General features: G+C 50.1%; 13 protein-coding genes, 1 long non-coding RNA gene and 1 other non-coding gene across 28 annotated transcripts; 8 read left to right on the forward strand and 7 right to left on the reverse strand.

Moving 5' to 3' along the window:
• Positions 1 to 3,054: 3,054 nt before the first annotated feature.
• PALD1 (phosphatase domain containing paladin 1) lies at positions 3,055 to 27,002 on the reverse strand. 2 transcript variants are annotated; one of them, XM_059850954.1, is made up of 20 exons: positions 26,895 to 27,002; positions 19,918 to 20,117; positions 19,683 to 19,785; positions 19,313 to 19,492; positions 19,071 to 19,235; positions 18,822 to 18,982; positions 18,609 to 18,684; positions 17,850 to 17,998; positions 17,668 to 17,764; positions 17,454 to 17,558; positions 14,966 to 15,061; positions 14,278 to 14,412; positions 12,502 to 12,618; positions 11,826 to 12,005; positions 11,140 to 11,337; positions 10,728 to 10,868; positions 10,072 to 10,143; positions 9,823 to 9,963; positions 6,028 to 6,183; positions 3,055 to 3,370 (listed from the first exon to the last, which is right to left on the reverse strand). In XM_059850954.1, the coding sequence occupies exons 2-20, from the start codon at positions 20,103 to 20,105 to the stop codon at positions 3,221 to 3,223; spliced, it is 2,610 nt and encodes an 869-aa protein (XP_059706937.1). In that variant the 5' UTR covers positions 20,106 to 20,117; positions 26,895 to 27,002; the 3' UTR covers positions 3,055 to 3,220. The 2 variants fall into 2 exon arrangements, with proteins under 2 accessions (XP_059706937.1, XP_059706936.1); XM_059850953.1 differs by having other exon boundaries at positions 17,668 to 17,767.
• Positions 27,003 to 29,461: 2,459 nt separating this feature from the next.
• Positions 29,462 to 32,795, reverse strand: EIF4EBP2 (eukaryotic translation initiation factor 4E binding protein 2). The gene is made up of 3 exons (XM_059850955.1): positions 32,610 to 32,795; positions 31,769 to 31,945; positions 29,462 to 31,686 (listed from the first exon to the last, which is right to left on the reverse strand). The coding sequence occupies exons 1-3, from the start codon at positions 32,746 to 32,748 to the stop codon at positions 31,655 to 31,657; spliced, it is 348 nt and encodes a 115-aa protein (XP_059706938.1). The 5' UTR covers positions 32,749 to 32,795; the 3' UTR covers positions 29,462 to 31,654.
• Positions 32,796 to 32,917: 122 nt separating this feature from the next.
• TRNAE-UUC (transfer RNA glutamic acid (anticodon UUC)) lies at positions 32,918 to 32,989 on the forward strand. Its single transcript has one exon. It is a non-coding gene; the product is annotated as a tRNA-Glu (tRNA).
• Positions 32,990 to 34,077: 1,088 nt separating this feature from the next.
• On the forward strand, positions 34,078 to 43,136 carry LRRC20 (leucine rich repeat containing 20). Its single transcript, XM_059850956.1, has 4 exons — positions 34,078 to 34,255; positions 35,085 to 35,234; positions 36,686 to 36,853; positions 42,569 to 43,136. Exons 1-4 carry the CDS (start codon positions 34,186 to 34,188, stop codon positions 42,715 to 42,717), a joined length of 537 nt encoding a protein of 178 aa, XP_059706939.1. The 5' UTR covers positions 34,078 to 34,185; the 3' UTR covers positions 42,718 to 43,136.
• A 2,811-nt stretch (positions 43,137 to 45,947) lies between these two features.
• NPFFR1 (neuropeptide FF receptor 1) lies at positions 45,948 to 48,018 on the forward strand. Its single transcript, XM_059850759.1, has 3 exons — positions 45,948 to 46,233; positions 46,827 to 46,926; positions 47,235 to 48,018. The coding sequence occupies exons 1-3, from the start codon at positions 46,044 to 46,046 to the stop codon at positions 48,016 to 48,018; spliced, it is 1,074 nt and encodes a 357-aa protein (XP_059706742.1). The 5' UTR covers positions 45,948 to 46,043.
• A 2,245-nt stretch (positions 48,019 to 50,263) lies between these two features.
• On the forward strand, positions 50,264 to 61,578 carry PPA1 (inorganic pyrophosphatase 1). Its single transcript, XM_059850957.1, has 11 exons — positions 50,264 to 50,394; positions 50,531 to 50,595; positions 54,127 to 54,180; positions 55,247 to 55,366; positions 56,955 to 57,041; positions 57,318 to 57,444; positions 57,922 to 58,049; positions 59,427 to 59,512; positions 59,732 to 59,801; positions 60,663 to 60,702; positions 61,247 to 61,578. Exons 1-11 carry the CDS (start codon positions 50,331 to 50,333, stop codon positions 61,276 to 61,278), a joined length of 873 nt encoding a protein of 290 aa, XP_059706940.1. The 5' UTR covers positions 50,264 to 50,330; the 3' UTR covers positions 61,279 to 61,578.
• Positions 58,824 to 62,550, reverse strand: LOC132329675 (uncharacterized). The gene is made up of 2 exons (XR_009487121.1): positions 62,326 to 62,550; positions 58,824 to 60,278 (listed from the first exon to the last, which is right to left on the reverse strand). It is a non-coding gene; the product is annotated as an uncharacterized LOC132329675 (long non-coding RNA).
• Positions 62,551 to 62,573: 23 nt separating this feature from the next.
• SAR1A (secretion associated Ras related GTPase 1A) lies at positions 62,574 to 66,882 on the forward strand. Its single transcript, XM_059850958.1, has 7 exons — positions 62,574 to 62,664; positions 63,014 to 63,088; positions 63,921 to 64,040; positions 64,468 to 64,533; positions 64,933 to 65,036; positions 65,483 to 65,614; positions 66,215 to 66,882. Exons 2-7 carry the CDS (start codon positions 63,031 to 63,033, stop codon positions 66,329 to 66,331), a joined length of 597 nt encoding a protein of 198 aa, XP_059706941.1. The 5' UTR covers positions 62,574 to 62,664; positions 63,014 to 63,030; the 3' UTR covers positions 66,332 to 66,882.
• Positions 66,883 to 68,178: 1,296 nt separating this feature from the next.
• Positions 68,179 to 70,193, forward strand: TYSND1 (trypsin like peroxisomal matrix peptidase 1). Its single transcript, XM_059850959.1, has 4 exons — positions 68,179 to 69,155; positions 69,244 to 69,377; positions 69,458 to 69,643; positions 69,737 to 70,193. Exons 1-4 carry the CDS (start codon positions 68,179 to 68,181, stop codon positions 69,946 to 69,948), a joined length of 1,509 nt encoding a protein of 502 aa, XP_059706942.1. The 3' UTR covers positions 69,949 to 70,193.
• Positions 70,194 to 70,656: 463 nt separating this feature from the next.
• On the reverse strand, positions 70,657 to 76,355 carry SPOCK2 (SPARC (osteonectin), cwcv and kazal like domains proteoglycan 2). The gene is made up of 11 exons (XM_059850961.1): positions 76,081 to 76,355; positions 73,596 to 73,641; positions 73,201 to 73,315; positions 73,029 to 73,131; positions 72,837 to 72,945; positions 72,641 to 72,760; positions 72,336 to 72,554; positions 71,619 to 71,681; positions 71,346 to 71,483; positions 71,027 to 71,263; positions 70,657 to 70,875 (listed from the first exon to the last, which is right to left on the reverse strand). Exons 1-10 carry the CDS (start codon positions 76,294 to 76,296, stop codon positions 71,118 to 71,120), a joined length of 1,275 nt encoding a protein of 424 aa, XP_059706944.1. The 5' UTR covers positions 76,297 to 76,355; the 3' UTR covers positions 70,657 to 70,875; positions 71,027 to 71,117.
• A 2,262-nt stretch (positions 76,356 to 78,617) lies between these two features.
• On the reverse strand, positions 78,618 to 113,384 carry ASCC1 (activating signal cointegrator 1 complex subunit 1). Of its 2 annotated transcripts, none has more exons than XM_059850962.1 (10): positions 113,227 to 113,384; positions 111,548 to 111,672; positions 110,361 to 110,460; positions 109,432 to 109,529; positions 108,065 to 108,243; positions 102,103 to 102,239; positions 99,854 to 99,973; positions 95,608 to 95,729; positions 93,452 to 93,531; positions 78,618 to 79,197 (listed from the first exon to the last, which is right to left on the reverse strand). In XM_059850962.1, exons 2-10 carry the CDS (start codon positions 111,654 to 111,656, stop codon positions 79,081 to 79,083), a joined length of 1,062 nt encoding a protein of 353 aa, XP_059706945.1. In that variant the 5' UTR covers positions 111,657 to 111,672; positions 113,227 to 113,384; the 3' UTR covers positions 78,618 to 79,080. The 2 variants fall into 2 exon arrangements, with proteins under 2 accessions (XP_059706945.1, XP_059706946.1); XM_059850963.1 differs by having other exon boundaries at positions 111,548 to 111,669; positions 113,227 to 113,317.
• ANAPC16 (anaphase promoting complex subunit 16) lies at positions 113,022 to 119,386 on the forward strand. 2 transcript variants are annotated; one of them, XM_059850964.1, is made up of 4 exons: positions 113,022 to 113,158; positions 114,818 to 114,975; positions 116,885 to 116,959; positions 118,640 to 119,386. In XM_059850964.1, the coding sequence occupies exons 2-4, from the start codon at positions 114,834 to 114,836 to the stop codon at positions 118,753 to 118,755; spliced, it is 333 nt and encodes a 110-aa protein (XP_059706947.1). In that variant the 5' UTR covers positions 113,022 to 113,158; positions 114,818 to 114,833; the 3' UTR covers positions 118,756 to 119,386. The 2 variants fall into 2 exon arrangements, with proteins under 2 accessions (XP_059706947.1, XP_059706948.1); XM_059850965.1 differs by having other exon boundaries at positions 113,030 to 113,106.
• A 4,953-nt stretch (positions 119,387 to 124,339) lies between these two features.
• On the forward strand, positions 124,340 to 125,747 carry DDIT4 (DNA damage inducible transcript 4). The gene is made up of 2 exons (XM_059850966.1): positions 124,340 to 124,498; positions 124,692 to 125,747. The coding sequence occupies exons 1-2, from the start codon at positions 124,402 to 124,404 to the stop codon at positions 125,171 to 125,173; spliced, it is 579 nt and encodes a 192-aa protein (XP_059706949.1). The 5' UTR covers positions 124,340 to 124,401; the 3' UTR covers positions 125,174 to 125,747.
• Positions 125,748 to 128,339: 2,592 nt separating this feature from the next.
• Positions 128,340 to 145,474, reverse strand: DNAJB12 (DnaJ heat shock protein family (Hsp40) member B12). 6 transcript variants are annotated; one of them, XR_009487123.1, is made up of 10 exons: positions 145,311 to 145,474; positions 141,291 to 141,465; positions 140,315 to 140,460; positions 137,373 to 137,558; positions 135,936 to 136,015; positions 135,201 to 135,310; positions 132,324 to 132,496; positions 131,325 to 131,457; positions 130,136 to 130,181; positions 128,340 to 130,020 (listed from the first exon to the last, which is right to left on the reverse strand). XR_009487123.1 is itself a non-coding variant. In XM_059850971.1 (9 exons), the coding sequence occupies exons 1-8, from the start codon at positions 145,441 to 145,443 to the stop codon at positions 131,336 to 131,338; spliced, it is 1,125 nt and encodes a 374-aa protein (XP_059706954.1). In that variant the 5' UTR covers positions 145,444 to 145,474; the 3' UTR covers positions 128,340 to 130,020; positions 131,325 to 131,335. The 6 variants fall into 6 exon arrangements, 4 of the variants coding, with proteins under 4 accessions (XP_059706954.1, XP_059706951.1, XP_059706953.1 ...); XR_009487122.1 differs by having other exon boundaries at positions 130,136 to 131,457; XM_059850971.1 differs by lacking the exon at positions 130,136 to 130,181.
• A 1,887-nt stretch (positions 145,475 to 147,361) lies between these two features.
• MICU1 (mitochondrial calcium uptake 1) lies at positions 147,362 to 238,258 on the reverse strand. Of its 6 annotated transcripts, none has more exons than XM_059850974.1 (14): positions 238,162 to 238,258; positions 236,882 to 236,960; positions 226,850 to 227,011; positions 218,359 to 218,545; positions 212,821 to 212,983; positions 204,470 to 204,513; positions 193,062 to 193,127; positions 191,794 to 191,905; positions 183,086 to 183,168; positions 177,037 to 177,234; positions 161,280 to 161,417; positions 156,167 to 156,275; positions 150,370 to 150,459; positions 147,362 to 148,095 (listed from the first exon to the last, which is right to left on the reverse strand). In XM_059850974.1, exons 3-14 carry the CDS (start codon positions 227,008 to 227,010, stop codon positions 147,932 to 147,934), a joined length of 1,515 nt encoding a protein of 504 aa, XP_059706957.1. In that variant the 5' UTR covers position 227,011; positions 236,882 to 236,960; positions 238,162 to 238,258; the 3' UTR covers positions 147,362 to 147,931. The 6 variants fall into 6 exon arrangements, with proteins under 6 accessions (XP_059706957.1, XP_059706955.1, XP_059706956.1 ...); XM_059850972.1 differs by having other exon boundaries at positions 191,794 to 191,908; XM_059850973.1 differs by having other exon boundaries at positions 191,794 to 191,908; positions 236,882 to 236,955; positions 238,162 to 238,180.
• Between the last annotated feature and the right edge of the window lie 4,291 nt (positions 238,259 to 242,549).

Consider the following 242,549-nt stretch of genomic DNA (forward strand, 5'->3'; position numbering starts at 1 on the left):
CCAAACCCTCAGGGATGGGCAAGGCAAGCAGGAGCATTAATAATCCATTAATTAATTATCCATGTCAAATAGCATCTCCTTAGGCAGCAGCACGGCTACAAACGTTACCCCCACAGTGCAGCCAGAAAAAAAAAGGGAAAGAAAGCCATTAAACCCCTCACTGCTTTCATGCCAAGGGAGCCAGGCTCCCAAACTGGCCCCAAAATCCTCTCTGATGATGATCCAGGGTGCTCTGGTGTGGAGGGAGGAGCATCCCTCCTTTGCTCTGTGCTTTCCTGAGCAGCAAGGGGGGAACTCGAAGGAAACTGGGTGGGGAGGGTAGAGGTGCCCCTGGTTTGGGTTTGAGCTCCCAGGGAGGGGCTCAGGGCAGGTCCCACCCGAGGACAATTTGTCCTCACTGCCCTGAAGGCTGCAGCATCCTGGGGAAGTGATCCTGGCTCCTCTGGCAATGCATGCAAATGTTATTTAAATAAAGTCTCCCTCCTCCTCTCTGCCACAGGTAAGAGAGGCACTGACACTGCCACTGGGCCCCCTTTCAGTGCTCTCCAGCTCCACATTTCACCTCTTCTTAGCTCCAGCAGCACCAATGCCACGAATAACTTTTTCCATGGGTGGAATAAGGGGTAGATTGGGGTTTTTTCTAAGGGATATTCAGAGTTTCCATGACCCAGCCCAGCCTGTGTGTACAACCAAGAGTGCAGTGGGGTGATTTTGGGCAGTGCTGGGGCTTCCCCCTGGCTGCAACACAGAGCCTGGCTCTTTCCCATTTCCCTGTGAGCCTGCAGGTTTGGGAAAAAGGAGAAAAAACAGAGCCCCAGAAATGGGTGATGGCACCCAGAGCTGTAGGGATACCCTGTGTCCCCATGGAAATGAGCTGCAGACCTGGGATCAGCACCAAGAGAGCAGGGAACCAGGCACAGATCCGTGTTTCCTGCCCTGAAATCAATCCCTTAGCACTGCAGGCTGGGATTTAATATTTCATTCCCTACCCCAAAATAACCTCAGATTCCCTTGGCTGTACTCCCACACTCCAAGGTGAGGGAAGTGGAGAATTAGGAGTTAACTGAGGGTCAGGAACCTGCAGAAACCCAGTTTCCATGAAAATCAATAAAATTGATCAAGGAGCTCTTGGTGTTTTAGTGCAAAAACACACTTTGAGCTTCTTTTTTTGCAGATATTTTAGTCCACACAGCCTCTTGCTGGTGCTTCCCTGGGAAGAACTACTGCTCCTCCAGGGAATATACCCCAGTGAGGCTGGAGGTCAGCTCATTAACACCATCCAATTAATAGCTGCTTTTTACCCTCCTGCCATGGGACACCTCCACTAGCCCAGGTTGCTCCAGGCTGTTATTATATAGAACTTAAAATGTTTCATGTATTCAATATTTCTAGAATTTACATTGTATAGAATAATTCTAGAATGTGTATTTTCTATCATTATATTTCATGTATACCCAGCATATGTAATAAAATGGGTGCTATGGACATAAAATATAGAGCATTTAAAATTCAAAATATGCACTCAATAATAATTTTAGATTTTAGATATATCATCTATGATACATAACCCCTTGTTTGCTTTGCCTCTGGCTGAATCCTTTCAGAATTGCCAGTCCTTTTCCCTCGGAGCAGAAAATCCAGGCCATTCAGAGCCAGGTTTTAACTCCTCATCTAGGAGAGGCATCTGGGTTTCTGCCTCCCCAGCCTGGGCAAAAGAAGGAATAAACACAGCACGGTTGATTTTTCACGTTCAAACACATTCCCATCTCCCAGAATTTTTTTTTTTTTTTCCCAGGCAACTGCTGTAGCCCTGCTTTGGAAATCACTTGTTAGGATGGTGGGAAAGCAGAAAGGAGCCTTTGAGCTCCTCAGACCAGGTGATGCAAAGCTCCAGCCTTCATTACCAAGATTAAAAGAGGCTGGGATTTCCTAAGCAATTAAAAACTCTGCCTAATTAAGACAGGGCTAATAGGAAGGACTTCCAAGGGCTGCTGCTGGGGCAGGAGAAGGATTTGCAGCAAAAGAGCCTGCAGGTAATTGCTTTAGTAAGGCAGAATAAATGGGGGTGTGAGGATAGAGAGGATGTGCTCTGTTAAAAACTAAACTAAGAGGGGGAAAAAAAGCAGGAAAACAGAATCAACAGCCTCTTGAAATTACTCCATCAACTGTCTGACTGCATCAGCAGCAAGTTATCCAAACACTGCAACACTCAGCGAGGGGGAAAACACTCAGGCAGGTATTTCTGCCTGAAGAAAGAAAAGAAAAAATTAAAAGCACACCCCCAAATGTGCAGCTAAGCCAAAAAAAAAAAAAAAAAGAAAATGAGGGACCCCTCGGGACCTAGGTCTGTCACAGCCAAGGCTGAAGAAAAAGCAGCACTTTGCTATTTTAAAATGTTGTTTTTCTTTCCAGCCTCCACCTTTGAATTTCTGCCACCTCCCGCCACTGGCAGCGGATGAAAGCGGCGGCTGGGACAGACGGACAGACAGCGTGCTCCTGCTTTTGTGCTTCCCATCCCGCTCTCTCCTCCCTCCAAGAGACTTCCCCCTGAGCCCCTCTCACCCCACTGTGAGGCCAGCAGGGCACTGGGACCCCTCTTTATATCACCTCCTTCAGATTTGCTTCATTTTTCACCCTTTCCTTAAAAAACAAAGGAACCCCCCCGGCATTAATTTTGCTTTTATGCCTTTGCTGAGCAGCTCAGCCCCCTCAGCACCACCCTGGCACTCAGCTTGCTGGAGGCACCCCAAAACTGGGTACCACAGCTGCCATTCCCACGACTAAAAAGAGTTGGGAAGAATCAACAAATATGCCTGAGCCCTAAAAATACCCAGGTTTGAAGTGACTGGGATTTCTGTGAGTCTTAATTCTGGCTGCTGGTGTTTATGGCTCCATATATACATGGAGCTATAAAAATATAACCATATATATTTATGTGTATACAGACATGTACATGCATGTGTTTATGCACATAAACACACCTCTGTGGGCACAAATATAAAAATTTGTGTAAATGCCACACTGCCTCAGGGAGAAAGCGAGGAAGGCGTCGACTTTTAATTTACAACGTTTTTATTGCGTCCAAAAGAACCCCAGAAACCCTCCCATCCTAAGGCAGCTTCGAGGCTCGCCCCTCCCTCCCCACACCCTCAGATTTGGGGAAAACAGTCTTTTTTTCTTCGCTCCTCCCCACCCCAGAGAAAGCAGCAGGGGCCCCGTCCTACACGAAGTCCCCGCGGAAGGGCCGGGACGTGGCGCCCTGTGCCTGCCAGCGGCCCCGCAGCGTGCACAGGGCTTTGCCCTCCAGGCTCTCCAGCTCCGGGAATCCCAGCTGGTTCAGCACCTCGTAGACCCCAGCCACTGCTGCCACCTGGAAACAGAGGGACAAAGGGACATTGGATCCCCCTCCCACCCCGGGGATGCTTTTGCCACCCTCCGGGGTGAAGATCCTCCCCCATCCCGGTAGCACCCCCTTCGCCTCCCCCAGCCTCTTTCCAGCCCCAGTTTATCCATTTTCTAAGCCTCTTCCTTGCTGCTGGGGTCAGCCATCACAGGGTTTGTTGGCTTTGGCACCCTCCTGCCAAAAAGCTACAATGGTGCCTTGTTTTTGCTAAAAACGCCGGGATTATGCAGCGGGAAGGGGCGCCCCGGGGGTCAAAGGCTCCTTGTATCCACAGGTTGGGTGTTTTTCCCTCCCCTCCAGCAGACAGGGGGAGTGGGGAGGGGGGGATGGAAACCCCACACGCAGGAGATGTGGCATTAAAAGGGGCAGCACCTTTTGGGGATGCACTCAAAAAAGATGCAGCTCTAAAAGATGCTCCAGCAAAAGCAGGGACAGAGGGCAGATGTAAATCCGTGGGCTGGAAATGCAGCCCCAAAAGCACTAAAGGATGCAGCCCCAAAAGGTGCTGCCCCAAAAGGTGCAGCACGAAAGAATGCAGCCCCAAAAAGTGCTGCTTTAAAAAAAAACAACATTAAAGTTGCAGCCCCAAAAAAGTTGCAGTAGTAGTAAAGGATGCAGCCCCAAAAGGTGCAGCCCCAAAAGGTGAGGCACTCAAGGTGCAGCCCCAAATGGTGAGGCACTAGAGGATGCAGCCCCAAATGGTGAGGCACTAGAGGATGCAGTCCCAAAAGGTGCAGCACTAAAGGATGCAGCCCCAAAAGGCACAGCCCTAAAGGATGCAGCCCCAAAAAGGTGCAGCCCCAAAAGGTGCAGCCCCAAAAGGTGCAGCACTAAAGGATGCAGCCCCAGAAAGGTGCAGCCCCAAAAGGTGCAGCACTAAAGGATGCAGCCCCAAAAGGCACAGCCCTAAAGGATGCAGCCCCAAAAGGTGCAGCACTAAAGGATGCAGCCCCAAAAGGTGAGGCACTCAAGGTGCAGCCCCAAATGGTGAGGCACTAGAGGATGCAGCCCCAAATGGTGAGGCACTAGGGGATGCAGTCCCAAAAGGTGCAGCACTAAAGGATGCAGCCCCAAAAGGCACAGCCCTAAAGGATGCAGCCCCAAAAAGGTGCAGCCCCAAAAGGTGCAGCCCCAAAAGGTGCAGCACTAAAGGATGCAGCCCCAGAAAGGTGCAGCCCCAAAAGGTGCAGCACTAAAGGATGCAGCCCCAAAAGGCACAGCCCTAAAGGATGCAGCCCCAAAAGGTGCAGCACTGAAGGATGCAGCCCCAAAAGGCACAGCCCTAAAGGATGCAGCCCCAAAAAGGTGCAGCCCCAAAAGGTGCAGCCCCAAAAGGTGCAGCACTAAAGGATGCAGCCCCAAAAGGTGAGGCACTCAAGGTGCAGCCCCAAAAGGTGAGGCACTCAAGGTGCAGCCCCAAAAGGTGCAGCACTAAGGGATGCAGCCCCAAAAGGAGCAGCACTAAAGGATGCAGCCCCAAAAAGCGCCGCATTAAACCCTGCTGCACTCAGCCTCAGGCCTCCTGCATCCAGCCACCAGCAAACATCCCAAACCTCCACAGGAGCTGCTCCAGCCCCAGCGGCGGCCGCCGGGCAATGCAAACACCGGCATAACCGGGATGCCAGGGCGGGGCGAGCACCGGCGGCCCCGCTCCGGCCCCAGCTCCGCCCTTCCATCCCCGCCCGGCCGGCGGATCAAAGATGCCAAAAGGAATTAGCAGCGCCGGCCGCGAAGGGGGAGAAAAACTCTGCACCGTAATAGGAGCAAGAGATGGAAATGACAGAATAAACTAAAAAAAACAAGCGGAATCATAGGGTACATCGGTAGAAGTAATACAATAAAAGAACAAAAGTTAGGATTGAAAATAGTAAGATACAGTCGTGCAATAATAAAATATAAATAAATAAAATAATTAAATATAATAATAATAATAATAATTGTCATCTCCCCATCTTCCCCTTCTCCCCCCGACTCTCCTTTCATGCAGAAGAACCCCCCAGGCACCAGCACACACATCCCTATGCCCCTCACAGCACTTGCACCACCTCCAAAGTCCCTTTTCCAGGGAAATTTACAGACCATCCCCAACATTCCCATTCAAATCAATGAATCCCAAATAAAGCTGGCACCTACATCCCCCCCAAGCAGGAAATAAGGGTAATTTAGGGTCTCTTACCCAGACTGCCCCCATTCCATAAGGATCACTTGGGGTCTCTCACTTGCCCCTCATTGCATTTTTCCAGCTGGTTCCCAATCCCCTCGGATATCCAATGCCACCATCCCACCCTCCCATCCCCTGTGCCACCTGTCCTGGCCAGCCAGGCTTGGCTGGTGGCCACCCCAGCCCCAGATGCTGCAACCACAACAAAACCCCTGGGAAACTCAAACCGGGGGGAAAAGAGCAGGTTTGGGGTGGGAGAGCTTCCCCTCCATGTGGTGGGATGCCAATGCCAGTGGGATCTCCAGTGGCTTTCCATGAGAGCCACCAAGCCAGGGAGCAAAGGGACACAGATGATGCCCCAACCAGCCCAGAAATCAGGTGAGAGCTAAGGATGGGTGCCGGCTTCCCAGTAAACTCCTGTATTCCCACATAAACACCAGGTGGCAGCCTGGGAAAGCCTCACCTCACGCATCCAGAGGCTGAAGGGCCTCTGCCAGGAGTCCTTCTTCTCCAGGTGCAGGTAGGTGTTGAAGAGGATGAGGAAGATGTAGCGCTCCAGGTACTGCAGGCTCCTCAGCTGCAGCGTCCGTGCCTCCCGCTCATCCTTGCTCGACTTTCCCTGGAAGGAACAAAGCCTGCCTGAGGCACCTGTGGCACCCCCAGGCGAGCTCCTGCATCCCACCTTCAGGCACAGCCCTGGGAGAAGCCTGGGAAGGGCACAGGAAGAGGGAGGAACACTTTGGGGACAAAAATGAGCGCATCCGTTCAGCCTGCTCCTGCCGGAGGCTTGGCATTCCAGGCTCTCATTTCCTTGTGGTTTCCAGTGGGTAACAACATTCCCAGAGCTCAAAAATAGGTGAGAGATGGCTAAACGTGGGGGGCAGGAGCAGGATTAGACAGCCAAGGGAGAACTGTACCCCAAACCATGAGTTTTTGGACTGTAAAGCACTACCCCAGGGAAAAACATCTCCCTGGATTCAGCCTCTGTTGGAAGAGGAAGAGGGAGAAGGAGAAGGAGGAGAAGGAGGAGAAGGAGGAGAAGGAGGAGAAGGAGGAGAAGGAGGAGAAGGAGGAGAAGGAGGAGAAGGAGGAGAAGGAGGAGAAGGAGGAGAAGGAGGAGAAGGAGGAGAAGGAGGAGAAGGAGGAGAAGGAGGAGAAGGAGGAGAAGGAGGAGAAGGAGGAGAAGGAGGAGAAGGAGGAGAAGGAGGAGAAGGAGGAGAAGGAGGAGAAGGAGGAGAAGGAGAGAAAAGTTGATGGCCATCACATCTCCCAGTACTACTTTATATATATAAATCAAAAATATATCTCTTATATGTTTTATATATATTCTAGTGCTCATGCATTTATTATTTCTATTTATTGCTTTACTAGATATTGCATGTAATTATACAGTAATTTTTATTGGCATTATTATTGCCATTATTTTAAGCCCTGCATGCTGCCCTTTCTAGGAATTAATAAATACTAATAAGAGCCCTGATCCCACAGGCCACCCCAAAAAGCAGCAATTCCTCACTCCAGCTCTGCCCTTGGGAAAAGGTGTCTCGTCCACTTGTGTGTGCCAGTATTTGTAGAAAGCAAATCCTATAATCCTGTTATTTATCCTGGTACTGTATTACCCTATTTATTTTTCCTTCTATTATCCTATTATTTACCATGTTGTTAAATTATCCTATTTATTTTTTATCCCATTATTTATTGTTTTATTCCATTATGTTTATTTTTCTTTTGTTACTTCTCATTTTATTTTATTGTCCTATTTAATTTTCTTCTATTATCCAATTTTCTTGTTACCCTATTATTTCTCATTTTATTCTATTATCCTATTTAATTTTCTTCTATTACTCTATTACTTATCCTATTTAATTTTCTTCTAATACTCCTCATTTTATTCTATTATCCTATTTATTTTTTCTTCTATTATCTTATTATTTACCATCTTATTATCCTATAATTTATCTTTTGTCCCATTATTTATATTTTCCTACATTTTCCTATTTTTTCCTCCCAGTTAGGGGTGGGAAGAGGTCGGAACAAACCAAACCAAGCCCCCAAGACACCTTTCCCTTCCCTTCTGTTTGCCCTAACCCTGAAAAGCATCTCCCAGCAGGCTCCCAAAACCCCAGCAATTCCCACCATTCTCTTCCCCAAGCTGCCCATCCCTGAGGGAAAAAAAACCCAACCAAAAAATAAATTAAAATTAAAGCATTTGCTCAGGTCCAAGCCAAATCAAATGGGATGGATGGAGCAGCCAGGAGGCTCTTCCTTGAGCAGAGGGAGTGGATGAAGCCCTCCTTATCTTGCCTTCCCACCAGGATGCCAGCCTGGAAATGGGATCCAGCCCTGACAGCCAAGCAGGAGAAACTCTCCACATGGCCACGTGCCCATTGTAAAGGAGGAAAGCCAAAATTAAATTAAAGTACTTCTCCTGAATAAAGAGAAATTAATAAAAAATAAATGTGACTATAAATAATTAATAATCCCTACATCTGCAAATAGTTAGGTCTCCAGAGGTTTTCTCTCCCAGCTCCTCAAAAAATGCAGAGGATCACAGGAAGCAAATCCCCAGGAAGCTGCAGATGTTCCTGGGTGATTTTGGTTTTTCTTCTCTCCATGGATCGTTGGCAGCCATTAATTGCAGACACAGATCAGTGGCAGCTGGAGCAAGAGCTGCAGTGAGGAATTCCCAGTGGGATGTGGCACAAACCACCCCAGGAATAACACCAGGCCCTGGGCTCTGCCCTTCCAGGGCCCTGTGATACAGCTGCACAGGTTTGAAACCTCCCAAATCTGGTTAAAATAATCCTTTTTGCTTCCTCATCGGCTCCAGAGTGAAACAGGGCTGTGGAGCACAGGCTCAGCTGGCCATGGATGAGTCCATTCCCAGGGGCAGCTCCCTTTTCCAAAGCTGAATCTCCTTCCCAAACTCTGAGGAGCCAGAGGAGCCTCTGGGGCTGGGAGTGGAGCGGGACAGAGCAGCCCTGCCCTCTGCAGGCTGTGCCTCGGGATGGGATAATGGGATAATGGGATAATGGGATAATGGGATAATGGGATGCAGGACAGCAAGGAACAGCACAGGATGTGAGGGTGCCCATGACCACAAGAGCCCTGGTGTCACCATGATATTTTCTGAAAAATCCCTTCGCCAGGATCTCCTCCTGGGAAGCTGAGAGGCCTCAGAAAAGAAATATAAACAATCATTATCAGATTGTTTGGGAATGTGGTCTGGAGATCATTTACCAACAGGTGCATCTTTGATTGGTTCCAAGTGGATTGTTTTTAATTAATGACTAATCACCATCATGAGGAGTCAGCCACGAGCTTTCATGATCATTCTTGTTTAGACTTCTGATGTCTCCTTTCTCTTTCTTTAGTACAGTTTTTAGTGTAACATTTATTTTAATAGAATAGAATATCATAAAATAATAAATCAGCCTTCTGAGAGCATGGAGGCCAAGTCTCATCTCTCACCTCGTCCTGGGGACCCTCACAAACACCACACCCTGGCACCTCTCTGGTGACACACCAGGGACCTGCAGCCTGAGAAATGACCCATGTTCCAGATTGCAAGATGTATTCTGTTTGCCATCTGGATGGCAGTTGCCTTTTGTCCCAAGTGGGCAGTTTTCCTTATCTCTTCCACAACCACTCCTCCCTCAGCAGGGTACATCTGCTGATAACAGGAATGTCACTGCCTGACTGATAAGAATACAGCATCCCATTGGGAGATGCTCTGCCCAGAGGCAGGAGCCAAGCATTGCTACCCAGATATAATCTGGAGATTCTGGAACACCAGCACAGCTTCTCCACAGGATTTCCCAAAGGAACAGCAGCTGCCTCTTCCACTGGATCTTCAGAGGAAGACTACACCCTTTTCTACAGGATCCCTGCTCCAGCAGAACCAACCTGGCACGCCAGGAGCACTGCAGCCACAATTCCAATGGGACTGCTGCCAGCACCCTGACCCACAGGGTGTCAGGTTGAGTTCTGACTCTGTCAGTATTGTTCTAGTGTATTGCATTGTTTATCTTTTTATTTCCTTCCCTATTAAAGAACTGTTATTTCCTGCTCCCATATTTTTTGCCTGAGAACCGCTTAATTTAAAATTCATAGCAATTCGGAGGGGTGGGGAGGGTTTGCATTCTCCATTTCAGGGGAGGCTCCTGCCTTCCTTAGCAGACTCCTGTCTTTCCAAACCTGTCCCAGAGCCTGGGTGCAGCCCCTGGAGTTGCCCAGTGCCCAGGGGAGGGGGGCTCACCTGGCGGAAGGTGCAGATGATGATCTCCCGCAGGTGGTAGTGCATGGGGGTCATGGTCTCGCTGACCGTGTCCAGGGCCATGTCCACCTCCTTCTTCATCCGGTGACCATCAGGCAGGAGCTGGACCACCTTCATCACCACCTGGAGCACAGGCATGAGCTTCACCAGGAGCCTCCCTGCCTTGTCCCACTGCCCCTCCAAACAGGCAGCTGGGCCTTGAGGGAGCAGAGGGAAAGTGCCAGGACTCACCTCGAACTCGCCCTTGGTGTACTTGGCATCAGGCACACTCACGATTTCCTCCTCACTCATCTCAGGGATGCCCTGGGGTGGCCAGAGGGGAATGGGTCATCATGGGCTGCACAAAAATGCAGAGCCTGTGCCCAGCCCAGCAGGACCCCCAGCATCCCCTGGACACAGAACAAGAAAATTTTACCCCTGCCCAGTGAGGGAGCCACATGTCTGGATAGACAGAGGACTGCTCCAGGCACTGGCACAGGATGCCCAGAGCAGCTGTGGCTGCCCCTGGATCCCTAGAAGTGTCCAAGGCCAGGCTGGACAGGATTTGGAGCCACCTGGGATAGTGGAAGGTGTCCCTGCCCATGGCAACGAGATGAGTTTTAAGGTCCCTTCCAACCCAAACCATTCCACAATTCCATGCTCCCCCCTGCCCTGAACCCTTCAATCCCAGGCAGGCAGCTCTCAGGAAGAAGGTAAAGGCTCACTAGGGATCCACCCAGACTTCTGGAGCTCACTGGGAGCTAGGCACAGCAAATGACAACATACAGATGGCCACCCTGACCCTGCCCACGCTCCTTTCAACCCTCTGGCTGTGACACAGCTGCCACGGGCTCTCCAGAGCTTCCCCAGGAAGCCCGGCAGGGGTTGTTGCAGCCCCCTGTACTCACGTTGAAGTGCCACAGGGTGAGGACAGCGATGACCATGGCCGTGGTGGTCCTGCCCCGGCCACTGGAGCAGTTGAACACGAAGGCTGCCCGCGAGTCCTCGGCCAGGGCGCTCTTCATGGCCTCCAGTAGCCGGTCAAAGTCCTGCCAGGATGAAACCAGTGGGTTTTTAGGGATGCAGGGCTTCCTCACCTTGGGATCCCCTTCATCCTACAGCCTCCAGGTTGAACTCCCTGTTTCCTTGCTGCCAGATCCATCCTTGCCCACCTGAAGGCACTCAGCCTCTGCATGCAGCACCTCCTGGGGATCCCCCCCTGCCCTGGCAAGCACCCCACCAGCACTGAGCACCCAAGGGACATTCCTGCACAGCATCAGAGCTGGGATGGAGGCAGCAGCACCATCCCTCCCTGGGTACCTGCTCCTTGGGAGCACAGAAGTCGGGGATGGGGATGCGGCGGTAGGTGAGTCCCTGGCAGGAATTCCTCTGCTGGCTGAATATCTCCTGCGTGGTCAGGCAGCTCTTGAACATCTTCATCTGCTTCTCTGACTCCAGGTACACCTCCAGCCACTTCTGGCACTTCAGCAGGTCCCCCTTCAGGGCAGCCTCCAGTTTCTGCAGAGGAATGAGAAACCCTCACTGTAACACCCACCACTCCTACTTTTTAATTAGGATTTTAATCAATCTTTTTAGAGGCAGGTGAACACCCCAAACCCCACACCAGGTCCTGGCCACCAGTTCTGCGCAGGTGCTTCTGTATTTGAAGGGAGCCCCAGGAGCATCATTTCCCACCACGCCAGGCAGCTCCTCCAGGCAGCCACGCTGCTGCTGGCAGCCAAGCTCCCGCCTGCCTGTCTCCCCTGGAAATCCAGCTGGGAACATCCGCTCCCCTTTCCCCAGATGCCTTTTACCCTTGCTCTCAAGGCATGCTATAAATTCTTCCAGGGTAGATCTCTGCTTTGTTCCCTTGTTCCCAAAGGAAAACAAAACCAGCAGCTCCAGGGGGCGAGGAACTACGAAAGCAGGAGCTATGAAAGCCTGGGGGAATCACCCCTGAGGGTTCCTGGGAACCTCCAGAGCACCCAGCACCTCCCAGAGCTCACCTCCAGCTGCTGGGGCGAGGCAGCAGGCACAGGGATCAGCTCCTCCAGGAGCCCAGGCTCCCTCAGGGTATAGATCTGCTCGTTGCCCTCCAGCACCGCTTCCTCCCGCAGGTTGATCCAGACAATGCGCGAGTGCTTCCTCTTGGCATCCGTCAGGTACCTCAGTACGCTGCCCAGGCTCTGGGGGAAGGGTGGGCAAGGGTGATGGAGGGGCTGGGAGCCACCGGGAGGTCCCTGCCTGTCACATTCACATTTTCTGGAAAAATCTCTTTGCCCAGGATTTATCTCCTGGGAAGCTGAGAAGCCTCCGAGAAAAAAGAAAACAATTCTCATCTCGTTTGCTTCTCCCGTGTTTCGCTGCTTTGGAATGTGTTTGGAGATTGTTTCATTGGTTTCTGCTGAGAATTGTTTTGTCTCATGGGCCAGTCAGGGCCAAGCTGTGTCAGGACTCTGGAAAGAGCCACGAGTTTTCATTATTATCTTTCCAGCCTTCTGTCTATATCCTTCCTATATTCTTCAGTATAGTTTAGTATAGCATTCTTTAATATAATATAGTACCATAAAATAATAAATTATCCTTCTAAGAACATGGAGTCAGATTGATCATTCCTTCCTGCCACGGGGCACCCCAGAAATACAACACCTGCCTGACGTGGGATGGGATGGTGTCCCTCACCTTGGAGCTGGGCTGTGCCGTGCCATAGACGGGCATTTTGGGCACCCTTCGGAAGTTGGCCACGCTCATCTCCTTGGCAGTGCTCAGCACATCCGGGCAGAAGCGCTCATCTGCCACCTGGAACAGAGCAATGCCCAGGCAAGGGATGTCCCTTCCCACCCTCAGCTCTGCAGCACACCACAACCCATGGGCCCTGCTCAGGACAGCCCCCAGACCTTTCCAACAGCAGCATCCCGGGCTCAAAGCTGCAATTCCAAGGTGGGACAGGCTCTTCATGCAGCACAAGGCACCAACAGCCCCGGCCTCCTCCACCCCACCATGGAGACATCCCGGGCTCAAAGCTGGATTTCCAAGGTGGGACAGGCTCTTTATGGAGCTGGCTGAGTTGAATTAATTTGCCCAGAACAAGCCAGCTTGTACTGTGATGTAATGTGACAACATCTCCTCCTTTTTTTCCTTTATTAAAATTGCAACCTGCTCTCTGTCATCCATCTGCAAGGGTGTTGCAGTAAAGTGGAGAAATTATAAGAAAAAGGCCTCAAAAATCAGGCCTACTCTGGCTGGCCTGTCATTTCTTTAAGTCAAGCTAGCCCTTTGCAAGTTCCCATGTGAAAGCAGTCCTGGTGTGAGCAGTTTGTTAGCATAACAATCTATTCCTGGGTAAAAGACAGCCAGCACCTGTATAAACTGTTTTTACACAGTTAGATAGAAAAATTAAAATTACCTCTCACAAACAGCTTTTCCTGCATGTAGATATCAGGGGTTTGAGTGACCAATCAATACGGGGTGACAACTTGTTAATAACCAATAAAATAATTGGCAAGAAAGCTCCTGACCAATTGGAGTCCCACACAACATCAGTAAAACTGTACAAAAAGGAGTTATATGACTAAAGAAGGGGCTTTTTCCCCCATGAAGAAAATGGAGTCTGCATGATTTATTCCCAGACAAGGGCTCTTTGCAAACTGGCTGACAGAAGACAGCACGGGTTCAATCTGCATGAGACCACAGATCACTGGAGCTGCCAGCACTCACCTCTAGGAGTTGGTGACAACTCAGGCTAGCACATCACAGGCTCAATGGGGTTTTAAAGGGGTTCTCCCAGCCCTCCACACCTCTGTGAGGGAGAGCACCCCAGGAAGGTGCCGCTCCCACATGTGCAGTGCCCACTTGTCAGAACCCAGGACATCCCTCTGGCTGTCCTGGATGGCTCCAGCCCCTGCCAGGGGGCTCAGAGACCTTGGCACAGAGCCCAGGGCACCTGGGACTTTGATTTTGACCCATGGAGCAAATCACCACCTTTATATGAAGAATTACAAGTCAAGAGAGTTGAAGTAGAATAATAGTTTGTCATGGGGTGAAAAACTGATTTTTGGGGTTATTAGAATGGGGGATCGGGGTGGAGGAATTTGAGCGTGCCCTGTCCTTCTTTCTTCTTCCTAACCTCCATCTTCTGGGTTATGTTGGCACTTTTGGATTGGTTTAAGGAAGAAGCTCACTAACACAGGTGATAGGTATTGGGAAGTTATGGTAAATAATGCACAGGTAGTTTTTAGTATAAAAAGATAACCCTGCCCTGAGTGTGCCTCAACCCCACCTGCCAGACAGACCTGCGGTGGGTCGGAGAAAGAATGTCACAGACAAGAAAAAAACAAACGACCTTGAGACCGAGACCAGAAGAGCCCTGACTCCTTCTTCGACCACCAAGCTGGGAAGAGAGACTTTCTAACACCCCTCGGGGTCCCTGTGAGCAGCAGCAGCCCCGGGAGCACTCACCAGCACGCGGGCGCCCTTGGTGATGAGCTCGGCGCCGACGGTGAGCTCGGAGCGGTTCAGCTCGGCCTGCAGCCGGTACAGCTCCGGGCGCCGGCACATCCACCTGCTGAAGCTGAGGGCAAAGCCCAGGGGGTACTGCCGGCGGGGGAGGCACCATCAGCCTGGGCTCTCATCCCCCTGCCCGCCGCCCCACCGGGAGAAGCTGCTGGGAGAACTCCAAGGGGGATGTAAGGGTTCGTTTGGGGGGTCCCCCTAAGCTCGGTGTTGGCTGGCAAAGAGACCCCACAGGGCTTCCGAGGGTGCTGATTAGGTGAGGGTTTATTGGGGGTCCCACCCCCAGGAGCAGTGTGGTTTCTGAGGGAGAAGGGAGGGAGGGAGGGAGGGAGAGAGGGAGAGCGTGGGGAGAAAAGCGCCAAGAGCGTGCCTGGTCTCCCTCGCACAGCTTAACAGGGAGATTCAAGGTGGGTGCAGAAGACTTGGGCCAGTGGGAATACAGATACACAATACTTCAGGGGAGGATCACAGGCTGGGAATAAACCCTACATTTTCATTTTCGAGGGGTGAGACAGAGCATGCCATTTAAATAAATCCTAACACCTCAGGGGGAAGCCTCTGCCCTCCGAAGGCACAATGGAGACAAAAAGAACAGAGGGCAAGGAAGGTTTTGGGTTGTTCTGGCGGTTTCTACCTGCTCATGAAGGTAGTAATTGAAGGCAATCAAGTAGAAATAGCGTTCGAGGCTCTGCAGAGTCCTCTGGAGGAAATACTCTTTGGTGCTGCTCCCCTGGAAGCAAAGGACAGGGAATCTGTGATGCTCAGTGCTGACCAGCCCTGCAACACCCAGCAGAGAAGGAGGCTGGGAGAAAGCCCTACAGACACTTTGGAAGAATTTGTTTGAATTTTTTTAAATAAATGTTTCCAGTTTCCCATATTAAATGATGCCCAAAGGCATAAATTCACATTTCAGCTCAAAACAAAAGCTTTCCCTTAGCACAAGGACACACCTGGAGCAGTTCCAACCAGTCCATGCTGTCACAGGGACACACTGTCCAGCTGGGACATTCAAACCCAAGGGGATGGGTCTGGAAAAGGCAAGGTCCTGCCCCCATTCCAGCCATCTCCATGGCCTTTGGATGAAATGCTCAGGCAGTGGCATCCCTGGGCAGAGAGGGCGCCGTGCCAGCCACACACCCTGCAATATCCTTCAGTACCAAGTGTCTCCCTTTCCCATGTCCAGAAGCATCCTGATACCTGTTTCCAGCAAGTTCTCCTCCTCTTTATCATCACCTCCACAACCCAGCATATTCTCCACCACAGCTATCCCCTCCCAGGGGGGAAACTCAAACCCTTGGGATTTTCCATAATTCAAAAACCTCACGGTGGGGGGTATGTTTGTACCTCTGAGCATCCCATCCAACATATCAGCCTGGCACCAGGTAAGGAACACCCAGCATGGCACCCACAAACATCCCCAGAGAGCCTGTGGAACCCACTTCCCAGGCCAGGATGGAAAACCCTGTAGGATGGGGCTGGGTCCAGGGTCAGCTTGGCGACATCCCTGACACTACGTGGCTGACTCATGAATATTTACTTGTTCTCCACAAGAGAAATCCGGCCTGCAGTCATTTATCAAGAGGAAAGGCAATGGGATTTGCTCTGGAAACTCAAAACAAAGCCTGTGGGGATGGAGCCGTGCCAGGTTTGCCGGCAGCACCGACAGCAGAGCGGTGCTGCTTCCCCAGCACTTGGATTCCTGCAAAAAAATCCCCCCCAGTGCTCCCACCCAAGGCAAACCTCCCAACACTCCCCTTGAACACCCCGTGGATGGAAAGGGGAACGATCCACTCGTGTTTCAGCCGTGGAAAGCCAGGTATTGTGTGAGTCTGGCTGCTCAGCATCCCACGCCAGGATTCACCTGCACCTCCATCACTTGAGGGCTTAAATCTCCATTTCTGCCCCCCAAACCCAGGCAGAAACCCACAGACATGGATTCCTCCGTGCTCAGAAAAGCCCTTTTATCCCCAGAACCAACCAGCTCACCCAGTACCACTCCAACACAAAGAAGTCCAGGCTGGTTTTCCGATGACTGAGCATTATCCCCTCTCCCCTCCTCACCCTCCATGTGCCCCCAGCACATTTTCCTGGCCCCTTGCCACTGTTTAAACCTGCTCTTGCTCCACAAAGACTTCAAATAAACACTCCTTGAGGCTTATTTACGGCAGTCCCCAGCCATTTGTTTTCCAGGAGTCCAGGATGACACAGAGCAGCTTTCCCCAGCAGGGAAAAGCCAGGGAAAGGCTTCAAGGCAATGGGAAAATCCCCTGTCCCATGCCCAACCTTCCCCTGCTGTACAACAGAACCTGCCAGCACACAAACAGCACCCAACCCACCCTAAAAGGGAAGAGGGGAATATAAAAGTTGGGATTTGACACTAGGCTCTGAAAAAGTGACAGTAAATGCCTTCTTTTTCTGTTGCTTCATCATTTTTATGGGGTTTTCTTGCCACAGGACACCTGGTTTAACACTGCTCTTTATAACCAGCTCCGGCACTTCCACTTCATGTTCAACATTTAAATGGGAAAATTAATCTCCAAAGAAACTGGGGTCAGGGCAGCACTTCCACCTGAGCATCCAGCCTCCTTCCATCACCTGGTGAGGAGCCCCCTGGTTGGGCAGGGAAGACCCCAGCTTTCCAGCGTGGAAAGCCACCCTGATGGCTCTTCAAAACAGCAGGAAAAAACATAAATCCACAGTCAGAAAAGCCTGACCTTGGGTGACTGTATTTGCAATGATCCCCCCCAGCTCCCAAGGACTTTTACCATCCAGGCTGATATCGATTTTCCAATTTTAGAGCTGATGAAATCAGGGCACAGGATATTATTTGCCCCCAAGGTCATCTACCAGAAGCAGTAGCAAAGCCCAAACCAGTCTGTTTTCCCCCAATCCCAGCCTGCTCCATTTTATGGCTTTTAAAACAACTGAGGGGAAAAAAAAAAAAAAAAAAAAAGAAAAGAAAGAGACACTCTACAACCTTCCAGGTTTCATATCTCTGGGAAATCTCCAGCTCACAGGAAGCTTTGGGTTTCCAGAATTTACATTCTTCTCATCCCGGCGCAAAAACAGCTCAATAAATTTCCCGGCGCCGATGGCTCACATCCGAGCATTTCTCTAATTACCTGGATCTGATAGTCCTCTCCAATCCCTTCCAGCTTCTTCTTGTACTCGTAGATGGCTTCCTTCATGTCGTGCATCTCCGAGCAGGAGGCGATGGCACCGTCCACCTCGGGAGGAGCAAGAGGGAAATTGCTCCGTAAGCCTCGGATCTGGGGGAGAAATTCCATCCCTCCCTCCCAGCCACCCACTGCTGGAGGGTTCACCAGCACCCCTTACCTCCTCTACTATCTGTTGGCCTTTGGGGACCATATCCATGAAGGTCTGGATGACCCGGAGCCTGTCCCTAGGAGATGTCTTGGGCAAGGGGGGGAAGCTGCTGTGGGAGAAGGAGGAAATCAAACCAGCCCCAGGGAGAATGGGCATGGCCCCAGTCCCACCCTGGGGGCTGCTCCACTTACTCAGGCTTCTGGGCAGCTCCTCGGTGGTGGTGGAGGACCAGGGTGCCCATGGCCATGGCCAGGTTGGTCCTGCCTACGCCAGTCTGGCAGCCGAAGAGCAGCGCGGGCGGGGGTCTGCCGGGGTCCCGCAGCAGCAGGCTGGGGCTCTCCTAGGAGGGAGGGACACAGGGATGGAGGGATGGAGGGATGGAGACCCCAGCGGCCTCCAGGAGAGCCAGGTCTGCCCCATCAGTGGCTGGGGTGGAGGCCATGCCCAGACATGGAGGGGTGGGTGGCACCTCCCTTTTGCTCAGGGGATGGGGTGGATGGAAAACAGGACAATGGGTGGCCCACCCACTGCATTCCCCTGGCCAGTGCCCTCTCCACCCACCAGCCTGTCCACCCCACTGGAGATGTTCCCACAACTCATCCCCAGCCCACTGAGATTTCATCTTCCAGAAAAAAAAGCAGCTCTGACGTGGAAAACCTTTGCACCAAAGGCAAATTGTTCCTGCCAAAGCCACTTAGGAAAGAGCTGCCTGGAGGTGGCCAGGGATGGTCATTTCTAGCCAGGGGTAGGGATGAACTGCTGGACAACATGGACTTCTCCACCAGGATCCTACAGCAAAGGGAGTGTGATCTGCAGGCACAGGCATCCTTTCACAGGCAGAGTTAAGGAAAACCAGAAGATGCTCTCAGGCAGTCGTGGTCTCCACACAGCACAGGAGCAAATCCCACCCCAAGGAGGCCCCAAGGACCAGGCGCTTTCCCTCTGCTCACCCTGAGGCAGCGGATGAAAGCATCAAACTGCTCCTCCAAAGGGGCTCCCTCGGCGGGCAGGGGCAGCCGGTGGTACCTGCCGGGATGGGGACAGCCCTCGTGAGGATGGCACCATGAAGGGGCTCCATCCCCACCACCACGGGGGATAAGGGGTGCCAAGAGCCCGCACCATGCGAGAGGAGGAGGAGGAGGAGGAGGAGGTGGAGGAAGGACCTGTAGGAGGGCTGGAGGAAGACAGGCCTGCGATAGACCTCGTCGGTGACCTGGATGTCCTCGTCACAGTGCACGCGCACGGCGTGGGGCTCGTCCCGCAGCCGCTCGAGGTCGTTGTACACGTAGTAGACGCTCTCGCTCAGCTGCGCGAAGTCGCGGATCTACGGCAGACAGGAAGAGCCCCGGTCACAAGCCCTCCTCTGGCCTCTGAACCCCCTGGGACGTGCAGCCATTCCCGTGCCAGCTCACCTCCTTGCGGATGGCCAGCTCCAGGCTCTCCGCCCGCACGCCCCGCTGCAGGCGCTGCAGGTTCTCGTGGAGATTCTCCTTGCCCCGGGGCGTGTAGGACACAAAGTCCCCCTCCAGCCGCAGGAACACCACGGGCTCCTCGCGGACATAGAAGAAGACACATTCCTGCAAATAGCGGGGGAGAGGGTGTCTAAAAGCTCTGCTGGATTTTTTTCCACCCCAGTTCCCACCCCCCCACCAACCTTGTGGCCTTCTCTCTGCAGCTTCTGCAGCACGAGCTTGAAGCCGTTGAGGCTGGGCTGCCCCATCCCGAACACGGCGTAACCTCCCTTGGCCTGCCGGAAGTTGGGAGCGCCGCAGCTGCCAGTAGTGTTCAAAACATCTAATTTTCCATACACATCCCTGACCATGAAGTATTTCCCCTGCAAAACATCAGAACAGAGAAGGTGGGACATCGGTGGATCTGAGCGAGGTGGGACTTCAACACAGCTGAGTGTAAAAGCGGCTTTTTCCATATGATCTTCAAAATGAGCCCCCCTAAAAAACTCCTGAGGTCCCCAAAGCCCAGGCTGAAATGAGCTGGGTGATGAAATCGGTGGCAGAGATGCTCACCTGCACCAGGTAGTGCTCCAGCGTGGCCTCAGAAATGCGTCCCACCGTGTAGTTGGCCTTCAGCAGGTCATCGTGGATCTGGAACTCCTCCCTGCAGTTGTACCTGCAAGAGCCACACGCACGCAGGTGGGTAAAGGAAAAAAAAATAATGGCATAGGTCAAGATCTAAACAAACCCCAATATTTAGAGAAGAAGGCAGAGAAACCCAGAATTCTGGAGGCTGCCAGGGACTTACGTGATGACCACGGGTGCCACTTTGTTGGTGATGATGGACTTGGCCTTGCTGTTGTGGAGCCCCAGGGTCTGGAAGGAGTGGATGCTGAGGGAGTGCTGGTCCTCCATGCTGCCGTCTCCCGGCGCCCGGCTCTCCAGGGGGGATGCCGAGACCGCCTGCTGTGCCGCGCTGGCCGTCGTACCCATCATCCGTGGGCAGCTCTGCCGGGACGGGCAGAGAGCAGCAGGGAGGGAAGGGGGGAAAGCAAAACGAAAAACAAGGAGGTGGGGGGAGAAATAAAAGGGAGGAGGAATTTATTTCTCAGCCGCTCCTGATCTAGGATGGGAAAATCCCAGGCAGGCACAGGGCAACCCCCTGCTGACAGCCAGCCAGGGAGGGAGCGCTAAGCCAGCCCTTTCCCTCCCGCTCCCACAAAAGGCTTCCTTCCTGCCTGCCATGCAGCTTGCTCCATCGGGAAGGTGAAAGTAGGGCTGAGGAGGGAGGGGGGGAATAAAGGGCGAAACGCTGGATCCGGTTCCCTAAAATCTGCTGAGTCAGCACATGGCACTGCACAGAGTCTCATCCCCTGATTTCCCAGTGCCCACAAACCACTCCAGAGTCTCTCCCCACATGGAAAACTCTGGAACAGAGAGCACATGTTACTGGGTGTTTTCGGGTGTGTGCCAGCCTGGAAGCTGCCTGCACAGCAGCCGGTTATCCCCATCCCGGGGGAGCACCCAGGGCAGGCAGGGACCCCAAAGGCAGCCCCCGCTCCATCCCCAGGGCGCTCATCCCTGAACAGGGATGGAATGAAAAGGGCCAGGCCTGGCGGCGGCCAGGAGCATCCCGCCACACTCCAGCGGGCTGGGACAATGAGCCGACTGTCTGCGCCAGCCAGGGCCGGATTCTGGCTTCCCAACAAAGCCAGAGATGGCAAAGGGGTAGCCTGGAAAAGACAAGAACTCTGCCCACTCCTAACGAAGACAGTCCCCAGTAAAACCTCCTTTGTGCTGCATGGGAATAACCCTGGCAGCACCCAAAAGGGGACGGTACCTGCTCCGAGGCGATGCTCAGCGCTGGGAATGCCAGGAATGGCTTTAACCCAGCCCTACAAACCCTTCTGCAGCTGCTCCTCCTGCCTCACAGGCAGCACAGGATCAATCCCTCGCTGCAATCCCTGCGAATGTGATGCCCCCAGCAGCTGCAAATGCTTCAAGTGGGGGGGAAAAGCCTGCGGAAAATGTGCTATTTCTAGACCGCTGTGCCCAGGCACACATTTTCCCCTCCTCCCCATCTTCCTTCCCTGCTCCACAGAAAACTTGTTGCTCTACTGTGAATTTTCTGCACCATTAGGCAGCCTGGTTTCTTTTACACACAAGAGCAGGGTGGGGGGGAGAAAACAAAAACAGCTGTTTCAGGCCACTGCCATTTCTCCAAAGTTGTCTTGAGTGTTTCTTTCATGGAAACACTGTGAGGGCAAAAATAAAGCAAGAAAAAAAAAAAATAGGGAGGTTTTGAGTGTTTCAGAGCAAGTGCTTGAGGCTTTGGAGAGCTCAGGCAGCAAGCAGCAATGAGGCATCCAGCCAGGATGCTTTTTTCCCCTAATCTTGCTCAGAATGCGTGCATCTTTTCAACAGAGGGCTGGATCGATCCCTCTGGGTTTGCTCCAGCCATCTCCATGCTGCAGGATGGAGATTCCACCCCCCAGTTCCAAAGCAGGCAGCCCCTGGATGTCTTTTGTCTTTCTCCCCTCCCCAGGGGCACCCACTTTCACCCTAAAACCCCCAGGGATATCTTCTTTTCCCGACAAACCACAACAAGAAATAACAGGCACAAAAGACACTGGGCAGATTTGGAAATTGCCTTTCAAGCCACAAAATGAACAGAGAGAGGAAATCACATCTCAGCTTCTTCCCCTACTCCCTGCTTAGGCTGGGCAGGCAAAACCAAGCAAGAAAAGTACCGAAATTACCCAAAGTGGGTGCTGAGGGAAGCCAAGGGAACTGCTCCAAAAAGCCACGGGAAGAGGGAAGTGCTGGTGTTATCCAAATGGGAGCAGCTATTTACTGGTATTGCTGCATCTGATGGGAGCAGGATGATTTACACTCCCCCCCAGTGCCCACTCTGCAAGCTGGGACACAAACTGGGATGGGCAGGGAAGCAAAACCCTACCCCAGGAAAACAGATAAAATGATCTTGGCTGAAAACTTTACCAAATATTGCTGGTGGCTGCAATGGGAAGAGAGTCAATGAAGCCACCATCACAGGCCAGCCAAGGGAAGCAGGAGCCCAGGGCCCATCCTGGCTGGGACCAGCCCACCAAAGGGCTCTGGATTAGCCAAATGTCATTGCTGGCAAACACCAGGAGATGTTCCTGCACTGGAACAGGAAGCCCAGAGGAGCCATCGATGCCTCTCAAAGTGCTCAAGGCTGGATGGAGCTTGGAGCAACCTGGTCTAGTGGAAGGTGTCCCTGCTGATGGCAGGGGGGTGGAACGAGATGGTCTCTAAGGTCCTTCCCACCCCAAACCGTTCTGGGATTCTGTGATTCCAGATTAGGAGGCTCCACGTGCATTTTACAATGTCATTAGCCATCAGCTGGCGTGGGTTGGTTTTGGGCAGACCTTCCCTTTCACCACACTGTATTTGGGGGTTTCCTTCCTAGGAGAGAGAGGACACAGAGACAACATCCCCCTGCACAGCATCCTGGCCTCCTGTCTGCACCTTGTCCTTCTTTTTTTGGGGACAAACCCCAGAAACATTCCCTCAGCCAGCAGCTCATCCCTTCACAGACCCCAAAGCCAAGCCTAAGATCAATCACGGCCAAGGCTCCTGAACAAAGAGCCCATTTTCTCCCCAGCTGCCAAAAGAGCCAACACCCTGCACGAGGGCATCCCACCAAACAAACCAGCAGTGTTCCTCTCCAGGTGTTTTCCCTAAATTCAAAGCGCTGCCCGTTAATTATTCTTGCTGCCTAACAACAAAGTGGAGCCTCCGGGTGGGCAGGGCAGAAGTGCTTCCCTTCCCCTCCAGACCCTGCTTCAAACCACCCAGCTCTGCCAAGCCTGGACAGGGAATACCAGAGGAGCCACCAGGAGCATCCCAAGAAATCCACTCGAGCACGCCAAGGGATCCTGCGCGTGCGGATGCTGCAGCCTCTCCCACAGCAGCCACGACGCTCTAACAGCGCTCTGCCCTCCATCTTCCCACCTCTGCCACCCTCCACCCTGCCCAGGGGTTATTCCCACACCCGAGGACCTGGAGAGGACTCAAAGCTGGAGCAAACAATGGACTAAATATAGTGGGAGCTGGTCAGGCTGCAGCTGCAGGATGCATCTGCCCCGGCCACTGCGCCGAGGAGGAAGCGTGCACTTGCCTGGCCGCCTCATTGTCAGCAGGAAATAAATCAAATAAATCTCCTTCCGTGCATCCTCGAGATATTTTATAGCTTTTAAAGCTCCTCTAAATGAAAAGCAAAGCCCTTTGGGAAGAAGCAGCAGCAATGGCAGCATCCTCCTAATGAATCCATCCTTCCTCGGCGTGGGGCAGCCCCTGTGGCTCTTCAGCATGGAGTCGGCGTGGATGCATCCTCGAGGGACCCAGGGGCACCCCTGGAGCACTGCTGAGCCAAGCAGGGAGGCAGGAAACACCTCAGGCCAGCAGGAAGCTCTGGTGTGTAGCCAGAGGGGCATCTCTGGAGCCTGGAGGAAGCAGAGCTGGAGCTGAGCCCCCCGCCCCGGCGTGCTCTTTAACCCTCTTCTTCAAAAAAACAGCAAAAATGAAATCACACACCAACAGCTTCTCTGGGACAGCCTGGAGATATCCCAGAGCAAAGGCTGCATGGGAACCAGGCTCCTGTTGTTCCAGGTGATGCCGGAAGGAAGCGGCTTGGCTTCTTAAAAGCACAGAATAAAACAAAAAATAAAGGTGAGAAATAGCACATTAAGCTGCAGATGATTTGGAATGTGTTGTCCACCCACCGAGCTGTGAGAGTAAAACAAGGCAAAGAACCAAAATGCCTCAAATCAACCTAAAAGCGCTTTTCCTGCAACCACAAGGCCATGGAAAGACAACTTTGAAGCAGACAGCTCTGCTTTTACAAGCCTTGACTGATTTATTAACATCTTTAAAGGAGCAAAAGTGACTGCCCTCCATCCTCATGAGCTCCTCGGAGAGCCGGTGGCAATGGCCAAAAATATAACGAAAAAAGCAGCAGTTCCTGGAAAGTCCAGAGGTATTTCCCAGTCAGGCCGGGATTGGTGCTGCCAATCCCCCCTGCAGCATCTGCCGAGCACCACAGGAAAGCATCAGTGGGATGCCTGCCCCCAAATCCAAGCAGGAGCATCCAGAATAATGAGGATCAGGCATTACACATCCCCCACCAACATGCTCCTGGTTTTTGGCAGAAAACCAAGTGCCACATCTCCATCCTCCACATGAGGACTTGCCTTTAGTTACTTGACTTAAAACCCCCCACCCTGAAGCCAGATAAGCTGCTGGACACAGGGAATGGAGGAGAAAAAAAGACACCCCAAAAACGGGGATGCCAGTCTGCTCCCCACCATGAGGAGGATGCTAGTATCCATTGGGAATGGTATCCAGGCTGCAGCCCCTCTTCACAAACCTGGTTTGCATTATTAATCAGCACAATTAACCTGCCTTGCTAAGCACAGCCTGGGAGGAATTACACTCCTGGAAGTGCTGGACAGGGCTTGGAGCAACCTGGTCTGGCGGAAGGTGTCCCTGCCCACGGCAGGGGGTGGAATGGGATGACCTTTGAGGCCCCTTCCAAACCATTCAGTGGCTCCAGGGTTTTGCAAAGAGCCCACCTGTAACTGCTGCCTCACACCCCACAGCTTTTAAGGCCCGCTGGCAGGTTCCATCTGTCCCTGGGGTGCTGCTGTTTGGGCAGGCAGGAGATGCTTGCTGTTGAGGCAAGGGGTTTCATCAAGGAGCAGCGATGGAAAGAGGAACAAAGCACCAGCGCTGCCAGCTGTGCCGCCAGTGGTTTCAAGGTCTGCCTGAAGGGTTTCCTTCCAGTAGCACAAAGCAAAAAAACAAAACAAAAAGCCGTAAAACGTGAAGATAAAGGCTGGGGGCATCTCCAAAGAGACCAGCGACCCGTGGGCAAAGCTTTTGTCCGGCTCCAAACAGTCCCCAGCCTGCCAGGAAGCTCCACAGCCCCACACCCAAACCAGACCTGCCAAGCTTCTCCCTGCCGGAGGTTCTGTGGCGTGACCCCGCTCTGGCTGCCAGGGGGGAGCGGGGTGTCCCCAAGGCTGGGGAGCTCAGCCTGTCCCCCCCAGCACAACCCCAGCATGGCCAGTGCCACGCGGAGCCGGCCGGGGCGTTTTGGGAAGGCCAGGGCTGTGATTTTGTGCTATTCATAGCAAACCACGGCTCCCCTCCCAACGCGGGGAAGGCAGCCGGAGCAACGGGACGGCTCCTTTTACACGGGGCCGCTTTTCCACGCCGGGAAGCGCTGCAGACCACACCTTTGCCAGGACAAGCAGCACCTTATGCGCGCCAGCAGCGTGCGGTGGGATGCAGCAGGACTCGGAGCTCACAGATCTCCTCTCCCCCCGCCCCGCTCTCTTAATAAATAAAGCAAAAATCAAGCAGATCCCAGGAGAGTTTTGCTCGCAGCAGAGACCTGCCCGTTATTTTTAGGCTCCGTGCAAAGACATAATCACTTCCTGCCTTCCAGGAAGGAAATGTCCCACCACCGCTGCCTGGCTGCCTCCTCCTCAGGCAGTGCCTGCCCGCTCCCAGCCCAGCCACCCCAAAACCCGCTGTTTTCTCCCATCCAGGGCAGAAAAACAAGCTCGGGACGTGAGGGGTGCCACGGCCGGGAGGGCTGCGGGAAGACATGGGGATGTCGTCTCCCCCAGCACTGAGAGGATGCACCGGGCAAAGGGCAGGGAAGCAGGTCCGGAAAAGTCCGGCAGCCATCGGAAACGCAGCCTGGATGAGGTTTCTGAAAGTTTTCAGCCCCGAGGAGCTGGGCAGGAGCTCAGAGGGTGTCCCAGCCTTGCTCCCGGGACATGCGCTCGGGTGACTCGGTGCCACAGGGGCCGGGAGCCCACCGGGCTCTGCGCCATCCATCCCCCCACGTGCCAGCGGGAAGGAAGCCCATCCCAGACTTCCCGCTCCCGACATGGGAGGCTGCCCTGCCAAACCCCAGCCCTCGGCTACATCTGCTCCTCTTCCTCCTCCATCTTCATCCCCCGGCCATCCCGCACTTCCCCGCTTCCAGAGCCTGCTCCCCGGGCGGCTTTGGGGGTGCGAGGGGGGCACAGCCCAGAGATGCAAATCCCAAAACTCACTCTGGATCTGCAGCAGGCACAGCCGGCACCGGCCGACAGCCGTGCTGGGCTCCCAGCCCGGCGGGGCTGGCTTCCAGGCCAAAAGAGGGAGAGAAAAGCCCCTTTTAAATAGGAAACGCAACTCAAAGGCAGGAGAGGTGGGAGGATGCCATCCGCGGGGCGCATGCTGGGCCTCAGAACTTGCGATCCATCTATTTTCCAGAGGTTTGAAGCCCAGCCCTAGCTCCGGATAAACCCTCCTCGCCATGGCTGGGGCACCTCATGGCCACGCTGTGGGGTCTCTGCTCCGGGGGCAAAACAAGCCTTCCCCCATTGTCCCGCCTGCCTTGGCCTGGGGGGCGCGCCCCGCCCAAGAAGCCCCCCGGGTGCCCACCACAAACCCCCCGGAGGGTGGGGGGCACCCGCCCCCTCCATCCCCTTCCCACCGCACCGGGCCGGGAAACGAACCCCCAGCAGCCTGGGGAGGGCATGAGAGGGGCAGCCGGTCCCGGGGGGGGGCGGATGCGCGGTCCGGGGGTGGCGGGATGCCGCCCGGGACCGGGATGGGGCGCGGAGCGGGGCAGGATGCCCGGTGCCGGGGCTGGAGCGGGGGGAACACCCCGTCCCGGGGCTCGGGGGGAGAATGCCCGGCTGGGAGAGGGGGGATGCCCGGTCTTGGGCGGGGATACGGTACCTGGGGGGCTCCGGGCTCAGCTGCCGCGCCGGGCCGGTCGCGCCGTCGGGCGCCCCATGGGGGCGGCGGGAGCGGTGGCGGGAGCGCAGCCCCGCGGCCGCGCCGACCGCCGGCGCCTCGGCGGGGGAGGGACCGGGGCGGGCACCGGGACGGGGCCGAGGGGCGTCCGGGACCGCCCCCGCCTCGGGAACACGCCCTCTTCCCCGCCCCCTGCCCCGCCGGGACACCCCCGGGCCGCGGCACCGGCGCCGCGGGGACACCCGGCAGGCAGCACCCCCAAACACAGCCACTGTCCCCTTAGGGACCCCTGGCACACAGCCCCATCACCTCGGGGACACCCGGCACGCCAAACACACCCAAACACAGCCACTGTCCCCTTAGGGACCCCTGGCACACAGCCCCCATCACCTCGGGGACACCCGGCCCGCAGCACCCCCGGCACGCTGATCCTTCTGTCATCTCCTGGTGACAAACCAAAGAGGGGTTGGGACAGAGAGGGGACCGTCAGATGCCACCACCCCAGCCAGGTTTGCAGTTTTGGGGGCATCAAGGCACTGCCAGCACTTCTCAAAGCCAAAAAGTGCTTTTCCTTCCCAGGCGTGGGAGGCATGGAAGGCCAATATCCCATCCAACCCTGTCCTCTGGCAGTACAGAACCATTGCCCCTTGTCCTGGCACTCCACACCCTTATCTAAAATTCCTCTCCAGCTCTTTTGGAGCCCCTTTGGGCACTGAAAGGGGCTCTAAAGTCTCCCTGGAGCCTTCTCTTCTCCACATGAACACGCCCTGCTCTCCCATCCTGGCTCCATAGGAAACATCAGGGCACTCCCAGGTCCCAGAGCCATCCTGCCTTGCTCAGGCCACTCAGACTCCTGGGAAATAAGGCTGCTGCCCACCCACCCAGCTGCTTCCCAGCACCCTACAGGGTGCACCGTGGTGGGCTCTTGCCACGGCTTCACCAGTACCAGCAGGTCCAGCTCCCAGCTCTGCTCAGAGTCCACCACAGCACAGAGTGAATCCATCAGCTCAGGCTGATGGATTCATCCTTCAGGCTCCCCTCGTTGCCACACAAAGATGCTATCTCAGCTAATCCGCAAAACCCCAATCCTTTCAGCTCCTACCTGCCTTCCCACATTCCATTTGGGTTAGAACAGTGGCTCTCAGAGTCCCCCAGGTAGGTCCCCAACCCCACCTCCCCCTGAGCCACCCCAGCGTTGCAGCCCTGCCCACACCCAGCACCATCCAGGGCTGCCGTGCTGCTCCAAATCAGTGCTTGTAGGACACCAGCAGGGTGAAGGAGAAGGAGAAAAACGGCTTTAACACGTTCACTGGCACTGGGAAGGAGGGCCAGGAATGTAAACGCAGCCCAGAGCTAGTCCGAAAATGGTAACAGCTGGAAAGGAGGGCTGGAAAGTTTGTTCCTCGGGATCCGAGATCCTAGCCAGGCTCCCAGCATCCAGCTCAGCCAAAATACCCTGCCCTCAGCTGCTCTGCTGCATTTACAGTCCTGGATTGAAATTTTAAAACTTTTGAAATTGATTTTATTTCTCTGTTTTAAGATCCCAAATCAGTATCTAGAAGGAGGACACCAAACCCCAGGGATTCACACACACACACCCCTCACTACAGGGGCTTTGGTAGCAGGGATTAACACATAAAAACCACCCCAAAATTCGGGAGGGAACCAGTTGTCACTGGCATTGCATGGCCTAAACCAGATTCAGGGAAGAGCAGCTCCCAAATGCCTCGTCAGCAATTTTCCTCTCGGTACGCACGCTCCAGATTTCCCTGACACTGCAGAATTAAAGTGCTGCAATATGAGCACAATCCACGGGAGGTCATGGCAGGACCACTCCATGCAGCCAAAGCAGGGTGCTCCAGGAGGCCTCCCAAACCCTTGGAAACATCCCCCCGGCTTCACCCCTGGGATCTGAATGCTTTGGGAATGTGATGTGCTGCTGTGGTATTTCACACACACAGCTGAGGTGTCCTCAAGGCATGCATCCCCAAGTGATGCTGGTGGTTTGCTGAGGCACCCACAAAAATTTGGGGGCACCGTTTGTAGTCAGAGGGAGAGGACAGACATCCCCTTGCTGCCCCTCCCTCTGCACCCTAGTGGGGGAAAAGGATTTTGCTGCTCAAATCCCTCCCCAGGTACAGTGGATGGCATTAAAGAGACTGATCTGGTTTAAAAAAAATTAAAAATATATCACAATGCAATATATTAACATTTATTAATGTGTTAATTAAGGCTTCAAGGCCAAGGCTGGTGGACACCTTCCACCAGACCAGGTTGCTCCAAGTCCTATCCAACCTGGCCTTGAAGACTTCCAGGGATGAGATGAGGACAAATGATCAGTTTGGGGCAGTTTTGCACATGGAAGACCTATGGGAAAACCAGGTTTCTCTGTGTGGGACGTTTTGCAACTTAACCCTCAGCTGCTGGTTTTGGCTTTGACCCTTCCCTGCTCTCTGGGCATGTCTGGGAGAGAGCCCATGAGGGGAGTTAGCTCCAAAGGGATGGGAAAATCCTCCCCACCCCCTGAATCAGAGTCCAAATCACCTTGATTTAATAGAAGCAAAATCTTTATTGATCTCACTGTAACAGCAACCACTGGCGAGAGCTTTTCTCCTCCCAAACACCTGCTTGAAGACGGTACAAAACAACAGAAATCCCAAAGGGATCCCCTGACTAGCAGAGGAACGCCCCGGCGAGGCCAGGCACTCCCTCCCTGCTCAGCCCCCAGCCCGCTGACAAAAGAGAACCTTTGGGCAGAAAAGTTGCTGGGATGGGGAATGGAGACACAGGGAGGTTGGGAAAGGGGGTATTTAGAGGGGGAAAAAAAAAAACCCAAACTACAACAAAGGTTTCCCTCCAGCTCCTGTCCATTAAGTCACGTTGTCCTTGGATATGGTCTGATTGTTTTTTGGCAAGCAGAGCAGGTTTTTCCCAAAAGGAGCAGCTGTGCTGAGGGCGCCAGCTCCCTGCATCCTCTGCCAAGGATGTCCTCGCCCCTGCCTCGATCCGAGGGCCTAACCGACCTCCTAGGATCCTCGCTTCAAGGAAAATATATTTCTTTATATATAATATATATATTTGTGTGTGTCTCAGCACCACCCACCCACACCTATACATACTGCTACTCGCACTCACTCACTCGTGCGCCCACGGCGGCCGGGCTGCCGCGCTCACCTCACCTCCCACGCCAGGGAAAGGATGGCAAAGACAACCCATTCCCTGGGGCTCTGCTTTTGATTCTTCCTCCCCCACCCCCAAAACGAGGGGCAGCCCCCCCCCGCCCCGAGAAAAGCAGCTGGAAGATGGGAGCTCGCCACCAGAGCCGTGCCAAACACACCTAGAGAAATAAATTACGGGATGGAAAGTGCACAAAGCCTGTGGGGTGTCCCCCTCCCCAGCATGGGTAACCAGGTGGGGGGCAAGCCCAGCGAGGGAGGGACAATGGATGGAGCAGGCACTCAGGTGGGGGCTGATAAAACGGCACTTGAGAAGGTTGCAGAGCTGGTGATGGCTCCCAACAGGCAGTAAAAAATCAGAACTGGGGGGGCTGGTGGGACTGGAGGGGCGCAGCCTTGCCCAGCGCGGCTGGTCAGGGCAAGAGTCACACGGAGAGAGGGGGAAAAAGAAACCTCATCTCCAGGGCAGGTTCAAGATAGCCACGCCATGCCAGGCTGGCAAAGGGGAGGTTGATGTGGAAATGCTTTATCCACCACAGCATGATCCGGCTGGAAGAAATGCCACCCTGAGAACCGAGCAGAGGATGGCATCGATGGCAGTGCCCTGCGAGGAGAGCACCCCATCCCTGCGGTGTCTGGCGAGCCCCCAGAGCCCCCAGGGACACCCAGTGATTCCTGAGACATCCAACGGTGCCAGAGGGATCTCCCCCCTGTAGGATTCACATTTTAAAGGGCTGGGGGGGTAAAAAAAGAAACCCGAGCACTACAAAGCTCTTTCCCAGAGGCACTCGGCCCCAGCCCAGAAAAAGTCATTGGGGGTGAAGCGCCCCTTTTTAGTACCAAAAATAAAAGCAAGGGGGTTTTATAATATATGGCTACATTGCTGTGAGTCCTGGCTGGTGGGTGGGGGACACAGCCCCTGGCTGGAGGGCCAAGATGGAAGAAATCCACGTAGGAGAGATGTGGACACGCTGGCTGATTCCATCAGGGACTGCATCAGACCCCTGTAGCACCGAAGGGAAAGGGCTCCCAATGCTGTTCTTTGCTGAATGCCAACGCATCCCAGGGAAACTCAAAAAATACCCTCCCCAGGGCATGAGCAGGTGCATGATTTCAGGAGTGATGTTTCCCCCTCCTCCCGACAGGCTGCCCAAATTTTCCAGGAGAAGGGGGCAAAGGGGGTGACACAGCTCCAGAACACCAAGCTGCTGGCAATGGGAGACTTGGGTAACAAAAGAGGGGAATTTTGTGGGGGCACGAGGCAGCAGAAGAGGCAAAGGGATGTTTTAAAAAGAAGCCTGGTGGAGATCAGGCTGCTGGCAGGTGGAAGAGGAGGAATAGGGCCGGATCCAGAAGGGATGCTCCGTCTGGCGCATGCTGGGACCGCTCACCCACAAAGGGAGACAAGACAGAGCTGCACTCCCCCCAAAAAAAGAGGGGGAGGAGGAGGGCGGGGAGGGGACGCTGGTGAGGACCACTGCCACCTCCACCTCGCTGGGACGGATCCTGCTAAGCCGAATGGGGGTGCACAGGTCTGGGGAGTCGCTGCCTCTCCGTGGTTCCCGCTCAGATATCCATCTCGAACTGAGCGTCGTCTCCTGGCAAGAGGCAAGGAGGGCAGCATTAGGGGCGTCATCCTCCAGCCCAGATCCCTCCTGTCCCGCCCTGGGGGTCCCTTACCCATGGATGGCTTGCCCTCCTGGTGGTTCAAGCTGTTGGCGTCCGCTTTGGGCTCCTCGCCGGCCTCGCCGGGGCTGGTGACGCCGGGAATATTGGGGAGGTGACAAGGCGGGGTCTTGGCCATGGGGGAGTTGCGGCGGTCCAGCAGGAACTTGCGGTCGTAGATGATCCGGGTGCCTGGGGGGAGGACGGGAGCAGAATGGGGGAATCCGGTTCGGCAGCGCTTGTTTGCCGAAGGAGTTTCCCGCCGGGACGGGCGCCCCGGCCAAGGTTCTCCGCCACAGACCGGCGGGGAGGGCTGGGGGGTGCGCGCCGCCGCTCTGCCCGCTCTTATCTGGGCACAACAGGCGATAATTCGGCGCTGGCCAAACACCCCGGCGGCAACCGGGTCCCGGCCGCCTCGGGGCGCTCAACGCTGTCCCGAGCAGAGGGCTGGCAAACTCACGGCAGGGGTGGGAACGCGTCCCGAGGATGCCGATGAAGCGGCGCCCCGAAACACCACGTGTCCCTCTGCGCCGCACGGGGACAGGGCATGTCACCGCGGTAGGGCCGAGGCACCGAGCCCCCGGTGCCCGCGTCCCACCGATGTGCTTCCTGCCAAACCCATCCCGGGATCCAGCTGCAGCCCCGCCGGGATCCTCCGCGCTCCCGGAAAAATAACAAACCCATCTCCACGCGTGAGCGTCGAGGAGAGCGGGCGGAAAGCGCTACGTATCAACGACATACAGAGGGGATAGAGGCGCGGCAGGCACGGTCCGCCCGCGACACGCGGCGGCGTTCGGGCTGGCGGGCTGGCCCGGGCGCGCTCCCCCGGAGGCCCCGGCGGGCGCGGCGCTTTTACCTCCCGGCGTGGTGGAGAAGAGCGTCCCGCCGGGGGTGGTGCAGTAGTCGGCGGGGAGTTGCGCGGCGTCGCTGATCGTGACGGTGCGGGTGGGGATGGCCCGGCTCTGGCTGGGCTGGCGGCCGCCTGCGGACGACATGGCCCCCGCTCGGCGCCGCGCTTTGTCCCCGCCGAGCGGGCGGGTGGAGCGGCCCCGCCTCGCCCCGGGCCCGCCCCGCCCCGGGCCCGCCCCGGACCCGCCCCGGGCCCGCCCCGGGCCCGCCGCCGCCAGGGGGCAGGCGCGGCGCCGCGCTCTTCTTTTCCGCGTCTCCCACGTGGTCTAGCGGTGAGGATTCCTGGTTTTCACCCAGGCGGCCCGGGTTCGACTCCCGGCGTGGGAAGGACCGACTTTTTGGTTTTTCTTTATCTTTTTTTTGGGAGTGGGGGAAGGAACGGTGGTGGTGTCCTGGTGTCCTGCCCTTCCGTCCTGCCCAGGATTCCTTCGGCCAGAATGTTTTGGCTAGACCGAGCTGAATGAAGTCACCGGGAAAAGGAATGCATCCACATATCCCAAACCAGGAAAGGGGTTCTATCCTCATATCCCAAACCAGGTTCTATCCTCATATCCCAAATCAGGAAAGGGGTTCTATCCTCATATCCCAAACCAGGAAAGGGGTTCTATCCCCATATCCCAAACCAGGAAAGGGGTTCTGTCCCCATATCCCATACCAGGAAAGGGGTTCTATCCCCATATCCCAAACCAGGAAAGGGGTTCTGTCCCCATATCCCATACCAGGAAAGGGGTTCTATCCCCATATCCCAAGGCTGGAAAGGCGTTATATCCCCATATCTCATACCAGGAAAGTGTATCCCCATATCCCATATCAGGAAAGGGCTTGTATCCCCATATCCCATATCAGGAGAGTGGTTGTATTCCCATATCCCAAACCAGGAGAGGTGTTCTGTCCCCATATCCCATATCAGGAAAGGGCTTGTATCCCCATATCCCATACCACGGAATAGCATTCATCTCCATATCCCAAACCAGGAAAAGGGCATGGATCCCTATATCCCAAATAAGGAAATGGGTTGCATCCCCTTATGCCAAACCAGGAAAGGGCATGCATCCCCATATCCCTCACAAGGAAAAAACACCCGTGCCCATGTCCCAAACCAGAGAATAGGATTCATCCCCATATCCCAAACCAAGAAAATGGCATATCCAATACCGGGAAGGGGGATGCATCCAAATATCTCAGACCAGGAAAAGGGATGCATCCTCATTTCCCAAACCAAGAAAGGAGATGAATTGCCATATCCCATACCAAGAAAAGGGATGCATCCCCATATCCCAAGCCAGGGAATAGGATGCACCTACACACCCCAAAACCACCATCCTGGAAAACTGGGAATCTCACCCTGAGGGACATGCCAGCCCCATCACAGCCTCCCTCCCTCCCTTGGGAACACTGATCCCACCGGTTATTTTTAGCATCCCTCTCCCAGCGGCCGCAGTGGCTGGTTTATCCCTCCAGCCCTGGATCCCCCAAGGCAAAACGCATTCCCGGCGGGACCGGCCGCCCTCCTGCACAGGAGGATGGGCGAGGCGGTGGCGCGGGTGGCCAGGAAGGTGAACGACACGGTGGAGAACAAAGCGGATTCCCTGGGTAAGCCCGGCGCTCCGTCCCGGGGCCCGCTCAGGGATCGGGTATCCGGGAGCTGGGCTCTATTTTTCACTGCCACAGTCTAAAAAAAGCTGTCGGCGTTCCCTCCCCGCGGCTCTGGAGAAGGGAAAGGCTCCCCCAAAGGGCCCTGGGCCCCACAAAATTAGAGCAGGTTCACATAATCCCGTGGGGTGTGTGTCCCCTCCTTGGGAGCAGCGGCAGGAGCAGATTTTTCCCCAGGTGGCCAGGTCAGATTTGTGTTTTCCTGCAGTTTCCCCATTTCCAGCTAATACCCAAGAGCAGGGTGCACTTCATCAAAGGAGAGAGATGAAAGCCACTCGTTTTTATTCCCACTGGATTCCCGGCCCTGGGATATAAACCAGAGTATGGCAGGAGCTGGAGCTTCGTCTCTGAGGCTCTTCACATCCTCCTGAGAGAAACGTGGGAGGATGGAACTTGCTCCACCAGCCCCCACAGTGGCTTTGGGGAGGGGGCAGGAAGCAGAGCCCATCCTGGGGCTGGGATGCAGGGTTTCCATCCCTGGAGACTCCTGGGAGGGGAAACAGAAACAACTCAGCACAAAACAAGAAGGCCACGAGGTGAGAAGCACAAGCAAATCTTTTTTCCCCTCCCCACTGCTTGCGGTGGGACAACCAGCCATGACCGTGAGAAATCCAGCCAGGAGGTGCCCAGAGGGAAATCCCCGCTCCATCCCCATCAGCAGTGGAATTGGCATCCCTGGGCTGCTCAGCTGCCCCCAGGGAGTTGGGGACACCGGGGGGAGCAGGGGACTGAAGTTGTAGGAGCCTTGCCTGGGTCCCTCTGTGTGCAGATCTGGCCAACTGCAAGCTGATGACTTTCCCTGTTGGAGTCTACAAAGCCATGAGGAGCGTCACCGAGGGCATCCATCGCATCTCCCTGGCCAACAATGAGCTCAAGTCCATCACCAGCCGATTTGTCACCACCTTCAGCCAGCTGAGAGGTAAGGGACTGCTACTTCCAACCCTCTGGGACACGCCAGGAGCTCCCAGCTCGCTGCAGAGGGGGCAAAGCACCCACGAGTCTCCCCTGAGCTCACACCTCTTTGCAAGCATTAGCTCAGACCCCAAAAAATCCATTTTTAGTTGTACCTTCCGACCCTTGAAGGACGAGAACACTGGTTCTGCTCTCACCCACCCTTCCAAACTGGTACCAGGGTCACTCAGCACCCCCAGCTCCCTCCAAGGATGGGGCTGAGGATGGAGGAGGACAGGAAAGGCAGCCTGGGGACAACAACGGGGCAATCCAGGCTGTGCCGACTAATTAGTCCTCATCGTGCGACATCAATGAGAGCGAATCACCGCAGGAGATGGGAGCGATCATCGGCACCGCGGGGACACCTCCCTGCGGAGCCCAGAGAAGGCAGCCCGAGGCTAATCTGATAAAAAATGGCCATGCGAGCACCCAGAGCATCCAGCACCTCCCTACTGAAGGCGGAGAGCCCCGCTGGGGATGCTCTGGCAGCTTCTAAAATCAATTTTATTCCTACGCCACACCACACAAATGGTACTGTGGTGGGCGCCTGGGGGAGGCTTCCCTTGTCCTGGAGCTTCAGCATCGTCTGTGAGAGCACCCCTGGGCTGGGGAAAGGAAACACATCCAGCAAAGGAAATCAATTTCCATTTTCTAGACAGCACAACCAGCACTGAAGGGGAAAAAAAATTACTTTGCTTCCCAACAAAGGTTTTGCTCCACCGGTGAACCGATCACTCCTGCGGTGAGCTGGGCTGGGTCGCAGCAGGAACAGATGCCCCAGGGCTGGGGACAGGCTGAACAAGGCAGGACCTATAAATACCAGGTATTAGCAGGGGCAGGGCAGCTTGTGTGGGTATTTATAGCGCAGAAAGCCCCGTGTCACTGGAGAAGGGCGCTGGGACAGCGGGATTTGGGTTCTGTGCCCAGGAGCGCTGCCCCTGGCCCCACAGGAGCTCATTTCTGGGGCGGGAAAGCATCACAGATAGGTAAACTGTGACAAATGGGTATTTTTCACATCTGGAGACCTCTCTCCCACCATTCTGTTTCAGGCACATGAATAGAGGGCTAGCCTTAAGCCATGACAAATGACCACTGGGGAGGTGATTGCGCTGACTTTATGAGGAAATATTCCTTATTTTTTGCAGTCTCCGCTTGCAAAAGGCAGCCCGATTTCATTAGGAAAGCATTGCTCCTAAATGTGCTCCTATAATTAATAAATTGCTCCTATTCCCAGCAGGCAAATCTACAATGGCAACCACGGCAAACAGCAAAAAAATTTAAAAATCCCAATTTTTGGAGCTAGAATGCCACTGATGGACCTGGCAGCCCACGGGGGCCAGAGGCTGTAAATCAAGCCGTGCTTCAGTTATTTCCCCATCTTTTCCCCTGCATCCCACCACCTCCCTTCTCTCTTCCCAGAGCTCAACCTGGCAGGCAATTACCTGCACCGCCTGCCCGAGGAAATCACCTCCCTGCTGCACCTCCGGGCCATCGACCTCTCCCGCAACCGGTTCCGGCGCTTCCCGGAGCCCCTGGCCACCGTCCCCGCCCTGGAGACCATCGACCTGGAAGAGAACGAAATCGCAGGTGAGGGGGGACCTTTTCCCACTAGAAAAAGGCGATTTAGCACTGTGAGAAACAAGTGCTCAAGTTGAAAATTTAAAGAGGTTTATTAAACCTTAACAAAAAGACAACAAAGGACTGCATAAGTGTGAAAAACACCAATCACTTGTTTTTAAAAAAAATTAAAAGTTTAATGATAATAAAATGGTTATTAAAATAGCAATATAATTAGAGTAATAATAATTTGGATAATTAGGATTAGGACAATACGAGACGATAAAAACAAAGAGTTACAGACAGTCTGGGTAACTTTTCTGGGCAAAATAAGCCCGAAAAAGGCCCCACGTTAACAGAGGATTAACCCTTAAAAGCAACAGCCTGTTGCATATTCATACACCTCATCCATGATGCACAAATTCCATTCAAACCCAGGATTCTGTCTGGGCAGGGTCAGCTTCTTCCTCTGAATCCTGACGGCCTCTTCAGGGCTGAGAGAGGCAGGAAGAAGTTCGTTTCTTCTGATAATGGAGCAACGAATTCTCTTTCTCTGAAAGATTTAGAAGTCCTGTGGCCACTATCTTGCTGCGAGTCCTCTCTTAAAAAATTATCTTACATAGCACAGTTTCTATCTTAACATTTTGTTATAACCTAAAACTGTATTTAGCACACTACTTAAGAGAATTAATACAGCATCACTTTCTAACACAACACATATAATATTCATTTGAATATTTGCCAAAAGCCAATCAGAAAATAGGCATTTTTCACGAGGACCTTTTCTCACTGGAAAAAAGTGATTGAGCACTGTGAGAAACAACTGCTCACTTTGGAAACTTAAAAAGGTTTATTAAACCTTAACAAAAATACAATTAAAGGACTACAGAAGGAAAAAGCTGCAGTGCTGGGAACTGCCCCTCATGCATACCATGAGGCCAGTTCATCTTGGAGATGGATGCTCAGTCTTTTTTACCCCTGGGGGTTGCATCGGCCAGCCCAGGCCCCTCCCAAAGTCTGTCAGCCAGCTCTTCTTTGCCATTTATCAGTGAAAACTGCTTTCTTGTACCTGGACTGGAGGTCAGGTGTTGCCATGCCCACCACCTGAGCTTTTCCATCCCCATCTGCCCCATGCAAGGGACCCATGTGCAGCCTTCTTTTACCTGTCCTAGACAGCCCAGGCTGTCTGATGGCAGCAACACAGGAGGGAAAGGGAACTTGGAGAGAACAGAGAACATCTAAACTCCAACAACATAACTGTACATCACTAAACCTTTTCTTAATATTCACCCAATAGTCATCCCTTAATTGTGAGAGCCATCTGAGCCTGCTCAGCCAATTGCCTGTCCTGGGAAAGGAAATTGCCTCCCAGGGCAAAGCTGCTGCAGGCACAGTGCGAGCCAAGCCCCCCTCAAGCTGCCCCATTCACCATGCTGGGATGTAGCTCCTAAAGGCACCTCCAGCTGGGGTGACCCCAAAATCCTCAGATTTCATTAAAAAAAACAGCTGACTGCAGAACCCGGCCCCAGTTTGCTACCAGGCTAAGCAAGGACACCTGAACATTTCCCAGAACAAACAGCAGCTGTTTAACCCTACAAAATCCCCTAAAAATTAGATTAAAGGAATGGTAAGAGCCACTCATCCCTCAGCCCTGCAGCGGCAGGAAAATTTTTCATGTGAAAAAAACTGAAGGCTTTGGAGTCTGTGCAAGCTGGGCAAAAGGGGCAGCTGCTGTACACAGATAAAAGTGAATTTATTTAGCAGGCAGCCTTCAAAGAGCCCAGGCTGGAGCATCCCACAGCCCCCACGGAGCCCCAGGGAGGCGAATCTCGGAGTCCACTCGATTTTGCTGTTTTATCTGGGATTGCTTCAGCTGCTGCTGGGAAAATGCTCCCTGCAACACGAGGTTTGTTAACAGCCTCACATCAGCTGCTCCCCAGCTGTGCCTGCAGAAACACTGGAATTAAAAACCGCTTCCACAGGAGCCAGAGAAAGAAAGACATGGCTTTTCCTCGCCCTCTTTTTCTCTCCTGCCTCCTGTCTCACTTTTAGCTCCCCCTGTCACTTTTTGAGTTCAATTGGCTGATTTCAATCAGAGCTGGTCTCCAAACTGCATTTTCCCCACTTGTTTTGTGGAAGCAGGGTGCTGCAAGAAGGGAGTGCAGCTTTGTGGTGCCTTGTTCCCTGCTAAAGTGCAGGGAGGGAAGGCTGCACGCAGGGTTGCACCCAAGCTGGATTGCTCCTGGGAGAGGGGGTGACCTGAGAACCCAGGCTTGGTCACCTCCCACCCGGCTCCCCTCGGCTGGGAGGTGTCCTCCAGATGTGGGGAAAATAAAAACAGAGTGAAATCTGACAATCCCAAGCCATGATGTTGTAGGGGTGTGTCTGAGTAGAGCACACGAGGCTGCCTGGCTGCAGAAACAGGTGCTGTGAGCTCATTCCACACATTTTCTGGAAGGCCAGGGGGTTTCAGCCCACGTTTTCCAAGGAAACAAAAACCTGGGCAATGGCACTGCTCCCAGCAGCCCTTCCCAAGCAGGTTGCCCTGCAGGTGAGCTGGTGTTTTCAGGGTTGCAGTGCCCTGGTTTGTGGTGCTGTGCCAGTGCAGGTGCTGCCTGTGCCAAGCCAGGGGTGCCTGAGAGGCTCCTGCCAGGGCTGCAAACCCCTTTTAAAAGCTCCTGCTGAAACAGCTGAGTGACTTGCTAAGACAAATCGAGCTGGAGGTGGTGGGTGATGCTTTCCAAAGGGAAACAGGAGTGAAAGGAGATTAATTAATGCCTGCCTGGAGCCCGTGGGCTCTCTGAAAGGAGACATTTAGTGCCACAAGCCACCCTTTTCATCCAAATAAGCTCTTAACCCTGGACTGTAATTATGTATATATTACTGTCAGTGCTTTTAACTCTTTCCCTGGCAATTAGAGTTATATCAAATCAGCATTTTAAGCTCCCAAATCCATGGGGATGTTTTGGTGCCTGGAGCTTCAGCTTCTCTTTCCCTTATTCCTTGATTAATGGTTTAACAGGGATGATGTGGAGGCTGCTGCCAAGGCTGGGGAGGGCACTGCTGGAGGCAGCTGTGGTTAAATTTGTCCTCCTGAGGATGTCCAGATGGGACAAAGGGGGGTGGCTTCAAACTCAGAGCGGGGCCAGATGGGACATTGGGAAGAAATTCTTCCCTGTCAGGGTGATGAGGCACTGCCACAGAGACACTGTGCATCCCTGGCAGTGCCCAGGGCCAGGCTGGATGGGGCTTACAGCAGCCTGGGGCAGTGGAAGGTGTCCCTGTGTCCATCCAGGGATGACCCACCAGATGACCCTTCCAACCCAGACCACGCCACATTCTGCTTTAATTATGTAAAAAAGCCTTTTCCCTCCCTGTTTTTAAGCCAGCATGAATAATTCAGGCTGAAATGCAAGTGCTTCACCCATTGGGAAGGCAGCAAGGGATGTTTGGGGTTGTTTTTGGAGGGATTTGTGGCTGGCAGGGCTCAACCCTACAGCTACAGGCTGCACAGTGTGCCCTGCCTGTCCCTTCATGCCAGGGGTGAGTCACTGCTCCTCACCTGGAATTAAGGTGCAGAGCTGAGCTGTTCCCAGCCTGGGAAGGTCTTGGTCCCCAAAATACTTCAGTAAACTCCCTAATTTAAGCAAAATGGGCGAAAGCATTTTTAACTGTATCATGCTGCGTGAGAGGATGATTAAACTTCTTATTCTCTGCTGCATTAGGTGATGATTAAATAGGAAGATCTATGAAAAAAATATATTATTTTTGTGCTTCGAGGGGAAAAAAAAAAACCCAAAGCAAAATGAAACGGGGGAATGGCAGTGAACAAATCCACCATGAAGAAGAGTTATTAAAAAAATTCATGTGAAGTTCTGCCTGATGAGCTACGCTCTCCTAGGGAATTTGGGTATGGAAAATATCACTATTTTCTGGAGGAGAAAGAGGGGAAAAAACAAAGGCATCCAAGTGTTTGAGTCTTTTTCCAGCATAAAATAAATTTCATGGTTTAAAAATCACATAATCATCTATCAGATATAATTACAACACTGCAATTCTGCTCCAGGCGCTGGCAGAGGAAACAGGAGCTGGGATAGAAAAGATTCTTGACATTTTGGTGGCCAAATTAAAAAGAAATTGGTTTAGGTAAATCAGCCAGGTGGGTTTTGCTAGCCCAAAATATTGTGAATTGTAGCAAAATCGATCACCTTTTAATGAGCTAATTAGAGTTAGGTTTTTCACATCTGCCCCATTCCTCTGCTCTCAGGGGATTCACATCGGGACCATCCCGCTGAGCTGTACCTTGTTTTTTAAATGCAGAGTTTGTAAATGTTTTCTAAAGGCCAACACCCAAATTCCTGGAAATTGCAGAACAGCAGGGTGCCTGTGGGTGGCTGAGAGCCATTTTGCAGCCTGTCCAACAAGGGCAAAGACCACAAGAGCCTTCCTGTGAGCTCGGAGAGGGCTCCTGGGCATTGCAACACCGGGGATAAAATCAGGGAATAAGCCTTCGAATCCCAGTTCAGTGTCCCAGCAGGGGTTTATTAGCAGTGGGAGAACTGCAGGGCAGTGCCCACACTGGGTATCTTGGGGTTTGCACCTTGCTGACACCTTCCTTAGAACCCCAGGATCATTTAGGTTGGAAAAGACCTGCAAGACCATCGAGTCCAACCGACTTTCTTTCTTTTTTCTTTCTTTTTTTTTTTTTCTGTTTTCTTTTTTCTTTTTTTCTTTTTTTCTTTTTTCCTTTTTCCCTTTTCTTTTTTCTTTTTTTTTTTTTTCCTTTTTCCTTTTTTCTTTTTTTTTTGGTTTTCTGTTGTCGTTTTTCCTTCTGTTTCGATCAAAGCCTGCAGACAGCCTTAACATCAACAGCAAACCTTTGTCCTAGAGTAATTCCACCAAACCCACCTATAATTATTACATTTCTTTTACCCATAAACACACCCAAACAAAACAACTTCCCAAAAAACTCAGTTATGTCTGTGCCATTTAATGCCTCAGATCCCAAAACCTTTTAAGTACAATGCTCCAACCACCACCAACCAAAATTAACTTTACAACCTAATCACCGTAAAAAAACAATTTACATTACAAACATACCAAATGCAAATGTCACTGTAATTTTTCACGTTTTAACCCAATAATTTGGGTTAAATATAGATATAGATACTACATATTATATATTATATATTAAATAATATAATATTATATAATATATTATAAATATAATATAATATACCATATAATATAATATCATATCATATTATATCATATAATATCATATCATATTATATCATATTATATCATATCATATTATATTATATTATATTATATTATATTATATTATATTATATTATATTATATTATATTATATAAAACATAATATATAACAAATAATATATAGTATGTAATATACAATATATAATATACCATATTATATACTATATCACATATAACATATAACATATAACATATAACATATAACATATAACATATAATATATTATATATTATATATTATATATTATACAATATATAATATATATTATATAATATTATATATTATATATTACATATTATATATTATATATTATATATAAATATAAGTATAAAATATAACTGTACTTACAAATATAAATATAACTACAAATCCTGTGTCAGGTTTGCTTCAGGCTGTCCATCAAGAGGAGCTTTCACCCCTCCCACCCCTCCAGGGTGGATTCTCACCTCCGTGCTCTCTTTCCAGAGGTGCCCACGGACAAACTGGCCTCCATGGCGCTGCTGCGGAGCCTCAACCTGCGAGCCAACCCCGTGGGCCCCGAGGTGCGGCTGCTGGTCCGGCCCCTGGTTCCCTTCGAGCTGCTGCTGTCTCCAGAGGAGCCCATCCATCCCTGAATCCTGACAGCATCCCAGGGTGCCCGCGCTGTCCCGAGGGGGGGGCTGCCCACCGCAGGGGTTTGGCCGGGCTCAGAGCCTGCTGCGCCCCCAGTTCTGCCCCCAGGCGGGTCCCAAACCCCAGCCTGTGCCTCGTTTTTCCCAAATTAGAAGCCAGCAGCACGGCTCCCCCGTGGAGGGATGGCTCTGCCAGATCCCCAGCCAGGCAATCTCCTGCTTATGCGTTTTGGGGGTGCAGAGGAGCTGTGACACACGTGGTGGGAGGTTTGGGTAGAGCTGGGGGGATCTGGATGTGCACCCTCCCACCCGAGAGCATGGGGATGGTGGAGGACATCCCTGCAGCTGTCAGGGCTCTCCCTGGAATTGCTGACATGATGGTGGTGTGCCAAGTGCCTGATTAAATGCTTTCCTGTTCCGTCGGGGGGGTTGTGTCTGATTAAATTCCAATTACCAGTATTTTCCTTAGAGAAGCCCCTTTGCACAGCTGCTCACTGCAGCCTCCAGGTTGGATTCTCCCAGACCCAAGCTGTATTTCCCAGGAAAAATCTTTGTTTTCCAAGGAATTTTTCTTCCCTCCTGTTGTTTCACTGTGGAAACCAAAGTGACCCAATGCCAGTGGGTCCACATGCACTGCTCACCCCAAGGCTGTCCCCAGAGGTGCGTGCCCACCTCTCTGGTGCTGTGGGTCCTCAAGTTGTGCTGATCCCTTCCCAGGAAGAAATGTCCTGGAGACAGTGGTTTCTTGGTGGCAGGCAGGACACTGCCAAACACACCCATGTCCCTTAGCAGCTGGCTGCCTGCAAAAAAAAACCCAAAAAATTCCTGGGAGAAACCCCAGGTGTTATCTCCAAACGCCTTGTTTAAACATCTCCCTCGTTTGTTCCTTTGGGTATTTACGGGACAAACACTTCCCAATGCTGTGTGCGGGCTGGGGACAGCCAGGAATGGTAAATCCTGTAAATATTTGACTTCTAGACCTGCCAAACTTTGGTAAAAGATTATGGTAAGAGATGTTGGGCGTGCTGGAGCAGCTGGGGTCGAGTGGAGCAGCCTGAAGCTAGGACCAGCATCCTAAACATAGTGCTGCTTCTCCCTCTGCGTGGATTGATGGCTGAGGGATCTCCCCACTCGTCTGGAGGCTCCTGGCACATTTTCCTCCCGGGATGGCCAGGAGCGCTGCTGGGGACACCGGCCATCAGCTGCCAGCATCACTGTGGGGACCTCGGCGGTAGCGAGGGGACACAGACCCGGAGGGAACCTGCTCCCTCCCTTCCTCCCTCCCTGCCCCTCGTGGGCTGCCCGCCCCCGCGCTGCCTCACCCGCGGGGCAGCGTGCGGGTCCCCCGGTATCCATGGCGATGCGAGGCTCTTTCCCCCCGCGCCCCCTCCCCTTCTCCGCTGCAGCCGGCGAGCAGCCGCAACCGGCGCAGCGGCGGCACCGGGGCTCCGGACCGGGCGGGAGGGACGGCGGCGAACTGCGCCCCCTCCCCGGGCAGCAGAGCCGGCGGTATCCTCTGCACGGCAGCGATGCAGTCCCCGGAGCCGGCTCGGGCCGGCGGAGGTGAGTGCCAAGACCTGGTGGATTTTATTCCCCCAAAAAGGTATCCACCCCTCATCCCATCCCTATTCCATCAGACCAGCCTTTCCCTGCCGTGGTTTCCCTGAGCAGGGAAGGCAGGTGGTCCATCGCCCCCCGTGCCGTCCCCCCATCCCCTTGTCGCCACGTCCGAGGTGACAGTGAGTGCTGAGCTGAGGACGCCTGCATCAATCCGTGCATCCATCCATCCATTCATCCATCTATCCACTCACTCATCCATCCAGCACCCACCCGGCTGCTCAGCAGCCCCTTATTTTCCTTTCCCCGTCTTCCCCCTTGCTTTAAAACCACCTCCAATTCCACAGGACACCAACCCCCTGCTCATGCTGCACTGCAGCCCCAAAAGATAAAGTCCAGCAAAGTTTTAGGCTTAATATCACGGGTTTTGGGCAACCTCATTACAGTCTTTGTTATTGCTCCTGCTTACAGAGCTGGTTCACGCATCTGATACCGACTGTCTGGAGAATCTTGCCCACTCCATCCCGCTACTCCCCTGCCTCTCCAAGAGGCTCCTTCTCCCGTGTCGGCTGCAAATCCCCCCAGCCCCTTTCTGAATCCCCACTGGAAATGTTTTGCCCAAATCCTGCACCCAGGATTTGGGATATTAGGGGCTGCATAGGGCCCTCCTGCCAGCCGGAGCCTTGAGGAAGCCGCTGGTCCCGGTGGCTGGGGAAAGCATCTCGGCTGGCGAGCTGAGCGCCGGCATGGGCACAGGGATGGAGGGATGTTCCAGCTGCCCAGGGCTGACCAGCAGGCGCTTAGGCTGAGCCTTAGAGCTCAAATGTGCCTTTCCTCGCCTCACCACTGCAGCCTGGATTCCCCCGGAGCCAGTCCCGTCAGCGCTGCAGGCAGCTCCTGCCCACGCCCGGCATCCTCCCGCATCCCCGGCTGCGTGCGGCTGGGGAAGCCCGAGGGTGGGAGCTGCCGAGCCCCGCTCCCCGCTCAATCCCCAGTGACAAAATGCCACCCCCGCCTCCACCAGGAGCTCCCGGATAATGATCAGAATGACAATTATCGCTTTAGATGTGAGGGGAGGGCAGGGTGTCCTCTGCCCCAGCCCCTTTCCCCGGGTTCTTGCGGCTTTGCCGGGGAGAATAAGATTTTGTGGAATACGGAATTGTAAACCTTGGAAGCACAAGGAGAAGCAGGGATGCTCCCAGGGCAGCCGTGTCTGGGACCACACTGATCCAGCTCCCATAAGGCCAGAGCACTGGAGTGTCGGGATGTGGATTTGCCTTCCTTGCATCATCCCTAAAAAAAAAAAGGCCCACGAGATCAGGATGTCTTCTGGGCCGTTCTAATTCTAAAAGAATGATGCAAATAATAATGATATCAAGAAATAACGATATCAAACAATAATAATTGTATCAAATAATAATGATATCGATGGTATCGAACAATAATGATGTAAAAGAATAATTCAGCCTAGGTGCTGCAGAACCTTGAGCTGTGTAACCCAAGGAGGAGGAGACTTGTTGGAGCACAAAGATGAGTCCAGCAGGACACGTCCCAGCCAGTCTGGGCACTGGAATAAATATGAAAACCCACCTCTGGAGGCATTAAGAAATGAAGGGAATAATTGCTTTACTCTCTCCCAGTTTCATTTTCCTGCTTTCCCTTCTCCAGGCCCTTCCAACAGCACCTGGTGGCCCAACTCCAGCGCCAGCCAGCTCCTGAGGGAGAACTACACCTTCCTGGCATACTACCAGCATTCCTCCCCCGTGGCCCTCATGTTCATCCTGGCCTACACCTTCATCTTCCTCATGTGCGTGATCGGCAATGTCCTGGTGTGCTTTGTGGTGGTGAAGAACCGCCAGATGCGCACGGTCACCAACATGTTCCTCCTCAACCTGGCCATCAGCGACCTGCTAGTAGGCATCTTCTGCATGCCCACCACCCTGGTGGACAACCTCATCACAGGTGAGCAGGGCAGAGGAAGGGGAAAGACCATTTTTTGGGTGGTTTTTTGGCGGTTCTGGCCATTTGTGGTAAAATAAGTTTGGCCCGAATGCTGCATTTGCATATTTGTTTGAAGTTCAGCCATTCTTTGACAAGCAACGTTGAAAAAAACTCCTATTTTTTGTTCATTCACCTTCTCCTGTGCTGGCTCAGCTCTGCCTGTTGACCTTTCCAAAGATAAGGGAGCTGGGAGGGTACAGCTGCAGCAGCAGCCAGGCCATAGGGCAGGGTTTGTATTTATTGATTTTTGGGGTGTGATTTATTTATTTATTAGTATTGGGGTCAAGAAACAAGATGAAAGTCCTTCTGATTTAGGGCCCCAAAGTCGGTAGGAAAAATGACAGCCACACCATTTCTTCAGTCTCTAAGCGTCATGTGCATCTTTTTTACCAATTTTGGGGTTCTTCTTCAAGGATCCATGCCTCTAAAGGCTATCCCCACACAAGCTGGGAGCAGGACTTAGCATCCCCTAGCAACAACACAGTGGATGGGGACACCTAAAGGAAGCTGGGTGAGCCAGAGGCACCCACAGCCTGCATGGTGTCCCCTCACAGGTTGGCCCTTTGACAACACCATGTGCAAAATGAGCGGGCTGGTGCAGGGCATGTCCGTCTCCGCCTCGGTTTTCACGCTGGTGGCCATCGCTGTGGAGAGGTACGTTGGCATGGGGACGTGGGGACCAAACCATCTCCAGCAGGTCCAGGTGTCCTGAGCGGTTCCCATTGTAGGAAAGCTCCTGGGAATGTCAGGAGCCTGTCACAGGCTCTCCAGAAGCACCACAAAACTGTCCACGGGGCATTCCAGCAAGATGTCCTTCCCCACGCTGGGCTGAACACACCAACCTGCCACCAAGGGAGCAACCCACCTTGCCCTCCATTCCCACCCCTGGGTCCTGGCTGCCCTCTTTCCCCAGGGATGCCCCCTCCAGGTGTCCAAAGCCACCACGAGCTGTTCTCCCCCAGGTTTCGCTGCATCGTCCACCCCTTCCGGCAGAAGCTGACACTGAGGAAAGCCCTGCTGACCATCGCCGTCATCTGGGTGCTAGCCCTGCTCATCATGTGCCCTGCTGCCGTCACCCTGACTGTCACCAGGGAGGAGCACCACTTCATGGTGGACACCTACAACAACTCCTACCCTCTCTACTCCTGCTGGGAGGCCTGGCCCGAGACGGGGATGAGGAGGATCTACACCACCGTCCTCTTCTCCCACATCTACGTGGCTCCCCTCGCCCTCATCGTCGTCATGTACGCCCGCATCGCCTTCAAGCTCTTCAAGTCGGTGGCACCTGCCCACAGCGGAGAGGAGCAGGAGGGGAGGAGGATCTCCCGGAGGAAGGCCAAGGTCATCAACATGCTCATCATCGTTGCCCTCTTCTTCACCATCTCCTGGCTGCCCCTCTGGACGCTGATGCTGCTGACGGACTACGGGCGGCTGAGCGAGGGCCAGCTGCGCCTGCTCGCCGTCTACGTCTACCCGTTCGCACACTGGCTGGCCTTCTTCAACAGCAGCGCCAACCCCATCATCTACGGCTACTTCAACGAGAACTTCCGACGCGGCTTCCAGGAGGTCTTCAGGGCCCCCCTCTGCTCCTTGCGCTGCTACGCCCCCCGGAGCCACGGCCCCGGGACGCTCTTCGGCCCCCGCAACCGCGTCCTCAGCCAGGCGCGGGCCAGCGCCTCGCCGGCCGTGTCCGAGTCGGGGCCGCTGGCGCCGCGCCGCGCCGGCATCCCTGCGTGGGATGGCTGAGGAGCCGAGGCCACCAAACCCCTCTGGACCGAGGGATTGCGGGGTGGGGAGTGGGGATTGGCCACGTTACGGCCACGAGACATGGAAATAAAGGTGTGTCCTACCGATGCCTTGTTCTTGACTGGGCTCCTCCACTTCCCACCATGGCACTGAGCCCCCCGGCCCTGCCAGAGCCCCCCTTACCCAGCCCAGTCCAGGCACGGGGCCAGGGAATGCAGGGATCCAGGAGAAGTGTGGGAGAACGGGCTGTCGTGTCTGTGCTTGGCCATGCCATGGAGAGGCGTGCAGCACCATGCTGTGCTGGACCAAGCCATGCCGTGTGGGAATGTGCCAGACCACGCTGCCATGACCGTGCCAGGCAGGACCAAGCTGGATTGTGCTGGACCCTGCTATCCCGTGCCACTCCATGCTACCCCATGGCCATGGGGAAAGGACCATTCCGTGGAGGGGCGATGCTGTGGCCGTGCTGGACCAAGCCATCCCATGCCACTGTGACCCTTCTAGACCAAACCACGCCATGCAGGACAATGCCACTCCTTGCATTTGTGGCCATTCCAGACCACATCCCACCATACCCCACTGGCCATGCCATGCCAGTCCATGCCACCCCATGCTGTTACACCCATGCTGGGCCGATTCATGCCATGCCAGATTGTGCCAGCCCTCCCTGGTGTGGCCATGCCAGGCAGGACCACGCCGTGCTGGACCATGCCACCCCTTGCTACCGTGGCCATGCTGAACTGTGCTGGGCTGGGACCACTCTGTGCAGGCCTGTGACAGCCCAGGCCATTTTGGCCATGGCGAGCAGGACCGTTCCAAGCTGGGCAGGCCCATTACATGCCAGGGAGAACCATTCCAAGCCAGGCAGGGCTATTCCAAACCAGGAATAACCATTCTAAGCCAGGCAGGACTATTCCAAACCAGGAATGACCACTCCCAGCCAGGAAGAGCCATTCCAAGCCAGGAAGAACCATTCCAAAGCAGGCAGGGCCATTCCAAGCCAGGCAGGGCCATTCCAAGCCAGGCAGGGCCATTCCAAGCTGGGAAAAACCATTCCAAGTCAGGAAGGGCTATTCCCAGCCAGGAAGAACCATTCCCAACCAGGAAGAACCATTCCAAGCTGGGCAGGACCATTCCAAGCCAGGAAGAACCATTCCCAGCCGGGAAGAACCATTCCAAGCCAGGCAGGGCCATTCCCAGCCGGGAATGACCATTCTCATCCAGGAAGAACCATTCCCAGCCAGGAATAACCATTTCCAACCAGGAATGACAATTCCCAGCCAGGAAGAACCATTCCCAACCAGGAAGAACCATTCCCAGCCGGGCAGGACAATTCCAAGCTGGGCAGAACCATTTCCAACCAGGAATGACCGTTCCCAGCCGGGAAGAACCATTCCAAGCCAGGAAGAACCATTCCCAACCGGGAATGACCATTCCAAACCAGGAATGACCATTCCCAGCCGGGAAGAACCATTCTCAGCCAGGAAGAACCATTCCCAACCAGGAAGAACCATTCCAAGCTGGGCAGGACCATTCCAAGCTGGGAAGAACCATTCCAAGCTGGGAAGAACCATTCCCAGCCGGGAAGAACCATTCCAAGCCAGGCAGGGCCATTCCCAACCAGGAATGACCATTCCCAGCCAGGAAGAACCATTCCAAGCCGGGAATGACCATTCTCATCCAGGAAGAACCATTCCCAACCGGGAATGACCATTCCAAGCCAGGAATGACCATTCCCAGCCAGGAAGAACCATTCTCAGCCAGGAAGAACCATTCTCAACCAGGAAGAACCATTCCAAGCTGGGCAGGACCATTCCAAGCTGGGAAGAACCATTCCAAGCTGGGAAGAACCATTGCCAGCCGGGAAGAACCATTCCAAGCCAGGCAGGGCCATTCCCAACCAGGAATGACCATTCCCAACCAGGAAGAACCATTCCCAACCAGGAAGAACCATTCCCAGCTGGGCAGGACCATTCCAAGCTGGGAAGAACCATTCCAAGCTGGGAAGAACCATTGCCAGCCGGGAAGAACCATTCCAAGCCAGGCAGGGCCATTCCCAACCAGGAATGACCATTCTCATCCAGGAAGAACCATTCCCAACCGGGAATGACCATTCTCATCCAGGAAGAACCATTCCCAACCGGGAATGACCATTCCAAGCCAGGAATGACCATTCCCAGCCGGGCCGGGCCATTCCCTGCGGCGCCGCGTGGCGCGGGGCGGGCCGGGCGCGCGGGCGGCGCATGCGCAGTGTGCCCCCCCCCCCCCCCACACCCCCGGCGGCGGCGGCGAGCGCGGGCGCGTGCGCGGCGATGTCGGGGTACGGCGTGGAGGAGCGCGCCGGGCCCCACAGCCCCGAGTACCGGCTCTACTTCAGTGAGTGCCGCCCCGCCGCCCCCCCTGCCCCTCCTGACCCTCCACACCCCGCCGGCGCTCGCCCGAGCCCGCTCAGGTGCGAGCCGCCGGGGTGTGCCCGCGGCGTGTGACTGGGCTCCCTCCCCTTGCCTTGCAGAGGATGCCGCCGGGCGCTACATCTCCCCCTTCCACGATATCCCCATCTACGCGGACGCCGGGAAGGTAAAAGGAGGTCCTGAAACACGCGGGGCATCGGGGAGTCCTGAAACATCCGGGAGATCCGGAGTCTTGGAGCATCCGAGGGATCGGGGGGTGTGGGGACACGCAGGGGATCAGGGGGTCTGGGAACACACAGGGGACATGGGGATCTGGGAACACGCAGGGGATCAGGGGGTCTGGGAACACAAAGGGGATCAGGGGGTCTGGGAGCACACAGGGGACATGGGGATCTGGGAACACGCAGGGGATCAGGGGGTCTGGGAACACACAGGGGACATGGGGATCTGGGACACACAGGGGACATGGGGATCTGGGAACACGCAGGGGATCAGGGGGTCTGGGAACACAAAGGGGATCAGGGGGTCTGGGAGCACACAGGGGACATGGGGATCTGGGAATACGCAGGGGATCAGGGGGTCTGGGAACACACAGGGGACATGGGGATCTGGGAACACGCAGGGGATCAGGGGGTCTGGGAACACACAGGGGACATGGGGATCTGGGAATACGCAGGGGATCAGGGGGTCTGGGAGCATGCAGGGGATCTGGGAACATCCTGGGATCCACGGGGTCTGGGAACATGCAGGGGATCAGGGGGTCTGGGAACATGCAGGGGATCCAGGAGGTCTGGGAACATGCAGGGGATCTGGGAACATCCCGGGATTCAGGGGGTCTGGGAACATGCAGGGGATATGGGGATTTGGGAACACACAGGAGATCTGGGGTCCGGGAACATCCTGAGGTCCAGGGGATCTGGGAACATCCAGGGGACACTGGGGGTTCTGAAACATCCAGGGTATCTGGGAACACGCAGGGGATCAGGGGTGCTGAAATATCCAGGGGGACCAGGGGGTCCTGGAACATCCAAAGGACATGGGGATCTGGGAACATCTTAGGGATCAGAGGATCTGGGAACGCACAGGGGATCAGGGGTGCTGAAACATCCAGGAGACTGGGGGGTCCTGGAACATCCAAGGGACATGGGGATCTGGGAACATCCCGGTGTCCAGGGGATCTGGGAACACACAGAGGATCAGGGAGTCTGCAGCCTGAGACACCTGGGGCAGGCTCACCCTACAAGGAATGGGTTTCTCTCCATCCTGGCCTCTGGTGGAGCAGCCCAGGAGAAGAGAATGGATGAGCTCATTCCCATTTTCTGCGTCAGAGATGTGAGTGGTTGGCTTCAGCTCACCCATGCAGGCATTTTGGGTTAGCTATGCAGAAAACTGCTTTTTTTGTAATGTCTACCCCCATTCCTATGGGTGCTGCATGGTATTTCAGGCTTGGGGTTTGGCTGTGGTGTGGCCTGCAGGATAATCTGGCAAAGAACAGAGGGTGAAGATAAACAGGTTAAATTCCTGCTGGAGCATCTCCTGGGACCTCTTGCCTGGCAGAACCTGCCCCTTGCAGTGCTGCAGGGCTTTCACATCCTTCTAGCAGCCAGTGGTTATTCAGATTAGGCTGTTCTGAGTAAAAAAATGCCCCAGCTTCAGGAAATCAAAATGGTTGTTTCAGTTTTCATTTAATGTATTTTCAGGGGTGTCTCGGGCTCTCTGATTGTTTCCTTTACTGTTGTAGCTTGTTCCTTTCTCTGACTATAAAGCTGTGCAGCTTGGGAAGTGTAGTGGAGCAACTTCTACATGTTAGAGAGAGCTGGAATTCAGAGGTGGGGAGTGGTTCTAGGAAAGGAAAAAGGAAAAAAGCTGAGAGATGAACCTCCAAAAAGCAGCTGATTGAGCTGCTGAGGGGAAGGTGATGGAGCTACCTGAGGTGCTCTGGGAAGTGTGTAGTGGCTTTTGCCTTCACAGAGGAGAAAATACGGATTGTGGTCATCAAGGACTCAGCAGTGGCTCAGTAGGGAAGCAGTTCCCAGTGCAGGTGCCTGGCAGGTAACCCAGACAAGGAAAATCCAGATAATGCCACGCTTTGCAGATCCCTGCAGAACAGGGAAGGAAGGAGCAGGGGAGTGAGTACAGAGGTGAGGGGGAGTTCCCTGACCTGCTAGTGCTTAACAGGGGAAACTGCTGTGCCCTCAGGCAGGCTGTGCTGCTGCCAGCACCTCTGTGCCAAGTCATTCAGAGAAAAAAGTCCCAATAGCTGAAGGTCACAGTCCCTGAAGTTACACAATAGTGCTGCTCCCATGGGGCTCTCTCTGTGGCTGGAGTGCCTCAGCCCTGAGGTTTTACCCATCACTTAGCAGGTGGGCTGCCAGCTGCAGAGCAAAAGGTTGTCCCACTCAGTCTGGGCTCCTTGATCTTTATCCTCAGACTCCTAAGACGCTGAGAGGATTGCAGGATGTTTTTTTCAGGCTCAGGCTGGGCTGTGTTGGCCTTACCCAGACCTGTGTCATTGCAAAGGGATGACCTTGAGCTGCTGTCCGTGTGTCTTTGGCCAAGTTGGACCACGGGGGAGCTTCAGTCCTTACAAAGATGCAGCCCCAAGTCATCTTTCCCTGCCTGCAAAGCCGTAAGCTCCCAGCCCAGCCTGCTCCACTAGCCTCATTCCATCCCTGGAGTTAGGAATAAACCCAGCCCTGTGCCTTTCTGCATGCAAAATGCAAATGAGCAGTGCCCCCCTGCTAATTAAGGGGTTGTAATAAAGCTCTGCTGGGGAAGGGTGTGGGCAAAATCAGTGATGTAACAGCCCTTGTTGCACAATATCAATCCAATTATGGGGCAATACAGGTTGGAGGAACTTTGCCATGCTAATGCTGCTTAAGGTGGGGATTAGAAACCTTGGCCAGGCCAGGGAGCAAGGTTTGACTTTTTGTTAAAAAGCCATAATCTCTTCAAACAGCAGATGTTAAGGTTCAGGTGTGGAAAAGCCTGTTTCCTTGGAGGGGAGGCTGACATTGAACTCTCAGCCCAGCTGGATCAGCAGGAGATGTTTTCAAGTGTCACCTGTAAACGAGATACAGTGAGATGTGGTTCTGCATTTCTCCCCCACGTTTTCATCCTCACACCATGCCACTAGCAGTGTCTGCTTTTACAGGAGTGTCAGCCTGGAGAAAGGGCATCCTTCCCTACATTATGGCTGGAATACTTGGGAGTGATGGTCTCATTCATTCAGGGCAGTGCATAGATACCCACACTAATAAATAGATGGTTTGTCCTGTTGGACTTGTCTTTTCTGAGTGGCCAGAGTGGCTCTTTCTGGAGCATTCAACACCTTGTATTTAATAAATAAGGCCCAAACCCCATTTTGTTATGTCCAGGGTAGTTTGTATGCAGCTGTCCTGTTCCTGTAGCCTAGGAATGGGATGGGGATGTTTGTAGGTGACAACTGATGGAGAACATGTGGGAACCTCAGTCTGGCCTTTGAGGTGTTTTGTGGGATTCAGCTTGGAGTGATGACATGTGACTGACTGGGCTACAGGACTTTTATCAGCTGTCTCAAAATTAGCACTGAAAAAAAAAAAAAACCAGCAGAAAAAACCCATGGTTTCAGGTGAACTGGCTGGTTTTTGTGCTCACTTGTGTGTGTTCCCTAGTTTAAAAGATTCCCTCCCACTCACTGCTCTTTTGCTTTCTTCAGAATGTCTTCAACATGGTCGTGGAGGTGCCTCGATGGACAAATGCTAAAATGGAGGTAACTACATCACAGCTCCATCCTCATCCTTGGCTTGGCCAGTCCCTCCTCAGATCCACCTCCAGCATCAGAGTGGTTTCTAACTTCTCCTCTCAGCACCTGCTTGGTGCTGGAGGTCTGGTGGTTGCAGAGGTTGGAATGCCCTGGTGTTCTCCCGTGGCTCCCGATTAAAGCAATATTTTATGGCTCTAAACCCCATGGGATGTACTTCCAAGGCTTGTAAGTCTGCTGGAAGCCATATCCCAAGGGATGGCAGTGCAACAGGAGGTGTCCAGTATCTGCTGCTGGCATCAGCATCATCTCCTGGTCTCTTGGCTTGTTAGTTCCATTAAAAAAATTACTTTTTTGTTCATAAAGGGTAAAGCAGAGGGATTTATTTATAACTATATTAATATAATATAATATAATATAATATAATATAATATAATATAATATAATATAATATGTCATTTAGTATAAATTACAGCAATAATTATAGTAATATAAATAATATAATAATAAAATATATACTATTATATATAGTATATAATAGTATATAATTATATATACTATTATATATTATAATAATTAAACATATACTATACTGTAATAGTATAGTATGTTATAATAATTAAGAATATACTATACTATAATATAATACTATACAATACAATATAATATGATATAATATAATACAGTGTGATATGATATAATACAGTATAATAGTAATATAGTAATAAATTATAGTAATAATCATAGTAATATGAAGAATATAATATATTATAATAATTAAATATATAGTATATATAGTATTATATATATTATCATAATTAAACAAATACTATACTAAAATAGCATAGTATATTATAATAATTAAAAATATACTATACTATAATATAATACTATATAATACCATATAATATAATTCAATACAATTCTATACTATACAATATAATATGATGTGATATGATATAATAATATGGTATAATAGAATTAATATAATAAAGTATAATGTAATATAAATTTTTATTATAACTATATATAATTATTATATTCTATATTTATTTGTTTGTAACTTTTCTTTCAGATTTCCACAAAGGAACCCTTAAACCCAATTAAGCAAGATGTGAAGAAGGGGAAGCTGCGCTTCGTAGCCAACGTGTTTCCCCACAAGGGCTACATCTGGAATTATGGTGCCATCCCACAGGTACTGTGGTTTGTCCCAGTGGCTCATCCCTCCTGGTGGGGAGAAGGGAGGGTGCCTGTGCCTGTATTAATGAGCAAAAAGGTCAGCAGAGAGTCTGATCTGGAGCGTGGTGTTTGCAGCTGGAGATGTTGTCCTGCTGAGGGAGAAAACCTGTCAGGAAAACAGGGGTATTTTTAAGCAGAAATGCCAAGTTTTAGGCTTCTATCTGATGTTTAAACAAGCTCCCTGAGGATGAGCTGCTGCTGCTCACCCCCAGCTGCTGGGAGCTCGGCTGGGCAGGAGCTGGCAGGTCCTTCTGTGGCTGAAGGGAGCTGTCATGGTGCATCTGGCCATGCAGTGCCTTCAGTTCCTGCCTGGCAGAGCACGGGGCTTTATCCTGAGGGTGCAGGATTTAGGCTGAATCTTTATGGGAGACTCTTCTTGCCAACGCCCAGCACTGCACAGATGTGCTTTCCCAGAAACAGCTGGCAAGGTGGCACCATGATAGTGACATCTGGACACATGCTCTTCAATGACTGGGGGCTGCCAGATAAAGAGGGACTTCAGACAAGGCTGTTTGCCTCTGATGTTCTCTGAGGCTGGGGTTTCCTGCAGGGAAATAAGCTGTCAGTGTCAGATCTCAGGCAAACACTCTGAATTTGGTATTTGTGCTCTTGACAGTAGCACGTGTCAAGTGTTTTCCCCACGTGGCTTAACAGGTTGGGTTGTTTCTTGCTTGAATGGATTCTGGTGCCTGTTTCTTTGTGCACAGTTGTGTCTTTTGAAGCCTTTGCTCTGTCATGTGTTGTTGGATCAAAGGTGTTTATGCATCAAGAGCTTAACACTTCCTCGTAGAGAAGTGTGATAGTGTTTGTGGCCCCACAGCACCACCCAGGTGTCAGAACATCTTCCTGAACACTCTGGATCCACCACAAGGTCCTGACTACACTGGGCTTGTCCTGGTACACAGAACTTTGGGAAGAACATTCCTTTTTATATCTGAAACCACCCCCCCATCATGTTCCTTATGATGGAAGTGGGCATGGAGTGCTTTTCACTCCCCATCAGGAGCATGTTTCAAACAGCTCTTGTTCTTGGAGTCAATTAATTGGCCTCTGGAGTTGTGTCCTTCAATGTGCATTCACCACTGTGGGTGAGATGCACTGGGGAGCATAGTGGGACTGCACATTCTTATCACTTCTCCAGGGTTAACAGTGTCTTTAATTGTTTAATTAAAGGGAAACAATACATCCTGCCTGTCTTCCATCTCTGCTGGACTGCTATCTGGAGTTCAGGAAACTTCTGCTAAGGAATGAATAGAGAGAGGAACAGGCAGGAAGCCAAATCAACAATTGCCCTTTATAGATGTGAACTTCACCTTCACACAGCTGTGGGACAGAGGAGGAAGTCTGGAAAGTTGTTGGAAGGGGGTTTGTGGGTTGGAGGGGCTGCTTACCCTGTGGAAGATGAAACCTTTTAACTTGAAGTCAAACTTCCCAGGCCCTAGGGAAACTGTAGCCCAAATATAGCCCAAAACAAACCTGCTTTTTACTACCTCTTTAAACCTCTGAGTTCTTATTCTTATGTCATTTTGGGGTTTGTTTTTCAGACTTGGGAAGACCCAGGTCACAAGGATGAAAATACTGGTTGCTGTGGAGATAACGATCCCATTGATGTGTGCGAGATTGGAAGCAAGGTAACGCATCCTCAACCACTCCTGAAACGTGTAATTAATGTCTCCAAAGCCAATTATCCAGGGACATTATTCATTTCCTACCTCCCCTCCCTGAACAATGTGCTGTTTCCCTCTGCTGCCTCGGGAGATGGTTGCTGAGATGAGGCAGGGCTGATGAGCTGCTGACAGCCTGAGCTAATTTCATGGTGGCTGGCTGCTGGCTGAGCCCCTGCACAGCCTCCTGTTCTGCACTCCTTGGGTGCAGCAGGATGGACAGCAGGGCCTTTGTCCTTGCAGGTCTGCTCCAGGGGAGAAGTCATCCAAGTGAAGGTGCTGGGCACGCTGGCTCTGATTGATGAGGGAGAGACAGACTGGAAGGTCATTGCTATCAATGTGGAGGACCCTGAAGCAGCCAGCTACAATGGTGAGTCCTGGGGGGAGTTCCAGTCCTTCCCTCCTTCCCCTGGGAGCCTGCAGGAGCTGGGGATGGGGTTTGCTCCTTCTGTGCACTGCTGGCAATCAGGTGTGATGCTGGAAGGATGGTCCTGGAGCAAAAGATTTCACTGCTGTTTGTCTCGTGTGGCCAATCCTCTGCACAGCCCGGCATTCCAAGCGCAGTGCAAGGAAGGGGATTGGCCCCCAAGCCTCCAATCCAGGCTGTTTAAATGTGTCCACGCTCTTGGGGACACTCGGGATACACACCTGGGGATGAAACACTAACTTCCCTGATGAGGAGATACTCACTGGCTCTCCAGGGAACCTGTCTGAAATGTTGCTAAGGCTGCCTGGGGAGGGGCTGGAAGAGGCACAGCTGGGAACAGCTCAGCAGAGCCACATGAATTCTGTAATTCACTGCATTCTGTTACTGTTTCTGACTAACAAACCCCGTGTCCCCTGCCAGACATCGAGGATGTCAGAAGGATGAAGCCTGGATACTTAGAAGCTACTGTGGACTGGTTCAGAAGATACAAAGTACCTGATGGAAAGCCAGAAAACCAGTTTGCCTTTAATGGGGAATTTAAAGGCAAGGTAGGATCACCTTCTTGTGCACAGAGGCACCAAAACCTGAGCTCAGGCTGGGTGGGGACACGAGTGAGGTGCTGAGAGAATGGATTTTTGTGGAGGTGCTGAGAGCTCATTTCAGTTCATCCTGCTGGCTTTTTCCAGCCTAGTGAGTGCAGGAATACCAGGAAGAAAATGCCTGGGGTTATCACCGTGGTGTTGTTGATTATTTTTTTCATGTAGGATCACTTGAGGGCTGGGAGCCTTCCTGTCAGAACCAGGTGGAAAACCCCAGGTTTATTTGCTCCAGCTCTGGAGCAAAGGCAGCTTGACATCACCCTTTGCCTCCCTTACCCCTTGGCTTTGTTCCACTGCAACCTGGTGCAAGTTAAACTTAACTGAGGAGTTAAAACACTTCTTCCTTCAGGCATGAAGTGTTCCCTCACACCCTGTGAGTAAGGCTCTGCCTTGGCAGCACTCTGCCTCTTCTCTGGGTTGGATCAGATAAGTTACTACTCCTGAGCAGGTGAAATCCTCTTTTGGTGTCCTCACTCCTGCCCTTCCTGGAGTGCCATGAGGGGTTTAGTGAGGTGACTCAGCTCCCAGGGCTCCAGAGGTGGTGCAGAGGAGGGGAGTTCTTCCCAAAGCCCTCTCTGGGAAAGGAAATGGAAGTGATGAAGGATTTGTCCCTGTTGGCTGTAGCACAGCACTAGGCTGGTCGGGCTGGAACTCCTTGCTGCCCCTCAGGATGGGTGAAACCTGTCAAGGAAACTGGAAAATCAGGATAAAGAACCTCAGATATGCTCTGCAGTGTTTTATTTGGCTCAGTTTGGTATCAGACTCAGGAGTTTAACTGCTAGTGTTCACACCAGCAGTGAACTGTGTGTGTTTCCTTCTCCAGCTGACAGGTTAATGCTTGAGCATATATTGCTCCTTTTTAAGGGAAGAGGTTGATCTGCCTGGAAACAAATTCATTTCTAAGTAGTTGCAAAGCCAGATCAGCTACATGTCTATTCCTGCTGGTCTGAATTGTTTGCCTGGAGTGGAGAGAGCTCCTGGACAGGCCTGGATCAGCAGCTGCTGGAGACAAACCGAGTGGGAGGAGCAGCAGGGTGGAGGTGTTTCTAGAATGGAGCACTGGCCCGAGACTGTGTTCAGTTTCTTTTGGCCCCAAGCTTGCTCTGTGACCTTGGCAGATTCTCCCATCTTGAAAGCAAAACAATTCTGCTGCACAATCCTGGTTATTGCAGCTGTTGTGTGCTGGGAGTTTCTGCTCTTCTTGAACAGCACTGGAGAGGAAGAGGTTTCTTCCAGCCTAAAATCAGCTCCTTGTGAGTGATGGTCTGGAGAAGGTGGTCTGGTGCTTCCACATGGCATGATGTTTGTTCTCATCTCCAACTTCAGGATTTTGCCCTGGATGTCATCAGAGGCACCCACGAACACTGGAAAGCTTTAATAACAAAGAAAACTGATGGAGGGGAGATCAACTGGTAGGTTAATGCTTGTGGCAATGCGCCCCTTCCTCTTCCCTAAACTAAAAGCCCTGGAACATCCCTTCCTGAGGGGTGCCATGCTTTCTGTTATCTGCTGGCTGCCTCCCCAGGCCTTCCCCCTCCACCTGGCACCTGAGACCCTTCATGTTCCATTATTTAATGCTCCTGGGGGGAGGCTGGGCTTGCACCTTCTCACAAGTGCCCCATGTCTTCCAGCACCAACCTGACAGTGTCTGACAGCCCCTTCTGCTGTAGTCAAGACTGTGCAAAAGCTACTGTGGATGCAGTAAGTACCAGTTTTGAGTGGCCAAATCCTGGTGTTACTGCTAGGGAAAACACTGCAGTTTGTGTGGTGAACTGTCCTCTCTGTGTGGATGGCACATGGCATGCTCAGAGTGTTTTGGCTGGCTGAACACCTGCTTCTGGTTAAACAGGATGGATGTGGAGCCAACCAGACATTCTCCCAGAGGCTTCTCCCTGCCCTTAGTCACCCAAGAGATGGAATCCCAAATGGAGGTTGCGTGGAGGGCTAAACTTCTGAGCTGTAGCTTGGCTGTCAGCTGTTCCGAGAGTGTTTTCATGTTTGGGCTTCCAAGAGCTTCACAGTACAGGTCTCCCTCTGAGAAAAGAGAGTCTAATTCCCCAGGGATTTTATAGCTTCAGAATGAAGAGCTTGACATTCCTGGTGTAGTTCTGTCCAGCCTCAGGAATTAATTGTGTCTCCCTAGGCTTGAAGAGTCCCGTTGTTGGCAACCTGAAAGGGCTTAGAGGGAGGGGACAGGAAAATCAAAATGTAAATCTTTCCTCTCTTCCATAACTAGAAACCTGAGTCTCTCTGTAGCCTTGGAGAGACCTTTAAAAGCATGGTGGTTTTTTCTAAAGCAGCTGCCTGCACCTGTGTAGGGTCTGGAGTGGGAACTGCTTGTACTGGGAGTCAGATGGCCCTGGAGCAGAGCCCCTCGGGCATCCCCGGAATGGGGAGGCTCCAGGAACGACAGGACGCTGCACGGGAGCTCAGTTGTTCCCCCACAGCTGAGCAGCTGCCACAGGGGCTCAGATGGTGCTCAGGAAAGATTTGTGCAGCCCTAACTGCTGTGTGGAGAGTGAAGGGCACCTCTGGTCTCTGATGACACCCTTCTTGTTTCAGGCACCGCCGTGTAAAGCTGCCAGCCCCATCCCACCTGAAGGTGAGCCTCAAACCCCCCCTGAGACCTCAGCACCCAGCAGGGGCTTCCTCAGAGGAGCTGTCCTTAGGAAAACCAGGGGCTGAACTAAACCTGGATGGTGCTGCAGCCAGGGCAGGGCCCAAGGGCAAGCTGAGGGTGGTGTTGGGAGCAGAAAGAGGAGCTGGGCTGACACTTCCAGTCCCTTCATGGGGAATAAACCTGTGGAGGTTTATTATTTTATTAAAAATGTGTGTCTCCCATGTGGGTGTGGGAGCTGGAGGCTTTGCCTTCCTGAGACAGCCGAGCCAGAGGGAAGCCTGGCTTGCTGTCCTTGCCTGCACCAAGTCATGGATGCTCCGAATGAGTAAGGCTGACTGCTCTGGGAAAACAAATCCACGTAATCAGGGTTGTGCCAGAACCTGTTTGCTGTGCTGAGGAGCTGTTGCCAGGAGCAGAGGAAGCCCCTGAGCTGGAGGTGACACGCACACGCACACTGCCACGTAACTACTTAATAACTGGGTGGCTCACAGGGGACTAACCCCCTCCTTTTTTCTGCCCCACACAGTTGACAAATGGTTCTACTACCAGAAAAACTAAGTCCTGAGGATGGTGGTGAGACAGCTGTGTCCTTCCCACCGAGGAGCTGCCACACGCAGGAATAGAGCAGAAAAATAGCTTCAGTGTCAGCCAGAAGACCTTGCCTGTAACTTTGCCGATTAGAATTCCATACCTAGCAGTGACGTGTCTGCTGAGGCCTGGTGGAGGCTGGAAGAAATAATTTATAAAATCCAAACACCCTGCTTTGTGCACGGTCACGTGGCGTGCTCTGAGTCATGACAGGAGATCACTCACCTGGGACGTGTATGGATGCTAGAAATAAAAAACTACTGAAATCCAGTGCTGTGGGGCTCCCTCTCTGTGAAAAACGCCAGTCACTTGTTTTTAAAATTTTAAAAGTTGAATAGTAATAAAATGGTTATAAAAATAGCAATAGAATTAGAGATATAATAATTGGGACAATTAGGATTAGGACACTACGAGACAGTAAAAACAAAGAGTTACAGACAGTCCAGGTACCTTTTCTGGGCAAAATAGGCCCAAAAAAGGCCCCACGTTAACAGAGGATTAACCCTTAAAAGCAACAGCCTGTTGCATATTCATACACCTCACACATGATACATGATACATAAATTCCATTCAAACACAGGATTCTGTCTGGGCAGTGTCAGCTTCTTCCTCTGAATCCTCTTCAGGGCTGAACAAGGCAGGAAGAAGTTCGTTTCTTCTGATAATGGAGCAATAAATTCTCTTTCTCTGAAAGATTTAGGAGTCCTGTGGCTGCTATCTCAGTGCGAGTACTTTCTTTTAAAAAAAGTATCTTACATAGCATAGTTTCTACTTTAAAATTATGTTATAACCTAAAACTATATTTAACACACTACTTAAGACAATTAATACAGCATCACTTTCTAACACAACACATACAATATTCGTTTGAATATTTGTGAAAAGCCAATCATAAAATACGCATTTCCCACACTCTCCTTTCCCTTCCTGGAGCTGAGGGGTCACAAAACCACAGACCCGCTGGGGCTGGAAAAGACCTCAGAGCTGATGGAGTCCAGCCTGTGACGGGTTCCCCACCTTGGTCCCGAGAGCTCCGGGGCTGGTCACTGCCCCCTCAGTGTCTCACCACCCTTTCCATGCAGAAATCGCTCCTCGTGTCCAGCCGGGAGCTCCCCGGAGCAGCTGGAGACCGCGTCCCTGCCGCCCCGGGGCTGGTCTCGAACCGGGTCCCGGCGGGGCGCGGGCGGGTCTCGAACCCGCGGCCTCCCGGTGCCGCCCGCCGCAGCCCCCGGCGCGCGGGGCCAGCGGGGCCGGAAGCGGGCGGGGCGCGCGCTGACGTGTTTCCGGCGGGGCGCTGGCGGCGGCCGCGGACGGGACTCGGTGGCGGCGGCGGCGGCGGCCCGGGGGCAGCCGGGGGTGAGCGGCGGCGGTGGCCGTGCGGGCCGGCCGGGCCCGGCGGGGCGCTCAGCGGGGCGGCGGGCCCGTGGCGGGCCCGGGAGAGGGGCGGCGGCGGCGCGGGGGGTGACACGCAGGCAGAGCGGGGGCGGGGCGGGGGCCAGGCCGCGCCGCCCGCCCTTGAGGCCGGTGCCCCTCACCCCGGTGCCCCTCATCCCCTGTCTCCTTCACCCCCGTTCCCCTTGGCCCCCGCTCCCCCAGACCCCTCCCGTCCCCCGGATCCCCGATGCTCCGTCCCGGACCCCCTGACCGCGGCTCCCTTTGGGCACCGACCCTTTGTAACTCGGGGTTTGGGTTTTGTCCCCCGCAGGCATTTTGTTTCCAGACATGTCTTTCATCTTCGAATGGCTCTACAACGGCTTCAGCAGCGTCTTGCAGTTCCTAGGTAATGCCTCGGCAGCCCCTGGCAGCCCCCTCTGGGTGGGTTTGGCTTCTCCCGTTGCCAGCATCCCATGGAAGCCGGGGGTTGAGGCGGTGTGCAGCAGCTCTGGCCAGTGCAAAGTCTGCTGAGGAAGCTCTGTATCAATAAAGGAGCTTTAACACTGGTGCAGAGAAACTTTGGGAGTATTTGGGGGCGTTGGGCTCCCACTCAGGTGTTTCTCTTGCGCTTTGGAAGCCTGTCTGGCCCCAGGCAGAGGTGCTGCCTCACCAGGGAGGGAGCCCTATCCTCCTCATCCTCCTTCCAGAGTCCTGGATTTCAGTGGAAAGCCTTGCTGGAGGACGGGGTCCCATTCTCCTGATCCCCTCTTGAAGGGAGGATGAGAGGGACAGGGTGAGAAAAGGTCCCGTTGGAAACCTCTGGGAGCTTTCCTCTGGCAGACACGACAAAAATCAGTCTATGCCAAGAAAACAACTCACTGTTCCCTGCTTTGCACTTTTTCCTGGACAACTGGTTGCTGTCTTTTATGAGTTTGTTCACTTTTCCCATCTTTTGAGGGGACAGACTGATCCATAATGCTCTGCTGCACACCGTCCTCTGCTGCTAGGGTGGAGGAAGGAATGGAACCCTGACGGGAGCAGGAGCTTAGGAAATGTCCATTGCTGTAAACACGCCTTGGAAAAAGGCTGTTTGAGCTGTGTGTGTTTTCCCTGCTGCCCCTGCAAGTGTGCACAGGTGGCAGCAGAGCTCTGGGAAAGGCCTTCCCCAAAAAAAGCAGCGTGGCGCTCCGGGTGAGTCCGCTGGAGTTTTCCTCTTGCTCTCTTCCTTCTCCTGGCAGGTTTGTACAAGAAGTCTGGAAAGCTGGTGTTCCTGGGCTTGGATAATGCAGGGAAAACCACTCTGCTGCACATGCTCAAAGATGACAGGCTGGGTCAGCACGTCCCCACGCTACATCCCAGTAAGTGTCCCTGGGAAAAGCCTCCTGGCATGGCTTTCCCTCTGGAATTGGGGGAGCACGATGTAGGAAGAAGCTCTGCCTGGGGGATTTGAGGGTCTCAAAACTCGAGCTGCACTGTGGTTCCCCCAGCTGAAGTGCATCTCTGTTTTCCTCTCTAGAAATGCCCAGCAACTGGTGTGGCTCAATTAATAAAAAGGGAAGATTTTCCTAATGAAAAGCCTAATGAAGGATAATAATTGCAGGTTAAAAACTTCAGTGGGAAGCAGGAGAAATTATTTCCAGCCACTCATGATTTTGGGAAAGTGCTCCTGAATTCCACAGGAAGTTCAGGGAATTCCTTGTTAGAGGAGCGTGTGTGATACCCAAGAAACTCTTTCTGTCACAACCTCCTTGTTTTCCTGAATCCCACCTGTGTTTTCCATTTCAGCATCAGAGGAGCTGACGATTGCCGGAATGACCTTCACGACTTTTGATCTAGGTGGACATGAACAAGGTAAGGAAAAAAATGACCAAAAATTGATCCTGACGAGTGTCAGCGATTAGCAGTGCCTAATTATTTGTTGCCTGGATTTATTTATGGAACAACACGTGAAAGCAACCTAACCTCCTGGCTGTAGGATTGCTTGGAAGGAAATGCTGCCAGTTCTTGCCCTGCTGCCTGAAGTATTTTTAGCTGTGGAGGACTCAGATATAATTTAGTTTGGGTAATTGCTGGATTTTTAGTTCTGCGCTTTCTAGAAGTTTTAAACACAGGTTTTTTTGCCCTTTTATACACAAAACTTCTGGAAGGAAGAAAGCCTGGCTAAAAAGGCAGCCATGGTTGCTGAGGTTTGGTGGATTTTTCCCTGTGTGGGGATTTCACAGGGCCGTGTTTGTCCCTTATGTTTTCCAGCTCGCCGGGTCTGGAAGAACTACCTGCCTGCCATCAATGGGATTGTCTTCCTGGTGGACTGTGCAGATCACTCACGGCTTATGGAATCCAAAGTTGAGCTTAATGTAAATACACTTCCCTTCTTTCCCTTCTCCAAGACCTCTGATCAGCTAAATTAGGAATAACAGCCATCTCTCCCAGAGCTGGAGGAGCCTGGATGTCCTTGCTCTGGGTTGGCCACTTGGGTTCAGGGGAGGCTCAGGTTGGAGAGCAGCATGAATTTCTGCATGGAAAGGGTGCTCAAGCCTTGGTAGGGGCTGCCCAGGGAGCTTTGGAGGTGTCCAAGGAAGGGCTGGAGGTGGCACTCAGTGCTCTGGGCTGGGGACAAGCTGGGACTCCATAGGCTGGCAGGGATTTTCCAGCCTCAGGAGCCCTGTGAGTCTTCCACAGGAGTCTGGAAGCCCCAGAAATGAGCCCTTGTTGGTCCCAGAGCTCCAACAAATCCATTTCCTTCAGGCAATGACTCCTTTTTCCACCTCTCTGCTCAACTCTTGTTGGCTCTTGCACGCAGGCGTTAATGACAGACGAGACAATATCCAACGTGCCAATCCTTATCCTGGGAAACAAAATCGACAGACCAGAGGCCATCAGCGAGGAGAAACTGCGGGAGATCTTCGGGCTCTACGGACAGACCACAGGGAAGGTAGGGAGCCATCCAGACCTTGCCTTGGCACGGGCGGGGGAGAGCCTGCCTGCTTCCTTGCACACTGAGCCCTGATCCAGCTGGGATCAGTGGGAATAACTCCACTAATTGGTCAAGGTGAATCAATGAGCATAATGATGGTGTGCCTGAAGGGAGCCTAGGAGAGAGAGACTGTTTAAAAGCCATGGAGTGGTGGGACAGGAGGATCTGGCTTCCCAGTGCCAGAGGGCAGGTTCAGATGGGAAATTGGGAAGAGATTCTTCCCTGTGAGGGTGGGCAGGTCCTGGCACAGGTTGCCCGCTGAAGCTGTGGCTGCCTCTGGATCCTTGGAAGTGTTCAAGGCCAGGCTGGACAAGGCTTGGAGCAACCTGGGATAGTGGGACCAGGCAGTGGGGTGGAATGAGGTGATCTTTAAGGTCCCTGCCAACCCAAAGCTCTGATGCTGCCCTTGAGCAAGTTTTGAGGCTGCTGGGATTGTCCAAAATGCAGCGCACACACAAAGGGCCTGCAAGAGGAGCTCCCCTTCATGGCTGTGGCTCGCTGGGCGCTTCCCCCAGGACACCAGGGGTGCAGATGTGACTCCTGTTTGGATTTCCCCAGGGAAACGTGCCACTGAAGGACCTGAATGCGCGCCCCATGGAGGTGTTCATGTGCAGCGTGCTCAAGAGGCAAGGCTACGGTGAGGGCTTCCGCTGGCTATCGCAGTACATCGACTGACGCCGGCACGGACACGAGAGTTTTACTCCTCTGGACTGATCCTGTTCACTTCAGCTTCCTATGGACTTTTCTATTAGAACATGGAAGGCTTTCCTGGCGTTGTCCAAGAGACTCCTGGTTTCCAGCTGCCCTTATGGCACAGTGGTGACACCGCTCTTTTCCGCGCGGCGGGGAGGCAGCGCCGCTCCTGAGTTGTCCCTGCCCAGTTGGGTGACAGCGGGGCTGCTCCAGCCTGGGAAGGCAAAACTCTGCACGCTGCAGTGTAACAGCTGAAAAAGAGAGCACGTCTCACCACTGTGGTTAATTGACTTCAAAAACAAACAAACAAAAAACGGAAAAGGAAAAAAGCAATTATATTTTTTAAAGAAAGTGTTAATGTAAATGGCGTCCCTTCTAACTTTTTAGTTTAACGTTCATCTTGTTTAGTCCAGAGTCTGGTTTAGGGTTTTTTAAAAATATATTTAACGGTATTTAGGTATTTCACAAATTACTGAACCAAGGTATCACGATATTAGAAGTCCTCAATAAACATAGCATTTGGGCTTAACTGAGCTGTAGGGTGGCTGTGCTGTGTCACGCTGACCGACGACGGCGAGGTGCCGTTGGGACTGAGGTGTGCAATCCCAGCTTCTTTAGTTTACAGGGATTTTTTTTTTTTTTCCTTGTTGGGGAGGAGCACCTGGTGCAGGTGTTGGGGGTGGTGTGCAGTGGGGAGGGGCTGCCTGGTTCCCCCTCAGGCCAGACCCTCCATTGAGGCTCCTCTGGCCACGCTATCACAGTAAGAACCACGGAGCTGTTTTGGTGGTTGTAGCATGGAAGTGTTTGACATTTGCATATCATGAGGTGATTAATGTAGACTAAACCGGTTTCTTTTATACTCTCAACGGACTTTTTTTTTTTTTGTCTGAAGTTTCATTGCTGTCTGGCACTCATTTTCAGTTCAATAAAGACACGTCTTTCTCCTCCGAAGGGGCAACGAGCCTCAGTCTGGCTTGGTGTTTGCTGGGCCTCGGGGCCACCAGAACACCAGCCACAGACTTCCAGAAGTGTTTGGACAAGGCTGTCAGGCACAGGGTGGGATTCTTGGGGCTGTCCTGTGCAGGGCCAGGAGCTGGACTCAATCCTTGTCGCTTCCAATCAGAATATTCGATCAGTGATTCCATGGTTCTGTGACATGCATGGTGCAGCCAGAGAGGGAAACTGAAACAGGATGGAAGAGCAGCTTGCCTCTGGGCTGGCAAGCAAGAGGAGCTCATGGCTTGCAGGGCTTTGCTCTTGGTGCGACGAACCCACACCGAGCCCAGACAGCCTGGAAAGGGCTGGGGGGGGAAACGGGAACGGGGGGGCTTTGGCTCTGACTCCCGGTATTCGGGGGGATTTTAGCTCTCCCAAAGGGATTCTCCCGGTCCCTGTACCTCTGTTGGAAATAAAGGTTCGGTACTCGTTCGTGCTGCGGGTGAGGTGGGAAACGAGCGTGGCCGTGGGGTGTCCGGGCCGAGGGTCCCGGGTAAGGGGGGGCCTGTGCCGGTGTCCCGAAGGGCAGGGCTGGGCCGTGGGGGCCGAGGGGCGGCTGCGGGCCGCCGGTCCCGCTTCTCCCAGAAAAGCAGGGGTCGAGGGAGGGCTCCGAGGCGGGCATCCCTGATGTCCCGGGAAGCGGCCCGGGGGCGGCCCTGGCCCGCGGGTCCCGGGAAGCGGGGCCGGGCCGGGCCCCGGAACCCCCGTGAGGGCCCCGCGGGGGCGTGTCCGCCACGTGCGCGCCCCGCCCCGGCCAATGGGGAGGGCGCGGCGCTGGGCCGCAGCCAATGGGCGCGCGGGGCGGGCCCGGGGGCGGTGCGATGGCGGCGGCGATGGCGGCGGCGCCGCCGTGCTGCGCGGTGCGGGTGCGGGGCGCGGGCGGCGGCGATGGCGGCGGCAGCGGGCTGGTGCTGAGCCGCCGCCCCGCGCTGGTGCTGTGCCACGCCGCCGTCTTCGCCCCGTTCCTGCGCGCCGGCCCCGCCGCCTGGGAGCGGCCCGCCGCGCTGCCGCCCGCCGCGCTCCGGCCGTGCCCGCGCCTCAGCGTGGTGCTGGGCGGCGAGGCCGGCGGGCTGCGGGAGCTCGGGGCGCGGCTGCTGGCGCTGGTGCCGTGCGCGCCGTTCCGGCGGGCGCTGGAGCGCGGCCTCGGGCGGGCGGAGCGCTGGCGGTTCGGGGCCGAGGAGGCGGCGGCGGGCACCGACCCGCGGGCGCTGCCCTGGTTCGCCTGGCTGCGGGTGCCCGGGCTGGACGCGGCCGAGGGCGGCTGGGCGGCGCGGGCCAGCGCCGGCTGCCTGCGCAAGGGGCAGGCGCTGCTGGCCTGCGGGTCCCCCTTCGGAGACCTGTGCCCCGAGCTCTTCCTCAACACTCTGAGCCGGGGGGTGGTCAGCAACCTGGCGGGCGAGGAGAACGCCCTGGTGCTCACCGATGCCCGCTGCCTGCCCGGCACCGAGGGCGGCGCCGCCTTCGTGCCCTCGCCCGACGGGCCGCGCGTGGTGGCCGTGATCGCCGCCTCCCTCTGCTGGAAGGGCGCCGAGTGGGTCGGGCTCACGCTGCTCTGCTCCCTCGCCGCCATCCTGCGCAGCAGCGCCGCTGTCCTGGGCGAAGCCGGCATCGCGGTGCCGCCGGTGCCGGCGTGGGTGGCCGCGGTGCCAGCGAGCAGCGGGCGGGACCCGCTGAGCTGGACGGCACTGGTGGAGTGCGGGGCCACCTGGGGCTCCGGGGTGCTGCTGGCACCGAGGATGCTCCTCACCTGCCGGCACGTCGTGGAGGCCAGAGCCCCGCTCCATGTGACGCCGGCAGCCGGCCCCGGCCAGTGAGTGCGACTGTGCCCCCCAGCCCCAGCCTTAACCCCCCGACCCTGAGTGTCCCCCGCCGTGACATCTCGTTAACCGTGTCCTTAGGGATGCCGCCGCGCTCCGGGGACGTGTGGTGTTTGCCACCGAGGCGTCGTCCCCCTTCGACGTGGCCGTGGTGGAGCTGGAGGAGAGCGTGCCCGGCTTTGTCCCGCCGTGCCTGGCCACCACCTTCCTCCCAGGTACGCACCGGGGGGACACGGGCTGCTGGGTGGGGGCTGCCTCGGCCCCTTGCCCCCACCTGCTGCCTCTGCCGTGCCAGGAGAAGAGGTGAGCGTGGTGGGCTTCGGGGCGCTGGGGCGGGCGTGCGGCCCCTCGGTGACAGCAGGGATCCTCTCGGCCGTGGTGGCGGTGGCCGGGCGCCCCGTCATGCTGCAAACCACCTGCGCCGTCCACGGCGGCTCCAGCGGCGGCCCCCTCGTCTCCTCCCGCAGCGGCTGCCTCATGGGTGAGCCAGGGGTGTCCCCGTGGGTACCTGGCGGGTCCCATGGGCATCCCCCGGCCGGACCCAGTGACGTGGGTGTCACTCCCTCCCCGCCAGGCATCGTGGCCAGCAACACGCGGGACACCGGTGCGGGGGCCACCTACCCCCACCTCAACTTCTGCATCCCCATCAGCGTCCTGCAGCCCCTGGTGGCGCGCTACCGCCGCACCGGCGACCCCGCCGCCTTCGCCGAGCTCAACCGGGCGGCTGAGGGGGTGAGGGCGACTTGGCAGCTCCAGCAGCAGCCAGGACCCTCCAGCAAGCTCTGAGCCCCCTCTTGGGGGACTTGTGGCAGGGACCGAGGTGCAGGGACCGAGGTGCCGGGGGTGGGGCTGCCACATGCCCTCTTCAGCCCCGGTGGTGCGGGGCCCCGCAGAGGCGGTGGGGCACGGGCACCCCGGGGCAGGGGACATGGCCCAGTGCCTTTGACAGCTGCTGACAGCTCCAAACTGGGGAGGTTTGGGGTCTGTATTGTTTTATTTTCTCTCTGGGGCCATAAATGCTGTGAGTTGAGGCCCTGGTGTCCCGTGTGCTGAGTGGCTGCTGGGGGGTGGTGGAGGCCCTCCCTAGGGTTGGGTTGTGTTCTGGGGGGCAGGTTGGTCCTGTAAGGGATATTCTGGATCAGGGGTAGGATCGGGTTGGGGTCTTGTTTGCGGTTGGGGTAAAGCATGGGGAGGGAGGGCAGTTCCGAGTCCTTCCGTGGCTCTGGACCCCGTGGAAAGGGAAGGTTTGGGGTCATGGAGAGGGTCAGGAGCTGAGGAGGGGCCATGTCCTCGGGGAGGGAGGCCAGTTCCAGCTTCATGGCAGCAGAGTGCAGGAACCACACTGGGGGCACTGACAGGGGGGCGCTCCCACCCCAACCTGCTCCCCAACCCCGCAGTGCCCGCTCACTGGAGGGCACAGCAGCACAGCACACCCTCCCCAGGACAGCCCTGCAGGGCCGGGGGGTGCCAGGGGGAGGAACGGGCGGGCCAGTGTTTGACACAGCACGGGGTATTTATTTCACAGCCGCTACACAACGCCGGGGGCCGGGGCAGCCACGCAAGCACAACATGAGGGGGAGGAAGGGGGGGCAGCTTATCTAGAAGGGGGTTTGTTGGGGTTTTTTTTTGTTTTTTCCTTTTTTTTTTCCCACTTTTATTAGCGCCATTTGCCCGGTTGAAGACCACGCAGCAGCACACTAGGCCTACAAGGCTCTACCCAAAAAAAAAAAAAAAAAAAAAAAAAAAAAAAAAAAAAAAAAGCTCAAATTCGCATAAGAGCGGCCCCCCCCGCCCCGCTCGCCCCCTCCCCGGGCGAGCACCCCGTTGCTCCGTCCCACACGGGACCGGAGGGGGGAGCACCCACCCCATGCCACACCGGCAGCGGGGGGGTCACGGGGACCCCCAGCTGGGGGGCTGCCTCCCGGCCGTGCCGCCCACCGGGCTCTCCTGCTCCTCTACCAGATGTAGCCGCCGTCGTCGCCCTCGCCTGCTTCGCCCTCCTCTTCCTCGCCTTCCTCGCCCGCCTCCTCCGGCTCCTTCTCCTCCTCGTCCTCCCAGCCCACGCTGCTCCCGAAGTCGCCCGAAAACCCCGTTGCTTCATCTGGAGGGGCGAAGGGCAGAGGTTCAGGGGCTGTGCCAGGCTGCAGCCCCGTCCCCAGGCGGGGCTTCCCCGCAGCTCTCACCGCAGTCGGGGCTGCCGTGCCCGCGGGTGCCCGTCAGCTCGGCCCCGTGCTGGTCCACGCACCAGCACTCCCCGCCGCCCGGCTCGCACTGTGCCCGCCGGTAGTAGCCGTCCTCATCGCAGCTGGGAATGAAGGTGCCTGCAGGGAAGCCATGGCCCCCCACCCCCCCGAACACGTGCAGTGCCAGAGCCCCCCAGGCAGGTCCCCATCCTCATCCCGGCCTGGCTGCGCGGGCACCGCTGGGGGGGAAGAGCCCTGGGCTGCCCCACTCACCCAGCTTTTTTTTGGTAGCTTCTTGGATCTGGATCTTCTCCAGCTCCCTGAGACAGGGCGGCTCTGCAGCAAGGCCACATGCTGCTCTTAGGGCAGGCATGCAGGCCCCAGGGCGGGCAACCCCTCACCCCACAGGGTGTGCACCCCCAAACCCACAGCATTTGTCCTGTGATGTGTATCCCCCAGAACTGCACATCCCCCCATGGAGTGCAATCCCTCAGACCCCACAGCGTGAATTCCCCATGGTGTGCACCCACCCTGGCCCCATGGAGTGCATCCCCCAGCTCCACAATGTGTGTCCCCCATGGAGTGCATCCCCCATGGGGTGCATCCCCCAGCTCCACAGTGTGTGTCCCCCCAGCCCATGGAGTACAATCCCCCATGATGCACATCCCCCTTCACCCAAGATGTGCTTCCCCATGACCCACAGCATGCATCCCATGGTTTCCAGCCCCCCCAAACCCTGTGCAAGGATTGCCCATTACCCCATGACATACATCCCCCCGTGATGTACATCCTATCCCCCAGTCCCACAGCATGGGATGGATCCCCCACAGCCCCACGAGGTACAACCCCCAATCCCACAGCACGGATTCCTCAGTCCATGGCATGCATCCCTCAGGACACAGATCCCCCAGCTCCACGGGGTGCACCCTCCTGACCCCGTGGTGTCCATCCCCCGGCCCCTCAGCGCCATCTCCCCCTGTCCTGACGCACTTTCCCTCCAGAAACAGAAGCACCACTCGGGGGCGGAGACGCGGCCGTCCTTGGAGGTGTCGCAGGAGTTGAAGAAGGCGCGGATGCACACCTCGTACTTGTCCAGGTTGATGGCGGCCAGCTCGGCCGCCTCCAGGAAGAGGTCCCCGCTGGTGTCCAGCCGGGCGAACATCCACCCCACCGCCTCCTTGCAGGTGGCCGCCACGCTCCTCTCAAGCGCTGCAGGGCAGGATGAAGCCCTTGGCTGCCCGGCCCCCCCGGGGACAGCAGCCCACGTCCCCTCCCCGTATGGCAGGGACAGGTACCGGAGGTGGGGCTGGCGGGGAGCCCTCCGGAGCCGTTCTGCTTGGCGTTCTCCCGCAGCAGCTGGAACCAGTCGCGCAGCCGGTCACCCAGGTCGGCCAGATCCTGCCCGGTGCACAGTTCTGGGGGATCCAGCGGGGCAGCGTCAGGCCGGGCGGAGCTCGGGGCCGGTCCCCCGGCGCCCTGCACCCCACTCACCTTGTTTGCTGTCTCCGGCAGGGCTGTGCGGGGTCGGGCAGGGGCACTGCCCCTCGCACCGCACCGTCAGCTGCTTGCTGGCCAGGCACGCCTGCTGCTCCAGCTTGCACTGCGGGGCGGCAGCGGGACGTCGGCGGGGGGACACGGGGGGGACCCGGGGCCCCGTCCCCGCGGCGGTGCCGCCGTCCTTACCGCCGAGCTGTAGGTGTGGCCGTCGGAGCCGCAGACGGCAGCCACCGGGGCGGCGTGGCAGGGCTTGCAGCCGCCGTGCGCCTTGGGGCCCAGCGGCTTGATCCTGCACGGGGCGAGAGGGTGCTGAGCGCCCGCCGAGGGCCTCCTTCCTCCCGCCCGGCCCCGCTCCTACCTGTGCTCCAGCTTCTTGCGGCTGATGCACATGGCGCGCTGGTAGCCCTGCGCCACGCACACCTTGTGCCGACTGCACTTCACCTTCTGGCAGGGGTCCTTGGTGGTGTCCAGGGCTGGGGGGCAGAGAGGCGCTGGGACAGGCAGGGACGCCCCAGGGGAGCCCGGCAGCGCTGGCCGCCAGCCGGCCCGGCACAAAGCGCCATTCAGGCTGCAGCTGGGCGGCCGCCCCGGCACCAGCTGCTGCTTCCCGGCTCGCACCGAGCCCAGCACCGCTCCGAGCCGGAAGGGAAAAGCCCGAGGGGTGCAAGCAGAGTGCCACCCCCCCCGTCCTTCCCGCCATACAGGCTGGCACCGAGCCCACTGCCCTCCATCCCAAACCCATCCCAGCGGTACCTTCATCCCCGGGCTGGTTGTCCTCCCAGCTCTTGATGTAGTCATCCTGCGAATTGGGGAGAGCCTGCATGAGTGCAGGTGGCGGGAAAGGTGACACCGGGCCAGCTGTGCCATCCCCAGGCTCGGGGCCATCGGCCCAGAGAGGGTCCCGCCGCACACACCCCTGGGTACCCCCGCCGCGGGAGGGCACGGAGCAGGGACGGCGAGCAGCCTCCCCCCACGAGCGGGGGGTCACCCCCTCGGTAGCCCCTCGAGGCTCACCTCCACCTCCTGGCGGCACGGCAGCGAGACGGCCCAGCCGGCACCGACAAAAGAAAAAGAGAGAGAGAGAGAGAGAGAGAGAGAGAATGCCCACCGTCAGCTCTGGGGCACCCAAAGCCCTGCTCCCGGCCCCAACCCACAGTGACAGGCACCCTGTGCCAGCGGGGCACGCCGACCTTCCGGTGCCCAAAGCTCTCGCCACCAGCCCTGGGTGTCACTGGCACCGACCACCAACGTGCTCTCCATCTCTGGCTCTAGACCTGTAATCCTGGAGAGCCTTTACACAGGATAAAGCCTTCCCCCATCAGCCAGCTGGGAAAGCCAGGGAATGAGGATGGAAATGGCATCGGGTGGAGGAAGCCCTTGGGAGCGCAGTGGGGACCTCGGGGGATCCCCACGGTGCTGCCACCCTAGCTCTTCAGTCGTGAGCCCAGAAGGAGTGGGCCAAGATGGAGTCGCTGCCTGGGGAGGCAGAACTGCTCCCACAGGACCCCGAAAGCCTCCCGGGGATGTGGGGGAGTAGCGGGGACTCAAATCTTCCCAGCAGGCAGCATCGCCCTCCCCACGGGATGCTCCGGGCTGAGCTTTGCGATAAGGCAGGAGCATCCCCGCCGCCCTGGGGAGGGTGGGCAGGGTTTGGGATGGCAGCAGGAGGCAGCGGCACGGGAGGCGGCTCTGGAGGGGATGTCTCGCTCCAGCACGGCGGTGTTTGCACCGCAATCGATAGCCGCGTTCCCGTGCCGTGATTGGTAACACTGCGGCGCCCGGCAGCTCCCTGCGGCGCGGGTCTCGCCGCGGCCGCCGGCCTCCTTCCCCGTGCATCCTCCCACCGGCGCTGCTCAGTGGAAAACCCCACAAATCCATGGATTTGCTTATTAATCCAAGCTAACCGCCAGGAGGGCTGCAGCCCCCCCAGCGCGGCAGCCGTGCCACGGCAGGGTGGGCCCCACGTATGCTGGGGATGGGCATCCCCCCTCGGCCCCGAACCCCCCCGGGGACGTTCAGTGCCATGGGGGCACGTCCACAGGTGCTCCCCTCGAGCAGCCGCAGCCATCCGAGGTGCCAGGTGCCCAGTGCTGGCGTTGGCCAGCGGGGGTGCTGCAGGCAGGGGTCTCCAGGGGGGAAATTTACACCTTTGCACCCTCACCCGTGCTCTGCCCACCAACTGGTTTATTTCGGGTGTGGTGCCCCCTGCTCTGTCCTGTGGTGGGCACATCTCCCTTGCTGCCATCCATCCATCCATCCATCCATCCATCCATCCATCCATCCCCTCCTCGCTGCCAAGGTGAACCCGAGTGTGCGTCTGAACAAAGACCACAGGGGCTGGCTCGGGGTGGGGGGGGCGGCTCGGGGTGTGCCCCCTCCCTGTCCGGCTGCTGCAGGTGCCCTGGGTCTCCCCAGGATGGGGCTGCAGCACCGTGTCCCCCACCCCGGAGGACACGAGCAGGAGGTGTAAAACGAGCCCAGGAAAAACCCCGACTGCCCCATAATATTAAATGCCGTCGAGGCTGTTGGCAAGGGCTGTGTAACAGCGAGGGGGGACAGGATCCCGAGCCCGGTGTGCCAGGTGTGCCAGCGCTCCTCCAGCAGTGCCTGCATCCTCATCCTCCCTGCCTCGCGTCCCCCACATCCCCAGGGGTCACCACCCAGCGGAGGCAGCGCCGGCCTCGGCTGCGGCACCGCGCGAGGCTCCGGAGACCCCCCGGGGGCTCGGGGGAACGCGGTCCCGGGGGATGTTCGTGCCCTGATACGGGCTGCGCTGTCACCGAGGGTTTTCAGGCCACGGCGCAGCCCCCGCCACGGGCAGGCGGGTCCTGCCTGCACCCCCATGTGGGGCACGGGGCGAGGGTGCAGGGGACAACACCTCCTCTCACCGGAGAAGGTCGCTTTGGCATCAAGCCCTGGCCACGGAGGCACTGGCATAAGCCACGCAGCTTTGGCGTCGGGCAGGGAGGCGGCGGCGCTGCCGGAGCCGGTGAGCATCCCCCGGGTACCGGGGCCGCGGAGGATCCCCCGGATACCGGGGCCGAGAGCCGCCCACGGCCGCGGCGGGATGCGGGCACCGCCGAGCATCCCCGGGCGCCCGCCATGGGGCCGAGGCCGGGGAGGGTCGCGCTGCGGCAGCCGCAGCGGCGGGCGGGGAGTGCGGGGAGTGCGGGGAGGGGGCTCTCGGTGCCCGGCAGCGCGTCCCGTCCCCCCCGCCCCGCTGTCGGCGTGGACTCACGTCTCGGAAGCGGTTCCAGTGCTTGATCCTGCCGCCGTACTGGGAGATGGACGAGAGCCACTGCTCGTCCTCCATGAAATTGCCGGGGCTCTCCGCCGCCGCTGCGGGCCCGGGGCCGGTGGCGGGGCCGGCGGCGGGCCCGGGGCCGGCGGCGGCGGCGGGCAGGAGCAGGGCCAGCAGGGCCAGCAGGGCGCGGCGCCCGCCGCAGCCCCGCATGCTGCCGCAGCGCCGGGGGGAGCGGGCGCGGTGCGGAGCGGTGCGGTGCGCACGGGGAGGCGCCGCCGGCGAGTGCGGCCGCGGGGCGGCACCGGGCGGCACCGGCGGGAGGGCCGGGGCGGGGCCTCCGCCGCGCCCGCCGCACCTGCGCGCCGACACCGGGGCGGGGGAGCCGCCGGCACGGCTCGGCACGGCAGCAGCACCGGCTCCCCTTCTGTTCCCATCGTGCACTCTCGTCCTTGACCTGTCCCCGTCCTGCATCCCTCATCGTGCGCCCCGCATCTCCTGCCACACCCCCATCCTGAAGTTCTCGTCCCGCACTACTGGTCCCCACCGTGTCCCCATCCTCCATCCCCCGACACATCCCCTTCCCGCATCCGCTATCCCGCATTCCTGGTCCTTATCACGTCTCCATTCCACATGGCCCAACTGCCACACCCCCATCCTGCGCCCCTCATCCCTGGTCCCTACCGGGTCCCCATCCTGCATCCCTCATCCCCATCACATCTCCATTCTGCACCCCCCATCCTGCAGCCTTGGTCCCTACCGAGTCTCCATCCCACATCCAATGTCCTGCATCCCTTGGTCCCTGCCATGTTCTCATCCTGCATCCCTGCCACATCTCTGTCCTGCATCCCCCATCCTACACCCTTCATCCAGCAGCCCTGGTCCCTGCCAGGTCCCCATCTCACATCCCCCATCCTCCATCCCCTGCCACATTCCCATCCAGCACCAGTCATCCCACATCCCTCATTCTTACCATGCATCCATCACACATCCCCCATTCCTTCCACACCCCCATCCTGCATTCCCAGTCCCTCCTGCACCCCTATCCCACAGCCCCCTGTCCCTGCCATATCCCATCCTCCAACCTCTCTCCCTGCCTACACTGTGGTCCCCATTCCTTGGCCATCCCACCACAGCATTTTAGGGCTCCAGGGAAGATTCCCCCCTATCCCAAGGTTTTGCTTTTGGATTTTCCCCTCTTCTCAGCGGGGGGAAATCAGGGTAAGCAACAAGTGACAACTCACCCCAGCTGCAGCTCCTTGACAGCTTCAGCTGGGGATGCCACAGCACACATCCAGCTTCTCTTCTCCCTGCCAGGATGCTCAGGATGGGAAGGAAAACTGCCAGCAAACCCCAGTGATGTCAGGCAAAAGATCAGAATCCTTAATTCTGCCTGGGGAAGGAGGTGTGAAATGAATTTTGCTGTGCCAGGCTAGAGCAGCGGGATAAGCTGCTTACCAGCGAAATTCAACCAACTTCCCAAAGAATTGTCACTAAAATATGTTTACACAAGTGGGAAGAGGAGGAGTATGCTCCAATTGTCAAAAACCCGTGTTTGCCTCAACTTCTCGGTGAGAGTCGTTAAAAACTCATCAGGCAGAAGCTTCCCAAGGTGCATCTCACCTTTCCTGGTGGCTGCGTGAGCAGCTCCCGGGTCTGTTCCAGAGATTTGCCAAGTACCTCTTCAGGCTGGCGGAAAGATGACAGCAACTGGTGTTAAGTGCTCTCAGCACCTCCCTGTGAGTGCGTGCTGTGCTCTGCTCCCCGAGGGAACCGTTTGGAAGGCGGCTTTTGGAGAGCACAGAGGCGTTCTGACGCCAAGGAAAGGGACACAAACAGCCCAACGGCTCCAGCTGGGTACAAGCAAGGGCACCCAGCAAAAGCACAGATTATTTGATTGCCTGACAGGCAGGCTTGAAAGCAGACAGGCAATTTGTTCTGGGAAACATAAACAGCAACACATTTGGAGGGAAAAAGAAAAGCAAACCCAATTCCTGAATGACTCCTATTGCTGTTTGGGCATGGCCAAACAGCCAGCACACTCTGGAGGGAGGAAAGGGGGTGAAGGCTCCTTAGAAATGATCACTAGGACATGTGGGTTCTGCTGGAGCACCTCTATCCCTGGCTGAGACACTCTCCACCTCTACCACAGCATGATTCCATATCCATGGAAGCAACTAGGAATGGGCAGCAGCACCTGTTTCGTTACAAAACACCCAAGCACCAGCACCTTCCATTTTCCAAAGCGTTCATCCTAGGGCAAGTTGAAATCCTGTGTCGCTATTTTTACCAAATGTAGAGATTTACAGGAAAAAAACAACGTTGTCTTGAGATCTCTGAAGGATTCACAATGGAATCAAAGAGCTTGGTGCTGCTTTTAATGGAGAAACCACCTACAAGGCATATGTTTTTTGACACGCTCCGAAACGGTCACTGGAAAGAGCTCTAACCGTCAGTGCTTTCTTATTATCATAGCTATGTGCTGTGCTGGAAGTTTAATTACAGAAACTATCAATGCAACAGGAGATAAACACTTTGCTTTTGAAGGGAATTAATTTATTTGGAGATCTACATCACACAGGCACGCTGCTGGAGATCCAAGCAATGCCTGACCTCAATATCGTTAAATCGTGCTCCGGCGAAGCTCTCCTGGATTTTAAATACTTATTTTAAGAACAAACTTCCCTCTTCTGAAAAAACCCCCACATTTCAACACCGGTGATGCCCCAAAAGCCCCAGTTCTAGTCGTTTTCTTGGAAAACCAGCAATCCACAGACATCAAAGAGGCAACTTTGTGATGTTTTGGGGAAAGGAGGAGGAAGGCAACCCCAAAGAAGAGGGCAGTGGGAAAAGCTGCAGGGAAATGCCATGGTTCCCATGCTTTGGAGGAGTCATGAGGCATCCCAGCTTGGAGTTCCCAGGTTCCCACTGAAGATTCATGTCCTATAAAACCTTTCACTGAGGGATCATGCACAGAGCAGACCCGCCATGGCTGCCTCAAGAGAAGCACAGCTGCCCAGATGTGGCGTAGTAGCCAGAGGCGTCCGAGGAGAACCTCTGGGAGAGACGCACCGAGTCCAGCTGCACCTCCCCGAAGTGGAAGTTCTCAAAGAGCTGAAAGGAAGAAGAAAATAAAACACTTAAAGGGCATCAGAGGGATGGAGCCTGCAGATGGCCCACAGCTCTCTCGCAGGAGCTGGCCCTGTCAAAAGCCTCTCCTCAGAGCCTGCCTTTAAATCAAAGTGTTCTTTAGGTTGTTTTTCCCACTAAAGACTGCACTCAAACTCTTTTTATCTACAGCAGCAGCTGTTCAAACCTCCCCTGTTTTGCTGTCTGTGTCACTGAGGGAGCGTGGGGAGGCACCACTGCTCAGGAGGCACCAGCCCCGGGTGGCTCCCGAGGTCGCAGGCTCTGCAGCAGCAAGGTTTGAGGCCAGGAGGTTTGCAGACCAATCCAGGCCACAGGATGCAGGACTTAACAGCTACAGCTCAGCCCTAATTCAAAGTAGCAGGCTGGAGGCACAGGGCTCCTCATCCCAGCACTGACCCCGCTTTGTTCAACAAATCCGTCTTTGTTCCGCAAAGACTTGAGTGCAAATTAAGGAAAGCAAGCCAGCTCCAGAGCCCGGGGGGTGTGTCCCTGCCCATTAATCCAACCCACCAAGCAGACAAAAAAAAAATGACATCAGAATTCCTTACAAGAAGTTACTGCTGGAAAAGCATCGAATCCAAGCGCAAAGTGCTCCTCCCGTTCCATTAAGCAGCAGGAAATTGCTCTACCTGGGAACATCAGCTGTGCCTCAGGAAAAGCTTCTCAGTGGAGATGCTAATTTGGAAGCTCTGTTTAACAGGAGAGCTGTGAGTCACCGAGAACCTGAGCAGTGACTTCTCCCCACCTTGGAGATCTCCAGAATGTCCATTCCATCTGTCTCCTATTCAATTTTCTATCTGTCCCTGCAGGCGTGGGCTTGAGGCAGTCCCACAGCCCTTCCTGCCCTTTACAGAAGGCAAGAAGGAAAGCCAACACATTAATCCTCCTGGAGCCAACGGTGCATCAATTCCTCCAAAGAGGGACTGACTGAAATCCCAAATAACTACTTAGCATCTGAAAGGCTGCACTTCACCTCCTCCAAAGAGGCATTTGGCTCTGCCTGGCACTGATTTGGGCACAACTGCTCTTTTGTTGTTTGTCCCAAGAGTATTCTATACCCTTTTTTCCAGAGGAGACCAGCTAGTTTTCTTTCAGGACAATTCCTGGGTTTGCTGTCACTCCACAAAGGAAAAGAGCCATAGGGAAAGTGATTCCCTGCCCATCTTGGGACAGAGCAAAAGACCCCAGGGCAGCAGCGTGGCCTCAAGGGACACTGTGAGCGGTGGCTCCACGGGGTTAGTGCCCTAAAGAGGAGCAGCCTGCAGAAAAGAAGCTAAGGAAGCATCTCAAACCAGGAGAGGAGGAAGAGAGAGGAAGAGAAACGACGACAGCCACACAAACTCCATTTCATACAATTAAAGATTTATACAAGAAAGATTAATTATGTTCCCAAAAGCCTGCGTCTTTCATGTTGGAGGACTTAGGATAAAATGTCTCATTAATAAGAGATGGCAGTAAAAAGGGGTTGGTCACCTTTCTCTTTGTTTTGGCTGACCTCAGAAGGAAGGATGGTTTCCTGCTCTCTGGGGCTGCCTGCACTGCTCTGCCACTGTGCCCACTCACCCCAAACCTTCACACCTGTCCCTGTCACAGTGGCTGCTCACACTGTCACTCCTTCCCACCACAGAGCACTCTCCACCCAGGAAAAACAGGATCACGTCTCCCTTGATTCCTAACAGAGGGAGTGGCAGGTGTGCTGGGAAGCAAGGAGTACTAGGGTTTGAAGAGGGCCCCCTCCAGTGCCTAAAGGGGCTCCAAGGGAGCTGGACAGGGACTCTGGACAAGGGCATGGAGTCATGGGACAAAGAGGAATGGCTTCCCACTGCTGGAGCATGATTCAGATACTGGGAAGAAATTCCTCCCTGTGAGGGGGGCAGGCCCTGGCACAGGGTGCCCAGAGAAGCTGTGGCTGTCCTGTCCCTGGAAGTGCAAGGCCAGGTTAGATGGGATTGGAGCACTCTGATCTCAGGTGTTCCTGCCCATGGCAAGAGGGATGGAATGAGGTGGACTTTAAGGTCCCTTCCAACACAAACCATTCCAGGACTCCATGAAGAAAACAAATTAAACACTGGGATGTGCCAGACCCATCAGCAGCACAAAATAACCAAAGGAAGAGTTTTGTTTATGCTATTGCTGCACACCACAACCTGTTTTTCTTACTAAACACAGGTACTTCAAAGCAAAAATTAGTTAATGAGACAAACCCTTCCTGAGCCCCTCTTGCTTCACACAGCCTCAGTAGGCATGTCACAGCAGAAGGATGATTGGGAAGTCCCGGAAGACACTGCCCAGGTCAAGGGCCCTCCATTTGTACACTGCTAAAAGTGCAGCAAAGCCATTGTACCAAAGCACTTTGTATTCCCTTGGCTTTTTTAAGATTCACCACCTCCCGTGTGTTCGAGCAGCTGTGTGTTTCCCAGGGAGGAACGCTGCTAGAACTATTGATTTTTGGTAATGTGGCTGTACTTTCTGAGAGTAAACATGCTGCAAGATTTAGAGGACAACCACAGACAGTTTTTTCTGCTCTTGTTTCAGGCTGGCTTCTCACTGACGCTCCTGTGATCCCTGAGGCTTCCCATGACAGAAACCACCGGACTCCAGGCACGGAGATCACTGCACATCTGAGACCTGCCTCAGGCAGCGTGGAGAGAGGCCCCTCAAACATCATCCTCAACACCTCTGGAACACCAGGAATCCTCCAACACCTCTGGAACACCAGGAAGTGGCTTCCCATCACAAAAGCATCCTGCACTCGGGTCCCTAGGGACTTGGGAAGAGATTGCAGAGAGCCAAGCCTCTGCTTTTGACTTTCACTTCTATTTATCTTGAGGAGAAGCCAAGCAGAGCCAAGAAAGATATTTATAACTCCCCCCTCTCCCCAGCCACCACGGAAACGCTCTGGTTTTGGAGGAGTCCTGGAGCACAGCTGATTAAATGCCTCCTGGGAAAGCATCTCAGCATTTTTTATTCTGCACCAGGAAAGAAGGTACCTGGAGGTTGTTGCCTTTCAGAAGCTGATAACCCCAAGATTGGCTGACTCCCCTTCCCATCCTTCCCTATGGCTGCCAAGGGCCTACCTTTCCCTGAAAAGGCTGCAGGGAACACGAGGAGATGTGGATCAGGAGCAGCCAGGAGGGAGGCAGGGGAGGAGAAATGCAATCACCCGCAGAGCCGTGTCATTTGATTGGAGTGGGACGCAAGGCTCAGCAAAAGCACAGTAATTCTATAAATCCAAACATGCCAAAGGATTTATGGCCTCGATGCCCAAGGAATAAATAAGAGGATGGAGGCTGGGATTTTTTTTTTAAAGTATTATAAATGAGAATGAACCTGATGGAGGTAAAGGTCAGCTTACAGAATCAACACCACGCATGCAGTGCAAGCTACTAACTCCCATCAAGGGAATAGCACTTAGAGGACTAAGTGCCCTCCATCTCCCTGCTGCCTTCCCAAATTGAATTAGAATGGAATAAGGAAAGAGCACTGTTAACTTTTAACCCCAGACCCAGCACCTCCAAGCAAACGCTCCAGGGATGCGTCCTGCCTTTCAAGCCACAGAGAGGTTTGGGCAATGCTCAGTGAGGATGCCTGCATCTCCCATGGGACAGAGCAGGTGCCTGGAGAGTGGCAGCAGCAGCATCCCAGGATCTGTGGGGGATGGCACAGACTACAGCCACACTGACCTCCCCAAAAGCCATGAGCTCCCAAGAGAAGGAGAGAACTGGATGATGGATAACCCATATTTCACAGGTCAGCCTGGAAACTACCGTAGGCCCAAGTGCTCCTCTCTCTCCCTCTCCTGTCCTGGGGACTGGGTCCAAGTACACACCACTCAGGTCATGAGAAAAGGCAGGCAGCCCTGTGGTAGCTCCCAGAAAGCAAGTTTTGCTCCACTTCTCCCCCCAAAGTCATTTATCCTGAGCCAGGAAAATCCAGTAGCACCACTGTCATTTCTGACACCACATTTTCTCCCTTAAGACAATTCTGTTCAGATGCTGGAAACCCTTCTTCCTCTGAGGTCTGTTCCCCTCGATTACCCACAAATTACCCAGCAGACCTCCCTCGGGATGAGACAACCATTTTCTGAAAGAAGACAAGAGGCTGAAGACTTGTTTTGGGAGAGAGAGAATCAAACCGCTCACTCCTTGCAAATCTGAGCCAAAACTGCTTGTACAAACTTCAACCTCTAAACCACAACAACTTCCTTATCAAAGGCAGAGCAACAGATCAAACCCAGGATGCCTCTTTGTCACATTTTCTTCCCCTTTTCAAGCCTGTGAAGTAAGTTTTGCTGAGGCAAGGAGGAGGATGCCTCCTCAATGAAGAAGTTAAAACAGGCGCCTAAACACTGTCGTGTTCCCAAGCGCGGGTGTTTGTCAAGCTGTCCTCCTCAGGGGGCTGGCTTCCCACAGACAACCCTCCTGGAATGAGACAGCACCTCTGTGCTCCACCAGCCTGGCAACAACAGCAATAAATCACAGCTAATCCACACAAGGACAGCAGCGATGTGTTTCGGCTCTGGTTATGAAGAGCGGAGGTGCCAACGCAAACCGGGGCTTTTAAATCACCTGTCACGGGCTCAACTAGCATGAGAAATATTAATGGATTCGGCTGGAGGAGCACGGGGAAGTGGGAGGACAAAGTAAGTCCACAGAAGGGAAGGGAAGGGAGTCAGAGGTATTTAAAACTTCCTTCACGTAATCTGTGGCTCGCATTCACGCTGCCTTGGCCTGGATTTTGCCACTACCATCAGGATTATTGATCAGTTTTTAAAGCCTTACATCGTTTACAGTAGTCAGCCAAAAAAAAGACCCATCCTGAATTAATAAGAAGTCCGAGCAGCTCTGCTGAGAGCCTTGGAAATGCCGAGGGAGCAACAACTCACTGCAATGCTTTGCAATTAAAAATTCCCACTAACAAGTAGTGATAACACGGGATAAAAGGGATGTGCACACACACACACACACACACACACACACACCTCTCCCTGGACTCCCAGGGAGGTCTGCTGTGAACTCCAGCCCCAGAAAGCAGTGCCTTAGGGCTGGGCTATTACAGATGAACAGCACAAAACTGTCCCCAGTGACTCAGCGCTGCACCGTGTAATGTCATTAGCCCGTGACAATCCGCCTCACAAACCCCACTGCCCTCGGCAGGCAGCTGAGGGAGGGTCCTGTTTTCACATATCTGGAATGAACACAGAAATTTGCAGCTTCAGAGAGGCTGGGAGGAAGAGGCTCGTAGCTCCAGGAGCCCAAGGCTGTGGATGAGCTTGCTGTCATTCCCACTGCGTGGTCCACACTGATTCTCCTGGGTGGAAAACGTTTATCCACCCCAGGATCCCACCCAGGAAGGGTGTGAACAGCCTGAGCACCACTGGGCTGTGCCTCCATGGTAGAGCACGTGCAGGAGGATCATGCTGACAGTGCTGGGACAGCTCCAACAGGAGATTAAAGAGAGGCTTGGAGGAGCTGGAGCCTTTACAGCTTCAGCTGCTCTGCACCGAGGGACAACGCTCACCAGCACAGCCCCAGCGTGTCCCCATCGGCAGCAGCGGCGAATGAGGGCACAGGCTCGGAAAGCCAGGAGCATTCTGCTGGAAATCAGCATCTTACAGTGCTGCTGTCCCCTCTGGAGAAGGGGAGGAACAAACAACATGCCAGGCACCCACTGACAAGCATGGAGAAAAATTAAGCAGCGTTTCTGAAGAGGTGCCTCAACACAGAGCGACAAAAACTGTCTGTCTGCAGACTTCCTGCACTCTCCCCTGGAAATCTTTCCACCTGGTAAGGGATGATATATTTGAATTAAAGTTTGTAGAACACGTCCACAGCTTGGGATGGAAAACACTGGAGAAGAGCAGAGAACAATCACCCTTCCAAATCATCTGGCCAAAGCACAAGGGCAAATCCCATGCCAGACACAGCAGGAAGGCACTGACTCCTCAGCAAATTCCTGGATTACTGATACCAGCACCAGGCAAAAAGGACTGATGGAGGAAATGGAAAAACAAGGAAAGATTAAAAATCTTAAAAAATTAAATCCTGAAATGTGAATGTAACACTCAGAAACACTGATGGACTCTAAGAGAGTCCAATGAACTCCAGCAAACTCTGTCCATCCGAGTTCCTCTGATTAACCTCCTTTGCTGCACAAACCACAGCCTCCAGTCCTGCTTTTGGGATCCCACCTAGTTGTTTAATGCACCTCAGTCCTGCAGCCTCCCACACAGACCTGCCAGGACCTCTCCAGAAGGCTGGTATCTCCACACCTGTCACAGTTGCCAGGCTGCAGTATGTGCTGGCAGGGCTCCTTCTTCCTCATCCCAAAAAATTCACCAAACCCTGTCCCAGCTGTGACCCAAACTCCCCCAGTCTACGACAGACAAATCCCAAACCACAGCCCCTGGTGGCTCCCAGAAGATGAGACACAACCAGGCAAATTGTCAAGACCTGGGGAGTTTGTTAAATGAATAGATTATTTTTCCTTCTATTTTTGACTTTCAAAATTTTCTGCAACAATTTGGTGCCAAAAAAGGAAATACCTGATTCCTGTGTTATTCACCCTGGACACCACTCCACCAATGATTATCTGTCAGAGGTTTAATTGTGCTTGGAAGCTTGCCAGCAATAATGCACAAGAAGCATAGGAAAAGCAGGCATTCATCCAGAGAGGCAGCTCTTCCCAGCATTCCCAACCTCCTCCCCAAATTAGCAACTGCTTCCTTTCCATGGCTTTTTAAAGGATGGCTGGCTGGCCATCCAACATTTTCCAAGACTGTTCAACAGCCTTGGAGAATGTTGTGCAGAGTCACAAGGGTGGAAGAGGGGTAGGAAGGACAGAGAGGGCAGATGTCACCCAGGCTGTTCCCACCAGCACCAGCCACAAGGCTGCAGATTGTTTTGTTCTGCAAGTGTGCAGCTGGCTCTGGAGTGTCTCTCCATCCCCAATATAGCATCCAGCCCTTCCACCAGGAACAGCCCTTCCCCTCTCCTTTTCTTCCAGCCTCTGGCAAGATTTAAAAGGCACCAGCAGAGACCTTTTCACCTCGTCTCCCTTAGGAAGAATAAAGCAGGCAGACCTCAGGAGGGAGAAAATCTTGTGTCATAGAAGTCCCAGTGGCCTCTCTCTTGGGAGATACCCAAGTCAGGGCTATCTCCTCTATGACACAGGAAAATCCCTCACAATTTTATCACTGGTGCAGTCCCTTGGAAACAACAGCACCACCTCTCTCTGGCAAAGTACCACCAACATAAGAAGCAGCAGCAAGTGCATGGAGAAGGATCCAAGGCACATGATGGGAGGTTTCCTTTTTATATTTTTATTTCCTGAGCCAAAGCAAATGCCACATAAACGCCAAGAAGCCCTTGGTACCTTCTCAGATGCCATCTCATGGGTGCTCTGCACACATTCCATGTAGGAATCATGAAGGGACAAACTGAAGAAAGGAGCAGTGAAGGTCATCAGCTCCACTATCCTTTCCTTCTCCAAGGCAGGAGGAGCCAGGTGGGGGCAGATCCTGGATTAACATCTGGCAGATCCTGGATGAACATCTCTGCTCCCTCAAAACAATCAGGACCCCCTTTTCCCAGCTCCTCTAGAGCAGTGCTTCCTTATCTTCCCTTTTACAAAGATTTTCCTGATCTCTTGCTGCAATTTAAGCCCATTATTTACCACTTTATCATATACTACTGGCAAAAGCATTTCTAAGTTTCAAGAGTTTTTCCTACATGCTGCCCTCCTTCCCTTTATTATCCTTGAAACAACTCTTTCAGCCCCAGCTTGCAGACATTTTCTACCCCTCCAATTATCTTACTGTTGTCCCCTGGGCTCTTTGCACCCATCCATGGTACCCAAAACTGGACAAATCCATCAGCTAAGCACAGTCAGAGGTTCACTTTAAGGATATTTGCCTCTTTTTTTAACTTCCACGGGGTGACTCAGTCTGGAGCAGCCCCCCATAAGCCAAACCCTGGCCTGTTGGGCTGGCACTGAGGAACTTCTCCATCCTACACCGGTGCCACAGCTCCCTCCTGGACCTGTCCTTGTTTGCAGCTGCCTGTTTGTTTCTGCCTGATTTCCCAACATTGTTTGGAGCTCTGTTCCCTCCTACTCTCGTGTGCAACATCCCTGCCTCTCCCCAGCTGGGTTTCACCTGCAGAGCTTGGAGTGCATTTCATGCTGCCCTTAACACCCTCCTGACCTCCACGGGTGGGATGAGTGGGTTTCCAGCTCTGTGAATACGGAGGCAGCTGATCCTTCTGTGACTGCTGCCATGTGAAACCTCAGCTCTTCATAAAACTGGAGCAAAGCCACCCCAGCTGCCAGAGGGTGATGCAGCAGTGGGGAGGGTGACATTCAGCAATAGTCTAAATTAATCTGTCAGGCTGGATTTTTTTCAAACAGAACTGTTCAGGGCTGGGTGCAGGCCTTTGTTCAGCTGAGATCCCCTCCCTCCAGGATCCCCCCCTCCCCACAAGCCAAATCCCTGGTGCTCCTGCCATTGCCACGCTGCAAAACCTTTGCTTTAGCTCACAGTTTTGGGTCTGTTCCCCCCATCACAAATCCATGAAAATTCATGTGCTTCAGGAAATCAAACCCCAGTTGCTATGGTGAAAGGCATTCTGCAAACTAAGAAACAAATACAAGTGGGACATTTGGAGGTTACCAGATTTTTGCACATCTTTCAGACAAGAATAAAAACCTTTCAGCAAATTAAAGGCTTCGATAAGATCCCAGAGCTACACCTCAAACGTGAGGGATTTGCAGTACAACTTAAGGAAATTAATAATCAAACACTGCATTTCTCCACAGGAGCCTCATCCCCATGGCTCCTATTACAGCAAATGCAGCAACAGTTTCTGAGAGCTGGGCTTTGCCTTTGCTGCAGAGATGGCAGGAGGCTTGGGAGGCATCCGGGAACACCGGGACACGGAGCTCCCGTCAGTGTGACCTCTCACTACACCCACCGAGCACCAAGAGGAGGAGTCTAGCTACAGAGCCAGTAAATTAATTCAGACAGACACAGAAAATTATCCAGCAGAAGGGTCATGGCACCTTGGGGATGAACTGTCTACTTTTGCTAATCAGTAGGTTGGGGTTTTTTGCATTTAATGGGCTGGGTCCTTGCCTTCTATTAAGGCACTGCCGTAATTCAACCCCTGCCAGCTCCACGGAGAAAAATTGTCCTCTAAAGATCAGATAGGTGACACTGCCCTGGCTGGCTGGTGGCACAGCAGGGATCTCAGGGAAGTGAGGAGGGGGAATGCTCACTGGGTGGGAGGCAGAGGCACCCACAGAACCTCCAAAAGGCTCAGCTGCTGGCCTGGGTGGGAGTGCAGAGGTGCAGGGGAAAGAGCATTCAGAGCTCTTTTCTCCACAAACCGTCCTCCAGCTCTCACAGCTCCTGCTAAAATTAGTCAGAGGGGGGTAGAGCACCTCTAAGAGAAAAAAAAAAGGCTTTTCCTTTTCTTGGTGAGGTCACCAAAGAGATCTCTGTCATGCAAAGACAGCACAAACCTTCTGCACTGCGTTCTCCTCAGTGCAGTAGCTCAGCCTTCCCCCAAAACCTCCAACACTGCCTCCAAGGCCTAAACACTCCAACAAAGATATCTTCCCTCCTTTGTCTGCTCTGATTTTTCAAATGCCACTTCAGATTCCTGTTTCATCAAATGCAAATAACATGAATATGGCTTTTTCTCCCCCTGAAGAATATAATTCGCAGGAAAGCATTTTCACAGCAACCCCAATTTAATCTTTTTTTTTTTTTCCCCATGATTATACAAACTGATCTCCAGTCTCATCTGCTCAACTGTCACATCCTCTCATCCCACTGTTGCTCTAATTGCACGCTGCTGAGCCCCCTCGATTGTTCCGGTACCTCTTGGTAATGGCAGGACTTCTCCCCTCTGCAAAGTGCCAGCACAGCCTTTCATTTCTGCTTTTGATTCTTCTGTAAAAACGAGGTGAGGAAAGCACTGGCTTATTTCTGAGATCCTGATGTTGCACCACAATCTCTTACTCAGTCTTCCCTCACCTCAGTGGATTCTTTGTTTGGTATTTTTAACTCTAAACTTTCCAAGCAGCCACCTCCTGTTAGGTATTTGTATCTGCTGTCAGTCCTACTTTGGAGCTACATCTTTACCACCTTGCTGAGGATAACAAGATGTTCTTACCCTTTCTGAACACCAGGCAGTCTTGATCCCCACCTAACGCCGGTCCTTTGGCTCTTTGATTCACCTCAGCTTAGAAATAGATCAGGAAGAGACTCAGCCTCCTTAAATCCACAAACAAAATTTACACAAAAGGCCTGGGTTCCAACTGCTGCAGAACACAAGACAAACTCCTCATCTGCAAGCGGAGCTGGCTCTGCACAGGGCCACACATTCATTTGTTTAGAGCTTGGTGGGCTTGGGGTATTTTGAAGGGTCAGGGGTTTATTCAGGCCAAGGTTTTTCTTTTCCACTGCAATTCTCTCTGTGGCATTACATCAAAAGTTTTAAACTGAACTGCTGCATGCCACAGCCACCACACTGCTCTTACCCAGCAGGACAGACACACTGACAGGGAACACCACAGGCTCTCCAGAGTATCAGACAGTAAATGCACTTTTCCCCTGCTCCCAGGGAAAGCAGGTACAGTGCCATAACTCAATACACTTATGCAGGCCTCAAAAGAGAAGGAGCCTCATCAAGTGATGCCTTATCTGACCTAGAAGCCCTCCCTGGGCACTCTTGCAGCCCTGCTGCAGGACCAGGGCACTGCAGCATGTGTCACCACCTTGGCTGATCCCATTCCCAGTCTTCCATCCCAGCTTAAAGTCTCCCCTAATGCCCTAAAGACATAAGATGTGCAGCTTTCTGCTGCTGTACCTCAGTAGCTGTTCCCTCAATATTTAATCTTGTAAGCTGTTAATGCACGGATCTGTGCTAAGCGGCAGAGTTCAGCTTTTTCTGCACTCAGAATTTGCTTCCTTCTTGTCTGAACGTGGCAAAGGCCATTCATTTACTTCTCAGACCTCAACTCGAGCCAAAATTCATTCCATTTTGACCCAGTGAGAGTCCAGGTGGTTTTCTTCCTTTCCCTTAAACGCGCAACAGAAATTTTCAGCCAGCCGGCCTTTTTGCATTTCTTTTCCTTTTTATTTATTCACTGCAGCCTTAGCTGGATTTTTTTTCCCCACTAAACAAAACCAAATAAAAGCCCGGAGGCAGCGCAGCCTCGTCTCCGGAGATGCCGGCAGCTGCCCTGGGTGCCTCGGTGCCAGCGCTGTGCCAGCTGCGGCGCAGGGAGCACGGCAGGGAGCTGCCAGCCTGGCATCTCCCCCAGGCCTGGCCCTGCCCGAGCTGCTGAGGCCTTTCAGCAGGAACTGCTGCCTCCTCTCTCCGCTCTCCCGACTCTTTCCTGCCTCCTCCCTCCACTCTCCTGACCAGAGAACGATTTCGGTGCATGGTTGGGATGTTCAAAGCCAGCCTAGAGGGAATATGTATGGCTCCATGTCCATGAAGCATCCCCAGCTTTTTGGCACTAGAGCAGAGAAGTGCAAAGCCAAAGCTCTGTTGGACACAAATCTCACACGGCCCCTTGGGCTCTCAGCTCCACCTAGGCCAGGAAACCTTTTCAGGGATATTCTTCAAGACAGAAGTAATTTAAACTCCCGAACGCAAGTCATCCTACAGGATCTATTTTCTGAGCAGTGTGGGAAGGTTCCGGCCTGCACAACCATTTATTAGCACAAATAGGAGTGTATGTTTAACTCTGTGGAACGGGTAGAACAAAGGATTATTAAATAAAAATTCTGATTAGTTCAGCTGAAAGCAAAATACCAGCTGGAGCCTGGTGTAGCGCAGGCATGTTATCAGCAAACATGTGCTGCCAGCGCATCTGCACACACACACACAGACACACACACCCCAGCTCTGACCATGGGGAGCCTCAGCCTGCAACAGCAGAGCCACAGCACTCCCATCGTGCTCTGTGCCCCGACAGCTCCAGTCCTGCCCCGAGCCTTTGGCCCTACAGGGCTGCACAATGGGAATGAGAGTGATGAAACCTGAGTTTTCCCACTTACCCTCCTACCAGCAGCCATGCTTTGTTAGTGTTCCAAGTGGGAACACAGCCACTCAGCAGAGCTATCACAGAGTCCCACCGCCTGGAATCACATGCAGGGCACATGGCTCTCCCTCCCACCACCCTGCCTAAGTGCAGCCATATTCATTAACAGCCCGTCCTTTAGATCCTGGTGCAAAAGTTAATGAAGGCACTTTGTGAGAGGGCAGCCTCCCCAGCACAAGATAAATAATGGATATAAAAGCAGGCTGGGAGGGAACTGGTGCATCCCTGCAAGGTCATGCTGGAATGCATCAGTGGCTCACTGAGGCTGGGCTCCTCCAGTAAGAAGCCTGGAGCTATTTATGACTCATGTAATTAATTAATGCCAACGGGCGCTCTGCTGCAGGCACGTGGGAGAGCAAAGGGAAATACGAAGTGGGCAGGTTAGGAAATGTAGTGGAGGTGGGAGAGAAGGATGACATTTCTTGTGGCAAGACATGCTTTGAAGTAATTACCAGCAGTCCAAACAGCCAGCAGCTCTTTTGGCTACGTCAGTACAAAATCAATTAGGAGCTTTAAAAATGCATTGGGCTCACATTTCCCAGAGCATCAAGGATAAGAAGCAGCCTTGGAAGGAGAGCAGTTGCATTTCCAAGCACCGTGCACCTTAAGACCCTTCCCCAGATCCTCAGACCCCACAAACGGTGTGACCAGCAGAGGGAGCATCGTTAATACCGTCTTAGTCACACACACTTTGGGATGAGAGCACAGAGGAAGAGCCACAGTTTGATTTTACGTGTCTCTAAAGCCTGAGGACCAGTTTAACAGAAGCAGGAGAAAGGAGTGAAGGTGATCGTGGAGAAAGCAGAGTCCTGCAGGCACTCAGGGCTCCTGACATAAATCTCCCCCTTCGAAAGCCAGCTCTCCCAACACTGGGAGCTATCCAAAACTGCAGATCACGTCAAGAAAGCGACCAGGGCTGTGGCTTCCCTGCTCCAGCTTGCAATACTGCAGTCTCACACTGCACACTCAACATGTGGTGACGCTGAGTCATGACACGATGCTCGCACAGACCGTTTGAGGACAATGAGAGCTTAACCTAATTTTGTCCCTTTGTTTGTCCTCTGCACACAGATCAATCAGTTCCACTCCCTGACTTCACATCCCCCTGCATCCAGTGCCTGATACATTATTAAGACTGTAAATACAAATAAAGCTCACTCTTCCCCTCCTCTGGGAGGGCTCTAAAGTCCTTCTGGGTTGTCCAGCTCCCACCCAGCCTGCATCCTCTCTCATGTATCTTCATTGCCAGAATATCTTCTTATCCTTCCCAAATGTACCCATGCATTGTCCTCGCTCCCTCTTATCAGAGCTGCCTGCAACAAATCCTCTCACACAATGAGGATTGGAAATTTGCTTACAAGCTGGTGCTGTTTTCCATTTCTGCTCCTCTGTGCATCTCTTTTCTCTCTGGACACTTGCAGGGGTCAAGCAGCATAGCATCAGTCTGCCACAGCCATCTGGATGAGCAGCAGAGGCTGCCTGCAATCCCAACCCTGGTTGGCAAAGCCTGGGAGTCTGCAGCGTGCTCCCCTTTGAGCCTTTCCCAACCTCCACACTCTGGGGGATGGTGTTTTCTAACCTCTGATCACTGCCAAAGCCCTCGGATCCTGGTGGGACTCCCTACCACTACCCAGCATTTTTCTGGAGCAAATCAACCACAGAGATTAAAAACCAAAAAGGAAAGAGTAAGTAAAAGGAGAGTGGGGTTTAGTTTCATAAATATATATGAGTAGAACAAGAGCAACGAAGTGCTTCTTTCTGGTGGGCTGAGAATCAACTCGAGCCTGAGTCTCCAGGGTAAAACAGGAGCGAAGTAAACGACAACACGAACACCCACTTAGCATTCGTGCTTCATATCCCTGCTCTGAGCCTCAGCAGCTTCAGGAATGCTCCTGTTAAATACTGCAATGCTCCCAGTTACCACTGATCTGGACTGTTTATTTTCTGAACAGATTCCCCCCTCTCTCCCCCCTCCCCCCCACCCCAAAAGCCCCAGGAGATCCCATAAGCCTAAGACAAAAGAAGTCTAGAAGAGGTGCTTCAACCTCTTCTGGCTATACAATATCCATAGCTGGCTCCATTTCCCTAATTGTTTCATACTGACCTTGAGGATATTTTGGCCATTAAATGACTCCCGCTCCTTGAGAGATGATTTACCAGGCATTGTGTTGTTTCGTTCTTCAGCTGTAGAGAGAAAAGCCACCACCAGAATGAGCTTCAGATGGGAGAACTCTGTGTGCTGTACTTCACCCCCCACTCTGTCCCTCCCCAAAGTCAGCTGCCAGCTAATAAACCATCTTTTCCCAGTTCTCAGTGCAAAAAAATCCCACTTCCACTTGGATTTTAGGAGGAAAAGGGCTGGAACTGGTGCCTCTATCGGGATCACCTCTGTTACCTGGAGGAAAGGCCCCAAACCACAGCTACGGCCATGGTGACTCTGTAGGGCTGACTGCTCAGTGCAACACACCTGCTTCTCTCTGGCTCGTTTTCATCCTTCATCCTACCATGTCAGGCTGCGAGACAGCACTTGCATGGCCTGGAACAGCCCCAGATCCCAGGCTGAGCATGCCAGCACAACGCCCGGCGGGATGCGGACGAACCCGACACAAACCTGTGCTGCCTGCACCCTACGTGTGCTGTGGATGCTTCTGTGGGGTGGGCACACAGCCACACACACACACACACACAGAGACATTCAGAACAGCACCCCAGGCCTACAGCAGCTGCCAAAAGCCTACGTCTGAGATCCATTTCCCCAGAGCACGGCTGGGTTCTTATATAATCCCCAAGTCCATGATCTGTTCCTTCCACAGGACCTCTGCCTCACTCAGTGAATATATTCAGTATTTCTTTTTCATCTCCATCATTAACTATGAAGTCCCCCTCACATCCAGCTTGCTGTTCAAATCCTGTATGGAATACAAAGAGAGTTCAATGGCTGCCTGCAGAATGCTGGCGGAATGCTCTCCCCATTGTGTCTGAATGCCTCTCATGCCTCATGGGGCTGTGCAGAATATAGACTCAGGGTGCCAGGCCCAGCTGCCCATGTGCAGAGCCACATCAGCACTCTGGGCTCACATTTTCAGGGCTCAGTTTGAGAGCCCAATCTTTACAGGGTTTCTGTGCCCTGGGTGTGCTTGTTTGACTTCAAGCAGCAGTCAGAGCCAAACCTGCCCAGAAGACAATGACACAAATCACCTGCTGTTATCACTGTCCCTGCAGAGATTCAGAGAGGCAACAACTAAAGAATTCTTGACACAACCTATTGCAGTGCACAGGGGCCACCGTGCCAGAGCATGCACGTTTGCACATGGAGAAGCAGGCTGTAAGACACTGCCCCTCCCCAAGGATGATGCTTTTAGGGCTGCTTTATAAAGTAATATGATCAGAACCATGCTACAGACAGCCAGAGCAGACAATCTTTTGGCAGAGACAGCAGACGCCATACACTCAAGAACAGCTCACATTCAGCTCTGCATCACATTCATCTGTCTGCATCTGATTTAAGGAGAAAGACAATGGAATCACTTTCCTAAAGAAATGGGCAGTCTCTAAGTTAACCAAAGAGGATTATGTTTTCATCTTGTTTGAAGGTCAGCACAACACATGGAGTTGTTACCCAGCCCAAGATCTCACCTCCATGAGGAGTGGCTGAGGTCACCTGCCATGTTCAGCCTGAAGGAGACTGAGGGGACACCTCATCAGGGTGTGCAGCTTCCACACAAAGGGCAGTGCAGGAGCAGCTCTGATCTCTGCTCTCTGTGACCAGGGGCATTGCTGGAGCTGTGCCAGGGGAGGTTGGATATTGGGAAAAGGTTCTTTGCCCAGAGGGAACACTGACCAGGCTCCCCAGGAAATGGTCAGAGCTCCAAGGCTGCCAGAGCTCCAGGAGTGTTTGGACAATGCTCTCAGGCACAGGGTGGGATTGTTGGGGTGTCCTGGGCAGGGCCAGGAGCTGGGCTGGATGATCCTTGGGGTTCCCTTCCCACTCAGGACATTCTATGATTCAACTTGAACATATTTTTCCCTAGCCCAGATACGACGAGTGCTACAGGATGCCAAGGTTTTGAACCTATGACTTTTGTTCATTGCTTTATTTTCTTCTGGGTTTTATCAGCAGACATGTTCCCCCCAGCCCTGTAGGTAAGGAAAACCACACTGAAAAAGCAAACAACAAAAGCATGTGCCGAGAAATTGTTGGAAGGGAGAAATGGGACTACTTTAAATGCATTTAGCAGCAAGGATGAAGGCTCTACGTACTTGGATCTTTCCTGAAGAGAGTGTTCATGACTGTGGCATGCAGCTTCACCCTGTCCCATTCTTTAAGCATCAGGCCAGAGGCCACAAAGCGCTCCACCAGCTGATCAGCGACCATCTGCAGCCTGGGAAGCAAAGAGAAAGAACAGGGCCACGTTAAACAAGGAGCCTCTGCAGCATCAGCTTTGGGCTTTTCAGCCAGAAGGGCAGCAAGTGTGAAATGAAGTCTCTGCATGCACACAGGAAAGGGAGCTAGTCCCTGATGGAAAGCGAGCAGAGGCATCAGCATTCAGCTCTAATGCAAAAAGTTCTGACTGTTGCACAAAGCCTCCTCTGTGATCGCTTCTGCTGCAAATATTCCACGAGGAAGGGCAGATTTAGCACAGCAGAGAGCTCGCTCACAGTGACAGATGTTACTGGGAGCTGAAGGATGCATCTTTCTACTGCCAGGAAACACAATGTGACTCTCCTTGCAAATGCTAAATCTGCACACCCGCAGGGGCTTGGGCACCTTGGCTCCCAGAGGATGTGCTCAGGGACTGCTGCAGCCTGGCTCCTCTCTGCCCCAGAAAACCAACCCAGCCACTGGGCTTGCTGTCTGGGAGAGCCCAGAACGTGGTGACAGGGCCACAAACCCTGTCAGCACATCCTGGTGAACACTCCAGCTTTGGAGCTACTGAGCAAGCAAAATCCAAGGACTTTGTCCCACCTTTGTGTCTGGCCTTGACTGTCAGGATCTGAGGGCAGACCCATCCTAGGACAGGCAGCAGGAGCAGGGATCAGAGCAATGTGCTCATGTCTAAGGGGCTGAAGGAGCTTCCAGGCTGCTGCTGTGCCCAAAAAACTTCTGCAGTGCCTGATTCTTACCAAAGGTAGAGAGGATATGCCAGAATGAGAGCTCCCCATCTCTGAAAATAAGGCCAGAGGGTATTCAGTCTGTGCAGAAGAATCTGAGCTTCTCCCAGCACGTCCCAGGGAGGAGAGAGCTTTCTGCTCTGTGAGATCCCACTACGTTGGTGTCTCAGCTGTGGCAGAGCATGGCCTGTCCCCAGAGCCTGGGGCTGCCACGCTCTGGATGCCAGCTCTGACCCCACTGCTGGCTTTGGGCTGCCCCTCACGGGCTGCCAGCCCCCATGTGACCATTTCAAGACTCTCAAACTACCAATTGTCACGGCTTTTTACTATTTTCTGGCTTTACTTCAGTGATTTTTAAAATTAGGAATGACAAAGATTAAATGAATATCATTACAGACAATACTAAAACAAATTAACAGAGAATAGCTCAAGTGAAAATGGTGCTTTATTATGTTATAAAGTTAATCAAGGAAATAAAACAAATTAGAATGAATTATAATGGAAATTATTTGCCATGTGGGAGGCATCAGAGCATGATCCCTCTTTCAGTCTGAGCCATTATATGTGCAGAAGGGCTTGCCAACCCCTAATTCTGTCTGCAGTTATGCAAGCTAAGTCAGGATAAATCAAATCTCCTGCTTTACAGCTTAAGCTGATCAAGATCATCCAAAGATCAGGAAGGAACTCCACCCCTCAGCCATGCCAGGAACTACACAGAGCTAACAGGACATCTTGCATGAGACAGGAAGGCACACACCTCTCTCTAGCACAGGCTGCAGCAGTCTGATCCAGCACAGGAAGCCACGTGGCTGCTGCTCTCCTCTGGTATTGGCCTTGCAGCTCAGAAACTGCTTCCCCATTTCCCTAAGCAAGGCACAGCAGGTTTCAGCAGGTTCAAGGAGCTGCTCAGCAATGACCTGGGTCACAGGCCAGAAAACAAAGCAGGGTTTTCTGGAGATACCACCATTTGTCCTCTCTTTATAATCACTGCTGGTCCAACACAGGGTCTGCTGGAATCTCAAAGGAAGGAAAAGCTGCTCTCCATCAACACAAAAATACCTTTTTTACCCCTTTGCAAAGCTAAATGTTTTTCTGGATGCTTGCCAACAGCTAAGGAACTATGTAAGGGGAGAAGTGCCAGATGAATGATTTCAGGAGAAGGTGCTTCACCCAGATGGCTGTGGGACACTGAACAGGGAATTGTCACTGGCCCCAAGGCTGCCAGGGCTCCAGGAGCATTTGGACAGCACTCTCAGGGACAGAGTGGTGTTGTTGGGGTGTCCTGGCCAGAGCAAGGAGCTGGACTCGATGATCCTGATGGGCCCCTTCCAACTCAGCCTATTCTGTGATTCTGTGAATTAATCTGCAGGTGAGGGCAGGACCAGCCTGGGCCAAGGATTAAAACTTCAAATTGTTTAGCCCTCTTTGAGTCTGCTGCTATGCAAAAAGCAAAACAGATGCTGTGGAAGAGAAGCCTGGCAATTTCCAGGTGCCATGCAAAGCACAAGGTCTGTTGTTGTTCAAAACCTCAGCTAACATCTCTGTGAAGGACAGTGGAGACATCAGCCCTTTCTTGGGGGGCTGGGGAGTGATGTTTTCAGTTTCAAGGCCAGGTGGATTTGGAGACCTCACTTCTCTCCCCTGCCTAAAGCAGCTGCCAGCCCTGATGCACATCAGCACTTTCTCCAGCACTATGCCTAAGTGGGTTCTCACCACACAGGGTACAGCTGGCATCTGAAACAGAGCAGGGTGCAAGTACCAACAATTCCAGCTGTCCCCAGAGGCAGGCAGACATCACTGTCAATTCAGGCCCTGCTTATGCTCTACAGGATTCCTCTCCTAGCTCCTCAGGACGCAGATTTATTTTCAGATGCAATCAGACTGGCAAGCATTGCACCTCAGAGAGAGCCAGAGCTTGGTGACTCAGGAGAAGAGGCCCAGAGCTGGTATTTTAGATGCTCTCTACAACAAAACCCACCAAAGGACATTTGGGTCATGCAGTGTCTGTCTCCATCTCATCTTTCCAAGTGCTTCTGCTCTCTTTCTCCCTGTGCTCTGGCTCCTGGCTGATCTCTGCCTTGCCTTTGTTCCCCACCTGCCACATTTGTTTTTATCTCACCTCTTCCAGGGCAGGACAGACTTCAAAGTGGAAGAGCCAAGAAAAGGAGAAGACTTCAATTCCTACTGCCTCCCAGCAGTTCTTACATTTTTCATTTTCCCCCTCATTTCCTTATCCCACTTCCGATCTCCGACTTCAACACAGCCTCCAAAGTGTGGTTTTAAGCAGGCCCCCCCCTCACCATCTCCTCAGCCCTCAGGGAAAGGATATGCCAAAACATATCCCTTCTTCCCTGAGCCAGTGCCTGCTCACTGCCTCCCTCCTCCAGCTGCACTACTATATGCTCCTCTGCTAGCTCCTGCTGTCCTCTAGCAATGGGAACAGACAACAAAAGGGCAGTGCTGTCAGGCAAAGAGAAGGGAGGCTCAGAGACAGGAGGTAAAGCTCTTTTGGCTACTCCCCTTCCCTATTTCTGGCAACCAGCAGCACTGAGTACAACAGCTCCTATGTTAATCACAGAATTTACAGCAGTTTGGGTTGAAAGAGGTGTTAAAGATCAGCTGCTTCCAAATCCTGCCATGGGCAGAGACCCCTTCCACTAGACCAGGGTGCTCCAAGCCCCACCTGTGTTTCCTCAGTCTTCCAGAAAGCACCAAGAGAAAAGATGGTGCTGCCACTGGTGACGTAGTCCTTGTCAAAAACAAGTGAAGGAATGTTGTCCAGACACTGCCACATCCTGGGCAGGGCTGTTTGTGGAGCTGAAGCCATCAGCCACAGTGGTGAACAGCACATGCACTCGAGCTGTCACCAACCAGGCTTCAAGATCTTGCAGCAGCAGCTCCAAAAGACATTTCACACCCAGCACCCATTCCAAGCTGCTGCAGACACACAAACCAACTCGGTAATCAGGTCATGCTCTTCTGAGGACCTTCTGGGTTGACTGGGTTTTAAGAATAATTAAATGCTGCAGAATAGAACACAACAGGCTGTCCAGATTAATCTGGACTGCAGGCTGGGAACTAGGCAGTAGAGGCCAAATCATCCTGCCTTCTAAGTCATCTCAGGAGTATCTCCTTGGCCACCTTATCCCTGTGTGAGCTGTGACTCCATTACTCACCCTGACAGACTGCTGCAGAAACAAACGACATCCTTCAGCTGCAGCACCAGTGACTGAGTTAAAGAGCAAACACATCACTGCCTTAACTGCTTCAGGAAGCAAGGATGACTTCATCTTGGTGACTGCTGGCCTGAGGACTGCCAGGAACACCCACCAGCTCCAGAGGGTTTCCCTGGCACTCTGGGGAGGAATGAAAGACAGGAGCACGGGGAACTCACCTGTCTGAGCCATCCTTCATGTGGACTTTGGCATAAAGGACATCTGTCATGGCAGGGTCGTCGTTCATGTACTCCACTCCTGCCACCTCCACCGTCAGGGGCTGGCCTCCAGTAATTTGGCTAAAAGCCAAGAAATCCATAATGTTAAAAAGCAAAATATCACACCAGCTCTTGAAATGCAACACATAGTGCTCCTTGTGCACATACCAAATACTTGGGTTTACCAGGGGAATGAGATTACTCTTTTTGCCACAGTGAGAAACAAAGCTGGTGTTAAGTGGGACTTAAATGTTACACAGAGCCTATGGGGCAGTGAACTCCACCGAGGAGTTTCTTCTCTGTCCCCTATTTTTCAGCTTGTTTGCACTGCAAAAACCCAAACTCAAAAAGTCTCCGTATTTCCTAAAACTCAAAAGCGTATGGCTGCTATTGCCTTGTCACCCTGAGTGGTAAAAGAATTTAAATTCATACATTTGGTGTTTCAGACACACATAAAGTCAACTTGTCAGTGCTCATAGCCCACCCCAACGTGGAGATCTCCATCCACATGTCAGAAAACCCATGAGAAGTAAATGGTCCAGGTTCTCACTCCAGAGAGGCTCCCGCCTCCCTGTGAAAAGACCAACCATAAAGTCTCTGATTTTTGCTGGGAAAGGTACTTGATAGAGAACACAGCTTTGAGTGCAACATCCAACAGAGCTGGTTTAAAATCAGCTCCAGCTCTTCATGCAGGATATAATGTGCACTCCCACACCTGCAAATGGCCTGTAGAGTGTATCTGCTTCCCAACACTCTGCAGAACATCCTGGGGAGGCTGGTGTCACAGCCAGTGCTCCCTGTGAGTAAGTGATGCCTTGCTTAACACCCAGGGCTCATGGAAAGAACGGGGAGTGTCCGGGCAGGCAGATGTAGCTAACACAAGTTAACAAGGTGAGTGTGACTTGGCTCTGACCTTGCTCACTCTTGTTCAGCTTTTGAGGTTCTCAGCAAAGATTCCCAAGTGAAATAAGCAGCGTGATTTCCCTTCCCAGTACAGTTACTGGGAGGGAAACAGCACAAATGTACTATTATGGACACCAAGCTAACAGCACTAAAGGTCACATATTCTAAAAAGGGTCAAAAAGGTCACAGCTACCTTCACAGGGCACTGGCTGCACTTCAGAAAAGGAAATGAAAGCTAATGAAGGTTTATGTAGGTGGAAGGGAGCCTAATTAATTTTCCAAGTATATTTACTTGGGTGTGGAAGAGGAAATAAACTAAAGGTTACCTTCAAGTGTTGATTCCCCCTTCACTAAAGGAAATAGGGAGCAACGATTTTCTCGGCATCAGTTCAATCCACTTATGTGGAAGCTGGCACTTTCCAAATATTGCATTCAGAGCCTCCCCCTGGAAACACACTTGCATTTCTGTTCAACAGCTGAACTGAAGCCATCCTTTTAAAGGCAGAGGTATGAATTCTGGCCATGCATTAATTCCCACAGATATTAGCTGGCACAGCGTGGCCAATTCTTCATGCACCAAGGCAGCGAATAAATGAATGCGAAGGATCCGTGCTCTGTGTGCAAAGGCTTTGCAGAAATAAATAAATAAACCACCCCCTCAGGCCATCTTCAATTACTAAGCTGACCAGAGATAAGCTAATTACGGTGTCACTGGAGCACATTTGCAGCCAAAGCCCCAACATCTGCAGCTGGGTGTTAACAGGCAGCGAGGCAGCCGCGCTCCCAGAGCAGCACGGACACTTTCAGGCTGATTACTCACAGGGCTCCTGATGGCTTCCCTGCACACAGCTCCCCTCGCCCAGGGATGTGTGTCAAGGACACCTCAGCATCTGCTCTGAGGCAGGAGGGAAGTGCCAGAGCCAGAGCCCACTGCAGGCAGTGTGCAAAGGTAAGGGAGATCAGCCCTCCCTCTGCTGCAGGGAGGGGACAGCGGCAAAAACTGCTCAGGCACAAAGAACAGGGATGCACGTGAGGAAGGGAAGTGAGCAGAGCAGGTTTTCAGGGAATGACAAGGGTCTGAGCTGAGCTACAGATGCTTTAAGGCTCTCTGTGGCTGCTCAGTGATTTCTATTGCCCCATTTGAAACATTTCTAAATGTTTCAAAACATTTCTAAATTTTTCTAAATTTCTAGAGTTGAGAGGACACTACTGGAGCTGCTCTTCTCTTCACTGTTCCTTGTCAAGACAGAGTGCTGTTTTCCCCTCTCTCAAGGCCTTGGTGATGACATCCCTTTCCCACCACTTACTCCACAAAGTCCTCTTTGCACCGCTGCAGGAGGTCACAGGCTTTCTGGATCTCTTGTTCATTCAGGAGCACCAGCGTCCCAATAGTCAGGTGAAGCTTTGCAGGGTTCTGGAACAGGCTGCTGCTGACCCCGTGATCCTACAAATCAATCCATCACATAGAGGTGTCTTACCTCACCCACACACACCCTGCTCCATCACAGGGATAAACACTACAGAAAGCAGGTACCCAGTCACTGGCATCAATCCTTTTATCTCTGGTTGGGTTGGTATGACCCAAAGTTGAAAAATTTTCAGGTTTTGTGAAGAAGCAACTTCAGCCTGGCAGATGAACTGCAGTCCCAAAACAGCTCCCTGCCTGCTCTTCCACCAGAGCTGCTAACAGCAGCCTGGAAGATCAGGACAGCAGGCTGGGACTTGGTACCCAGGACCTGCAACACTCACTTGTATGGGGTTTTCTGGGAGGAGACTTCTACAGCTGTCGACGCAGCATCTGCTACCAGCAATGAACTCAACACAAGCCAGCTCAGATTTAAAACTTCAATCCATTTCTTGTGCAATAAAGCTGAGACCAGCTGTAGTGACAAGCTCTAAATAGTCTCCAAATCCTGTCTAAAAACAGGTTGCACCTCACAACAGAAGCACAGCTAATACCAGCTCTGATAATTATACTTTTCTTCTTCCCATATGCCCTATAGTTTGCCGAGGTGAATTAAGTTTAAATTCCTTTTATAAGAAGAGCTGCCTGTTGTTGCTAGGGAGGAACTGTTCCCAGGTGGAGAGTGGTTGCATCCAGCTTTAAGAAACATGCTATTCTGTTCTAGGATACTTATAAAAATACCTCAAGGATGGTTAACACACCCATATTAAAACAATTATTTCCACTTAGTGACCGCTTCCCATCAGCGCATTAAATAACCTCCAATTTTAACTCCAGAAGAAGCCAACCTGCCAGGCCATGGAAGCCTTTCTGCATCTGAAAAGAGTGCACCAGCTGAGAACAATAGCTTTGAAGTTTCTACTGTGCTCCAGAGTTTGAAATAAAACCTTTCAGACGTTTAAATGCTGCAGTATCTCAGCCTGTCAAGAGTTTCATGCCCCACATCTCGCTCAGCATTTTTCATGCCTAATGACCACATGCAGACCTTTCTTTAGAGCACAGCTTATGGGCTGGACTAGTGACAAGGCAGGCTGCAAAACAGAGGCCAGGGGCTTGCTCCAGCAGCCACAACCTGGCAAACACTATGGATGGCCCCATCCCACTTCTTCCTACCTTCCCCTCCCTGCAGTAAAAGCTTTGTGGCTTCCTTTAATTCATGCTGCTGTTCACATGCATGACAGGACATGATTTCTCTCTGTCAGCCTTTTTTCTCCAGTGATATCTGCAGTCAGAGAATATTTGGCCCCTCACAAAACAACAGCTTGGGTAACAGATACTGGGAGAAGGTTTGATTTAACCTTGCCACGGACAACCAGCTGAGGTCACAGAGTGCACAGATGAGGTACAGTAACACAGCCCTTTGCAGGTCAGAAAGCCAAAGCCCTGCCCTCATTTTCTGCCCCAGCACAATTTGTGCTGTAAACATGACCCTGCCCCAAAAGCAGCATTTTCCCCTGAGGTTCACCACCTGCGTGTGGGCTGAGTTGACAAACTATGGCATGTCACCTCCACGAGCCACACTGCTGCTGCTGGGGAGTTCAGCAGGGAAGAGCAGTGCACAGCAAGCAGGCCAAGACCTAGATAATCCTCCTGCTTTACTCCCTAGTATTTCAGGCAGCTCCTCAAAACCCTGCTTACACTCCCTACTCTTTCACAGGCCAGCAGATCCCAGCAGATCTCCCACACATAAAATAGATGCTGCGTCAGAGCTGGCTCGCCCTGGAACAGCCAACGTTCCTGGGGGTGTCTCAGCAGCCCTTCCTGGCTGGATGCTGCTCACCAGGATGCAAAAAGGCTGAAACTCAATTACTCTAATCCCAGATCATGATGTGTGATCAGCAATCACTGAGTCACCTCAGGGGAACCTGCCCTATTGTCTCTACAAAAATTTACTGTTCAAACCTGGGCTCTTTAAGATGCATTGAGAGGCAGAAGAATAATCCCTTTATGCACTATCCATAGGTGATGACTGTCCTTTTTAGCTTCTGCCTCTCCCTAGCACTGCCCTGTCATGGCCAAAAAACCCCAACTGGTTTCCACTCGATCATTTTTTCTCCTTCCTGCTACCAAAGACTTCTACCTCTGCTATGCTCCTTAAGAAGGAACACAGAAAGGGTTTTATCTGGGGTCTCCAATGCCTTGCAAAGCCCAAGCACATTGTCCCTCCAAATGTAAGACCATGTAGTAGGGAAACCCTAAATTACAACACACTTCAGCCCTTCTACATGATAAGGGAAGGGATCAAGCTCCTTAGCTCTTCTGCCCTGGCCCTGCCCTCTCTACAATTTTAAGAGCTCCCAATGTTTGCAGACAGATTTATGTTTTTCAGTTTTTTTGTCCTCAAGAGCAGGATGCTGCATGCCAGCTATGTGCCCTGTGCCACCCTGATCCACAAACAAAGGAGTGAGCCAGGAAAACAGTATTTGCACAGGATTGACTGAAAAGCTACAGGCTCCAAAACCCCTGCCACTTTCTGCCCCTTCCACTCTGAGATAAAATACCTCATTAGCAATGTTTGATATTTACAGGTTGCCATATATGACAGCAACCATGTTTCTTTTCCCTGCTACATCTGCAGCCTGTTCAGTCTGCAAACGCTGCACGGCTCTCAAAGACCCGTGTGATTTTTCACAGCAATCTTTCTGCAAAGTCTCTTCCCTTTTCCACCTGCATGCTCAGACAGACATCTCAGTTCTCCTCACTCTGACACCTACATGACTGTGAGAGAGAGGAGACTTCCAAGGTCATCCAGTTATCCAGGCCTCCCACTGCACCACATCAGTGATGAGCCTGTCCAGGTGAGCCACCTCCCCATATTTAGATTAAATTGACCTAAAAGAACCTCCCCTCAGCCCTGCTTCATCTGCCTGCCAACCCTGATCTGTACAGCATGAACAACACTGAAGTGTTCTGTAATTCAGCACAAGGTTTATCTTCTAAAACCTTTTAAAGACACACACAAAAAAAAAAAACTTAGAAAGCATATACCTACTAACAAAATGCTATAAAATATAAATGAATGGTTGTCATGGTAACTGCTTCAGAGAGAAATAGAGTCCCTCACAAATGCTCAATGGCCAGAAGAGATTCTCACACACACAACATACACACACACACCTGCTCCTTTCCCTTCCTTGCCATTATTATCCCTCATTCAAAGGCTGAAGTTCACCTAATTCTGTGATGTTTTTCACCAGGTAGAGAAACACCCCACTTCTGCCACTGAAACCCATTCAGATTTCCTCAAGTATTCTGAGAAATCCCATTGCTTTGGACAAATCTATAAGCTCTTTTATTGCTCTATGAGGCACAGTTTTGAATTACTGTTTTTCATTACTGATGTGCTTTCCAGCAGACCCTGCTGTGAGATAAAGTGGTATTAGAGTGGCATTACTGGCTGGAGGAGTGATTGAGAGAGGCACGAGGCTGCACTGTACTCCTCCAACTAACAGGAAGCAATAAATATATCTAGAAACCCTTTTGCTAATACCAGGAGAAGGAAGGGCAGGAAAAGAAAGCACTATATATTCCTAAGCTAAGCATATGCAACCCCCTGAATACCTCTTACTTTCTGAGTTGAGGCAGGAGGAGGAAAGATGTACATGGCCAGTACTTGGTCCCAACACTTCTCTGACCAAGGCCGGATTGCTGCACTTTTCTGAGACAAGGAGCATGTGAAGTTTTGCAGGCAGCCCCTTCCAAACGTGACTGACAGCACTTGAGGAATGCACAAAGTCTGTGAACATGTTTTTCAGAGATGGCAGACAACCCCCCTCCCCCCAGAGATGCAGAAAGAGTGAGCAAGAGAGAAACAATGTGACAGACAAGATCAGGAGGGGTTTGGAGAGCAAGTTGGATCACCAGTGGAGGAGGGCTGCAGAGATGCAACCCACCAAGGAGGCAGGAAAAATGAGTGCTCTGTAGGGAGAAGGGCTGGTCCTGGGTGAGCCTGTTGTGCTGCAGGATTAAAAACACTGGAGGAACAGCACTGCCCACAAAGGTGGCTAAAACACACACCTTGGAAATGTGACACTGAAAGGACTTAGAAAGGTCCTTAGAAAGATGCTTGGAAGACTCATCCAACAGCAGGGCAGCCACAAGCCAGCAGTTGTATGGGACACACTGAGGATACTGCAGCAGGCAAGGCCATAGGGAGGGACCACAGAGATCCACAGGACCTGCTGGCAGACAGCTAGAGGAGGAGGATCAAATATATGGAGTCCAGGATGCCAAGCCTTCAGGCAGAGCAGTGCCAGATCTCCAGGAAGGCCAGGTGAAAGGACTGCAGCAGCCATAAGCCCAGGCAGAAGGGCATAAAGGGCAAGAGAAAGCCCATGCTGAAAGCAGCAGCCTCAGTCCAGAGCCAATGACACAAGCAGCCCCTACAGAGCCCTGTGCAGGTCACCAGCCCCTCAAAGAGCTGCTTCTCTCACTGTACCTTGGTGTGTCCCACACAAGGACTGGAGCCAGAAACCAACAGAGGGAGCCAGGCCATAACTGATGCCAGCCCCAGGCTAATGTTTCCATCCCCCTGCCTGCAGGGCATTCCTTTAATCAAGGTGAGCTTTAATAAATGTAGTGCTGCTGGCTAATGAGGAGAAATCATCCTCCTGGCCTGAGGGAAAGGTTCTCCGGGCATTGCACTGGCTAATCCCTGGAACTGTTGGCCAATTTCAGCTGTATTTAATGTCAGGTGACAGAAAGCTCCTAAGGTGTCAAGGAATTAAGCAGCTGGCAGGAGAACAGGGGCTTAAATCCCAACTGCCAGGAAAGACAAGACTGCAAAGACAGCTCATTTCTGCTCTTGGAGATGCAAAAACTGATGTGCAAGTGACCATGAGAACTTGAGCAAGAACTCACATCTCCCCAGATGTCAGATAATTCACACCCATGGCATGAAGACACGGGAAACTAAACTTCTTAAACTGTGCTATCTACAAGATTGTATTTTCCCCTTAGCAAGGCACCAGAAGAAGTGATGGACGTGAAAGTGAAGAGTATCAGCCCACAGAGCCCTGCAGTGTGTCTGCAATGCAACTTGCAGCAGTCACAGAGAGACCCCTCTCCTGCCCAGAGATGTCCTGCAGCAGAACAGAGGACATGGCAATTTAATAACACCATTCCCTCTCCTCAGCCCAGCCCTGGGCACTGACACACCACTTCTGTCAGCCCAGAAGCTCACTAAAATAAACCAGGGAACGCAGAGCTTTCCCTTCATTTTCTTCCTCATTTCCCTATGCCCAACTATCTCCTGCTCCTCCCAACACAAGATCTGAAGGCAAGTAGGAGTGCTGTCAGCACAAAGTCTCCTGGGGAAGAAGGGAAGTGATGAGATTTGCAGGATGGCATGTGCTACCAAGTCATTTCTCGCTCAGCTCTGGCAATGACACCCATCTTCCTTCACTGGCAGGAGCCAAAAGGAAAGTAAAACAGAAGCAGCAGCAAATTTGTAACTTCTTACCTCATTTCATGGTTATGTAAAAATCATATAAAACGTAGACAGGTCCACCACATTATTTAGTGACTTTCCTATAAAAAACAAAAACCCCAACCCTCTTTTGAAACTTAGTGAATTGTTAGTAGAGATTTTTCTAGATGGGAGGATATCTAAGTAAACCATTCCACTTTTCAGAAAATTTCACAACAGCACTCAACAAATTCACAGCAGACCCACTAGCTTAAGTAAAAGGCCTATTGAAAATGCATTCCTAGGAAACGGAATAGGAAGGAAAATTTTCAAGGAAAATGCCAAAGAACTCTCCCAATATATGAAACAGCACTCTAATCCTCATGTGGATCCCTACCTTTGAGCACTTCTGCAGCACCTCCTCCTTGAAGAGCAGGAAGTTCTCCTGGATGGCAGGCTGGTTGAGAGGCAAGGACAGGAAGTGTGTGAAGGGCTGCCTCCTGCGGAAGCTGTCCAGGAGCACCTCCAGCCGCGTCCGCGCAGAGATGACCCCGCTCCGCTGCTGCCCCGTGATCACTGCAGGCAAACACAGCATCAACAGCCTCCCCGCTTCCCTGAAGCTCTCTGATTTTAGTCCCAAGGAAGCAGCAGGAATCAAAACCCCCAGCCATGCACTGAAAAACCTGCCAGACTCCTTGCTTGACTTAAAATGCCTGACGCGGCTGTGCTTTGCTCAGCAAAGACAGGATGATGCCATCAGAAGCATGCCTCTGCTCTGAGTGCCTAAAAAACACTAAGTGAGAGCCCTTCAGATTTCTAGAGCATTATTCCATGTTTTCAGATAGGCAATCAGAGTGAAAATGCCATGAAAATCTATCAAGGATCAAGACTGTCTGTTATTTGTGCATGCACTTCAAGGCACCAAACAGAGAACACTTGAGCTCAAAAGGAAAGAACAGCAAGGAGCAAAATTTCCTTGGCTTCCTATAATTCCATGTTTTCAACATCTCTCAACCTTCCTAACAGTCCTTCACAGTTCTTGGGAAGAAGTCAAGACCCACTCCTTGAGAAGCACCACCGAGTTCCTGTGCAGCACCACAGTGGGATTCTCCCAGCACTTCCTCCTCATAGCTCTGTCACAAACATCCCTGTTTTAGTAATCTCTGGAGCATGCCCTAAGGAACCCTCCAAATACCCACTCTGGCAGAACCCACAAGGGTCAGCCCTGATGAGCAAGGTCTCCTTTCTTTTTAAATCCCTGGAAGTGATGAAAGGGAACGAACATATGGTACAAGAAGCCCTGCTCTCACTGCTGGGCTCTAGTGCCAGCACCAGAAAGTCACGAATGTCATCTCAACCCTTCTCATATTAAAGCATGTGCAGAGGTTTATTTTGCACACAGACAGACAAGGTATTTCCCTGAATGTTTATTTCAGTTTCTTATTGACGGAATACTATTTTAAAAGCAAAACTGAAAAAAAAAGGCAACACATTCAGGACCCAAGTTCTCAAGCCATTTAAGGCCTAGAAATTACTTTAAAAAAAAAAAAACAACCCAAACCCAACACTGTTTAATAAGGATTTATAGACAATAAAAATAAGCTCAGGAGAAAAGTGAAGTGACTTTCCCAGGGCCAAAAAGTGAGTCAGTGCTGTGTAAGAAGTAGGAATTAAAGGGAAAACACCTCCAATACCCCGTCCCTGCTTAAATTGTGCTTGTGCAAGAGCAGATAAAATCACATCTATTTTGTGTATCCTACTCACCAATTTCTCCTTCCACTCCAGGCTTGGGAATGCTGATGGAGGTTCGAGTCTCTGTTTCTAGCCTCTTCTTGGTTTCCCCTTTCTTCCCAATGATGTACCTGGAGGAGAAAGTGCAAGAGTTTCCCTCACATGGTGACACTGGGCCACTCTCCATCACGTGTGTCCAGAGCTGCACCCTCTGTGCTAGAGGGATGCACACACCCAGCTCCACATGCAGGCACAGAGGTGACCCCCAGGACTTCACACATGTCCAGCCTGGAACAATGCTGAGCTATGGTTTAAAACCAGTTTAAGTTAAAATAAATTGGTAGGTCCATAACAGCTCTGCCCACCACATGCTCTCCATCAACTGGGTTATCTCTTTTCCCATTATCCCAGCTGAGGAAGAAATAAAGGGTCTTTTTCTGCTTTTTGCTTTGCTCAAGGCAGTCATTTGCCAGCATCCAAATACACAATGGACCACTTTTCCTTCTCTATATTTCAGCAAAACTATCTAACTAATAAAACTGTCAAAAACAACTAGATAAAACTTTGAATACTACAGGTTCCCCAGTAAACAAAGGACCGGAGTCATTAGCCAATTTCAGTCGTGTGTGCTTTCTCTGAAAGCTCCCACAAACTTCCCCCTGCCAGGCTGCTCGCTCCAGCTCTTCCTCCCCTTCCTTCTCCCAGCCTCCTTGATGCTTTTATGTTCAAGGGATGAGATGTTCAAAGCCTCTCCTGTCAGCCAGCAAGCACCACCTGCTGTCCCTACCAGGGGCGGTGAGGAGTCAAGCGAGGCCCAACTGCACTTCAAGGCGCTGCCAATTTCCCCTTCCCCAGCACTCCAACCCGAGCACAGAGCACATCCCAGAGATCCAAACCTCCAAAAAGAAACATCCTGTGCTCAACTTCTTCCCCAGCTGGCTGCAAATCCAATAAAGGCTCACTTGTACAAGGGGCTGGGCACCTCCAGCCGGCACTGGAAGCCTCGCTCGGTCTCCTCCACCACGAAGCCATCGCAGGGTTCGTCCGCACACTCGCCGGGGCCTGCCGGGAAAATCACCTCAGACCCAGACCTCTGTCAAGCCTGGCAGTGCTTTATGGAGGACAACAGTCTCCTGCCAGCCTTCTCTCAAGGTGAAATGAAGGAAGGAACGGGCTGCTCTCTGCTGTGGATAACTGCTTTGTATTTATCACCTCCCTACCAGCTGCGGAACAGGTAATGACAGCTTCTAAATGCTGCGGCTGGGAGGCGCAGGAAGCAGGTAGTTACAGCCCAGGTTTTTTCTCAGCTGGAGTTTGTACAATTCCCACACAGTGGGAATGGTCTCTTCTGGCAGCCAATTCAGAAATTTAAGGCTGCAGAAGAAGACAGGTAAAAGGTGAGGATAGTTTTGGTCCGAGGGTTCAAGCCAGTGATTTAGAAAGACACCTTTCATCCGCAGGCTGCTGGGTTGATCTCAGATCAAACAGGACACCCTGGGAGAATCCATGCTTCCTATTACCTTTCCAAGACAAGGAGGGATGCATTTGAATGGAAAGCACCTGGTTAAAGCTTAGTGCAATCCACTGGAAGGTAATGTGGGAGGAGAAACAGGACACTAATGCCACACCCCATCTGAAAAATAACACTGGAGCTTTTCTGTGCCCACAAGAACTCACACACAACGACAGCAAACATACAGGCAGAAAGACAGAGGAAAACACACCAGGACAGCAAGAATTTTGTCCCCAAAAGGCCAGTTTTAAAGGCACAAACATTGTAAGGACAGAGGGTCTTTAGCAAGCAGCTGCCATATCTGCAAATAAAGATGGTAAGGAAAAGAAAGAAACCTGGGAAAAACAGATCTACACAGCTCATCTGGTTTTTCCTTTTCCTGGAGTTCTTCCACAGTCAGCAGGCAAACTGAACAGCCAGCACCACAGTCAGCCAACCCACTTGGGATATCTGGGACTGCTTCCACTTTGGGCAGCAAGATCATCAGGGACCAACACAAAACCTTTTTCTCCCTCCTGAACACCTGGATCCACCACATGGGCAGGTCTCTGTGCCCACAAAGGCACTAGAGGTGACTCTGAGAGCTCCCTAGGTCCCTGGTGTTGACGTCTACACCTCCTGAGCATCACTCCTTACCTGCACAGAAGTCCTCCTCCTCCTCATGTGGGAAGGGCTGCTCTCGGATGAGGTTTTTCCTGTACACTCGCCCCCCGATCCTTATCAAGGGGGGCCGCAGCACATCCATCCTGCTCCTCCTCCTACTGCAACAACACAGACAGCTCTGCTAACCCAGGCCAAGGAAAAGCTCCTTTCAGTGTTTCCTTGCACGCTGGGTTGGCAGGGACCTTAAAGCTCAGCTCGTTCCAACACCCTGCCATAGGCACCTTCCACTATCCCAGGTTGCTCTGATGGGGCTTCTGTGAGCAACCTGTGCCAGGGCCTTGCCACCCTCACAGGAAAACAATTTCTTTCTGATATTCAATCTCAACCTCCCCTCCTTGAGCTAAAAGCTCCTCTGTGTAGACTCTTCAGAAAGGCAACACCTCCTCAAATCTTATGTGTCTCAATCAAAGAGTAATTTGATGAGAAGTCACAAGTACATAAAGCACAATCAAGTAGAAACAGAAAATTTAAGCAGTTTAACTCTGAAACTCACAGGTTTCAGCTAAAGGCACTGTAACCTCAGGCAATGTGACATTTCATAGTTTCCTTGGGCTTTAGCTGGCACTGAGTTAAAAATGTTTAGAGCAGAGAACATTTAATGGTGCTAGAACACAGAGCCAGCAGTGTTCTATCAGAGACTTCACATCTCCAGCATTAAATTTCTATATTTACTGGCATGGTTAATTTAATATTGGTTATGTCAATTTTAAACCAGAATCTGCTACTCAGAAAATAAAGTTTCCACCAAAAAATTCACCTTTGTCAGAGGGTTCACCTGTCCACTGCAACGCAACAGGAAAAAATTAGGAGCTTGCCTCAGAAACAACTAGCATTTATCACAGAGAGTGACATCAGGCTGAGAAGGTTAATCTTAATACTTCTCCCCTCAGTTCGAGCCCCACCTTTGGAAATGACTCACAATCATGTGAACTTACACAGATAATAAAAACCATTACACTTCAATAAAAGTAAAAATTCGTGTGGCTCAAGGGAAGAAGCGCAGAGGCCAACTAGGCACAATGACGGGAAAAGCCATGAAAAATCAGTCGCTGGGGCTTTTGCTTCCAACCAGGCTTTTTTTTTCTTGGGGGGTGTGTATTTTTAACACACTGGTGTCACAATTTTTTGACACAAGGACTCCTGAAAAGCGAGCAGTGACAGCGGGAGGCAAAGCGCAGCTGGGGCTGCAGGATTCGGCTCCTCAGGGCAGCATCCAGAGGGGCTCCGCGCGAACCGACTCCAGGCCACCCGGGGAGGGCGGCAGGATCCGCACCGCGCAAATTCCCGGGGAGCCGAGGGTACTACAGTAACAGAACCCCTGGGCTTTACACTGACACCCCAGCAGGAAGGCGGCGGGAGCAGCGAAGCGGCCCTGTACCCACCGCCACTGCAGCCATTTTGTTCCCGTTCCACCCCCCCCCCCCCCCCCCGCCGGAAGTGGCGCGCGCCCCGCCCCATCATGCACAGCGAGCGCGGCCACGCGCGCCGCCCGCGCCCAGCGGCCGTCCGGGCTCCCGGCTGAAGGAGAGAAGGTTCGGCAACGGGACCGGGGGGCGCCGGGAGGCGGCGGCGGCGGCCCGGAAGGTGAAGGGCGACGGCTTGGGCGCGCGGGGAGGGCGGAGGCTGCGGCGGCGCCTGGGCTCCGCACTCACCGGGAAGCGGCTCGGAGGGGCCATGGGCAGGAGGGCGCGGAGGAGGCGTGGCCTGTGCGTGGGCGTGGCCATGAGCACTGGGGGCGTGGCCCCGAGGGGCGGGAGCGCGGGGCTCCCCGCCCCCAAGATGGCGGCTCCTGAGGCGCCTGAGGCGTTGGCTGGAGGTTCCTGTAACAGGCTCAGGCATCGCCCCGACCTGCCGCCTCCTCTCCTCTGTGTTTGTTTAAAATAAACCCCCTGCAGCCACACTTAGCAATCTGTCGGGTCTGCGAGCCCCGGCTGGCATCGTTTCAGTTCAAACGATCGTCACACCTCCCTTGCGAGCAGGGAGCTGAGCCTAAGGGTTTGCTGAGGGAGGTGTTGCTGGGTGTAGCGTGGCAAAAAGAAAAGTTTGCTTTATGCAGGCGTTTTTCCTCACGGCCCTTAAGCCCCCAGCCTCCTGTGAGCTGCTGTTTTCTGCGTTGCACAGAGTAACATTGAGCACTCTTGGGAAATTTACTTAGAGGGGATGGAGGAACTGGACAAAGGGAACGGCTTCCCACTGACAGAGGGCAGGGTTAGGTGGGATATTGGGAAGAAAATATTCCCTGTGAGCCCCTGGCACAAGCTGCCCAGAGGAGCTGTGGCTGTCTAATCCCTGGCAGTGCCCAAGGCCAGGCTGGATGGGGCTTGGAGCACCCTGGGATAAGTGGAATGAGATGGGCTTTAAGGTCTTAAAACCTCATTTTCTCCACAAAACCCTCAAGAGCTTTCCAAGGGCACTGTCTGTGTACCCTACAGAGCCTGCAGCAGTGTACTAAATATGATAACAAATAAATGAAATGGGCAGGATAATTTGGAAGTGCTTATAAGTATTTGGAGGAGCAGCAAGTGCTGTCACTGATAAGGGCCAAGTGACACCTTTTGTACTATCAGAGAGGGACATGAGGAGTTTGAATTCCCATGTCGTGATAATCCCAGCACCTCTTAAAAGCAAGTCTGAGAAGAGAGCGTGCCAGAGGCAGCCGGAATTGTGCTGCACAGACAGATGGACCCTCAGGCACTGCCAGTTTAAGTCAAATGCAGTGTTTTAAAGGCAAAAGCACGTCTGGAGTGATGCAGAAAGCAGCTGCTGCGGGTTAGGCACGGCGTGGCTCCCTGCAGGATGTGGCGCTGGAACTGGCAGTCCCGCAGCCTTCCAGGTTTTATGAGGCAGCAGCGCTCCTGTGTTTGTGCTCCTGGAAACGAGGAGGAAAAAAAGGAAAGAAACCCCGCCTTTTACGGCTCTGGGGCGCGGGACAAGTGCCAGGGCAGCTAAAGGCCGGTGAATTCAGGCCAGCAGCCTGCACCTTGTTATTCTTGTGCACGCTCTGGATGAATTCCCGGGGGAATTCCGAGGGGTCGGGGCGGGGGTTACCTTCAGTTTCGGGGTGTGACAGCTCTGTGCTCATCCCCACAGCAGGCACAGGCAGCTCTCCCACACACGCAGGGCAGGCTGGACGCTCTGGGGCAGCTTCATCCTGCCCCTCACTGCCTTCATCCCTCCTCGGAGGTCTGTGGCTCTCGGGGAACTCCAAGATGCCTTCCTAACTCCTGCTCTTTGTCCTCGCAGGCTGGGCCGGGGTGCAATGGCAGCCTCCTCCTCATCCTCCTCGGCCGGCGGAGTCAGCGGCAGCTCCGTGACGGGCTCGGGGTTCAGCGTTTCGGACCTGGCGCCGCCCCGCAAAGCCCTCTTCACTTATCCCAAAGGAGCTGGGGAGATGCTGGAAGGTGATTGCTGCTGCCCTTCTCCTTCCCCACTCCTCCTCCGGTTGCTGGACTTCCCACCCCGCTGGCAAAAGCTGGAGGTAGAAAGGAAGCACCGGGGTTTGGTTGGTCCCGGCTTTCCCACCAGTCCATGAAGAAGTGATTTTTCTGACAGTCACCTGCTTTTTATCTCCATGACAACACTTCAGACCCGGAAGCATCTACCTGAAAGGAGCATGACGGTGTTAATTGCTCATTGTTAGCTAATCCTTTGATGTCGGGCAGGGGTTGCTGCGGGGATGGTTGAGACAGGAATATTTTTCTTGGCAGAAGTAGTAATTTTCTTTGTTTGGGTTGGATTTGACCGGGTTAGTCCAGGAGGCAGCTTGTCTCCCTGCCAGCTTGCATCTGGGTGCCCTAGCCCTGCCACCAGCTTCATCGGGATTGTGGAAGGAGAAGGCCAGCAAGCTCTGGGTGAGGGAGGAAGGGCAGGTCCTTCAGGTGACAGGGTTAAACCGGGGTCTGTCTGCTCCCCTTGAACTTCCCTTGTCACCGTGGCATGGCTGGGGCCGAGGCTGGAGTGTCCCTACAGCAGCACAGGGCAGCTGGGAGCTGATGGCTGTGCCGTTGAAGGGTTGTTTTTATTACACATTAGAGCCCATATGCCAGGCTATTGAAGTAATTATGACTAAAGGTTTGCTCACAGAACTTAACAAGCCCTCAAAACAAATTAAAGCAATGAAGTACTTCGTGTTACCAAATAGACAGGCAGCTGTTCCTCCTGAGAGCCACTTGGCAGGACAGACAGGGAGTTAGAAGAGAGAATCCAACATATAGGTTGGAAAAGGCCTCCAAGACCATCAAGTCCAGCCTGTGACCAATCCCCAACTTGCCAACAGCACCAGAGCACTGAATGCCACATCCAGTTATTCCTTGCACACATCTAGGGACAGTGACTCTACCACCTACCAGGACAGCCCCTTCCAATGTTTTTTCCATGAAAAAATTCTTGCTGATGTCTCCACAATGTATTTGGGGCAGCACTTGTAGGAGGAAGCTCTGAGCGCTGTGAAACTCCAGCTCTTCCCTGGAGTTCAGCTTTGGATTAGATTTTTTCAGAGTTTTTTCTTTGAAACTGCTCTCCACATTGCTGTGGCACAGAGCTTTAAATGGATTGTGCCTTGGGCTGACCTCTTTACCAGGAACGCAGCAGTTTGCCTGCTCTGGGTGGCAGCAGCAACCAAACACTGTCCCTGCTGCAGGAAGCTCTAGGTTGGCTTTTGAATTTCTGACACCAGAGGTGACACACTCATTCTTTCATCAGGCAGCTGCCAGTGGAGAAGCTGCAGTTTCCTCTTCAGAAATTCCCACTGGCTGACTGATTTTTATTGCTACTTTAGCTATCTCGCTTGTTTCTAAATAAACCCCTAGGTATTTTGGGATTTTTTAGAGGAGGCAGTATAAACTATGTCAGTGCTTGGTACACAATTAGCTATGTTTTCCAGATTGTTTTATTTCTGAGTCACTTGCATGATCAGTTACTGACTTGGATGGCAAGATACACATTATTTGAAACTCTATGTAGGGTTATGGTCTGAGCCCGTGGGAAATCCTAAAGCCTTCTAAGGACACGAGCGTCTGAACCCTGAGGGAATCAGAGACTGCCATAACATTACCTGGCTTCTCCCTAGCTTAACTTCTATTTAAAATGGGCTAAAATTTCTATTTAAAATTCCTCCTGGGATGTCTTCCCAGGCAGCATCACGAACCAGCCAAAGCCCCACGCAGGGTCCCAGGGGAAAGCACAGGGGAAAGTGTCAAAACGAGGCAAGAGTGAACCCACACCTCAAACATAAAAATAGGAGGTCAGGGACTCTGAAGGCTGCTCAGCCTCAAACTCTGGGGTTCAACCATCTCCTTTTTCTGTTTACAGATGGCTCTGAGAGGTTCCTCTGCGAGTCTGTGTTCAGCTTTCAGGTTGCATCAACACTGAAGCAAGTGAAGCACGGTAAGCGCCGGCCGCGTGTGGCTTGGGGACAGAGCCTGACCTGCTCTGGGCTGTCAGCCACAAGAAAGCAGAGTGAACGCTCAGTCAGGCCAGCACCGAGCCCTTTTGCAAGCCCTATGCAAAGCGCTGGGAGCCCACAGAGGCGGGGTGGGAACGGGCTGTGCCTCCCGAAGCTTGTTTTTCCATGGCTGTGTGGCAGCACAAGGTGAGGCGGGAGGAGGAGGTTCTGGGCAGGAAACGCCCACGCTCTGATCTCGGCCCAGCGCTGACTGTCTCTCTGGCCTGGGGCAGAGGGACGCTCCATTCCACCTTTGTTTCTCTGCTGAGCCCTTGTGGCCCTGGCAGGGTCAAGTGAGGTTTCCAGAGTCACTCGGGAGGCGGCCACGCGTGGCGTGGCGTGGTGTGGCGTGACAGGGCTGAGTACACTCCCTGCCTCCCCAGGGAACAGCCTGACGTCCTGTTTGAACCTCTGCTTCCCTGCCAGGCCCTTTGCCCTCACCCAGGTGCCTGTGACCCAGCCATGGGCTGGGCTGTGTCACAGCGTCGGTTCTCACAGAGCCCAGCAGCAGATCCTGTCTGCTGCTTGAGGGTCACATCCTTTCTGGTCCCCACCTCTTGTCAGCCAGAATGGTACTTCCACCTGTTGTCTCTGAGTGGAGAGGTTTCCTGTCCTCCTCCGGTTGTGGGGGTGTGCAACAGCTTGCAAGGCCCTGATCCTGTATTTCTGCACCAGAAAGCACAGCTGAACTCCACAGCCATTGTTTCCAGAGCTCTGCTGTGGCTGCAGCTACCAGGGGCTGCTACACAGCCTGGCACCCCAATAGGCACCAACCTTTGGAACTGTGGAGCACCTCCCTGTTTTCTCTCTGTAAGAAAGGTGGAGGGCCTAAAAAAAAAAGATCGAGGTCATCACTTTTTGGCTTGTTTGTTTGACAGTTTCCAAAAGGGTGCAGGAGGTGGAGTGAGAGCAGTCCCTCTCAAAGCACCCACTGCTGCAGTCAGCATAAATCACACACAGTTTATGTTACGCCTCTTGCTAGCCCTGGGCTGTCTCTCCAAGAGGCTGCAGTGAGCTTACAGCATCATTAGACTTCCAACAGAGCTGGGAGAAGGGATGTTCCCATCTCTGCACCACTGCAGCACATTTAACTGAAAATGGACCCTGTGTGCCCAACTGGTTATAAATAAACCTAGGAGGAAGATGTTGTCTGGGGACCTTCCTCTCCTTAGCAGGCTCTGGTTGCAGAGCCTTTCTGCCACACTCATCCAGGTCTTCCTCCGAGGACCTTCATCAAAAGCACAGTTCCTCCTGCTGCACCCAGCTCTACCATGGGCTGACCAAGCCCTCTCTGAACTTCTCTGTTCTTCTGCACTATAAATATTTATGCTTTATGAAATGAGCTTCATCCTGTTTTCACCCCCATACACTAATGGGCCTGATGTTTCCCTGTTAGGACTTGAATGTACATGGCACGGGCAGGGATGGGTAAACACACACTGGGGCAGAAAAGCCTGTCCCTGCTTTCTCCTTGCTGTTTGCACAGAGTGGGTTTGAATTCAAATGGGCTCTGTGGGTTTTATTCTGCCCTGCTCCCCACTGACAGCTGGGAATTTGCATCTAATTGAGAGGTTTAATTGCACTGCCATTGCAAACCACAGTTACCTTTGAACTCCTCGCAGATCAACAAGTTGCAAGGATGGAAAAACTTGCCGGTCTGGTGGAAGAGCTGGAGGCAGATGAGTGGAGGTACAAGCCAATAGAGCAGCTCCTGGGATTCACTCCCTCCTCAGGCTGAGCGTGTCTGGATCGCTGTTGTCAGGGAGCAGAAGAAAAACGTTCCCTGGCCTGGCTTCAAAACTCCCCCCATCTATCAGATGCTGACAGCTGCATCAGCAGGATGGGGCTTCGGGTTTTTTTGAGAGTGGGGATCCCCCGTAAAGCTGCCAATAAACAGAAATGACGAGATTCTGTAGGTGGTAACAAGCTGGCGAGGCTTGGTTTCTGTAACTTGGAAGGCAGGACCAGCTGTACAGCCCCTGGATAATCTCCGTGTTGTTTACAGAGGGGGCACACGGACAGTGTGGCTGCGGGGAGGGCGACCTCGTAACTCAACCCGGGTTCCCACCGGAGTGCAGCTGGAGCACTGGGTGAGCGGGGAAACCCTCTGGAGCAAATGCCAGAAGCACTCCTCAGCCCCTGCCATCCTTCTGGGGGATGGACACAAACTGTCCCAGGGTTGGGTGAGGGGCCAAGCGTTGTCACCTCCTCCAGCAGTGCCTCGGCCATTGCCCAAGCCGTTCCCTCTTCATCGCCGTTTCTCTGGTAGCGCTGGCAGGACGCTGCTCTGTCTTTAATACCCTGAAACTTTGTCCTCTTTGTTCTGTATTAGATTTCTCTGTGACAATAAAGTAACCCTGTCTTTGAAACTCTTTATCTGGTCTGGTGAGGGAAACAATCAGCTGTTTGGGAGTTAAGGAGATTTAGTGAAGCTCAGAGGCAGATCGACTGTCATGATGGTAGACTGAAGTTCAATGTGAAAGGAACCAAACCATGCTCAAAAGTAGCTTGATTTAAGTCAGATTTGAATCCTGGTTTAACTCAGCCTAAGGAGAAGACCCTGGTTTAAACCCATCCATTTTAATCATCTTGTTTTTTGGTTGTACTTCACTTCTGTTCTTGGAGGGAACTGGAGTTTCATGTTCTGGCGTAACCATTTCAACATGTTGATTTTCCATGGATGGGAGCCTTCGTCCCATGGCTCTGCTGGCCAGCAGGGGGTAGGAGCAGCGCCGTATGCAAGCAATTGTTTGATTTACTGCTCCAGATGCCTAATTTTTCCATTTTCAACATCTCGCTTACGAGATGATTGTTTTTTTACTCACTATTTCAGCCCAGCCACATCTGCATTGAAACAGATTAACTGGGATCCATTCCCATTTCAGATCACCAGCAATTAGCTAAAACTGAGGGGGAAAAGCATACAGCCACCTTCTGTGTTTGTTGCTGTGCATAAATCAGTTCCAGTGCCAGAGTCAGCTGTGGGCAATCCAGAGCCCCACGCTGCCTGAGCCGCAGGTGAAGTCGCAATTCCAGCTCCGTGGAAATTCACCGCGCGGCTGCCGGAGCCGTTCTCACGTAGGGCTGAGCTCAGCTGGGACTGTCCCACGCTGGCCGCCCCAGCCACGGCCCCAGCCCGGAAAACCTCCTCCCCAGCCTTGGAGGGCTGCCAGGCCCTGCTCTGCGGGGGCCTCCTGCACACTCAGCGGCTCCGCGGCCAGCAGCGCTCCAAACGTGACGGCAGGCGGGATTCAAACTCCATCCCAGATGGGCTTGCTCGAGAAAGAAGGGAGCGCTTCAGCCCTCCTCTTCTTTGTTGGCTCGGTGGTATCTATTTTTAATCCTGCTCACTCCAGCCACCTACATCTACCTTGGCCAAACCTGCCGAAAATCCTCAGCCCGTATCATTGTGGGGTTTGGGAGCGGAGCAGCAGATCCCCCAAACTCCCTCGCTCACACCCAATAACCCCTGCTCGCTGACCCAGCACAATCAGGCGCAGAAAGAGCTTTTCCTTTTCACTGCTCCACTTGGGAAACTTTTCCACCCTGCCAGCCCTCCTGGGATGTCAGGGGCTCGGTGCCTGCAGCTCTGCCCAGGGGATGCAGTGCCCAAGCATTGCCCAGACTTCCCCGTCCAGATCCAGAGCACAGCGGGGCTGAGATTTATCCCCCTCGCCCTCCTCCCTTTGCTTGTTTTGCAGCAGTTTCTTGTGCTGGGACAGAGCAGGAGCAGGGAACGTCCCCAGCTCCGTGCTGTACATGGTGTGTTTGTATGTGTGCCCAGCACCAAAATAGACACATGTGTGAGAGCCATTGAGAGGAAGTGAAAAGTTCACCCTGTACAGTACTACGAATGCAAAAACATGTTGTTGGCTGTTCCCTCCTCCCTCTCAGTAAACACTTTATGTAAGGCAGGGAGAACTGGAGGGATCCGTACGGGCAAAAGCCTTCCACGCTCCCCCTCCTCCAAACCCAGGTTTTCCCTGGCAGCTGGAAATTCCCAAACCAACCTATTTCCTGCTTTGCAGATCGGTGGGGCTGCGCCAGCGGTGGAAATTTCTCCTTGGGGGTGTGGAAGCCCCACGTCCCCCTCGCCCCGGGGTCCCGGGAGCTCGGGGGGCCGCAGGGGGGAGGGAGCCCGGCAGCTGCCAGAAGAAGTTGATGCGGGGAGGGGAGGGAAAATAAAAAAAGAGCCGAACAAAGAGCCTCGTTCAGAGCGGCTGTTGGTTTTCCTGTGGGTGCTCGCAGCAGAACGTTATGTACCGGCACAAGGCCCGCTCACACCTCCCCTCCCCGGCTCCTCTCGCCGCTGGCCGGGGCCCCACCGCCGGCCACGGCGCCAAGGCACGCGTTCGCCTCGCTGCCCGGGCAGAACGCCACCGGGCCGGCCTCTCCCATCGCCGAGGATGCAGCAGTGTGGGGCAGCACCCCCAGAAACACCCTCTGCCATCTCTTCCCCCAGAAGCACCCAAGGCGAGATGAGTTTCACAGCCCACACCCTGCCAAGGACACGGTGCCGACCCGGCACTCGATCCGGCGCTCGGCATCCCGGCTGCCAAAATCTGGCCGCCGCCCTCGTGGATGCACGTTCCCTGTTCCCTGTTCCCTGTTCCTCCGCCCGGCTCCTGCAGCTGCTTGTCCCAGGGCCGAGAGACGGGCCCGCAAGGGTTGGCTGTGGCACAGACCTGCCCAGCCAGCAGCACGCCGGGACCTGCCACCGCGTCCCACGCAGCCAAAGCTCACCTGTCAGAGATGCCCACGGGCTCGGAGGATGCAGGGTCACCCCTCGTGTGCCTGTCACCCCCAGCCACCACCAGGGAGCCGCTGTGAAGGACACCCACCCCACCAGGCACAGAAAAAGCCGTGGCCTCAGCCCCTCTGTTACTTGGACACAGAGGATCCCAGCGGTGTCTGTGCCAGCCCAGTGTGACAAAACAGTGTGTAAATTTACCTAGGTGCAACTTTTTGGGAAAAAACATGAAGCCAGGGACTCCTCCATAGCAGTAGCCCACGGGGCAGGAATTTGCTCCCCACCGTACAGGGGCACAGTGTGCACCCGACGTGAGCCAGAGCACTCGCAGAGCCCCTCAGTACATCTCCTCCCTTCCTCCTCCTCTTCCTCCTCCTCCTTCTTCCCAGCCCCCTCCCCCTGCAGCCTGCAAAAGCGCTGAGCTCAGCACATCGCGGGCAGGGGCCCAGCCAAGGACCCTCCCCAGTGCCAGCCGCTCCCCCGGCTCTGCTTAACCCTTTGCAAAGCCAGGCTGGAAATCAGAACGGTGGAGTAAATCTCATCCCAGACGGGGGCAAGCACAGCTGGCTGGGAACAGATTGTCCAGAAAGCCTCAATCTCTGCTCTCCCAGAAAGGACAGCAGGTCAGGGGGAAAGACACGCTGCTCCTCCACAGAAACCACGGCGGGTTCACTGCCAGCAGCAGGGCCAGGGGAGGGGAAGTGCAGGGATTACCTACGCTAAAACTTTGCTTTCCAGTCCAAAACCGTTCCTAGAGGCCCTGCTGCAGAGGAGTGGCCTGGATCTCAGCTTCTTTTGGGAAGCAGAAGGAGCTGCCAGCCCCACATTGCCTGCCCTCCCCTCCCAGCTGGATTATTTTATTGCAGGGATCAAAAATTACATTTCCCTTTAAAACTTGCCATCGCACCAGAGCTGCTTGCTCCGCTGCCTACCAGGAGATGTTATGGCAAAGAAAGAAAAACATTTATGCTTGGCTCTAGAATTCCAGCTTATTTTTAGCAAGGCGCCTTCCCTGTGGTCCTTTACCTCTTTTTTGTTTATTTGCTGCTTCCCCCCTGTTTTGACCCCCCAAACCAGCAGATCCTCATCTATTTTCAGCCTCAGCCAGCCGACGTTCCTACCAATGAGTTGGTGGCTGTGGGAAGAAATAACCCACGAGATGCATTTTGTGAAAAACAGGATCCCAAGCACCATCCCGCTGAGTGTGCAAATATTGGGGTGTATTTTTAACAGCTGGGGGTTGGGGGGATTGTTCTTTTTTTTTTTTTTTTTTTTGTCCCAAAAACCGAAGGAGTATCTCTGCAAGCTGCAGGCGCAAGCCAGGACTTGTTCCCAACTCCCCACACCCCTCTTCTGCTCCCTGGGATGCTACCCACTCCTCCAGCCCGGACTTCCACACCCAAAACACAGATGGATTCAAGCCGTGACCCCTAAAAAGCAGCTGCAGCTGCCGGTGGGGTGCCCAGAGCCCTTTCTGCCCCCTTTGGGTGGCAGGTCACAGGCAGTGGGTGGGGGACCCGTGCCCCGTGTGCTCCGCACCGTGTTTATCGCCGGGCTCTTATCCCCGCGGGCTCGGGAAGGACAGGAGCCAAGATAGGGCCCGGGGTGGCTTCAGAGTGTGCTCAGCCCCTCCGATAAAGCCGCAGGCAGCGCAGCGGGAGGACAAACAAAGCCCTTTATCTCCCATTGGGCTCCTTGCGCTCCTCAGGGTCTGCCTTTGGAAAGGTCACGTACGTGGGGAAAGGCACGGCCGCGGGGGACACTGCCACACCGGGGGCTCGGCCGTGTCCCGGGCGGGATTTGGGAGACCCCAGGGAAGGCAGATGGGGGTACCGCAGCCTGGCAGTGAGCAGAACCCCATCCCAGATTTAGGGGACACCAGGGAGGGCAGATGGGGGTACCCCCAACCTGGCAGTGAGCAGAACCCCATCCCAGCCCTGCCCCCGCACCCCTTGATCTCCAACAAGTTTCACTCCACCATCCGTTCCTGCCTTAGGAAAGCGGGACAAGGCCAGCGAACGGTTCCCCGGGACCCCGGTGGGCTCCCGGTGGGGTTGGTCCCGGAGCGGGGCTGCAGGGCTCCCGTGCCAGGGCAGCAGCATCCGGCCGCGCCGGTGCCACCGCGCAAACAGCCCCTGGATGCCGGGGCGGATCAAACCCCAATAACCCATGGGGGAACCCTCATCGGTTTCCCGGCCCACGGAGGGTCGGGGACCGCGAGACACGGCGGGTGTCCCCCTCCCCACCGGAACGTGATGTTGTGCCCGAGCGATGGGCTGGCCCCGGGGGTGCGGGGGTGATGCCGGGCGCGGGGGGGTGTCCGGGATGCTGTGCGGGCCCGGGGGGTGCGGGGCAGCCCCGGGAGCCCGGGCCGGCCCTGACGCAACCGCGGCTCCCGTTTGCAGCGCCCGGGGCCGCGCCGGCCGCCAGGGGGTGTGGCCCAAGGAGGGGGGCGTGGCCTCCCCGCTGTCACCGGGCAGGAGAGACGCCGCGGACGTGCCCCGCTCTCCCATTGGCGGGCGAGGGGAGGAGGGCGTGGCCCGGCGTGCTGCGGCTATATAAGGGTGGGGAGCGGGCGGTACGGGCAGAGCGGCGGCGGAGCCGTGCCCGAGCTCGTTTGTTGTGTCCGGAGCCATGCCCGGGCTGTGGGAGCGGCTGGCGGGCAGTGAGCGGGGCCGCCTGGAGACCTCCGACTGCGAGTCTCTGGGCAGCGCCTCCGGCTCGGAGGGAGGTGAGTGCGGGCCCCTCAAGGGCTGGAGGATGGATGAGGGTCCCTGGGCGGAGGGGGTGGTGGTGCTGTGCCAAGCCCCCGAAGCCCTGGATCTGTGTGTCCCAGAGCCACCGGCGCACCCTGGTGCGCCCCCGAACCCCTGCGATCGGTGTCTCGCACCTCCGGCGCTGACCCGCCTCTGTCTCCTCCGCAGATGCCGAGTACGCCGAGGGTGTCTCCCTGCCGGACATGGACCTGGAGCTGCTGCACGACCCCGAGGACGAGCTGCTGTGCGCCAGCCTGATGGACGTGGTGCAGGCCACGCTGAGCCGGGCCCCGCTGGGCGCCAAGCGCTGCTGGCGGCTCCTGATGCCGGCCCAGCTGCAGGCGCAGGTGCGGGCGGAGCTGCTGCGCCTGGCGTGCAGCGAACCCTGCGGGCTGCGCGGGGCCCTCCTGGACCTGTGCGTGGAGCACGGCAAGGCCTGCCACGACGTGGGGCACATCGCCGCCGACCCCGGCGTGGTGCCCACCTTCCAGCTCACCCTGGTGCTCCGGCTGGACTCCCGCCTCTGGCCCAAGATCCAGGGACTCTTCGCCTCGGGGCCGGCCTTCGCGCCGCTGAAGCTGAGCACGGGCTTCAGGGTGATGAAGAAGAAGCTGTACAGCTCCGAGCAGCTGCTCATCGAGGAGTGCTGATGGGCCGGCCGAGGAGCCACTTCCCAAGTGCTTCGGAAGAGCCGGGCAGAGCGTGGCGGCTCTGGGCAGCCGCTGTAGTTTAGGTTAGGCTGGAGTAGGGCTGTAGGTGGAAGTAGTTGGGGCAGGCCGAGGTCCCCTGGGGCCTGCCCGAGCCGGGACATCCCTGGCGTGGAGCAGCCGGGACATCCCGGACGGAGGTCGCTTCACGCCGTCGGTGATTGTGGGCTGATCCCGGCGCTCCCGGAGGAGGCAGCGGGGCTGCTGGAGGGGTGCCGGTCTCCCGATGGCTGATCAATCATGCGGGGTTTTTTTGTAAACCATGATTGTAATCAATGGGGTCTCGGGGGAGGGTGAGTGGCGGCCGAGGGGGTCTGGATCAAAGGCCAAGCCCAGCTGGAATTGTATCTTTGATCGGGAGAGGGGCCGGAGGGCAGGACCCTGGCCCCGACACGCTGGGGGCACTTCGTTGGTTACAGTTTACACTCATACACTTGATGTTCAAGTGCGACAATTCCTATGCAATCGTGTCGGGTGGTTTTTTTACTTTTCTAATAAAATTTGTCTTGATTGATAAGCTGCCGTCTGTCTCCCTGTTGTCACCTCTGCTGGGGGAGGGATGATGCAACCACCGGTTTGAAATTCCCAGCTGGCAGCCTCGGGAAGCCTTTCCCTGGCAGGGCAGCCCTGCGGTGGGAGCTGGATGTTTTGGGAATGGTGGGGAATCCCACTGCACCCACTCCTAAGGGGAGCCACGGGGCTGTGACTCAGGGGGCTGAGTCAGGACCCCGAGCCTGCTCCTGCCCTGCCAGGAGCACCCCAACACCCTGCGAGGGGCTGCTGCTCCTCCCCGGGCAGCCACGGCGGGGAATTGGGGCACAAACCCAGGAGAACGGGCTCAAACTGGGACTGAGGGAGAGGAGGAGGAGGAGGAGGGTCACACCTGCCGGGGGGAGCGCGGCCCAGCCCCAAACACACTCTGCAAGAGCGAGGCCAATTACCCAAACCTGCAATTAGAGGCCTCGGGGAAGAGGCTTTCACTCAAGGATAATTAAGCTGCTTGGCAAACGAGGAGCTCGTGGAAGGTGTGGGGAGATAAAACCAGCCTGAAAAGCCATTTCCATTCACATGTGAGCTCGTTCTGGCTCAGCCTTGGCTTGATTTTTTTTTTTTTTAATATCCCTGTGAACAAACTGTATCACGGTGGACAGACAAACAGCGACTTTTTATGAGAATCTTCACCATAAAAACCTTGGTTTTGACATGAATGACCCATAACTGGAGCGTTGGGAGCAGAGACTGCTCACTGGTGTGAATATCACCTCGAAGCAGTCGGGGCAACGAGCAGTGCCAGGCTCGCACAGCTGGAAATGCACGTGTGTATTTCCCCTAAAATGTTGGGGTTTGGAGCATTTCTCAAAGGATCACATGCTAGAGCATCCCCCCTTCACGTGAGGGGCATCCCCTGTGGGGTCATCCAGTACAAACCCACCCCTGCAGACACGGAGAGGGAGCGCCAAAGCCGGAGTTCCCGGGGCAGCCCGGGCTGGAGGCAGCGCTGATCCCGGGGTGCAGCAGGAGATTGGTGCTGACGGCAGCAGCGCCAGCCCTGCCGGGGCATCCTGACTCTGGCAGTGTATTTACAGCTCCAGAAACACCTGGGGTTTTAAATACCCAGCTCCTAAAGGGGTGGCCCTGCTCCTGTGCTGCCAGCAGCAGCGTGACCCCTGCTCGTCACGCCCACCAGGCACTCTTGGGGAAGGCAAGGGGCTCCACACCCAATTTTTTTAAAATGATCACACCACAAAAACAAAAAGAAAACCCCAGCAAAACTCCCAAAAACCAACACAGAGCGATGGCACAGCCTCTGTGCTGGGGGTGCCCAGCAAAACCTTCTGTGTGGGACCACCCAGGCACGCCCCAGTCACAGCCCCAGCTATGAAGGTGAAACTTGGCTTTTATTTATAGCAAAATGGCCTTTCCATGAGAAATTTGGGGGAGTCTCAAGGTCCCTGGGGTTTGGCAGCTCCCTGGAAGGTGGAGAAGCTTCCAGTGAGGCTGGATCAAATGCCTCCCAAGGCAGGGGTTACACAGAGGGATATTTTGGGACCTGGGAAGAGTTGGGCTATTTGTGGCACCAGCATCAGCCCAGGGATCCCAGTTGCCAGCAGAGGAAAGGGAGATTTTTGGGGGCATCAGCAGCAATAATGCAAATGAAGGTTTAAATCCCAGGATAGTGCTAAACCCTCATGTTTTCTGCTACCAAAAACTATGATTGGGGGAAGAGGGGTCTCCTTGGCTCCCTACTTGCCAGAGGAGGATGTTCCTGGAGCACCTGCCTTCCTTTGATGCCTCCCTGCCTTTGGCAGCTCCTCCAATTAAAAGCTTGGGCTAACGAGCTAATGGGCAGCTCAAACCACCCACACCTTTGGTGAGTGGGCAGGGACCAGCACACCCTGAAATTCAAGAGTGTCTCCCATTGCTCCAGGCTGGGAATGACCCAAAATGCAGCAAAACCACCCCAAAACCTGGGCTGGGGATGTGCCCTGTGCTGGCAGGACTGACTCACCACCAGAGGGGAAATGGCAAGGATGTGACCCTTGGCCTCTGAGAGGAGGGGAAAAAAAGGGAAAGGGGAGAAATTCCCACTCTTGCCCTCTGAGAGAAGGGGGGAAAGGGGGAAATTCCCACCCAAAGCTTCCAGTACTTTGGTGCATGGGCTGGAGAAAAAAAGAGACCCATCCCAAATCCACCCCCGGGACACCTAAGGCAGTGTCTCTGCCTGGAACAAAGGCAGCTCAAGTCTTCCTGTCCACCTGATGGGGATGGTGACCAGGATAATGCTGCCAGGTGGCCTCCTAGGGTGAGAATAAGGCTCAGCCAGAGGATGTGGGGCTATTGGGAGGAAGGCCCTTCTTGGAACACCCCAGCACAACGGGTCTGAAGGAAAGGTGCCCTGCTGGGTGCTCACTGTCACCTTGCCAGGGGCACCACGTCCTCTCCATCCCCTCCCTGTCCTTCCCTCTGCCACCTCAGGGCAGCCCCCACAGGGCCAGAGTTCTCAGCCATTGGGATGGCAAAGACCCCAAATCCCATCCACCACTGAGGAGCTGCAAAACCAGAGCTGGTTGGAGCAGGGAATCCACAGGACACCAACCCAGCTGGAGCCTTTCACGTTATAAACATTTATTTATAGATGTACAATTGTATAATTAACTAAATTGAGAGATACAGCCTCTGTGAGCATCCACTGGGATCGATGCCTTCTCCCTCCTTGTGATCCGTGGGTATCTACCAGGAAAAATAACCTGAAGGTTTTGGCAGGCAGGCTCCAGGCAGGGAATGGCACTGGGCAACACATCCAGCTCCTTTCTGGGAGCAGGATTTTGGTTTAACCCCATTCCCATCATCCCTGTGCCTCTATCGAGCGCCATTTCCAATCCTGAACTTCCACCCAATTTCTTCTGAAGGTGGAGGAACCATTAAAAAAAAAGAAATAATAAAACCTCTTAAAATCAGGTCCAAGCCATGGTGGCTGTGGGATATCAGGGCCTGCAGCCAATGGGAGGCTGAGATTTCACAAAATAAGCAGCCAAGAGAGAGCGCATGGATTCCTAAGGACAACGGGATCAAACCTCCTCTGAAAGCCCAGTCAGGAGCTGCTGTGCTCCCAGTTCACTCCCCTGACCATGCCAGGGGATGGTCTGCACTGGAAATGTCTTTAGACACAAATGAGCTGCAGAGCAGCAAAAAAAAAAAAAAACAACCAAAAAACCCCAAAACCCCAAAAATTAAATAATCCAGTTTATTCCATGGGAGGTGGTTCTGCTCGCACTGGCTTCGCTTCCAAGAGATGGCTCCTCCCCTGGAGCAGCCTCACGCTGGTCCTGCCCGTGGTGGGGCAGGCAGAGGGCAGATCAGACACCCCCTGATCTCCCCCAGCAGAACTTCTTCCAACAGAATACTTTGTTCCTTATGGATCTGCGGCATTTTCCAGGTGTCCTGCAGGAAACACGAGGCGGGGTGAGAGGGCAGGGCCAGGCTGCACCCGGGAGCACAGCTGAGTGCCTGGGGGGGAGGTGAGGAACCCGAGCACAAAACCTCCCAACAAAAGGCTGTTGGAAAGCCCTCTCTGCACGGAGCACGCTGATTACCAGGCAGAATTCCAGCAGACTCGGCAGAAAAAGGAGTTACATGCACAAATCAACCAAAGACTGACGAGCAAAATCCATCCAGGACAATCCTTCCCCTGGCGAGCGGCTCAGCTGACCTGCGGCTCCCGCCGACGCTGCAAATCCACGGCTCTGCACGGGCTCCCCCCTTCTCTGGGACTCCTGCACCTTTGGGATTTGGTGTTACCAGAACCCCAAGAGCAGGTGCATGGACGCCCCCATCTACAGAATGTCCTCCCAGGAGCAAAGGAGAGCAACTGCCAAGGGATTCCTGTTTTCCAGGCAGGAAAGTGCTGTGGACAGAGACACCCTGGGAAGAGGCCTCCTGCTGCCCTGCCCCTCAAAATGGGCAGAAACCAAAATAATTTAATCATCCAACCCCTGCATAGTTTAAAAGTACAACATATATACAGCTATAAATTAATGCTAAATAGATTATATTTTCTTTTCTTTTTCTTTAGTGTCTTCTTGTATCAACAAAATCCCACTTCTCTTTCCATTGGCAGCGGCGAAGGGTCTCCTTCTGCTTCACGGCTTCTGCAGTGAATTTGGGTTATTTTACACTCTGTGTGTCTGTTCCAGGGGCTGTGGGATCCTTGTGGGATCCTGGGAGCACGCCAGCAGTGCTGGGAGGGGAGGAGGAAGACAGAGAGCTGGATTTCCTGTCCCAAGTGCTGCCTGCGATCGTCAGAGAGAGGCAGAGAGAAGAAAGAGGGGCAGTTGTGCGTTGCTAATTCTCCGATTCCATTTTTAAGATAAGGTTTAATTCTTTTTAAATAGCAAAGTCTGTCACCTCGGCCCAGTGCACTTCCCCAAAAGTCTTCGGGTGTTTCAACACTCTGGGAACAAAAGCGGCAGCAGTGTCAGTCTCCGGCCAGCCTGTGACTCCCCCTTGCTTCCCCACCCCACAGCACGGGCAGCAGCTTTTCCAGGCTCTTTCCAGACCACGGGTGCAGGGAGGGAATTAAAGAAAAGCAGGTAATTAACACCAGAAGAGGCGCAGTCATCCAAAGGAGAGAGCGGGAGGATCATGGAAAGAACGGATCCAAAACCAGGATACACCCAAAGAAAAGCCCAATGTGCCCCAGAGGATTTGCTTTAAAGGCCAAACTTTCAGATGCCAAGGAAAACAACCCCCAAAAGTGCAAATCAAGCAGCTCAACAGCCAGCATCCTCAAGGAGACCCTGTGAGCCGGAACGGTGTCCATACAACACCTGGAAGAAGCTTCACCCAGGAGTTTTTCTATTGAAATCCTGTGCTCGGATAATTTTGGGGTAGTGGGATCTGCACATTTCACAGGCAGCCCAGCAGGACCTGGTAGGCAAAACCAGCCCAAAAATTTATGCAGAAAAAGGACTCCAAACCCTGTGGCAATTTTTTTTCATATTTTGGCGCAGCTCTCCCAGCACATCCGGTCTCACATGTGTTATGTGGGCTCTCCTTAATCCAAGCTCTCCAACCCCCAAATCTTCCAGACCTCCCCCCCAGCTGCTCTTACTTTGATTGCCAGTTTGACCCAGCAAGTTACTTCTACAACCTGCTGGGAGCATTTGCTTTGTTCTCCTTGAATGGGAAGGCAACAGGAGGGGGGACAAGGAACATCTGTTGGGTGGGACTCCATTCCCTGTCACCGTGCTGCTTCACGTGCCGGGGCTAACAGCTTTCCCAGCAAAACAGACAACAAAGCAACCAAAACCAAGGGCTCATTAAAATGTGGGGGCAGGACGCCACAGCGCCTAAGAAACTTCCAACCTCACCAAGGGATTCTGCCCCGTTCCTAGAGGCCAGAGAAAACAGGGAGCCTGGAGAGAGCCGAGGGTGCCGACATGCAAACTAAACCCAATCGATTCCTGATTAACGAGGGAGCGCCGTCGGAGGGGAGGCTGCGCCTGTGCACCCCGAGGACACTCCTGGAGGGCTGTGTCTCAATCAGGGGTTTCAGTGATCAAAGCACTGGGGGTTCCCTGCTCCCGGCTCGTACTTGGGCTGGCACTATCCGTGCAGGGAGGCCTGGACGTCTGACAGTCTGCTACAGCTGGGGGTGCCCATCTTCTGTGCCCGCTGGTACAGGTCCGAGTCCCCGAAGTAGCGTGCCCGGTACAATAAGCCTTCCTCTGCAAAGGGAAAAGCTCAGTGTCAGGAATGCCCTCTGGAAGAGACTCCCCTGCTCCCCCACCGGCTCTGCTGGGAACGGGAGGCACCTCCAGCTGTCTGAGGTGGAGCAAAGGATGAGGATGAGGATGAGGAAATGCCCCGCGCCCTTTGGGACAGGATGGGTGTAAGAGCTGCTGACAGCTCATCCATCCTGGGAAAAGCCAAGGGAACCCAGTTCCAGTCCCAGGACATGCACGGGCAGCACACACAAAGGTTACCCCAGCAGGGCTTGTGAGTTTGGCACTGCCCAGGGATGATCACAGCCCCTCTGGCATTCCAGAGCTGAAATCCTACACCAGCCACTGCTCCAAGAGCCGTGACCATCACAGCGGCCAGAGCACACAGGTTGCCCCGGGATTCGCTGCCCTCACCACCCTCTGCTGCCAGGATATCTGGCTGGATCATCTGCCTGGGCAGCCCCTGCAGCCCTGGGAGCAGGGGTGGGATGTGGGACCATGACACCATGGGCAGCAGACTTTCCAGCACCGTCCTTCACCAACTGAAATATGACACAGGGCTAGCAGGGATCCCAGAGGCTCTACCTTCCCCCTCCACTGGAAATCAGAGGTATCCTGCTGACATGGCAGGGGAACCTCTGGGGCACAGCTCCTGTCTGACCAGTTCTGCAGCAGCATTAAAAAGCAAAACAAAACAAAAAACCCCCACATACCGGGCCTGTCATGAAGTCATAGACTGGAAAAAACAAAGCCAACAACACAGGAAATGTGCTGGCACCGTGTTAAAGTATAACTTCAGCACGACTTAGTCCTCAGTCAAAGACCTTTCCAAAGCCCCATGGAGCAGCTGCTGACCCCTCCCTACTCACTCTGCTGCTTCTCCCTCCAGCAGTTGTTCCTAAGGTTTGCTATGTAGTCGTCCTCCACGCTCCGCTCCACATTCTTCAGGTTCGTGCCCGTGTACTCCTCGGCAAAGCTCTCGGACACGTAGTAGGGGACTTTCAAGTGCTCTGTGACCCTCCTGTGTGTGTGACCCACAGACCTGGTGCAGGGACAAGAGCACAGCAGTGTGGGACACGTTTCAAGGGCACAGCAAAGCCCCCAGCTCGGGTGATGTGATTCCAAACAGCAGGAAGCATCCCTCACCCCCTATCCAGCCACCGGCTTGGAGGGTTGGAAGGGAGCAGCATTTCTGGTGGAAACCAACCACCAACACAGGGAGAGAGAAGCTGCCAGGCCTCCAGCAAGATGGGCAGAGCTCTGAATACAGACATAACTCCAAGACACATTGCCCAGGGCCTAAACCCACTTAAAATAAAATGTTCCCTGGAATTTCCATTAAATCATTAAATCTGTGATTTCCTCCGTTCGCAAGATGGGACCCGCTCTGTGCCCCGGCCTGCATCAACCAGCACAGAAAGCACTTTCCAGAAGGAAATCTCTTCCTCCTCTGGCCCTGTGGATTTGCATTTCAGACAAAGCCCTGCTCTTGCTTCCCCTGACAGCCCAGCAAACCTAGAGACCCTCCCTAGGGCGTGTGTGTGAGCTGTGACACAGGAGCTGGGCCCAAACGCTGGATTTGCCAGAACGGCTCCACCTGGAGACGTGCCCAAAGTTCCCTGTGAGAAATACCAGCTGCTGCTGCTGCTGCACGGAGAGCCAGCCTGATTCTTGAGCCAGCTATAAACATCAACTCATCCAGCTCACCCTTCAGTCTGCTATCAGTGGATACAGGTGGGATCCCAGGGCTCCTGCACATTTCACCAAGGCCCAGTGCTGGGTAATAATGGAATGAACAGGAGCACAGAGCTCTGCTGGGATTTCTCAAGGCAGAGGTGCAGCCTGGAAAAAGCCAAGTTCACTATTTTCTCTGTCAAGACAGAGCCCTGAGCTCTCCCAAAGCTCATATTCCTCTCCTGGCTAAAGATGGGCTACAGAGTGTGCCCTCACAGGATAAGGATTGGGGATGGCAGGGCTGCAGCAGCACACTGGGGTGTGAAGCATGAAAATCAGGGCACAAGAAACCTGTCACCTGCAGTCAGACATGCAATTAAGTCAGGCCAATTCCACGAGGTGTTACTGAACAGTAACAATCAGGCCCACAGCCAGGCAGCTCTCCCAGCAGGAAGATCCTTTTTGGAAGAGATTTACAAAGGTGACAGTGGTTCTTTAGGACTCTGCCCTCCTCAGTGACACCTTCACCACGGAGGAGTGGCATTTAAATCTGGGGGTTCAAAGCTTTGGCTCCCCTGCTCCCGAGCTGAGGCACAGCTTTCCCTTCCCTGCCGGCAGAGGAGCTGGCAGTGAGTGATGCAGCAGCTCCTCCTGCCGGCCCTGCAGCACCTCAAACCTGCTCAAACACCCTGCCTGCTCGGGAAGCCTCTGGCAGGACTGGATGAGCTCACTTCCCACCCTTGTCCAAAGCCAGCCTTGGAAATCGGGTTGCTTGCTGCTACCTGAGTGTGCAGAGACAGGGACAGCACAGGGAGCAAGGAATGGGGCAGCAGAGAAACATCTGGGGCTCAGGGATGGCTTCCTCTGGCAGCTGGCAAGGCTGGAAGCAAATCCCTGCCCACTCAAATGCTCCCTCCCTTCTGTGTCTTCTCACCCCACAGACTCTTCACCAGTATAAACCAAACTGGTGCATGTGGATAATGCTTAGTTTTACAAGGCTAATGCCAGCTGTGGAAATCACAGCTCAACAGCCTTCACCCTCTCAGAATAACCCTTAACTGTGCCAAAACCATCCCATCTTTTGGTCCCAAGCACCAATGGCACAGTCTTTGATCTGAATCTGAAAGCCAAGCTGGGTTTTATAGTATTTAACATCACGCCCCTCCCCTGGAATTTTTCAAGGCCAGGTTAGATGGGGCTTGGAAGCAACCTGGTCTGGTGGGAGGTGTCCATGGCCATGGCAGGGGGTGGAACAAGATAATTTTAAGGTCCCTTCCAATCCAAAGCCTTCTGGGAATCTGTGATCAATGGCAAACATTGCTACCTGTGAAAATAGGCAGGAACACCAGGCTGCAACCAGGTCTGCCCTCTCTAAATGCACAGAAGAACTCACACTGAGCATGTATTAAGCCTTTGCCAAGAATGATGCAAGCAGACAGAAATCAAGCCTGTTTTCCCACTCTTTGTTAGCACTGCACAGTGACTAAGAATGAGGACACATTCCACCAGTCACCAGAGGGAGCAGATGGGGGCATTTCCACAGGACCTAGACCAGAGCAGTTTCACTTTCACATCCTAAATGTCTGCCCAAAGCTATTCCACGGCAAGATGAGAGTTCAGAAAGAGGGGATTTCTCTGGGAGTGACTTTTATTCCTTTTCCTCTTCCTCTACTGCACTGTACTAAGGCTTTCATGGAGAACATGGCTTTTGTTTTTCACACTCTACACCTCAGTTTGTTCCAAATGGGATTTTGGTGCTGGGCTGCAGCCTTCCCAAACCATTTTGTCTGTCCCTTTCCATGTCAGACACAGCTGTGGGTATGGACTGCAGAAGCTTCCTGGCAAGGAACTCCCTCATCAGGGAAGTGACCACCCTCCAACTCTCCCTGCACCTTGTATCTCCCCCCTGTTTGAGAACCACAAAGCCTTCACTGGCAGCAGGAGCAATAGGGTCAGGAGACGAAGCAAAAAAAAACCAAAGGAAGAACAGAGGCAAGATCTCTGCCCCACCACAGCCCTCCAAGCCCACCCCCCTCCCCATGTGGGTAAGTTTTAGAGGAATGGGTACTAACAGCCTGTGGCTCAAACTGTAGGGTGGGCTGGAGACCATCATCTGGCTGAGAGCTGACACGATGATCAGGATGAGGATGGGCATCAGCTGGACAAACAGCCCCAGGCCACCCTGAGGGAACAGAAACACACAGTGCAGTGCCACCCATACAGCTGGACAAGGATCCCATGGCACCTCCCCTCCTCCTTCCCTCCCAGTGCTCCAACACAACCTCCTCTCTCCTGCTTTCCACAGGAAATAACCCAAACTAGCTGGGGGGAGCCCAGCAGCCCACAGGACAGTGTGACTCCAAAGGTCCAAACCCCCTGGCCCTTCTCTGCTGTGACAACAGGCAGAGGGCACTGCCAGGGGGAGCCCTGGGAGGGAATTCCAAAAGCCTCATGCCCACAGCTCCTTTTTCTAGAGCAAACTAGTGAGCAGGACTGGTTTTAGGGGAGGCCTTCTCCCCTTTTCAGTGCTGGACAGATGAAGGTAATTCCCCCTCTCCCTCATCTCCCGAGCTCCCTTCAGTTCCACCTTCAAGCTTGAGATAAAAATACTCAGGAAGTTCTTGTTTGTTTTTTTACAATAAAATTGGCTCTGCCCAGACAACAGCCATAATAATCCTGACTCCACCCTTCTGTTTGGGAGGGTGGCAACAAGCATGACTGTTTCACAAGCCAGGCCCAGGAACCAGCTCCCAGTGATGTGCTGGGAAAACCTCCAGCCTCCCAGATCCCAGGTGTTTTCCACTTACATCCCCCTGGTGCTCCCGCCTGTCCTGCCTCTGGTGGTAGGTGTACCTCATCCTGCCATTGCTGTACACGTGGACATTGCCTGGAGGAAGAAGAAAACTCTTATCCCAAAGTCACAGTGTGGAGGGTGCTGCTGGCTGGCCAGGGAGGGACCACAAAAGGTGGCCATGATCCACGTTTCACCTGCTTACAGGTTGAAACAGGATATTCCTGAGGTGGTTTGAGTGCAGAGTGGGCAGAGAGCTCCTTCTGTAAGATTTTGCAGGATTGTATGAAAATTCAGCTGGAAGTGACATCAGGAAGTTCAAGAACCTCCTGCCCAAAGCAGGGTCATCTACAGAGAGAGAAGACCCTGCACAGGCCTTCTCCCTTCTGATAGAATAGATTAAAAGCAGTTACAAAAAGAAATAATTCTGGGGTTTTCCCCACCCTGCCAACAAAGCTCTTCCATGTCTTCTTTTAAATGTCAAAGCCACAGCTGCAAAGGGAGCCAGGCTGAGAGAGCAGCCCTCAATTCCCTCGGGACAGCGAGGAAAGGGAAAAAGAGACTGAGCTGAAATAGCAACATGCTGTTTTTGCAGGAGTAGCTTATTGGCCTCTCTGCCAGGCAGAGTACAAATGCTGCAAAAGGCTTCCAGATGCTTTGGAGCCACTGGTGTTGGGGTGTTAGTGCTCAGATTCCAGACAGGAAAGAGCTACCAGAGTGAATTTTCTTAACTGAAACCAATTTTTTTTTTTTTCAAGTTGGTCCACAGAGGTCAAGAAGCCCTGTGTCCACTTCCAGTCAGATATGAGTGGAACAAATACAAAGGAGTCTTCCAAAATACCCTTCTCCTGACATGGAATCTGTGTCTTTGGAGCAGGTAAAGGAACAGATTCTTTCCTGCTCCCCAAGCCATGATCAGCACTGTGGACAGACAGGACCCAGATTTATTTTTCAATTCACAAGGTCTAAATCATGCTGTAGAAATACTATTTTCCTTTTTTTTATGGGGCACAGGGGAGAGAAGGAAGTGGCCACTGATCTTGGGGAGCCTGTTCTAGCTGCGTGGTGGAGCAGACAGAGATCAAGAACGAGGCCCAGGTGTTACCACAGTTTGCTCCGATAAGAAGATTTAAATTCCAAAACCACCAGGCAGAAAAGCCTTCCTCAAAACAGGATTATTTTCACAACAACCCTTCAAACAAGTCACTTTTTGTTCTAGCACTCAACCCAACCTAACAGCAGCTGATGTTGCCAGCATGCAAACAAACACCTGAGGCTGGGAAGAAGTCCCGCTCTGATGGTTGCAGAGCTCTCCAAAGATGAACCATTTAAGAAACTTGAGGTGTTTCGGCCACATGGGAAGGAGAACTCCCCCTCACCAAACCCAGCTCAGCCTCAAGAACCCCAACTGCACCAAAAGGACGAGAAGGAGCACAAGACTGAAGGTGCTTACTAGAAGGAAATCCACCCCCAAAGAACATGTTGAAGAGGTCCTCGGGGGAGATGTCGGCCTCGAAGCCGCGGTGGAAGTCGGCGTGGCTGTGGCCGTGGCGGGAGGGGTTCAGCTTCTCATCCCCGAACTGGTCATACTGCTTCCTCTTCTCGGGGCTGCTCAGCACGGCGTACGCGTTCCCAATGGCTGCGACACACACAGGGAGGAAGCATCAGCTCAGTCAGCTCCTTCCTCCCACCTGCAGCCCTGCAAAGTGCCAGCATTTGCCTTTCTCATGGTGCAAAGCGTGAGATTCAGCTGCCCCCCACGTCTTTGCAACGGGCACCTGGCACGTGGCTCGGGCAAATCCAGGCAGGAGGAAACCACACTGAGTGGAAAACTCCTTAATTCATTCCAATGAGGAAGTTATGATATGATTGATAAGGGTTTGGTGCATGGGCCCTTCAGCTGTGTAGGGAAATCGAATTTTAGTTGACAAATTTTATTCAAAAGTGGCATTAAGGCAATTTATTGTCAGAGCCTACAACTGAAACTGCAAAGAATTTAAATACGGGCTAAATCCCTGAAACGGACTTTAAAACTTTCCATAAAAGCTGCTAAGGAAACATTAGCCAGAAGTTGCATCCATCAGCTAAGAGTTTCAGCACTTCCAGATGCCACATGCAAGGTGCATAATTACAAGGACTGTTAACCAGTGTCTGTGAGGCTGGAAATGTACTGGAACTAAACCCCTGCCAGGTCCCTGGGTCCCTCTCCTTCCAGCCTCAGGAGTTTGAGCCCTTTTCCCAGGATGTCTGCCTGCCACCCTCCTGTTTCTGTACTCACCTCTCCACAAGCTCCAGCTCCCCACTGCCCTCTGTACCAAGCTACCCCAGGCCTCCCTGCGTCACAAGGACCCAAAATGCCCATGGCAGCAGGTGCATGGTGTGTAAAAGGCAGGGGCAGAAGGGATGGAAAAGGGGGAAAAGGGGGAAAATGTGCCCATTTGGAGGAGATCAGCTCCAAGATTCAATATTTCCCCATGGTCAGATGGAGGTGTACGGTTTCTTCTTGGAGTGGAGATTTGGAGGGCAGAGGATGTAATGTCAATACACCCCTTCTCCTTCTTGGTTATAATTAGTGCAGCCAGAGCAAACATTTCTAGAGCCAGGCAGGGAAGCTGGTGGACAAGGTTGATACACTGACTCACAGTGTATCAACCACACAGCTGGAAAGAACAAGGGAAGCAACGACAAGGGATCAGTTCAGGGTTTCTTCACTGTCTGACTTTGTGCTGACAAAGCCCAAGAAATGCCTCATTCCAAGGCAGGATTTTAGCTCCAAGTAGCCAGGCTCAAGGCTTTTTCCAGGAGCAGACAGGCAGTGATGCAGATCTGCCACGAGACAGCCTGCAGCCAGCTGGAACTGTACACTGAGACACGGGCTCAGCACAGCACCTTATCAGCGGTCACTGGGAAGGCGAATGCCAAGACTTCAGCTAATCCATCAACATAAGGAAAAATTAACTCATATCCTCACAGCAGGGCACGTTTCCCCCTTCACCCTCTGGAACCAAGCAGGTGGACTTCAGCTCAGCTCAGGGGCTGAAGGACAGGAAGCCATGGAGGCAAGGCCTGGAGGAGATAACCCTGCAGTGGGGTTTAAAGGGCACTTTGCTTAACGCTCCACTTCGGGCACGTAACTCCTGCCAAAGCCTTGGGCAAACATCATCATTCAAGATTACAGGTGAGGAGACCTGCCTTTGGCCACTGAGGGACCCAAGGATGAGCTGTGCAGCAGCAGCAGCTGTGCACAGATGCCCTTTCATCTGCCCCCACAGCAGCACAGGCTCTCCCAGGTACCTGGGGTCAGTCACTATTTGCTAACACTTATCAGGGAAGGATTTAAGTCTTGAAAGGCTTGAACAAACCTTACCCAAGACTTTTACTGCTGAATTTGCGTCTGTGAGGAGCTCACCTGAATACTGTACCAGTGCTCTCACATCAGGCCAGCCCTGCTCCCTGCTCCAGCAAAGGGCTCATGTATTTCACTCCCCAAATCAGGCTGCTTTGGGATGGAAGGTGCCTTGGACAGGGACACCTTCCAATATCCCAGGTTGCTCCAAGCCCTGTCCAACCTAGCCTAGAATACTTCCAGGGAATCCAGGGGCAGCCACAGCTGCTATGGGCAGCCTGTGCCAGAGCCTCAGCACTGTCTTGAGTAAAAAATTTCTTTTTAAAAAGTGGCCAGAATCAGATTATTTTAATGACTTTTAAGTGCTGTATGACTGGCACCAAGGAGTTCTGTGTTTAGCTCAAACTTCCACAGCTTGCAGGGGAAAATGGGATTATATGTTCCAAGCAATAGCATCTCTCTTGGAAAATTACTCCAATCTTAAGCTATCCTTATTACCCAGGAAACATCCCTGCTGCATTTATAGGGAGGATTTGAGAATTGGGCTCTTTGCAGCAGAACCAGAGCTCCTTTTCTGAGTTCTGGCTGGGCTCACTTGTATGGCTGCTGCAGTTCCACCTAGAAACTTCCACCTGGGATTTCTATCCACCAGTTCCATCCACAAATGGCTGGGTGTTTCCTGGAATGTCTCTCCTGAGGGGCTTGTGAGCCCTGAGTCTGCCTCCAGTGCTGAACCAGTTAACTGGGTAAATCCTGACAGAATTCCCTCCTGAGCAGTGAGACAGGAGCTTGGAGCAACACACAGGGAAGAGCTGCTGGGAGAAAGAGAAGGAAGGCTTCTCCTTACCCACCCAACAGAGGTGAGTCCTACCATGCCAACCTGGGTTTATTATTTTAAGCTCAGACTTTGGTCATGACACAACCAGCTCTGAAGGGAGACAGCTTCACAACGAGCAGCTTTATTTCACTCTGCCTGACTCGTGGGGCTGTTTTTAAGGGTTCCCTCAGTGAGAGTTGGGGGCAAACCACAAATCTGGAGCTGGTTTTACCTTTGAATGCCTCTGTGGCCCCTGGTGCGTGGTTCTTGTCTGGGTGGAACTTCAGGGCCAGTTTCCTGTAGGCCTTTTTCAGATCCTCATCAGAAGCTTCTCTGTTGACTCCCAGAATTTCATAGTAATCTTTGCACTGCTTTACCCTGCCAGGGGAGAGGGGAGCAAACACTGAGTTCCAGGAATAAAAACCTCTTTGTCTTGAACACCTGTCAGCTCTGAGAGCTTTCAGGCAGCAGTTTCAGGGTGTTGCTCAGGGATCTGTGCATTCTCAGAGGGTGACCCAGCACAGAACGAGTCGGGCCAGTGGAGGAGGAAGGGCCTCCCCTCAGACCCACACAGGAATGTGACTGCCAAATAAACTTCACATTCATCATGTCCATGTGTTGGAGGCTGTTTGGGAAGGACTACAGCACCTGAAGGACACTGGCCTTTCCCTCCCCACCTCACTCTCTCCTCAGCTAATTCCCAGATGTAAAACTTGCATCAGCTGAATTCCAGAGAAGGAAGGAGGGAGCAGCCCAGGGTGTGCAGCCCATTCTGCCTGGGCACACTCGGCCCAGCCAAGGCTTCTGCTTCTCACATGATGAGACAGAATCCAGCAGGCTGGGTTTTTGGAGAAGTGGATGATGTAACAAACATTCCTGCAAGTCCCTTGAAGTGGTTCTTGCACAATTCAGGCCGTGCCCATAACCTTAAACAAAGTTTACCAAGTGACTGCACCTGCAGTTCAGTCCTTCAGCTTCCAGGACGGGCAAATGGGAGAAAGGAATGCAGGGAAGCTTGAAACAGGGTTTGGAAAACGAGCAGACCCGGGCCAGCTGCCTACCAGGGTTGCTGGAGCTATAAATTCTCCTGGGCATGCTCTTAACACTATTCCAAATGGTTCAAAGCCGAAATCTTTAAAATACTGTGAAAAGCAGACAGGTACCATGTGATAAAGTCAAACAAATGCCCCAGAGAGCTGTGCACAAACCTCTTCACTGCATCCAGCTGGTCCTGAGTGTAGCCCTTGGGGGCCTCCCCCCCAGCCTCTCCATTGGCTGATGGGAAATCTCCACTCATCTTCCTGAACTGAGGGTTTGTGGATTCCCTGGGCTGGGACTGGCCATTGGCTGACTGCTCGTTCTTGGTGAGTGACTCAAGCAGAACTGAAACGAGAGAAACAAAAACATAGAGAAGAAAGCACCAAGCTCAACCTGCCCTTCCAGCTCTTCCATGAAGAGATTCCTCTTCATCTCTGCCACCTTCCCAAGACCCCCCCATCTTTCCCCAGGAAGACTCTCACCTTTCCTCCCACGTAATCTCTCAGCTCCTGTTGCTTCTCACCCAGGTGTGAGGGCCACCCCTGAAGATGTTCTGCTTCTCCCAACACACACAACCTCCATAAAAACCCCAGGACCACCCAGACAGACAGTCCAGGAGCCACAACAGACCAGCAAACCAGTGTATCCCTGTCCTTTTTCCCTTCCATCTCTCCTTGACAGCAGAGCATGTCCAAATTTGTCCTCCAGCACATTATAAAGTCTATTATTCTTCTTCTTTATCTCCTGCTTTTGAGAGCCTACAGTGCTGGGGAAGTAATGTGACGATGCCATTTCTTTAGAGAGCTTAGGAAATAATTCTGTGGGCTGCCAATCCCTTGGGGACACTCCCCTTGTGGGGACAGAGCTGCAGCACTGCTGGCTGCCAGCTCCTCACATGGGTGCTTTGCTCTCCTGTTGTTACCTAGGGACTGGGAGCAGCTGTGAAACCCATCCTGCCTCTCAGTTACTGGGGGGACAAATTCACCTTCCCTCTTCTTCTCCTCCTTGCAAGGCTCAGGCACTGTCTTCCATCCTCTCCAACATCCAGGCCTGGCCTAACCACCCAGGTGACACAATGGAGGGAGACTCCAAGCATCCTTCCAAGGTGCATTTCCCTGGCAGCTGCACAGCACCATCTTTTAAAACTGCTTTATAAACCAAGCACCAGACTGATTTCTTCACCCCCATTCAAAAGAACAGGCACACATGCTACAGTGAAACCCAGCCAAGGATATTTACACAGGCCCCAGCATCCTGAGCTTGCAGTCCTTTATCCAGACCCTAGAACTGGGAAGGACATTCCACCTCCTCCCACGGATTGCACACCACAGACCTTGCACTGTGGGCTATCACCTTCTTTAGGCAAGTGCAAACAACACTTGCAGGCCAAGAGATGAGCCAAGATATCCTATCTGGCCCCAGTGCTCAGAGGGGGCAGAAAAATCCACTCGGGAATCCAAAAGCCAATACAGGATGAGGGATGAAAAGGACAGTGGGCTAAGGAGCAGTAACTCACTGGATGAGCTTTTGGGCTTGGGGGCTTCACAAATTTAAAATTACTTTATTTCAGAAAAGTAAATTCTTCCCTCAATCACATTCCCAATGCTTCAGTGTTCACTGAATTACAGCCTTTGGTTTTGCTCCTTCCAAACCTGGAGCAATCTGCCAGGTGATTTTAAATTTCCCCTCACAAGGATGCTCCCCCACCTACCCCCTTCCTGCTGCTTTGGGCTTTGTTCCCTACAGCTTACCAGGAGATTTTGATCCCAGAACAGTTTGGGTAGGAAGAGATCTCAAAGCCCATCCAGTGCCACCCCTGCCATGGGCAGGGACACCTTCCACCATCCCAGGCTGCTCCAAGCCCTGTCCAGCCTGGCCTTGGGCACTGCCAGGGATCCAGGGGCAGCCCCAGCTGCTCTGGGCACCCTGTGCCAGGGCCTGCCCATCCTCCCAGGGAACAATTCCTTCCCAATATCCCATCCAGCCCTGCCCTCTGGCAGTGGGAAGCCATTCCCTGTGTCCTGCCACTCCACTCCTGATGAAACCCCTCTCAAATTTTCTTGCAGCCCCTTCAGGCCCTGGAAGGAGCTGTGAGGTCTCCCCACACCCTTCTCACAGCCCCAGCTCTCCCAGCCTGGCTCTGTAGGGAAGGTGCTCCAGCCCTTGGAGCAGCTCCATGCCACCCCTGGGCTCTCCCCAGCAGTTCCAGGTCCCTCCTGTGCTGGGCCAGCTCTGCAGGTGGGCTCTCACCTGAGCACAGAGGCAGAATCCCCCTGTCTCCTGCTGCCCAGAGCGCATTTCCCAAAGCCAAGCACAGAAACCCCCAGCTGGCCACAGCTCAGTCCCATTTTGCTGTACAGCCCCAAACCTGCTGCTTTTTGCACCCTCTGTGCAGCCCCAGCACAGCACAAATTCAGGGACTGCTGAAGCAGAGAGTGCAGAATTAGTTGGCAGAGCTTCAGTTCTGCCAACTCAGCTCCTCCCCAGCACGTGCCATGGAGCACTTTTCCTCCCTTATTAGCCAACATTTGCCCAACTTCCCATAAATTTTCCCCAACTCCCCCTGAAAGGTGACCAGAGTGTGACAGTGTCTCAGCCAACGTGCCCTGACACAGGAGATTTTTGCTGCAATCCCCTTGCAAAACCCTTCCCTGATCCCAAAAAGCCCAGCCAGGGTCAGAGTTTGCAGAGTGTTGCCAAACCCTGGGGAATTCCCGGGGAAGAGATTTCCCAGGAGCTCCTCAGAGGCTCAGGGACCACCAGAGGATCTCTGGCAGCATTTCCCAATCCACAGCCAGCAGGACATGGAGCAAAGGGTCCTTGGATGAGAAACCTGCTTGGGTCTGGCCACAAATGAGCAGGTTGTGTTTAACATTAACCCTTCCAGCTGGCTCTGCCTTCCTCCAAAAGTCACTTTTCCTACCCAGTAATTTCACCAGAGTATAAATTCCTGAGGAAAGGGAGGGGAGGAAAACCACAGCACAGCACACGCTGTGTTTGAGGCAGAGGGAAGAGGCCTGGTGCAACCAAAAAGAGGATTACAGGAAGCCTTGAGGCAAACAAGCTGCAAAAGCTCAGCCAAAGAATCCAAACCCAGATGAGGTCGAAGCAATTAAAAAAAAAATTAAATCTACAGCTTTTTGTATAATATTCTGCCATGTAAGAACATGCAGGGAAAGAACTGAGTTTGGCTGCTTTCACCAACCACCTCCCATATGACTTAAAGCTTTCAGGAAATGATGGAAACAAACAAAAACCTGGCAGAAAGTCTTGGACTGTTTTGTTACACGTGTGAGAGCGTGGGCTCAGCCACGGCCTGTCTGTCTGTCTGTCTGTCTGTCTGCAAAGAGAGCAGGAACAGGACAGGGAGAGGAGGAATATGATGGAAACAGGAGGAACAGCAAGAGGAGAGGAGGAGGAGTGGAGGGAGGAAAGGAGGAAGGATGAGGAGGAGAAGATGGATAAGTAGAAGAGATGAGGAGGAATAGGAGGAGAGAAGGAACACGAGGGGGAAATGCAGGAACAGGGCGGAGAGGAACAGGAGAGGGAGGGGAGGAATGGGAGGAGAAGAGGAACAGGAATAAGAGGAGGAGGAGAACAACAGGAAGAGGAGAGGAACAGGAGGAGGAAGAAAAGAACAGAAGGAAGAGAGGGACAGAAACAGGAGAAAAGGAACAGGAGAAGGAGAGGAGGAATAGGAAAGGAGGAATATACGGAGGAGACAAACACGAAAAGTGTAATAGGAAAAGGAGAGGAGGAATAGGAAAGGAGGAATCGGAGGAGGAAAATGGCTTTTCACAGCCCCCCGAGAACTTCTCCCTCGCCTTGCCAAGCTCCTTCCCTCCCCTCAGCGCTGCTCCGGCAGCAGCGGGTGTTGTGCCCGCGGCTCAGGGGTCCCACAGCAGCGCGGAGCCGGTCCCCCTTCCCAGCAGCCTCCTCACTGGGGGCCCCCACTAAAGACAGAGGCCGCGGCCCGTCGGTACCTGGTCCCGACCCACCGGTACCCGGTCCCGACAGGTACCGCAGCCCGGGACCCCCGGACACGCCCCGGGCCCCCCAATGAACTCGTTTTCCCGGCGTGCCCCGCGCGCACCGCGCAGGCGCCGTGAGGGTGAGAGGTCAGGCCCGGCGGCGGCCGCGCAGGCCGCGCTCCCCCGGGCCCCCCGCCGCGCCCCCGGCCCGGCGCTCACCGCGGACCCGCTGCGAGGGGTATAAGCGCTGCGCCTTCTCCAGGAAGCGGCGGGCCTTTTCGGGCTGGTTGGCTTTGACGGCGGCCAGCGCAATACCAATGCACCGCTCCGCCTCGTCCCGGTTCGACTCCATGGCGGCGGCGGCCGGGCGGGGGGGCGGAGGGGCGTGGCCGGGCGCGGATGGATGACGTCACGGAGCCCTGCCCTCAAGCGGGCGGGCCCGGCGGAGGCTCTGGGGGCCCGGGACGCAGCGGGACCCGGGGAGGATAGGCGGGGATTCACCGGCGGGCGAGAGCTGCGGGGCCCCAGCCGGTCCCCAACACGGGAGGAGACGTCAGAGAGCACCTCGGGACCCCGCTCCCGGAGGGGGTTCGGAAAGGGAGGGTTATTAAGAAGCCCTTGAGGAATTCTCAGAGCATCCTCCTCATGGAGCCTCCTGCCCTTGGAAGAGGTCCCGGCTGCAGGGACCGTGCCCGGCACGGGCTGAGGGGACCCTGAGGAGGGATGAGGCTGTTCGGGTGTCGGAACCCAGGAGATTCCTCTGGCTGCCCTGGGTGATCCGAGACCCTGTCAAGGAGCTCAGAGACCTTGGCACGGAGTCAAAGACACCTGTGCCTTCGATTTTAGTCCATAGAAACAATTGCCAGCTTTGTGTGAAGATTTACAAGCCACAAGGGTTTGAGTAGCATGATAGTTAAGTTGTCACAGGGTGAAAGAGTAGAATTTTGGGGATTTAGAATGGGGGTTCAAGAAGCGAGATGGAGGAATCTGGGTGTGTCCTGTCCTTTTTCTTGTCCTCCATCTTTTGCTGAGATGGTGGCACTTCTGGATTGGTTTAGGGTAGAGACAGACTGTCTGACATAGGTGATAGGTATTGGGAAATTATTGTAAATAAAGTACAGGTAGTTCTTAGTATAAAAAGCTGACACCACCCCAAGGGCAGGCACTGTGCCACAACCCAACCTGCTGGACAGACCTCAGCAGGTCCAAGAATGTAACAGATAAGGAAAAATAAACAACCTTGAAAAACAGCTGAGGAATCTCGACTTCTTCTTTGGTCGCAGGGCCAGAAAAAAAAGACTCTTTAATACCTCGGGAGCCATTTCAGCACCACAGAACCCGAGATTCAGGGCTGTGTCACATTGTTTCACAGTCAGTCACAGCAGGGATGGCAGGAACAACCTTTGTTCCAAAAAAGAATTCAGAGACAGGTGACAGATCCCTGGAGGCTGGCCGTGGGGAGCAGGCAGGAGAGAGGGAGGAAGGGCCAGACCTGCACTCCCACCTTGGTCTGTGGGTGTGAGGTGTGTGACAGCACAGGGACCCACACCCAAACCACCCCAAAACAGCCTGGAAAATGAGGGGGAGAGGAAGAGAGCTCTGGCTGGAGCGATCAGGATCAACATCCCTGTATGAACCACGGAGTCCTACAATGGTTTGGGTGGGAAGGGACCTTAAAGCCCATCCAGTGCCACCCCTGCCATGGGCTGGGACGCCTTCGCTGCCCCAGGTGGCTCCAAGCTCCAATGTCCAGCCTGGCCTGGATTTTGGCTCGGCCTTGGACACTGCCAGGGATCCAGGGGCAGCCCCAGCTGCTCTGGGCACCCTGTGCCAGGGCCTGCCTACCCTCCCAGGGATGAATTCCTTCCCAGTATCCCATCAATCCCTGCCCTCTGGCACTGGGAAACCATTCTCCCTTGTCCTGGCACTCGAGGCCTTTGTCAATATTCCCTCTCTGTGTTTCTTGCCACCTCCTTCAGGCACTGGAAGGCTACAACGAGGTCACGCTGGAGTTTCTCTCCAGGCTGAACAATCTCAGCTCTCCCAGCCTTTCCTCATAGCAGAGCTGCTCCATCCCTCTGATCACCTTGGTGGCTTCCCCTGGACTCTCCCCAGCAGCTCCATGTCCTTCCTGTGCTGGGGACAGAAAATATTCCAGGAGTGACTTTGTCCTTCCAGCTTTGGAAAGTCACGGAGGTTTCCCCCACTCCCAAACCACCCCAGGTTCAGTGCCTCAGCCCCAGCCCTGCAATGGACAGACAGAGCCAGGCTGCTGGGAGGAACATCTTTACAAGGTATTTTACAGAGGACAGCACCCAGCAAACCACACCTGCCAGCCCTTCCCAGTACAATTCCCCACTCAGGAAACCAGTTAGGGAGCTCCTGCAGCAGGATGTTTGTGCAAGGCAGGAAGGGCAGGAGAGCAGCACTGCTTCTAGCTGCCCTTCTGCAGCAGATGCAGCACGGGGCTTTTGGCTGGCTGCAATCCTATCTGGGATCCAGGAAATCCAGGAATTGCCTGGCTTTTCTGAGGAGCAGGCTGAGAATCAAAGAACCCCCCCATGCCATTTCCCATAGCATTAAATAAAGGTGATTTGGGGCCCAGCTCTGGAGCAGGGCACATCATGCCACGGAGGTGGTGCCAGTAAAAGTCCTTTTCTTGTTCCTGAGAGAGAGGAAGATGAAGGAGCCAGCAGCAAGCAAATTCAGCAGGTGTGGATTTTTAACTTGGATTGACAAAACCCTCCTGGCACAGCCAGCTTGGGCTCTCCAGAGCCTGGTGCCACCCTGCTGTGCCCAGGGGCTGATCCAAGGAATGGGGGTGCTCCTTCCCAACGCCACTACTGCTGCTTGGGAGCTGTGAAGTCCCAGGCTGTCTCCTGAGCACACTTCCACATGGCTCTCATGAGCCGTGTGAATCCCATGTCCTTGGGCTTCTCCAGGCCTCGCATCAGGCGCTGCTTCATGATGGCAACAAACTCCTTGTTGCTCAGCTCCCCATTCCCTGCAAAAAGGAGGAAAAATAATCAGAGACCCGCCAGCAACCTCCTTGAAATGATAACTTTAAAGGGTAGCAGCCATGAGTGTTCTTTCCTGCAGAATCACAGATCACATTTGGCTCCCACCTCCCAAAATATCCTGCTGAGCAAGGGATCCCGAGCCACAGAGTTTAAATCCCAACCCCATGGATGCTTGCAGGAGGCAGAAAAGCAAATGCAAACCAAATGTCTCTGTCCTCCCAGGAAACACTGCTTTAAGTGGTTTAGGAAATTGTGGGTGCACAATTTTTTCTAATGGAGTAGAAGGGAAGATTTGCTGATCTGATGAATGAGGTTATGGAGAATGAAGCCACTGGGCAGCAAACTATCAAGGGTTGAGCAAAATCAGCCAACTATCAAGGGGTGAGCAAAATTCCCTCCAGTGCTGCAGGTTTTTAATGTCTGTAAACACTGATGGAGTGAAAACAACAAAATAATAATAATAAAAATAAGTCTTTGCCTGCTTTTTCACTTGTTTTCTTCCTTGGGGGACTCCTCTGGCAACCAGAGTCTTTCCCTCTAAAGATTTGCTATCAAAATATTTAGAAGATTCTCCTCTGAGAGAAGGCAAACAGGGAATATTTGGTTACACTTCAGCTCACTCTAATCTCCAGCCTGATCATCTGGCATGAAGATTCTATCACAACAGTGGAACTGAAGCACAGAGGAAAATAAAACAGGAGATGTAACCTTAGGGAGGTGCAAAGGAGCAGGCGGGGCTGAAACCAAGAGGGACAACAAGGAATAAACTAATTAAATTCATTTTTTAATGTTCACACTTATGCAGAAGTGCTGCCACTCAGAGCAGACAGATGCTGGTGGCTGTGCTGGAGAAGCAGGGTGCCAGCCAGGACTCTGATTTTGGCTTGGCAGTTTTGGGCAAATGCAGAATTTCCTTCTTTCCAAGTCAGAATTGCTGTCACCTGGCAAAGACTCCAGTAACTCCCGTTAAATCAAGCCAGGAGTGCTTCAGTGTGACAACAACTACCCTGGGGCACTCACAGCCTCTGCAAAGCCAGCTTCCCAGCAGGGCACAGAGCTGCTATTAATTAATTAAAAATTAAGCTGACATTTGTCTAGGACTTTGAGATAAAGCCCCAGCCTGGCTCGTTTCCAACACTGGAGCACAACAGTTCATTCTGTCAGACCAAGTGGAGTTCTCTGGGTGGGGGAAAAGGAGCAAAATGTGCACACCAAACCCTCCCATCTGTGCTCCAACATCCACATCTCACAGGGGGACTACCATTGGATACCCTTCCCAAAAGGGCAGGGGGAATGTGGGAAATGGATCTGTAGAGAATTCTCAAAGCCTGACAGAAGGTTTACGCAGTGTGTGCTTGTGTGTGCAAACTTTGAGATAAGAAATGCTGACATGGAAATGCCATGGAGCAGGACAGACATTGTGGAGAGAGAAATGGAACCAGAAACAAGTTTCAAGGGATGGCCTTGCAAAAAAGACTGGATACTTTGGAGAAATGGAGCTATGAAAGATGCATTGTAGTGGGACCCAGGAGGGGTAATTTTAGATGATTTAAGGCATGTCACAGTCATATTTTCTGGAAAAATGCCTTCACCCTGGATTTTGCTCCTGGGAAGCTGAGAAGCCTCAGAGAAAAAGGAAAACAGTAATTATCTGATTTGCTTCTCCTGTGTTTTGCTGCTTTGGAATGTGTTTGGAGATTGTTTCATTGGTTTCATGTGAATTGTTTTGACTCAATGGCCAATTAGTGCCAAGCTGTGTTGAGGCTCTGGAAAGAGTCAGGAGTTTTCATTATTATCTTTTTAGCCTTCTGTCTGTATCCTTTCTCTATTCTTTAGTATAGTTTAGTATAGCATTCTTTAATATAATATAGTATCATAAAATAATAAATGATCCTTCTGAGAGCATGGAGTCAGATTGATCATTCCTTCCTGCCACAGGCACCCCACAAATACAATAAAGGCATTTCCAGCACGGTGTGGCAAAAGCTGATAGGCCAAGAAACACTTCTAATGTAATTAGGAAATAGTTGACTTCTGACTATGACAGTGTGAATTATAACATCTGTACTGTCTCACCCTACCCATGAGACTGAAAATGGAGGAAAAGTTTTTAAAATGTCCCTCAGTTGCCCCATCTCTGGGTCAGAAAAGGCACAATCTGACAGGGGATCACCCCAGCTCCATGGACACAGAGCCCTTTCCCCAGCTTTCCTGCCCTGGGCTCCCTCCCAGCCTGGCTGAGCTGGGTGCTCACTCACCGTCGCAGTCGAAGAGCGCGAACACCACGTCGCACACGTGGTCTGACAGCTCCACCTTGGCCACTGTCCTGGCCACCTGCTGCATGGTCACTGCAACACAGGGAGGGCACAGGGTCACACAGGGCCAGCGTGTGCCAACCACAGCAGGACACTCCTGTTCTTCCCTGGAAACAGGCCTTTGTGTCTTCAGAGAGGCTGGAATGAGCTTGATCAACGAGGCAGCTCCTCCTGACAGCATTCCAAGGAATGCCATCCTGTCACAGACATATTTTATGAAAAACCTTTTTGCTAGGATCTTTTCTCCTAAGAAGCTGAGAAGCTTCAGCTTCTCCATGTTTTGCTGCCTTAGAATGTGATCTGGAGAATTGTTTACCCAGCATGTGAAATTGTTTCTACTTGATGACCAATCCCAAGTCCAGCTGTGTTGAGACTCTAGTCAGTCACAAGACTTTATTACCATTCCATTCCTTTCTTTGCTAACCTTCTGATGAAATCCTTTCTTCTTTCTTTAGTATAGTTTTAATATATCATTTTCTTTTAATATAATATGTATCCTAAAATAATAAATCAGCCTTCTGAATCATGGAGTCAAGATTCCCATCTCTCACGTCGTCCTGAGACCCCTGCGAACACCACCACATTATCCAGCATTCAATTCTATCAAGCAGGGTATTCCAAAAACTGGGAATTCCAAAAACTGCTTTTCCTGTTGCAACCCAGTAACTGCAGAGCAACCCCACCCACCCTCCTGCAGAGAGCAGACCAGATTAACCTTGCAATAAAATAAAGAGTTGTAAGGAATTATTTCCCTTTTCTCCCCAGACTGGCAGCAGAAAAGCAAGCAGGAGTTTTATTCCCCACCTTTAGAAAAGGGCAATTCATGGAGCTATCAATCTGGCAGGGTTAGGCAATTGATTTTGCTGCACAAATGGGGAAAAAAAAGCCCCCTCACTAGGCTGGTGTGAGTGTGTTTGAAGTTAAATTGCTTCTCTACAAAGCCTGACCCAAGGAAACGCCATCCACGGCAACTGGGATCAATGTTTAGCTGTGGAGCAAGGGAAAAGAGGGAATTGGTGCATCACAAAACCAGACTGAAACCACAAACAGCCTCTGCTTTCCTCCACAGCATCCTTCTGGGCTTCTGTACCCGCTGTCCTTGAGGAATTTTGGAGAGTTAAGTGTGTCAGAAAGGAAAAAATAATGATCCAATATATACTGTAACTGGATTCATTACAAACTGCATAAAATATTTCTAATGGGATTTTTTCATCGATGCTTACATTACTGGTACCTTCCACCCTGTTTCTGCTCCCCTGACTGAAATCTGGGGTTTTCTGAGAGGAATTCACAGCCACTATCAGGTCCTTTTCCCCATAAAACATCTCCTTTTACTAAATAATGCAGGAGAAAATTGAAATGATGCATTGTATATATGTAAAATATATATAATCTCAAGCAGGACCCTGCTTTTCCTACATAATTATTCTTTTTGAGTGAAATTCCTTTTCTACATGAGTGATGTAGCTCCAGTCAGCAGTTATATATAGAAATACTTTGTATTTCCTCACACAGCAACACCAAATTTAATTTAATTTGTGTTGTAAACGTAAAACTTCTCTCGAGGTGCTTCACCTTGATGCCATCCTCCCCTCCTGGTGCCCTAGGTACCCTATGGCTGTAGCCTTACATGTGAAAAAAACACCTTAGAATGATTTCCTACATCACAGAATTCCAGAATGGTTTGGTTTGGAAGGGGCCTTAGAGCTCATTCAGTGCCACCCCTGCCATGGCAGGGACACCTTCCACCATCCCAGGCTGCTACCAGCCCTGTCCAACCTGGCCTTGGGCACTTCCAGGGATCCAGGAGCAGCCCCAGCTGCTCTGGGCACCCTGTGCCAGGGCCTGCCCACCCTCCCAGGGAACAATTTCTCCCTAACATCAAATCAAAATCTCCCCTTTCAATTTAAAAATATTGCCCCCTGTCCTAATTCCTTTAATTATAAGTCATGTTTTTCTGCTGAGATTTCCCCACTCCTTCCATCTCTGCAGGGAGTCTCCTGATTCCTCCCCTCCTGTTTATTTTTCACAGCCACAGTTTTCCCAGCTGGAACTTGCACTCATGGCCAGCAGGTCCTGCTTCCTCTCTTATTGATCCAACTGCACAAGTGTCAGCTCCATCCCATCGTTCTGCCTTGATGCCAGAATGACTCCACAGGGGCTGCATGACTGTGCTGTGCTGGTTTTTAAGGAACCTAAAGGAAGAGGGAAAGTGTCTCTGCTTTCCCATGCTCCAGACCACAAGGTAGCTCAGGGAGGCAAATATAATTGAAGCAAACCTGCTGGAATAATTTCTTTACCATGAAATGAAATAGGTGCTGTCTGGGGAGCCTCTCTTAAAGCCTGTCCAGGTTTGGAGTGCTGGGATAGAAATTCTCCTGGATTTCATATCAGCAAAAATGAGTTCTACATTTCTGTCTTGAAAAGCTTCTAAAATTTCATGCATTAGTATCTCCCACTGGTTCCTTTAATGAGCCATCTGAGTGATTTTATGCAAGTTTAGAGTCTGACACAGTTATCCTTTTTTTCCACTCTCATTCCCAGAAGTGCACCATGAGCAATGCCTCACCGAGTGCTGCAAACGGGGCTCCAGGCCAGGCCTCACCAGATGGCAAACTCCTCTTTTTCCCTCCAACTTGGGATTCATCACACATGTGGCCAAAAGAATGGACAGCTGGGCTGCTGCCTTTGTTTTTCAAATGGCACTTGGGGTGATGGGAGCAGAGCTCCCTGCCCTGGGCCATTCCAGGATGGAAAGGCAGGACATGTGTGTTTGGGCTCCCAGAAATCAGCCTCAGGCTGGTGCACACGTTTCATTTCAGGGCTCCCAGTTGGAAATGCTGGATGCTATCACTGGCAGCATAGCTCCCAAAATCTATTTAACTTTTTACAAATCATTTGCATGAGTATGTGCTGGAACACCCATCCAGAAAGAGATGGATAAACCTTGTGCACACCTGTGGGCACAGCACATTTTCCTTGCTCTTCTCAAACTGCAGCCCTGCAGCTGAGCAGAAGCTGTTTTGACAACAAAGGCAGCATGACAGAAAGTCATGGAGATCAGGGAGAAAACAGCAGAGCTCCCAGACCAAAGGCAGAGCTGTTGGTGCAACATTCACAGCCAGAAATATGGAAATAAAGGAGATTCCTTGGAGACACCCCAAACCTGACTGCAGGGGATCCTGTTGGACACCAGGCTCCCAGAGCCCCCTCCCAGCTATCAGCTCTGCCACTGCTGCAGTGGAGCACTCCAAGCTGGGCTTCCAGGGGGGCTGACTTCTCCCAAGGCAAAGCAAGCAGCAATTCCATGGCTGCATTCCAGCTCACCTCTGCCCCTTCCTGACTCCCTGTCCACTCTGCAGCCATTTCAAGCAGCAACATCCAAATGAAATGATTTTCCATGACCCTCTCTGGGCCTCCAGCCCTGCTCCAAGCCATGGATCAGCAGTGGGCTCAGCTGCCTCCCCGTGCTTTGGCCCATCCATGCCTTGCCCCAAGCCCCACAGGAGTTATCCCACAGCTCCCTGCTGGCAGCAGGGCTGCTTGGAAAGCCTGGCTGCACAGGAAAAGTGCAATTCACACCCTCCTAAAAGGGGAATAAGCACCAAATTCAGTTCCTGTCCTGCTTCCAGCTGTGAGCCCAGGCTGGGGGAAGTCTCCTAAGGAATGCTTGTGATTTAGGAGAATGACAGCTATTATGTTGCTGGGAAAATGAAAGATGGGCTAACAAATAATCTGGGTGTTTTTAAATGAGTCATTAAAATACAGGTTTATGATCCTTTTTAGAAGAAGAAGCAACTTCAATTCAGCACAGAAAACAGGCTGTCAGGCTCTGGCTGTTTGGTAGCAGCCATTTTTCCCCCCTCTGAAATTTTAAACAGCCCTTTAAAAACCATAACAATGTTTGCTGCATTGTTAACAGCAAATTATTACACATACCAACCTCTTCCTAGTCCCCATCCCAGTGCAATTTTTAGTTTGGTAGTTTGTAACCAGCAACCTTGTGAAAGCTTCACTTTTGGGAGGGCACACCCCATTTCTGGTTTATTTAAATCTGATCCCTGCCCAAGGAAGGTTCCCTTAGCCCAGCCAAGCACTCCCAGCTCAGTGGCTGCACAAGCTCATTAATGGCACATAATTAAACAGCAATCACACTGATTTACCAACTGCACACAGACCTAAATTCTGTGAAAATGTTTATTCCATGACAGGACAAATGGTAATTTCCTGTAGGCTCTGAGTAAATTTGATTTGCTGGGCTATCACCTCCCCTGGGATGCTACACAAAGGGCTCAGAGCAGCAGCAGCACATCCAGAGATGTAAAAAAAAGTAAAATATCACTTGGTATTTTACTTTTAAATGAAAGGAAATCCTATCAGGTTCTTTTAAGTCTTAAGGTAATGATGGATCTAAACCAAAGAGTACAGATGATTTCCCCCCAGAAAATTTAAGATGAGAAGGGCTGCTGACACACACAAGAAGAGACGTGACACGTTTGTTTCCCTCTGTATTCCACTGCCCCCAAACCTATTAATGCCTTAGTATTCCCACAACAGCAGCAGTTGGAAGAGCTGACTTCCAAAATGTTTAATTCTGCAGCTGCCTAAATGAATCAGCTTTACCTTTGTAGCAGACAAGAGTTTCCACTTAGCCTAAAATTCTTTTAATGAGTTTGCCATCTTTATTTTATATCCTCAGTCTGTTTAAAAAAAAAAAAAATCCCTCTTAAAAAAACCCAAAGACCAAAGCACTTGTGACAGATCCTGGCAGCAGAGTGGGACTTGGTTTGAAATATGTTTTGGGGATTTTTTGCCTTTTTTTTTTTTAATCAGTGTGTCAGATCTAAGAGCAAGCCTGAGCCAGACCAGCTCAGAAAAGGAAACATGATGAGAAGGAGAAGGATAGAAGGATATGGATTGGTCTGATCAATAAACCACATTATTACCAAGGTCCCCAGGAAACACCAGCTCTGAGGTTTATTCAGCCCACTCCTCTGGACTGTGGGTTATCTGAAATTGAGTCTTGGACAGACTTTAATGCTCAGTCTGGGACCTCAGTGGTGTTCCAGTGCTCCCCCTCTTTCCTTCCAGCACTCCCAGGAGCTCTGAAGGGGTTTGCCATTGCTTGGCTTACCAATCAGAAATGCAGCACCCAGCCCTTATTTCTAGGCAAAGTCTATGATTTTTGAGCAAAGCTGAAACAAAACAAGGGTTGAGCAGCTCCAACCCCCAGCCCCACTGCTGCTGTGCCTCTGCCATGTGATCAGAGATCTCCACAGAAGAAAACTCTGCAAGAATTCTTTTACATTCATTTTTGAAGTCCTTTGTATAAGGAGGAAAAAAGGGCACTTGAGAAGATGGGGATGAAGAAGAAACAGTGGTGTCCCTGGGATCTGGAACCACAGCCTGTGGCACACTCATTAGGTCACCTTGCCTCTGCACACAGCAGAAAGGTCCCTCTGAAGGTACCACCATGAAATCACTGCTTCCTCATCCATTCAGGCTGCACATGCCAGCCTTTCTTCTCCCTCTATCTAAAACTGTGGGAGTATGAAACCTGAAATCCCTCTTTATCCATGGATGTAGTGAGCTAATCACCTCATTAGGGAGGAAGTGCAATTTGGGTGCATTTTTAACCTGTCAGCCTGGCCTTGTCTGACATCTTCCCAACTCCAAAGCCTCAGCATGAGTTGTGCTCCCTCAGGCTTTCAGCACCTGAACATCCCACAGGTTTCAGTACCTTTATCAAGAGAAGCTCCAGCCATGTGGTAGAAGCTCAAAGCCGTGTCCACATCATTTATGTTCTTCAGAAAGGTGAAGAAGTTCTCCACCTCCTCAAAAGTCAGCCCCTAGGACACAGAAAAGACACTCACATGGTGATGGGAAAAGGAGATCATGGACACTCCTGGAAATGACACAGTGACTCACTGGCCCAAAGCTGCAGCCAGAAGAGAATTCATCTGCACACTCCAAAAACTCAGCCCTGGCACCTGAGGATGTTTTGGCTGTGACCTGTACTTTTGTTCCCCTCCTGGCCCCACCAGTCCCACAAAGGGAAGGGACTGAAAACCATTTCCAGGTGTGCAGACCTCAGATGCAGGAGACCACTGCAAACATTGATAAAATGAATAAATTGATAAATTTATTTGAAGCCTGCACACTTGCAATGGCAATATTAAACAGTCCATGTTGGAACCCTGGTTACTGAGAATTTCAGACTTTCTGTGCTGACAGACACTGACCCCCAAGAAAACACTACATTTAACCTGAATCCATAGAAAAGGCTTCCAAAATTAAATGATAAAACTAAGATTATAGGTGTGTAGTTTGAATGAAAGTGTGTAATATCACATAGTAAAAAACTTAGAGATTAGGATTTGAAAATACAGTAACATATATAAAGCAAGATAAAAATTTTAGAGCAGAAGCTAGTCCTTCTTCATGAGTTTAAGTAATATTGTGCAATTAGATAAAAAAGTCTGCATTGCAAGTCACAAGTAGTTAGTTATGGAGTTAAAAGTAAAAATAATTTAAGTGTCATTTCTTAATTAAACAGTTTATCCTTAAAAGACCTTGTAGAGAGAGCTACATCTCCATTTTGTAGTTTGCTAGTAAAGTGCTGTAGAACTCAGGGTTTATGAGACTGTAACATAAATAAGAACTAATAAACATCTGAATCCAAACAAGAAATACCATCTCATACATTTAATCCCAACCCAAATAACAACAAAAAAAGATAAAAATTCAACAAGCCCATGCACTGTAAGGTCTCTCCCAAGAGATCCAGGGATGCCTGGGGGAATCCAGGTCTTACCCAGTGTGGCAGAGGGTGACACTAAAGCACAGAAGTGTCCCAGTTTGCTTTGCTGCTGGAGGCAGAATCCCTGTCTGCTCCACCTACCTGGGCCAGGTGAGCATGTGCTCAGTGAGAACTGACAGCCATGCTCTGGGATAGTCATGGAAAAACATCCTGAGATCCCCAGGAGAAGAACTGCTGATGAGCACAGCTCTGAGCCCCACTTGGTTACAGTGATTTAATCACCCTGTGCAGCTGCAGCACCACCACAGCACTGCTGGGGATGCCTTGAGAAGGCTGCCCTAGAACAGAGGCCAGACAGAGTTAAAGAATAAAGCAGGGATTTGTTAGAAGGATCTCCTCAATAGATCCACCTTGGGCAGCACAAGAGCCCAGCCAGGGCTGCACCCAAGGTGAACCAAAATGGGCACAAAATGGACACCTGGTCATGGGGCCTCTCATTTTTATAAGTTCTGCTCCATTTGCATATTGCAGTTCATTGTCCAATTCCAGCTTTAGGTTATGAAGTCCCATCCTGCTTGTTTTTCTCTCTTCACTCCACATTGTTTGTGCTCTGAGATTTGGATCATTTGTCCTTGGTCCCCAGCTGGAGCAGGAATTGTTTTGTCTCCCTGCTCTGTGCAGAGAGCTCACCATCCCCTCATGTGAAGCTCAGAACTGCCCACTAAAGCAGCACAGAATGTGAAAAATAGAAAAGCTCAAACCTGAGCATCACTGGGACAAGAGCTGGAGCCTCCAACTCCAGCAGAACCACGGCACAGAGCCAAGGGAGGAGGTGAATCATCACCACAGTAATAACCACTCAGACTCCCTCTCTGGGACACATAAATCAGCTTGTCAAGAGAGTTCAGCTTCAGGCTCCTCCTATCCTGCCTGGCAGGACAGATTAATAGAGCAAGATATTAAAAATCCAAACTGCAGAACACAGCCCAGCTCCACGACCTGAATGTGTTCAGCGGGTACTGTCAAATAGAAATTTACACAATCTGCTGTAACTCTGCTCAAACAACTTCTAATCAGGGAAGAAGCCACCAATCTTTTGAAAGAAAAAGAACATTTTTAAGGTCTTTCCAAACAGACATTTGCTGATTGTTCCTATCTTTGCTGTAAGGGAGTATGTGGCCCTGCACTGATGATCTACGTGTGCACTGACACAGGCAACAGCAGCTTTGTCAGCCCTGGACTCATGGATCTGGGCCAAAAAGGATGAGATGGCAAAATGGGAGAGCACATGTGGACAACAGAGCTGACTGAAGAGAGAAATCCCTGGTGACTCTGCAAGGAGCTTTCCTTGAACGTTTGCCTGCTCCTCTTCCTGAGGGGAACACTAAGATGCACAGCAGAATGAAATTAAATACTGTCCTAGGGAAAAAAGAATCCAATAAATCAGGTACTTCTGCAGGAAGCAATGCAAAGATCCCTCTGTTTTGTGCAATGGTTCTACAAGAGAAAACATCTTTGCAATTATCATGATGCCTCCCTGCCAGAGGAGGGCACTGGGAGTGTGGAAATCCTGCAGGAACCAAGTGTGGCCACTTCCAGCCAGCAGAAGACATTGTGCTGTGATCTGCCTGCTCTGTCTGGGACATCTGGGGGTTGCAGTGTTATGAGCAAAGAGCCACAAACCTTGTATTTCCTGGAATTCCCAAAATGGCATTTGCCAAGGCCAAGCAGCACTTGTGCATAATGGAGCCCTGTTTGGAATCCTGGAATGGTTTGGGTGGGAAGGGACCTCAAAGCCCATCCCAGGGGCAGGGACACCTTCCACTATCCCAGGATGCCCCCAGCCCCATCCAACCTGGCCTTTGTGGTTCTTTCACCAGCTGAAAACACAAAACCACAAAACAAGTGTATCCTACAAATTGTGGCTTTCACATGGACAAAACCCCTGAATGTCTGTAGCAAGAATAACAGCAGTGTTAAGAAATTTCCTATTTTTTTGAGGAATCCTATAGGTGAGGCTGGCATCAACATTAACTCTGTTCCAGCTATCAAAATAAAATAAAAATCAAGAGACTGGGACAGCCTCAGGCAAGCCAACAGATGAATGATCACATCTTTCAAGGCATTTGTAGCTCCAGCTGTTAATTCATAATCAGCTGAATCCCTTCATCACCCAAGTAATCCTCACAAAACATAAACAGGGAGATTCCAGAAGCACTTACCTGCCTGTAACACAACAGCTCAAACATCTCCTGCAAAAATTAGGGCTTTTCACCTGGGAACCCAGGTTCAGCCAGGAATTCCACCTCACTGCCACCCCAGCCAGCCCCTGAAGCACATGTGGGAGATGACATGAATCACTGGTTTCTGAACAGACAGCTTGGTTTTCCAGCAGTTAGGGGGGCATAAAACAAATAATATTATGAATATTGCTGATGACTCAGGTCCTTCTTAACAGGAGAAAAGCAGCTGTGTAAGTACAACTTGGGGAGGACACTCATAAGCAATGTTAGACAAAACAGAGTGTGGCAGCTCTGCTGAATAGGCAAAGTTCACCTACCCAGGCTAAGATGGGATTTTTCCTCAAGAAAAAGAAAAATAATGAAAGTAGATTAGCAGTTAATAGAAGAAAACTTATCACTCTCAAAAGCAGGAATGCAGAATAACAGCCTTGGAAAACAGCTAAAGATTAGATTAAACCCAGAGTTTTATTGTTTTGGAGGCTGCCAGGGTTGCCTTGTGCAGCCAAGGTAATTGCAGCAGACAAAGAAGACAAGGTTTGGCAGATTCCCTAAGAAAGCTCTCTGAAAAGAACTGCACTTCCAAGGGAAAGCCTTGCTGGGTGAGTCTGGGACAGTTTCTGGGCATTTCATCCTCACCAGTGTAAGCAATCATGAATTTTTCACTAATTCTATTCCTTACAAATAATTTTTTTTTGTCCTATTGCCCATTTTCTCTCCTTGAAAGTCCTTGCAATAAAGGAAGATAAAGATTTGCTCTGAATCTGGCTGGCTGTAAATAGAAAGACAATCTGGCTGATTTGGGGATGAGGAATAAGGTAAGAACAAGAAGTTCTTCCTCTGGCACAGATGTCAGGGTCTTGGCTTACACATGAAAGGAAGAAAACATCTGCTGTAGGAAACCTTCCAAAATATATTCCTTTGCCTCTTTTCTCACACAGCCAGCTACTGTTCAGTAATATCTATACACACACACATATATATATAAACCCAAAAATCACAGCAAAAGAATCAACAATTTGCCAACTTCAAAAGCAGAGCTGATATTTTTCTATTAGGCACATATTGCATTTAAGCACTTTTTCCTGGAGAAATCAAATGATTCCTGTTAATGTAGGAATCCCATTAAGGAAGAAAAAAAGCTGCAGACCCTGGTCAGAACTTGTGTTTTATAACACACTTGGCACCTAAACCAGTTAAGAAATAAACTCTGGTTCTGATGTTAGAAGAGAGCAGCTCTAAAACAGCCAGCCAAAGACTTTCCATCCATTCTCACTTTGATGAATTGCTTGTTTATATCCCAGTTAATAAAAGAACATTCTGGCTTAATAAAAGAACATCCATTACAGGGGCAGATGTAAAATTCTAATGCTCAATAATTTCTCAGCCCATACTTGCCTTACCTGATAAAGCACATCCTGTGGTATGGATATCTTATTCCAAGGACTCTCACTGAATTAATGAGCGTAGGGTCTGCAAACTTACTCCTCTCTAAATTGTGAGTAATTTTTCCCAGAAGTTAATAACTAAATAATAAACTGCCTCCTCACAGCAGCTAATGAGTCCAAGGTCAAGCCAGGAACTGGGAGCACGGATTCAGTGTTTGTCCTGGCTCCAGACCCAGGGTGCCATTCAGCAAATTGAATTTTGAAAATTACAGCATCTATTTTCATAAGGAACAAACCTACAGCCTGCACTGGACACCAACCACTGCACTCCCAGCTCTTCCTTCTCTCCACCACAGCTCAACATGGAGCAGGTGCTTTTCCAAAGATAAAGATAAGATAACTCATTTCTCAGCCCAGCCTGGGGCTGGGAGAAATTTTCCCAAATTTTCCATGAATGCCACTAACCTCTCCATCCTGGAAGTGCTTCTTGAGCTGCTTGAGCATGACAGTGAGCTTCTTGGACTGCACCCCGCTGTAAGCCAGCAGCATGCTCCCGAACTGGCGCTCCGTGATCCGCCCGGCCACCGGCTCGTGCCGCTCGAACTGCGAGGGAAGGGAACAGGCAGGTGAGAACAGGAGCAGCACAAAGCTCCACCTCGGGTGGGAAGCATAAAAAAGGCACCATAAAGAATTAACATTGCAGGAAATATTGGTGAAGAGAAGTGTTGATGGGTTCCAGGATCTGCTTTTCCCAGGATTGTCTTTCCACATTCGCCCTATGGGCAATTCCTTGGACAGCTCTTGGGAGAAGCCTCTGTTGGAGTCCTGGATGCTGAGAATTTTAGACTTTCTCTACTAACAGACTCTAACCCCAAAACAACACTGCATCTCACAGAATTCACAGTCAAAGGATTGGAAAAGACCTTCCAACCCAGCCCCAACACCTCAACTAAACCCTGGCACCCAGTGCCACATCCAGTCTATTTTAAACCCACCCAGGGATGGTGACTCCACCACCTCCCTGGGCAGAACATTCCAGAACTTTATCACCCTTTCTGTAAAAAACTTTTTCCTAATATCCAGCCTACATTTCCCTTGGTGCAGCTTAAGACTGTGTCCTCTGATTCTGTCAGTGCTGCCTGGGGAAAGAGCCCAACCCCAGCTGAGCACAGCCACCTTGCAGGGGAGTTTTAATTTGCCCTGAGCCTGTAGAGAAAGCTCCCAAAATGGATTGACAGCACTAAGATTATGAGTGTAGTTTAATTAGAAGTGTGTAATATCAAAGAGTAGAAAACTTAGAGTTTAAAATTTTAAAATATAACAATATTTATGAGACAAAATAGAAGTTTTAAGACAGTAGCTCATTGTTCTTCTTCACCTTCTTGTTCATAAGTTTAAGTAGTATTTTATAATTAAACAAAAAAGTCTGCATTGCAGACTTCAAGTAATTAGTTATTAAATTAAAAGTAAAAATAATTTAAGTGCCATTTCTTATTAGTTTTAAAAAACCTTATATAAAAAAAGTTAAACATTTTATAACTTATTAATAAAATAATATAACCTCACAACTCATAATATAAATAAAAATAATAAATATCTAAATCTAAATACAAAATACCACCTCAAGCACTTCAATCCCAACCTTAACAAAAGTAAAAGAAAAAAACAACCAAAAAAGACCCCAAAAGCCAACATTTAATGGTGCCCCAGTGTGAGGCCACTGTTGAGGTCAGGATCTCCCTGAAGAAAGAGAGATAACATGCAGCTGTGAGCTGGAAAGAAAAAATCCCCAGGGAAAAGAAAGAAGAAAAAAAGGAAGAAAAAAGAACTCAGAAATCCCTCCCAGCTTTATCCCACAGGACTGGGCTAATGAGTGGCTGCTCTAAACAGGGACAGTGGTTAATAAACGAAAGAGAAGTCTTGCAAAGGTCTTCTAATTTTACTTTTCTTCTAATTTTTCTCTGCTCCAAGGCCAGTGTCTCAGCAAGGAAAGGTTCATGGATGTTTCCAGACTTCCCCTTCCCAAGTTCTCCTCATCCTCAGACCTTTCCAGTCCCTGACTCTTACAAATGCTGCTGTGAGGCCCCTGCAGAACTTCCAAAAAGCCCTTTTTAGTAGGGCAGAGAAGGTTTTCTCCAGTAATCCATCTCTCCTGCAGTGGTTTGTCTCCTGGCTTCCACTGCAGGGGAGGAGGGAAGAGCCATTCCCCAGCTTGGGAAGGTGCTGGGTGGGAGCACCAGCTCTGAATAATGGGGATTTCATCCTTTCCTCTTCCCCCACCTCTGTGAATCTACCAGCATCAACATCAGACTTCACCCAGCTTCACAGATCTCAGCACTTGGGATCCCTCATTTGGGCTAGATGATATCCCTCCAAACTTACCAGGAAACACAAGACCAACACTCCAGCTGATCACAAGGCAGAAGATGACATTTAACAACAAAATTAATTTTTAAACTCATGGGGAACAACTTGGTACCAGTGATTGACATTCTGCTGCCTGCTGAGTTGAGCATTCCAGCCTCAGCTGCTCTTCAGTGCTAATGAATTTTTAATTATTACCATATCAACCAGATTTTGGCTGCTTTTCCCAGTGGGAAACCAAGGGATTCCTGAGAGGTGGAGCACCAAGGCTGGAGGGATTTCTAGGGGTGACTCTGGCAGGAGGCAGATCCCAAATGGAGAAATTCTGCTCCTCAGCCCCCTTGTGCTTTCACCTGAGTGGCCCACAGAGTTTTGGGGGAAAACTGGGATTTTTACTGTCATCTGATCCAGGCTTTGGGGATCACTCATGATGCAAAACGTGGGCCTCTCCCATTCTCCTGTGCTGGGGAAAGGAGAGGGAAAACCCATTTATGGAAATGTTCTTCATTAAAAAGCAGAAGTAGTAGTTTCTGCCATGCCTGAAGAATGCAAAGAAAATGCCCCTGGGACAAAAAAAAATTTGCCATCAGTGCTGCTTGTGAAGCTTTCTTCTGCTGTAATATTCCTAATTTCATCTCCAAAGACACAAATCAGCATTTTTCTACCAACAGCCTTAAAATACCCCAGGTTTCAGCAGAGCTTTAGGAAGAATCTTTAATTAAAGGCTAGGAAATGTGTCCAAATAGCTCAGATCAACCTCCTAAGTGGTGACTATGCTTAGAAAATCTTAAGTTGGTGACTAAAAACCCATCAGCGCCCTCTCCCCCTGCCCTGCATTCAGGATCAAGCATTGGGAAGCTCCATGGGGTAACACAAGCAAGCACAGCTCCCTGCAGATGGGGAAATAAAGAACCAGCTCCTTGCAGGTTTTTTGGAACTAAACTTTCAGCTTGTGGTCAGTTTTGTACTATCAGATGCAAAAAAGACCAGGAAGGAAAAATTTAAATACTTTTCATCTTCATTTTTCTACTGATACACCACACAGCTATTCACAAGAAATAAAAGTAGCCTGGAAACTCTGGAATTTATGCTGCTTATTATTTATCTCATTTTAAAATGAACATCTCTAACATTAACCCAGAACACTCAGATGCCCACTGTCATGTACAGTGGTGCTCACTGCAAAGGTCAGCCCTGAAAGGGGCTGGGAAGTGAGAGCTGGTCCACATCCAGCTCCCAAATTCCAAAAGAACCACCACTGAGCTGAGCAAAAGCAACAGCATCACAGTGAGGGATAAAGAAAGTTCAAATCTTGCCTCCAAGCTGCTGTCAGATGCATTAAATTAATTACAGAAGGGATAAGCAGGCCATGTCATTTAAAGAGAAATTTCAGGGAGGGAATTCTGTTGTTTTTTTTTTTTTTACTGCTATGTCAGAGATTGTTCTGATCCATAAAGAAACTGGGCTCCAAAGGATTTGTGAGTGGAAACTTATTGATTCTTGATGAAAGAAAACCCCCAGCTACCCCTGACATGCTCCTCTACCCTCTGGAATGCCTTCTAGCCAAACACAACTCAGCACTTGGAAATGAAGGAGGGTGCAAAGCCTACAGGAATTTTCCTTTCACTACTCAGTGCACAGTTTACAAACAGTGGTAAGTGGTAAAATCCTCTGGGTATTTGAAAAAGCAGGAAAAATAGTGCCCATTCCCAGGTAATCACAATTATCTGCCCTCAGGCACAGGATGATACTGTACAGGTTATTTTTGTGTTCACTGGGAGGGAAATAACCCCACACCCTACAGGGAGGGACTGCAGGGCACAGCACTCTGGGGTTTATTACAGCTACCAAGTCCTCTGACAGCCTTTTGCCCTTTATGGATCTTAAAGAAGAAAAAGCAGGGCCAAAGCAGAGCTCACCTGGCATTATCCAGAGGGGGATGGAGCAGCTCCTGCTCCCACCAGGACAAACAGAGGACAGGGGGTTCCCACCCCAGCCCAAAATCACACCCACAATCAGCCAAGCAAGTCCAACACCTCTGGAGCAGCTTCCACCCGCAGCCACTTGGTGCCAGCAGTGGATTCTGCATCTGCACCAGGCAAGGAGATGAGGACAGAATGCTGGCCAGTGTTCTTCCTGCAGGCCAGGACACCTGAGGTGCTGAAGAAATTAGCTTGAAATATAAAAAGGTTTGAAAGAATTTTGAAATTCATTCCGAGCCAACGGGACGTGAAAGGAAATCCGAGGAGTTTATGGAACAGCTCAGCAGGAACTGTAGGGACAGGACAGGAGGGAATGGCTTCAAACCAAAAGAGGGGAGGTTTAGATGGGATATTGGGAAGGAATTGTTCCCTGGGAGGGTGGGCAGGCCCTGGCACAGGGTGCCCAGAGCAGCTGTGGCTGCCCCTGGATCCCTGGCAGTGCCCAAGGCCCGGTTGGACAGGGCTGGGAGCAGCCTGGGATGGTGGAAGGTGTCCCTGCCATGGCAGGGGTGGAATGAGATGAACTTTAAGATCCCTTCCAACCCAGGCCATGCTGGAATCCTGTGGGATGGGAAGAAGGCAGCAGAAATGGGGTGCAGCCCTTGACTTCACCTGCTTTGCTGGCCCAGTCCCTGTAGCCAGTCCAAATACACAGCAGGGTACTCCCTGATTTTTTTTTTTTTTTTTTTTGTTATTTAAAAGATTACCCTTAACCTTTCACACATGTTAAACAGTCCCAAACTCCCCCTCAAACCTGACAGGATGAGCATATTCCTGCTCCTCTAGAAGATGAAATTCAAACAACCCCACTCTCCTTCCTTCTGAGAGAAAAGCTTTCTCACATGAGGAGAGCAGAGGACAAATAAGCAATTTCCCTGCTTCTGCATCTCCTTAATTGCACAACTTTATGGAAAGGCAATACAAGGAGCCACCATAAAACAACAGACCCATAATATCTTTCCTTCCTTGCTTCATTGTTTTTCTCCTCCACTAACTCAATCCATCTTCCCCTGCAGGAAATCAAATCCCAGGCTCTGAGGAGCATCCAACCCAAACCAACTCAGACACACCAGTACAAGAAACATCCAGGTGGAAAAATAAAACCTGCTGGAAGTTCCTAAATGCAGACATTGGTTTCCTTCCATCTCTCCTACTGCCAGCAAGGCTCACCAGTGGGGAATGAAGCAGCTCCCATGGCCTCAGAAAAGGGCCAAGTTTGGGTACCACACACTTCTCAGGGGAAGGTTTCTCTTCCCAGCTCTCTTTCCTCCTCAATAAATTTGTCATAATTAATAGTGCTAATAGGAGAAGATTCTACCTAAAACTCCAGTCCTAAAATCTGTGGGAAATGGATTTGTAGAGAATTTTCAAAGTTTGACAGAAGGTTTACATAGGATGTATTTGTATGTAAACTTTGAGATGAGAAATGCTGACTTAGAAATGTCATGGAACAGGACAGACTTTGTTGAGAGAGTAATGGAACTAGAAATAAGTTTTAAAGGATGGTTTTGTAAATAAGATCAGATACTTTGGAGAAATAGAACTGTGAAAGATGTAGTAGGACTTCTGAGGGGTAATTTTAGATGATTGGTTTTAAGGTATTTATGGCATGGTGTGGTAAAAGTTGATAGGTTAAGAAATATTTATAATGTATTGCAATTAGAAAATAGTTTTTTAATTGTGATGGTGTGAATTGTAACATCTGTATTGTTTTACTCTTCACATAAGACTGAAAATAAAATAAAAGTTTTTAAAACATTCCTTGGTTGTTTTATTTCTGAGTTCTCAGTTGTCCCATCTCTGTGTCAAAAAGTCCAAAAAATATCCTCTCTAACCAGAGAAGGGGAGTTTAAAAAACTGCTTCAAAAAGGAGGAGCAGTGTTTTGTGATTTCTGCCTCCAGACCCAAGTGGGCCCAAGAGAGCAGCCCCTGCTCTGCTGCTGGGGAGGGGACACCAAAGCCCCAGAGAGGGCTCAGCAGCACCAGACAACCACAAATGGATGGCAAAACCTCCCATGGAAAAGTGGGATAAACTGATTATGCCCCTCCTTCCTAAGCTGGCATTTTTGGCCTGGACACACACTGGTGGCTTGTGTCTCTTGCTTTGTTTGCTGAAGAAGAAAATGGCTGGAATAACCTCCAGGCCCTGCACTTGGCACAGGCACAGACAGCATTTGGGATCCACCAAATCCCATCGGTGCAGGAGGGAAACACCCAGCTGTAACTGGAGCCAGCACCATGAAAACACAGCTCAGACTTTTCCTAAAGCAATGCCAAGAGGATATACTTCCTATCCTCTTCAAACACTCACATGAGCTAAATATCCAGCTGTATTTTAGCAGGGTCCTCAATTTCTAGGAAAGTTTCCCCTAAAAACCAATCAAACAGGTGATGTATTCCCTACAACCTCAAAGCAAGGATCTTAAATAAATAAATGTATGTGTGCCACATTCCTAATTGAGACAGCAAAGAGAAATACATCTTCAAGGACGTTTGGATGAGGAGAGAAGTGTTGAGGGATGATCTCTGAGCTTCTTTCTGCATGTTAAAAAAAAACCATCCATGGGAGAAATCTTGCTAATACTAATTCTATCAGGTTTAGGGGTAGTGGGAAAAGGTGACCTGTTCCCAGAGCTGCTCTGTGCATAATAAGGAATCAAAAGGGTCTGGGAAATAATGATCTGTAGGGTAATATTCAGATTCATAATATATGACCCTTTAAAGTGGTATTTGCTCAAAGCTTTATTTGACAGACTGTAATACATTATTTATCTGCAAACTACTGCAGCACTGGCTCTGTTTACTGTTCTGGAGAAGGAGGCTGCCAGGATCTCTTGTCAAGTTGCATATACAACTATGACAGGAAGAAAAAGAAAGGGGAAAACACCATATATCTCCCTAAATCCCAGCAACCTCGTCCATCCAAAAAAATGTAATGTATTTGTGAGTAAGCTGAAGTGTTTGCACAGGCACTGAATTACTTCCAGAAAAAAAGAAAGAGAAAAGTTTCTAAAGGCTTTTTGTTTGGGAAGATTGAAGATTTAAAATACTCTTTTTTTTTTTTGGTGGGGGGGGGGTAATTATGCTGAAAGGTTTTTCCTGTGGACATGGATCTAAAGCACTGGGTTTTGCAAGATGAAGCTCAGCCTGCTCTGGACACAGCCCCTGGCTGTAATTACTGCATTATTTGGTAAAACACACTCAAAGACACAGCTCTAAAGATGTTCAGAGCTGCCAAAGCAGGAGGAATGAAAATGGGCAGGAGGAAATGCCAAACCCAGCCTGGACCATTGCTTCTTTTTTACCTTAAAATATAATAAAGAAATGAAAGAAATGGGAGCTATTTTCACAAGAGAAAAATCCAATCTTCCAAACGCTCTCCCTGTTCACACTTTCCCCCCTCTGCCTAAGTGAATATGTAGCAGCCAGGTTAAAAATGTCCATCTGTCAGCAGCAGTGCAATCCCAGCAGAGCTGATGTTGGAGAGAAGCTTTGGAGATTTCATTGACCTTGGCAAGCCACTGCTGCCTGCAAGGGGGAAAAATTCATTCCCATCACCAGCCACTTGTTCCGCTTTAATGAGCAATTAAAAAAAGGTTATGTAAAGATGGCTGCACCTGAACTTCAGCCCCATGAATGAAAATATCTTCCTGCAGGCTCTGAGCAGATCAGTGTTTTGAAATTCAGTGCAGTGAGGGAATGACAGGAAGGAAACCTGAAGAAAAGGAATCAGTAATGCTAAGGAAAAAGGACATGTCTGATAAATTAAAGGGATGCAGAGGGGGAAGAGCTGAACAATCTCCTCCCATGTCTGCTCTCCAGACCTGGCTCTGTTGCTGCCATCCCTGCCCTTGACAATGCCCCTGGTACCATGGAACACAGCAGGTTTTCTGTCCTGCATGCTCCCTGAATAAGAGGAAAGTTCAGAAGCAGAACAAACTCCCAACCCTCCTGCAGGAAAACACTCAGGACAGCAGAGCTGCAAGAACCCGAGTGAAGCCATTACTCTGAAAAATCCCAATATCTAAGTCTCCATGGAACTGCTGTACACAGTTTTATTAAGAAATACAGCTCCCTCACTGCCTGTTAAGAGCTCACACTGTTTTCTACTTGACCTTGGTGTTCAATTCTCCAAGAAGTACAAGTTTGCAGGAGTTTAATTCAGCCTAGCAGAGAAAAAGGTCCTGCTTCCATGTTGTTCCTACATCAGCAGAAGCAAAGCCAGGGCTGCAGCACAGCCAGCAAGGTGTGGAGCTGTGGAACAGCTCTGAATTCAGAGCCTGAAAGGGGAGAAGGAACAAGAGGACTGAGGTGTTTGTTCAGAAGGAGGAGGCACGAGTCAGGTACCTGCTACAAGAATACACCCAACCTCTTGCCCACCAACTTGCTGCTCCCTACTGTTGGCTAATTGTGCACACATAAACAGGAGCATCTATGCTGAATAGCTTCTATTTCCAAATTTATGGACTCTGATACAAACCTCCACACACTCCTGTGGCAAGGTAATGAATGCAAAGAGCACTCCTGGGATTTTATTTGCAGGGGTCCCACACAAGGCTCTGCTGCACTGCAGGAGCTCAGCAGTGGATTTACACACCCCTCATAAACCAAAGGAGCCTGTTGGTACAGAGCAAAGCCTTCCACTGCTGCTAATGATGCAATAAATAGAAATTCCAATAAAACCCTCCACAGCTTCCCCTGCAGAGCCACTGCATCAACCACACTGAAGTCACCTGGTTCTAATAGAAGCAAGGCAGCTCTCTCCCCAAGTTGGTGCCCCATGAAGCATCCATCCCAAACAAGAGGATGCCACAGCTGCTCCCTTGTGTCCCAGCCATGCTCACAAGCAGCTGCAGCACATGTACTGCCACACACACCCTGCCAGCCCCACTGGCACACTCCTGGACCACTGGATATTTGGGTGACCAGTGACAGCACCCAAGGGAACAGCCTGAAGTTGTAGCAGGAGAAGTTTGGGCTGGATATTGGGCAAAGGTTCTTCTCCCAGAGAGTGGTCAGGCACTGACAGGCTCCCAAGGAATGGGCATTGTCCCAAGGCTGCCAGAGCTCCAGGAGTGTTTGGATAACGTTCTCAGGCACAGGGTGGGATTGTTGGGGTGCCCTGGGCAGGGCTCCACGATCCTTGTGGGTCCCTTCCCACTCAGGACATTCTGTGATTTAACAGCTGACATGCAGTTGCTCAGTATGCTCTTATAATCCTGAGGCTCCCAAAACCACCCCACAGACTCTTTCAGAGTGAGGCACTGGGAGGGTTTGATTTCTCTGGCACAAGTTTCCTCACTTGGACTAGGGAGGAATCAGGAACAGCATTTATGACATCTTTTGACTGAGGCACAAAGACCAGCTTTTGGTAACTCCCCTGTGACAGTGAAACCCCACCCACCAGCATCCCCCTGCTTCATGGAAAAAGGGACTGGAATTCAACCTGCCTTGGATTTCAGCTAAACTCTCCCTGGTGCACACTTAGGCATTTCATTACCTGCTCTGCTGTTCCTGATTGATGAAAATGACTTGCCTCAGACTCCTTTATGGTGACTCCTCGTGTCTGCTGAGACAGTTATCTCTCCCTTCTGCCCTTCCTTTAAGCTGCACATACCATGGCCTCATAACTTACCCCTAGCCTCAGATTTTTTCCCCATACTAATGTTCTACTCTGAATTCTCCCCAAGTCTTTGGCTGACACTGGACAAGAACTGAATGCCAGCTTTTCCCCAAGCCTGAGGTGGTGCAGTCAACCTGAAAGCTGCACATGACATTTTCCACTCACATGCCAAGACAAAAGCAGGCTGCCAGCTCTGAATGCTGTCAAAACCAGGATGAGCTGTCCAAATGACTTCCACTGCCTGCCCAGGAATTCCCAGATTACACCTGTGTATGCTGGGCTGGGCCTCCTTAACTACAGAGCCCCTGATGTGAAACTCTTCACACTGGTTGGATGATCCCACTTTTGACTGGACATGTCACACAATTCTGTCACCCAGCACACTTTCATGGCTATCCATCAAAGGCAGGGACTTCAGCCTCACTTCTGTTCCCTCAACTCCTACCATGGAAATGCAGAAGAAGGAATAGGAATATGTAGGTCTGTAGGGTCTCCTGGTAACTCCCCTCTCCTTGGCACTAAATCCATCATGGCTTTGTCCATCTCTGACTTTAGTAAGTACTTCTGGAGGGTACAGCCTCCATATCCAGATCCTCTTTTCCTTCAGAGCTGTTTAAAGGTTATTAGTTATCAACACACCTTTTATCTAGTCAGGGCCTGACACCAGTGACACATCACTCATCCTCTGGGATAAACAGAGCACTCAGGGGGCACACTTCAGGCTTTCTGTATTTAGCCATCAGCCCATCCTCCTCTCCTTCCCCTGCAGCCAAGCCTGGAAATCACTAACAAAGAACACAAACAACTTTTGTACCTGTCATTAATTGCCCTACTGAAGAAGCAATTCCACTAGTGCTGGTTTGGCTTTTCAGAGGTAAGGATCATGTGAAGGAAGAGAAAGCAAATCTGGAACTAAAGCAGGAGTTCTAGATATCCAGGATATAGAGACAGAACTGACAAAACTGTGTAAGTACACAACATCCATTACAGGATTGCTGAAAAGGCAGAATTCAGAAGGAAAAAGGGAAAATATTGCATTCCCCATCATTGCTCCCACAGGGGCTGGGTCAGTGGTGAGGCTGAAGTGAAAGGATCAGCAGGTAAAGCATTGAGAGACAACACAGCTGATCATGACAGAGACTGTCATAAAGGTGACTTAAAACCAAGCAAAAATGTCTTGTGTAAGTTCAGCAGCAAACTGACCTCTAAAAAGTCTGAGGTTTGGGCTCTTCCTTACTAAGCTCAGCCAATCTGACACTGTCAGACTTCATTTTTCAGGCTACTCAAAACAATTTACTTAAGTTACTCATTTTCCCCCTAAATGACTGCAGCAGGAACAAAGATATGTGACTCATTACTGCAAGCTTTCTTACTGTTAACAAATCACTGAAAAGCTGTATTCCTCTGCCAGCCTATAAAAAAACCAAGGCAGAATCCCAAAAAATCTTGAGTAAGCTGGTAACAACAGAGCAGTTTTTAATACCTGCTACAGGATTATTTGGATACTAACTATTCCAACACTGGGACTCAGAAAGGCACTTTCAGATTTAAGTTATTACCATAAAACCCAATTCTGAAACCAGAGTATTTGTTTAGACAGGCCTGAGATCCCAAAGGATTTAGGACTTTCTAATGAGCTGTGTGCAGAGGGAAGAGCATCCAGCACCCCTTCTTCATAAAAACCAAACCAGGCACTAACTGTATTGGCACTGGCCATGAAAACAGGAATTTCCAGGACAAAGAGGTTACTCCCACATCACCTGTCACAGAACAGACACAGAAAATAAGGAATTTTCCAGATGACCACAGTGATGTCTTGTACCTTCGCCATATTCTTATGTAATCCCATTTTACTTGGGAGGGACATTGGGGCATCCTTAATCCTTGGGCAAGAGGAAAAATATGAAGATTAAATTAGTGCTATCAGCAGGTTTGGGGGTGCCTTGCAGGAGTGACAAAGAAAAGGAGAACAAAGGGCTCACACATCTCTTCTACGTGCACTTCCAGAATCCTAAAAACATTTAGGCTGGAAGAGCCCCAAAGGCTGGCTGGGATCCTTTTGGTCCACCAAGGACATAGGAGTATCTGGGACAGGCATTAACAAGCAGAAATAGCATAAACAATGATGTCAAGTCCTATTCATCTTCCAGACTCACAGAGATCTTCCACTCAAAAACCAAAAAAAGAGCCCAACACCACCTGTCCCAAGGGGACAGGTGAGAGCTGCAGAGCCTGTCCAGACAAAATTGTCACTGTTTGTCAAAGTAAGCCACCAGAAAAAAGGACTTCTGGCTGTAGCACCTTGCCAGGAGCCCCATTTGCTGGGCTGGTTCCTGTGGCTCAGCCTTAGCTAAGGAGGGCCACCCCATAACCCCCCCCCCCCCCAAAAAATGACCACAGCTTTCTCCAAGCAGCCAAACTCCAAAATATTGAAATAAGGCATTGAAACTTCCCCTCTACCTCTGGCTGTGGTTACTTTCCTCATCCTTCCCTTCCTGCAACTGAGTTTTCATAAAATGATGGAAAAGATACTTGCATAAAAAAAGAAATAAAAGCAGAAGAGAAGAAGAAAACACCAGGCCATGGTTACTTAAACCTGCTATCAGCACTTCAGCCATAAGGAACATTGAAATGTTCAGAGCTTTGTCTGAGTTAATTCCTCTGTGAGAGCTTCTGCTGAATCCTAGCAAGAAATAAGCATGGATATTTTGATTTAAAAAAAAAATGAACCAAAACCAGTAACAGGAAGATGAAGTGAGTTCAGATGGTCAGAAACTATTGTTCCACCTTCAGTCAGCAGAAAACAGCTCAAGAATAAGAACTGCAGGAATGCCTGCATCCTGAGCTGAAAGGCAAAAGCTTTAAAAGAAAGTTCTTTCTTAAAGTAACTTTCTTTCAGATGAGACAAAGCCAGCATCCCAGTTGGAGAACAGAGACTCTGGGTCTCTCAGGGGCTGCAGCAGCCCCAGAAGATTCTTCAGACCTGCATTTCCCCAAGGACCTCCCCAGAGCTGTGAACATGAACAAAAACTGGGTTTCAAATCAACATCCCAGCTTCAGACCATGCTCCAGTTTTACTGAGCCAGCACAGGATGAGCAGATGAGGGAAGAGGAGTTCAGCAGAGCACCACTTCTCACATTTTCCTGATTTACATGGGTCAGGGTAAACCCCTCTCTTCTCAAGAGACATCTCATCTCTGAATTGCTGTGCTTTTCAAGCAGCTGAGGTCATTAGGGCACTCCCTGGGAAAAGAACAACACAAACCCACCAGACACTCTGTGAAAAGCTCCTTAAGTGTGAACAAACACATCAAATGTGAAGCAGGGAGGAAAGGTGGGAGATCAAGTCAAAAGAGATAAAAGCTGAAGAGGAGAGAAGCCACGTTGCATAATGCTGGGGACAGAAATAGGCCTAAATTTTGCCTAAATCCATGAGAGCTAGGAACAGGAAAAGCAGGGCTTTAGTAGCATGAACTCAATGAAAAGTTAAGTTTGACAGAACAGAACCATCAATGTTTCAGTGGAAATGAGTATCAGCCTGGTGCTGTGCTCAAGGGTGCTGGCAGGGAGTCACTAATGATGCCTTCATGATATTTGATAACTTACCCAGACATAAATATCTTTTATTGTCCCCAGTTATAAATAATCTGTTAAAAAAGCAACTACTATTAGCCAGGAAGATGCACAATTGACTGAAATCATCAAGAACTAAATTTTCACAGCAGAAATAAAAGAACAAATATAATGAAACTGAAAAGAAAAATCCCCACTGCCTCTTAATGAGGGAAGCGTGGAGCTGTGGAGGCACAGGGTCAGGAACACTTCAGTGCCTACCCCTGGAGTGAACAGGGCAGGGGAAAACCAGGGCACAGAAAAATCTCTGCTTCTGTTGCCTTTACATTCAAGTTACACCTGATGTTTCTTCACCTTAAAAAGTATTTTATTCCTTTCAATTTGCAGAGGCACTCAGGAGCTGACCCAGTTCACAAAGAACATTGTCTTCAAGCAGCCAATTCCCCCTGCAAAGGCACCACACCACCTGCTTTAATGGCCAGGAAATGAAGGCAGTGAACCAGGCAATTGCCTCCACAAAAATTAAATAATCAGCCCTTGAGTCAGTTTCTTACTTGGATTTGTAAATTCCAAATAAAAAAGGGAATAAATTCAGTTTTAAATTGCAATGACTGACTTGATAAGAACTTAAGAAAATGCTGATCACACAACTTGAGCATGTGAGCAATAATACACCAGACTGAAGTGACAGAGCTCTGAATACTGTTATCCTCATAGGCTGGGAGACACCATCTTGTGCACAAATCCTGATTTCCAATGCAAATAAAAGCCTTCCTTTGCTCAAGCCAGGTTGAACCCTGCAGCCTGATGCAGTGATGGGCACCATTTCCAACTGAGTCAGCTCTACCTGGGAGCTGAGACAGACCAACAAGTTCCCTTTTGCTGTCCTTCTACTGGTTTTATACAAAAGAACCAAATTTTGAAGGGTGATGCTTAAATTCAGGTTATGTGACTAGAAGCAGGAGGCTGGGAGCTGCTGTTAAAACTCAGAGTAATGCAAATTAAAAAGGAGACTAAATTCAGAAGAGATGGACAACATTTCTCATAAAACATCCAGGAGTGAACAGAGGTCACACAACAGAGACCAGCTATGGATCCAAACAAGCCTTGAACACTTTCCCAGCAGAAACATTCCAAATAATGAAGCAAACAGAAAAGGTGGGGACAAAAGCAGAGATGAAGTGTGGTATTTCTGGGGTTCCCCAGATGGAGGAGGAATGAAGGAATCTGACTCCATGTTCTTAGAAGGCTAATTTATTATTTTATATTACTATATTATATTAAAGAATGCTATACTAAACTATACTAAAGAATAGAGAAAGGATACAGACAGAAGGCTAAAAGATACTAATGAAAACTTGTGACTCTCTCCAGAGTCCAACACAGCCTGACTGTGATTGGTCATTAAGTTAAAACAATTCACATGAAACCAATAAAACAATGACCAGTTGATAAACAATCTCCAAACCACATTCCAAAGCAGCAAAACACAGGAGAAGCAATCAGATAATTATTGTTTTCCTTTTTCTCTGAGGCTTCTCAGCTTCCCAGGAGAAGAAATCCTGACGAAGGGATTTTTCAGAAAATATGACAGTGACAATGAAGAGTTTTGGGAATGTTATAAATCCTGGTCCTTTAGGGCCCAGCTCACTGATTAGGACTGAGACCAACCTTCCTCAGCCAGGCAGCAACAGGCCACTCACAAACTCTTTTGTTTTTCCCTAAATCATCTCCATCAGCAGAGCCAAGGCAACAGGCAGGCTTTTAGAGGGACACACACACCCAGGATGTACCAAGAGCAGCCACCAACAAATGCTGGAGATGTTCCTTGGGGAGTGCCACAGGCACTGAAATGCTCACCAGGAATTTAACAGCCTGGGTCTGCAAGTCACAGAGGTAGAAATTCCCCCTGTACCCTCCTCAGTCTCTTGCTCCTCCTCCAGAAGCCCCACTGTGAAAAATGTGTATTTTATGATTGGCTTTTCCAAATATTCAAATGAATATTACATGTGTTGTGTTAGAAAGTGATGCTGTATTAATTGTCTTAAGTAGTGTGTTAAATATAGTTTTAGGTTATAACATAATGCTAAAACAGAAACTATGCTATGGAAGATACTTTTTTTTTAAGAGAGGACTCGCAGTGAGATAGCAGCCACAGGACACCCAAATCTTTCAGAGAAAGAGAATTTGTTGCTCCATTATCAGAGGAAACGAACTTCTCCTGCCTCTCTCAGCCCTGAAGAGGCCATCAGGATTCAGAGGAAGAAGCTGACACTGCCCAGACAGAATCCTGGGTTAGAATGGAATTTGTGCATCATGGATGAGGTGTATGAATATGCAACAGGCTGTTGCTTTTAAGGGTTAATCCTCTGTTAACGTGGGGCCTTTTTTGGGCTTATTTTGCCCAGAAAAGGCACCCGAAGTATCTGTAACTCTTTGTTTTTATTGTCTCAGATTGTCCTAATCCTAATTATTATTATTACTCTAATTATATTGCTATTTTATAACCATTTTTATTACTCTATTTTATTACTCTAATTATATTGCTATTTTATACCCATTTTATTACTATTAAACTTTTAGAATTTAAAAAACCCCAAGTGATTGGCGTTTTCCACACCCACCCTAAGCACAATCCATGCTGCACTGCCCTCCCCTGGACAAAACAACCATTCCAAACCTCGAGTTTCAGAATGTCGTGCTGCAGCTTGCGCTGGAAGTCCAGGAAGTGGGAGATGGTGAGCTTCCCCTTCAGGTCAGCCCCGAAGAAGTAGGTGGTGAGGGCGGAGTTGAAGCCGGTCTTGAGGGTGTTGCCGGTGGTGGAGCGGTCCCGGTGCCGCATGCCCATGCTGGTCTGGGAGCGGATGATGCTCTGCACCTAAAAACCACAGGGAGGATGGCACAATTAAACCATACCAGTCAAGTGCCTGTGTCATCCTTTGTGGGGGTGCCAGCTGTGGGTTTCTCTGGGTCTGGATTGAAGGCACTTGAGACAGTAGTTCATGTTCGGACTCAGGTGTTTACTATTTCTTATCAGTAAAACAGCCTCACTGCTGTGAGTTTGGTCACTGTGGTCATCAATTGTTGTGGTGTTGTGGGTCCCCAGGACGAGGTGAGAGATGAGAATCTGACTCCAAGTTCTCAGAAGGCTGATTTATCAATCATATCATATCTCATATCATATACTAAAACTATACTAAAGAGAGAAAGGAGACATCTGAAGGCTAGATAGGAATGAATAATAAAAACTTGTGACAGACTCAGAGAGTCTGACACAGCTGGACTGGGATTGGTCATTAAGTAAAAACAATTCACATGGAACCACTGAAAGATGCACCTGTTGGTAAGCAACCTCCAAACCACATTCCAAGCAATCAGATAATTATTGTTTATATTTCTTTTCTGAGGCTTCTCAGCTTCTCAGGAGAAAAATCCTGGCAAAGGAATTTTTCAGAAAATATCACAGTGACAGGCAGCTTTTCTTTAGAAGGCACAAAATGGCCAACAATCTCTTGGTACAAGGTCTTTTAAAGCTAAACTGTCCAATGAAGAACTGACACCTGGATTACTTTCCCTTTTAACCCAATAACTGATCCCACAGATCTGCAATGGGGACTCTTCTGCCCAATTACAAAATGCCACCCAAACCCATGGAGGAGGAGGAAGAAGCAGCATGAAGAAGAAGCCCAGGACCACACCCTGTGCCCTCCATCCTGCTTCCATCCACAACATAGTAAAAATCCCAAAACCTCAATTTCTCACCAAGTGACACACCCACACTGCTCTCTGTAATCTATTGCACACTTTTGTGGGTTCCAGTCTATCTTGAAGTCCAGGAAACTTTCTCCATGAATGAGGGTCAAAGTCAGTGTTCCCCTGGGGGTCAGGGCACCCCAGAGCAGACAGGGAAATATTCCCCGTGCCCTGGGTTTCCACAATCCTTTTTTTTTCCTCCTAAAACAATTCTCAGGAGACACAACAATTCAAAAATTTGGCTGAACTTAAGAGAGTCACAGAATGATTCAGGCTGGAAGTGACCTTAAAGACCATCCAAAACCCTTCCATGGGCAGGGACACTTTCCACTAGACCAGCTTGCTCCAAGCCCTGTCCAGCCTGGCCTTGAACACCTCTAAGGATGAGGAGTCCACAACCTCTCTGGCCAACCTAAGCTTTGGCTTTTTCAGTCCATTTTAAAGAAAGAAGAGAATCGAGTGCTTAAAATGAGTTTTAGGAAACAATTCAGCCAGTTTGCAGATAAACATTCTAGTGATGATCCTACCTCTGGTCAGCAGAGCAGCTTCCTCCCAGCAAAATCCCAGGAGGTGGGGAAGCTGCAGCGATCACAGAATCACTGGGTTGGAAGAGACCTTCAAGATTGAGTCCAACCCAGCCCCAACACCCCAACTAAACCCTGGCACCCAGTGCCACATCCAGGCTTTTCTTAAACACATCCTAGGATGGTGGGGAAGAAAAAACTCCTCAAATGCTTTAGAGCTTCCACTCCTTTACTGTCCATCCTTGGGAGCTGACAGCACCCCCAGTTTGCTCACAAGACATTTCTTCCTACTCAAGCACAAATCCTGGGGTTTTCAACCCAAGGGCACCCTCTCCTTGCTGCCTGCTGCTCTCTGCCACAGCTGGAAGTTCCTCCATCCCTGGGGCTGTGTCACCCACCACAAAAGGCTCTTCAAAAGAACTTCCCTACCCCATAAAAGATGCTAAAACATTGACCTTGAAGGATGTGACAGCCTGAAAATCCAAGAGTGTGTTATTTTAAGGGTTCTGTGCAAATTTAAGGGGGCAGCCAAGCCAAATGCAGCCATGTCCTCTTCTCCATCCTCAAGTATCTCACTAAACTACCAAGTGGAGCTGAGTGATTATTGCTGGGATATGAGAAGCCAGGCTTATTCTCTGTGTAGTAACTCACCTCTTCCAACAAGGCAGCAAAAGGATTCATATTAAGGACAACAAGTTTGAAAAAGAAGGGGAAAAAAAGCCACCTGACAGCCCAGGCTTCCCAAAGCTCCAGCAAACACCACTGCATTGCCATCAGCCTCCTCCCCCTGCTGACAAAAGTTGGAAGGGAGGAAGAAAAGCAGCTGCCAAGAGCTCCAGCTGTCACAAGGATGCCAGAACCTCATTATTGTGGCATTCAGTGTGTTCAGCTTTTTCCTAATGAGAGAGTGAGTGCTGGAACAGCCCCAAAGGGGATGCTCTAGAGGAAAACACCACACTATTGCTGCTGGGTTCACCTTGCTGGAAACCCTGCACCCCAACCAGAGACTGCTGGCTGTTCTTCCTATACAAGGAAAATCAAGTTGAGGAGAAAATCAAGAGAAAAAAGTACAGAAAAGAAGTTTTGAGGCTTTTTGGTCACTCTGATGTGAGGAAGGATGTGGGGTGACCTAATTGTGGCCTTCCAGTGCCTGAAGGGAGCCTGCAAGAAACATGGAAAGAGACTATTTACAAGGGTAATGGCTTTACACAGAAAGAGAGGAGCTTTAGACTACATATTAAGAGGAAATTCTTCTCTGTGTGGGTGGTGAGGCCATGGCAGAGGTTGCCCAGAGAAGCTGTGGCTGCCCCATTCCTGGAAGTGTTCAAGGACAAGCCAGACAGAACCTGGAACAACCTGGGATAGAGGAAGGTGTCCCTGCCCATGGCAGGGAGGTTGGATTGAGATGATCTTTAAGGTCCTTTCCAACCCAAACTATTCAGGAATTCTCTGATTTTTGCACTGCAAATAGCAACTCCTCAGTTTGCTTTGTGCTTTACTGTTAACTGTGAGCTCTGCATGCAGCACAGTTTGGAGACAAATATTTATAAACTGTCTGAAGCAAGGCAATTTAAGGCCAGCTTGGAAAACTGCCCCTGTTTCTACATGAGTGTTTACCACACTGCAGACTGCTCCACAGAGCAGCTTTTCCTGGCTGTTATTTATGTGGAATCCTATGGCTCTCTTTTCCTCTCCCATCTGTAACACGTGTTGGACAGGTTAAAAATCCACCTGTGGGCACTGGAGCCAAAATGATTTCACCAGTCCCTGTTTTGGGTAATCCTTTCAATGCCCAGAAAGGCAGGCACCACTGCAAGGAGCTGCCCTCACCCACAGCTCATCAATCGTGCAAGGACGTGGAGCTCTGAGATGTTCCACTCCTTTTTGTTCCTATTTCAGCCCAAGTGTTTGTCATGTTTCATCTTTTGTACCAGATTAAGGAAAAAAAATTAAAATAGTTAAAGACTCAAAGAGAAATCACCAGTAACACTGCATGCAAGTTTTCTACTTTTCAGCCAGCTTTTCTTTAAAAAAAGAGGAGTAAACTAACAATTGACATGCCCAAGGATGAAGAATTGAAGGCAATACTGATGCAGGCACCCCATTATTCAGGACTAAGCACTAATCACATGCCTCAACTGGATTAAAAACCCTGAAATTCTTCAGCAAGGCCTGAAGAAATGAAATGGTTTTTTATTAGGTAGTTAAAGCCTCCAGCTAAGTCACATATGAGCTAAACTACTGAAGTAATTTTCTTTCCTGATGAGGTTTTCAAACATCAGTGAGAAGAGGGACCTGCTGTTGGCTGCCTCCAAAGATAAGGTGTGAGGGAGGAATAGGAAGTTCATTCCCACGTGCTCACAGCCAGCAGGGATGGAATGATGCTTCCCTAATGGTCCTTTTCTTCCCAAAATGATGTTGCTCTTTTAAAGTGCTGCATAATCCCCTGAGAGGGTCAGTTCCAGCTGCTCCTGCCAGGTAAGTTTAACAGGACAGACCTCCAAACCCTGCCATCCTTCATGCTCTTCCTGAGGCATTTCCATAAGGAGTGAAAAAGAGGATTTGTCATGTAAACAATTGTTTGTAATGTTAGATGTTTGCATAATGAGATATATGTGCCTCCCACTGGAGCTGTGTTTGTTCTTGCAGCAAATCAGTATCTTCACAGATATCTTCTCACTTTCCAAAACAGCTCCTTCATCCTCTTACTCTCAGCCTTCACCCAAATATTCTGATGCTAACCAGGAACTTTATTCCTTTCTATACAAGCAGTGACACAGGTAACCAGCTTAACAAAAATACCTTCCCCTTCCTAAGGATATTTATGTGACTTAATGCATGCATAACTTCCCCTGGCCTACTGGATGATTTGAAATAATTGAATTCAATTTTGTACCCTCGTCTTCACAGCAATTAGGAAACATTCATCTTGTAGAAATGTTCCTTTTTCATTTTAGGTGGCTCTAATAAAAAAGCCAAACGTGACACCTGAGTTAGCACCTTGGCATCACTGCATCTTTAGTAGGAGGTTAATCGTTCTCTGCTTTTCTTAAATTCATCTATCTCCATAATTGATTTCATTCTAGAACACTGCAACTACCATAAATCACCTTTTAGACTGTTCAATATGATCACATAGCTGCAGTGGAGTGCTGTCTCCATGCACTATGCAGACAGAAAGAAGAACAGTGATTTTTACTTGGGGAAAGGAAGGAACGTGAACAAAACCCCAGGTTTACATTTCAAGCTGTCAAGTGAAGTGATGTCAGACTGCAGATCAACACACTCCAGTCTCCTCATAGTCCCAAGTGTGCATCTAAGACCCTGCACTTACCCAGATATATTCCATGGCTCTGGAGCAACCTTGTGATGCTGACATCATACACACAGGTAATAATTTAGGGAGGATGACAGCAAAAGATTAGAAAGGGAAAGTAATTCAACAGACCTCCTTTGCCACAAGTTCTTCCCATTTATAGCAAGTGCCCCAAGCACAACGTTGTGGAGACTCTTCTGCAGTTAATTACTCATGGAGCCAACTCATGAGTAAGAATCTGTCCCTGGATTCTCCAGGGCTGCTTTGTTCTTGGGTAGCACTTTGTAAATGCATTTAGATTTCCTTTTATGAATAGCACACACTGGTGATTCAGGATGTGATTTCAGGGTGTTTATAAGTTCCCAATATCTTAAGGCTAGAAATGGGCAAGAAAAATCACACTCTTCTGTCTGGGGAGGGCAAATCCTTTCCCCACTGACAGCTCGAGCCTTCAATCTGTTCTCACTCAGACACAACCATAAATCACAGCTTATAGGAAGAGTTCACCAGTATCAGACATGAAGGCTAAACTCATTAAAAAACCAGCAGCCAAGTCCCTGCTGATGAAGAAGAGGACTAATGAAAATATGCTCTCAATAACACGTTTTTGGATTACACTGGAATAAGTGGATAAATTCTCCTCTGAAGCAGACTTACCTTGGCTATTCTCTGAAGACAAAAGTAAGGAATGCAGCAGAAGCTGTGAAGACAATAGGATCAAAATCCCACTTTATCAGTAGAGTGAAAAAAAGTTCTTTGTCTACCTTGTAGGTGACTTTTTGTAAGGAAAATGTTACAGAATCATAGAATGGTTTGGGTTGGAAGGGACCTTAAAGCTCATCTGGTTCCACCCCTTGCCTCAGGCAGGGACACCTTCCACCAGACCAGCTTGCTCCAAAGCCCACACAGCCTGGCCTTGAATGTTGGTGACAAAGTCACAGGAAACTTGAGTTGAATGAAAAATTTTCTCTTGACACATCCAGTTTAAAGAAACAAACAGCAGCACTGAAGCAGCACATTAGAGCACAGAAGGGAAAGGTGCAAACCAAGACTAAGCACAAAAATGAAGGCAGTAACATCACAGAGGGATGCTGTGCTTATGGCTCAGATGCCACAGCAATGATTGTTCAACTTGCCTGCTCAAACTCCTCCATGTCCACCTCGCCGTCACCGTTCAGATCAAACATCTTAAAGGCAATTTCAAAATTCCTCTGGGGAGCTACATGAAAAACCCAACAAAACACAAAAAGCAGTTAACAAAGATACAAAAGCTCTATTAATAAAGGGCACAAGTTCTGAACTACTTTATCCAAAGGCAATTTTGCCTAATTCTTTCAATTTTAGTAAGGAAATGGAGGTCGTAGGAACCTCTAGCTATGAGCTTCATGGTGCTCCTTGTACCAAAGGTCTTGACAAGGAGTTGTAAGGAGGAGACATTTCTGGAACATTTATTCTATTTACAGGTGGAAAAAGCTAGGAAGCAAGATGCCATCTGGTATTTCTAATGACAGTTAACAGAAAATGAAGCTGCAGCAAGAGCTCCAGCCTGTTCCATGCAGCTGAACACCAGTTTGGCCAGAGGATGTTCCCCAGGCACTGCACTCCCTGTGCTTCCCATGGGTGAGGAGCAGACCTGCAATCTGGGCAGTTCTCAGCTCTTGCCTCCCTGTACCAATTTAAACAAATCATGCCCACCCTGTCTGAGCCCAGTCATGACACTGAGATGAGGTGTGGGCTGGAGCTCACGAGCTGAGACGCCACTGTACCTTATTTTTCATTGCATTTAGTCTGTGCTGTCATGGTTTATTTAGTCAGAACTGCAAAAGCATCACTTCCCAGCCAACCACACTCTTTTCCCTGCATCCCACCACAGAATTTCAGTACATTTCCATTTTGGGCTCTGGAACCCATCACTGTTGGAAGCTACAATGCAGTGCCACAATTTTTTCCCAAATTAAGTTAATATATGAGGATTTATCACGCTCTGCTGCTTTCAAATACACACCTCCTACAGGATTTGTGGTGTTTGCTGGGATTTCTAGGGAATCCTCTAGGTTATAACCAATGCTAAGGCTGTCATCTTAAGTGATCAGTTAAAACTTAGCTGCTTTTTTCATTCCCCAGATGTAATGTAGATCACTGGTGAGGTTCAGCCCTCTTTAGCCTCATCTGTGCAATTAACTTTTAATATTTCCAGTGGATGCTCAGGGTATAATGAACTTCTTGTGCCTTCTGTGGGAAGGCACTTCCCAAACAGGGGTGGGAAAGGGGAGACAAAGAGGAATCACTCAGACAAAAGGAAATGAATATGGAATTAACTGAACTGCATTTTGGATGTTTGTTACAGCTCCAGTTCCAAACTTTCACATTGTGTTTTCTCCTTGCTGTAATAACAACAAGCACTTTACCAGGAAAAGATTCAGCAGACAGGTTAATGAGACCCCTTTTCTCAAACACTTTGTGCCCAAAATAGATGAATAAGGGCATTGGGGCTGATGGCAGGGACAGCCTGTCAGGACCTGCCTGATATCCCCAGCACACGTGGTACTGCTCTTATCATCCCTGCCCTTCCAACTTCCCCCTGCCAATCCCTCGAGCTTGGAATTCCAGACACCACGTGCAGGAGCAGCCTCTCCTGTGATCACAACCACGTGGTGGGTCATCCCCCCTTCCAGCCACATTCCTGCTGGGCCTCCACAGCTCCTCCCTCCTGCCTGCTGGGAGGGGGAGACCTTCACTGGCTGTCCGTCATTAACTCGGTGTTAATTGACCCGGGGACAGCCAGTCCCCAGCACCACCTTCATAATGTCTCCAATGATACATCAAATTTAAGGGATTAAGCCTCCTCTGTATCCATCCAGTGTCTCCAGTGATTAATTCCCCATTTTCTTGAAGAGCAACAAGCTTCCAACTACACCCTTAATATTTCAAGAACATGGGCAATTTCGTGCACTTTAATTGCAAGCACTGCATGAAAGCCTGGAGGCAATTTCTTCTCATTAGCCCCAAAATCTGGCACCAGGGAAATGGTGTTTCCTCTGTGAGGAAGAGGAGGAACAGCCAAAACTCTCATCTAGTCATAAGGTTGCAGAAAAAGAGCAGTCAACACTTATTTCTAACCCCATTTTCTCTACCAGGACATTATGATGTTTATTTAAAGATTGGGAAATTTGTTATTCCTTGTGAAAAACTGTCACAGGTTGGGGTTTTCCTCCCCCTTTTTAAAGAAATATATAATACCACATCCCATTTGTGCAGACACATGGTGAACAGAGTAAAATACTCACTTGTCCCTCACAAGGCCATTTTCCTCCTTTTCCATCTCTAAACACACATTTCCATGAGTAATGTATCAAAGCCCCAGAGGAGAACAACACCTCCAAAATTTAAATGAGCAGTTCAGCATCAAAAATCTGCAGGCTCAGTATTTTTTAAAGGCAGGGAAGGGGGGCTTTAAATTGGCAAATTCAATTACTTCACTCCTTCAGCTAATAAATGGCATGGCTGGTTTCTCCCTTTGATCTACATATCCAGCTCCAATTACCTGTAATGACACTTCCATCCAAACAATGTGACCCTGAGCCAGGGGAACCAGAGGGCACCCAAGACAATGAGCTCATCCCACTCCTGCTCAGGAAGGAATGTTCATGAGAGATGTACACCCCTGATATCCAGGACTGGATTTATGGGGCCTGGCTCAGATGATTTCTGCCTCTCCCCTTGGCTGTGATGCTCCTGGCCAGGATTTATGTGAGAAGAACTGCCCTAGAGCTGCCAATCCCACTGTGTCTGCCTTGCCCATTACCTCAGTCTGCACAACCTCCATTTCCCTTCCTCTTCCTGCACTTACATCCCTCAAACTTATAAGCCATAAAAGCAGCAGACACCAGATTGCCCAGCTAAATGTAGCCTTTCCCTCCCTCTTTTATTTTGCCCCCTAATTTTACCATTCTCAACTGCAGCATCTCTAAATTTCCCCACTGCCTCCTTAATTAAGATGCCTCCAAACAAACCCAATATTCCTCCTGCAGTGGTTTCCAAAGCCATTTAAAGGACTGTTTGGTTCTCATATGGCCTAATGCCTGCCTTGATAAGGGAAAACCACCTCTGGATTTCCCCCAAATGCTCTGCTGCAGTCCCAGCTCTCTCTGATTGTGTGAACTGTCTCCTCACCATCCTTTTTTACATTATTAAAAATAGAGACTGTTTCATTGCAAACTGATTTCCCTTGGGCAATGAGGCAGAAGCTGGTGCTTCAGTTTCTTTTTTAGCTTTATTTCTATCTTTGGATGTTCAGGAGATTCCTCCAAATCATTAACATGGAAGCATGGAATGGTTTGGGTTGGAGGGGATCTTGGAAATCACCTAATCCCTTCCATTAGGCCAACATGAATGAAAGAAAACATGCTACTGAAGCCTACTCCACTATCAGTGAACTCCTAGCTTAGAGATAGATGGAAAGACCCATATATATAGACCTAGACATAGATATGTGGAAAGATCTGGTAAAAATGATCCTTCAGATCCATAATTCCACCAGCTCTCCATGCCAAGTTGGTTTTTCAACTAACCCAGGATTTAGTGCAAAGGGCAATTAACACTTTTCTTGATTCACTTGTTCCAATCAAATATTTGGGGACAGAAAGAGAGCAAATAAAGCAGAAGCCAAACACAGGAATGGTGGAGAGATGAGTGTCCTCCACCAGCAAACAAACAGCAAGCAGCAGCACTGACCACTTGGATCCAGCAGGGTAAAGCCCCTGGGAAGCCTTGAGGGATGAGATGGGTTGATGAGGCATCTTTAAGCCAATTATGCCATTTTAAACTATTTTCAATTATTCAATGGACCAATTTGCAGCACTCAATTGCTCTTTACAGCCCTGTACTCTCAGCAGAAGCAATGCACTCTGAAAGACATTAAAAGCTCGCTGATGAGAAAGGCCACATTTCCTTGGTTTTGTGCTCATTTGGGATCTTCTCTTTCCCAAAAACTCAACATTCCACACTTGGAGACACCTCTCAGTCTCTTGCCCTCTGACTTCCAGCAGAGGAATTGCATTTTAAGAAAACCAAAGTCTTAACACACTTTTGGAGAACACCCATTGCTCCCTCCTCATGGAGCTGGGAATTTCTTTGCCAAAACAGGGTGATCTCTGGTGATGTTGCTTAGAGAAAGTTAAACTTCTGGCTACTCCTTAGAAAACACTGGAATATTTTGTCTTTTGGTGGGAATTTATACACAAAGCAGCTCATGGCTCCCAAGGCTTAATAGCTCCCCAAGCAACTCCAGTGTGGGAAGAAGGATCAAGAACTCAGCTGGGAAAAATCAGTCATTTGGAGTTAAATATCCTATGGTTGCTTCTTCTCCATTTATCCCAAAATGAAGAAAAATAGATGTGCAAAGGCCACGGTATCCTGAAAGTGAATCAATCCCAAATTAACACAGTCCTGAAGCAGAGACAGCTATCCATAGAATACAGATGGCTGAGCCCCAGCTGCAGTAAATATAGGGGAAAAAAACCCCATTAAACTTAATGTTGCAGATATTTTCCTTTCATTATTATTCCACCATTTCAGAAAATGAATCCAAATCACACCAAGTTGGGTTTTTTTAATGTTAATCAACCCAGAAATGTAAGTAACAGGCAGCTAAAAAACTGTGCCCATAACATAGACACTGAGTCACAGTATCATCAGTTTAGAGGAAAAATGGGTTATTTCTGCTCACAAAGAAGGATCAGAATTAACTCTGAAATAATGCAAGTGTGTCAACTTGGGATACCAGGGAGAAATTCTTCCCTGGGAGGGTGGGGAGGCCCTGGCACAGGGTGCCCAGAGAAGCTGTGGCTGCCCCATCCCTGAATCCCCCATCCCATCACACCACACAAATCTGAGGGATGAAGAGATGAACAGAGGAAGACCAGGTGAAGGATGTAGGCTGACAGAGCCTCCCATGCTCCAGCCTGAGTTTTCAAATCACTTGGGAACATCTCAAACTGCCAATTGTGAAAAACCATTCCTACTTCTGTCCTTCAGCATGGCACAAGTGGGATGCCCAAGCTAGAGAGCTCTCCCTGTGCCAAGAAGCATCAAGGCTTGTGTTTGGAAGCTGAGATATTCCTTGGAAGATGCTGCTCAGATACATCTTGGAAATGTCACACAGCAGTGACTGGGCTGGCAGAAAGGTAGGAAGACATCCCTGCTCCAAAGAGTGAGGGTGAGATGGACCCATGGAGGGTCTTGAGAGACTGAAGATAAAATTAACATGAACAGGACTACAAACAAAAATAGTCCTATAAACACAAAGCAACCTTTTCTTGTGGGAATGGGCCCTGTGGCACAGGGCACAGCAGGATGGAAGCACCACTGGTGAGGTAACAGGTTTCACTCATGGCAGGGCTGGGGCTGAAGACTTTCCTGTCAGCCAGGAATAATTTATTCAGAAGTCATGGTCCAAAGGGACCCTGGGGATCCCAGTGTGGGAGAAGATGTCCCTCTATCCCAGCGACATGCATAGAGCTCAGTATTTGGCCAGAACCCAATTTCCAGAGTTAGATGGCTTGAAATTGATTCCCTACACACAGGACAGAAGAAAATAATAACTCAGTCTATTCTAAATGAGAGTTACCTGCTGTGATGGGAGAAGGAGCTGCAGGTCTGCTATGAGAGCCCTGGCAAAAGGCTAATTATTGTGGCTTCAGCCAATGTTATTTAACCCTCCTGCCAGGAGAATTAAATCCAGACACAGCTACAGCCCAACTGTGGAAACAACACCAATTTATTCTTTTAATGCCCAGCTCTCCTCAGTACCTGTTAATGAAGGCAGAATTAGTGTGCCTTGACAATGGACCACATTTGCTGGGAAACTGCAGTCACTGGCCATGGAAAAGCTCTTTTTCTCCTTCCTCCATTTGTTTTGCAAGTCCCAAAGCAAAAACCTCTTTGGTCAGGGAAGCCATGTCCTTGTTTTCCTATAACATTCAGAGGATCCTAGGGAAATTCCATCAGAATTTGCTCATCTTTCTACTTCTGCCCCAAAACACAACAGAAGGAGCAACAGAAACTGTGGAGTTTCCTCAAGGCCCCTCAGCTCTCATTGCCTTTAACAGAAGGCTGACTTTCTGAGGCAGCTAAAAGCCATTTTCTCAGTTGTTTTAAAAGAAAAACTTCACAGAAATACAGCAACCAAGGAGAACAGACAGAGCTGGAGTGAGAAATGGCTCGTAAATAAGATATGGTGACAGACTCATTTCCTGAGCAATGTGCAAACAGCTGCCTGAGAGCAACATGGAATGAAGCCTCCAGCCCTCTCTCCTCCTCTCACTCCCCATTTCACAGAACTCAGCTGGAGGGAGCTTCAGGTCAAGCTGCAAAGACAACTGAAATGAGGAGTTTGGGGAAGCACGACACAGAGCCCTCGGGGCTTCTTGTTTGCCAAGGCTCTCATTGACCAGTTTGGAATCCAATGAGCCAGAGCAGACCATGATGGATCTCTCCCCATCATTCTCCCTCCTGCCTTCCCCCTCAGACCCAATCTCCCACTCCTCCTTTTGATTATCCTGCTTAGTGCTCAATATGCCACCTTCCTTTCCCAATATTTATTTGGTTTTATCTCTTTGGTGTAATCTACAGCTCCACCTTGTCCAGATGCTTCCTTAATGTTTGGGTTATTTAAACAACACAGGGAGAAAACCAATATTGAACTGTCACATTTAAGATTTACTTCCCTCATTCTATTTTATTTATTTATTTCTCTATATTATTTATTTATTTCTAGGGAAAAGAACCCAGTCAGGAACTCCTGGATTCCTGCAAGGCAATGTTCACTGGTCAGAGAGTAAACCAGTGGGGTGCAACACTGAGCTTTCTATTTTCTATTTCTAAGGCTTGGCTGGGAGTTTATTTTACAAAAGCAAATGCTTTAAAAATGAAACCCAAACTCTTCCTCTGGGGAATCACTGTTTAACAGGAGCTCCAGAGACATCCCTCCATCTTCAGTAATCATTTAGCAAATTCCCCAATGTCTAAAAGTCAGCCTCAAAGCTCTAGAATTTTTTTCCTCCTTTTCTTTTTTGTTAATTTTCCTTTTTGCAAACCTTGCCCTCAAAAGCCCAACTTGGCTCCTCAAAGCCAGCTCTGTCTCCTCATTAATCTAACTCCCCTGTAACTGTGGACACACTCAAAAGCCCAAGAACAAGAGGAATGAAACCCTGTCTCTCCCTCACAGCCTGCAAAACAAGGCTGGCTGCTCCTCCAACACAAGGTGGTCCTTCTATTTTCTTTTATTCTCACAACAAACAAGTTAAAGCAAAGCAAGAACAATTTCTCTCACTGCTGCCTGTGGAAGCACATGAAATTAATTTTGTGCCCTGTGTACTTGATTAGGGGGTTGTTCACCACCAGCACAACCATAAAAACAAGGGCAAGAGTGTTTTCCAGACCACACTCAGTAATGTGATACCAGGGGTTTGAGAGCTCATTGTCATCTGTGGAGGCTCAGATGAAAAGCCCTCATTACACAAGTGAATACCTGAGATCATTTTGGCACAGCCCAGATGAATGCAAGAAGGGAACTGCAAAGGTCTTAAGAGCCAGTTCAGAGACTCAGTCAAATAAAAAAAAGGCAAATTAAAGTCATAAAACAAATTCCCTGGCTTGAACCAGCTTCATCTCTCTGTTTGTTTTCACAACATGAAGGTCACACACAAGTCTGCCCCCGCCAGGTCCATCTGACAACAAACAAGACCTTGAGCATTGCTGCTTCCCAGGAATAGATCCTCAGCTAATGAAGAGCTGCCTCTGGTGTCTCCTGTTACAACATGCAAGAACATGGGGGGAGAATAAAGCACCTGTTGCTGTGACAAAGCATCAGGGATTAACCCAGCTGACTCCCTGAAAGGCACTGGGCAGGCAGCAGTGGGCTCTGCAGGTAACTGGGAAGCATCCAGTTTTTTCATTTCACAAATCAGGTCAGCATGGAATAGATACTTACTAGATTAGATGGCCAAGTTTTCTCTTTTTAAATCTGAAAATGAAATGTCTCAAGTTTATTTGGACAGTGGCTTATTCCCCCTTACCCCACACTTTCTAACAGGGCTGAGAAACTGCCATTGACTATCCTGTTTATGACACAGCACCTTCCAAACAGTCAGAGAAGCTCTGCAAATGAGGTTTTGAGCTTGACTTCCATGTGAAGAAAGTCTAGAAATGCCATTTGACATTATCAAAGGCTTCAGTTTCACTGGTTCTTGCCAGCAAAGCAAACTTTTCAGTGCTGGCACTTGGAGTGCAGATGACTTTGCTGGAACAGATTAGCAGATCATGGAAATATCACAAATGCAAGTCAAGGGCAGCAGGGTGAAAAGACAGAAGGTATCTAATGATACTGCTTGAAATGTAAACAGCTTAACTTCCCTCCTCATTGGATTACATCACTCACAAACCCAAGCTCACCCAAGTGAAAATACAGCTGGAAAAGGGAGTTTGGAGAGGCGAGAAACCACTGAAAACCTGGGAGCTGTGTTCATCCAAATCCAAGAGAATATCACATGAACACAGCTCAAGAACACATCTCCATTTACAGATCTGAACAGCAGGTCAAGTGACTCATTAAAAAAAAATTTGTCACATTTCAAAATGAGAAATAAATCTTCAGAAGTCATCAATCTGCTTGTCTTCCCAAAGCACTGGAAGCTCAGGCTAAAGCAGATCACAGCAATTGCTCAGCTCGAGTTGCAGGCAATCAAGAAAGCCTTTTAGGGAAATGCATGTCAACAAGTATTACTTGTGAACCCTGAAAACTTCAAAAAAGCAGGAATTGCAGGGAAGATCCCTGTGTACTTACTGGAAAGGACCGTGGTGAGGAAGATGTAGTCGGAGAAGGAGATGAGGCCGCATTCTCCGAGCGCGTAGAAGATGCTGTCCTCGTCAGCAAACTTCTCCCTCTCCTGGGACAACTTCTGGTCATCCACCCCAGCCACATCCCAAAGAGAGCACAGAAAGCACCGGGTTAAACACAGAAATGGATGGCTTGATTTGTATCCTTAGCACCAACAAGCCATTCCATGGACACACACACCCCTACTATCTCCATCCATATCCGGTGGACCTTTTCCAGCCTTTGGATCTGATCAGAAAAATTCTGCAAAGATCAGTACTTCCCCATCCCAAATAGGATAAGGAATTGCATGGGATTCCTTTGTTAGTTCAGCCCAGCTGAAATAAACATAAATAAAACTATGGCCAGTTTTCTTAAAATCTTTGAGATTAGTGGTAAAAAACTCAGACCTTAAAACAGGATTCAAAGAGGAAATTGTATTGCACTGACAGCTTTTTAGTTAGGCTCTGTTGTAGAAAAGAGTCAAGAAAGGACTATTTGACATGAATATAAAGTCTGATCAAAGTTATCCAAACTGTGTGTGTGTGTGTGAGCTCACAGGGAGGACCAGCCCTGAAACCAAACTCAATCTCCCTCTTGCTCCAGTTCTTTTCCATTTATCGGCTCACAATATCTTACTAAGCTAAAAATCTGAGTCCCTTTGATCTGCAGAACCCCCAAAGGCTGAAAAGGATCCATAAAACTGTTAGGGAATCCACACTGGTGACCCACTTTAAGGACACAGCAGGAGGAGGCACACACACACAGAGGAGAATCAAATTAATACACAGGAGAGTAGGGGTGGGTGAGGTTATTCCATGGAAACCAGGCCATGCAAGCACACACAGGCATGGTGAAAGCAAGGCTGGATTTAGGAATGGTTTTAGGAGAAAACCACCAACAAACACCACCACAAGAGGGTCCAGCTACACAACTGTCCCCCAGCGTTACCTCAGTCTAGCGGAGATCCCATCATATACAAGATAAAGGAAAGAAAACTGGTTAACCAACAATAAAACAAGCAGGCAAAACATCACATCAAGTTGAATGGTTAGGCTTGCCAAGAGCAAGGAAAGTTTGGAGCAACCAGGTGGTTGCTGTGACTGGAAGCCTATGGAGATATCCCAGCAAGTGTTAGCTCATAGCTTCTCCTCTGTCTGCAGCTGATGTCTCTCATCCACCTCAAGTTTTTGGTTTTTTAATTTTTTGTTTTTATTTTTTGAGAGAGAACTCACCATTGTATGTGATTGCAGAGTGGGGATGAGCTCAGCTAATAATTTAGATGAAAATTTAACCTGTATCTGGCTTGGAAACCACAAGAAAAAGAGACAAAAATAATCACACAGATCACAAAAAACCCACAGTTTCCAGGGAAAAAGACTTCAGTTCTATTGATCACATAAAATTGTTCCCAGTAACTCTGCCTTTACCACCTGGAGAGCACAAGGAATTTAATAAGAGGTGAGTCACTACCAGCAGACAACAGGCTAATGGCCTTCATCTGATGCAAGATAACAGCCATTTATGATTATGGGGTACCAGGTTGAAATATCATTTCCTCAAAAGATGCTTTTGCTTCCATTCCCATCAAGATGGATCCAAAGCAAAAACAACATTGATGCTGATGTGAAGAACAAACATCTGGTTTTCATTTGAACCAGAGGCAGTATTTTGGGGAGAAAGCAGCTCCCTGTGACTGCTGCTGGAGGTGCTGCTAGCAGCATCTCACCTGCTCCTGTGATTTATTGCCTCTCCCTCTGATTGCCTCTCCTGAGCAGCATTGATCATAACCTAGCTATTGGCATCTTGCTTGAAGAATCCCATGAAAAAGTTCCAGAAGGTGGTTTATTAATTTTTATGGGTTTCTTTGCTGCACTTAAAATTCATAGTCAGCATCAAACAGCTCAAAATATTCCTCCTAGGAGGAAAGCACATCCACAGATTAACAATAAAAGAGGATATTAAGTTAGTTGGTCTCTGAAATATAAAGACAGATGGGAGGGAAAATCATTTACCCACTTGCACCTTCCTTTGAACAAACATAGTAAAAAAAAGTTATTTATTTATATTAAAACCAGCATCTACTTGTCACTAACCCAGGGAACACAAGCTGTAACTACAGTGCTTAGCTGCCTGTAGCTTGTGGAAAAGGGAATTCCTCCCCCTGATTTTAAGAGAAAATAACAACTGCCCTGATCAATCAGATGTTCAGGTTCCTGTCAGTAGAACAGAAGCTTTAAAGATTTCCCAGCTCTCCCATTCATTTTCCTCTGGCTCAGTGAGAAGCTGTGTGTTTGACTGCTTTCCATGAACTTTGTGGGAAGCTCACCCCACTATGGGAAAGGCTCAAAGCATCCTTTTCCCAGCAGCTGTTCCCCACCACCAAACACTGCTGCAAGGAATTATATCTAACCCCCAGGAAAAATAATATAAAATAAATCAATCTACCTATTTCACAAAGCACAGTGTGGGCTGCTGTCACCCCTCAAAGTTCAAGGTGACTGACCCAAAGTCAGTCCTCCCTAACACCTCAAACCACCCTTTTCCACACCCACCTTCCTTCCAGCACACTCCCATTCAGCCAGAAAGGTGATGCTTGCTATCAGAACACCCAGGGAAAAAAAATCCTTTTCCAAACCTCCACCTTCTTTTAGAGACCAGTCATCTCCACAAATGAATTATCCACACCCTTTTGTATCTGAGCACAAGGTAATCCTCAAACTGTTCAGTTAAAACAGTCAAATGTCTTCCACTTAACTTTCTTTTTTCATGTTAAATCCACTCCCAAAACCAGAGCAATTGGTGAAGATCATTCAGCACACCCCAAAAAACCCCATTTAAACCTGAGCATTCACGAGTGAGCAAGCCATGGGGAACACTTTACAATTATGATGTATTTTTTAACCAAGCAGTAGATTCATATTTAACAAGCACACAGACGAGCAGACATCCAAATTAACATGTAAAAGGAAAAAGAAATCCAAATATCTCAGTGCTTTTGGCACAAGCATGGCTGTGTAAGTTCAGTGAGAAGCCACCAGTCCAGTCTCAGCGGAACAAAACTCGTGACAGGTGTACAGGCAGATTCTCTTACAGTTCCAGACACTGATGACAGGTCAAAAAACTGACTCAAATTCAAGATACTGAGCTTGCTTTGCCCTTCCCAGCTCAGGCTCCAAGCTCAATCAGCACCAAGATGTGCTTGAACAGATCAATGCAGTGACAGAGCTTCCCCAGACCCATGTGCTAGAGGAAAAATTTGTGTGCTGCATGCAGGCAACTCCCCAGAGTTCTTGATGTACAGGCTGGCTGCAAAGCACCCAAAGATACATCACAAACTTCACATATTCCACCCCAAAACTCATCTGCTGCTGAAGCCTCCCTTAAGTTGAGGACATGGTACAGCTTTCAACTGGGATTGGTGGAAAACCCCCAAAGAATCCTTATGTTCCTCACCAAATATTACCTTTATTTTGGATTTTCAAATGGTTTTCTCAGGGCTGAGTGAGGAGTGAAACGTGGTAATATTGAATTATGCAAATGTGAAAAATAAAGGTGTGGTTTTGCACATGGAGGGATGCCTTCTCTGCAGAGGCAGAGATGGGCACAAGGTGCTGGTGCTCCCACTCCTAATGCAGGACTAGAAAAGCCTGACCACCTAAATCCTGGCAGCTCCACTTCAGCTGGCATTCCAGAAACTACAGCATTTCATTCAGGAAGAACACATTCTTGGGAAATTCCTCAGAGCTGCCAGTTTGGGTTTCCATCTAGAGAAGGAAAGGACATTCTGGGCATCTTTCTTCCTGTAACTTACATTTCAGCACCACATTTGCACTTCCATGAACCAAAGCTTCAGGAATTTATCAGCCCAATGTGACCACGTATGCCTTCCAAAACAACACTAAAATAAATATCCATGAGAGATAATGGGTCTTTCTCCAGAACCAGGAACCAATTCTGTCAATTAGCAAGGGATTTTAGGTGAAGAATAAACCACCTTTTATTGACAAACATCATTGTACTTGGTTTGTTCCTTTTGAACAGAAACATTTTCAGGTGACCATTATTGTATTGAGCAAATACAAACCCATGAGTGTAGAGTGAAGTCACCTGGATGCTAAGCAATTCTTTTTCACTCCCAACTGACCATTTTCAGTTATTATTATTCATTATTATAAGACATTAAGACATCTATAAATGTATTTCTTTATTTCCTATTAATGTATTTCTTTCTTTCTTTCTTTTCTATTAATGTATTTATTTCATGGTTAACTGTAGGCATGTAGGAAAAGAAGTCCTATTTGCCAGCAGGACAAGTGTGGATTACTGCAGCTTTTCCAAAGCAGGGCTGTTGAAAATCCAGGGAAATAAATACTAAGAGACTTGGTAACAGACAAGGGAAAACCCTTAATAAATTCCACTGCAAACCAGCTTGCTGTGGTAATTAAAAATATGAATGCTTTCAACTCTGCATCAAAACACTCAACTGAAAAAAAGGAGGATTTTAAACTTTGCTCATTTTTTTAAGATTTAAACCTTAAAGAGTCAAAGCCATGTATCTAAAGATTTCAGGCACCTCACTTTAACAAAACTGAATAAAGAAATAAAAAGGCTTTCAGGATTTGATTTAAAAATTGAGCCTTCAGCCCAAATGTTCTTAAGTCCTTTAGGGGAAAAAGAGATAGGAGAGGTCCCTCTGCACTATGAAATATGGACAAAAATGGGACTTGGGGGAAAATTGAGGGATTTAAGAGTTTTTAAAGTCAGTTCCATAATGTGGATGCAAAATAAGTGATTTTAAATGCACCGCCTGGTTTTTTTACATCACTTTTTCTACATCATTAAATAAGAAAAAAAGTGTTTGAGGCTGTGATGAAAACAGCACAAGGACCTTTTGAAACTCATAAACCTCTCTTAGCCATGGGAAAGCTCACATTACCTGGAGCCACTAGGAATGATAATTTCCTATGAAGTCTGCAGACCAACATAGGCAAACACAAACAGGTTCTCCATGGCAAATTGTGGTGGCTGAGTGCTGACCTATGAAAATCTTAACATTTACTGTTGGCAGATAACACTGCAAAATTGGCAGATAATACCTTTCAAGAGCATATTTTAATGGAGAAGTTTTAAAAACTTTTGATTTTGGGGGATTATTTTATCTGTGTATCTACAGAGGGGCACAAAAATACAGAGCTGGACATGGGTGAGGCTGTCCTGGACGTTCTCTCACTCCAAATTTGAGCACATGCAGAGAATGAGAACTTGGGCAGCAATTCTTACTGCAGGTGGATTCCTGTGACTGGAAAGAGAAATCTGCATTCCCTCCCTTCCAGCAAGGCTGTAAATATTCAAACCACCTTTCAAACAAAGGGCACCTGAAATGCAAGGCCAGCATTCTGTACAACCCAGAAAATAACAACACAGACTCTCCCAACCCGTGGCAGGCAGCAGAGCCACTCATGCAAGGGAGAAACCCCTGCAGGAAAAGCAAATAGGAAATGCCTTGGAAAAGGGACAGTCTACACTTGTGCTCCCCTCAGCCCTCTGCAGGGTAATGAAATCACAATCTGCAGGAGCACTGGGGCATTTTGCATTGAAATTTAATGGGGAGGACTGAAATCAGGCTCCTTGATGGCCCACATCGAGCTTCTAAAATGAGCCGAGTTTTGCCACCTTTGAATTTAAATGGTTGTTTATGTCTCTGAAGGAAATTGGGATGCTGCTCTCCCTCATCTCAGCCTGCATGACCAAGATGAACTCATTGTGTTGCTCTTTCTCTCAGGCAGAAATCCCAGTGTTAAAGGACACCAGGAGGAAAACAATCATTCTCTATAAAAAGTGATTATTAAACATTGGCTCAGTTGATGAAGTTAGGGCTGTACACTTGGTATTCACCCCCAAAATCCTGTCAATTCTCTTTCTCTCTCTCAGTGCTTTTTTTTTTCCTTCACCTGTCTCTCCCATCCAGATTTTACCTCCTTTTGTAGCCAAGTGAGTTCAAGCATCTCCTAAAGCACTCCCTGCCACCCTCTTCCATACTAACACCATGTCACCCAAGGACAGAGCTCTCACAGCTTTGTTTTGTGTCCCTCAAGCATTAAGCATTAAGCTAACATTGAGCAAAATTATCAAAGAAATTAAAGCCAGAAATACCCAGAATTCATTTTTGATTAAAAGACTGCCTACTCCCACTGAGGGCTTATTACCAAGTTGTTTATTTTTACCTAACTTTCCCTCTGGATTTCATTAAGGTCACAAAGCTACAGGGCAAACTCAAAGAGCTTGGAGATATTTTCCTCTTTACTTACTAATACTGAATGAACTCCCCTTTGGTTTCTAGTACTTTTCCCTACTAAACATTTTAGGAACTACAACAACTAAATATCTACTACCTAACATATTCTTTAATACAGTTCACTCTACATAATTCTGTAACTTGAAAAACTCAAGTTTGCAAATGTAGCCTTTCCCAAACCTACACACCTTCAAATAGATGACATTTCCCCAAAGCATTTGGCCAGGGAATCAAACTAACTTGGTGGCCTCAAGGGGAAAACACAATTTTCCAACAGAGCCAGCTCTATCACAGCCTCATTGAGCTACAAAATAAGACAGAAGCCTCAGAGGACACTGTGAAACCAGGAGGGCAGGGAGACACACATCTGAGCTTTGCTCAAAGCAGTTCCTGTTAATAGAGCCAGGTATTAATGGTCACCCTGAGGACTGTTCTCTCCACAAGCCAAACTCAGGTGTTCTGAAATAAATCCTGCAGGCTGAGGATCAAGGAGAGCACTCAGGAGTATTTATGAGAGGAGCAGGGGGAAGAGGTGAGTGTACACTGTCCCTTTCACATGAAAAGTGCATTTTATGAGGTCTGAAGCACAGACTAATCAAAGCACATGCTGTCTGCTTTGTACCTGCCAGAAATCCTGGTGGGAGAGGAGAGGGTTAGAAAAGGGAAGAAAATGAGGGAATGCTTGGTTACACCAAAAAAACCCCAGAAACCAGAATTAGAATAAAGACAAGTATCAGAGATATTAGCAGCTGGAAGAAACACCTGCTGGGTACCTGGAAACCAGAACAAAAGAGGACAAAGAACAACCAGAGGATTTTAGTGGGAGCCCTGTGGAAACAAGCAGCAGAATTAGGGATACACAAAGGTAAGAGCAAATAGAGCTTTGTCAAAGCCAAAATACACCACAAATGTTTGGTAGAGGAGTTAGGAAAGCAAGACACTTGTTCTGTACCTAAAGCAGCCCAGCTGCCCACAGGGATGTTTGTGCACTGTGTTAGAAGCAATTAAGAATTTTCTTTGACGAAATCCAGTTTTATTAAAAACAAACCAAGAAAAGAATTTGTACATTTCAGTGTCTACACAGGTCCCAGCAAACAGAGAAACATCAGAACTAACTGAAGCAGACAGGAGGGTCAAGTTTGGCTGGGAGGGGAAAGCCAACAAGCAAGGAAACCAACCAAAGTGGACAGGGTGTCAGAAAAGAAAGCCAAGAAGATAAAAACCTTCTCAGCTCAGCTTTGCTGGTTATCTGCAAGAAACTGCATCTCTGCTTGCTTCCACAAAGCCACAGGCAAGGATTTTGTCTCACCACTTCCTTACAGCCCTTTTAGGGATGGCAGAGGAATGTTCATACAGAGCAATGTAAGGTTATTATCCAGGTAAGAAGGTGCTTCCTGGTTATTATGCAAACACTACCTGTGCTGAGATCAGAGGGTGCAGGAATTTAAAAGCAGGGAATCTGAAGTTGAACAGTGACATTTCCCATGGATTATGGACCAGAATGGCTAAACACTTCAAGTTGTCTCCAAGCAAACCATAACCCAGCCTCACCAGCTCCAGCTGGGGACACTGGGGACACATTCATTGCAAACTCTGTCACAACAGTGCTGGCAAGACCTCACACAGCTGGATTTAGAGGACTCCTCACCATTTAACCTGGAGAACATACCTAAGTGTCCTCCAAGTACGCCTGCACTTAATACTGCTCTTTACTGAATTGTGATACTGGCTTTTGGTAAGGCAACATTTAGAGTTGCATCCTTTGGAATTAAGGTTTCAGAGGCACTTAAACCTCCAGGGAGCTCAGAGCTCTGACCCAGTGTTTGGGTCCTGAATGACAGCAGGATTTTAGGCTTGTCTCACTCACTGAAAGTTTGGGTCTATGGCAGCTTATCAAGCTCTGGTGGGAGCATCATGGTCCAGGCAAAGCCCATCCACAGAGCAAAGGATCCCAGAAATTCCAGCTAATAAATTAAGGCTCCTTTCCTTCTCACTCTTTCAAATCTGCGAGCAAGATCCTTCAATCCACCAGAAAAGGATTGTGCATCTACCTCCAGTCTTCTCCTTAGGGATCTTCCCTGAGTACTTTTTTCAACTCCTCTGCTCCTGAGATGCTCTTTAAATCACCCGGAAAGAAATCTGCCTCCTGAGCTGACTCCCAGCAAGTGTTCTTTAATGGACACACGCCTTCAGGTCAGGGCAGCTGAAGATACTCATTGCATTGGTCCATGATATGACCCTGCATTATCCAGTGCAAGTGAATTCTAGAGATGTTTTACTGGCACTTAGAGGCACCATTTGAAGTATTTTCCTTGTCCTTCACCTTGCTTGGCATTACTTTATGCCATGCCCAAACATCTAGAGAAGTAAACATAAATGCTGGCAGGAAATACTTAAGTAATAAATTTAATTAGAGGGCACTGAAAGCCTCTCTAATTACTTACTGCAGGAGGGGAAGCTGTTGCTGGTAGCTCAAAGGCTCTTGCTCTTATTGAGCAGCAGCAAGGAATTCTCCCCACAGGAGAAAAAACAGCAAGTCAAGTGTATCCTAATTAAACTAATCAGCCATCTAGAGTGGGGCTTTTATTTCCTAAATAGGCCAGAGGACTCTTAAAAGCAGTGCAGCTCACCTCCACCTTTCCACCAGGCTGTACTGCTGGAAGCTCAGCTGGGGGACACCTGGGAGCTCCCGTGCTGGCTCACCAGGGTGGGGACAGGGTGGAGAGGTAGCTCACAATTCAGAGCAATAACATGAACAGCATTGTTTCTTTGCTTTTTTGGGAGATGAAGCTTGTCAATCATTCATGCAGAAGCCAAAAAGATAGAGAGAGCACAAGAAAATTTTTAACAAACTCTGCTCGACAACTTACGTAACGTTAATGAAGCTTATGCCAGGTTAGATGTGCTAAGAAACCTCTACTCCTTAGTGAGAGCATATTCACCACTAAAACATGAGTTATTTCTCCTACAGATGGGTTAAAAATGCATTTGCTTTCCCACTGCCAAATGCAAGAGGGAAGAGACAGTGGAAGCACAGCAGACAGACAATCATGGTCTGGGCACCTCCACATCCTGAGAGCGTGTCTGTTCTCACATCAGCCTTTTGCTCAGGCTCCATATGAAATGTCTGCAAGCTGATTAATACCTTCTTTCTACTCTGAATGAATAGTAATCAATGCCTCTTTTCCCCTACTTTGATGGGCTTGCTTCCCAAGGGAAGAAACCACCACTCTTAGACAAAAATGGAGCCACAGGTTGCCTCCCTGTACAGGCTCAGCCCAAAAGCATGAGCCCGTGCTGGCACACACATCTGACCAAAAGTTTGTGCTGGCTGAGTGTCTCCAGGGTTTTTGGTCTTGCATGAGTGAAGAAAAAGCATTTAGGCTCATATTGCAGGAGCATTGTTGCCATTAATAAGGCAGTAACATCTACCTCCCTCCCCAGCAACTCTATAAATTATCAGTAGGAAAAAGGAGGGGCAGGAAGAGTGGGAAAAAAGTGGATTTTATCTTCTCACCCTGGCATTCAGTCACATGCACAGCAAGCTGACTCGGAAACCCAACAAAAGCACAATTCAGAGGCACATCACTCCCCAAAATCCTTTGGCAAGATCAGTCCTGATCACCCCACAATGGCCAATTTGTTGTTTTGGTGGCAGCTTTGCCTAAATAAAATTGGTTCTGTGAAAGGAGCAGCTCATACATCATCCCACTAAGGCTACAGCATCTAGATCTCAAACACACATGCTTGAAATTCACACAGATGCTACAAACACTGTCCTGGAATATGTCATTAAAATGCAACTAACTGCACAGACCTTTTAACTGCATCTCCTTCTAAACCACTGCTTGCATGCAGACATCATCTGTGGAAGTTTGCTTGGAATTAAAGTCAATCATCTTTGCCACTCTTCAGCCAGGATCTGGTCTCTGGATTGTCAGTGCTTTTCAGTAGCACAGCTTGCTTATGTCTGACAGTTCACAAACTCCTTTTTCCTTAAAAAAAGGAGAACTTTCCAGTGACCAGGCCTATTTTTGAGTACCACAATTCAAATTACCTCTGTGTAACATCCATAAGGATGCTTAGGGGAACAGTGATGACCCTCTCCCCCTTCTGCCTGAGCTCAGCAGCTCCTCCAGCACACAAAGGCAAATCCCCTCCAAGCAGAGGCTGCTTTGATAATCCAAGAGGAATGTGTGGCTGGAACCAGGCATGGAGGATGAGATGCAAAAGGGTTTCATCACTATGCAAGCGAAACTCAGAATGTGTGAGGTCAGCTCTGCAGCACCTCAGTTGTGCTTGGCTGAGTAAAAACAGTGTTATTTTTTTTAAACTGGAACCCAAAGCAAGCAACAAAATGAGAACAAGTTGCTGTCAGATCAATCTACTGTCAGCTTCCTTCGTTACCAAGGGAGAGCCAAGGCCAGCTCATTTTATCCTCTCCTCAAATTATCCTCTCACCTGGACATTACCACTGCCCTAATAGCCACAGCCAGATGTAGCCAGTCCCAAGGTGTCTTTAGGCAGAGAGCCAAGCAAACAAGAACCTCTATTTCTTCATTCTCAGAGTACACTGCTTCCAGGGTGTTATTAGGCTGTGGAAAAATCAGGTCCCAGGAGAAAAAAATAATAAAGCAAAGGCCACTGCAGTCCCCTAAATCTGCTGCCTCACTTTCAGGCAATCAAACCACAGCACAGAGACATCCAAGTGCAGCAGCAACATCTGTAAGTTATATAAAAATATAAAAAGCTATTTCAGCCTACTACAGGTCAGAGCCCTCAGTGCTGAGGGGCAAAGGAACAGAAAGTTGAGTTCAAAGGATTTGCCTTTGGATCTTTTATGCAGTGTGCTGGGAGTCGCCTGCAGAGTGCTCGGGAGCAGGAGAGCGATTAGCAAAAATAGTGTGGGATTCAGCATTTCTTCCCTACAACAAATCCTGTTTATGGAAAGCCTAAGGGATGAGGGTGATAGCTTGACAAGATAAAATGATGAAAGTGAGTGAATGCAAAACAGACTGTCATGAAACCACAGAGAGAAACACTGGGTATTTTGCAAAGAATACACATCCTTCCTTTGGTCGGGTTGTTTTTTTTTTTAATCACAAAAAGCAGACATCACGTTTGTGGCAGGGGGAAAAGAAAACAGGTGTTCATGACACGCTTTGGAGCTTTATGTATCAAAACTAAGTGCCAAAATCCACCTCTCTGCTGTCTGTTTTCCAGCAAAGCCCTGCTCTGCTGCCTGGGTAACCAACACATTCGTCCAGTGCTCTTGACAGGGACCCCAGGTATTTGATCATCTTGTGGTTACCTGTGCCTGCTAAACACAAACCAGGGAACTGCACATGTTCAGCCCACAGTGGGTTTATATAAAGCTTTAAATTCTTTTTTTTCCCCAGTGTTGAAGCTTTCTGGAAATGCCTGACACTGTGCCAGGTGCACCCTGCAGCAATAAGGGGGGGAGATGCTGATGTCCCTTTGAAAGCTTCATTTTCAGATGGTGCAGATGAAAATGCTGCTAAAAGCTGGAGGACCATTGTGTGATATGATGGAAAATTACCTAACCTGCAGTTATCTGCATCAAGGAGTCCATCTCAGCTGCCAGTCCTGGGGCAGAGCTGCCTTTACCTCCCCAGTGGGATTTACAGTGTGGATAATTAGGTCTGTGCTGTCCACAACAACAAGTGGGATGCTACGTGGCTCCCCTTTCACAGGGAGACAAAACCAGATCAGAATTAGGATTTTTACCAGCACCTCTCATGACAGCACAAACACCCAGAACAGTGCAGTGCTGCAGAAAGAACCTGGGCTCAAAAGGGGGACAGAGAAAGGCTGTTCAATAGGGGTGAAATACCTGGGTGGGACACAAAAAAACCCACAAGAGCATCTCCTTCCTTTAGGAATCTGGAGATGACACTGGAAGGGAAAAGTCCAGTGAGTTTCCCCTGAAATTATTTAACTTGTGGGGCTCTCACACAGTCAGAAAGAAGTCTGGGAAAGAGAAAGATCCAGTGAGTTTCCCCTGAAATTATTTAACTTGTGGGGCTCTCACACAGCCAGAAAGAAGCAGCAAAGAAATGTGATTACAACCTATGATTTCCCAGCCCACCAGCATATAGGAAGTGGTAATATTTTGTCTGTAAACATTAAAATAAGGTCATTTTATAGAAACAATCTTTCTGTCATTACAGAAAAAGCACTGCAATGCTACTGAAAACCAAAATGCTCAGAAGAGAACACTTGACACACTTCATTTAACTTACACCCTCACACAGGTAATAACTGAAGGATTCTAGGTCAAAAAAGCCATTAAATAAAATACATTTAGCAGTGCAATGTGCTCACCTTCCCATCATAGCGTTTCACTATGAACTGGTCCAGGCCCAGGTCTGCAAGAGAAAAAAAATACTTACAGAAAAGAAAGCTTTTATGGCATAGAATGAACTATTTCTTGTGTTTTCTGTTTCAGAGGACTGGAAAGTAAAATGCACAGTCTGAGTAACATGTGTAGAAAACATAAGGACAGGAGGAAAATTTTGTTTGGTTTTGTACATTTTGTACTTTGTATTTTGAACACAAAAAGCCAACAAACTCATGGAATCAGAGAAGAAAACCTCCTTCTACAGCAGGGCCAGCAAGAGCTCAGCAATCAGGACCTCTCGAGAGCCTGAAATACCCTCCCCAAAGCAGATCTCTGCACTATTACCAGGCAAACATTTCACCTGTGACTCTTGATGCTTTTAATAACACCTTTTAAATGGCCCAGAAATGGGAAAAAAAAAAAAAACACTTGTTCCCAAAGTTAATTGGGATGTCCCCAAGCAAATCCAAAGCTTGTTCATATCTGAGTATAAAATAAATAGATTTTAAAGGAGATAAGTTGTAGATACATTTGTAAGAAGTGGAGATCTTTAGCTGGATTGGAAAAAGGCAAGGAGAGGGACTGTTTATATCAATAAAGTCTCTGATACCTTCCCAAAATGTTTATTTATGTTGAAGAGGGGAAAAGAACATCCCAGCCTTAGCTGAGTTAAGGCACAAAGCTCTCATCCAACCCACAATGCCCAGCAGGCTGCCTCTAACACCAGGGACTGCACGTATAAGCAAGATGACAAAAAAAAAAAAAATCGGTAAGATTAATTATCTGAGCTCTGCAATCCAAAGTGAGGAAGATGCATCCTGAGAAGAGATTAGGCACAACTCGAGTTGAATATTTCCAGTAAAACTCAGGAGAGCAGAGGCTGATTTTTGGTGCTCTGAGAAATAAAACTTCCAGAGAGCGACGTCCTGTGCATCTTCTGCCACTGTTTATGGTAATTAGCACGTTCTCATTTCAATTTTAATTAGAAAATAAGATGGAAAAACCAAAAGAAAGCCTTCCCCATGCCTGCTGCATCACCTGCTTTTGAAAGAGGATAATGAAACCCTTCCTGCCTGCTGGAAAGTTTCACAGCATTGTGCAGAAAATGGAATTATTCATTGCTCCAGAGTGACCCCCTTGCCCTTTGTGACCCAAAGCAGCTCCAGCTCCTCTGCCACCAATTTCAAAGGTCAAAGCAATTGTCACAGAACTTTCTGCACTTGTGACAATTCCAGCTAGAAAGCACCTTCTCACTATTTCATAAGCCTGATAATAATGCAAATTGCATATTCATACACTTTTTCAGACTTCAATCTTCTGCATTTTGTCCTTCTCCAAGCTGTGGGTATAAATGCAGTAAGTATTAGTGCATTTAGAGGTAGGATTGTCTGATAAATGTGATTATTTTATGACAGACACTTTATGTGGTCAGAGCTCACCCTGACCACACCATCTGGATGTTGACTTAAGCTGAGCTTATGTCCATGTGTCATAATAAAGTCATTTCTCAGGGACACCTCCTTTTCCCATGCCAGGAAATGCTGCTGAAAGACAGATCCCTGACAGCCTGACATTATACATGTACTCATGGAAAGCCAAAAAAAGGACATGGGTTAAAAATAGCAAGTGAAAGTATGTCTTAATGGCACCTCCTGCAACTGGACATTGGGAAAGTACAGAGGTTTCAAGAGAGAGCCAAAATGAATGGATGATTGTGTAGAGAACAGCAAGAAAAGATGAGCTGATAACTATCATTTTATATATATAAATACCACATGTTTCTAAACAATTATAATAAATATTCATGTAATAAATAAATATGGAAATAAAGGCTCCTGGGATGTGCCAGCAGTGGTGTGGGCACAGGCCCAGGGCAGTGACTGTCCCCTGGGCTGGCCCTGCTCAGGGACCTCCAGGGCTGTGTCCAGTTCTGGGTCCCCAGTCCAGGAAGGACCTGGAGGGGCTGGAGCGTGTTCAGGGAAGGGGCTGGAGCCCCAGGAGGAGCTGAGAGAGCTGGAAAGGGGCTCAGCCTGGAGCAAAGGAGGCTCAGGGGGGACCTTGTGGCTCTGCACAACTCCCTGCCAGGAGGGGACAGCCAGGGGGGGTCGGGCTGTGCTGCCAGGGAACAGGGACAGGACAAGGGGAAAGGGCCTCAGGCTGGGCCAGGGGAGGTTTAGGTTGGATATCAGGAAAAACTCCTTCACCAAAAGGGTGGTCAAGCACTGGCACAGGCTGCCCAGGGCAGTGGTGATGTCACCATCCCTGGAGGGATTTAAAAGCCATGTGGATGTGGCACTTGCGGACATGATTTAGTGGTAGCCTTGGCAGTGCTGGGCCAATGGTTGACCTCAATCTCAAAATCTTTTCCAACCCAGATGATTCCACAATTGTACTGCACACACAAACACATTGGCTTCCACCAGAGTTCTATATGGTCACCCTCCCAGCCAGGCACAACAATGTCCCCTCTCCTCTGCTGCATTAATTAAGCTGCACACTTCAATTCCTCTGTGAAATTCCCCTTCCATTGGTCCTGAGAGAAGCAGCCAATTCAAAAGCTGAAAAGAGGCATTTATGTTCAATTCATACACTTTTACTCTATACATTTTCTTTTTCCCAGGGCAATTTTATTTTCTTTTTTAAGGACCTAGCTGCCTGTTTTTCTACAAGCCTTTAAACCTGACAAAAGGAAACCAACAAAGAGGGCCTGGGGTCTTTCTTTAAATTAGATAAAAAACCCCAAGAAGCTGCAATAGGAATTCAGCATTTGTGTGGCCTGGTGAGCCAATGGGAACACTGCATGGATGAGGACAATCTCAGAGAACAAGGGAAGGGAAGAATGGCAGTTACTGCACCTCTGCCTTTCAAAAGGCAGAGTGTTGTTAAAGTCACCACGGCATTGTCTCTAAGTGCCACACTCCCAAGACAAACAGCCCCTGCCTGGGCTATTGTTGCTGAGCTGCAGGAACACAGGCTAATAGGCATGTTGAACCAAGAAAAAAAGAGCTTTTTCACCTTTCACTAAGGAGCAGGGGCTGAAAAAGCATTCTCCCAGAAGTGGGTGAAAGGATTTCCTCAAGAGAGGCAGCAATGAAAGCCAGGAGTCATTTCAGGAAGATACCTGGCTGCCTCAAGCCTTCCTGGGACACACCCCATGGCTAGTCTGGATTGCAGTGATCACCCAGAGCTTCACTCATTGTTTCTCTTGAACAAACCCAGAGTTTGCACCATGATCTGCCCCAAAATACACTTTTATTTACCTGAGACCCTGCACAACCCCTCACCTTTCCTTACACACTCCTTCTGCTCCTGCAGCCAAAGGCTCTGCACCAGCCCCTCACTGCCAGCAGCATTTCAGTGACCTGCAATGATTTCCCAGTCAGCTTCCCTGGAATGTTTAACCACCCCTGTTTATTACTCCTACAAATTCTGATGCCACCTACCAGGAGCCCCAAATAAACAGCAGCACTGCCATGGAGTATCTAAACACATAGCACCACCAGAAATGTTATTTCAGAGTAGACTGACACCATTTACTCACCAATACCAGGGATATAGGCTGACACTTTTATTCATCTGATGGTACTTTCACAGCACTCTAAAAATAAAAATGATTCAATATAAAGCAAAAATTACTTAACACTCACTGCCTGCCACAATGGGGAAAAGAGGGTGTTCAGCAGCAGAACCATACTCCCTGCATTTACTTCTCTCAGTTTGGAGAAAGGAATGAATTTTCATGGAGAAGGAATGAATTATGTTAAGGAAAAAACACAGAATAACTTGTTCTTGCTCTTGTTCAACAATAGCCAAATCTAAAATCAAATGCTTATTATATTCCTATTGATTAACAAAAACATACTTTCCATGGATTTTCTCAAAGCCAGCTAATTACCACACTTGATAAATATGCAGTCAATTACTAAGCTCTTCATGTTATCTTGTAAAAATAAATCCATAGGCAGTAGGTTATAGACTGCAGTTCTAAAAAACATTTTAAAAATGAGCTTCCAGAAGAAGAACAATTATATTATGCCAAGAACACAGTTGAGATCAATTAGAAACCACCATGATTTCCTCTGGGACACCAGCAGCTTCTCACTGATGGAAAAACCTTTTCAATTCCTTCCAAGTCTTGATATCCTTGTCAGATTTTTCACATTATTTGGGTAACATTCACTCACGATCTGCTTTTTTCTCCCACTGCTTAATATATAACATGGACTCCTTCATTGCCAGCAGATGAATAAAAGAGCTAATTATGAAGACTGAAAAGCCTGCTAAGTGTGCTTGTGATATGCCACATTATGGCAGGAGAAAATGCTGGAGCAAGCTTTCCCCTCCAGAGCTGTAATCCAGCTTCTGATTGTTGTATTCAGAGTATTTCCCCTCTGAATCTAAAATGGAATCTGCAAGCAAACAATGAGCTGCCTGAGACTTCTCAGGGGACAACAGACCCGTGCTCAGGTTCAATTCCAGGACTGATTTGTTCCAGGAAGGAAGGATGAAGGGACTTGGTTCTCATATATCTCCTCCTGCTCCAACAAGGCAGTCAGTCTCCCTGTGAGACATGCACTCCTAACACACCTGCTCAGCCACACCAACCTGGCACTGTATGGGAAGCCCTCCTTTATGTGACTTCCAGCACATAAGCATACAGGTAAATGCATCTCTTGCTCCTCCCTGGCTCTTTTCCTGGGCTCTCATATCAGGCATGAGAGGCTCAAAGATGATTCTTGCCCAGGCATTGTGTATTTCCACAGAAAAAGAGCCCCACCTTGGTCAGGAGACAACCAGAGCTACCTCTCACATCCTTGCTCTGAAAAGCTCCTCAGCAGATGTACCAGGGAAGAATAGAGAGTGAAATCCCAGAAGGACTGGAATCCCAGAATCTCTGGCTTCCTTCTGGGTCTTAAATATCCCAGCTGACCACTTTGTGTAACTTTAGGGATCTGTACCAGCCCAGGGAGTTCTTCCCTCCTCATTACATGAGTACTTATCTCAGCTCCTAGCTGGTGGTTGTACAGGAGATCAGATCTATATTTCATAAACTTTAATCAAAATTACAAATAACCACTCATGCGTTGTACCACCCCAGAGGCCAGCTTGTGCTCAGCTCCTCATGCAGCTCAGACATGGAAAACAAACCATTTCTACCAGGAGGAGCAAGCTGCACACTGATGCAGCCACCAGCAATCAGCTCTGTCCTTCACAGCTCCTCTCCTCTGTCACCACCCCCTGCACAGAGCCTGCGGGGCCCCAGCTGCTGCCTCTGCCTGGCTTTCAGCAGCATCTTTGGGGTCTCTTGAACTCAAACAAAACAAACAACCCATCCAAAACACATTCCAAGAGTTCAGATATTTGACTTGCTGTTCATTATGTGGTGAAGCTTGAAATGCACCCTTCCTCTGGCAGGAGTCTGGGATAACCAGCCAGGTTAACACAGGCCTGGTTTGGGAAGAATCTGCCTTCATTACAACATGCTGAGATGAGATAGAAGAAGTATTTTTTACTTCTTTCAGTGTTTATTGCAAAGGCCATAGGAAAGCTGAGCATGACACAGCTCCTTCTTAGTTCAGGATGCTCCAAAATACTCACTTGCCTCAGGAAAATGATCAGTGCAGAATGGGCCCAGATAAACTTGGGGAAATGGAGGGAATCCTTGCACTTCCCACCAGAGACAGAGTATTTTCAGCTTATTTTCAGCTGGTTTGGGACTGGGATTCCAAGGAAGCACCAGGCAGGAAACAGCCATCCCTTCCCATCCACTCTTGGAGCAAAATTAACCTCTCAGGCATGAGAGGACATAGGAGACAAAAAAATAATACAGGACTGCAGGGAGCAGAAATCACCACCCACGCTTCTCCTGGCACTTGAACTTTCCAGATAGCACAGAAAGGAATTATTTTTTTTTAAAGCAGCTTTCAAGTTTAATGCCATTCTTTGGCTTCTTCTGACAAACCATTCCAAGCTCAGCAAGCTCATGCCATTACTTAAGCACAGCTTGCCTGGTTGGGAGTGCTGTGGCAGGAAGTTTGAACCAGAGAAAGCAATCTGCAGGAGCTGAGGAACTGGCATTCATTTTCCCCAAGCTAGCAAAACACAGGCCAGAATTAAGCTGACACTTATTGACAATAAATCAAACTTTCCCCTACGTAATCCATAAAAATGAATCAGGCACACAATACCTTCACAGAGGATGAGCAGTTTAAAAATAAATACAACAGGGACTCAGCTACCTCGTTACTCCAGATCACTTCTATTCCTCAGTGCTTTCTCTCCATAAAGCAGCAGAGGCATTTACAAGAAGTTACTCCCTGAAATTATGACCTGCAGCTTGAGCACACTGAAGGATTACCTCCAAGAGGTTTCCCAGGAACACACCAGGCTGCATCAGAAGCCCAAGGAAGGCCTTGGGATGAAGGCAGGATGCTCCAGCCCCAGTGGAGGGCACACCCAAGTTGTGACTCAGGATGAAAGCAGCCCCAGCATTTCCCAACTAACCTGTAACCTAAATTATCCTATGAGTCAAAAGCACCAGCAGGGTGTGAAGTACAGAACTCATCTGGCCAGCAGGTAGCACTCTTTGTTTTCAATTTCTGGTCTGAAAACCAGACCTATCTTCCTTTTATTTTTTACTGCCAGCTTTAAAAACATCTCAGAACAAGGTTATGGCTGGTTTGACTTTATTGTAGCAATAAGTGTTTTACTCTTCTACTGTTCATTATGTGTTCAAAAACCCCATTTACTGTGATTGTGATGATGTACAGAGCTGGTAAAGAACAACGACCCTAGAGCAGCTCCATCTAGAAGCAAATCCACAGCATTTCCCTAAGTGTTCTGAGGACAGATTTTTCAACTCAACAAAATCCAAGATGCCTACCTTCCTGCCCTGCCTGCTGAGGGGCAGCCCAAGCTCAGCTTCCATCCCATTCCACTTGCCAAAAGCACCTAAAACCACTTCCTTCCCTTCCAAGCTGCTGTGTGTCACTGACTGGCAGCATTTGCAGGCACCATGGCTTCATGGGGCCACCTCAACAGCCAGGATAACAAAGGGAATACAATGGGAAGTGAGTGGCTACAACTGAGGAATTAATTATTTCCCATTAGTCACCTCTGCTTGTCTCTGAGGGAGGTGTTTGCTCAGCATTCTTCCACCTATTTGCTGTACACACCCTAAAATGCACCAAGCACGTGGAAGAACCAAAAGAAGAATCAGATGTGTTGAAATGAAATACAGGATGTTTTTAGTTGTTAAGCTTCCAGACAGGTGCTACTGCTTTTCCAAGTACCAATTCAAGGAGTTTGAGATAGACAAGATGGTAACCTACAGCCATTAATTCCCATGGAAACTACAGCCATTTCCAGGGAAAATGGAAATTTAGGATGGAAACCTAAATATCAATTCACCTACATGCTTTAAACACTAATGCCAGGGTTATTTTTTCTTCCCTCCTGCACACACTTCATATTGTTATTTTCTAAGCACAAGGGTACACAGTATTTAATTAGCAGCTGTCAGCTAAGATATCAAAACAGTTTCACAATTTGGACATAAACCCCACACTCAAATATTTAACATTTGGGGGCTGAAGTTCTTGAGAAATGTCTGCAGAGACAAGGGAAGTTTTAATTTGACAAAAAACTGTTTCATTCTTTGAGATACAATACGGGAGACCAAAAAACATGATCTCCCACGTCTCACCCCAAACATCCATCTCTAAAATGGAGACAAAATGAATCTCTAAATGGAGACAAAAATCTCTAAAATGCAGACAAAAGCCTCCTGCTACCCCACCAACACTAAATATTCAGGACACAGTTTTCCAGACAAGAGCAAGGTGTTTCTCTCCCACTTTTTGATTGTCAAAACCTCCCCAGGTACCACGAGCATTTGTCTGCAACCCACAGGGGATTTGAAGATGGCAGAGATGAGCCTTACCCTGACCAGCAGTATCACATGGGGCTGCCTCAACCCCTGTGGAATCATTTAGGTTGGAAAAGACCCCTAAGATCATCGACTCTAGCCTTCATTGCTGATGTTTTCCTTGCCAAAACAAACTCCTTTTGTAGGTTTAGGAAGTACTTCAGTTAAAGGTAATATTTCCCTATTAAATATAGGAGAAAGGCATCCCATCTGCTCTTTAGGGCTCACACCAGCCAGCTCTGCTACACTGCAACAGCATTTTGGGAAACAGGAAAGGACTCAGGCTAATTTTGGGCTTGGAGCAGGAGACCTTCAGGAGATGCTTCCTAGCCCTGGCAATCAGAGCTGGGATGTTTACAGAGCAGGTGAGCAGAGCCTGAGGAGTATCAGCTCCCCTCCAGCACTCACTCTCTGGCTGCTTCTCGTTGGGGGTGATGGACCTCACAAAATCCTGCGGGGTCATGAACACCTCGGACTCGCCGTGCTCGTTGATGACCTTCAGCGTGGCAAAGTACCTGAAGATTTTGTCTGGTGTGGAGTAGGCTCTGATCCTGTTCTCATATTCCATCACCTGGAAATGAAATTCAGGCAGCATTAGATGTGCACTGTCCCTGCCCCACGCTGATTCCTCCAAGAGATTTGCCACAGGACAAGTTGCATGCAGCAACACAACTCTGGACTCTTTTGGCATTGCCCCTTTCAAAAACCCTTTGAGCACCAAGGAAAATTGGACATATCAGCTGCTGATGTCCCAGGATTAAGAACAAACACTAAAAATCTTTATTATGAATAAATTTAGACTCTTCATGGTGGCAGAAGAAAAACAAATGCACAAAATCCCTGAAGGTGCTTTAAAAACATGAGCATAAGAAAACACACTGGCATCATATTTGTGAATCTAAAGCAGCTCAACATTTTAACCACAGTGTTGAAGGGTTTGATTTGTGATTAATATATGAAGTAAAAGAAAAAAGTCTTGGAAGGCTGGGAGAAACCTTTACTTTCAAGCAGAGTCTTGGAAAAAATCACTTGGAGCCACAGCTGGTTGCTCAGTCACCCAAGCTCATTTTTTCCTCTTTTCTATCACATTGGCAGAATTCCCCAGAAACTCAGTCCTCCCCACCAATCTGCTTCTTCCTAACTCTGCCAGCAGTGATTTTTTTTTTTTTTTTTGGTACCTAGAATCAGTTTCCTCTCCAACAGCTGGAATTAATCAAAGTCAGACAGCTTTTCTAAACAAAATCCCAACAGAAGGCCACAAGGGTGGAAAAAGGCACAGACACCTACACTTCATCATGTATCAGCACAGAAAACTTTCCTCCTTACTTCAGCTTTTCAGTCCTGCATTATATGCTGTGTTTAACAGTCCATAATGTACTTGAAACCTGCAGCTGGCCAAGAGCCACAGGAGGAAAAAATCCCCACCAATGATGTGCTGCAAGAGAACAGGCAAGATCAAGGGTACTGCCAAGGCAGCTGTAGATCATTCCTGGCTTGGGTCCTGGCTCAGCCTTGTCCTTAAATTCCTGAACAACTTCCTCAGCCTGATGTTTATCAGACAGAAAACACCCTCTCTAGTTTTTCTTACTTCTAGGATTAAAAAAAAAAGTCAAATGTTTCAAATCCCCCAAGCCAGGCCTTGGTAAAGCAAAGCCTCTCTCCTCTTTATTTGCCCCAGATGACATTACCTGGAATGACAATACCTAAAGCATTGTCCCCACTCCTCTCTGCACACCACAGCTTTTCCAGAATTCACATGGCCTTGCACCAACCACTACAGGCAGTTCCCTCCCTCCTGCAGGAGAAAGCTTTTTTCCCCTAGGGCCTTTGCACTTCTGATCAACAAACCTAATCCCACTTTTATTGCTTCAGTCCACAAGGTTCTGCACAGCTAAGGGCATTGGAATGAGGAAAAATACTTTATTGCCAAGCTCCAAGTAAAAGATGACACCCACTTTTCCACCTCTCTGGCTTTGTCTACTGCTCCCACCTGGCAGGAGGCAGCTCCTTATGCCAAAGTGATCTTTTCACTTGTGGGTGCAGGCCATATCTCACTCCAGCCTGAGCTGATCTCAGGAATAAGACCCCACCCAGCTTAATCAGCCAGAAACAGCTCAGTATTTTTACCTTCAAGGAAGACAAATAAAAAGAGAACAGTATGAAACCCCAGACTGGAGCAAAGAGCAGACACCACAGACCACCACCAGCTCCCTCCATCCATGGCAACCCTTCAACACAGCCTGCTTTCTAGCTAAAAACACCTCATTAACCAAATTTTCCAAGCCAGTGGAAAAATTTCTTGCAAGGCACTATCAATTTCTTTCCCTCAACCCAGCTGGGCACAACTCAACAACCCCACTGCAGCACCAGACACAGGAGTCCTGACATTCTGCAGTAAAACCATGTTTCATTTTACCCCACTTGACTTCATAGCCACAATGGCTCTTCCCTCTACACCTGTTTGAAGCCCCTGCTAAGATGCTGCTCTCAGGCTTGTTGTTTTCAGGTGCTTTTCTCCTCACGTTTAGAATATTTAGAGCATTACTTCCACAGCAACAAGAGCTTACTAACATGGGCTCAAAACCACATCTCCTGCCTCATCTTACAGCATACAAAAATGCACAATCTGGACCAAAAGAGTAGAATCTAAACTGCTTTTTAGCATCTCACAGGCTGCTTTCATCATAACTGAAATCTCACTTCTTCCACAAGCCTCCCTACAAGAAGGGAACAAACACAGCCACACTTCTTCCCTTTTGCCTGCAGCCTAACTCACAATTACATCATTCTTGGTAATGAGCTAATCAGCTGGCAAAAACTGACAAATGTTGCAGCCCATCCCTCCGGCTGCAAGGCTGAGTGCAACACGAAGCCAGGTCAAGAAGGGAGCAGCCAAGATGCTGCAAATGGGGAAAAACTCACTTTGTGCCTGCGTGCTGAACATCAAGTGGGTGCTAACAAGGGTGGCCTGATCCCCCGACACACGCGGAGTTAAGAGCCCACATCTTTGGGTGCAGACAACCATTTGTGAGGGGTTTTTACACTGCTTCAAAGCCACTTGGACTGAAAATCGAGCCAGGCAAGTGTCTCCTCTCCTGACCTCTCACCTTTCCCTAGTACAAACCAATCCTTGAAGCAAGGAAGGCCAGTCAAAATTCTCATCCTGCCTCCAGAAATGCAGCCTCACGAAATCAGGCACCTCCAGAAAGATTATATGATCCAAAGAGAAAAATCCCTTTTTTGCATTTATTAGTAGAGCATGTACTGGAGGAGAAAGACAAGTAAGTAATCCCTGTTGCTCTACAAAAGTGAAGGTGCTGTTGAGACTGTCAATGTTTATGCTAAGCCTCAGGTTAAAAGAAGAAAAAAACCTAAATCCTATGCTGACATGAAAATAAAGCTCTAAATTAACATCTCAAGGCACAGAGCACCACCAGGGCCTTCCTGACTATGCAGCAGCACATATCTTTACAGGGGAAATTAATTAGGACTCATTTTCTTCGTGCTTCCTCCTGTGACACACACCCAAATGAAGGCTCAGCACGAGGAACATCCCAAGGCAAGATACCTGCAGGACCCAAACACTGCCAGTACATCTTGATAAGTCAGCCCTGCTGCTGCATGCAAACACTTTTAGCAAGTTAATTAACACATCAGCCTGCCCCCATCCTGTATTACAGCTCATTAGCCTTCAAACTATATTGAGGCACTCAATTTTTTTCCTTTGCTGCCCTACATATCCACTGCACAGGCAACACTTGCCTGGGAACCATCCACACACAACCGCAGCACCTGAGAGTGCTTCATGTTTCACCTTCCCCCTCTCACTGGAGCACTATCTAAAACAGCAATGTCAAACTTAATTTACTGCTTCACCACTAATCATCACCTTCATTAAAAGCAACATTAGGATAACAAACAAGTGTTAAACACTTCCAATTAGGCTTAATTTTTTCACAAGGAAAATCCCACGCGATTTTCAATTAATTATGGGAAGAGCTGGGAAGAGATTTTACTGAGGGTGGTGCTTTGTTGGGGTTTCCTTAAACAGATAGAAGAGTCAAGAATCCCCGAGGTGCTACACAGTTAGGGGAGCAGCACATCCTGGGAGCAGCCCTGATTTTGAGTCAGGAGCAGGGCACACCTTCCCCTGTCATCTGAGCTGGCCACATTCAAACAGCTCCCGGGGTGACTCACTGCAGCAACTGCTGACCAAACAGGGAGCAGGCACCTGGGACAATACCTGGCACATCCTGCTTTTAAAGGAGCTTTTGCAACATTGGCATTCAGGCCACACAAGGTACATGCTGTCTGGAGGCTGCAGAGAAAAGGCTTGTGCTGGCACAAAGATGCTGAGGGCTGTCCCCAGGGAAATTGCTGCTCCTGAGCTCCTGCTGTTGGAGAAGGCACACTGGGATGAGAAGGGATCCAGGCCACAAACTGTTCCCATCTTTTGGGCACACCTGGCTCGTGCCTCATTTGGAAATCATGGCCATATTCCTCCCTGCCTAATTTGGGAAGGAAAGAGCTGGTCAACACAGGCACATCTCAAACAACTGGAACAATAGTCCTTGCAAGTAAAAAAACTTCCTGTGGTTTCCCCAGCAGCAGCCACGTCAGACAAAAATCAATCTTTGCACTCACTGTATTCAAAAGTAAGAGTGTGGGTGGAGGTGGACTGTGGTTTGCTCTTTGCAACCTGCTTCCATCTGCCAACACTGGAAAAAACCAATAACCTGCTTTTCTTGAGTGGTACTGGCAAGAGCTGAAGTTGTCAGAGCACCTGACACCCAGCTACCATGAAAATCAGCAGCTTCCAAAAGCCCACATTCCTGGACAATTCTGAATATCTCAGCACAGTATCTCACTACATAACTTCACTGAGCTGCCACCAACAGGTCACAACAGGAGAGAGTCTGGAGCCCCAAATACCACGAAGCCCTTGAAATCTCAAGTTGTGTAATCTTTTCTGACCAGGAACCAAAATGATTCAGCAGCTCTAAGGGAAACAGCTCTTAATTTTTCATGAGAAGCTGTTAAGCCACTATATATGACTACCCACAATTTAACAGTTAATGAGATGCAACCTCCAGAATACAGGCTTAAAAATAAGTATCAGAAGCAAGTCATAACAAAATGGGAGTAGATGGCTCTTCCCAATTCCTTTCTCCTCTTTGGGGCTGCAAAGGTATTACATCATCCAACACAGCCCTATAAAACTGACATCCAGATGGGCTTGAAAAATAAAATACTGCTGTCTGCCAGCTCCCAGTTAGAGGACTCTGTCAGATCAAATTACACATCCTTTAATAACAGTGGTTTCAGATAGTGCCACACCAGTTGTCAGTTCTGAGGTGCCCAAAGCTCCTGGAACTCCCCAAGAGTGAAGGCAGATCACAAGCCAACAATAGAGTTTATTACTCAAGTTTTCCTCCTCTTGAAAATGTGTCTGATCTGAAAATGAAATAGCCAGAAGCATCAAGAGAGAGCCAGGACTAACCAAGAAGGGGGACTGAGCCTGTATTTCAACAAGTACATTTGCACAGAATAATGAAATGAAGAATTAAAGTACACCTTTCCCACAACGCTCCCTTCCACATTCACCCTCTGCTTCTTCCTACATGCACTGGATGGACTCAAAGACACACATGCTGAACATCCCAGATGGTTTAAAAGCTTTGGCCACAATTCCATGTTTTGCATGTATCATCCTAACAGCCATCAGTGTAGGAGCCTTGATTATCTTGGACATGTAAGTGGAGGTGGAAAACAGATCTCCATTTCAGAGGATCAGTGTACTGTGCTTTCCAAACACACAAATTTCAACCAGCAGAAACCCGTGGCAACATGCTGAGAAAGCAGGCTCCCAAAAGAGTGAGGTCCCTTAGAAAATACAGACAGGTACAGAGCAAGTTTTCCCTCTTGCAAGATGCCCAAGTTTGGTACCTTGCGGTCCCTGAACCCGGAGCGCTTCTTCTTCTTCCCCTCCGGCGGCGCCTCCTCATCGCCCGAGGCCACTGCTCTCCTGCCCTCACTGCTGCTGCTGCTCTCCTCCTCCTCCTCCTCCTCCTGCTTCATCTTCTCCCCTGGCTCTGCCCTTGGACCGTGTCTGACAGAGTCTTCTGCATAGGCCCTGTATCAGGGAAAAGAAAACGCTCGTTTAGGAAGTGACTGAGGGGTGCCACAAAATGGCCCTGCCAGGCTCCACTGGTTACAGTTCAGTGGGGAGGGCTGCAAAGCAAAAGCAAAGAAGTGACCAGTCCCCTTGGAATTCAGTGTGCTTTCCCCTGTTGTAATCAAATTTCCACCCCACATCAAAACCCAGACGAATGGCCACAGTAAGTTTTCCCAGTCCAAATCACTCAGTGAATTATGACACCGTCTCCCAAAAACCAGAGAAACACAGGGAGAAAGGCATATCATACCTCCTCTAGCACTAAATTCCACCTCTGCTTCCCCAAAAAGATGTATTAAGTGACAGAAATGTATTTTACCATCAGCACTGCAGGATTCAGGATGAACAACCTTTTTGTTTCAGCTCAGCTGATTTATTTTCTATCTCCAGCAGCTGACAAGCTGTTTTATCCCCTTCTTCCACCAATGACTCCTCTAAACACCAGTGCTGCAGGATTTGTGACAACAAAACTGGAGCTGTTTGTCCTCAAGGTGCAAATAAAACTCTGGCAGAGCCCAGGACCTTGCTGTTCAAATACAAAGATCTTCAGTCAATTTTGTCCATAGACCAAGACTCCACACTTCAAATCACTGAGAATCAGGAGCAACACTCAGAACTGCAACTGGCAATGGGATGATTAAATAAAAAGCAGGATAAATCCCTAAGCCAAACAATGCTCTGGCTTTCCCATGCTTTACTTGTAAAGCAGTTTAGAATCAGACAGAGCTCAGACCACATTAACAGCAGTGAAATGATAATCTCCGAGGATCCGTTAACGTGTCACAAGCAACAGAGCCAACGGTTTGACAAAATTATTTCTTTCTAAAAGACTCAAACAGCTCAGGGAAACATCCCAGCCTGCCCATAACTTAAATAAATCTGCCTTTACTTTGCATTCCTGGTGATTTATTTTGTACTAATCACAGGGTATGGAGCTTACACACAGGTGCTGCTCCTTGGCCACTTTGGTATTGCCTGGAACTATGAATGTGGTCATTTACAGCTGTGTGAGCTTGTTTTAAAAAGGCTGCCTTGGGAGAAAAACAAAAACAAACCAAGATTTTTGAAGTCTCCCAAGCTCTAAACAAAAGGCTACACATACTTCATCCTGCCAGTTTCCTGGAAAACACAGATGTGCTGTGTAATACTAACAGAAGAGAGCCTGTGTGTGTCTCCCCAGGAATCACAGAATCATGGAATGGTTTGGGGTGGAAGAGGCCTTAAAGATCCTCTCCTTCCAACCCCCTGCCATGGGCAGGGACACCTTCCACAGCTTGCAGCAATCTCAGCACATCAGCTTCCAAGAAGGAGCAATGAGTGTAAGTGATCCATCAATTAATTTAAATGCTACCAAAATAAAAGACAGCTCTCTCCTTATCAGCATCCAATAATTCACTGACAGCACAGAACAAGACAGATGGGAATGGGCTAAAGAACTGCAAACTCCACAGTACTGGTGGGAAGAAGACACTTTATCATTTATGGAATGGTTTGGGTTGGCAGAGATTTGCTCAGACAGGGATTCAGAGGTTTCTAGTCCACAGTGGGACAGAACACAGCCCCATTACAGGGGTCTGATGTAATAAAATACATAAGTGTTCAGTGAAGAGCAGTATTAATCCTGCCTTTTTACATTAAAATGGAGTTTTACACACTGTTCTAAAACAGCCCTGAGTCTCAATTTGCCAATATTTATTTGTGAGTCTTACATCAAAGCACCATCCTTATGGCTTCCACTGAACCAAACTTTCAGAGACAGGATCCAAACCTGGGTCCTCCACAGGGATCTTAAGGCAGGGAAGCTCTTTCCCCAGAACAGTCCTGCAGCTGATCTCTCTTGGAGAGCACGAAGTCCATGCTGGCACCTGTCCTGAAGCCTTTCCTGCAAGTTAAATCAGCACTGGCACACCCTTGAGGAGCTGTGGGTTTGGCTGAAAAATGCAGCTGCCAGCTGAGGCTACACCAGCAGCACTGACATGGAAAGCCCTTGGGCAGGCAGGACACCCATCTTAAGTGGTTCTGAGGGAACCTCTTGGGAAAAGGGACAGAAAAGCAACAGGAAATCAATTGCTTATCTCCACAACTAAGGTATTCCATAGGAAACGTGCTGGAGAATAGCTGGATCAGGAAAGATTTGCTCCTGTAGTGCTTGACTTACAGCTAGCAGACCAGGGAAGGGATAGATGAAATTAAAAAATCAAACTTTTTCAGCACATCCCACACATTCCTTCAATCCATCAGGCTGTCAAGTCAGTTGCTCCAGTGATACAGATGGAGGCTGTTTGAATACAGTCAGCTTTTTCCTCCCTCTGGTTTACCCAGGTAATTAACTCTGCTCCACACTCAGATCACCATCCCAGCATCCAGGAACATGAGCTGAGGAGAAAGGCAGAGTCTGTAGGCTACTTCTCAAGCAAGCTTTTAACAGCTATTCCTGAACAAACCACTGAAGGAGCAGCTCTCTATGTGCAGCTTCTCTGTGTATTTTACCACCCTCTGCTGAAATCCTTGGCTTCCAACAACTGCAACTTCCATACTCAGCCCACATAAAAAAAGCCTTTCAGTGCAGATGTCAGAGTATGGCTGGAGGAAAAAAAAGCCCATGGCTTCAGAAATATCCACCCTGCTGGACTTCCCTCAGCAAGTGAAGACTCTCTCTTCTTCTCCCCTGTTTGATGAGGCTGACTTTCCAATGAAATTCCTGGTGCAGCAGCTTCTGCACAAAAAAGGAAATGAAAATACAAAGCCTCCCTTCACTGTGTGCCAAGACCAGCACCAGCCTTTCCCCACAGAGTGTGCCTGCCCTGGATCCTGAACCCTACTGCCATGCTTCAACCATTCTGATCTCTTCAGACTTTTTTCCCCTCCAGTGAACTGAATTTGAATCAAAGACTACTTGCCACCCACTCAGCAATATCTCCTTTGAATCCTTGGAGAAAGCCAACAATCAAGTGGAAGATTAGATTCCTCATCCTCCCCCAAAACACTGAGCTACCAAAGGCCTGCAATGATAAATTCTCTCTTGGGGAACCATTCTTTAGGAGAGCCAAACACACGCAGCCATGGGATATCCAAGCAGGAAGGATGCTGGGACTCACACTGGGCATTAGCACAAGGCTCCAAGTTGCAGTTCTTCCAATGAATCACAACCCCTCACTTGAAAGTATTTTTCTTTTTTGAGTGACAGAAGCAGAACAGCATGAAAAAAAAAAAAAATCACAAAACTTTGTGCCAGAGATAACAGTGCTCAGTTATTCTAATCCTGAAGGCAGCAGCAAAATATTCAGCTATCAGTTGCTGCTCAGTGTCAGAAGGAAATGTAAGAGATGGGCACCCAGGAGTCAGCAAAGATGCTGTCAGCAACCCAGAGGTAGGAGGGAGGAATCCTGCCTGACACACGAGCTCCTCAGCTGACTATGAGTTGCCATTTCCCCTGTATGTAAACATCTGGGGACATCCCAGTGAGGCTTAAAAGCCACTTAAGACTTCAGGGCTTTCATGCTGTAATGCAACAGCAAGTTAGGACATGACATTCATAAAAACAGGCAACCTCCAGGGATCTGGAGAACTTTCAGCAAGGAGCTCTGGCTCACCCTCAGCTCAACCATATTCAGCACCTAAATTAGTTACCTGAAAATTTAATAAGGAATTCACCAGAGAGGATGAAGAACCACAAGCCATTTTTTCAGGGTGTTGCCACACTCACAGGGCTCTTTACTACTTTGCTTCCCTCCTCGTCTCTCACATACTCAACAACATAAATTGGCACAATGAATTTGTGGAAAGAACTTCTCAAAGGCAGTCACCCTAATGCTGTGGTGTTCTGACATTACCCCAATATCCTTGTGAGCATAAATCTGGGATTTCTTAATCCAGGAGATGCTGCTTTCATTTCCAAACAGAGTGGGGTACAGGGCTGTGCCCCCAGGATCTGATCCTTTCCTTCCCCAATGTCCATGGAGAAAAAAACCTCAGCATTCAGCCAAAAGCCACTGGAGAGAACAGAGTTCTTTCAAGACACCACTCTCAGACCAATGTGTCTTGAAGTTTTAGGAAAAACCCTCAGCACAGCAATCCCAAGGAGAGTCTCTTGAGTGTGTCACCTCTCACAAAGAATTTAAAAAAGCATAAAATCATAAAATGGTTTGTGGTGGAAGGGACCTTAAAGATCAGCTCATTCCATCCCCCCAACATGTAAGCACATGAGGGCTCTAAAAATAAACTCACATGAATAATACCTCCAATTTTTCATCTTTTCTCCCATACATTAGGTTAAGTTGTACCTGGCACATCTATAGCTATAAAACAGGTTTCTTCCCTCTTGACTATGATTTATGTGGTTTCCTTTGTTTTAATACAAGAGACATTTTTGAAGTCTCTGTTTCAGCTGGCATAAGATATTTCCAGCAATTCTCCCATTAAAAATGTATTCTAAGCAAATTACTTTAAAGCCCCCAGGACATTGGTGCAAAAAATCAGTGCACTCTTAAACAGAGTTATAGAATCCCAAAACAGTTTAATTTGGAAGGAACCTTAAAGCCCCTCCAGTGCCACCCCCTGCCATGGGCAGGGACACCTCCCACTAGCCCAGACTGCTCCAAGCCCTGTCCAGCCTGGCCTTGGACACATCCAGGCAGCCACAGCTTCTCTGGGCACCCTGTGCCACGGCCTGCCCACCCTCACAGAGAACAATTCTTTCCCAATATCTGAACTAATCCTGCCCTCTGACAGTGGGAAGCCATTCCCCCTTGTCCTGTCACTCCAGACCCTTGCCCCCAGTCCCTCTCCAGAGCCCTGTTAGGCACTGGAAAAGGCTCCAAGTTCTCCACCCCAATCCTCCTCTCCAGGTGAGCACCCCCAGCTCTCCCAGACCCTCCAGAGCAGAGGGGCTCCAGCCCTGGGAGCAGCTCCTTGGCCTCCTCTGGACTGCCTCCAACAAGGTCCATGTCTGAGGCAGCAATTTCCAGAGCAACACAGGTGTCTGACCCTTACTCTTACCACTAATTGATTCAGAGGAAGATAAGAAAAGGATCATTACCTAAGTATTTTCAGTCTGTCAGGAAGAGCACTGGTAAGACTCTGCTTACAGAGGTCACTCTGTGCCCCCAGAGGTACCTTTGGCTCCCTTACTTCACTCAATGTTAGACTGATTAGCAAGCTTCAACACCAAAACGCCAATTTAAGGGCTTTCAGAGGCCCACAGATTCAGCCAAGAAGGGTTGTGACATGAAGAACAGATCTGCAGCCATTTCCTAACACTGCAAATGGGTACCAGGAACTAGAAAGTACAAGTTTTACACCAGGATCAGTAACAGAATATTTTTTACAAACGTTAAGCTTGCCACAAACTGTGAGATTTAGTACTTCTCATATATTAGTGCCCCATTTAGAGTAGCCAATGACTGCACCAAGATTAATTTCAATTAATTCAGTTCATTATGCCAATGCCCAGATACTTAATTGCTTCTCTTGCCAGCTGGAAATCCTCAGAGTTTAAATTATTGCTGAGAAAGGGTAAACTTCATTAGTCTTCTAAGCTCAGCTATTTGCACTGCTCAAGTATTCCTTGCCACAGGAAAAGGGAGCAGCATGAGCTACTCCTGTTGTGTAATACTTTAGAGAGATTCATTCCCCAAAAGCAGGCAGCAGACCTTCCCAGAGGGCAGGGAAGGCAACAAGACCAACACTTACCTGCAGTGGACCAAACAAAGATCCCACCATCCACCTCCCATCTCAGGAAGACACAATCAAATCTGCCTTGCATCATACAACCAGAGGATTTTTCCATACATATCTTTTCACTCCTTGATTTCTTCCCTACCTTTGTGTGAGCTTCCTTACCCCAGCACTGGCTGCTGCTGCTGCTGAGAGCACACCCTGCAGAATCCACCTGAAATACACTGCTTTCAGGCTGTGCCTGAGAATTCCTGTCTTTCTTCACACCACCATCATCATCTTCCACTTATCTAGCCCAAGAAACTTAAATGTTCCAACTGCTTTTTGATCTGGCCTGATACATCTTTAATGCCTTAATTGTAAAGAAATATTTACATATTTATCTCTTAGTACTAATTAATTATACTTACTGCTGCTTCCTGTACTAACTCAGGACACACCTGCCTGAGGATGTCATTACAAACATTCTGTACTCACCTGCTCTCATACTTAAACTCTACTGATCACCTAATATCCATTTTCAGAAAGACAAAGGAAATTTACACTTCATCCCTTATTTCTTTAAACAAGGCTAAAATGCCCACTTGAAAGTCCATTTAAAACTTCCACAGATGTCAGTGTGAAAAATTTTCTACATCAAACATATCAGTTTTGTTCCTTGTTTTATTCAGCAGCTTTATGCCAAGTAATTAAATTAATATTGTAAGCTTGGGTGCACTTTTATTTTACAGTTGCTGACATTGAGGATTTATTTCATGGCTCAGATAGGAAAGGAATACTTGAAAGTCTGTACAATTCTATTTAGTGCTTTATAAATTTATAAAAGATGAAGGAGACAGAGCAAGGAAAGGCAAAACAAGTAATAACAGCAAGTCAGCCTCTCCAGATTGATGAGAGCTTTGTCTCACTGACTGATTTCTATCAGTGCTCTCAGCTGAGGAAGGTGCCCAAGGGCCTCCAAAGAACAGCAACAAAAATCCCTCCCTGACCCACCACTCCACATAGCACAAGCACCATCCTCCTGATAAAAGCAATACCAGCACTGCAAATGTAGCTGGTTTGAAAAGCAGAGGAACCTGCTACAGAAGGGAGATATTAACTCCTTGATTCTGGGACAGCTTTACATAGGACAGGATGTCCTACTGACTTTCTGATCATATTGAGGATAAGGTTTGAAGTGGAAAAACCCCACTCTCTTCCCTGCTGGAAAAGGGGAGTTATCCTGGCCATTCCCTCAGAGGCACTGACTGCATCAGTGCAGATCATTACCAAAATGCAGCAAAAAATGACACTGTGCTGGATCACGGTGTTCTTCCTCCACTAAGCAGCTCCTCTTAGCAGAGAGCCAGCTTTGACAGCTCTAAGGAACAGCCAGAACAATTCCAGTCACCTTTCTCCCACTGCATTAAAACTAAAGCCTTCTAGCCACAGGTGAGCAGGAAGCCAGCAACAAATCACCTGAGTATTAGAATGAAAAGAACACAGGCTTGCAGCAAATACTTTATTTTTAGACTCTAATTGCAGTCATGTGCTTGAGTGACACTGCTGGTGCCACACCAATGGAAGAGAAGGGAGTCCCTGTTTTACTTCAGACATGGCACAGCCTCAGGGTTCAGTGAGAGTCACCTCAGGAAAGCCCAAACATCCCCTTTCACCTCAGTTACAGGAAAGAGCTTTGAGCCCCAGAGCCCATGAGATGTCCTAAGGCTCTGACCCTGAAAATGCACATAAACCCTGTGTGCTGCTACCTTCCCACCCAAAGACAGACTGTCCCCTTCTGCTCCTCTGCTGCATTTTATACATCAAGCAGCCAGCAGACCACACAAAACAAGAGAGGAGCAAACCCTGTCCAGATGTGCTGTTTCAAACAGAAGTTGTGAAAGTGAAGGTTTCTCTCTTCACACCACCACAAACCACCAGGCAGGGAGGAAAGGAGGCAGGAAACCACATCAAAGAGCCTGTCGAGGCAACGCCTCACCCCGAGCTCTGCTGCATCCCTGAGCACTGCCAGCTGCAAAGCAGCTCCTCAGGGAATCACCCCCAGCCATTCACAGAATCACTCAGGGAATCACTTCCAGTCATTCACAGAAACACCAGGTTGCAAGAGACCTCCAGGATGATGGAGTCCAACCCAGCCCCAACACCTCATCTAAACCCTGGCACCCAGTGCCACATCCAGTCTGTTCTTAAACACATCCAGGGATGGTGACTCCCACCACCTCCCCGGGCAGGCCATTCCAGAACTTTATCACCCTTTCTGTAAAAAAACTTTTTCCTGATATCCAACCTATATTTCCCTTGGTGCAGCTTGAGACTGTGTGCTCTGGTTCTGTCAGTGCTGCCTGGAGAAAGAGACCAACCCCAGCTGAGCACAGCCACCTTTCAGAGAGTTGCAGAGAGTGATGAGGTCGCCCCTGAGTCTCCTTTTCTCCAGGCTGAGCACTCCCAGCTCCCTCAGTGGTTCCTCACAGGGTTTGTGTTCCCAGCTCCTCACCAGCCTTCCTTCCATGCAGCAGCAGCAGGACAAGCAGGAGCATCACAGGTACTTACCAGGGGCAGGAAAGCAATTAGAAATCCATGTATTACCTCTGCCAGAGGAATCTGGCACTCGCTGTGGCCGCAGAGGTCCCGAGGAAAGCCGCCACCAGGAGCCGACGCCGGGTGCCGGGGTGCGGGGCTGTCCCATGGGAACGCCGCGCCACCGCCGCCAGCCCCGCGGCCACGGGCAGGAAGCGCAGCCGGAACATCCTGCGGAACGAGAGCGCTGCTTTAGCACAACAACAGAGCTTCCAAGTGCTGCCTGTCCTAAAGCAGGGAAAGTTTCACGGAATAACTCAGGGGTGTTTGTTACCTGTTCTGAAAGAGGCACACAATCTGCCTAATAAACAGGTTAAATACCTGTATTAGGTATTCGCACACACCTGGCCGTCACATCCAGGTGCTCATCAGAGTTACTCCAACTCCTCAGCCTTGCCCCAAAACCCCCATCAAGAAAGAATCTCACCTTGACTGTGAGACTGTGGACTCCACATCCCTGCAAATGTTCCAGGCCAGCCTGGATGAGTCCTGGAGCAACCTGGTTTAATGAAAGTATCCCTGCCCTGCAAGGGGCTGGAACTGGATGATCTTAAAGGTCCCTAGCAACCCAAAGCATTCCATGATTCCATGAAATATTTTCAGCCCATCTCTCAATTTCCAAGGCATGGAAGATGGCAGTAGACCTGATAAGCAATCACAGCAGGTAAGAGCCATTTGGCCAGAAGCAAAGTCACAGCTGGATTTTAAAAGGCAAATTTAGCCAAATAACAAGCAAACCTATCAAACAAGCCCCAACCCAGGCATTTAAATTTTCCTAAGAAATTCCTACTGTTCTTAAATCCCTTTTTTTAGCTAGCCTGGAGCAAAACATTTATATGCAACTGTAAGTACAGGGCAAGTTACAAAGTGTCAAAACTGATAAAATACAATCCATACCCCATTACATGTCCAACAGAACAGAGACAAATGGGAAAGCAGAGCTACAAATCTAAACATAATTACAACAGAGAAAAAAGGAACCACAGAAACACCACCTCATCACACACCAGCTGCAGGGGGCAAAGCAATTTTGGTGGCTCACAGGATTGAAGGCACAGGGTAAATGCTGCCTTTGAGAAGAAAATTTGCTGCGTGTTTATGTGAAATGAAGGTTTCATTTCTGAGGCAAATGCAATTTTTTCATTCACAAGGTCATCCTTAAAATTAGGAACAGAATGGTAAAGGAATTCCCCAAAAAAAACCCACAGAGCAGAGGAGCAGCAGCCTCATTTTTCCTTTTATTCCCTATTCTTGCCATTCTACTCACATATTCCCAGGCAGTGAATAACCACAGAATACAAAAATAAAGCCACAACTCTTGTTTTCTATTTGCTTCTGCAACACAGGATGCCACCACACCATTCTGCTAAACCATTCACTTCCAAAAATGAGGATCCTGGGACCTGTCTGTGCAAACACCTCTCAGGTGTGTGGTGTGTTAGGCCAGTCCCACTGCAGAGCTGGATATTTCAGTGCCACCTGCTGCAGGTCAGGGTTCCACAGCAGAGGGATGCAGAATTTGGGATGGGAACAGAGGAGGAGGGAAGGAAGACACATCAAATATTCAGCAGATAATTCTGAGGGCTGGAGCTCATTATGTTTTAAGGCAAGAGGTGGTGGAGAAGGCCCTGAAGACTTCATGGCACAGTAAAAAAGCAATAAAAAATTGTTAACAAATCTCTTAACAGTGGGTTTTTTCCTAGCAGATTAAGACTTTTGTCTTAAGACAAGGGAGGTGGGATGGAGCACAGGAGATGGTGGAGGTGGCAAGGCACAAGCTGCTTGTCCATCCCCACCCTGGTTTATGGGCAAACACCACAAATTCCAGGGCTCACAGTGAATCCATCCAAACAGCATCCATTTGATATTCATCTGTGCTCCTATTAAAATTGGCATTATTATGGCTTTGTTTATTCCTTTTCAAATAAACAGGCTTAAAATTCAAATGTTAATAGAATGCAGGCAGCTTACAGCACTGATCCTCCAATCCTCTCCAGCTCTGAACAACAATGAGATGCTTATGAAAAACAACTCTGATTTCAAATTTAAAATTATTTCCACTCTACACAAACCTGATTTCTCATTTGGTCTCCAGAGATGAATTTCTGTTCCATGCAGAGGAAAATCTGCATGTGTTCCTTTCCCCAAGAAGCTATCCCTGCCCTTTCTAGGGTTCTCCATCCTAATTACAGCTTTATCTTCCTAACATGTATTGGATAAGGGAAATATTGCCATACCATTTAATCAACCAAAATGAAAATTAAGCCCCACAGCGTTTACTTGGGAGCTTGAAGAGATTTTTTACAATATTTCTGATTGTTGGCTTTAGTACTGCATAAATGTTTACTCTGCCTGAGCCTTAAGAAAAGCAAAATTATCTGCCTTGTCCAAGCAAGCTCCATCCTTGATTCTGCTGGGATGTTTACCCAGAGTGTTCACTTGGTAGCAACTGCCTGAGAGAGCTGAAAGCAGCCAGTTCTCACAATCACCCCAAAATAAAGAGCATCCTTATCTCAGAGCAATTAAAAAAATCCCTCTGGAAGCGGAATTTTCCATCTGCAAGTTCTACAATCTCTCACAATTTTCTTTTTTTAAATCAAAAGTGCCAGGATATTTGGTATATTTGGTTAAAAACTCCAGGCACTGAAGTCAAGATCACTTGAGAAAGCTGATGCTCACTTTTTGAAAGATTAAAAATAAGCATCTTGTCCTGTGCAGCAACATAAAGCTCAACACCACAGTTTGCAGTAGGGCAAGGAATAAAACTGAGATCAAGTATAAAGCTCCCATCAACTGATGTGATTACAGCTAACAATAAGAAACAATCCCAATTCCTGAATTATTTACTGTAATAATTTTTTTTATAGGATATAACAAAGCAGCCCAGAGGAAAAAAAAAACAACCCACATTTATGTTTGCTTATTTTTATTACTTTGGAGTTATCATGATGCTCTAGCACTACAGCTACAAGGAAATCTGTAAACTGCATTTATGCTTCCAGGAGATAAGCCAAGCTTACCTTAAATTCTTGCTCAGAACAGCTTTGTAGTTACTTTCAGAGGTTGAATCAATACCCTTGGACAAATGAAACAGCTGGGGCTTTTTTTCCAGAACAGAATGACCCATCTACTTTTATTTATGCCACAATTCATAGGTGGTTTTTTTAAGCAGAAGAGTCAACAGAGAGACTCCACTTCCAACCCAAAACAGGGTTCATTCAAACTGAGACCATCCAGGTCAGGTGACAAGAAGAAATGCAACATTCTTTCAACAGTTACATCAGTTCTGGCTAGATGTGGGTATTTGATTTCCCCAAACAACGACCCTCTGCCTGCCAATCTGCTCTCCAAGGGAATTGAGACAAGCTGTCCACCCCTGGCCTTTCCAAGCCCTAGATTTTTCCAATGCAGATAAGAATTGGAAGATCCCAACTCTTGCATCCTTTTTTTGACACCAAAAGGAGAGAACAAAAAGATTTGCTCCTGTTTTTCCAGCCCCCTAATTAGCTCATGATTCCAAGACTGAAAGCACTAAACAGCTGAGCCCGGGGAAAAGGGAACTCCCACACTTGGGTACCCCCCAGCACTGAACTTTCTGAGGATCTTTTGGGGATCCAGAGCAGATAAAACACTTGAAGCATCGTTTTGATGTCAAAGCTGGCCTTGGCAGCACAAGCATGTGAGAGGGAGAACAGTAATTCAATAAGCCAGTGGGTGTTTAATTTTTCATCAGAGAAGGGGTCACAGGCACTTTTTTGAACAATTTTACTAGGACATGGATTAGCCCATGAATTAGTGCAGAATGTCAATTGTAAATTTAAATATACTGCTATGCAGGGAGATCTGAAAAAAAAATAATTGTATTTAGGAGGCAGAATTTAGGCATAAAAACTCCTGCAGAGACTGGCTGAGATGGAGTCACTAAGAACTCAAAGAGCTTTCTGGAGCTGTGTGTTTATTAAAAAGCCAAGTTTGACGCTGCCAGAGCACATCAAGACATCCTGACCCAACAGATGCTGTAGGAAAATTCCTCACCTGTTCCCATCTCAGCCCCTGACTGTCAATTATCCCTCAGCCCTGCTCACTCAAGCCAGAGCCAACAGCAGAGGAGTGAGGGTAACAGCTCCCAGCTCTCCTGTCTCCATCTTCTTGAAAGGATTGGGAAGAGGGGAAGGAAAAATTAAAATGAGGAAAAAAGCACAACAAACCCAATGGAAAGGAAAAGTCAATATGCAAGGGAAAGGGTGAAGCAATCAGGAGAGAAGTTCACCATTAACACTGAGATTCATAAACCAGCAGGAAAGAAAACCTCACAGCTTCAACCTGCCTCCACCAAAATCAGTTATGACTTCTCCTTCCCAGAGAAGCTGAGGCTGCCCCTGGATCCCTGGAAGTGCCCAAGGCCAGGCTGGATGGGGCTTGGAGCCACCTGGGACAGGGGAAGGTGTCCCTGCCCATGGCAGGGGTGGCACTGGATGGGCTTTAGGGTCCTTCCCAATGGGAACCATTCTGTTATTCCATGAAATTTGTATAAGAATAACTCCTGAAAGGGTGCCAGGAGGTGCATTCTAGCTAAGGAAACACCTAGATCCCCTCCTTCCCCCTTTTCCAAGACAGACCCAACAGGTCCTGCTCTTTTCCCCTCCAAATTTTTAGCTTACCGAGCACAATTTTGAGAGAAAGGATTTCACACCTTACTGAAGTTATTAGCCTACCAAGACACATAAATCAGTTTTGGGAAAATGAAATCTAGCAGCAAAAGTAATTTGTCCTCAGGTAGGAGATTGGGGCAATATTTGATCACATTAATTTTGCTGGAGAGGAACCATATTTGTTTCAGAGCACGATTCAAATTGATGTAGAGTCAGTCTACCAAGTATCAATCAATGCAGAAACCTCAGCCACAGCCCAGCAATTTCTTTTTAACTGTCACTGCAGTAAAGTTCCACCTCTTCCTAAAATCCTCAGCCCTGGAAATGACCAATCCCCAACTCCACAGCTCTGTGACTACACCCAGCCATGGCTCAGGGATGATCAGTGACATCCCTCCCCTCATGAGCCGCTTTATTCTGCCAAATAATTGTACTGATTTTCAGGGCTAGGAAGAGAAGAAGATGCATTGCAAACACACAAGCTTTTAGATTTAGCTCTAAAAATGCATTTTTAGAAATTGCAACTGGATTATTTATAAGGATGTAGGACAGTAGCTGGCTTGGGCTTCCCTTGAAGGGGAAACAGGAGTGTTTACATCCTGGGGAAAGACTTTGGTGCCATTAAACTGGCAGAAGAAACTTTGCAAATTCAAGAGCAACCCCAAATGTCACCTGTGAGCTGAGTGGCCAGAAGATCTGAGAGTGGATGGATGCAGCCACCATGAAGCATAGCTTTGGAGACACACTCATTTTTCATTTGTATCCAAACAGAGTAAAGTGGGCCCATCTGTTGCAGCAGCACTGAAAATAGCATCTCCAGCAAGGCTACACTATTTCCTTGCTACTTCAGACTGTCAGACTCCAGCAATGCACTGCAGGCTTCTAGGAGGCAGCTATAAACTTGCACAGAAACAAATGCCAAATCCTGCTTTTTCCTGGTTCAAGCTTCCCTTCCCCCACTCAAAATGCAGCACATTCCTTGAGATTTTCTACCTAGAAAACATTACAGTAAACCCCAGCCATGAAAAGCTCTCTAAAAATACCTCCAGAGATGTCAGAGGTAATTTAGAAGAGTTGTAAAAACAAAAACCAACCAAAAATCTTCTCACCCCTTATTGAGGATAACAATCCTGCTTCACAAGCTACTTCTACCCTACTCGGAAGTGTGAAATTTTCTTTTTCCAGCTGCTATTCTCAAATAATCAGGCTGCCTTTGCAAACCAGCCACTGCAGCAGGTGCACCAGAGCACAGGTATTTCCACACTGACTTGAGGAGCAAAGGATGATCAAAGAACTTCTGGCAGAAGGGTAGAAAACATAACATGTCTGCCTTTTCCTATAAAAAGTTACAGCCAGCAGGTATGCATCTGCTTAATGGCCTGACTCATTTAACTTGCCTTGCACAATCTGTGGCCACAGGGCATGATTTCCCTGAGAATTCCTAACTTTTCCACAGAATGGAGAGACTCTCCTTGAAGCTCCATCTAACAGTAATCCACCTGCGTGTACCTCACAAGAAACAAAAAGTATCTCAGAGCAGTCACACTTGAGAAATGTTTATGGCCCACTGGGCTCTAAGAAAACCAGTGTTAACTCCTAATGGATAAACACGTAAAATTAATTCTGGAAGAGAAAAATTTAGAACAAAGCAAAAGCCTCCCTAGGCTGACAAGGTGGCAGGTTTGAGTTACCTGAAGATACAATTCCAGCTCCAGAAAGAGACAAAGGTTTTTTGAAGGGTGACAGACAGTGGATTGTCTCAGAATTTGATATGGTGAAGTCTGAACTCCTCTGTGACAAGGAGGAAAAAGATTTGTGAACTCCCCCAAGAACCTGAATATCACAATGTGGTAATTTCTCCTCAGCTGAAGTTGCCTTTTAAACAAACATCATCTACAGCTACATCTTCAAGAAAAATGTTTCTTCCTGGCCAAAGAGTCATGCTTTGGTGGCTTTCTTTTCCATATAAAGCAATTTTAAATTAAAAACGTACTGAAACAAATAAAAAAATTCACAGCACCTGTGTTTCATTTACCAGATGGAGATCATTTGGGAAATCAGGAGAAGAGCACAGCATTGCTTTCCCCCCAGAAAGGAAAAGCAGGTCTGAATCACTGCAGCTGCTTTTCTAGCAACACATTGTTGGATTAGCTTGAGCTTCAAAGAGGAGAAAAGAAGATGGATAAGCCAGGCTAGTGCCTTGTGCTTTTACAACACAGCCTGAGGGCTCAGTTTCAGCAGGAAAAAGCCAGCAGCAAACACCTGGCTCCATCCAAGGTGGGCAGGCAGCACACCTTAGGTACCTGGCTGTATCACAACTGAGATTTTTGTGACCAAAACCCCACTGCTCTTCTAGCTCCTGAAGCAAAAATGCCAGAGGTGGGAAGTTTGTACCAAACAAAAGAAAACACAGAGATTCAAGTGGTGGTACAGAACACGGCTGGTCCACACAGACACTGGGGCTGGTGTGTGTCAGCACAGCAGCTTTGTCTGCATCACAGACAGGCCATGAATTCTGCAGCCACACACATTCCCTGGGCTCATGTTTCAAGCACAGGTCAGCTGCAGCTTTTCTTGTCTCAAACCATGACCTTCTTCCTTGTTGTCTACATGAGGATCTCGGATTCCACATCACAGAGCCAAAGTAAGAGAAACTGTGGTGTTGTGAGGTCTTCAGGATGAGGTGAGAGACGAGAATTTGACTTTATGTTCTCAGAATGTTGATGTATTATTTTATGATATTATATTACTAAAGAAAGAGAAAGGAGACATCAGAAGGCTAAAGAATGATAATGAAAGCTTGTGACTGACTCCTCAGAGTCCAACACGGTTGATGGTGATTGGTCATTAATTAAAAACAATTCACATGGACAAATCAAAGATGCACCTGTTGGTAAACAATTTCTAGACTACATTCCCAGAGAATCAGATAATTATTATTTTCATTCTTTTCTGAGGCCTCTCAGCTTCCCAGGAGAAAATCCTGGCAAAGGGATTTTTCAGAAAATATCATGGTGACAAGAAACAACTAGGAATTTTAGCCTGAAAGACCTTGGAGACCCAGAAAAAAAAAATCCCCAACCCAAACCCTGTACTAGCCTCAGAACAAAATTCCCAGTTACAACTATCAGTGCTTTGGTTCTTCCAACCTTGTCCTGCCCCACAGGAACGGACAAGGAGCTCTTCACATGGTGGGACTACAATTAAAGCTGCTCTCAAGAGAGGTTAAATGCAGAATGCACAGAAGCAAACTCCATGGCAAGTGTCTCTGGGGATAAGCAAGTCACTGTACTTACAGACAGGGCAGCAGACAAACAGAACCCAGAATTTACTACCCAAGGACTTTTCAGGTAAGTGCACAGAAGCCACAGTAAAACAATTCATGATCTAAGAGTCTGGTTTTCCTCTTTTAAAGTATCTTAAATCTAAAGCTAAGAGGGGAGGCTGCCACAGGCTTTGGATGGTGTGTGCTTAGGGAGACAAAGTGCCTCAGGCTCTAGTCTCTTTCTGCTATGAGTCTGAGTATTTTTTGCTTGAAGTGTCAAATGCATCACCCTAAAGATAAATATTCATCCTCAGCATTTCAGTACCAACAAAAGAGATGGAGAATGATTTTGGACAAGGACATGGAGTAAAAGGACAAGGGAGAATGGCTTCCTACTGCCAGAGGGCAGGGCTGGATGGGATATTGGGAAGGAATTTTTCCATGTGAGGGTGGGCAGGCCCTGGCACATGGTGTCCAGAGAAGCTGTGGCTGCCTCTGGATCCCTGGCAGTGCCCAAGGCCAGGCTGGACAGGGCTTGGAGCAACCTGGGACAGTGGAAGGTGTCCTGCCCATGGCAGGGGTGGAACTGGAGGATTGTTAATTGCCTTTCCATGATTCTGTGTTTAAGAGGGAGCCACACCATTTGCACCATGCTTTTCTTAGAACAATTCAGTTTAAAAAAGAAAGGCAATAGTCATCTCAAAGGTGTACAACACCCAAAGACCTTGGGTAACTGTTTCCTGCTAAATTATTCCAAACAACATCATCCCACCTGAAGTCACATCTACCCAAAGACACTTTTTCAGTGGCACCCCTTCAATGTCCCAACAGGAAATCACAGCACCAGGAATTAATATAATTAAAGTTATTTTTATTGTTGTACCCAAGCACCCTCAGCCCCACTGCACTGAGCTGAGTTAAAATATTGGCCCCAATATGTCCACTGGGAACTTAGGAAGAAAAAAACAAGTATTTCCATATCCCAGCTCACTTCAGGAAGTGTTACTGCAGCAATTGCAACATCATGAAACAATGTGTTTTTATAACAATAATATGATTGCTACAGAACTTATTTTGCTCAAGAAAATAAAAATTATTATTGCCACAGCTGAGACTAAACAAGTTGATGGCTCCCTCAGCTATCACCTGAAAAAAAAACCAAACATTTCTGAGATGCTGCTTCAAATGATCAGCAAGTCTTGAAGCCTGAGGACATTGGGATCATCTCTCCTCAAACTCTGCCATGAGCTTATCCAGGAACCTGCAGGGAGAAGTGACACAGCCACCAGTGACACACAGGGCACTCCAGAGGGTCCCCAGCAGGCAGACAGTAATGGAATCAAGGCCCATCATTCTTTTTCCTCCAGGGCATGGCATTTCAGCTTCCTTGGTTCAGGAAACATTAGGGAATACCACAAAAGTTGCTGCAGGAAATGGGTCCATACTGGGAGAACAAGCCACTTCCACAAGGAAATAAAGAGGGGTTACATGAGCTTAAGATTCACTGTGAACACCTTCCACCATCCCAGACTGCTCCAAGCCCTGTCCAGCCTGGCCTTGGGCACTGCCAGGGATCCAGGGGCAGCCCCAGCTGCTCTGGGCACCCTGTGCCAGGGCCTGCCCACCCTCACATGGAAGGATTTCTTCCCAATATCCCATCTAGCCATTAAATGCTCTGTTGCTCCAGATGGACAAACACATAGTTTAAGTATCTTTTATTAGCTTTGGTTGTATTTTTGTTGGGGCTTTTTTTATACCTCCCAATGTTCTAACACATTTTTAGTGACCACTTGAGTTTTTTTTTGGTGTTGGGAGTTTTTTTACATTTTAGGAAAGAGATGGAACAGCTGAGGTTGGCTTGACAGAAAGCTCCAGGCAGACAAACTTCTCCCAGGGCTCAGTGTGCCCAAGCATTTGCACCAGGAAAGAAGTCAGCACAACTTTGCACACTGCAAAAAAAGGCAACTCATTCACCTACAGCTTTGAGAAAAGCCCTAAGAGAACTCTCCAGGACAAGAATAATTCCAAACAAGGTATATTAATCAGCCAAATAATGAACACACCAGTTAAAGCAACTGAGAGCAGGGAGTTGCACAGCCCAGCACTCAGCAACACCATCCTCACCTGTAGTGTATTTGCTCCCAGTTTGCAGGTCAAGAGGTCACAGGGAACACAGGGAAGTATTTCTCAGCTGGGGCCTGCTCTAGAAATAAGAAAGAAACAATAAAGATCATAACTTCGTGCTGCACCCAATTTCCCTCCTGGCAGTCATGCCCTGCAGTGCTCACACATATCGACCTCAGGAAATGCACCTCAGACTGAGCCAAAAAAAGCCAGGAGGAGAAGGAAAATGGTCAACAGCTGAATGAAGGAATTAAAGATAAGCCAGGCCTTTAACTCAAGTCCCAGCTGGCAAAGAGGATTCTAAAGGAGAAACCTACAAAATTCCTGCCTGATTTGACCTGCCCACCCCCCTAGACCCAACTAAGCACAGCCAGGTTTACCATCTTTCCCAAGCAGCTCATTAAACTACAGGCAAGTACAGAACACATAAATCACATTGTGATAAACATCAGGCATTTCTATGCTCTGAGCAGTACATTAACTCAAATTCACCCTCAAGGTTTTCCGACACAAACTGCACATCAAACACAGCTGGGGCCATTCAGCGCAGTTAAAGCTTTAAGGAACCTCTATCAAGAGAAAGTAGTTAGACGTGAGCTCTAACACACGGCCATAACTCACACAGCCCGGGCAGCGCCACCGGCGATCCCACAACAGCAAGAAAAGTGACCCAAGCCTGGCTGGTCGCACGGTGGGAGCTCCCCAGAACTCCCTGCAGGGCCCCTCGATGCCGAACCCCGGCGGGACCCTCCTTCCTCCGAGCGCCGCCACGGAGCCCAAGCCCCACGGGGTCATTTCCCGGCGGGAAGGCACAGTGTCACTGCGGGACGGGGGATGGAGCAGCCAGAAGAACGCTGCATCCCGAGCCCCGTGTGTCCCGGAAAAACTGACTGTCCCGGGCAGCAGCTCTGTCTTAGCCCCAAGCCCCAGGACCCAGCACCCCTCACTCCCGGGGCCTTGGAGTCCCTCAGCTCCGGGAGGCAGGACCCTCCTATTCCCGGGGCCTTCGACTCCCCCTTGCCCCGAGCCCCGGGAACCCCAGCTCAGCCCCCGGGACTCCCCTCAGACCTCTGGCCTAAGCAGACCCCACATCCCGGGGCCTTGAACTTCCCCGTGCCTTGGGAACCCCCCGTCCCCGCCCAGTTCCGGGCTCTGGCATGCACTCAGCCTCAGCCCCCATCACTCCCAAGGCCGGGAGCTCCGCAACCCCGCCACCGTGGACTCCCCAGCCCTGAGCCGTCCCCTCGCCACCGCCTCCGGCCCCTCAGGACCCCGCTCACCTCAGACCCGCCGCCGCTCCCGCCGCCCCGCCCGCCGGGCGCGCGCGCTTCCGGGGGCGGGGCGTAGGGCGTGACCACGCCCATGGTGGGCGTGGTCTCGGCGCCTGCCGGCCGCCGTGAGGGGCGCGGGGGTCGCTGCGGGTTTTGGGGAGGTCCGTGCGTGTGTTGGGGTTCAGAAACCTCTTTGTGTAGGTCACGAGAGGCTTTTATACAGCGTGTGGTGAGTGTTCCTACGGGTCCTGTGTGTAGGCGCTGAGGGGATTGGGTATAGGGCCTTGAAGAGTGTGTGTAGGGCCTCAGGGGCTTAGACGTACTTGAAGGCCTGTATATATGGTCTCAGGGGTCCATATATACATGTGTGTATTTTATATATATATATCTATATGTATATATATATGTATATACATGTATATATATGTATATATGTGTGTATATATATAAAATATATATATATATATATATGCGTTCTGTGAGGTCTGTATATAAGGTCCGAGGGGCTCACCTATGTATAGGTAGATAGATAGTCTGAAAGCTCTGTATGTAAACTCTGAGAGGCCCAGATAGACAGACAGACAGACAGAGGCTCTGAAAGGCCTGTGTATAGGTTCTAAGGGGCACACATATGTATTTATGGGTTCTGTATATAGTATCTCAAGGGCCCAGATAGATAGACAGATTGACAGAGGCTCTGAAATGCCTGAAGATAGGATCTGAGGAGCCTATATACATATACCTATAGGTCCCTCAAGGCTTGTGTACAGTGTACAAGGAGCATATTTATTGGTCCTGAATGGCCTGTCTGTAGGGTCTGAGGGGCTTATGTACAGGTCCTGAAAGGCTTCTCTGCACAGTACAAGGAGTGTCTCCATAGGACCTGGTTAGCAGGGCTGAAGGGCTTGTGTATAGGGCCTGAAAGAGTGATATGTGGGGTCTCAGGGGCTTTTAGATATCTATATAATAATAGAATGTTAAGGGGTTGGAAGGGATCCTAAAGATCATCTCATCCCTGTGGGCAGAGACACCTTCCACCATCCCAGGCTGCTCCAAGCCCTGTCCACCTTGGCCTTGGGAACTTCCAGGGATCCAGGGACAACCACAGCTTCTCTGGGCACCCTGTGCCAGGGCCTGCCCACCCTCAGAGGGAGGAATTCCTTCCTTCTCCAGGGCTGTGGGTAGGTGTGGCAGCAGCTGTGGCCGTGCCTAGGAATGGGATGGCAGCAGGAAGGGAAAGTGAGAAAGGCACGCCTGGGTCATGTGCACCTCGGCATGCAGATCAGAGGGAGGACTCACTGCTGAGGAGGCTAATTTTAGCTATTTTAATTTTAGTTGCTTCCAGATGCCTCTTGGGCTGGCTCTTCTCAGGCTTTAATGTACCTCCCCATTAAAAAACACATTTTCCAGAGGCATAAATAGACAGTGATTGTTCTTGAGGAATCCAGGAGGCTGCTGAATCCTGACACTGCCCTCCCAGTGTCACTGGGGATTTTTAGGATGAACCTTTTGGCCAGGCTTAAGGGAATCCCAGAGACTTAGAGGGGTCTCTGTGTGGCTGAGGTCTGGCCATCTCCAGCTCCCAAAAAGGGGTGGTAGAAGCAGGCAGCAAACACTGGCATGTTTGGGTAGCTCAGGTCTGAGTGGGGATGAGACAGGGATTGCCATCCTGCCCAGTCCAGGGGAATTTGCCCCTCCTGTCCTGTTACTCCATGAGAAGCTGGGCAGTGCTCATCTTACAGAGGGTGGCCAACACCATTCCTTTATTGGCAAGTAGACTCTGCCCCCCATCTCAGGGCTGTGCTGTTTTATCTGCAGTAACCTGGAAACACCAATGTTTCTCCTAAATAAAAGGAGATAAAAAGCCCTTGGACCTGGGATCCTCCTGAATTTCCTCCTCCACCCATGCCTAATGCACCTGCAGGATTTTGCATCAATCTCCAAGTGTCCAATTCTGCTGTATCACAGCCCTGGACATCTGTAGGGGCAAAACTGGCTAATCCAAAAATTAGAGAAATTGACAAATCTATGGACTAAAAGATCACTTTGATCTTTTTCTTCCTAGCTGGGTTATTTAATCCAGGAACTTTGGGGCATGGGCAGGTTTTCCAAAGTCATGGCTTTGCTATAGCTTATCCCACACTCACTTTCTCTTACATCAGTGTTTTATTTGCAGGAGGGAACAATCCATGCCTCTCTCAGCAGTGTCAGGATGGTTGATGAGGGTTTGAAGCTTAGGTTTTCCACTTTCCCACTGCAATAATATTAATTGCAAACTCTGGTGTGCTTTTCTCCAGCCATTCTTCTCAGGAGCAGCTTTCCAATATTCAGCCAGCTGTAATTATGAGCACCAGGAGAAAGCCTTGTTAAATACATTATTTTATTTAGGTTTTCCAGGAGTGGAAGATGCTTCTAGCAGGAGCTATTTGACATGAAATGACAGGGTTTCATTTTGGTGCCAATATCCTCACCCCTCTCTCTCCCTACACCTTGGGGTGCCATTCCCTGCTGGCTGGTTTAATTGCCTGGGGTATTGATCTCAGGGCTCACACTTAATTCCCATTTTTATGCTTTGTAATGAGTGCCCACACACTCAGCACGGGTTTGCTAATGAATTTTTGGTCTTTCTGCTGCCCTCAGCCTTTGCTCAAAGCCCATCTTCTCCCACCTCTGTCAAACATTCCCTGGAAACGTGTAAACTCTGCCAAAATTTTACTTTCGGTCATTCCCAGCTCCTCTGTAATGATAAATAAATATTTAAATCCAGAGTGTGAATAGCTGGAGGAGCAGGGAATAGGAGAGACCTGGGGCAGGGTCTGCTTGCTGTGCCCATCCCTGTCCCCCCTCAGAGCTGCTGGCACTGATCCCTCTAGGAAAACCCATGAGGAGGAGAGGACAGGCTCATCCTAAACGTGTCTGTGCTCCCCCAGGCAAAAAGAAGATTTGGGGTGGGTAGTTCATGGGGAGAAGAGGTGGCTCTGCCCCCAAGGGACCTTCCCCATCCTGGGCCTTCCTTCCTGCCCCTTTCCTGCCTTTCTAATCTTTCCCAGTTCACCCAGGCTGCATTAAGCACAGTTTTGCCATTTTTGGGATTTGAATCCCACTGTGCTGGGATGCTGGGAGCTGTCCCAGGGAGAGGCTGATGTTGCAGAGAGGGAAACCCTGACTGTGGTCCATGAGGTGACTCCTTTGCTGAGATGTGTGTGGGAACATCTTCCACTGTGGAGTCATCACCGAGGGCTTTGCTACTCGAAATCCTTGTTCTGAAGCATTTTTCCTTTCTCCATCAGTTTTCAACATCACAGGAGAGGGAAACACAGCAAGCAGGGATCAAGAAAAGACTCTCTCTGGTCTGAGCAATGAGCTGCTGCTGCAATTTTTCTCCTTGTTTTTCCAAGAAAATGCAAGTAATCATTGAAATGCTGAATGTGGGAAGTTGGAAAGACAGTGGGTAAATCCTTCCAGAAGGACACAGTTGAGGCTTCCACCTCTTTCCCCAACCAACAAAGAGAAAGATGGGAAAGCTCATGCCTGCAGGAAAAATCCAGCCAGAAATGAGGATTGAGGTGGAGCATTTCTCAGGGACAAACTCCAAAATGACATTGCTTTGGGGAAAGCTTAGAACAACCCATCAGGACTTGTGGAAGGCAGCACTGGAGGGAGGTGGGGAAGGAAAAAGGAGTGTTGTGATGGTGTGGGTGATGCTGAAGCACATCTGTGTCATCCAATGACTTGGTCGTGCTCCTCTCTGTATTTTTAGAAACACAGAGGGATAAATAACAGGGCTTCAGAAGGAGCTGCCATTGGTGTTGTAGTAACTCCCAGGCCAGAGGAAAAAGTCTTTTCTAAGTAAAGTAATCCAGGTACATCATCTTCCAAAAGAAAGCTGAGCACAGATTGCATATTTAGCTTAGGTGCTGCAAGGTCTGTGCTGGCAGCCCAGCCCACCGTGTCTGCAATACATATTGTGTGTACAAATATATATATATACACACACATATATATATATGTATGTACACATATTTATACACACACACGCACATATATAGATGTATATCCAGATATTTTTTTTATCAGATACTTTTCTTACCCTTCACTGAAACTGATGTTGGGTGAGGCGCCAGCCAGTGCCTCAAACTCCTGTGTCACCCCTACTCTGTATCCGTTCTGGTATTTTTGCTGCACCCCATCTTCCTGCAGCCTCTCCCTGGTGATCTACCCTTCCCGGGGAGCTCCCCATCTCCCGGCACCCCTTTCCCGGTGCTCCCCATAGCCCATCCCTGGCTGTTCCCGCTTAGGGTCCCCCTCGCGCCCCGTCTTTCCACTCTCAGCCCCGCCCATCAAGGGCCCCGCCCATTCGACCACGCCCACAACAGGCCCCGCCCCGCGGTACCCCC

This window comes from Haemorhous mexicanus, chromosome 7 (assembly GCF_027477595.1).
Source record: "Haemorhous mexicanus isolate bHaeMex1 chromosome 7, bHaeMex1.pri, whole genome shotgun sequence".
NCBI lineage: Eukaryota > Metazoa > Chordata > Aves > Passeriformes > Fringillidae > Haemorhous > Haemorhous mexicanus.

Bases quoted from the DNA above. Each gene is read 5' to 3' on its own strand.
- LRRC20 (XM_059850956.1), top strand. From the start codon at position 34,186: ATGGGCGAGGCGGTGGCGCGGGTGGCCAGGAAGGTGAACGACACGGTG. The intron at 34,256-35,084 runs GTAAGCCCGGCG...CTCTGTGTGCAG, and splicing joins GAACAAAGCGGATTCCCTGG to ATCTGGCCAACTGCAAGCTG. The intron at 35,235-36,685 runs GTAAGGGACTGC...CTCTCTTCCCAG, and splicing joins CACCTTCAGCCAGCTGAGAG to AGCTCAACCTGGCAGGCAAT.
- DNAJB12 (XM_059850971.1), bottom strand. From the start codon at position 145,443: ATGGAGTCGAACCGGGACGAGGCGGAGCGGTGCATTGGTATTGCGCTG. The intron at 137,559-140,314 runs GTAAAACCAGCT...TGTGTGTCGCAG, and splicing joins GGCCACAGAGGCATTCAAAG to CCATTGGGAACGCGTACGCC. The intron at 136,016-137,372 runs GTAAGCACCTTC...TTCTTCCTCCAG, and splicing joins TGGGGGTGGATTTCCTTCTA to GCAATGTCCACGTGTACAGC.
- NPFFR1 (XM_059850759.1), top strand. From the start codon at position 46,044: ATGTTCATCCTGGCCTACACCTTCATCTTCCTCATGTGCGTGATCGGC. The intron at 46,234-46,826 runs GTGAGCAGGGCA...GTCCCCTCACAG, and splicing joins GGTGGACAACCTCATCACAG to GTTGGCCCTTTGACAACACC. The intron at 46,927-47,234 runs GTACGTTGGCAT...GTTCTCCCCCAG, and splicing joins GTGGCCATCGCTGTGGAGAG to GTTTCGCTGCATCGTCCACC.
- DDIT4 (XM_059850966.1), top strand. From the start codon at position 124,402: ATGCCCGGGCTGTGGGAGCGGCTGGCGGGCAGTGAGCGGGGCCGCCTG. The intron at 124,499-124,691 runs GTGAGTGCGGGC...TCTCCTCCGCAG, and splicing joins CGCCTCCGGCTCGGAGGGAG to ATGCCGAGTACGCCGAGGGT.
- PPA1 (XM_059850957.1), top strand. From the start codon at position 50,331: ATGTCGGGGTACGGCGTGGAGGAGCGCGCCGGGCCCCACAGCCCCGAG. The intron at 55,367-56,954 runs GTACTGTGGTTT...TTTGTTTTTCAG, and splicing joins ATTATGGTGCCATCCCACAG to ACTTGGGAAGACCCAGGTCA. The intron at 57,445-57,921 runs GTGAGTCCTGGG...GTCCCCTGCCAG, and splicing joins TGAAGCAGCCAGCTACAATG to ACATCGAGGATGTCAGAAGG.
- PALD1 (XM_059850953.1), bottom strand. From the start codon at position 20,105: ATGATGGGTACGACGGCCAGCGCGGCACAGCAGGCGGTCTCGGCATCC. The intron at 19,236-19,312 runs GTTGGTGGGGGG...CGCTATTTGCAG, and splicing joins TGCAGAGAGAAGGCCACAAG to GAATGTGTCTTCTTCTATGT. The intron at 10,144-10,727 runs GTGAGTACAGGG...TGGCCACCCCAG, and splicing joins TCACCCTGTGGCACTTCAAC to GGCATCCCTGAGATGAGTGA.
- ANAPC16 (XM_059850964.1), top strand. From the start codon at position 114,834: ATGGCAGCCTCCTCCTCATCCTCCTCGGCCGGCGGAGTCAGCGGCAGC. The intron at 114,976-116,884 runs GTGATTGCTGCT...TTCTGTTTACAG, and splicing joins AGCTGGGGAGATGCTGGAAG to ATGGCTCTGAGAGGTTCCTC. The intron at 116,960-118,639 runs GTAAGCGCCGGC...AACTCCTCGCAG, and splicing joins ACTGAAGCAAGTGAAGCACG to ATCAACAAGTTGCAAGGATG.
- SPOCK2 (XM_059850961.1), bottom strand. From the start codon at position 76,296: ATGCGGGGCTGCGGCGGGCGCCGCGCCCTGCTGGCCCTGCTGGCCCTG. The intron at 72,946-73,028 runs GTAAGGACGGCG...GCCGCCCCGCAG, and splicing joins GCCACACCTACAGCTCGGCG to TGCAAGCTGGAGCAGCAGGC. The intron at 71,264-71,345 runs GTGAGAGCTGCG...TCGCCCCTCCAG, and splicing joins GCACGGCAGCCCCGACTGCG to ATGAAGCAACGGGGTTTTCG.
- EIF4EBP2 (XM_059850955.1), bottom strand. From the start codon at position 32,748: ATGTCGTCCGCAGGCGGCCGCCAGCCCAGCCAGAGCCGGGCCATCCCC. The intron at 31,946-32,609 runs GTAAAAGCGCCG...TCCTCCCCCCAG, and splicing joins CTTCTCCACCACGCCGGGAG to GCACCCGGATCATCTACGAC. The intron at 31,687-31,768 runs GTAAGGGACCCC...GCCTCTTGCCAG, and splicing joins GGAGGGCAAGCCATCCATGG to GAGACGACGCTCAGTTCGAG.
- SAR1A (XM_059850958.1), top strand. From the start codon at position 63,031: ATGTCTTTCATCTTCGAATGGCTCTACAACGGCTTCAGCAGCGTCTTG. The intron at 64,534-64,932 runs GTAAGGAAAAAA...TATGTTTTCCAG, and splicing joins TCTAGGTGGACATGAACAAG to CTCGCCGGGTCTGGAAGAAC. The intron at 65,615-66,214 runs GTAGGGAGCCAT...GGATTTCCCCAG, and splicing joins ACGGACAGACCACAGGGAAG to GGAAACGTGCCACTGAAGGA.
- TYSND1 (XM_059850959.1), top strand. From the start codon at position 68,179: ATGGCGGCGGCGCCGCCGTGCTGCGCGGTGCGGGTGCGGGGCGCGGGC. The intron at 69,156-69,243 runs GTGAGTGCGACT...CCGTGTCCTTAG, and splicing joins CCGGCAGCCGGCCCCGGCCA to GGATGCCGCCGCGCTCCGGG. The intron at 69,378-69,457 runs GTACGCACCGGG...CTGCCGTGCCAG, and splicing joins GGCCACCACCTTCCTCCCAG to GAGAAGAGGTGAGCGTGGTG.
- MICU1 (XM_059850972.1), bottom strand. From the start codon at position 227,010: ATGTTCCGGCTGCGCTTCCTGCCCGTGGCCGCGGGGCTGGCGGCGGTG. The intron at 183,169-191,793 runs GTAAGTACACAG...TTTTTCATGTAG, and splicing joins CCTCACCACGGTCCTTTCCA to CTCCCCAGAGGAATTTTGAA. The intron at 177,235-183,085 runs GCAAGTTGAACA...TGTGGTTTTTAG, and splicing joins ACATGGAGGAGTTTGAGCAG to GTGCAGAGCATCATCCGCTC.
- ASCC1 (XM_059850962.1), bottom strand. From the start codon at position 111,656: ATGGATGTGCTGCGGCCCCCCTTGATAAGGATCGGGGGGCGAGTGTAC. The intron at 95,730-99,853 runs GTGAGTTCCCCG...TTTGCTTCCCAG, and splicing joins ATGAAGGATGGCTCAGACAG to GCTGCAGATGGTCGCTGATC. The intron at 79,198-93,451 runs GTCAGTATGAAA...TCTTCCTTTCAG, and splicing joins ATGGCCAAAATATCCTCAAG to CTCTTTGAGAACTTCCACTT.